Source organism: Accipiter gentilis, chromosome 15 (genome assembly GCF_929443795.1).
Source record: "Accipiter gentilis chromosome 15, bAccGen1.1, whole genome shotgun sequence".
In the NCBI taxonomy this organism is placed as follows: Eukaryota; Metazoa; Chordata; class Aves; order Accipitriformes; family Accipitridae; genus Astur; species Astur gentilis.
In genome coordinates, this window is record NC_064894.1 from 152,006 (window position 1) to 440,363 (window position 288,358).

Below are 288,358 nucleotides of genomic sequence, written 5' to 3' on the forward strand. Positions count from 1 at the left end.
ATTTGACTCTGACACCCAAGTGTTACGGAGTGAACAGGACCTCTTAATGTTTCTCCCTTGTCCCTGCTGCTTGCTTTCCTACTGCAAATCTCAGATTAATTGCACTCCTCTTAAAATCTGGGTGTGTAGTTCATACTGCTGCTGAGGAAGCCCTATTCTGGAAGATTTTGAGTTGCCTTTAGCTACTGACTCAAGCTAAATCAGTTGCAGAATTTTTCACACCATGTTCTTCTAATAAAGGGTGGAATGAGACAGAAAAGAGTTTTCATCCTCAAAAACATCTCAGTCCAAATTATGGAGGCTTTGGGGCAGGTGTTTTTGTTGGGTTTTTTTTGTTTTTTTGGGGGGGAGGGGGGCAGGGTTCAGTGCAGACCCTGAAGTTGCAAATTTCTTTCCCATGAAAAGATGTTTCAGCTTGAGAAAGTTCTTTGCTTGGCTCAACAAATGTTTAAAACCTGGGTAGATGGTCTTCTCCAGAGTCTGCTGTTAGATTTTGATCATGTGCTTTATTACTCGTAACATTTTATTCCATCATAACTGTAAAGTTTGTTGTACCTGATGGGCCATGACTTAATCGGTTGCATTAAAAAAAAAAAAAAAACAACAAAAAAACAAACCACCATGTGTGCATACACATTCTCTGTACTTGGAGCTCCAGTTGCTAAACACGTTGTATTGGCCTCCTCATCTGCTTACCAAAACAAGTAAACAAGTAGCAAATCCCAACCACAGCTGCTATGGCTTTATAAAACAGCTAAATATAGTTCTAGTCTCTGTATTCTTTTTATGTTAAAAGTAGTCTCCAGAATTATCGATGTCTTGAAATTTGTCCACATTTTCTCTGGTCTCTTTATGGTTCTCGTAACTCTGAAATTTTTCTTTGCAAAGTTTTCTGCCATCACAGGCTTGTGATACTTCTGTTTCCAGGAAGGCAGAGAAAATTGGATTCTTAAAACACTGCATGTACAGATATGTGACTTGTTACCAAGATCCCATGGTACTGCACCTTGTTCTTCAGCTGGAAAAGGTGTCTTGTGAATGGTTGTGTTTCAGAATTTAATGTTGCTGGCTGGGCAGTCTTGTTCAACTGGCTGAAATTTTTGAGGCTTGCCCTGCATATGCTGAGAGACTCGTCTGTGTTTACAAGCACAACTTGTCTGTTAAAAGGAGCTTGCCCAGCATCCTTTGTGCTTGTACTAGAAGTGATTTGTCCTGCCCTTTTTAAGAGAATTTGCTTTTGTGGTGATGTTTGAGTTCACCCTTCATTAGTATAAAGTAACCCTATGGTGCTTTTTTGTATTTATCTTTAAGGAGGAAAGATAAATACCTGGCTACCACCAGCTGTTCATTTTAATGCTCTTAATTTCTGTATGGTTCATGCATAAGTTTTACAAAACTGAAATCACAACAAGTCGAGATTGGTACAAGGCTCTTACTTCTTTAGTGCTTTGTGTGCCATATTCTTTAATATCACACAAAATCCCTCTTTTGGTCATATTCAGAGACAAGATGAAATGCCAAATAAGTCAGTGCAACTGTTATGAAAGTCACTGGAATGCTAAAACATTATGCCTGCCTGACTGCTTCTGTAGCTTAATATAAAAAAAAATTAAAAAAAAAAGGGGGGGGGGGGGGGGATTAGCTTACTATAAGCTACTTGCTTTGTATGTGTTTTTGGGTGGTGGGTTAATTTTCTTAGCTCTTCAAGGTACACAGAAATGACCACTACTGTTCCTATAGGGGTCATGGAATGCAAACATTTACTGAATCTTTACCAAATATGGTGAAGTTTGTAGAGGTATGATGTTATGCTGCCTTCTTTCTTAAAAGGAAAGTGTTCTATCATCTGCTTGTGCTGTCCTAGCAATGTTTACAATAACTGCTGTAAATTGGAAGGAGGCGAGGAGGATGGATGACGAATCGTTTGAAAATTAATTTAGAAAAATGGGCTGACGTTAGCACAAAGATACTTTCTGGCAATTCTTTCCAGCTAAGTAGCTTTATTAAAGTCTGCATCTGCATATTTCTTTGATGCTTCTAAACCTCTTCAAGTTTCTTGTAGAAATTCTTAATTCAGTTGCAATAATCTGGGTCAAATAATATGGTCTGAGATATTATAGAAGTGGATGTAAACATGTCAGAAAATTTATGGCAAGGACACGCAAAGTGGGCACTTGGACGGCAAAGCTCGGTGTGTGTGGAAATGTAATGTGAAGTTCCCTTTGTAAATCTGTCTAAGTTCATTTTCACTGACTGCAGTATCCTAATTTCTGGGAGTCCTTCCATTTGTTTTTTTGGCTCAGAGCTCCATCGACAATCAGCCAAGCATCTGCAGCTGTACAGAATTTACTGGCTCACTACTAGTCACTTTTCCTCTCTGTGAGAATGAACTGCTGCATGCCCCGAAATGCTCATATCAGCTTTCAAATTGTTCCTGTGATAGAGGACTTCATTCAGACTTTTGACAGGCTTGGGACCTCGAGGCTTGCCTACACAGTAAAATGACTGTGATGTGTATAGGCAAACGCAGGGCTAGCTTTAATTAGCATTGCTAACAATAGCAGTAAAGACACAGTAGCACAGGCTCAGCAGGTGCTAAGTTAGGGGGCAGCCTACTGTGATAGCAGGTACATATTTTGATTGAAAACATACCCTAAAAACTCACATTGGCCCATCTTTACTGCTATGGTTATGGTGCTAGGGAGCCTGAAAGCTGGCTTTGGTTGGCTGGCCCAAGCCACAGTTGCATCCTTTTGCTATGGATGGGAACTGTTGTGTTTCCATAACACCTGTGCATAAAGAAGGTTCTTCAGATGAAGTTCCTGTAGGCGGAGGGAGAAAAATAATCTGGCATGGCATTTCTTGGGTGTGGACTTTCTCTTTGATCCTATTCCATGACAGCTCATGTATAAGCATTAGGGTATGTGACAAGGTTTCTATCAGGGTTTGGAATATGGCAAAGCTGGAAATAAAGTGCCATTTGGCAATGTGACAATTTGTAGTGCTTTTGGTGTAGATCATCTCCCTGGTTCTGGGATTTCTACAGATACATCTGACATCTGAGACCTGGGACGGTTCCTCTCTCTGCTACCTCAAGGGACCTTGGGCGTGTGAATGAGACTCTTCTGTGCGTTGCTGTGTTTTGCAAGTGGCACCAATTTTTTACGATGCTGTAGTTTAAAGAGACAGCCAGCGGCTTCACTGCTGAGGTGGGAATGCAGAGACCATGAGATACACGCCCTCTTCTCATGTTCTTCTTGCTGGTGCCTGTAGCCGGAGCAGGGCTGTGCAGTCCATCACATGAGGACAGCTGTGGAGATGAGGAGAGGGGGACACAGGCACGGCAGCGCCGTCAGTCCTGACCTGGCCGTCACTGTTCTTCACCACAGACTGCAAGGAGGAGGATGAGATCTGCACTTTCAGATGTGGGGGCCCTTCCTCCTCCCAGTGTCTTGTAGCCCTGAAGGACCCAATTCCTGCCTTTTGCATCTGCAGACTTCCAGTTCAGCTTCAAGTCATTTCACTTCCTCCAGAGACAGACTCCTATCTTTCCAGCCCAGCCATCTATTATTTTGGAAAAGTGGTGATAACTGCCCCTTTATGTACCTCAGCAAAAAACAGAGGGAGGGCACAGTGGGCAGTCTACCCCTCTAGAGAGCGGGAAAAGCGGTTTTCACGGTCCCTCCAAATTTCTAAATGGGAAAATATCCTGGGTTGCACAGGCAGTGATGTCGAGGCTTGTCCAGAAGACCATTTTTGCTTTTAAACCTGCCTTTTGGTTCCATGGTTTGTGCTAGTCTCACTTCTAAGGTGAAATGCTATTTTGCTGTTAAAGCGGGTAAGTCATACGTGATATGTTTGGACACAACTAAAGCTGTCCTGTGCCTGTGTTTTATTGCAGCTTCTACCTGCATGGAATTAAACCCCTGTGCCAGGAAAAAAAACACATTCATAGCTGTTCAGCTATTTTGATTTCTGCTTTTTAAACCCAATCTAATTGGTACTTAATAAATTGGCATGGGAAGAGTAGAAGGATCCTAGGGAAAAAAAATGGTTGCAAACTGTGTGTCATGACTACAAATGTTTTCTGTTTGGGGTGGGAAGCAGTTTTTAATTATCTTCTACAAAGACTACAGAGATGGGTGGAACAATTGTTGAAATGAAGTTATTTCCATGAGCTCACAGGCAATGAGCCTTACTTATCCAACTACCTAAACCAAAGAAAACTTAAGCAATTAATTTAACGAGAGCGCTTGGGACATGTTATCGTTCTGAATGGATGAGCCTGAGAAAACAGCTATTTTGAATTGCAGCGGGATAAGCATACAAAACGGTATCCCTGTGCAACAAAATCCCTCTTAGCTGAGTGCCAAAAATTGGTCTGTGAGAGCTGTGGGGTATGTGCCCAAACCTGGGCTTTCGGGATAAGCAAATTCCTTTTTAAATACTCACCACAGTGGTAAGTAAAGCCTATGCGTGACTTGAATTGCTGAAACCAATGGTCCCAGCAGGAACCTGAAGTACAAGAGCTTCTGTGCAAGTTGTTTACCAAGTTGGTATGGTGGGCGCTTGCAAGAGAGAAGGTAGCGTTTTGTACAGTCAAGTTAAATATGATCTCGGAACAAATCATTAGTGATGTAGATCCACTACCTTGGCTACCATGAAATAGATGTATTTTTTCTTTGTGGCATAGAAGGGGAACATTAAACACTTTTCTTACTGGAAAGCCTTTTCATATCACCTTGGACAACACTGGCTGTTGGAATGGCTTCTCTTCTGCAGGTCCTCAGAGGGCTCTTACAGTTGGCACCAGAAAGGCGTGCTATCCGTGGCAGCATCTCAAGTATCTTGTTTTCTGGAATGCTGTTCAGGTTCTGCTTACAGTAAAGGCTGTCTCTGGTTTACTTTTCTCCAACTTTTCTCTCCCCTCAAATGGGCTTCTGGATTTTTAAGGCATTTCTTGTTTCCCCACTCCCATTTCTTGCATTTTCAGATGTTTCAGCTTTGTAGCTCACTTTTGGAATAGCTTTCGCGAGGGTCAGCGGGGGTTTTCTCGTTGCCTTTAACCAAAGAGCAAACCCATGCACCAGCCCTCCAGAACAGTTGCGGAAAGCACATCCTCGTACGGACAGCTACCCTCTCGGCCGAAGTTAACACCGATCCTGAAAACCTCACGCCTCCTCCCTTCGCTTCTCGCTCACGCTGCTTCCGGCCGGTCCGGGTTTCGCTGCTTCGGTCGCGACGGGGCGTGGGGACAGAAGCGGGGGCAGCCGGGGGCTCCCTGGGCCCCGGAAAGCCCTCGGGGAGGAGGGGAGCCCTGCGCGGGGCTGCGCGGTGGCCGGGCGCCGCTGCCAGGCTCCCGCGTGGGACAGGACGGAGAGGGTGACGCGGGGGTGTCGGTAACAGGAGGGAACGCTTGGCGCCCCGCGGCTTCGGTCCCCGCGGGCGACCCACCCGCACCGCCGGCTCGCTGAGGGGCTCGGCCTGCCGCGATCGGCGCTTCCGCTGCCAGGGAAGCGCTGCGCGTCCCGCCGGCGGGGCTGCCCCGCGCAGCCGCCCCACACCCGCCGGGGGCAGGGGGGTGGCCCGCCCCGGCGAGGCTTGGCTTGGCGAGGCGAGGCGAGGCGAGGCTTGGCGAGGCGGCCCGCCGCCCTGCGAGAGGCGGCGCCCGCGGGGCCGCGGCCCGGCGCGGAGGCGGGGTGGCCGCGGGGGCAGGCGGCGGGGCGGGCTCCTTCTTTGGCCATGAGCGAGGTGCCGGCATTCGGCCGCCGCCGCCGCCTGCGGGACGCAGGGAGGGAGCGGCCGCAGCGAGGATCCGCCGCCGGCAGCGGGCGGGTGCTATGGCCCAGGCCAAGATCAGCGCCAAGGCCAGCGAGGGGGCGCAACAGCAGCAGCAGCAGCAGCAGCAGCAGTCCGGCGGGCAGCTCCGAGGCCGCTTCTACCGCTCCACCTCCATGGCGGACCGCTCCAGCCGCCTGCTCGAGAACCTGGACCAGCTGGAGCTCAGGTGGGGCCCCGGAGGGCGGTGGCTCCGCGCACCGCTGCGGCCGGGGAGAGCCGGGCCGGGGCCGGGGCCGGGCGGCTGGAGGGGAGGGGGCCGCGGCCGGGCGCTGCGGGGCCCGGGGAGCCGCCTGCCCCCCCCCCCCCCCCCAGCCCGTGGCTCCTGGCAGCGGCCCGGCGGCGGGCGCGGGGCCTTACCCCGGGCGGAGGGGAGGGAGGGGAAGGGAAGGGCGCGGGGGCGAGGCTTCCTGAGGTGAGCGAGGGAAAAAGGATCCCCCTTCACCGGGGGCGGGGAGCGAGCTTGAAAATGGCAGCTGCTGCTCTAAGGTGAAGCAGTCTGGCCTGGAAGTACACGAAGATAGGAGGACGCGTGCGAAGGTATGAAAACAGGCGGTTTTGGGAGAAAGTGCGAAAGGCTTTTCCGGGTTTGTGACCCTTTGCGGTGCGGGGAGTCCTCGGCACTCGTGGGCTAGCGGGGCGGCAGTGACACGACGGGTCGCAGGCCCCGCGGTGGGTCATGTCCGTCGTCCCACTCCGTAGCCCGACAGCCCCCATCCAGCATCTCTCGGGCAGGTGTTTTATGAGAGGATGTAGGGAAGCCGAGGATAAAACGTGGTGTCATTCGGGCTCTCGGAGCAGGCCTTTAAGCCGCAGGGCTGCACGCCGGCGTGTGAGGCTTCGCGTCCCCCAAACCTCCCTTTGTGCTTACTGGTTCAGCTGTGTATGTTCTTGTTGCCCGTGTTTACGTCCACCTTCTCTCTGAAGTGTAGTAAATCACGTAAGTGTAATGTGAATAGCATTGCATTCTGCAGCTTAGGTGTATTTTTCCAAAGTAATTGCAAATATGATGTATATTTCATCATTGCGCCAAGACGTGTCCTGTCTCCTCCTGCTACTTGACTTTCCCCGAATAATCCCATTTGATTTTTTTTTCCTAGTTCGGCTGCATGAGAGACAATTCCTTGCCTTTAATCATCTTCCTCGTCCTCTCAGCTCTGCCTAATTACACAGTGTTCTTTCTGAGGTGGATGGGTGCGCAGGGTGCCATGGGTGTACCACTGATTCACCTCCTGCCTGGACTGTTTCAACAGGCCCTTTCCTTCATTACAGCTGCATATTGATCAGCGGCTTTCACAGAACCACCCAGCAGGTTTCTAGGACTTTCCTGTAATTAAAAGAGCTGTGTGGGATACGGGAGTTGCGTTTTCCCCTTTCTGCCTGCATTACTTTGCATTATTCAGGAGTGGACTTTATGTACTACTATATTAGCCTTTCACTTAGCTTGATTAAATCTCCTTGAAGTCCTTTGCAGACTTCTCTGAATTTGACTAAACAAAATCACTGTCTGCAAACAAGTCTCGCTGCTCACCTCCAGGTCTAGCATGTGAATATATGAGCATCAGAGTATGCAAAAAGGTGTTCTAAATTTGCTGAGCAACTCTGAAACAAAGCAGACAGTTTGGTTAACCAGAAATTAAGCCCCAAATTAAACTTCCCAGTTTGCTGTGGGTCTTTCAAACAGGCATAGTTCTAAATGCGGAACAGTTATGAAAAAAGAGTCAGACTACTTCAATTAAAGTCACTCAAGCCTTATTTTTTTTCCATGCACAACTAAACAGCATGCCTCATTTCAAAGTTATTTGAGTGACAGGAGAGGAAGAGCTTCCACACTTCTTCCTTCTGCAGCCGGTTTAGTTTAGCTATAGACCCTCGAGATGTTGCTTGTAAATATAATAAGTGAAAATTTGTCAAAGTGAACTACACCCTTTAATTAAACTCCTCGACAATCCTCCATTCTCAAGTTGCTTAAGGTTGCCTGAACCCCATGGCAACTCTCATCCCGTCAGAAATGCTCTGGTTTGAACAGCTTTCCCTCTTCTCACTTCCCTTCCATCGCAAAAGCTGCTTTTCTGACAATAACGGGGTATTTTTGTACTTCCCTGCTAGGTGTTTGTGGAGGGGCTTTCTTCTGTAGGGAAAGTGAACGGGAAAGGGGGAGTAATTTGGCTGCCAGGGAGCGAGCCCCCGGCAGGGTGGCAAGGGGGGGCGGGTGGCACGTTTATCCCTTGTAAGGGCTTGGGCCTTTGTGTTCCCCTGGCTGCTGGTGACTGCCAAGACATCTCAGGAGCAGCTGGAAGCGGGACCAGAGTCTCTGTTTATGAGTCACTGTGTTCTGGTGGTTGTGTTAAGTGAACATGCAGTCCTAGGTATAATGGTACATGAGATATGTCAGACTCTTGGGTGTTGTGGGATTTTTGTAATCTTAATTTTTTTGTACTTTTTTTTCCTGTTCTCCTTCGGAACAACCATATTACCCCACCATTCATTTCTGTGTTCATTGGACTGCTCACCTGAGAATGGAAACTCAGTTTAAGCAGCTGAGGATGCTGGGGTGACCCCCCCTGCTCTGACTCTGTCCAGTGTGCTCAGCTCTCTTCCAGGAAAAAAGCTGCACTGTCTTCAGACGTTTCGGATTTCCTTTGAAAACTTCTCTGCACTTCCAGCGCGCAAGCTTTAATAGGGAGCTATTTAAGTCAGTCAGTAGTTTAAAGGACAGAGTTTTTGCAGCTGTCGTAAGAAAGTGGGTATCCAGTTTCTCATCTGGAAACAAAAGCACAGGCTGGTCCACCTGTTCCTCAGGGGAATGCTCTGCTCATGTAGATGGTATGTAGGAAAGAAAGGCACTGCGTGGCTAATCGCTCTCGGACTGGGGAAAATCAGAAGTAAGGAATGTTTTTTTAAGTCTTAGGTAATGGATGGAATATTTAGTTGCTGTTCAAAGTGACAAATACGCTCCAAGTACAAAGACGATTGGATGTTTTCATCTGGTAGAAAAAGACTGTACTGCTGTATCGGGATAATTGACAGCTGGGCATAAATATGAATATCTTCTGCTCTCTTTTATTTGCCTTCTGTTCTTTGGTTGGTTGGTTTTTTGAGACTTGGACTGTGTTTCCACCCCTTTTCCACAGCAGTCGCCTCTGCTAGAGGTTTATATCTTCCAATCTTTTTTTTTTTTTTTTTTTTTGTCCCCCACCCCAACAAAGTAAAGATTTACACAAACCTATGAAGTTAAAGCACATTTTGGGTAAGAAGTTACGAGACCTGACTGCGAGGTGTGGACCTGATGGCTCTAGCAGCGAGTAAGGAGGGGCAGGGATGCAGTCCCTGCCAGGGCCGGGGTCTCTCCAGGGCTGTGGCCGGGGGGCCGGGAGCAGCCGGCGGCACCCGCCCCAGTGTGGGGGCAGGCAGCTGGGGGCCTCGGTACAAGCTGGGGTGGCCAAATAGGGCTAGGTGGTGGGAGGTGTCTCACCTGGATGAAGCCCCCCCCAGCATCTTCTCTGGAGCACTTACCTGTTTTCCTGAGGCCGGTGTGAGTGGTTTCCTTGGGTTTTGTTCTTTTCCCCCTAGAGACCTGTTCTGAAATGATCCTATACCGTTGTTTTGACTGCCGTGAAGTCCAGGTCCCTAGCAGCAACAGCTGGCTGTTGCCTCCACTCCCGTGTCTGGCCTTTCTTGGGCCATTTCCCCCATCTTCTGTTCGAGGGTCTCACTCCCACCACCTGTCTGTCTGGCTGCTCAGATGCTGCCTTTGCTGCCAATGTGCTGTGTTACCACACTGTGCCTCCACCCTGCCTTCAAGAGGTCTCCGAAACGCGAGGAGTTTGGTTTTTAGGCTTATTTAGTCCCGTCACACTGCTAATAATTGGTCAAGATGGAAGTTTTCAGAAGGGATAGTAGAGGGGTGGGGGAGCCCTGGAAGTGCTGCTTTCCTGTCCCTTTGCCTGGGTGGCAGGAGCTGCTGTGCCTCTTTCCCTTGCTGTTACGTGGTGCCAGGGTAGGCGATCATTTTGACTGCTGTTTATGGAAGCAAATACACTAAAATTAAAATCCCAGTGGATTTTAGTTGTGTGGCACTCTCTATTGCAGTCAAAAAAGTGGTTAAAATAATTCCCAAGAAGCAATTATTGCAAATAAAGTAGTTCTCAAGATTTGGTTATATGACCTTCTGTAAAATAATGTCAATTGAGGCTCTTAATTGGTAAATTATGGGGGGGGCTTGTGCAGTATACAATCATTAATTCTCATCATTTGGCTTTTAGGTCCTACCTTGCATGCCAGTAGCTGGCTTTTGGAAGCAGTGATGTTTTAGGCACTCTCTTTAGAATCACACCAATTCAGGATGCATCTCTGCAATGCAGTTTTTCCATATTCTTCATAGGACCCAGCAAAGCCTGTGGAAATCATGGATTGATCCATCTGCTGAAGGCAGACCTTTAGTTTTTAAGTCAATACAATGATATAACAAATCCAATTTAAAAACACTATTAAAATTGAAATTCTCTACTTCCAAATTTTAATTTTAAGCTTTCCAGTGACCATAATGCATTTTTTAAATTGTGGAAATACTAGTTTTTTAAAAAGGCATGGTGAGGCATTTATGAAAATATTGCTAGACTTCCTAAATTATAAAGTGCAGACATCTGAAGTATGAAATGACTCCACCTGCCTCATTGCTCTTACTAACCCGTCCAAAATAATAATTAAAAGTATTTGCTCTCGGCAAGAATTTGCATTGCATTAACTTTTCCCACTCCTCCTCAGAATGAACATTAAAGGCAAGGCTCAAAGCTTGTGTTTTCACTGACTAGATTAGGCTAAATATTTTGTAAAACAGAACCATTTTGTGAGCAGGCTGCATGTGAAGTGACTATTTATATCCTCAAATGCTCCCGTTCTGCCTTCTTTCACCCTCCTTTCTCTTCCTGCCATTTTTTTGAAGTTACCTGCCCTCAGCCCGCCTTTGAGGAGGGAGCAGGAGCTCCCTGCCTATGTCAAGAGATAAGCCCTCGTCTACAGAAGCAGCAGTGAGCCACCACTGTCTCAAGGCTGCGTCCAGTAATGTTGAAGAGCACAGATCATCCAAGAGACTTAACAGTGTTTTGGTTTGTTTCCCCTTTTCTGCCCAGGTTTAAGAAACATTTCAGGATAGATGGATTCCCATGCTGCTTACAGCAGCTAGACCTCCTGAGCTGCACGTTGAAAGCATCTGAAACCGTCAGCCAGGTTCATGTGTTAAACTGCTTTTCTGTGGGGTCTGGCAATGCAGAGTTGACGCTTTTTGACGCAACTTTTGCAGCCGGTTCCAACTTCGCAAGTCCTCTGTGAGCCCCTATCCTCAATCCTCCAGGGCAAAGCCAAGGGATTGAGATGTTTCCCTCTTGTCCCTGGTCTCCAAAGCAGGCAGTTCCCAGATGTGCTTTTCTGTATTACTTGGCTGAATGCAAAAGCCCCCTCCTTAAAACCATGGCGGGGAATAGAATGTGAATTAAGGAACTGGACTCATATTTCTAGGATGGCATTTTCACATTGCCCATAGTCAGATGGGTCTGTACCTTATGCCATGAGGAGGAGGGCAGACAATGACTATGGGCACACAACCAAGCAGCTTACTGAGACTGAAAAGTTATCGGGCAGAGCAGTTTCCGATGGGCTTTCCCCTCACCCTCGCCGCATCACATGTGAGTTTCAGCATAGTCAACAGGACTGGAGTAGGCATCCTGTGTCGGGAGGAACTGAGTTCCATGCTTCCCTGCAAGTCCAGAAACAGGAGCTGCTCCCACAGGAGATTCTGCCCTGTGTGAATCACGGTGAGCATTGCTCCGTGGAAAACACCAGTGACTGGGGGCAGGTGGTCCAGCATCTTCTCCCAGCGACCAAGTCATGCCACTTGGCAGGGGATGCCCTTGTCATGTTCATAAGTGTGAGCTTTGTCCCTCTCGTCCATTTTTCTCCCTTGTGAAAGGGCTCGTTCAGCTACAAGGCGGCATTTGAGTTTTCTGGAGCGTTTGTTGCTTTGTAGGTGGGTCGCAGTGGTTCTGTGCTGCTGGCCTCGGGGGCCAGGCCCCCTCGCTGCCTCCACCCCTGCAGCTGCAACCTTCAGCCCCAAGTTCCCTGATCTGTTTCTCTTCTAGTTAAGGAGCTGATAATTGCTAGTTAGCTACAGGACTTCCACTACAGAGCTGTAGTATCGTCAGGCTCTGGATATTCAGACTAACCGCGGAGTAGGATAGAACAGCACTGTCAGTGCAAGTCTGATAAAATTACTGTTGTTTGCGCGTTTTTTCTTCCCCCGTGTGTTTGTTTTTTAAAATTACATTGAGTCTTGAAAAGCAAAGTTAAGATACAGGAGAAGGTCATGAAATCAGACTCTGGCTCATGGATAATTAAGAACTGACCATACTTCTTAAGCTTAAGTTAAAAAAACAGTTCTTGGCAGCTATATAGGTGAACAGCTATTTTATTATTTAAACATTTTGTTTGGTTTAACCATGTTCAGGGTAGAGGCTTTCCGTGACGCAGCATCTGCTATGGAACAGGAGAAAGAAATCCTGCTAGAAATGATCCACAATATACAGAACAGCCAGGATATGAGGCACATCAGTGAAGGTGAGAAGCTGCTTTCCCATACCTCCCCCCCCCTCCCCCCCCCCCCCCAACCTCACACAAAGTCAAAACAGCCCGCGCCTTAGGCAGCAGCTCTGTTTGATTGCTTGCTGCTGGTAAAGGTATGGGCATTGGAGGCAGCTAAGGTTATTGAAGGACCATGTTACCCTGGGATCCCCTTTTTCTTGATCGTGTAAATTCACATTACTGTTCAGCTGGATGGTCTACCATGAATGTCACTGCTGGGTACATGAAAGCCCATACTCAGTTCACTGATTTATTTTCAAAATCAGAGTTAATGTAGCTCAGCTGAGGGAGAGAAATTCATGATAATGATGATGAATAAATATAGTTGAAAAAACAGCATTTTAATGGCTTTGACTACTGGACAGGCACGAATGCTACGAAGTGTACAGCCTGCAAGAACCTGATGATTAAGGTTGTTGCTGTGGTTGTGTGACATATGGTTTTAAATATATTCCCTAAATCTGTATGTTTTATATTAGGTGCTTTACATTGCTGGTTTATTGGCTCTTCAAGAGTCTACATGTCAAGTATGTTGTGTCCATATTTTAGGAAAGAAGTTCTCAGAAAACAGAAAACCATTTTTTTTCATGGCCCCTAATTGCGTCTGGTAGTCAGAAATCAGTTTTTATGGCCTTCTGGGGTACTGTCTAAATCCCTTCCTCACAGTGCCACAGAAGATCCTTAATATGCCAGTTCTGTTAATGAATAATGTTTCCTGATAATACTGTATGCTTTGCTTTAAGGTGACACAGCAAGCATTGTGTCAGCAGCAGAAGAGCATTGCTTAGTTTGAGCAGAGCTTAATGCCTCATTTCAAATCGGAAGCCACTAGCTTCTGTGAAATAAGTAGGACTTAGGCAAATGCAAAAAATGAATTTCTAGCACCTGGAAATCTTGTTGATTGTCTGCTGCTTAAAAAAACCAACCTTGTTTATTGCAAAGCTGTAGCAGTTTGATTGTCTCTATGATGTGATTTGCACAGGAAAGTATTTGCCTGTAATCTAGAATACTTTCTTGTTTTCGATTTAGGTGAGAGAGAAGAACTTAATTTGACTGCTAATCGTCTGATGGGCCGCACCCTCACTGTGGAGGTTTCTGTAGAAACCATCCGAAATGCCCAGCAGCAGGAATCCCTGCTGCATGCCACGAAGATGATTGATGAAATCGTCAATAAACTTCTAGATGATTTGGAAGATGCAAAAATCCGCTTAATGTCACTTTACGGTGCGTGCACATCTGACGTGCCAGCAGGACCCATCGATCAGAAATTTCAGTCTGTTGTAATTGGATGTGCCATTGAAGATCAGAAGAAAATCAAAAGGCGGCTAGAGACTCTGCTCAGAAACTTAGAAAATTCTGAGAAGTCGATCACATTGTTGGAGCATCAGAAGACATCTGTTCGACAATCTTGCAACAGCAAACAGGATTAAACTATGCTCCTGGCTACTTCTGGCGCATCGTAGGATGAGCAAATCTCCATAAAAAGCACACAGAAGCTAAGAAAAAAATTCTCTGTACCAGCACACACGTATATACGCATGCACACGCACCAAAGTACCTTTGATTGCGAGGTGTGAGCATTTAATGGGTTTTGGTAGCATTGGCATTTTCTTTTGGCAATAAAGGATGCTATCAGTTCTCCTGTAGAGTCGATACCGCTCTATTGCAAATTGTAATTGTGCTTCTGCTGAACTGTCAGAAACCATCAAAATCTAGCCTTTCCTCCATTCTCCTGTTGTTTTTTTTTTTTAAACTAAAGTTGTTTTGTCATATTATGAGATATCAGCTTTTCTCTGCTGTATACATAGTGTATGAACCAGACTTTTGGGGACAAAAGACGAATCATGGCAATAAATCAAAGACATTAATAAACTGTATATGGTATTTTCATAAACAACACACTGTCCTACTCATTACCATTTATAATTTCAATGATTTGGCACTAATTGTAAGTAGATCACAATACTTTCCAGAGCCAGCGAGCTACCTCCAGTTTGTAACTGAGGACATGAAAAGCAACACATCTGCCCAAAGGTCACAACTAAGCAGCTATGAGGTTGCTGTCACTGCATTTTATTCACAGAAATGGCACTTCAGGTGCTTTCAGAACAAAGTTTCAGCTTTGAGACTGTTAAAAGTTCCTGAGAATTGGGTGAGCTTAATGCAGTAATTCCACTTCAAAAATAACTGGTTTATTTTTTTATGTTTTAGATCCTTGTGAACTTTAACAAGCACAGTAAATCTTCTGGCTATTTAACAGCATTAAACCCCTTGACAATAACATACAGCATAAGCTGTTCTCAGAAATCATGCTGTGAAATAGTTAAGTTGAACATGGCTTATTAATGCTTAGAATATTCCTTCAATCGCTGATTTTTTAAAGGCCATTATAAGGTTATTCAGGCCAAAAGTGTTAAGGTTTTTAGTTTTCTTTTTTAAATCTTCTTTATTATACCAATAGCTAAAAGTATTTCTATTTTTTTATAGCACTTATACTAGTACAAGCATTTTTGTTCTCGAGGACAAAATGAAGTGATCACAACCTGCATATCTACAGATGAGTTGTTAATAGTGTAGATTAGACACTTTGACCTGAATTACTGGTTTATTTTTCAAATCCTTTCTTCTGTTTGCTTTCCACTTCCTAAATTCTGTGTTATCTGACCCACAGAGGTCTGCAATACAGCCATCACTATCCTCTCCTATGCTTTAACATTGCATACTGACATGCCACATCCATTAAAGACCCCATAGATTCGAACAACCTAATTTTAAAAGCAGGGCTACCGTCCTTGGAAGTTTCTTTCACACAGCCATACCTGTAACACACAGCAAAAATTACCTTTGGGTTTTTTACTGTAGTTCCATACTGGCTATCTTAAAGTAACTCAAAATGGCTAAACATAGCTGTCATCATGCACATGATGGAGATGAACAAAAGAAGAGATTAAAGTTTTTAACTTTTTTTAAGTAAGTGCTCTGTTGTCAATAATCAAAAGACAGTAGGCAAGGCTCAGCAGGTGTAAGACAGCTGGGACAAAGAAGGTGTAAGAAAAACCAGTGACCTTCTGGTCCCATTATCTCCTGAGCGATAAAATAGGCTGTGCCTCAGTCTTGGAAATGGGACATTTGTTGAGTATGAAACATTTTCTCAGAGATTCAAGAAAGTACCCAGGCGTCTGTGGTGGGTGTCTTAGGGGCTTGCAGCAGAAGCCACACTGAATGGCCACCCAGCTTCCTGAAGCTGAATGTGCTACGGCTGTGCAGCACATAAAAACCCCCACCTAGATAGTGTCAAAGCTTCAGTTTTCTCAAGGTCTTCACTTAATTGCAGTTAAACAGTTCCCACCTAAAAATACATGACCATAAAAACAGGAGTTTTCTCACATTTCAGTATTTTTTTCTTACCTAACCATTGCCAATTAATCCTTATTGGGGTCTTAAGCAAGCAAATCATTTTCTGTGTGCAAAACTGCACGCAAGAAGAAGCAGGAGTGTGTTACTTCCCAGATTCCTGAGATACCTGGGTAAAGAGGCAGACCCAGATGCCGAGTTGTGTTTTACTAAAAAAGAAAAAAAACGAAAGCCAAAACAAACAAAAACCCCAACCAAACAAAACCCACCAGTGACTAGTTACTTTTTCAGAAAATCCATCAGGCATCTTTGATATATTAGTAATATTTCAATGCCACTTCCAGTGTCTACAACCATTCAATTAAACCTTGTCACTGTATGAGCCAGACCAATCATGAAAAATAAAATAACCAGAAAGCAGAACAGGATCCATACTTTTGTATTTGAACTATGTGGTGAAGAAATCAGAGGCAAGAGCTCAGAAACAGCATCTCTATTAGAATGGCGTGCCCACACTTGTTCCTTTGAGGTACCTAATGTAGTGCCTCGGATCCCAACTGTTGACAGTACATGGAGTAGAATCAGGCACACGAGTTTCTCCAGCAGATTGAGGTTGCACAGCTACAGGGTTATAGCAATTTTTTGAAATTTAATACACTGACAATTCAATATAACCACAAAAAAGTAGTGAACTTTATCAGATAAAACAGTAATCAAATAAACGTTTATGTTGCACGATACAACTAACATCGCTTACAAGAGAGCAGCAGAATTAACTTGTAGGGATTCTACAGGAACAGCATACATAGAATATTCAGGTTTAAACATTTATTTTTCCACTTGAGGATTTATGGTAACTTGACTTTTTTTTTTCTAAAAATATATTACATTTACTTGAGATCATGATGGTGATAAAAAGTTATGTACATTACCTGTTTTAACCACTCAGATTCACATGAACTTGCAAATAAGAGTAAGTCAGTCATTTATTAGTCACAATGCATCTTCATCCTCGCAATGACAGCAGTATTTCTCCAGGTCCAGAATTTTTACTTTTTTTTGACCAACTTCCGTTGGTTCTGCTGAACCACATTTATCTCGGTTAGAGGAGAAAGAATTCTGAGTCCACAAATTATTTATCAGTATTACCCTACTACTAGAAACCTGAGAGTGATTCTAGTTCAGTACTAGGGCTCACCTGGCTTTGAGATGACTCATATAGAGCACTTCTTCGACATGGAACTGTTTGAAAGTTTCTCTTCTTCTATTATAGCACCTTTCATCTTAAATCTAAGCATTGCTGCATTTTTTTCTTCTACAATTTTGATTACCTGTTTGGATGCAATATTTAGCAGAGAGAAGTATTTTCTTCTGCCAATACTATGTGAGCATTTAAAAGAAGACATGCACGACTGTTGCTTCCTACAAAAAGATGGTAAGGTAGTTTTGATGAAATCAAGCCTGTTGGACCACGCTTGCTCTCTGGTTTATGTACAATTAGTGTTCAGGTACTGCAACTTCAGCTGAAGTTCTATGATTACACTTATTTTAGAAAAGCATTAGGAGCTTAGGCACTGTCACTGGAATCCAAGAAGCATGCTTGTTAGTTTGACTGAATTCCCACAAGAGGGTTCTGCAGTGCAAATCATTAATTTTGTCATTAACTGGTAGCTATCAACTTGAATAGATAAATTAACAGGTTCAAAGTGCATGTTCGCTGAGTATTATGCACGTACCCCTGCATAACCTCCAGGCAGTACAATGTGTTCAGCTGCTCAATTCCCTTTAGTATAATGTACATCTACAGAAGTGATGCAAAGGAGAACTATGTCAGGTATGCTGTAGCCCAATAATGGGGGAGGGGGGGACAACACACAAATTTTAGAGGCATAAAAAAGTTGGAACAGGAAATCAGACTGACAGTATGGTAATTCTGGTATTTTGACTAAAAAAGGTAAGCGTTGCCTTAAGAAACACTGAAAATAAGAAAGCTCCAAAATTGTCTTAAGTGGAATATTTAATTTTTTTTTTAAAATTAACCATGCACACACAAGCACAAAAATCTTAGTGTGATCCATCTTACAACTTTGAGATTTGTTATTTCCAGTTGGAAATACCTCCCTGGCACCACCTTGCATCAAATGATGCCCCGCTTACTGGGAGAACACCCATTCACTGAATGGATACAACATGGGAGTGACAGACGCGTTAGTGTCATACTGGTTAGTGAAGGCTTTATTTCACTAAGGCATTAACAACTACCAGAAGTTTTCTGCTAGTGGTAGCATTATCAGCCAAAAGCAAAGAATTTTGGCAAGATTCAGATAATACTGCCAATCAGCTATTGAAGAGATACCAACAGATAAAACAGGAGTGCAATTAGCTTAGTCTCACAGAACAAAACTTCATGTCTTGTGGCAGAACATCTGTTGCTCCTAATCCAGGATGCCAGTCTGCCGCAGGTGTAACAGCCAGCCACATCCGCCTCTGCCATGCAGTCACAGAGATGCACAGAGAAGGGCATTTTTATTGCCAGCTCTGCACCTGTGGGTTTTGGTAACTAAAATATATGGTATTTTAATGAGAATGCTTTGAGTGGAGAATGGGAAAATGTTTGTCATAAAAATTATTCACAAGGGACAATGCGAGTGAGTGCTAAACGTTTAGGCATGTCTCTTCATCCAAAAGGTGAAAGTTACTCCCACTGAAGAGTGAGGTGAAGACCTAAGGACTCCTGCAATATGCAAGTCATCTGGTTTACATCTACACACTGACCCCCGTAGAATAAAAAATAAATTTTCAAGCACCGTACATGGAGAGCATGCTCCAGGAGAATGCTAATTTTGACAGTCTCCATCTCAAGTCATATTGGAGAACAAGCACTACAAAGCGACAACAAAAAAACTTTAGATTTAAGATGGGAATGAAATGAAAACTCACTGTTACCAACGCTACAAATATATATTTCTACATTAAAGTACGTGTACTAAATTTCAACATACCATAAATTTAGCAAGTCTGTCAAGTTTCCACCTAGGAAAATTTCTACTGAGTTTTCAGTCCTTAGAACAGTAGTTTATAATGACAGACCTTGAATAGAAATGGCTTATGTAATAGTACAATGTCTACAGTGTAACATGTAATAGTACAAATGCTCATTATATGTAATAAACTTATTTTTCAGTACTCTGTACAAACAAGGCAAAAAAGATGTTTCAGACACTTTGTGGTTTTGTTTCTTTTTTCAAGAAAAATGAATAAAAACCATGAAACTGGCAGACAGACAACAAAATGTAAAAGGTTCCATATTAAAAACAGTTGTCAAAATTCTTCATGTGTACACTCTATCCTACATCCTGAAATTGTAAGGTGACCCCATCACGTGCAATTGGCAGTCTTGTCCTAAGTACCTTACTTCTTAAATTGCTGAGAGAGATAGGACTTGACTCCATTTATACATACATACAGTGATTAAATAAATGCATTTGTTAAAAAATAAAGGCCTTTATCAGAGAGAAAATACAGGAAACATTATGGTGAAGAACACACAGTTTTGCTGCATTAGCAAAGGGGATCGAGTGCCTTGAAGGCCGCCTTCTTGCCAGCAACAGGAGATGGTTTAACAGCTTGTCAAAGAAACAATGGTACTTGGTAGAAACTCTAATATAGTAAACATAAAATACAGAGTTCAGAGATATTTAGTGTTTATGCAAACTTGCCACCCACTTCTCTCCCTGCAGACAGTGGGAAAAAGTACATTTCAGTTTTCACACTCATTGACTTAGAAACAAAGTCAGTCAAGCTTCCTACATGAATTCACACAGTGAAAAGTCCTTCCTCCAAAAATATACAGGATCACTCGACTCATTTTCATTCTCATACACCATTTAAAAAACTATTAAAACTCTGAATTTTTTAAAGCAGCATATTTTGCATTTGTCACTGGCATGTTTGTTGTAGAAATCTTAGAAAGTTAAAATTATATCATACCATACAAAAACATGTAAACAAAATGGATACTTTTTAAAAGGCATGCATGCTCTTGAAGAGGATTAGAAAGTATTTGTTTTTGGTAAATAAAAGATATCTTGCTTAGCATTTTTAAAAGCACCTTAGTGATTTAGGAGCCTAAGTCCTAATAACTTTACATTAGATTTGGGCTCCTAAACATCAAAATCAATTCTGTAAAATTACTTAAGCACTTCAAAAATTTTTTGCCATGTCTCTGATCTTGCAGAATTAGATTTTCTGTAACCAGCAGCTAACTCTGAATCTGAGACAACATTCAAGAAAGGGTCGTTCGTGTAATTCAGTCATCAGCTGCATTTTTGTGGATCCTCCATAACTTAGTTTATGGTATCTATGAAAAGATTTTCCAAAGAAGATAAATATTTTGTGACACCACTTTGCAAGTTCCTTTTTCATAGACAACACAGGATGCAACAATTAAATTTGAACAGGAATGTGATTATATGTTCCTTCTGAATAGCTGTTAGTGTCAAAGACTGTGTTATTTGTTCAACCTGTTAAGACTGAGAAAAACAAACTTACAAAAACATCCATAGCACAGCATTAGGTAAAATGAAGGAGCAGTTCTGGCACCATACATTTTTAAATCTAAGCTTTTAGGCCCAAAGTATAGCAAGTTAAACGTACACAGTGGCAGCTGGGAAAGCCTCATCTGAAATGCAACATTTTTAAAGTAAATTTTTTTTTGGAAGATGCTATTTTATGATCATTAGCTGATCTCCAAGTAATGCATACACTAGAATTGAGCCTAAATATTCATAGCAAATGTTTACATATATACCTTAGCACTCATATATATAATACAAGTATACTGCACCAACAGAACTGCCAGAATCCATATTAATATAGTTAGGCATAAAATATAGTGCCTTCTTTTTGCTCTTCATTTATCTTCTTAGTGTCCTGACTAACCAATTCTAACATCTTCTTTGAAATTCAGTTGCAAGGTTGCTACTTTACCTTGGGCCATAGTGTTATGGTCTGTACCTACAGTTGTAAGTATTATCCTTATGTTAAATGTGCTTTGCAGTTCAGCAATACCTAATTCATAGCTCTGTAAATAATTCCTTGAAAAAGGAGAAGCTTGCCTAATTTTTACAAAGTGCACAGGGCAGCCACAGTTCTGTGTTTTGCCAGCAGGTGCCTCACTCTACACACCAAAAAACACTGCATCAGCAAGTTGATGTAAATCCACGCTCTATCAAGGATCCCATAGGCACAAGATTTGCTAAAGCACTGGTAAAAATACCTCTACAGCTGGCTTTAATCTGTACTCAATTGCACAACTTCATCCAGTTCACTGGGTTGGGGTTTTTTTTCCTCCTCCAAAAGTGGTCTAAGGTATGCTGCAGTTGCTAAAAGGACTTCTGTTTTTCTTGGTCCTCTGTTTGTTTGGTCTAAGGTTGATGACATCTCCACCATTAAGAGTGCTAGAATTTTGGTTGGAGTGACTTCCACCAGCTGTATTAAAAACACCTACAGAATTTAAAGACAAGAAAAGTATTTGTATTTCTTTACTTCCTGCAGCATATAACACTTAAGATGCAACACTTACTAAGGCATAGTAGTGCACCTCAAATGCATATTTTAGTTTTTAAAGGCTCTATCTATTTCTGGGTCAATTTTGCAGCTACATTTGAAGTACAGCCAGTTGGAATTACTAGCCAGGCAGTATTTAAAGCTGGTATACATCTGTATAATTGAAGGGCAGCATATGCACTCACCTGCATATGTGTATGCTACTAATTGCATGGTAACAAAGTTATGGTTACTTGAGTAATATAATAAAAGAAAAACATGACAATCTTAAAGTTAGAAACTTTGCTGAGATAAAGGAAAAAGCCTGAATAAAAAGGGAGTGCTTTAAGGAAAATAAATTAACTGACTCAGAAGTGCTTTAAAGAAGGACTACACAAGTTCAGTGTTCCCTTACAAAAGGCAGTTTACAAAGACCTGATTATATGCCAGATTCTTTCATGGTGAGTCTCTTGTAAATCTGCACCAAGATGAGTAACACTAATACTAATTACATTAAAAAAACCCAACAAACATAGATTCTCAAGTCCCTACATAATGTTTGTTTAAATGAATTTAATAAAAAGGCACTGGCCAAACATTAGCTAGAAACTTTAGTAAATCAGTTTGAGAGTCCAATAACTTCAGAGAATCACAAAGTTATTTTACAGAAGGAAAGGAGACAATATCCTAAGATAGGAAGGTAATAATTAGACCCTGATTCACCTTGTACTAACTCCACAAGGAAACAGATGAGACCATAAGCTTTGACAGCACAAAATACTGTTTCTATTTTTTTTTATTACAGTATACATACCAATCTTGTTACTGCTTGTGTGTACCAGTTCTGGATCTTCAGCTGTTTGTTGCTTGAGCCTTTGAAGATATTTATCAGCCAAATACTTAAAAACTGGAATGTTAAAAAGAAAAAAGGTACATCAGAGTATGCTTAAAAATAATCTTCATATCAATAATAATACCTTTGTATTGAAATACTGCATGGTGACAAAAGTGCATTTGACACCACAGGTTTAGCATGATCTGGTAAGTGATTGTCTATCGGCAGGCCTGTGTACCTGAGCAGAATCCAGATTAGTCCAGTGTCTACCCAGGTCTTACAGTCCGCAGTACTGAAGACTTTCACAGCAGACAGAAACATCTTAGCACTCCTGTAATAAAGCTGGCACATACATATTGCCAAATGTTCCAATCCATGCAACTTGGAACTTTTTAAAGTTATGTAGGAATTTAATATATGTATTTTTTGCAAGAAGCCATAGAATAGCAGTCATGTAAAGTAAGTCTATTAATAAAACTTGGCAGCAACATTTTTCTAATTAATTAATGCTACCCTCATTTTACTGGTGTATAAAAAGACCACCTAGGATTCTGAAAAAATATTAAACTACAAGAGAATTTTGAGAACCTAGATGTGTTCTGATTATTTACACTTGTAATTAATAACTCCTAAAATGTTTCTGTATCATGTTCACACATTCTCTCTTGCAGATTTTTTTCCAAGGTGAATGATGTTAACAGAGAAGAAACAATTAGTTTACTATTAAGTTTGCTGATGAAACAACAAACAAAAAGTTATCAGAGACTATAATTCATGACTATTCAAACCCACCCCACAAAAGATAGTGACTGATTTTTATAACAGGACTCTTATGAAATTAAATATATACATTAAAAAGTGGTACTTGGGAACTAGTAAAATATCACCAGTAGACAAAAGGCTGCAAGAGACCCAATCTTTTAATGTACTTTATTTAAATATAACTAAACTATGAAATAATTGTTTATACAAATTATTTATTAACTATTAAGAATTACAAAATAATATGTTCCACAATTTGTATTTTGTAATAATTGAACTTCTACATACAATTTTTTCAAAAGCTCAGTGCTTACTGACAGTCATTAGGACTAAGCAGCCTTAACACACTGGCACTTCTAAATACTGAAGCTATGCACTGTTTGTGGAAGAGAAAGGAAAGGTGTGCACAAAGAAATGGGCCTAAAACATTGATATCAAGTAATTCTAGCTATGTTTAAAGTGTCCTGCTAAGAAATATAAAAAAGATTGCCCACAACATGCAACAACATGGGAAGTAAGAGATCAGCTCCAAACTAGAGAGATGTACAGTACTACACAGCAGAGGGCAGGACAGACACCTACTCTGCTGCATCTCGTACCTTCTGTTACGTTTAGGTCTTCCTTCACCGATGCTCGGTAGAACCTTAATTTTAGCTTTTTTGCCAGTGCTTCTGCCTCTTCACTGCACAACAGAAGACGACTTTGTAAATACTGATTTGTATTAGTTGTCAGCATTTATTCTTACAGACAAAATGCTTTGTGGTAAGTTACACATGGCTAGGTGGGTTAAGAAACTCAGTCAAAAAGTACCTGATCCTTAATTTCTTTACAATACCTCCACTATGAAGAGAAGGCATTTAAATGCAGTTTCTTTATGACCAAAAGTAATTGCTTTTCAGTACTTATTGACTTCATTAACTAAAATTTCCCAAGGGTTCGAAGAACAGGTGTCAGTGAAATCAAAAAAGAGGAGGCTGTAATTAACAGCACTGGAATCGGAACAATTACCACTGCAAAGTCAAAACAACAATAAAAAAAAAATCCTTAAGTATATTTTAATGAAGCAGTAGACTATGCAAATCAGATGAGTGCAGAGATGAAATCAAGAATTACTTTTTTCTGTGATGTGAACGAGAATTTGGGCTAAATTTTAAGGAAAAGCTGATGAAACGTATGAAAATCTCACCAAGGCAAATCACATCATCAGAAAGATGAAGTTACTGAGGGAGATGGAGTATTCTGAGAGCAAAACCTAAGTGGCATACCATGAAGAAAGGAGGAATTCAAATGCAACTTTACTTTTCCTTTGAAAAATCCTCCACATTCTTTGCAGAGGGAGTAGAAGCTGATTTATGCCATCAGTGACAGCAAACAGAGAACAAAGAAAGCCAGTGCAGGAAACAACAAAAAGAAACAATAATTTAAATCTCTCAGGAAGATGGTAGAAATAAAGAAGTGGAGAATGATCAACTTCATCATGCAGTATTTTCTACATGATATGCTGTGGTAAACAAAAGTTAGCATTTGTTAAGCTGATTTTATGGCAAGAATGAAATTGGCCATATATACAAAGGCAGAATGAACCGACAGTAAAATCTGTAAAGAAAAGTATAGTGAAGAAAGATCAGCACCATGCAGTTTGAGAATATTAACAGATATGTATTTCTAGAGAGTTACAATGTTTTGATAAAAATGAGCAATAGAAAAAAATTAAAGAAAAGCAAAGCAAAGAACATTAAAGACACTTTTTCAAACAACCTGTTTATACTTCTTCATCATTTCAGCAAGCATTCACTAGCCAAACTGAACAATGTAACTTCAGTGGTGCACAGCACAGTTTAACGATAACTGTAAATTTTAACAAGAGAGAAAATTTAGAGTTTTAGAATTTCTGATTTAAAAAAAGAGAGAGAGAGAGAGAGAGAGAGAACCTTATCATGGCACGACCAAACTCTTCATGCTATTCCTCTATCTTTTTGGCTGACACTTCAGAAGAAGGTGTGAAGCGAACAGAAAGCTCCTAGCTTGGCAAGCACATCTGCCCAAGTAACAACACTCATGCAGCAATAGCTGTCGCCTGTGCTTCTAGGGCATGTTTTGATGCAGGGCATAGGTTTGACAACCTAGGTATCTTAAGTCTTCACCAGAAACTCCCATCGATTTTTTTTTTTTTTTTAAACGTGTGTATGCAGGGGACATATATTGTTCTTCAAAAACAGTAAGATAAAACTCCTACTTCTTTATACAAGAGTCATCAAGAAGATCAATCTTATTCTGCACCAGAACTGTGGGAATGTCTCCAACTTCAGTCACGACTTTCTCCTTCCAGGTAGGGATTGCTTTGAAGGACTCTCTGTCAGTTGTAGAAAACACAAGAACACAAGCCTGGGCTCCTAAAAATACACAAATCAATTACAAATACAAATAAACACAAATCAACCAGCAAACATATAAAAAAAAAAAAAAAAAGAAGATTCATATATAGTTCAAACATGAGGGATTTTCAAGTTTCTCCCACAAAAGTGCACTTTTACCACCAGCTTGTGTCAAACCCATGGTCATAAATTCCCCAAATGAAAACAGATTGCCATTTGATCATTATACCCATTCCTCATGACGGCTATGGGTCTGTTACCTTTCAAACTATTTCCAGCATGGTGCATGTATGCAGGAGAAAGGAATAGGAGCGCGTGGAAAGGCTAGAGAAAGGGAAAGGGAGGTTTGCTTATTGCTCATTGTTTTCCAGATAGCTTAACAGAGGCCAGAAGGCAAATATTTTTCCATACACAGTATCTGTAAAGCACACTTCACATTATTCTTTGTGCTACAGTAATCTGGATTTTGAAAAGCAGAAAACTTAAGAGAGTTTTCAGACAAAGTTGTGATTATTTTAAGTAAATTGTTTAGTAGCTTTTTGAAGAAAATAAGTGTATTTCTAATTAATACTCATTCTATCACAGCACTATGATAAATTACACAAAAAGTCTTGTACCATTTTTGTTATGGTTTTGTAACAGCCTTAGCAAACAATAGTTAAAACCCATGGATACCGAGAAGGTACTTCCACACTCAAAAAATTAGTGAGTGGTCTTTTGACTGTCCAATAGCCCTTTGTTATCCTCAATAAACTACTTTTCTTTGCACATAAACACATGGAGAAACAGTTTATTATTTATATGACTTTAATACACTTGGTATTTAGTAAGAGTCTAAAAGGAATAGATAGCTAATGTCTTTGAGACTCCAGTGTTATCCTGCGGCAAATATCCCAATCTAATTACATATAGCATGAAAATTATTTCATCAGTATGAATTTTCTTTTATTTCTGAGTTTCACCAAGTATCTCCCATTCCGATATTCTGTTTGTCTTTGTACTTCTTTGACACAAAGCACTCGAGTTCTTTTATTTATCTTTTCAAAGCCACGTTCAGTCTATGTTTATAAAGTTTTCCTATGCTCTTTAACATTCTTTCGCATGCCATTAAGACCCTTCTGGTATGGTTTTATACAGAATAGTAAGAACTGCCCTCAGAATTTTAAATCAAGCTCTACCAATAAAACAGTAGCAATGTAGTCTTCCATAATTTTCCCTGTTACTTGCGTTCTAAAATTTTGTTTGTTTTCCCTAATGCCCAAACCATATTCTAACAGATGCGATTCTTCTGATGCAATTCCACTGAGAATCCTGTGAGATATACAGGTGTAAAATTAATTATTCTTTTCAGAGCAGGTTACTTTACATTTGTCAATGCTAAATTTAACCTACTGTCTCGCAGTCTAGCTTAATAAAGCCTCTCAAATTCTTTTCTCTACTGAAGATGAGAATATTCATTACAAGACTCTCACCATCTGTAAACATCACCTTATTCAGTTTTAAGACTAAGAAATTCATTGTGAAGTCTCCACACTACGGCACTTTCACTTCATCTTTCTCTTCCACCCATTCATTCTGAATGCTAAAAAACAGAGATAACTTGGTAATAGTTAAGTTTAGAGGGAAAAGTCCTAGCATGTGGCAGTTAAAAAGGGGGTGATTTACAACATCAGACCTCCTTACTCAATTTAGATATAATAAATGTAGAATGCAGTGGACAGGGACAGTAAAAGTAACTCAGCGTGGCCACGTTGCTTTTTAAAGAGAATTGTGTGATAGGCTCTAATTAGGAATCAGACTGAAATATTTTTGGGGACCTTCAAGATTCTGACATTTAAAGGTCCTTACCAGGATATTAACAAACAACAGTAAGTGAAAGTGTCTTTCCTCATCAAAAAATATACCTGTGTATCAACAATGACAAATTCTATACATATATTCTATCTGTAATTGTGTATTTCCAAATGTCTACTGAAGATTTTGATCACTGGACTGTAAGAAATGTCAGAATTTACTAACTAATCCAATAACCCTGCAAAACGCTTATTTAAGAAGAGAACAACAAAAGCAGTATTCTTCTCATGCTCAAATCAAAACAGTATCAAATGTGATCTTTCTGAAAGTATGCTTCAGTATAGTGCAAAGTTAGTATAGCCAGAGTTCACCAGAAAATGCTGCAGGGCAGAGATCTTACTAGGTAAGTTCTTTTAATCTTCTAAGAATATTGCTAAATACTCAATATTTTTATTGAGAACATAAACAAGTTTAAGAAATTATCATGTCCATGTAGGGGCTCTAAGGAGAAAAAGAAAAAAAAAGAAAAAAGACAAAACCCAGGATTTAGACATTGAAACACCTTTCTGTATGCAGTGACAACTGACAGTATTCAAGAGAGTCAATAACATTACTATCTCACTCATCCACTGCAAATGGAGTCTGTCATACAACACATTGTGTACAACAACAGACACCAGCAGCAACACCACAGGATAGTGTCCGACAGGAGTATAACAGCTAAAACCAGGATGTTCTTGATGAGTATTTTAAATCAAAGTTCTTTTGTAAGAAGCTGTTTCATAAAGCTACTTTAAAGTACTGAAGGACATTGGATTTTTTGTGTGCAATTACTGCTTTGATAACCTCTATATCTTTATTTTAAAAAGGTTCCAACTGGCTGCATAATCACTAGTATGATATTCATACCTAGACTAATTCAGAAAAAAAAAAAGAGTAGTACTAGCATCTCTACTTGATTCAAGTAGAGTATGAACTTGTCAGCTGTGTAGGTCTCCAAGATCCTCAGCAGACTATCCCATCCTCATAGACGCCGTAACCGTATTTTCTCCTTTTGTAACGGTACAAAGCCTATGTAACAGAAAAATGTGTAAGGAAATTCCCTGCCATGAGTAGACTCGTACAGGGCTTTATACTTGGCAGCTATTCGTTTCAGTCTTCTGTCCTTTCCCTCAGCTTTTTCAGGCTATGACAGAAAACACACATGCACTATAAAATTGATGGTGTTTCCTTCAACCTTAAACTGAGATAAAATGCAAGGTCAAATGATATCATCATCCAGAAGTTCTTGTTTACTGTTGATGTTCTAAGTGCTGCAGATCCTGGATGTCTTTAACAGGCTTAGCAGGGTTTAAGGTCTCACTAACAATACCCAAAAGAGGGCTGCCTTGCTCCAGATTGGACCAGAACAGTCTTGCAGCCCTCCCTAACTACTATCATAGTTACTACAGCCAAAAGTGGTTGACAAGTGCAAGCTACAGCAATACTATGAAGGCTTGAGAAATACGAAGTCTAACTATTGTGCAACAAAATGAGAATCCTGAGAATTTGACTAATCAGCAACTGAATAACAGACTAATGAACAAGATGACCGTTTTCCATCAAAAACCTAACAAGGGTCGGCTCAAGATACCAGTGGTAGTGAATGGAAGAGGATGCATACACAAAAAAGTGGTCAAATAACTGCTTTGAGAAACATCTGTAACATGGACAGTACACATGGTGCTGCTAATGACAGCCACTTGTTTATGTGCTTAGCATATAAATGACGTACCTAGCCAATTAGAAAGTGTGCGACTTCCATCGGACAGAAACCGGTAAGATGCATGATACAATATATAAAAAGAAATGTTAAATACATACAGAGCTTCCTTCAACTCTTTGAATTTAGGCTGCTGGACTCCTTGCGTTGTATGATCATGGGCATGCAGCTACACTGGCTGCACATATTCACCTGTACATAGAAAACCACATGACATATCCACTGTCAGCTACAATTTCGTTTTTCTGCAAGGCTGAATGAATTTGGTGCCTGGACAAGAAGGGCTCAGAAACAGGCCCTGAAGCATTCATTGTGTGACCACGGATCAGCAGCAGATCCCTGAAGAACTGACAACGCACAAGGTTCCAGGAGAGTATGTAAGCCCTAGTGTAATGACAGTGGGACAGCGACCTGTGGGAGAGGCAGACATTGAAGTAACAGCCAGCATCTATCTTACCTAACTTAGAGGCGCCCTCCCCTTATCAGCAATAATTGGCAATGAAATCCTTACATTTCCAAAGTAAGCTTGACCTTTTGCGTCTATAATATTGTGCTTGCAAGACCTGGTGCTAAACCAAAACTGCATTCCAGGCTTTTATAATTTCCCTTGTCCTTCATGAGCCAAAGTCTGGTGCAGAACAGTCACTGTATCCAATAGCTTGAACTGTTAATATATCCATCATGCTGCCTACAATATGTATCCACAGGATGACTATGTCCTGTTTCACAGCAGCCTCTTCAGTATAAAGATCTTGAAGATAGAGATCTAACTGCACTATGCTGGGCACAAGTCATGAGCAAGATTCCAAGATACTCAATATACGTGGTAAGTGAGGCCAGTAAGTGTACTTTAAAGTTCTTCTGAAGACTCCATATTTTAGCATATCAGTCCCATTAATTAGAAGAGAAAGACTTTGGCTTGGAACAACTGAGGAGAGCAAAGCACATGAGAACTGAAGGCCAGGAGAGTAAAAAGGAAGCTCCAAGAGAATCAAGTACTACCTTCTAAAATTCATATGCTCAAGTTGTCAGCTGTAAAATAACAGAATGATCTACTTCCACATGAGGATAAAAAGAAATAGGAAAAGAAAGACCCTTCCCCAAAGAAATGGTAATCATCAATTACAAGTGACAACCAGAAATACTACAGAAAACCCCAACCCTATTAGTTGCCAAAACAATCATGAAATATAGAAAGGTCAGAGGACTACACAAGCCTGAAACAGCACAACATAACCCATTTTTTTTTATCTCTAGATGAGGTTATTTTTCTAAGATTTTATACAGTGATATATTTTTCCCAGCCATCAGGTAATTAGTTTGACAAGAACTGAATGATGGAATCTTTCCCAAGTCATTCATATCTCTCATGTTAAAAAACAAAAAGGAAAGATTTTTACAACCATTGTTAAATTAGATGCAAAGAAAGTCTAAGTATGCAACTTGTAACTGGGTAAACAGATAACCTACCAGCATATGACTGAATAATATATTTTCTAGTTTATTAAGTAAATAGGCTTTCCTTATTACTCTGTTGTGTTAATGTGTTCAAGGCAGTCTGTACCAGCAGGAGAACTGTGCCTAGTAAACTATCTGGATGACTGGTGGGTTTTTTTTCTCTTGGATTCATTTCTAAGTGCCTCAGCCATAGTTATTGGAACACTTACAAATATGGGTCTTACAGAAGTAAGAAAACACCTTTAGAGGGAAAAATATAATTTTGTGTTTGATTGTCTGAATGGCTACACTCTGTGCGGTTTCTGTGCAGGTATTTGTCTCATTTTGTTCTACGTTTTTAAAAGGGCATGACTGAGCATCCTGCACAAAGTGACACTTAACTAAGGCAAGGATCTTACACGAAGGAGAAAAATATTTAAGAACTGAAAAAGGTGAACTAAAAATACCTTGCACACACATGAAATAACTAAAATTCTTAATACAGAGATAGGAAAATATCTTAAGAGATGTGCAGACCAAAAAAAACCCCCAAACCCACAAAAACCCCAACTGCCAAATAACAAATATGGTATTTTCACCTCTATAGTAGGCCTTAGTTATTGCATCAAATTCTTCTTGACCCGCAGTGTCCCATAACATTAGCCTGACATCTTCATCATTAACTCTGAAATAAACGACATGGTTTTGTAATCAATACAATGAACAAGAGCAATTCAGAACAACTGACATGGAAATATTCCTATGTCTAAAATATAAGAGTAATTCAGTTCAAATTTAACGTCATTTAAATATACTGTAACTTAATATTGATGACAGGTCACCTCTGTAACTTGTCATGGCAGTAGTCCCTCAATTATATTACATGCTCTTTCCTGACAATCCATATTACATTTTCTTCCTCCTTTCCTCCTCTTCCTCTACATTTCCCTCTATAAGTAAAAAATAACATAGACTTCAAAACAAAATTTAGGTGCCTGAATAATGGTCCTTTTGTCTTTTTAATCAGCTTACAAAATTTAGAGAATTTTATTACTTCTCATTATCAAACATAATTGGGTATTATCTGCTTATATTACGTAAAGAGACTGGATCTATAGCATATTTAATTATTTTTGCCACAGGCATTTTAATCTATATTGGCTAATAAATTTGTGTAATCATTTTAGCATAAGCACTTCCACTTCCTCCACAAGAAAGAAAAAAAAAAATCAACAGGTGGTAAAATACAAAGGAAACTTATCAAAAAGCTTAGTACAACAGGGGTTCCAAATTTTATTTTGCTTTTATAATTCTAAATCTTGTACAGAAAATAGAGGAATATAATTTCAGCCCTTTGTGCATGAGAGAAAACAACTCCCTTTACTGTGCTTTGGAGACAGCAGGCCTTGTTTCAAGCCTTTGTAAATCTTAGGATTACAAGAGAACAAAGAAATAGAAGGAAAGGTAAAAATCAATAGTATGGCATCTGTTTAATACCTACTGGATTTGTCTTTCCAGGAAATCTACACCAATAGTTTTCTTGTAGTCTTTTGTAAAAATCCCCTTGCAATATCGCTGAATCATACTGGACTTTCCAACAGCTCCATTTCCTACTACCACCACTTTGATGGCCACCTCCATATCTTCTTCCAACATCTCTGCAGCCCAAGTGACTCTCTAGCTTATTCTGGAAACTACTGATTCTGTAAACAAAGTAAATAGCTATGTTCATAAAAATGCTGTGAATAGAAAGCAAGAGAAAATATGATCACAAAGGATTCACAAAGATTGTATCATTTGTTTTCAGCTCTGCCACAGACTGCTGAAGTGACCTCAGGCAAGTTATTTAGCAAGTCTGTACTTTGATCTGCCACTTACTAATTGGAAATCAATATAGCTGTTCACAGAAAATATCCTTCCACTGTACGAATGTATCATCATATGTTGATTACCTTCCTGATGCTCCACTGCTAGCACATACAAGATGCTCAACTGATCAACCTAGCATGTAGCATGAGTCTGAAGTACAGCAACTTCTAACTTCGGCCACTGTTCTGTTATACCCAGTTCAGATATCGTCGCCTGACACCAACACTGATGCTTTGAAGACATAAACCTGTATCGCTCTATGATTATATCCTTACTTGAGTTCTTATGATCTTGCCTAAATTTGTGTAAGTTGATAAAAATCATAATCAAATAAATTTGTGCGCTCCTATTAATTTAATTTCTGGCATGTGAATCAAAACACTAAAGGTATAAATATTATTGGGTAATTCTGAAGATAAGGCATTTTCCAAAAGTCAGGGGTTTTTTGAAGAAGAGATTGAATAATCCAACTGTCTTAACATGCTTTTAAAAAATGTTTAAACTTTTAGATAATTTATTTCATCAATACTCAATACACACGCTATTTACATTTAAGAAGTCTATATCATAAGTACATCAGGTGTGACCACAATCTCGCATCACATGGCCACTGCAACGGAGGCACCTGATTTCCCTCCGATTTAATTTTGCCCCTGCACACCGTACATTCACCAGAGGCAAAGCCAAGCTGCTGAAGTACACGGACAAAGTTCACACCTCAAGCGGTTACAACAGACACGGAGATTTTTATATAAACTAAAGTCCCGATGTGCAATAATGGAAAATAACTTATTGGGCTGTTTTTATTTACTGTTAATTACTGTTTATTTACTGTGAAGATTATTTCACCCCCGTGCCGATGGGTTTTGGTTTGGTTTTTTTGGAACAGAAACGGAGGTGTCCACAGAAGCTAAGTTTCCTCCGCGTTTTGCCGCGCCGGGGCAGCATCCCGGCAACACTGGGCGTCGGCAGGGCGGCAAGTTTCCCCCCGAGAGGCGAGCAACCCTCCCCCCGAGGGAGGAGAAAGCACGCCTCTTGGAAGGGCTTGGCCCGTCCCCACGCACACGCAGCCCGCGCTGGCAGAGCGGGGCTGCCCCTCAGCACGCCCCGGCACGTCTCGTTGCTAGATCGCCTTCTGCGTTACACGTTCGCACACGGGCGTTTTGGCCGGGTATTCGGCAAGCATCGCTGAAACCGCCCCTAGGTCGGCCCCCCGGAGCGCCGATGGCCGTTTTAAGCGAGGACCCACGCTCGGCGGAGCCAGCCGTTTGGTGGGCTCCGCGCAAGGGGCTGCTGCCCGCCGCCCCATCCCGGCCCGGCTCTGCGCGGCGGCCGCAGCCGCGGCCACGCTGAGGGCGGAGGCTCGGCCGGCCGCCCCAGCCCCCCTCCCGCGGCCGCCCCGCCGCCTCCCCGGCCCCGCACCTCGCCAGCCCGCCCGGCCCGGCAGCACCCTCCCGCCTCGGGCCGCCTACCAGCTGCCGCCGGGGCCCCGACTCCCGCCCGCGGCCCCTCTCACCAACCCCTTGCAGGAGCGAGCGGGCGGGCGGGCGGGCGGCGCTGCCTCAGAGGACACGGCGGCGGCTCCACCTCAGCGACGGCGAGGGAGGGGGAGCAGGAGGGAAGGCGAGAGGAAACCGCTCGCGGGGGCCGACCCAACCCGGACGCACATCCCAGCTCCCCCGCCCGGAAACGCCGTCAGGACCGGGGGCGCCGCTCGGGGAGGTGCCCGCCCGCCCGCTCGCTCGCTGCTGTTGCCTCCGCCCCCGCGGCAGCAGCGGGCTACCCCGGCCCTCAGGGCGGCCGGGGCGCTCCTCAGGGACTGGACGAACTCGGGGCTGGGGGCCGGCCGGGAGCCCCTCCCGTGAGGATCGGCCTCGGGGCTGTTGGCCGCCCGAGAGGCGATGGGCGGGATCTGCCTGCCTGGTTGTGAGAGGTTTTCGTCTGGGTTCCTGAGGAAAGATACTGGCAAGGCTGATCTTCCCGGCCCACAGGTGCGCTCATCCCTGCTCTGCTCTCTATCCCGCCCCCTTTCTTCCTCACCTCATCTTCCACGGAAAACGAAACCGTGTGTGACCATCCATGGGGCTTTCCTCAGGCTGTCACTGAAGCCAGCCACCGTTCCTGTGGGGAGCACCCATTTTTTTTAACCAGGGTTTAACGGGGCCAGGCCTTGGCCCATCACCGTGGCACATGGTTGGCCAGCTCCCACACTTCACATGAAACAGAGTACGATAGGTTTGATCGTAATTGTAGACATGATAGTCTTAAGATCTGAAGATGTTCTGTTCTTGTGTTTTTTTTAAAGTTAGACTGATAAAAGATGCCCCCTGCCTTAAAATCCCTTTCTCTTAATATTGCGAAGCACATCCTGTTGGCTGGGGTGGCTGCTCTCAGTGGCCCCCTGGCACTGCTGCTACTCGAGTGTGGTCGAGTAACGCTTGGGTGTTGCCAAGTCCGGGTTGCTGAAAACGTGCCTTGCACAACTGAGGTCTCTTTATCCCTGTCCTGTGTTTACCATGGCTACGTCTTCACTCTAGAGTCAATTGGTGCTGCCTGTGCCTACATAAATACCTTTTGGATTTAGTGCGTTTTGCGGCTATGCCACAAAAGGAATAGTTAAATTTAAGCATTGTTTTTATTCTGAAATTTATGCATTCGTTTTGTTAATGCTGACCCCAGCTGCTAGTCTCAGATTCCATCTGATGCCAGGGCTTGTGTGTGCCAAAAGGGCTTGAATTGGAGAGCTCTCCCATTAACTCTTAACAGAAATTTGTTACCTGCCTAATACCAAAGTAATTATGTCAGAGATGCAAATGCTCCTTCTTGTACATCCCAGGTTTCATCATGGGAGATGAGAGATGCATGGCTCGGATTCATCTCGCCTACTACCTATATTGTAAACATTTGTATGGTATGGTCCACCTTCAGATGGCTGCCAATTAGCCCAGGTGAACTGCTCCCTCAGTTCCCTCCATTGGAAAGGGAGCCTGTGGCCACAGCTGTGTAAGATTAGAGGAGATGTAGCCTATCTTAAGTGCCCTAATTTAGGCAGTAAGTTAGTGACTGCTGTAAATAATCTTAGTTTTTGATTTTCTGTTCTTTAAATGCCATATATTGGGTAATGCTTTTATGAAGTGTAAGGCTAGAATGATCTGTCTGTCATATTGGTGATGCGCAGATACTTCTTTGTGAAACCCCAACAACTCGGTGAGGCTAAACCGTTCCAGCATGTCTTATGGGTATATTGAGAGCAATTCAGGAAATCTGTTATTATCATGTCACACAAGGAAAGAGAAGAATGGAAGAACTTGTACATTCACAGATTTCAAGGCTTTAGCATATATGTTATTTGATGACTCGTGATGAGATCAGCCAGCAGTGTGACTTGTTTGCAACTAAAAAATTGTATCTCTTTTCAGTTTGTCTGAATTAAAATTCCAGTCACTGGATGTTAGTACATCTTTTCACGGAGATTGACTTGCACCCACTCTTGGATATCTTTTCCATTTGCAGGTACCAGGATGCACTAATGAAATCAGCTATGAAACTTCTCTTCAACAAACTGGATGTCCCAAGCCCTGTAAGACACCTATCATAACGCTTACTTTTCAGCATCTAGTTCACTTTCTGTGACACTCCTTTGAATGCTTTCCAGTATTTTGATGTTGTAAGCACATACACCAAATTAGGAAGTAAATTACACCAAATTAGTGTTACAGTACTAGATGTACAGAGGTGAGGCAACTTCCTACCTTCTACTTTGTATTCCCCTTTACAGACCCCCAAAAGGTCACACTAATCCCTTTTGCCATACCATTTCACCAAGGAATCCTATTCAGACAGTTTTCTGTACGTTCTCCTGTGATTACTGCTTTCCAAGGCATTTTTTTAACATGAGCATATAGGCATATTCTTTTTTTCCCAGATGTATTATGGTGCAGTTAGCTATAATGAAATTATTTTGTTTGACTGCAAGGCAAATCAGATCGATCTATAACAGGAAAGTAATGCCATCCTTTAATAAAGTCATCTGTTAATAGCAAGCTTTACATGAATATTATTGTCTGATTAATCAATGATTATGTTAAATAATCTTCCACTGAGAGTCCTTGGGAGTCCCATTAAAGTCACTCTACTTCCTGTCTCCATAATCACAACTATGCTTTGATATGTCTTAGTGAGCCAATTTAATGCATCTGTTGCATGCCCTGTTTTTTTCCACAAAATGTATGCATTTCAGCCAGTGCAATCCTGGGGAAAAAAAACCAGAGAGAGACAGCAACTTCTTGATATAATTCGTTTTCTGTGAAAATATGCTGCATGCTGGACTTCTAGTCGCTATGTTTTTGTTAATGTGATGGAAATATTTCCATTCACATATGTTCCATATATATACGGGAGAGATGGTCACCTGGGACATGGAGAAGGCAGAGGTGCTTAATGACTTTTTTGCTTCAGTCTTCACCAGCAAGTGCTCCAGCCACACTGCGCAAGTCACAGAAGGCAAAGGCAGGGACTGGGAGAATGAAGAACTGCCCACCGTAGGAGAGGATCAGGTTCGAGACCATCTAAGCAACCTGAGGGTGCACAAGTCCATGCGACCTGATGAGGTGCACCCACAGGTCCTGAGGGAACTGGCAGATGAAGTGGCTAAGCCACTATCCATCATATTTGAGAAATCGTGGCAGTCCAGTGAAGTTCCCACTGATTGGAAAAGGGAAAACATAACCCCCACTCTTAAAAAGGGAAAATAGTAAGATCCAAGGAACTATAGGACAGTTAGTGTCACCTCTGTGCCCAGCAAGATCATGGAGAGGATCCTCCTGGAAGCTATGCCAAGGCACATGGAAAATGAGGTGATTGGTGACAGCCAGCATGGCTTCACTAAGGGGCAAATTGTGTCTGAAAAATTTGGTGGCCTTCTACGATGGGGTTACAGCGTTGGTGGATAAGGGAAGAGCCACGGGCGTCATCTACCTGGGCTTGTGCAAAGCATTTGGCACTGTCCCGCACAACATCCTTCTCTCTAAATTGGAGAGACATGGATTTGACAGATGGACCACTCAGTGGATAAGAAATTGGCTGGATGGTCACACTCAAAGGGTTGCGGTCAATGGCTCGATGTCCAAGTGGAGAGCAGTGACAAGCAGCATTCCTCAGGGGTCGGTATTGGGACCAGTGCTGTTTAACAACTTTGTCAGTGACATGAACAGTGGAATCAAGTGCACCCTCAGCAAGTTTGCCGATGACACCAAGCTGTGTGGTGTGGTTGACACGCTGGAGGGAAGGGTTGCCATCCAGAGGGCCCTTGATAGACTTGAAAGGTGGGCCCGTGCGAACCTCATGAAGTTTAACAAGGCCAAGCGCAAGGTCCTGCACATGGATCGGGGCAATCCCAAGCACAAATACAGGCTGGGCAGAGAGTAGCCCTGCGGAGAAGGACTTGGGAGTGTTGGTTGACAAGAAGCTCAACAGGACCCAGTGATGTGCGTCTGCAGCCCAGAAAGCCAGCCGTATCCTGGGCTGCATTAAAGGAAGCGTGACCAGCAGGTCGAGGGAGGTGATTCTCCCCTTCTACTCTGCTCTCCTGAGACCCCACCTGCAGTACTGCGTTCAGCTCTGGGGCCCCCAACATAAGAAGGATGCGGACCCGTTGGAGCGAGTCCAGAGGAGGGCCACGAAGATGATCAGAGGGCTGGAGCACCTCTCCTGTGTAGACAGGCTGAGAGAGTTGGGGTTGTTCAGCCTGGAGAAGAGAAGGCTCTGGAGGAGACCTTATAGCAGCCTGCCTGTACCTAAAAGGAGCCTACAGGAAAGCTGGAGAGGGACATTTTACAAGGGTGTGTAGTGATAGGACAAGGGGTAATGGCTTTAAACTGCAAGAGGGTAGATTTAGATGAGATGTAAGGAAAAAGTTCTTTACCGTGAGGGTGGTGAGGCACTGGAACAGGTTGCCCAGAGAGGTTGTGGCTGCCCCCTCCCTGGCAGTGTTCAAGGCCAGGTTGGATGGGGCTTTGAGCAACCTGGTCTAGTGGAAGGTGTCCCTGTCCATGGCAGGGCGCTTGGAACTACATGGTCTTTAAGGTCCCTTCCAACTCAAACCATTCTATGATTCTATGAGTCTATGTTTATATGTTACTATCTTAAATCCTTTTAAAGTTGGATTTTAATGTAGTTGCGCATATACAATATCTAGGAGCTGACCTGCACACTAATAAGTCTTTAAGATCATACAGCTGAAGTAGAACATACAGGGTCAGAGACACAAGTGAATGGTGATGCGCTGCTTTGAGTGGATGACTAACATCACCAGTTCCCACAAGCTCCTAAACTTACAGGGGTGACAGTGGACCTTGCCATAGTGAGGCATGCAATGACCTGCAGTGATTCCCGGTCTCGGGCTTTCTCTCTGTACTCCACTGCTTTGCAAAGAGAGCTGGTTAACACTTGCCAAGAGAGCCACTTCTCCACAATTCAGCAGCTCATACTCATGGACACAAACCATCCGGACATTTTGAAAGGTTTGAGTTTGAAGCCAAGGTTTGCCTCTCAAATCTGTTGCCAGTGATACTCTTCATTATTATTTTTTTTTCTCTCTCTCTCCCATTACTAAGAGCCTTGCAAATTTGCAGTTCTGACCTACCATTTTCTTATGACCTACTGTTGCTATTGTTATGAGTTAATTTTGTAGATTTTATGTATTGTCCTCTCTATGATACCAGAACTAAGTTTCCAAACAATACCTGTAAGGAATCATGTGAGTAGCCTAAAATAAAAATGATCCCAAGCTTTTCATTAGATTCCAGGCTTACACATCACATCCGCTATAGTGTCATCCCAAAGCAGTTTTATGTTTTCTGTCTTTAGACAGAACCTCTGCTGAAAGTTGGAGAAAAAATATACAACCCAATCACAGGAATATCTAGGTATGAAAAAAAGCATTCACTTGAATGCCACAATGTAAAAGTGTCAGTAGCTATGCAGTATTTTTTTACATGAAGCCTATCTGTGAAATACAAAGTCCCATTTTTTAATCAATATTTGCTTGCATTTTTGGCACTAAAAATTTATTCTACAAATAATCCAGTTTTTCTTGGCATCTAAATGAAAAAACAGGCAAAAATAAGTTCTTAGAAGCCATGTAATTTTTCATTACCATTTATTTTTAGTTTTCATACTTTCTGTTTATATATCATATTAAATTTTAATTTTAATATATTTCACAAACATATAAAAATACAGGTTTTGAGTGTATTCTTTTTGTATTTTTTGAAAGTGGTGATCGTATGATACAGTCTGACATTGTCATTTTGTAATCCCAGGGTTGGGGCTATGTCAACAAGGTCAGAGAAAGTAAGATGTGTTGCACTGAAGTATTTTTATGGCTATTTTTGTAATTCTGAGCATACTAATGTTTTAAGACTGCAGTTATTAATGCATTGTTATGTAAATCTTAAGTATGCCCAAACCAAATGTTATTTCTATGCAGAAGTTAACGAGCCTTGAGATGTCAACAGTTCTGAAGATGTTTCTCATGCTGAAGGCAATAGTTTCTATGCCTAGGTGTAAATAAAGTAAATAAAACAAGATAAGTTGCTGGCAGCAGTGCTTTCAGCTAATTTCAACCAATATATTCAGTGATGCTGTTGAATTATCAGGTACAAACAGTGCGTCATACAATAACAAAGCACAATTTCTAAATACAGTTATTTCTATTAACTCCGTAGAGACCAATTAAAAAAATCAAAACAATTGATCTGTGTGCTGTGGGGTTTTTGAGTAATAAAAATGTAAAGAGAAGAGAAATGGAAATATTTGAGGACAACATCAGGATTGAAACACTAAATATTAGATAATTCAGTTATATGTATTGAAGAATTATGCGTAGTTTTAGTATTTGCTATAGCTTACTTCATCTGGAAATGCATTTACCCAAAGAAAATGCTGAAAATGTTTAAAGTTGTGTATATTCAGAGTTACTGATAAATCAGTGCTAGCTGAGTTGCTTGTAGTAATGGACTTGCTTCTCCTTTCCTGCTCTTGCTGCTTTAAATATGTATCCAGTGAATGAAATGTAATGGCTGCTTGAGAAAGAGGGATCTGCCACCAAACAAGAAGGAAATGAAGATATTAACATTAATTGGGTAATTGATTGAAAGTATTTCCTGGTAGCACAGAAAATGCTTATTTAACAGTTGACAGACAACAAAGGTACAAAGACATAGATAGCAAAGAAGGGGGGAACTGACCCAAAATTAGCAATAAAGAGCTTGAAATTAAATATTTGCTAGGGCATTAGCACCATATCCCCCCTGGAAAAGCAGGTTCTGAATACTGCCTATCAATCTTCCACATGATGGATCTCCAAATCAGAATTTCAGTGACCAGGGGGCAAAATGAGGAGTGCTAAAAGTAGAAATTATTTGGGGATAAGAAAACAAACCAAACACTCTTCTCATTAAAATTTGCTGCTGAAGGTAGCTGATGATCAGAAGGCTTAGGCATTCAGATTTTTTTTTATTAGTAATTCATTCCTTTATTTAAATTTGGCAGGATATACAGACCCTTCTGAAGTATTTTGGAGAACACAATGCTTACTATAGTCAAGCAGACTATTGGCTTATTTTTACTATATTTTCAGGGCATGTTGTTGATTAGAGCATTACATCTGAATTTCCAGAATTTGGAATGATAGAAATAAATTTCAAGTTCACAGTGTTACATTTAGGCACCCGAGTTCATCTAAAACCATATAACAGAGGCTATATAAGTTTTGGGTATACTGAGGACTTACAGCTCGCCTGGAAGTCAGTGCAGCTGAAGAATCTGAGTAACCTAGAAAACTGTTACCTGTATAGTACATACCTGCATACATATATATATGTACCTTACAGTACATGTGCCTATGTTGACTGAAACATCTTGTGAAAATACATTTTTTTACTTCTGTGTATTTTGTGAGTAAACATTTTGACAGCATTTCTGGGAAGAATTAAGCAGATAGAATAGAAAGGAGATATCAGGAAGGTGACAATAATCCTGTGAAATTAAAAAGATTCCAATTAACTGGTTTCTTAAAACTGTGAAATTACTAATAGAAAAAAAATTGAAATATTGGCAGCAATCATTACTGTGGGGAAATTAGCTTGCTATTCAACAGGATAAAGTCAAAAAGTCTAAGAAGGTCAGAGGAAAGCTGACACTTCCATTGCTTTAGTCTTGAGAACTTGTTAGGGAAATACATACAATTAATTAAAACAAAGCTACCCAGAGACCTAAATTGTGAAGAGTTTTTCTTGTTATCCACTGTCATTTTTAAGTTCTGTTCAGACTTTCTGCAGAGCTGTATTTTAATCCTCATGTGAAATTAGAGGAAAATGTTCCTATGAAGTGCAAAACCTTTGTAATGATAAACTAATGCCGTTCAGGAACTGGAATTGCCAGAATGCAATAAGTTATAGTTAAGTGAGGTTGTTCTCAGAGGCAATTACAGGTTTTACAAAGATAGTAATTTGCCTCTTTTCTTCGTAGATACATTGTCATTCATCAACATTTAGCTTCCCCCACATTTTTCAAGTTCTCTTGAGTCACTGAGGGCTTTACAGGAAATAGATTTGAGAAATGCCTTGTGTGACTTTATCTATTTTGTGGCCCAATCTTGGCCGTCAGTAAGATGTACTTACCAGTGTAATAGCATTTGAAATTTGCAGCATCGGGAATTAGAGAAAAAAACATACACACGTGGATCGCTGTAGCTAGGCATGTAACGTTTTTGCCTGGTTGCCAGACTTTTATTATTTAAGAAATTTTTCAGGGACTGGAATCATTCATAATTGTCACATTAGTAGAAGTGGAAGAAATCAGCTTTGTGTACAATGAGTCATATGTGTGCAAACTATTTTTTAAGTAAGTTAATGTCTTATGTGAGACTGGTGTAACTTTATTTTAAACCTGCTCTGTTAGATAGAAGGTGTCAATTCACTGTATTGAGTAGTCAGCATCTTTGTGTCCTTATTTTTGGAAGCATTGATTCTCCACATTACAAATTTTGCATGCTGACGGGTGTCTTTGCAGACGCTTGTTGCTAGAAAGCCGTTTAAATATGGACTGCCACATTATGTGCTGTTATTCCAGTTCAGTTTGTAAAGTTTAGCCCGTTGCAGGCAAAAATACCACAAAACAAACTAAATGTTGTGAGATTATCATAAACCAATTTTGTTTCAGGACATACATTTCTGAAAATCAAGACACTGATAATCACTGTCTGAATAAAGCTTTGAAATACTGCACTACTACAAAACAACACAAGTATTTGGGGAAAATGTTGCTATGATCTACCACAGTCAGGAAGAGACTTTACTTACCATATGTTACAAATTTGCCGATGTGATATCTCATCTGGTTTCTACTGTGAAATGCCATCTGTCTTGTACTCAAAATCTACAGAAAAGTAATTGTTGAACTCTGTAACAAAGAGGTTGTGGATAAATATTTTGAGATTAGTGCAGATCTGTAGGTATTTTATATTATTAACTTTATATATTTATGTAGACATACAGTTATCTTTTAGCAGAACATATAACAAAATGAAAGTATACAATTATTAACATGTTATCCTTTTGATATTTGCAGTTAGAGGAGACCTGCGAGACAATCGTGATGCTGTGACCAGCCACTGGTAGATCGTATGGCAGACAGTATCTAATCAGGTATTCCATCTGCAGTTATGTCTTAAACTTCATAGCACTGTGAGATGAAGGTGTCCTAATATACAAGTTTATAGTTGAAAATATTTTACATATCAAATAGGATACTTTTGACAAAGATGAAAATGCTCTACTTAGATTCTTAGAAAAATATGGGTTTGATTTACCCCTTGTTAAGCCAGAGAAATTGTCTGCCGTCGTTTAATGGTTTTGGTAATGTGGGATTTTAGAAGGGTGTTTCCTGAAGTATGTCAGGACTGAGTTTAGATAGATTTTTAGATACTTTTGTAAGTATATTTACAAAATTTAACAGAATCTGTTTAAAAAAAAAAGAACTCCACTTATTGTCCTTTTCTTTACATAAACACAAAGAAAACTGTTAAATATATACGAAGATGCCAAAAAGGACACTCCACAAGAGTGAAGCAGGATTTTTGCATTAGAGCAATCAGAAAACTCTCAGGCAGAATTGTCAAGAAAACTGGTGCAAGGATAATAGGTCAATTTGCTATGAAATCTATGTAATTTTACTTAAATTCACACTGAATGAAACTGAATAAACCTGCTGCAAATGAAACAAAACCTTGTATTTGATTAAGTGTACAGACAAATAAGTACCAAATGTTTTGACTTTACTCAGTAAAAAGCAATGTTAAAATAAACTCAGTATTTTTATATAAGGCTACTTCCTCCTTCCTTCTGGCTTCACTTGTGGCTGACAGTATAAAAGTCCTTGCTAGGGTCTGCCTCAGCGCTCTCTAACGAAGCTCTAATTTTCTCTGAAGCTCCCTTGAACTCTTATGGTTTGAACAGCGGAGCCTGAAACTGAAGTGTGTTAATTCCTGTGGGGACAACAACTTTAAGTCACAATTAAACAGTTCTTCACCCAAACTCTATGGCCTGACCAAAGCACATGCCATGCAGTGTTACTTCTGAGCCTCTAACACAGGGTGTGGATGAAGTGGCCTTTCTGGATTATGTTCCCATTTTGGAGGCACTGGAGCCGGGACTCGGAAGCCAGGGCAGGAACTTGTGTAGTTGATACTCTACCTGGAAAACTGAGGCACAGGTTTGTTTGGGGAGCAGAGCAGAGGGAGGAGACCTAGAAAGCATATCCTGGCTACATGTAATTTTATAGAAAGCTTTGCCTGATAGTTGGGGTATGTATTCACTAAGCCTCCAATTAATTAAGACTAACTTATTTGGGACTAAAAGTGCCGATTGTAACAACGGACAAAATGCAAAAATATGCAAAGTTGTTAATTGTAGTATAAAAACAACATAACTTGTTTTCTGAGATTTTTTTTTTTAGTGCTTTAATTATGAATGATTAAAATTTGCTTGCTTATTCCCTGTGGAGTGAGATATTAATAGAAAATTCATAAAAAATTAATAAATATACAGTCACGAGAGTAGTTACAAGTCTTTCTATGACTACATAGTTATTTGTATTGTTCTCAACATATTGTATATTATACCTTAAAATGCTGTAGGCTTGTTTTAAATAGCTGCTGAAAAGAACAACAAATACAAGTTATTTGATAAAAAAGTTGATTCCTACATCCTGGTAGCTGACCTGTCTTTTGTACCTTCTCTGTAATGCTGGGTTTTGTACATTTGCCATCAAGTAACTGTAGATTTCTCAGGATTTTTTTGTGTTTATGATTATACAACACGATGAGCTTGGAGGGAAATTTATGTATATTGAAGTTGGTGTATATGTTTCATCAAAAATGAATTTTCATAAGGAAATAATTTGCTGTGGGAATGCATTAATTGAGGTAAAATGCCATTTGGTGAAACCTTCTTTCTCTGCCCAAGTAACTTCAGTCATGTTTTTACCAATATGCTGGAAGGACACACTGGAGGGATAAAAGATTTGAGTTCAATCAGGCAGAAGAGGAATGTGAACTAGATTTCAGTTTTCCGAATTATAACTCTGAGCACTGGGCAAGTAAGCATAAAGAACTGCCAAGATGCTGCCTCAAGCTTTGTGTGAGGTTGGAAGCTCACCAGATGATGACTCCTAGGGCAAATGGTGCATGCTGTTCTTGTCTCACTGTCCTTGGGGGCAGACAGCTCATATAATATGATGGCAAGAGTGGTCTGTGATGTGAAAGCTTAACTCTTCAGGCTTTTCACCCTTGTACTAGATGGGTTTTTAGCAGACTTCCTGTTTCTTTCTCACCTGATTGGCATATGCCTTCTGATTGTATCACCATATTCTGTATAAGGGGCCATGCCCGTCACTGCCCCTTGGCTTCTAATTTGCTCTTGCTATGCCTGCTGCCAGTGAAGCTGGCAAAGTTTCAGCTATGCAGGGCTAGTTGAGCACCATCAACATCCTATAGGCTAGGGCAGACGGGTAAAGTTTGGCATCACAGACCTCATCTTCACCCAAAACACTTGAGTGTAGCTGGTGCTGTTTCTGATGGGACAGTACATGTCCTTCACTGGATAGCAGCCAGGGCCAGTGTCCCCTGTGGCCAGGTGACAACTGCATCCCAGCCCAGTGTTTCTATTATCCAAGAGAGTTTCTGGGTGAGGGAGCCAGCACCCATTTGTAGGACTATATTGTCTTCCATTTTGGGGATTACTAGTGCTGAGCTTAGGAAAAGAAGGGCTGTATCCAGAATGCTGTACCTACTGCCCTGCTGCGACAGCACACGTCTGTCAGACCTGCTGTCAGATTGCCATGAAAACAGGGCAGAGGCCATTGTTTTCTATAGAGCCTAGCCAGGCCAAACATCTGCATTTTAGCTGGTGGCTAGTTTGGTGGCAGTGAATCCACTGCTGCTTTATAGCCTTTGAAATAATTTTACAGCCCTCCAAGGACAAACATCATCTCAGAAATGAAATAGAATATATGGGTAGATAGGTAATTAGAAGACAAGGTCTATGCTATGAAATAGGCATGTCACTATGGAGATATCTTTTTTTTTTGTCTGCTCCCTTCCTCTCCCCTTCTTGGTAGTGGTTATTCAAAAAGGGGTATAAAAAAACCTCATAAACATGTTAAGAGAGTTAGACATAAGTTCAAACCCTGTCCAGCTGCAATATGATTGGAACCCAGAGTTTCCCAGGTCCTGGGTGAGTGCTCAAAAAATTTGACCTTTATGTGAAAGACCTTCTTCTCCAAAGGCAGCTGATTTTTTGAATCCTGAGTAAATGAAGATGCTTTAAAATGGGAATTAGTTTTGGTGTCTAAAGCCATTTGTGATGGGTTGACCCTGGCTGAGCACCAGGTGCCCACCAAAGCCGTTCTATCACTCCCCCATCCTCAGCTGGACAGGGGAGAGAAAATATAACAAAAGGCTTGCGGGTCGAGGTAAGGACAGGAGAGATCATTCACTATTGCCATCATGGGCAAAACAGACTCAATTTGGGAAAAATTAACTCAATTTATTACAAATCACCGGAGTAAGGTAATGAGAAATAAAACGAAATCTCAGAACACCTTCCCACCACCCCTCCCTTCTTCCCGGGCACAACTACACTCCCGGATTTCACCACCAAGCCCCCGCAGCGGCACAGGGGGACAGGGATGGGGTTTATGGTCATCACATGTTGTTTTCTGCCACTTCACCTCCTCAGGGCGAGGGCTGATCACACTCTTCCCCTGCTCCAGCGTGGGGTCCCACCCACGGGAGACAGTCCTCCACGAACTCCTCCAACGTGGGCCATTCCCACGGGCTGCAGTTCTTCACGAACTGCTCCAGCATGGGTCCATTCCACGGTGTGCAGTCCTTCAGGAGCACACTGCTCCAACGTGGGTCCCCCACGGGCTCACAAGTCCTGCCAGAAAACCTGTTCCGTGGGCTCCTCTCTCCACAGATCCGCAGGTCCTGCCAGGAACCTGCTCCAGCGCGGGGTTCCCACGGGGTCACAGCCTCCTTCGGGAACCCACCTGCTCCGGCGTGGGGTCCTCCACGGGCTACAGGTGGATATCTGCTCCATTGTGGACCTCCCTGGTCTGCAGGGGGACAGCCTGCCTCACCAGGGTCTTCACCACGGGCTGCAGGGGAATCTTCGCTCCGGCGCCTGGAGCATCTCCTCCCCATCCTTCTTCACTGACCTTGGTGTCCGTAGGCTTGTTTCTCTTACATGTTCTCACTCCTCACTCCGGCGGCTGTTTCTCTCCCCGTCCCAACTTTTTTTCCTTCTTAAAAATGTTATCACAGAGGTGTTACCGTTATCACAGAAGCGTTACCACTATCACTGATTGGCTCGGCCTTGGCCAGCAGCGGGTCCGTCTTAGAGCCGGCTGGTATGGGCTCGCTCTCTCTCGAACACAGGGGAAGTTTCCAGCAGCTTCTTACAGAAGCCACCCCTGTAACGCCCCCCACTACCAAAACCTTGCCAGACAAAACCAATACACCATTAAAATAGACGCACAGAGAAGAAAATGTTTTAGGTACACCTCTTTCTTTGGCATTTGTGATAGCCTGGTTCAGTCACCTCACTGTTGTAGCTGCTGCAAATCCTGACCAGGGAGCATCACTCTGCCTAACTCTGGATCATTTCATATGTAAGATTAGGCAAACACTGAAGTTTCTTTTGTGACCTCTATCACAGACGTGGGTGGAGAAAGAAGACGAAAGATACAGGTCCAAGAGAAACCCTGCAGCAGGGCCCCGCATGCCCCCCAGCCTCTGCAACCTCTGCCCCCCAGGCAGGGGCCAGCTGCCTGGGCTGGAGGCCAGCTCTGGTGCAGGCCATCCATGTAAGCTGGGATCAGGCTGCTGGGGACATAGAGAGCTGCGAGATGCTTCTTTTGCACGTCTCTTCTTTGCCTGGGAGCTACATTTGAGCTCGGACCCTCGACCGTGGTTCTTGCCTGAGCCATGTTGGAGCTGTGCCTGTGCCTGGTCCTGATCCTGACCTGCTGGCTTGACCTCGGACCTCTCTCATCACTGGGGCCTTGCCTGGGCTGTGACTGACCCTGGTTACCCTTGGCGGACCTGCCCTGCTCTCCTTGCTCAGGCACAGTGGGACTGTCCCCTTGCTGGTAAGGATGCCACCTTGCTGTCACACCAGCTCCTGGCTGGCCTTCCCTGGGGAGCAGCCTGCTCTTTGCTTCTCACAGATGATTTACAGAAGAGATTTTTTTCATCTCAGACTTTTATCCTTTTTTACCTGTATTATTTGTTGGGTTTTTTGCTGGGCTGTTTTTAATACATCTAGATTTTATATTGGACTAGGACTGGGAATATCTATTTAGCTGATTTAAGGAAAATAATAAAAATAATTCATAAAGTAGAATTATATAGAAGATTTGTGGTCTATGAGTAAAGGAGGTCTTTCAGTGCTTTTGGAACTATCTGTCCAAGAAATCAGAAGTCACAGTGGCGGGGGCGGGGAAGCCTGAAAGCCATGAAGCCATAAGCCACTCCTGAACGTTGGCTCAAAGACTCACCTTTCCTGTTTGCTCCTTCACATTCATACATTGCTAATTTATATTGTATGGCCGGTTACAGCTGAGGCGGGGTAAGAGGTCTTACCTCAGTATTCATTTCAGATGTTCACATGCATTGCCAGATTACTACGAATCTCAGGAAAGCTCACAAGTTATTTTTCCAAAATGCCTGTTGGAGTCAGCTATGTAACTTAACCTGTCAATATATACATTGATAAAATTGATGTCAACTAAAATATCACTGAAAAGAGGAGGAAATTTTACTGCATAGCTTTTCACTGCGAGGCGTGGTAACCTGGTAGAGCACTGCAGCTTGCCTTACACAAGTAGGTTGTCCATAGCTCCTGTCAACAGAGGGATTGAATTCCTCTGCCAACGGCTCTGTTGAAATGAATACGGCTCATGGTTAACTTCCCACTGGCACGGTGCATTGTACGTCTGCTAAACAAGCAGACCACAGCTTCAGAGGGAGCTGTAAGTAACTAAGATATGGAAATCCACCATTGACTGACATGTCAAAATAATTTGGGATGAAAAAAGTAATCCCTCCTCTGATATCAGTTGGATTAGGAATTGTATTTAGCCAAGCATAACTATATGGTTATTTTGCTAGATTAGAGATGAGATTTCTTTATTTTGAAAATGTGAGGGTTTGTACATGAGCGTATCACCAGATCCAAATTCCAGGTCTACCTCTTAGCAGTACGGTTCATTCGGGGATGCGTGGCACTTCCTAACTTTTCCTAAGCCACAGGAACACAGCACCCAGATGATATTGCTTATCTCCACTATTAACAAATTCACCTTTGTAAATTCCGCTGTCAGAAAATGGAAAGAACCTGTTCTTCAAGCCCAAGTTGTATTTTGAGACCCCACTATTATGCTAAACCCCTTTCTTCTGACATGGCTTCCATTACATGAGATGTCTGTCCCATATGGGCCCAGTGATAAAATACAAGTCTTGTATTATTTTCCCACTCCGTTCCATACGCTCTTGCTCACAGGGTGTACTGAGGGTTTTGGCTTTATTACTGGATTACTTTTCAAGCTTTCCTCCCGCTAGAAAGGCTAATGAAACTCAGTAAGTGCCAATGTGGGTCTGGAAAGTCTGAACAGTTGGGATAACTCATCTACTTTCAGGTTTGTCTTTTAGAGCTTTGCTGCAGTACAGCCTTCAGTAATAAAAGCAAAGATATATTAAGCTCCATAAATAAAATCTTCTCAAAAATCAGAAAAATGTTCTTCAGGAAAAGACTTTTAAATGGGTAACTCTAACAATGTTATACTGAATATCTCCACTCCCCCCCGGAGGAAGAATAAAAGTAAAATGTACTAGCCAAATGGCAAGGATCAAGAGCCCAATATATCTCTTTCTCATTATATGAGGTTTTTAAAAGGTGACTGGGAGACTAGGGAGTGCATTTCTATTGTAAAGTGGCAGGAGAAAATTAAAAAATGGCTCTATTAAATGTTCTCACTAGCTTAATTAAGAGATATATAACAAAGCACTTCATCTGGCTGGCTTTTATAGCCAATGGCAATAGTAAGTCCTTTAAAGAGAGAATAAAAGAGAAAAAGGGCAATACTGTATCTACATGTTGTGTGGGGAGAAGCTGTGGCATAAAGAGGATTGATTATCTTGAAATTTCATACGTAGAAAATAGAAAAGATTATTTTTGGTGGCAACTTTAGACTTAGAACTTTGCGATTTTGTCTTGCAATCACAATAATTTTTGTGCTGCTTATTTTCATGCCTATTTACTGATACTTGATTACCTTCAGGTAAATATCAATCTTCCTTGGTAACCTCCTTGTGCTTCCAGAGTGCATATTCTTGCTTGTCACAGACACCACCCACTAAACATACTCAGTAACTGTCTTTTCACAATGATTATACGTAAAGTGGAATATTTGACAACTGAAACAAAATATTTACATCACTTTAAAGACCAGTAAATGCATTAGAAATAGTTTAAGGAAGTTAGGGCAGGTTGTGTCATGCCTGTAAATAAAAAAATCAATGAGCTGCATTTATAAGATAGATTAAAATGAAGGCATTATCCTGCAGGAGGTGGAATTAGGGAAGTGGTGTAGGTAAGCTTAACTTGGATGGGAAGGTTCAAATCAGTTAGGAAAGTTTGGTTTTCAGTACCACAAGGCAGAAGGGAAAATATGGAATCTGAAAATCTCTTTTTTAACATTGACTCTTGATCCTGACAGAAGGTTTAAAACAGAGTTTATGTATTTAGGTAAAGCAGATTCAGACTGTCAAATGTAATTATCAATCGGAAAAAAGGCCAAATTAAAAAAAAAAGAAAATACAAAAAGATTACAGAAATGCAGAAAGGTATTACAAACATGCTAAGAAAGTTATTTCATTGGCAAACCTCTTTTTGTTACGTTTTGTAGTGTCAGTGAATGAAGATTTTGTTATATTCTCCCTAATTTTTAAGTAAAATGAAGACTGGCAAAAATGAAGCATTTGTGAGACAGAGGGTCTTTGCTTTACTTAAACGTTATGAGGATTATAACAAAATTTTCAGTCATTTACTTTAGGATTTTCTTCTCTGGCATACTCTAGAGAAATAAAAGACTGTAATTTTGACAATCTGACAGGCTATGTCTTAGCTCCTGTTATGCAGAAGCTTAAATTCTGTCAGAAAAAAAACCCAAACAACCTTTATTCAGTGGGCTGATAAGCACCATTAACTCCTAGGGAGGTCAATGGAAGCTGAGCAGGGACATTGCCTCCAAGGAGCTGTCTGCTATTTGTCTTCTTCAGCCCTTGGCCCAGATTCATCCCCTCCTGCCCATAAACATGGACACCTAAACAGGGGACTCTTTGTAAAGGTCTCAGAAAAAGACAGGCATATCCAGAAAGAGCAATTACAGTAACATTCAAAATTGTTCTGTGGGTCTGCTTACTCCCCCCCACTGATTACAGAACAGCTGAGGTCGGAAGGGACCTCTGGAGATCATCTGGCCCAACCCCCCTGCTCAAGCAGGGCCACCCAGAGCTGGTTGCCAGGACTGTCCAGGCAGGTTTTGAATATCTCCAAGGATGGAGACTCCACAACCTCTCTGGGCAACCTGTGCCAGTGCTCGGTCACCCTCACAGTGAAAAAGTGTTTCCTGATGTTCAGATGGAATGTCCTGTGTTTCAGCGAGTGCCCATTTCCTCCGGTCCTGTCTCAGGGCACACCTGAAAAGAGCCTGGCTCCATCCTCTTTGCACCCTCCCTTCGGGTATTTGTATGCATTGCTAAGATCCCCCGGATCCTTCTCTTCTCCAGGCTGAATGGCCCCAGCTCTCTCAGCTTTTCCTCATAGGAGAGATGCTCCAGTCCCTTCATCATCTTTGTGGCCCTATGCTGGTCTCTCTCCAGTATGTCCATCTCTCTCTTGTATTGGGGAGCCCAGAACTGGACGCAGAACTCCAGGTGTGGCCCCACCAGTGCTGAGTAGAGGGGAAGGATCACCCTCCTCTACCTACTGGCAGCACTCCTCCTAACACAGCCCAGGATAACATTAGCCGCCTTTCTGGCATGAGCACTCTGCTGGCTCCTGTTCAACTTGGTGTTCACCAGGACACCCAAGTCCTTTTCTGCAAAGCTGCTTTCCAGCTGGGTGGCCCTAGCACATACTGGTGCCTGGGGTTGTTCCTCCCCAGGTGCAGGACTTTGCACTTTCCCTTGGTGAGCTCCATGAGGTTCCTGTCAGCCCATTTCTTATTTATAAGAAATGTATAAGAACGGAGAAATATGAAATAAATTTCTTATAAATAAGAAATTATTTAGATAATGAAAGATCATAGAGGAAGGACATTTTTGTTCTATTTCCCTTTCCCTAGGGCAAAGTACCTATGCCCAAGTCATTCCTGATAGACATTTGTCTTGTTTAGTTTTAACAAGCTCCAGTAATGAAAACTTGAGAAGTCCCCCCAGGCACTTGTTTACTATGAGAAGGTTTTTCCTGATGTCTGCCCTGAAATTTTCCTTGCTGAGATCATTGCTTTTCCTCTGTGATCATTTTTGAAAATCATCACGTTCCCACTCTTCCCTATCAGTCTTTCTAATTAAGCTAAACGACCCCTCTTTATTTTATCTTTGTGATTTTAGATCTTTGATTATACTTGTTGTTGGACTCTCCAGTTTTTTGGTACCCTTCTTGAAATATGATGACCAGCTGTAAAACCATATTCATGGCCTGCCTTGTGGACTTGTGGTCTGGGCTTTTGGTGATGGCTCCTGCTGAAATTCCACCCTCCACCCCCCAAAAAAACCCACAAAAGCGGAACTACCTTGAGCTGAACAGCTGTGTTACCGAAATCCGGAATAAAACTCCTTAACATCAATGAGAAGTTAAGAAGCAGGCACTCCTTTATTGCAGCGCTGGGCACACAGGGGATCACTCCACCTAGTGTGTGCACCTGTCTGATTTAATCATGCAGGTTAAATATACACCTGTCATACATATTCACTAGATTTCTGGGAAATATCATACATAATCATCAATTGTCCGGAAGATCATTAGCATATGTAAATGTCCTTTTACGCAGGCGTAGTGAAGTCTCTGGTGGTCTTCATAAGCCCTCTGGTGGTCTTCCATAGTCTTCCTCACTTTGTCCGATAGTTGACCTCTGTTATACGATTCTGCGCAGTATGATTTTGCCATCATGTATTAGATTTACATAAAAGTGCATTCAATGTTAATTCTTAAATTTAACGTTTCTAGTGATTGGCCCCCAGTTACATCACCTTATCAATATTCTTATACTATAACATTCATTGGTTAATCTTACCTATTCCACTAACTGGTCTTTTGATCAAAGTAGGATTTCTAAACCACAAAGCTAAGGTCCATAACGATCTCTCTCTTTGTTCATTAAAACAAAACACTACAATCTAACAAATCTGTCTAAATTTCTATGGTTAACCGATCTAAGACAATACTTATTCTTTTTATGACTGTATACAGCACATTTTGTATGTTCTTAAGTTTCGATGACTACATTGCGAGCTTCAAACCCCTATATTCTACAATCTTTACCTTTTGATCAAACCCAGCTTATATAAAATTTTAACTTATCAGAATATTTGTAACAGCTGTGCAAAAGACTCATTATGCTCACCAAATTCAGTGAAGTTTCATCCAGCTTTCATCATAACAACACAAAAGACAGAGACTTGGGGGTTGGTTTGGTTTGGAGTGGAAAATCTCAAGCTTGCTTCCTATATCTCTAAAATAATATGTATCAGCTAACTGTGATTCCAATCTGTGTCTATGTAATGTCACTTCTTTGCAGTCCATCTGCAGAGAACTTCATATCTATGCTGCATAAAAGCAACGGTGGGCATCCAGTTTTCAATTTACCATTTTGACTACGTCAGCAGTCAGCAGAAAGAGGGAGGACTCCCGGAAGGTGATTCATCTTGGGACAAAGTAAGTATCAATACACTGGAGATCTTTTGCTATGTGAGACCTCTCTCTCTTTCCAGTAACCACGGAGGCAGCCAACTCAATTAGCTTAAATTAGACACTTAATCTTTAGATGGCTAAATTAGGTGAGTAAAAGTAATTAGCAACAATATTCTGTTTCAGAAATTCTCATTACTACTGCAGAAAAACTATTACTGCAAAAGATAACCTCATGACATATTATCCTGCTGACTGCTTTGTCTGGTGTAACTGAACAAAAATGCTTGTAAAAACAAAATAGACACAGTTGTGGGCTATCTGCTCAATAAACTGTACACACACGATGCAACTAATGACCTGTGGTGAATCTGCTAAAAATGCCAAGGGTTGAATCACTGCAGTATGAGCAAATTGGGTGGTAGGAATTGGCTGGTTTTGCAGAGACTAAAAAATAATGGAAAACAACATGTTTAAAAAGATTTGCTTCAATCATGCATCTGCTGCACAGACTCAGAAATGTGCAATTTCTCTCAGTTTACACAATCGCCACCAGTGTTTTATACAACACATAATGCATGGATTTGATTCAATAAATTACTGAGGTTAAGAGTCCAGTAGATTTCAGAAATAAGTGCACATCAGTTGTTATGGACCCTATTTTCAGTTGGTTTGTTTGGGCATGTGTACCCATACCCTGTGACCTTCTACAAGGAGGATATGCACAATTTACAAGTACTAAGCAAGTGCTGATTGGGTCAAGGTTGGGGGGGCGGATAGGCTGGATTTAATGAGTTCTTAGGTTAAGGATTAATACACCCACTGCTCCAGATACAACACCCAGGGTCTTTGCTGCCCAGCCAGGCATCAGTCATGATGGGGAGGGCGGGCTTGTCCCACAGCTCTCTGCAATGGGTGCACAGGTCTGCTGAGCCTGCCACCTATTACCAGCTCCACCGACACTCATGATGCTGGTGACCTGACCTGGTAGCTCCTGACTAGTCCCTGGGCCAACAAGCTTCCCTCTCTTTTTTAATTTAGGATTACACACATTTCCATGCCGGTGTTTTCTGTCTTGAATCCCTGAGCTGCTAACAATCCTGTCACACCAGTACCTGTAATTTTTATTTTTCTTGTCTCTGTACAGACTCACAGCTCATTTTTGGCACTCTGAGCAGAGGTTGTGCAGCTGTGGTGTCAGAGCTGGTCCATGGATCCTTGGTGCACAGACTGCTAAAGTCCTGGTGACAGGGGAAGCTTGCAGCAGGGTACAGAAAGAAAGAGATGGGGTTTGCTGAACAGGTGATATATTATTAAGGTGATGGGAGAGAGTGAATTTGGAAAGGGCGTAAGATGCCATTCTTCGGGGCATGCACCAGCTAAACAGCAAAGTTAGGAAGAAACTGTCCTTATATATCAGTTCTTCCACGACTGCTTACCTCATGGATTCTGTGGAAATTTCTTTTGCAGCATCCGGTACTGATCACTGTCAGAAACAGATCGCATTAAGTAGATGCTTGGGCTGCTCCTGTATTTGCAGCTCCTGCACTTTGTGTAGATGCATATATATGTGTAAAAAGACCTACAACCAATCTATGTTCTGCATTGCCCTGATGTTAGTGAGTAGACAGGTGTAGAAAGTGATTATAAAAGATGTATTAATGGCTACTGATGTTTTTCACCAAATAGTTCAACATTTCATTTATCAACATTACAGATGGAAAACAACTCCCTTTTACTTCATTTGTAGAAGGATTTCTATCTGTTCACATTTTCATCTCACATTTTTATGTAACTGATGTCCTTGGTGATGGTTGCTATGAAAGAATATTGGCACTTCAATCCAATGCCCCACTTATGGGGCTAGTGGACAGTGGTCCTCTTGCTTTAGATATGTATTTTCTACTTTAGTAGCTTTAGATTTCTTTCAGTACTAAGGCTCTTTGCCTAGTGACTGGTTATCAGTCACCTTAGCATTGGTAGGAGTTAAATTTTTATCTTCCTTATTTATTATGTTGACTTTCCCGTTAAAGCTTGTCTCTGTTGCATTTGAAAAATACACGAAACAGATTTCTCTCCTAAAACATCACATAGCTCAAACTTTTTTTGAAAGAAAAATGTCAGAAGGACATGTTTTTGTCACTTAGAAAAAGGACTCAATCATTAAATGTTTTCCTTCATGTGTGAATTTGTAATAGTTAAAGCTAATGCTACCTTCAAGGTAGAATAACTATGGTGATGCAAAACTGATGCCTATGAGAAGCCTACTGACTGGATCGAATCAACCCTGGCTCTCATCCAGGGAACCCTTGTTTCTCCGTAAGAGGGTTTCAGAAGTACCATTTGATCGTCTTTATTTGTATGTGACTCTTCACTTTCCTCTTTGCCTCCCTACAAACAGGAGATACTATTTATTATTTTCAGATCAATATAACAGTAATGAGGGAAATACCTTCATGCAAATCAGGGTAGACTCTTGCTGTGAACCCTGGAAAATTCCAGGCTAGAACAAGCCTCACACGACATTGCTGATTGTGATTAGGAAGGTGTGGTTTAGATCTATCTATCATACAGGTGATGCTAAAGACTAAAAATCCTGTGGACTTTTCTATTTCCTTGAGCACTGCCTTTAGATCAGCAGCCTCTGCACTACTCTGTGGTAGCTGGGACATCTGGATATCCTGGATGAAACTGCTAAATAGATGTGGGTAAGCATATCGAGGAAATTAAGACCATAAGCTGTTTGGAAGCTAGGACAAATGGGTATGATCTGGTAACTAGAACTGAAGATTGTTTGAAGGTGGTGTTTTGGGGCAAGGACTATCAGTAGGCATGGAGGTTCAGGTTGCTAAGGCTCCTAATGTGAACTGAAAGTCCAAGGGGGAGTAGGGTTCAGTTGCAGACGGAGTCTGAGACTTCAAGCTTACATTGCTGCTCCATCTTTTCTTCTTACAGCTTCATGGCAGGGATCCAGCATGGGAAGCAAGAAGATAGAAAGTGTTTGTCTATTCATAGCAGGTCCACATACCTGGCAAACCAGTAAGTGTATGTAGGAGCTTAATGTTTGAAGGAAATACTCAAGATAGTGCTGTCCGCCTCTCTGTGCTGTGCCCCTCACTCAGTTGCATTGGAACAACAGTTCATGTGCTTATAATGTAAATCGGATTATGAACTGAACTAGTGTTCAAAAAGCACCAAGTTTTTTTCTTAAGTCAAATCAGTTCCCAGGTCTGCCTCACAGCATGGCACATCATCACACAGGGATAAAAGAAAATGCCTGTGCTAGCCTCACTGCTGCATTTATCATAATGTGAAACGATGGTGTGAGAAGCCATGTGAGATATGGAATATTCTATAGAACTGAATTCTGGTAGTCAAAATTCTTAAAGACCTTACAATAAAATACCTTCTTCTGTAAGATGTACAAGAGAACTGAGAAAGCAAGACTGTGACAAAAAATCTTGTTTTTTCCTCATCAGAAACAATGTGCTATAGATTTGCAAGATGGGCACCAGATCACCTACCAGCATTGTCCCCATTCCATGTGACATTTTGTGGTGAAGACAGGGACTTACTATCTGAGTAGCAAATCCTGTCCACACAACTGATGTCTGCTGACTGCCTTTGCAGACTGTTGCTAATGCAATTGCAGAAGAAGAATTCTCTATTTGCGCTGGCAGCTGGTAACGATGGTGAATGATTGTCCTAATAAAAGTAGACTCCAAATAATATAGATAGAAACCAAACGATATAGATAGAGAAGCATCTAAAAGATGGTAAACAATCAACATGTCTGAAAATTGGCAGCTAAGTAGATGGAAGAAACCTAGATAAATGAGTGTGTTCACCAGAGGCAAGACAGCAGAAATCATCTGTCACTTTTGATAGCCACTACTTAGCTAATCAGTGTCCAGGCCATGCTCAGCACATATAACTATCATCTTCTTCTGGCAGCGAGGAAGAAAAGAAGGACCTAGGGAAAAAGAATGGGGAAGAGGGTGAGGTTGCTGTGTGTGGAATGGAGCAGAGGGTTGTCGGCATGCTAGGGGAAAGAAAAGATGGTGATCCCTAAAAAGCCAAATCGTATGTGTCCTCCTAATCATAGAATAAGTGCTGTACTTCTAATGCCCTAGAGAGTTCAGGAATTACGCCAGGTCCCAGATGCTTCAGGGAGATCTTCTTTATTCAATGACCTGTTCCCACCACCTGTGTAGGTCGCTCTCCATTCCCAGCTGGAACAAAGCTACTCAGAAATCCAGCCCTCGACACCACAGAAGGCACTGCTAGCTTTATAGCTACACAGGGCTGGAATTAATTGTTTTGAAACATCTGTGTGGAGTAATGGGGATGGAAAGGAATGGATAACATGACTTGGTATCTTTTCCCTTCTGTTTTTAGTTTATTTAAATTCTCAAGTGGATCTAAAATTTCAGAAATAGTGTTATTAATGGCTGTAACAAATACAGGATACACTGTCTTGTCAGCTTTGCTCACCTGAACTTTTGGTCTACTTATCTACAATTATAATTGCAATGAATAAGCCAAAACCAGACAAGAAACTGGGCAACCATGTCACATTTTAAAGAGCTAAAACTGTTTTAGATATCATATCACCGGAAAAACTTCGTTCTTAATATGTGTTTCCTCAAAATGTTCTTCCAGCTGACTGCCAAATGCTTTTTCTGTATTAAATGACACTCCCAATACTTGATCAATTTTTTCATACATTTCAATCCTGACCTTTTTGTGGCTCATGTAGTACTGCTGTTATCATCCTAGCCTCTATGTCTGTAGTCCAAAATTGTCATAGCTTGTTTATGTTTCTTTTGTTTTGAATGTTTGTTTTCATGAATCTTATATACAAAAAAAGAAAATTCCTTAATTACATTTCTAAACTTTCAGGAATTATTAAAATGCAACGAAATGGAAAAATGTAAATTATTCACAATTAATTTATTCTTGGTTTTTCTTTCAGTCTTGACAACAAAGTTAGGTAACATATATCCACCATAACACTTTGAGATTCTTGCTGCAATCTGCAATAAATGTTTCACTTAGAAGTAACTGTTTATATTATTATGGCAAAAGAGAGAAAGATGATGGATTTGTAAGACCGTAGTTTTATAAAATTTGCTTCAAATTCAGTATTTAATTTGACAGTATTCTCTAAAGACATTTGAATGCCATTTTCCTTAAAATAATGTATTGTTCAAAGGTTAGAACTTCAATTTTTGGGATGTTTATGAAGCAAGCTGCATTAAATGCATGCAATAAGAAATAGCAATGCTTTGCCTCCCAGGGTCAGGATGCAGGTGTTTTTACAAAATTAGTCACAAAAGTTATTGCATATGAAACTATTATTGGTGCATTTTGAGATGTTGATGCCATGACATCTTTCAGACATGCTGGTTTGTGTGTGTATAACGAATTGCTTCTCCAAGAGCGTGGCTCCTACACTCCACTGCAATACTAACAACAACAAGAAGGAAGAAGGATAATTTGCTGCCTTTATACAAATGTTCCCAGCTAAAAATGTATCCAGCATACATAAAGCCTATTCTTTTTTTTTAAAAGCCTCTTCCAGATAGTTGAAGACATCTGAGTAACTCAGCTCTAGTCAGCCTTGTGCAGCAAGCACAGCTGGACACCAGACACTGGCTCATTCTCCAATTACCACTACCCAGCTTTTTTCCCAACAGGCTCTCTTCTGCCAATAAAGCTTCCAGCTTCCCATAACGTACTGTCAGGCTGAGGTCATGTCAATGTAGACATAAAAACTAAATCTATGTCCACGCCCATAAGGAGGAAAATAAGGCAATAAATTTGGAACAAACTAGCATCAATAAAAGCAAAAAGACAACTGGGAAACATACGAACAACTTTAGAACTTCTTTGTATAGATCACAGTGGAAATATTCTGCATCTGTGTTTACCAGGCCACCCTCTGTAAGTCTTTTGCATTTCTGTTGCAAGCAGGAATGGAAAGCAATTTATACTTAAGAAGGGCTGCCCTTAGTTAAAAGCAACAAGACAGCAAAATTTGACTTTGTAAGATGTTACAGCCAAACTATAGGGAAAAAATCCCTATGTTTTGGTAAATATAAGAAAATAAACAGTGGTCTCTACCAGCCCCAGTCTTGCTGTCATATGTGAATAAATAATGATGGATCTGAAGGATCGTTTCCAACATCTTGCTACAAATTTCAGATATGTAATATGTTCCACGTTCTTGTGACCATAGCATGTGGGCTTTACTAAGTCTTGGCACAACCAGATCTCCCTTTTACTTCAAGTTTATTCCAGAAAATTTGGATTTGAGTTTAACTGAAAGATCCTAAGATCCATGCTTTTCTAAACCAGGTATCTTAGAGCAATTTTAGTTGTACGGATCCACACAGTGGATTAAATGCTATGGACTGTCATATGTAGGCAGTTTAAATATATTTCCTTCTGGATCTAAAATCTATTAAAAAAACAAAGCAGAAAAAGTAAATAATAGAGTATATTCTATTTTTTCTAATTGCGTAACCAGTCTCTTTCTGTAGGCCACCATCAAGCACCTTACAGTCAACCCATCATCAGTAGACCACAATTTAAAATAGACAGTTGTCACTGATGGACAATGATCTGTCAATCACAAAACCAATATAGAAATCATACTGTTGAATTTCCAGAGCTATCTCATTTTTTAAGGAGTTTTTACAGATATCCAAAGATTCTAGCCAACTGACTTCTTAGTCTTTCACAGCATGGGAAAGATAATATCCCAGAGGAAAAAATGTGGCTGACAAACCAGCTAGTAGAGAGTCCCAACAGCAAAAACAAATTGATATAAGAATTTGGTTGGTTTTGCAAAAGCTCAGCCAGGCATTTTTTTCAGTATTTTTGAAGTTCAAAAATGTCAGGGAGAATGAGTTTCTGACATTTTCTTTGGCTGCTACTGAAAGCTCATCTATATTCAGGCTATTGCACTTGAACTTTGAAGAGTCTGTCATAGCAACCTTAAAAAAAAAGTTAGTGAGTCCAGCTTTAGCTTAGTGAGGGAGACAGGAACCTGATAAGTGAGTGCAGATATTTTTATACCAGGCTCTGAGGAAAATGCTCAGTAATAATCATAGAAGCAAAACACTATGAAGAAGGATAAATGAAATGAGAAGTTATGCTAGTCTTTTGCCTCCGGAGGTAACAATTTGTAAGAGCAAATGCATTTGTAATTATTTGTTATTATGTCATTACCTCCCGCTGCTTCTTTTTATACATCACATCACTGAATTTTCAGAAAAGCCCTTTGTCCGATGTGTTCCTTTGAATTTCAGTACTGTCAGGAGATGGCACCGGGAAGGTGCAGCTGTGCCGCTGTTGCCTACCTGGCCTATGCCTCCATTTGGAGGGGCTGGGGGGGGCACAGCTTTGCTCCTCTTCTCGGGACGGTCTGAACTCCTTGGATGGCAAGGTTGGGGTGGAGCTGGCATGAAGAACAGGGTTGAGATCACTTCATCTGCAACTGCTGAACAGGGAGTGCCTGGAAGTGCGGAATAAGCAGGTTGGTAGGACTGATGCTGGTGAAAATAAGCACGGGAAGACATTGGGCTGGCTACAGGGCTGCGAGTGAGGGAGAGAAGGGAACTGTGGTGGCATTGTCCAGAGCACCAGGCTGGCTGGGGATGGGGTTACTGCTATTGCTCCGACTGCTGAATTACTGCTACCTACAAGGGAGGGATGTCCACGTATTTGGAACTGGGGAATCTGTGCAGGCAGTAACACAAGTGCTGCCTCTACAGGAGACAGAGCAGGGGAAGGAAATACCGGCGGGATGGGGAAAATAAGCATCATGAGTTCCTTGGCCCCAGAAACTGCCCGAGTGGACTGAGATGTTGTAAGTGAACTGGGATGGCAGAGGAGGAGACAGAGGAGGTAGGGATGGCAGCCTAAGCAGCGTACTTCTGAGAACACCTGCAACTGTCCCTCCCTTTTGGAGACTGCCTGCTGGGTACTCCTCTCCTACAGCTCTGGCTTTCTCAGTGCCCTGCATAGAATTTTCGGGTTGCCGTGGGCATACAAAGCAAAACCGAGATGTTCCCAGGCCTGCAAATAAACTAACGCTTTTGGCTCTGTTCCCTGAGGGTATCACCGTCTCCCTCCTGCGAGGCAGAGAGGTTGGTTGGCGTTGGATGAGGAGGTGTAGCACGGAGGCTGTGCTGCCTGCTCACCACTTGCCACCAAAGGGCTACTGGCAGCTCTGTCACTGCTATAAAACTGCATTCTGTTGTAGGAAGTTCTCTGTTCATCTCTGTGCAGGAGGTCCCTGAGAGATGATACAGCGGACTTTTAAACCCTAAGCGTGACTTACTGTCACAGAAGAGCACATTGCCAATTATCTGATTTTCTTATTGTCCTTCTCATTCCTTTAAATCTCCAACTAATTGGACTTTTTAATCAAAACCAGATGTAGTTTGTCTTTTATTACTCTTCTGGTATATTTAGTTTTTTCTGCTAACAAATATATTATTGTTATGTAGTACCTATTTGTACACCATATAGGGCTTTGTCCTATGTAGGTTTTTGTATCAGCCTCATCTTTCTACTGTGTGGACAACTTCTAGGATTATGTGCAATATTATGAATTTGTCCGATACAGTTGGTTCTTTCATACTCTTACCAGAGGGAGAACTGTATGTGAAGTTTAGTGCTTTGTTGCTGCGTGTTACTGTTTTATTTTAAAAAGCATTTCTATTTATTTAACAATTTGTATTTATGATAGAGAAAGGATGGCAAAGAAATTCTTGCCTTGAAGTGAAAACATGGAAAACTGCCTCCCCAAGCCACTGTCATCTTTTACTGTCTTAGAAAGATGCTTTTTTTCCCGAGGAAAATAATTATTGACCTTAATCTTAGGTGATCCTTTGGCCATGGAAATTTGCTTGTCCTCAAGAGTAAGAGAAAGACTTTGTGTTCAATAGCAAGCCAGTACAGGGAAAAAGAAAAGACAGAAACTTTTCATAATCACTAAAGAACCAACAAATTTGTTGGAATACAGCAAACAGTTCAAACTAAAGCACACAAACTAAACCACTCTAAGAGCTCTTTGTGCTATGTGACCCCCCAGCTGTGGACATTGTAGAAAAAAATGTCCTGTGTTGACTTGAGACTTCCAGTCTTTAGAATTGTTGAAAAGATCTCTGAAGTAGTAGGTGATTGTAAACTACAGCAGCTCTAACACATGAATTTTCTGTTACTCTAAACCAAGACTTGGCTGGCTCTCTGAAATGGAAAATTCAGTACTTCCGCTGCACAGCTGACCATTGTGCTGCAGCTAAACTGTGCTCATTTTGTTTTATTTCCCTGCCCTTTAGAATCTGCCCATAGGTGCCCATTACTTGGCAGCTTTCCTGGCAAGGTGAAGGCGGACGAGTGTGCGCACTCTGTGCTATGCAGTCAAGAGAGGGAGGAATCGGGAGAGTATACAGGCTGCCAGAGAATAGCAAAGGCCAACAGTGATTTTTAGCTGTGATGACTGCCATTGTAACCGTTGTACCTGCTTGACTGATCTTCGCTTTGTTCTACTTTCAAAGTCTACTTTTGTAGACTTCTAGACTAAAGTGTAGTCTAGAAGATCTTGAAAGAACTTTCTCCCACTAGCATGAAGTATCAAGTTATTGCAGAGATCATCATATTCATCATAAATTGGTAAGGCACTCAACACCTCCACATGGACACTACACTAAATATATAATTACAGATCTGCCATAAGTTGTACCCATATTTAACTGTATATGGTTCATTGAGAAGGCAAAACTGCAGGCACCAAAGTGTATAATACCATGGAGATACCCATGTAAGTAATGGGTCCATAAAAAGTAAATATGTATAACGAGAACACAGTCACTTTTGAAAGCATTTGGCACACTATATGCTAGGAAAAAATAAAATGCTGTTGCTTTTTTTTTGCAGTGCAACAATGCCACCTAAAATATGACAGTAAGGTATACCAGATGGATTCATTTAGACTCATTGTGATCCACCCTTGCTGTTTAACTGTTACCAGATTGGTTACAAAAATCTTAGGTCTTCAATAGATCTAAAAATATAAAACCTTGTGGTTTTGAAAGCAATATTTTATTAATAGATGTGCAACTGATAAACTTGGTTTCCTAATTGGAAGTATGAACATAGTAATCTCTTGTACTTAGTGCGGCTATATTGTAGGCAATTTTAACAGTTGTTTAAAAGTTATTAGGATGAGTCTCAGCTTCTGAAATTTGTTATGCAAAGGTACCATGCAGTTTTCAAAACAATAATGGGTGTACCAGATTTCTACATATTCACGTAGGTGATCTGAAGAAAGATTGCCAAGATACTGCTGCCAATAGTTAGTCTAGCTCTGTAGTCTGAAAATAAATCAGCAGTTTTATCAGCAAGCCCTGAATTTTAAGGAATGTTGAAGTAGAAACTGATGTCCACAGTGTTGGAGGATGGGGTTGGGGTTTTACAATTTGAGGCTACATTCTGCTTGCAGTGAAACCAATGCAGTGTTAGACAAGACTTAACGGGGAGAGGAGCCTTTATTTGAACTTCTCACCGTTACTTTTTGATAAACTGTTCAGTGTTGCTTATTTAGCTCAACTTCCACAAAGGCTCAGCCAAAGGAAATACTAGCACAAAAGTAACATAAAGACAAAATACTAAGAACTAAGACAAAGTAATATATTCAGTTTCTAGTAGGAAAGTGGCTCAAGAATTAGCTAGTATGTTAATCAGCTTCATCTCATATGTCTTGCTCAGGCAACTTCCAATTAATTTGGAATTTTGCTTGCATAAGGAATTTAGGAGTTGCCTCTAACTCCTTATGCTGGTATCGATTCATAATGGAGAACAGGACCTAGTGTTACATGCAAGGGAGACTCTTTTCCCCTAACTTGCAAAAATCTTAAGTTTCCCCTCCTGTGCATTACTTACATTTGAAAAAGACCACAACCCCCAAACCCAGAAAACAAACAAACAAAAAAACCCAGCCCAAACAAACTTGAGGTAAACAAATGGAAAATAAATCAGCTACCCAGGCACCTAAATTTAGGCAGGCTGGATGTCCTTTCAGAGGCCAGCAGGATACCTACCTCCTTACAAGTATTTAATGGGAAAATATTCCTTTTAAAAGAAGAGCTTAAAAGGTAGTTGCAGGTTTAGTGGCTCAGTTAGGCAGTCCAGATCCCAGCCTGGTGTTTATTTTGGGGGTTTTCACTTGTAATGGTGAAAGCGCTCTGGGTAAGTAACACAGATTTATTAGCAACTGGAAGGCAGCTGGCCACTTTAGGTTGGAATTTTGCAGACTGTTTTACACAGCAACTGGGTATTTGAAAACTCTGTGTGTGTCAGTAGTGAACAGGACATTTTTTCATGATCAAGTCATAGGCTTAATACAGGAAATCTGCCTGGCCAAGTCTGTATTATTCAATAGCCCTAAATAAACACCAGAAAGGCTGAAGAAAATCCTTAAACTGCAGTGACTTTCTTTTAATAGAGATGGAATAATATTTTGGCATTTTCAGACAATAGGGGATTCTCCTTGTAAAAAATATTTTAAATCTTCTTTGCATTATTCTGAATCGTGGGAAATAATTTTTTTATACAATTAAAAGACAGATAAAAAATCCTAGATACATAGCTATGTCTAGTTTTTATGTTGGATAGCAATACTTTTGGGGTAAAGAAATTTTTTCAGTTACCTACATATTACTTGATAAGAAAGGATCCTATTCTTTAGTGCTATACGGGTAGAAATTTGATTTATCTCAAGAGAGAGTATTAGAAATGCAGCAAATCTTACATGTTATATGTAACAAGTACTTTTTTTTTTCTTGTAAATTAGTTTAGTGGTAATCATTTCCAAGAAAAGAAAACCTCTCTATCTATACAGATAGAAAGGCTGAAAAACTTCTTTGCGTGTTTCAGAAGCTCACAATTTAAATATGGTAAAGATAGACATACAAGGAAAAAGAAGGAGGACATCCTTGTGCAGCAGAATACATTAAGTCTACAAATTAATTCTCCTTTCTTGGTGCTGGTGCTCGACAGCTCAAATCTTCCCCTGTTTGTTTGGAGATGATGGCGCAGCGGCTGAGCTCAAGCTGTATTTACTGTGATCGGCCAGGTCGTTTGTGTTAACTGGCTGGTTGCTGCTGCTCCACACACACAAGAGGCCGAGTTCTGCTTTTCTTTCCTGTGGTAGAAATTTGAGTCTCTCTCTCTTTCCTTTACCCAGATTCTAATCTCTCAAATTTGCAAGTACTTATCTTTGATGCTTCAACCCCCCTCTCTAACATTGATCGAATGCTCAAAAGTTATCAGAGAGATTAACAAGAGGAAAAAAAAAACAACCCAGTTGACACCCCACCCCACCCCCCCCCCCTTTGCCCCCAAGCCCCAGCACGGCAGGCAAAATTATTTAAAACGCATGGAACATCTTGTAATGGACTACAAGAGTGGCATCCTTTCAGAGAATCCTAGCACAGGCGTAGGGCAAATTCTTCCTTGATATGTAGCTTGAAAAATGATGCTAAGGGATTGAAAATACGATACATAACAGGACAAGGATGCAGTGAGCATATTCACTACAGCAGCCTACACATACCGAAGAAGATGCATGCAGTGAGAGGCAGAGGTAGATGACAGACCTACCTACCTGCCAGGATAAATTTAAGAAGATTGTGAGGCTGTATCTAGCTTTCTTCTCCCTGTGTACTAGAGTCTTGGACAGAGGACTTGAGGAATAAATCCAGGATCTGAAAGCCCTGTATGAGTGGAGCCAGAGAGACTGAGAGTGGTCACAAGGAATGTGGCCATTGTCACTCCCCACTTAAATAAATTAACACTGAGAGACCGAGACCATAGTCCGACTAAAATAGCCCCCTGAACCTCTCTTCACTGCATGATTCATGCTTTACTCACTTCAGAGCCTGCAGGAATTTAAAGACCAGCTCAGAAGATTTACCCTGCTATTTATAGTACGTACAGAGGTGTCCGTGCATCATGGTCAGAAAAAAACCCTCAGTATAACCTGGATGGCAAATATTTAAAGAAGTAATAAAAAGCATGGAGCAAAGAACTGCAAAATAGACATATAAAGAGAAGTTGGGCAGGCAATGACACAAATATACTCCAAGAAAACTGTAAATCTGTCAAGACTTCTGAAAAAGCTAGATCAGTACAGGAATTGAGTTAAGTGATGGAAAAAATCTATAAATAAATACCTCGAATAAACAGCAGTTTAAAAAAAATTCAAGAAGAGTATTTTAAGAGGTGAAAACATCAAGAAAGCAAGTTATGAAGGCAATATATCTAAAGACTGAGTTACACGAGAATTTGATCAGGCTGATGATACACACAGTAAGTAAGATTGTGGGTAAATTAACAATAAGAGCTGAAAGGGAGCTGGAAGCAGAGAAGGGACATTTTGTGCTAATCCCTGCCATCCCTAGAGATCCAAACATCCCAGACATGGTGGATGAACAGGGCAGCTTGAAAGAGAGACTAGATATTGACATCACCATGTTTACCCTCCTACTAGCAGTGGTAATCATGCAAGTAGAGAAGAACTGGGCTCCAACGGATTAGCATCAGGCACTCTGCTAGTTAGTATAACAAAAGTGGGAGTAGAAACTGTGCAAAGATACACATTTAATGCAAATAAGGAATTTGGGTTTTGTTAATTAGGTAGCAGAACAGGTTGGGGTAGGATGGATTAGACTGTGTTTGGATGGGATGATGGGGACGGTTTGACAGCTGACCATATGGATGTTGCTGTAAAACATTGTGAGGTGGGTTGTTGCAACATCAGTGATTCTGTTAAAAAAATACTTAAAAAATCGGTCCCTGCTGGTAATGTTACCTATAGAATTGATGAAAACATACATGGGAAAAAGTAACAAAAAATGCTATTGAAACTGTCTATAGGTTTCAATAAATATGTGAGTAAGAAAGATTGCGTTACGAGATTGTTTGAATTGTGGTTTTGGGAGTTTTCCAGTAAGATTATATCTTTTCATTTATTTGTCTGTTTTCTTTTCCCAAGAAAAGGATTTTCGTGTGCAAGGGCTGACAAACCCCTTGTGAGGTTTTGCACTGTAAGATTTATTTGAGTCTAGTAATATAGATGTTAATTTTGCTTCTTAATTTCTGCTGAAGTAATCATATTACTTTTTGCAATAAGGTTAGTGTTAATGGTTAAAAAAAAGAAACAGCTTAGGTCTTCACCTAATTTCAGACAATTCGGGGTTCATTACTCAGCATTAGAGGAAAAGAGACTAGTAGAGAAACAACAACAACAACAACAAAAAGGCAGATGTAGACATAACTGCTGACCTGTAAAAAATCAGCAGGGCATGGTTCAATAGAAGAAGTGGTAATGGTCAGCAAAATGCAAACCGCAGTTTCTAAAAGTGTGGTACCGTTTATGTGTCAAACCCTAAACATTAATTGAAATGAAATGAAAATGAAAAACATTGCTGTTTTTTTCTGCGGACTGCTCCTCGGCATTGTCACACTTCTCCCCCTCCGGACCAGGCCCGGTACAGAACTCCAAGCAAAAGCGCGAGCTCTTGTCTTACTCCTTGACCTGCCCTGGATGGTTGCACTGCCAGGCTCAGTCAGATCTCTTGGATTTTAACACACTGGCCAGACAAAACCAGAAGCTCTGCCTTCTTGCAACTACTAGGTAGACTTTGGCAGATTTACTCCTACTCCTGAGTAACTCGCGTAGCAGCCAGGTGGAGGAGGGGAAGAAACTGTGGAGGTATGAGCACTGGCTATTCAAAGAAAGTTGCTTTGGGTTGAAGTTGTGTCCTGGTTTCAGCTGGGGTGGAGTTAATCTTCTTCCTAGCAGCTGGTACAGTGCTGTGTTTTGGGTTCAGTATGAGAAGAATGTGGATTACACTCTGATGTTTTCAGTTGTTGCTAAGTAGCGTTTAGACTAAGTCAAGGATTTTTCAGCTTCTCATCCCCAGCCAGCAAGAAGGCTGGAGGGGCACAAGAAGCTGGCACAGGACAGAGCCAGGGCACCTGACCTGAACTGAGCAAAGGGGTATTGCATACCATGTGACGTCATGCCCAGTATATAAACCGGGGGGAGTTGGCCAGGAGAGGTGATCGAGCAGCTGCATGGTGCTTAGTTGCTGGCTGGGGTTAAACCGTGGCAAATTGCTTTATATATATATATAAAAATATAAAGTTGCTTTGGGTTAAATATAAAAAAAAATAAAATAATAAAAAGATACTGACAGCATGTTTTTTTCCTGGAAAACTACAGAGCAGCCCTGGAGAGTGAAACTTGATTTTCTATCCTGTTAAACTGTTCAAATGGCCCCTTGGCAGAGGTTTGGCCCTGACCAATGAGCACGCTTCACAGTTTGAGAACTGGCATGAGGATAGGAATATTCTCCATAGGCAACGTGGATGAGGCCACCTTGTTTTGAAGGGTAACTGGAGTGGGCTGTTCCACATCAGCTGAACTCAGCACCGTGTTTCATTTGGTAGTACAGAGGCAAACTGCAGTTTTAGGCTGCCTTCCAGTGGCAGTGCTCGTTAAAAGCTGCAATCAGATTACTTGGCAATGTCTTGGGTATCGAACATGAGACTAGCATGTGTCCTGGTCCACGATCGCTTCATTGTTCTTAAGAACGTGCCAGCCTAAGCTGATTTTTCCTCACTTTGTGGGCGTAAACTGTGCGTCCATTCTGATTTTCCACCCCTTTGCACTCTGAATTTGCTGCCGGATCATTATCCAACTTTTCTGGTTAGGGAAAATCGGCAAACGGGTGGCATTTTGAGGCAGGGACGCAAAACGGAACGTAACCTCGGCTGCAGGAAAACGGTCAACCAGCGGCACAAATGGCAGATCCTGCAGTTCTCTCGGAAAAATGACAAAATCCTACAACTGCAGAACGGTGCGGATGGCATTAAAAGGAAGCTCCTCAGGGTTTGAATACTGCGCTGAACGTTTCACTTTCAAACCAGCCTAACGGCGTCGTGACAGTTGGCGGCGTGGCAGCCCTCGGCGTTGGGTACCGCGGTCGCGCAGGAGCCGGACGATACCGCCGTCGCTAACGCGAGCAGGGGACACCCGCGGAGGACTGAGGGAAACCAGCAGTTGCGCCAATACTGACGGCAGGCCTCGGGCGCCCTCAGAGGACAGAGGCCTCGCAGACAGCGCATCCCGCGCTGTCAGAAAACGCAGGCCGAAGGACCCGTTTCGCCAGCTTAGGCACGGAGGGGACGATGCGCCAGGCACCACTGAGCACCCGCCGGGGCCGGCGGCGGTGCCGCGGGGCCGGGGCCGCCCGCAGGCAGCACCAGCCGCCACGCCGGTGGCGGGCTCCTTTCCACGGGACACCGCCCGCTTCGCCGTCCGCCAGCCAATCGCCGCGCGGGGGGCGTGGCGCGGGTAGGCGGGGCTGGGCGTGAGGCGCGGCGGCGCGGCCGGCTGTGCGCGGGAAGCTGGGGCGGTGGGCCGGCGCGCGGCCTCAGGTGGGGCCTTCTGCCTGACGGCGACGGGCGGGGGCCGTCGCCGTGGGAACGGGGAGGGTGGGGGGTCGGCTGGGCGCGACGGGCGGGAGCCGGAGGCAGCGGCAGTCCGGGGCGGCTCGGTGGCGGGCGGGCCCTGTCCGAGCCGAGGGCCGGCGGCGGCTGCCGCCTCCCCCCTCCCTTCTCCGCCTCCCTCCCTCTCTCCTTTCTCCCTCCCTCCCGGCCGTGCCGCCCCCGTGGTTGAGCGCCCGTGTGGCCCCCACGCCCGCCGGCCGGGCAGATGGATTTCTCCAGCGGCCGAGCGAGGCTGAAGCAGGCGCGGCTAGCCGGAGACCGGCGGGAGCTGTACCCTCACAGCCTGCAGTTCTACCTGGACCCCCCCACGGAAAACGTCTCTCTGGTGGAGTTCGAGAGCTTCGCCGTCGACCGCCTGAAGCGTGAGTAGCAGCGCCCCCGGCCGTGCCCCCCCCCCCCCCCCCCCCCCCCCCCGGAGGTTTCGGTCCTTCCCGTCAGGGCTGTACGCGTTTTTGGCGGGCTCCGGCGCTCTCTTGGCTGGTTGTTCAGGCGAACCGGCTGCCTCTCTGCGGCAGTGACCCCCCGTGAAGGAGAACGTGTTGCTGCAGGCCTTTCGGAGAGCCGTGACTGATTCCACGACGAGTGCTTGGTGCATGGCAGTCGGGACTGTATAGTTTCGGCTTACGCTGGTGGCTTTTAGGAGCACGTTTCACTTCTAGGTGTCGCGACGTACTTGATGTCTCTCAGTACAGCGGTTCGGATCGTTGTCGCTGGGAGCAGGGGTTCCCCTGAACTTCTGAAAACCGAGGCTTCTATCATTGCCGTGGAAACCGATGTTCTGAGACTGATCCGTCAGAGTTAGCTGTCTCCCTTTCCGTGGTGGCTGTATGGACCCCGGAGTTGGGCGAGCTGTTTGGGACTTGTGGGCTACACCTCATCCTCCCTATTTCTTACCCCTTTGCTCCCCATACCACTGAAAGCGATTCCTGTGGCCTTACCCCAGTTCGTGCGTTTCCCAAGACACAATACAGTTAGATTTCTATTCAATATTTTGTCTCTAACGTGGACTTTTTTTTTTTTTTTCCCCCAGTGCTCAAAGTAGTTGAAAACCTTGGTGTGAGCTATGTAAGAAGTAGTGATTCATACAAAACTAAGCTGGGGGCTGAGCTCCGGAAGCTTAAGTTTCCTTACAAAGTGAGTAAAAATCAAAAAAGGGAACTCTCTTGCATTTAATTTTTTTTACACCATTCAAGAATTATGAATAGAAGTAGACGTGATGAAATACTATTCCTAAAACTTAAATTCTGTCGTTTTGTCAGAGATGTGGTCTTTGAGAGTATGTATTTCTGTCTTTAGGACAACCCCCTTCTTTAATAGTCTTGCATTTATTGTCTTAAAGAAGAGTATTAATACACTGTTGAACAGCAATGATAAATGTGGATTTTTAATCTGGAAGAGATTATTTCTCTGAAATAATAATAATATGTTCTGTAGGCTTTGGCTGAGGATGATTATGAGGCAAGAAGAAAAGACCATATCTCTCATTTCATACTACGCCTTGCTTACTGTCAGTCGTAAGTACTTTTTGGATTATGCTGTATTCTTTATTATTAATTTAAAATGCATACAGGTACTACGTTGCTTTATTATAGACATTACAGATACTGTAGGGTTGCATGGCTACTAAATAGAAAGGTAGGCTCAAACAGAGGGCTTTTTTGCTAGGAACCTGATTTCAACTGTGATGAAAAGGGATACTCGGGATCAAAATGAATATCCAGATTTTGTAATAATTAAAAAAACCCAACAGTATAAACCTTTGGGTTTTACCTACAGAATTTTGATTTGAGTCTTATCCTTTTGACACCTTTTTTGAGATTAAAGTACACCAGTGTTAAGTGTTTGTCAAGCATTCGCAGTGATTGATAATTTAAATTAAGTGCTGCATATGCTTAAACTGTTGGTTACTGACCAAAGCCCTGACTATGTAAATAGGCTTTATATTATTGTCTAAAGAGAGCGCCTTGTTTCTTGCAAACTAAAAATACCATCTGACTTTGAGGTTTCCTATACTGACTCTGCTTTTCTTCCAAATTCATTGCTGTGGGTGGTTGCACTGCAATTTTTTTGTTGTGTGAAGTCTCAAGCACAAAGTTGATCCTGTCAAGTGCATTCCTGTTGCTTCAGCTGTACTTTTTGGATGAAATTGTAGAGGTTGTCAGTGCTTTATGTCTGCTAGCAGCTTTGTTATGCTTATGCATCGGTGTGAAATCCTGACTCCTTGCCACTGCAGTCCTTTTTTAGAATTAAAATTGGCAAATATAAAGTGTGTACTGTTTTGAATTGTTAATTCAATTGCACTTGAAGTTGCAATGTAGTTTGTTTAAATTAGGTGAATGTGGTAGAAAATATATTATGATACCATGATAGCTGACATGGCTGAAGTGCTGCTATGGATGGATACAGATTCATAAGCAAAAACAGACCAGGAAGGTGAGTAGGAGGGATTGTGCTCTAAGCCAGGATATGGAGCTGGAATTGATAGGGCTTTTCCTTGGAATGGGTCATGAGAGAGTTGAGAGTTTTGGGGCAAGTGTTGGAGAAGAGAGCAAGGAGGCTAACAACAGGGTGAGTGCCTGCTACAGACCACATATATAGGTACCTACAGAATAGGTAGTAGCAGAAGCCTCAAAAAGCCTCCAGATGGAGGAAACCTCACCATGACAGGCCCTGGGTGACTTTAAACACCCTGAAATCTTCAGGATTATTCACATCCCATCGTGTTGCCCTTTCAAAAGACACCTGGGCTGTGCTGAAGACAGTTCATTGATGTACGTGATCGATGAGCCAGCTAGATCTGTGATGCATGTGCAGTGAAGAACATGTTGTGGATGTGAAGATCAATAGCAGTCTTTGCTGCAGTGACTCTGATAGCATAATTTAAAATCCTGAAATAAGCGAGGAAGTTGAATAACAGAATTACAGCTGAAGTGCCTTCTATGCTTCTCTATTCTACATGTATTATTAGCGATTATGAATAACAAATGTAAAATTGGTTTCTTTCTAGTGCTGATGTTTGTTGTGTATATTTTTATAAACTCCCTCAGCCGCACTGGTCCTGCTGATTTTTACAAGAAAATATCTTGCTTTACCTGTATTGTAAGTTTCTACCAAAAACTCCTAAAAGGTAGTATCCTTACGTACCCTAGGACTAAAAAGCACCTGAAAACTTAATGTTTCTGTTGTGGTTTAATGCCAGCCAGCAGCTAAACACCATGCAGCCGCTCACTCACTTCCCCACCCAGTGGGGTGGGGGAGAGAATCGAAAGGAAGAAGGTAGAACTCATGGGTTGAGATAAGAACAGTTTAATAGAACAGAAAGAAAGAAAATAGTAACGGTAATGATAACAATGATAAAATGACAATAATAATAAAAGGATTGGAATATACAAAACAAGTGATGCAAAATGCAATTGCTTACCAATTGCTGACTGATGCTCAGTTAGTTCCCAAGCAGCGATCCCCCCCCAGGCTAACTCCCCCGAGTTTATATACTGGGCATGATGTCACATGGTATGGAGTATCCCTTTGGCCAGCTGCCCTGGCTCTGTCCTGTGCCAACTTCTTGTGCCCCTCCAGCCTTCTTGCTGGCTGGGGATGAGAAGCTGAAAAATCCTTGACTTAGTCTAAACGCTACTTAGCAACAACTGAAAACATCAGTGTGTTATCCAAATTCTTCTCATACAGAATCCAAAACATAGCACTATACCAGCTGCTAGAAAGAAAATTAACTCTACCCCAGCCAAAACCAGGACATTTGCTTATTATGCACCTTAGGGGCATTTTGAATAGTCAGTTTGGTTTCCATTATCCTCTTTTGTAAAACTTTAAGCATTTAGTTATTATTTAGATGGGACCATTGCTTTTCTGTAGGAGATGAGATGCTCTGACGGTGTTGGTAGTGACATTTCTGAAGAAACTTCTGCTATTCTGGAAGGTAGAATTGTCTGGTGGCATGAATCTGATCTGGAATTAGAGGCATCTATTTTTGGTTAGTCTGTGCCTTCAGGAAAAATGAGTTTGGGTCAGATTCACAGAAGGCAATACAAACCATGTACCAAAAGCCTGAAAGTTAGGTATTTGGTTCAGGAGTGGGGTTCACTAAGCTTTGTCCACTGTGCTGAGAAGGGAGGAAGGCATATGTGAATGACAGTGGTTAGCATGCTGAGTGAAAGGCTGCCTCAGTCAGAAATAACCAAGCAGTGACTTGGCTAAGAGATCTTTCCCCTGCTGCCCTGCATCTCTATAATGGCTCTGGAGTTTCCTGGAATTAATGATAGATGCAGATAATTGGGCTGCTTTCTTTTACTCTGCAAGCTGTCTTTTTGAAAGAAGATCCTTGTCTTTTGTATGAGCTTATTTGACTGCAGTGCTTGCCTAGGAAATAAATGTGAGACATGGTTCAAACCCTGTGTTTCAGAGCAGCATCTTAAGAATTAGGCTATAGGCAGGGCAGAGGAGGGCAGCTTGTCGAAGGTGAACCACTGTACGGAAATGAGTACACGCTATTTTGGGCCACAGAATCAGCAGGAAAGAGCCTGGCTTTGTAGTCTAGAGGGAAAGACCCCTTGTTAGGGGAGTGGGGCCTCGGATAGAGCTCCAGTGCACTCTTAAAACTACTTGCAAATGTATATTTGTGTTCCCGTTTATATACAGATAGTTTGATGCAGTGTTTTAATAAAGCAGCTTGATAGTCAGTTTCCACTTAAGCTAGCTTTTTTTGTTTCTTTGAAAAGGTGGACTTCGCACTTACTGGTAAAATGGAAGACAGCATCTTAAGCACTGTGAGGTGACCATGTACCCGGCATTCTTCATTCAGTCTTGAAAAGCAGCTATTTCCAGGATGAGATATTTCTATGCTCTAAAACTGGCATGTGCCCCAAAAGATAAAATTGGGAGGCAAATAGAATATACCGTTCCCTTAAGTTTTTCTCAGATCAGAAAAACAGGCTTGGCACAAATCATTAGGTTAATTGATGAAAGCTATTAAGGTAGGAATGTTTGAAAAAGTGTACTTGAATAGATGTAACGGCAAACTAGGTTGAATTCAGTTCCTTGTGCCAGGCAGTTGTGTTTACAGGCTTGTTTTCCTGTGATACTGCCTTTTTAAGTTTTCAGTTGGCCAACAGTGCCACCCAGGGGTATGGGTTTACATCAACTTTTTTTTCTAGTCTGCTCAGTCCTCACTTATAAATTGGATTTTTTTGCTTTCATTTCTACATGGTCTGAAGTGGCCAGCTCCGCCATTCTTGTCAGTTAAATTTGTAATGTAGTTATCATCTCTTGACTGTCCTTCTTCTGCCTTCTGAAATCCAAGACTTTAAAACTTATTCCCATATAATGTTGCTAAGATATGGTAAGTACAGTCTTGAGTGAACAGTCTCACCCATACCCTTCTTTCACACACCTCTTGTATGTCACTTGTATCTGTCAAGACCAGGAAATAGAAAAATCTTGTTTCATTCACTTTCATGGCAAACACAGCTCTAAAGAGAATTTTACTTGCATGTTGGCCATGACCATGCATTTCTGCTTCTGTCTGTTGCATCTCTCTTCACTTTATCAGATTAGCTATGAAGACTCTTGAAAGTCACAGGAGCATAATCTTCACTTTACTTAAGATGGAAGAAATAAATCTTGCTGCCACTCTGACAGCAGAACTCTCTTCTGTTCAGGAAACTTCAAACATACTTCAGTGCCTTTTTTTTTTTAATGTGTCACATAACAAAGACATAAGTTCGTAATCAAACTTAGCAAGGCCTTTTCTCTACTTCCTGCCATTTTTTTCTCCTATAGAATAAATAAGACTTGTGTGCTGAAATTGCTGCCTCTTTAATTGACTAGCATTTACTTTTGTGTGCTTTCTGTACCCATGTTGCCCTTGCTGTCTACCTTTTGAAACTTAAACTCTGAGGAATCTTCTGGTGTTGGTCGCCTAGTAAAATAGAGCTCTGGCCCATGCCCAGGCTTTTCACAAATTAACATGAAGTTGTTGGTAACTGAACTCTCATATTTAATTCTGGAATGTGAGCTACTGGTCTTAGGTTCCATATTTAGGAGCGTTTTCATGTCTTTCTAAAGTACTTCTGTGTTGATTGTTGATGCTTCATAACAAATGTGCTGGTCTTTTCTACGGCTCCTTGGGGGGTGAAAAGGATCCCCCCCCCGACCCCTACCCACCCCCGAGTGCTGTTACCTGATATGAAAGAGCCTGTTCTTTCATACTATTTTCCTAGTCAGGAATCTACTGAACTGATTTAAACTGTTGAGTATTCTGCACACAAAAAAGTTAAGTGGCAAAAAATGAGATGTTTCTAATGTCCACGCTTCAACTACCTGCAACTGTCTCATCTTCAGCAGCAGCTTGCTTAGTTATCTGATGACAGTGACATTGCTTTTCAGTTAAGCTTGTGGTTTTGCTAATAAGTACTATTACTAATATGTGTCTGGAACGAGAGTGTACAATTTTTTTAAATGTTAACAATGAGTATAAGACATGATTTGGGTTTAGAAATGATGTAAAATTTTCTGAAGACATAAGGAAAAAAATGAGCATAAATAATGCCCTAATGATGATGTTCCTAAGAAAGTCAGTTTTAATGTATATGCTGGACATATACAGCAATGTAAGCCAGCTCATCAGCTAGTTTGTCAACTGTAGGAAGAATCCAAGTAGGTGTGTGTATTGTAGAGATAACAGTAATATTTTCTTGTTTGGGTAACTTATGTGGGCAGGTGGGATTATAGCCTTTGATCTGCTCTCCCGAAGGAAAGGAAGAACAAGAGACTGGCTGGCCTCCAAAGTAACTATATATGCTTGATTTTTTTTTTTTTTTTTTTTTGCTTAGGAAAACAAATGCAGTGTAAAGCTGATGAATTAGGAAAACAGTAAAATTGAAACATCCTAGAATTTTGTTACTGTCCAAGATGATCACAGAAGAACTCCAGAAGATCAGTCATAAAGGCATTAACTTCCATTTTAAGTTGCACAGATTATCAGTACATCCCGAGCACTGAAACTCTCCACAGGGTTATACTTTACAAAGCACCTTAACAGAGCCTTTCTGTCTGGAATTATAATTTGAATAAGAATTACTTTTCTCCAAGCTATATTTCAAGCAGAAGTTTTGTCCACAAAAACACAAACAGCTCTGTTGTAATTCACTGGTTCCCTATGGGAAAAGGTGCTTAAATACTCTAAGGAGAACATGTAAGACTGCGGTATTTCTGTGCTCTGTGAATTGGCATGGCACGAGCCCACAGCATAGCTCACAGTTTAAAAGAATGCCCTGTAATAGTGAGATACGGTATCATCTGCATTCTGTGCTTGCACGTACAGGGTGGGTTTTGTTACTGGTATTCTGGTAGCTATTTCCTATGGCTTTGAGTAATATGCTGATGCCTGGGAACCTGAGTGCTGGGATATAAAAGAGTCATATGAGTGCTTAGAGACTGGCTTCAGTGTTGTTCTTCTTTTATGCTGTCTACTGACTCCTGTCCCTGTGTTCTCATTTATTTTCCTACTTGCTCACCTGCAATTGCTAAACCCCTCTTGCTCTTTTGTCAAGTGTTAGATGTTCTATTTGTGTTCCTCACCCAAGTTCATTGTCACATATTTTCCTTTTGCCTGCTTCCAGGCTATTTGTTGCCTAGGGTAGAGCACTGTTACAGTGTCTGAGATGTGTGCTTGTTCCTTCAGCTGCAGATACCCCAAAAGTGAGAATTAAAAGAAGTAGGCTTCGTAGTGTATTTGCCTCATCAGGTTAACTGTGACATTAACTGTACAATGAAGAAATATTGTGCCATGTTGAAGAAAAAAAGCTGTCCTTTAAACACCAAAGGAGAATGTTATCTGCAGTTGGTTATTCTTATCTAAAACAAGTAAGAAATGGTGCCTACCATTTAAAGGAGACCAACAGCTTTGATACCTACAGAGCAATTTTTAGTGTTGAGGTTGACGATCTCTGTTCTTCCAAAACATCTGCCATCATGCTTCTTTGTGTACTGTCTCTTCACAAGTCTTTTCTGATTGAGTGCTCCTTCCTGAAGGTTTTCTGCCTTTTCTTACAAGCTCCTTGGTTTGTGGGTCCCATGCCAAAGTCAGTGTTATATTTAATGCTGTGTTCACTAGGTTTGACATCTAGTTTATAATGAAAGAGAGAATGCATAATCAGAAAATGTGTTATGCTTTTTCTTTTGATTATTTCTTTGCAGTGAGGATCTCAGGCGTTGGTTTCTTCAACAAGAAATGGATCTCTTGCGATACCGCTTCAATGAACTAACTGAGACTTTAAGACAGAAATTCCTGGAACACATTAACTTACTGTTTGAAGCTGTAAGTATGTTACTTTCTGTATTTGTGTTACATTGCATGTGCCTGTTGTTTTTTAAAATTCTCATTAAGATAGTTCTAGTGCTTCTGTTTAAAAAATAAAAAGTGCAGTTTTGGCTTTAAAAAAACAACCACACAGAACTTCTGAACTTCGACAGTAGTGTGCATGCCACAGAAACGAGGATTAAGTGATGTAATTATGTGCTGCAACAAGAGAAGCTCAGTCTGTTTCAGTCAACCAACACTTCACTGAAAAAATGTGTAATTACAAAGGTAAGTTAACAATGTTTACAAAAGCTGATAGGAGGTATTTTTGAATCAAGTTTCTGGATGGGTCAGATGTAGTCTGTGTTCTTCAGGTACAGCATTCATATGTCTCATCTGTCCGTCAGGGCAAATAACACTCAAGTCAGAATTACCTTGCTTTCTTTTACATGTAAGTGATGAATTGTGTGATAATTCACCTTAAAGGTTTAAACGATTAGAAAGCAATGGCTGTGTTTGATTCTAACCTGAAGTGTGTGTGTGATCCATTCTCATCAGATTACTGACTTCAGTTGAAAAATAGTTTTGGTCAACATATGTCTTCATTCATAAACTTTGCTCTAGAATCTTTGCAATCTACTAACTACTTCTAAGATGTTGGTTTCTTGCTATAATAACCAAAGCAAACCACAGTGACCTGGGGACTTTGTACATCGTGCGGTATCTTGAATACTGACATCTGGAAAACTATGTGAAAATGAAAAAGACATGCATTCAGGGAATACTTAAGATAGCTGTTGAGGACATAATTAAAATTTAATAATCAATGTATGAAAATCCTGATTGCTCAAGAACGTAGCTTATGGTGTAATTGTCACTGTGGGTTAAAAATAATAGGCTTCTACTTTGCAAGTATCTTTTCAACACATGGGTGTATGTTTGTGCATGCTAAAAATAATTTTGATTCTGCTTGTGCATATTATGTGAGTTACTGGAGCTGTAGATTGTAACCAAGACTATATTTAGCTTTAAAAAACCCAACCAAACAAAAATGCTGGTATTAGATACAGCATTCAAAAATTGCCTACTGTGTAGAAGGATTTATATATAATTTAAAAAAAAAGTGGAGTTAAATAACAGTTTTATTCTTACATAGACTTTATACACGCACATACATGAAAACTATACTCTTTTCATTTAATAGACCATTTGATTTTGGCCTATAAAGTACATGCTATAGAGAATGCAGAATATATAAGTTGTGTCCAAAATTCTGTAAATGCTCTTATTCCACAGTTGTTGCTTTCTCATTAGACCTTAGATTCAAAGCCTTTGTCCCTTTTGACTTAAACTCATTCTAGTTCTTTACCAACTTACGAAAACCCCTGAAAATACTAATTCTGTCTAGACAAACAACTGTTGGTTTTCAGATACTTTAGGGATATTACAAAGGGATTCCTGCTGTTATATACTGCTTCATTTGTCTGAGCGGAGTAAAGGAAAATGTCTATTGCAGTTTCTGCATTAATGTTTTAGATAAAATTTTGCATTGCAGCTATGAATTGTTTTGTTAGAAAGTTCCAGCTTTGCCTGTAGTTCTCAGAGTAAACTTAAATTAATAAAAATTGTCTTACAATCATAACTCTACTGAGAAAAACTTTCTCTTAAAATACTGCTTAATTAGAAGAACTTAAATATTCTAAAATATGTGCCTGACCTGCATTATATGTTGCTGGATTGAAAGATCTGGCACCAGTGCATGTTGATGATGAAAGATGGCTTGTGCAATGTTGAGAATGAATTTGTCTAGCTAAACAGTATGAAAAATGGCTTGTGCAATGTTGAGAATAAATTTGTCTAGCTAAACAGTAACACATGGGCTTTCCTGGGTCTTCAGGAGACTATTAGAAATGTCATTCCCTGGTTCAACAGACCTTTCAGTGAGCGCTGTGTTTGTGGAGCTGTATTTCCTTTGCTTATTCCCCAGTCTCATATTGTGCTGTCGCAGTTTCAGCATTCAGGCTTGTGAGAATAAATTAATGTTTGCAGGTTGCTGGAAATAGCTAGGAGTATGACCAACAGCTAGTTTGGTTCTGTGCTATTGAATGTGCCTTCAATATGTCAAAATGATTAAGAAGGTATTACTTTCTTATGCCTGTTGAGGCAAAAAAGCATCATTTCATTGAAAATCTACTTCCCTGCTTCTATTCCCTGCCCCCCCTCCAATTCCAGCGGGAATAGTGGGAATTTAAGCAAAACTAATCCCTCCTTGCACTATCATGTATAAAATATTCAAATATTACTAAGGAATTCCATACGTATCTGAAACGGGTCTAAACTCTATGGTGTTATGTAGGGGCCACTAAAAAGTAAGGCTGCTGTAAAAGCAGTTTTCTTTTTCTCAATGTTGTATTTGTAAAAGGCTTTAAAAAGGAAATGAAGACTAACTATGCTCTTCATACTTCTCTGTTAGAAGTTACAATGTTTTCGTGCCTTACTGTGCATAAATCAAGATGGAAATCAAACTTTGTGCTCCACCTGTTAGAAAACAAGGATGGTCTTCAGGAAAAGGAATTCAGTTCTGGTATTACAGTTCAGTTTTTATATTGGTAAATGTATAGAAATTCTACTATGAAATTTTAATTGCTTAAGTTATCCTAAGAAAGTTAGTTAAATTTCTTTAAAGAGAAGACAGGTGCCTTGCATTTTCTAGATAATGGTTCTGCATTTCAGAATTGTAATCTGAGATAGGCCAGAGCTGCTGAAGTTCAGACCTCAGTGTAGTCTGGTGTAGCTATCTCTCCAGTTAACAGTTCTAAGAACCACTGTAAGAAGCGATTCTCAGTATTTAAGAACTGGTCAAATTTTTTGTGGGGAGGAGGAGTAAGTGGATTGTCTTGTATAGTTTTGTCACAGTTGTCTTCATTTACACTACCAACAAAGTGAACCTAGCATTAAGAATTCAGTAACTGTCACTTCCCTCCTTTTCATGTTTGCTTACATGCATGAGAAAGTGAGACATGTATTCATATAATTTTTTGCAGGGGTTTTGCAAACTAATTTCTGAGATTTTGTGAATTATGGATTGAGAACTATTGCTTTATAGAATCAAGAAGTTTTAATCCCACTCAGGGATAATAGTTAAGTGGCTGTTAAGATCTTCTTTGGAGACTTTAGCGCCATTGATCTTGCTAAATAACTTTTTGGGGAAGTATGAAGTTGTTAACAACTAGAAGAAAAAAATATTAGACTTTTTGAATTTTTTTATATGAGAGCTGCGGAGAGTTTGAAGTGATAGTAGTTCTGATCTCATTAAAGAGAATTTTAGTCAAAGAGCATGAGCTTTCTGGAACGAAAATTTAATGAAAATGAATGTTTTAATTTTTATAATAGGATTTCTTATGTCCTGTGACTGACATTTATATTGCTGATGGACCAAAATACATGGGAAAGGGTTTATTGAAATAAGTAAATACTTGCTCTGGGGAGTTTCACCTGATTATAAAGATGCCCTTTACTTGCAAAAGGAAGGCTATAAACTGTTCGAAGTACTCAGATTAAAGATTATGACTTCGGTGTAATGAAATTGTGCTTGAACATGGATAGAATTATGATAATTTAAAATTTTTATGATGTTTGTGAAAATAAGCTTCTTTACATTTAATATAAATTATGGAAATTTGAACCTTGGGTCTTCCTTGAAATGTTTTTACAAAGCTGTCACTGGATTAAGTTAGTCCATCTTTAGTATTTCTGTGAGAAGCCTCTGGAACCTGGACTTTCTGAAAAAAATGGAAGTTTGCTTTGAGTTTATATTTGAGAAACTTTTTTGAACTACTAACAGGTAGATTGCATTTATATTTCTTGTAGGAAATAGCTTTGGCCAGCCTGTTTTCTGGCAAGTGTGGAAGATGCCTGGACTGGTGCTTCTCAGCCTACTGGAACATTGGTTTGGTGCTCAAAGTTTTACAGTACTCTGCAGTATTAGTGTTTATATTATCCTACCAATTTATGCCAGCATAGGCAAGAGGTAGAGTGTGTGGTATTGAATAAAATGTCAAGAAAGGAAGAGATAGAAGGAAAGCAAGAATAAAAGTGGGGGAGCAGGAGCGATGAACCTCATTCTCTCTTTTATCTTTTTTTTTTTAAATGTGGTGAGCTGTTAATTGTAACTGTATGATAGTGTGAGATGACAGCCTCATGAATGTACGGGATTCTCTTGTTGCAACTTCTGTACATTTTTTATTATTTACACTTTTATTTTAAACTCTGATGTAGCTGTTTGTAGACTGTTATTGAGATTGGGACCCTGCTGGAGCCTTTGACAACTGATATTCTTCCAGTTAGTTATAAGTGGTAGGGGGGAAAAAAGTTACATAAATGGCAGTGGTCTTTTCCTTTTGTTTAAGCATGGATATTTTAGGTAGGATGAGAAGAGGTTGTCAGGTCACTGGTGGCAAGGGCTGAGGTTATGCCCAAGAATAGAGATGGATGAGGATTATTTGAAATTTTACTATTGTTACTTCTCAGTTTGAAAAACTCAATGGTCTCAAATTCTGAGAGGATGTATTCAACATCTCTGCCAGTAACTTGCCTCAGCTTTTGCTTTTTGGTCAGAGTTTGGGAGTGAAATTATTTTCTTTTTTTCCTTTTGGTTAAATCATTGTGTAGTGTAATGAGTATTAGGCTCTTTATCAGAACACCAAACCTCAACTTTTTTTTTGGGGGTGGGTGGGTTGTGGGGAGTTTTAATGAAGTGCTGCTTTGCCTGCAAATAGTGCAAAAATAATAGAGACTGGTGTACTTTGTAGTATCTGGGACTAGTTGTGTTAACTAGTTCATTTCCATCATTTATTTTCTATACAGCTTTAAAGCTGTTGGTATTGCATTAGAAAATAAAGTATCTAAGATTTGTGCTGTTCAGACGTTTTAAACTTTTTTAGATATCTTTAAAACAGATTCAGTTTTGAAGATGATTTCTAACTTAACAGTCATTTGTACATCTTTCATGATGAATAGCTTCAGCCTCAAAATTATTGTTACAAGAACTTAATTCAGAATTTAGCCTGTGTTTTCTCTGAAATAAGCTGTGGTTGAACCATGCTGTCTGTCGTGGTTTAACCCCAGCCAGCAACTCAGCACCCCGCAGCCGCTCACTCAGTGGGATGGGGGAGGAAATCGGGGAAAAAAAAAAGTAAAACTCGTGGGTTGAGATAAGAACGGTTTAATAGAACAGAAAAGAAGAAACTAATAATGATAATGATAACACTAATAAAATGACAACAGTAGTAATAAAAGGATTGGAATGTACAAATGATCCGCAGGGCAATTGCTCACCACCCGCCGACCGACACCCAGCTAGTCCCCCAGCGGCGATTCCCCGCCCCCACTTCCCAGTTCCTAAACTGGATGGAACGTCCCATGGTATGGAATACACCGTTGGCCAGTTTGGGTCAGGTGCCCTGGTTGTGTCCTGTGCCAACTTCTTGTGCCCTGGCTGGGCATGAGAAGCTGAAAAATCCTTGACTATAGTCTAAACACTACTGAGCAACAACTGAAAACATCAGTGTGTTATCAACATTCTTCTCATCCTGAACTCAAAACACAGCACTGTGCCAGCTACTAGGAAGACAGTTAACTCAATCCCAGCTGAAACCAGGACACTGTCAAAGGTGATGTTTACAATATAGCCTCTTTTCCAGGAAATGGAAAGACACTGAAGAAATTTAACTTTTGAACTTTACCTTTGACAGTAGTTAGAACTTTTGGGGACAAACAGAAATGATTTTATATACACATACCACACGCTCACTCACTCACCCTATGATACATTATTTGGTAGAAGTCCCTTCCATGTGTTTTCCTGGGAGTGGTTAGGCTTGACTTGGGAGGGGTTAGGCTTGGTCTGGGAGCAGGATTTGTTACGTGACACTTTTACAATAATAACTTCTAGGAAATAATACTTTGATAAAGTAGTATTATAGGTATTTACTAGCTCATTTAAAATGTAGTTTTCTTAGAGCAGTGTCATCTAATGGATAGCCAGTTGTGGGGTATTTCTCTTGATGTTACCTGTTCCATGGGAAGATGGCTGTTTGAATAGCGTTTGCTTCATGTTAGTCAAAATCCTGCTGTCTTGCAAAAAGCATCTAGTTGTTCAGCTTAGACCAGTGGACATAAAGGAACTTTTGCTAAACTTTCTGTTTAGTAATTCTGCGGATCTCTTGTTCAGTAAAGCTTAATTTTATCCGTATTTGACACTATAATTTCTGGACCCCAGTCTCTAAGCTTCTCTGTCTTGACTTTTTATGTAATACTTCATAGATGGCTTGCTATCAGGTGTGCACTAAATTTTGGGGAACTGCTTAAGGGAGAAGAGTCTGAAATACTGGTTAATAGTCTTGCCTCAAAACTAAACTTTTTGTTTTTTTTTAAAAAAACCCATCACACATGGATCCAGAAGATTCCGCTGTATAATTGTTTGGTTTTGTTTTTTTTTTTTCAGTAAACAAGAAATAATAAGCTGTTCCCTGTTTCTAAAGCTTGCTTATTTTTAATCTATACGTTAAGAGTATTTCCCCCTGATACATTGAATGATTTTCTATCACAGTAACAGGAGAAACATGGAATGGTTCTGGAGGTGTTTCAGAATGTTTTCAGTCTATTCTATACTTCATGTAGTCAAAAAAAAAAAAAAAAAAAAAAAAGAAAAAGATTTTTAGGGGACAGTGCTGTCATCATCCAGATAAATACTGAAGCTTTTTATATATGGCATGTAATTTTCAGCTCTCAAGGCACATTAAATAGTCTATGCGCAAAGTCAGTCACATAGGGAGCACAGGAAATCCTTAAGGAGCACTCAAGAGTTAAGTAAATGCTGACATTTAAGGTGACAGCGCCCATCAAAGAGAATATGCAAACACAGGTGTGCGGTTGAGATTTACATTAATTTAGGAGATTAAAGCATTAAAATCTTACTATAACTGAGTAATTACAGTAATGATGCCTGACAGTTTCTGGCAGTAAAAACCACTAATACAGATTTTTAAGATATTTAAAGGGAAATATAGTGAATATTTTAAATATTATAGTCATTGAAGAAAATATTTTAATCTCAGAGTAAATTCTTCAATATATGAAGGAATTATATAAAGTAAATGGTTTTACAGGTAAGTGACACTTGCACTTTAACTAGAAAGTAATTTTTCTTTCTTGCCACAAGCTGTGGGCATCTGATGTTTTGCTTTGTTTGTGTTAGGAGTACCTGATTTTATTTCTGTCAGACTGTGATACAAGACCTGTTTGGGGTCAGTTGACGTTATGCTTGAGCCCCATTTTGTCATGTAACTTTATCAGTGAGATTGGTTGTCTGTGTGGTTTTCCACATGCCCTGCTATGTATGCACCGCCCCCCCACCCCGTTTGTCCCTCTGTTCCTACCCCAACCTTTTCACTTGTCCTTTTCCTGTTTTTCTTTTAGCTGGTTATGCATGCCCATATCAGAAGTCCTTGAGAAATGACGATACTGACACTTTTTTTGTTATAATAGTGCTTTTAGACCTTCATAGTGTGAGATAAATCCTAGTTTATTGATTTGATATTCTGATAGCCTTTTTGAGATAATCAGAATATTTATGGCAACTGCCAGAAGTTGTTATTGAAAAGCTTTCAATGCATCTGTAAGTTTGAGGAAAACTGCAAGATATCTGGGTTATTGGTGTTCCTAGAAATTCCTGAATTAAGGTGTTGAGCTTCCTATTGTTCATGTATTTGGTCTTACAGGACCTAACACTGGGGAAGTAATTAATTGTAATGATGATAACCTGAAGCCATAAAAATTGAGTAAATTTATTCTTTCCTTCACTATGTATACTGTTTATCTTTTTCTTGCCTTTCAAGGCTGTGTCTATGTATATCATACTGCACAGTAACTCCTAGATCTTAGGCTGGATTTCTGTATGTTTTTGAAATATAAATAGGCACCTCTAATATATTCTGCTTCTTTCAGCAGTTGTTTTAAGATATTTTGGGAAAGTGAGACGAGGGTATTCTCTTTAGATTTTTATTTACACTTTTTTTTTCTTCTAATACATGCCAACTGGTGCTTTATAGCATTCAAAGGAGAAATTGGGTCAAAAGTTACCTAGTCATACTGGTATCTTCGCTTTGCTCAATAGTTAAGAAGTGGAGTCCCCTTGGATTGGTAACTAACATGCCAGTTACTGTAAATTAGTATTTGGAGTAAAGTTTCCCTAAAAGGAAACTCTCCTAGCAGAAGTCTAAATTATTTTTCTTTTCATTCCTTGTGAATTTAACTTACGTGTTAATTTCTGTAATTATTAACACTTCCTTCTTTCCATGAATTTGACTTTTTCCTCAGCTGTTGCTCAATCCTTATGCTCCCTAAAGTGACAATGAACAGAACTTTCCTCTTCATTGCCTTTTCATAGAACTTTTCATATAGGAACTATCAGTTATCTAATTAATTTTTAGACAACTGCCACATATTCTGGGACCTTTAACTTTTAATTCCTGGAATAGGCCTGCCATACTTATTTCGCTATTCTCTCCTGTTTCTCAAATCAGTCTAGTCCTCCTGTCAGAAAGTAACTTATCCCTCTGTAACTTATCCATCTCAGCATCTTGGACTCCTACTTCCTGTGTACAAATCTCAGCAGAAGCAATGCCTAATTTTGCTCTTAAATTCTGGGAGATTCTTCCATGCCATAGTCTGCTTCAGTGAAACTGATAATGTACTTGAGCTGTTCATAATCTTTCTTTTGACAGGATTTAAATTCACTATCTGTTTGCAAGTAATGAGCTCTCCTGCCAATATTGTATTCAATACTTCATCACTAAATTAACTGCCTGTAGCATTTTTAATGCTTGCTTTTTCTTTGTCCTAACTTCAACTTCAGGTCTTTCTGGTGTTTCTCAGATACAGCTTTTTCTTCCTCTACTGAAACTACTTTCTAGTCTATTCAGTCATGCTTCTCTTCTCTCACTGTGTATGGCTGTGGATATTTTGGTTACTTTCTTTTAACTTACCCTTTGTGTGTTCTGTTTCTGTGGTGAGGACAATAGGATTCAGTTCTTCAAATTTTCTTCTTTTTCATGGATGTGTGGTATCACTGTTACTATGGTCTCCACCCTTACCTGATAGTTAAAAATACTTTTTTGCTATTAGCTCTTTGTTTTCAATTAGTCATATCTTTCCCACTTTCTCTTTTGGTGGATGTTCTCCTAGCTTATGTTTAGTTGAGCAAAGCTGTACTTTTCCTTAGAACACCATAATGTTCTCGGCACTGTCAGAAGTGTCTCCTTTGAAGCCCTCATTCTGAATTTCACCCATTTTCTGCTTTGCCTTGCATGATTTTAGCTGTCTAAGACCTACCACTTGTTCTTAGACATCAAATGAAATATCTACCCTTTCAGCATCTGCACCTGAAGTTCTCTGTAGGTTGGTGATACATCTTGTATTGATTTGGAAGATCCAGTGAACTTCTGGTTACTTTCCACTTGGTTTTTGCGCAAACTTGCCATGAAACTTGTTCATCTTAACCAGTCAGACTTTGTCTCTCTCTGGGGGCTGTTGAAGGGTCTGTCTTCTGTTCACGTGGACCAAAAAGTTTGGTGGTTGCTTTCAAAATGCTATATATTTCTTCTCTTTTTGCCTTTGACTCTTTCAGTAGCACTTTGAAGATGACAGTTGTTTCGTTTGCCTTGTGCATAAAAACTCCACAGCTTTGCTTGCAAAGTCCCCAGCACCTCTGTATTCATTACCTCATCCTTGAGGACTGTTGCACAGTCATGAAGGCAGTGAGACTGGCTTAACACAATTAGTTTTTGACAGATCCATGTGGGCTGTTACGTGTCTCCTGTGTTTCTTCCTAAGTGCTATCAGATACTTTGATTTGTTGCTGTACCTTTCCAGGAATTTAACTTGATATACTGGAATGTGGAGTGGAACAGAATGTAAAGTTTTATCTTAAATTTATTTTCCAGTGATGATCAGTCAGCATCTTGACTGTTCCGATTTCCTGTGACCGTTCCTTCATCTTATCTTCAGACTGTTCGTTCCTTGAAACAGATGTATTTCTTCTTTGTTGCTTCCACAAGAAATGAAAATTAATAGTTATTATCATGTCTTTATCAGTGGTATAAGGATGATGTATAATTGAATTTAGATTCCCTGCAATGCTTCTGTTGTGTGTTATCTTTCTGCAGTGTGCAGAAGAAGTAAACTTCAAAGTGTAGTATATTTCTTCTTGAATACATCTTTCTGTGTTGCTGTTTCTTCTCCACAGAGCATAAAAAATCCTGTTTAAATTATCTTAGAACTTCTTCACCTCTGAAAAGCCTCTTGAAATTTAAAAAAAATGTTGTGACTTTTTTATAACTTCTAGGTTAGATGCCTTATTTTTGGGTAACTGCCAGTTGTTGCAAAATTAGCCATCTTAATTTTTTTAATGCTGTTATAAAGCACATTGTTTTAATAAAATGCTTTGGATCATAGTAATGGGGAAGGAACAGCAGATGGGAATAGTCAGGTGGGGGAGCTAATGCTCTGTAGTGCATCTGCCAGCGTTTGAGAGGAAAGCACTGCAAAATAAAAGGAAAGAGCAAAATGCATTAGTGTTAGAGTTAATTTTTTTTTCCAAAGTAGCTCTTTGATGTTGCTATTGAAGTGCTTTTTTAGCGGCTTTAAGCAGTAGAAATTAAAATTCTCTAATTTCCATTTTTATGATCAGAGCACTCCTATGAGAGACTTACTGATATAACTATTATGCTTTCTTCAAAAGCATGTATCTCGGTAGTGGGGCAGTTGTATAAATATTTGTAGTTTAGCTTCTTGAAAAAATGTTTTATGACTGCCTTTATTGGGTACGGAAGATCCTAAAGTCAGATTTGGATTAATGAGAATGGGACTGGTTTGTTTCCTTAGTAAGGACAGATATAGGCAAAAGAAAATACTCAATATCATGTCTAGCCACTAAAAGGCTGTGACTATAATTATCCATTTTGGTACCAGGTATATAAACCAAAATGTTCTTCTGATTGGGTTTATGGCTTTGTGTTTCAGAGGCATCAAATAATATTTCTTCCTTTCCCAAACAGGATGGGGAAAAATGCTTACATGTGGAAACTGTCTAGAGCCTAATTTTACTGTGTGGAAACTTACACCATGCTGTCATGTTTTAACCCCAGCCAGCAACTAAGCACCATGCAGCTGCTCGCTCACTTTCCCTCCACCCAGTGGGATGGGGGAGAGAATCGGGGGGGGAAAAAACAAGTAAAACTCATGGGTTGAGATAAGAACAGTTTAATAGAACAGAAGGGAAGAAAATAATAATGGTAATAATAACAATAATAAAATAACAACAACAATAATAAAAGAATTGGAATATAAAAAAGAAGTGATGCACAATGCAATTGCTCACCATTTGCTGACTGATGCTCAGTTAGTTCCCAAGCAGTGATCCCCGCAGGCCAACTCCCCCGAGTTTATATACTGGGCATGATGTCACATGGTATGGAGTATCCCTTTGGCCAGCTGCCCTGGCTCTGTCCTGTGCCATCTTCTTGTGCCCCTCCAGCCTTCTTGCTGGCTGGGCAGGAGAAGCTGAAAAATCCTTGACTTAGTCTAAACACTGCTTAGCAACAACTGAAAAGATCAGAGTGTTATCCACATTCTTCTCATACAGAATCCAAAACGTAGCACTGTACCAGCTACTAGGAAGAAAGTTAATTCCATCCCAGCTGTAATTCCATCCCAGCTGAAACCAGGACACAAGCTGAAGTGGTAGCTATATCCAAGTAGGCTGCAGTTTGCACTTGTGAAGGAAATGGTTCTGAATTTCATCGTAATTTCCTGCTACTTGAATCTTGTGTTTGTCCCTTTGCTTGAAAACCAATGATGCTTGTCTTAGAGGTGACAGCAAATGTCAGAAGTGATGCATGTCTAATTGGGGAATAGTGCCTTATTGCCAAAGTAAGCTAAAAATATGTATTCTGTTACTTAACTCCATGCTTAAAGTCATAATAGAAAACAAAATTGTATGTGGAAAGGCTTAGGAGTAGTTGTTTGTGTTTTTTTTTTTTAAATGCTAGAGTTTAAGTAATTCAGCAAAACATGTATACCATTAGCGCTATAAAAATGTAACAGGTTACTCTTATCCTAAAGTACTTAATTTCAAAGGAAGTAATACATTTCTCAGTTTAATGATTCAAGTTTCAAAAGACAGATTTAAGTGAAACCAAGTGGTGGCTTTGTCAGAGAGTTGGCTGTTCCTTTGTTAAAATTGTTATTTGTGCCAGATAAAAAAAAACACCTCCATTAATATCTGGGTTTATAGCTACCTCTTGTAGTTGACTGTAGTTACGTATTAGGGGAATAAAATCCTAGGGAGACCTCTTTCCTCAAAAGTATTAGTAGTGTAGGAATCTGGTTCAACCAGTAGGTAGTACTCTTTAGGCCATTGTACTGCAGTCCGAGGATTTGGTTGGCCGACTGGCAGGTCTGTTTGTAAAGTAATGTCTTTTGCAAAGCAGTCTTACTAACTGGCTGCAACCCAAAATAACTGGGTTGATTGCAAAGCAACTGAGCATTCTAGTGAGCTAACATTGTGAGGGATGGGTAGATGGGGTGAGGTTTAATTAAAACATTTAGGCTTAAAATTAATTGTATTATTCTCTTACAGACTTCTTTAATAAAGCTTGATTCGCTAGAGAATATAAACACATTTCATAAATCTAAGAGGGAGAAGCATTGCCTGTAAGGAGGGGAGAACAGAACAGGCACTTGTCATTTTTTTGTGCACTGGCAGGATGGATGAGGGTTGTTCTTTATTTATCCTTCTCTAATGGATCCTTGAACTATAAGCATGACTTTCTATTAGTCATGGAGAAAACTAACATTTTGCTGCAGTAATTCTAGTTGCATGTGTTTATTAGTTGCAGGAGGCCTGCATGGATGATCAAGGAGCTCCTGGACAAACACAAACACAAAAAGGAAGCCTGCAGAGGGTGGAAGCAAGGACAGGTAGCTTGGGATGAATACAGAGAAATTGTCCGAGCAGCCAGGGAACAGATTAGGAAAGCTAAAGCCCTGACAATTAAATCTGGTCAGGGACATCAAGGGCAACAAGAAAAGCTTCTATAGGTACATTGGTGATAAAAGGAAGACTAGGGAAAATGTGCATCCTCTTCAGAAGGAAATGGGAGACCTGGTTACCTGGGACATGGAGAAGGCAGAGGTACTGAACGACTTTTTTGCTTCAGTCTTCACCGGCAAGTGCTCCAGTCACACCACCCATGTCACAGAAGGCAAAGGCAGGGACTGGGAGAATGAAGAACTGCCCACCGTAGGAAAGGATCAGGTTCAAGACTACCTAAGCAACCTGAGGGTGCACAAGTCCATGCGACCTGATAAGGTACACCCACAGGTCCTGAGGGAACTGGCAGATGAAGTGGCTAAGCCACTATTCATCATATTTGAGAAATTGGGGCAGTCCAGGGAAGTTCCCACTGATTGGAAAAGGGAAAACATAACCCCCACTTTTAAAAAGGGAAAATAGTAAGATCCAAGGAACTATAGGACAGTTAGTGTCACCTCTGTGCCCAGCAAGATCGTGGAGCGGATCCTCCTGGAAGCTGTGCTGAGGCACATGGAAAATAAGGAGGTGATTGGTGACAGCCAGCATGGCTTCACTAAGGGGCAAATTGTGTCTGAAAAATTTGGTGGCCTTCTACGATGGGGTTACAGCGTTGGTGGATAAGGGAAGAGCCACGGGCGTCATCTACCTGGGCTTGTGCAAAGCATTTGGCACTGTCCCGCACAACATCCTTCTCTCTAAATTGGAGAGACATGGATTTGACAGATGGACCACTCAGTGGATAAGAAATTGGCTGGATGGTCACACTCAAAGGGTTGCGGTCAATGGCTCGATGTCCAAGTGGAGAGCAGTGACAAGCAGCATTCCTCAGGGGTCGGTATTGGGACCAGTGCTGTTTAACAACTTTGTCAGTGACATGAACAGTGGAATCGAGCGCACCCTCAGCAAGTTTGCCGATGACACCAAGCTGTGTGGTGTGGTTGACACGCTGGAGGGAAGGGTTGCCATCCAGAGGGCCTTTGATAGACTTGAAAGGTGGGCCCGTGCGAACCTCATGAAGTTTAACAAGGCCAAGCGCAAGGTCCTGCACATGGATCAGGGCAATCCCAAGCACAAATACAGGCTGGGCAGAGAGTAGCCCTGCGGAGAAGGACTTGGGAGTGTTGGTTGACAAGAAGCTCAACAGGACCCAGTGATGTGCGTCTGCAGCCCAGAAAGCCAGCCGTATCCTGGGCTGCATTAAAGGAAGCGTGACCAGCAGGTCGAGGGAGGTGATTCTCCCCTTCTACTCCGCTCTCCTGAGACCCCACCTGCAGTACTGCGTTCAGCTCTGGGGCCCCCAACATAAGAAGGATGCGGACCTGTTGGAGCGAGTCCAGAGGAGGGCCACGAAGATGATCAGAGGGCTGGAGCACCTCTCCTGTGTAGACAGGCTGAGAGAGTTGGGGTTGTTCAGCCTGGAGAAGAGAAGGCTCTGGAGGAGACCTTATAGCAGCCTGCCTGTACCTAAAAGGAGCCTACAGGAAAGCTGGAGAGGGACATTTTACAAGGGTGTGTAGTGATAGGACAAGGGGTAATGGCTTTAAACTGCAAGAAGGTAGATTTAGATGAGATGTAAGGAAAAAGTTCTTTACCGTGAGGGTGGTGAGGCACTGGAACAGGTTGCCCAGAGGGGTTGTGGCTGCCCCATCCCTGGCAATGTTCAAGGCCAGGTTGGATGGGGCTTTGAGCAACCTGGTCTAGTGGAAGGTGTCCCTGTCCATGGCAGGGGGCTTGGAACTACATGGTCTTTAAGGTCCCTTCCAACTCAAACCATTCTATGATTCTGTGATTTGCACATATGGTGTGATGATGTTCTATAAAATGTTGGAATGAAGTAATAAATGTGCTTGAAGAAATACAGCCACTTGGTATGACCCTTTTCACCTTCATAAACATAATGAACAACAGTTTGTAAATGATGCAAAATGCTAATTAAAAGTTTTAATTTGGTAATCATCTCGCTTTGATTAGAAACAGATGCTGATTATCTGCAGACATCTAAATGGACTCTTAGAAGATAGCTTTTACTGCTTAAAATTGACTTGTGAAACTAAAGTCAAACTTAAACTGTACAGTTACTTATGGCCCCTTTAGTGCACTAGAGCACTACGATTCTTACTAAATAGCTTTGTGTGGCTCATCATTTGAGTTAAATAGGACCTTTAGAGTCCACTGTAAGGTTGGATCCTGTACTGGGTACTGTACATTCTATTTCTGGTTTGAAGTACATTCTGTTCCTACTTTGAAAAAGTTATGTGCTTTGAAATAAAAATTGCAAAAAAGGCTGTAATAAAAATGAGATGATGAATGAAAATTTTCTTCCTCCTAATCTAGCTGAAAACATCCAGATAACATTTGGAATACAGTCTGAATCCTGAGGTAGATGTTCTGCTGCAACCCTGGATTTCTAAAGTAATATGAAATTGCAGCTATACCAGAAACGCAGTGGAGAATAGGTATCTTCTACACCAGGTTCTTCAGCTTATGATAGAGGTGGGAAGGGTACCCACACTCCTTCTGTGATAATGTGCTCTAGTACTCAGTAGTTGAAGAGGTCACACTTGACTGCCATTAATCTAATGGTTTGGAAATGATGAAAGAATAGCAAGTCCTAACCTGATCCTTGTAGATCTTCAGTTTTTGGCAATTGGTAATTTTGGATTCCTGGGAGAAACTTAGTGTAGACAAGGATAATGGTGTCATCAAGTGTCCTCTCTTTTTCTATAAATATTTTAGATATTCTTTTGGGGCATAAAGGAAGAGAAAATTGGGAAATAATGGTGTATTTTTAAAAATTATATCCATATGTTATTCAAGAAGAAAATAAATTCTTTGGATAATCAAGGTGTTAAATTCTTTTGTAGTGGTTGAGGTTAAGAATGTTTCCAAAATGAGTTTATTCTTCACATAGCAGCGAATGCAGTAAGTTTGGAAATATTTATATTGTTCCTTAGTACAGCAGCATAAAAGCTGATAGGATAGTTTGTGCAGGAGGTAATTACACTGCAAGTAGAATTTACTAGCTGCTGCTTTGGATGTAAGCTTCATAAAATGGTCTGCAAACATTGAAATACTCTTCCCTGCTAATCGTGTGATTGAATCTAGAGAAACATTTGTGAACAAGTTTCTGTAAGGTTGAGTCTGGCGTTGGTGTCCTGATTTGTAAATGGAAGGAATCGTGTTGCTGCATTTCTCACCAGGACCTTCTGTTAGCTATTCAGTCACGTGCAACTCTAATATGTATGTGTGATGATTTGAGAGTAATCTGTGGTAATTGTTTTGTTCAGCTTTCCTTTTCATGGATGTAGGGAAATGTTTGTCAGGAACATAGCCAACTGGCCCTGTGTCACCGAGTTTCTCTGTGATTATGATAACCATGTAATAGCTGCATGGTTGAGGAAGATCCATGAAATGTCCTTTCTGTGCCTACTCATGACTTTAAAAAAAGCCCAAACAACATTTCAGTGGATGGATAAGAATACATAATAATTCCAAGTGCAGCCCTTTATATTTTTAGGGATGCCAGCAACCTGAACTTGAGCTAAAATAGTAACTTGTAGTACTATGGAAAATACAATTTTCTTCTTAATTCTTTTTTGCCTGGCCAAAATGGAATTGATATATTTTTAAGAAACATCATCAGATTTGTGAAAAACAGATTTATGAGCCTCTGGAATGTTTTATTTAAGGCTCTTCATGCTTTTAATTGGTAGAACTGCTGGGAATGATGTCCTTTCCTTCATCAAGCTAGTATTCGTTAACTGGCTGAATACACTTTATATTCTTAAATTTAATGGTATCTAGGTTAATATTTTTGTATTCTAGTTCTAGCTTTCTACTGTGGTGTGTGGCAATGGAGAAGATTGACTAGGCAATTATTGTTTTGTCTGCTTCATACTTAAAATTGTAATACAGCGCTGTATTGAGACTGACACCATCTCTTGTTGAGAAGGGTGTTGTGCCATCTGAGTACGAGCTGCTGAGTGACTAAAAGCAAGTTTTAAAAAGTTCACTTTCTAAGGACAGCAGTGATGTGTGCATGTGAATAACTGAAGTGGAGTCTTGGAAAAGGAAAGGACTTGTGCACTGAGTTGTTCCTTACTGGGAGATTTATAAATGGCAAAATTAAGTATTTGTGCATGTATAGTAGTATGATATGTGCATGCATCTTCATCTCTTCATTAAAGCAGAGTAGGGATATCAGATTTATTTTGAAGTTTTTGGACTGCCTCACTACCAGTGTTTGTTTAACCAAGCCTTACATATTAAATTATTAATATTTTAATCTAAATTTATGTGTCTTTGTGTTTCCAGGGCAATTCTGTGATTAAAAATCAATGAATAAACTGCATGTAGAAAGCAAGAAAACTAGAAATAACGCAACTTGTCCCAAATCCTTGATTCCTTCCTTTTCTCTCGAGGCTTCCTTTTTTATGTCTTGATTTTTCTAAGTCTCAGAAACTTACGATGAAGTGTTGAGTTGTTTCAAGCTGTGATACGTGACCCACAGTCACTGAAAAGGGAAGATCTTGCTCCTGGTGTTATTGTTCTTTGCTTGTGCAAAGCAAAGACTAACTTGGTAATAAGTAGTTTCAGTTTACTAAACTGGCAACAAACTAATGAGGCAAAACTAGTGAATTGTTTTCTGTGGAGTGAGTTGAATCAGTTCAGTGTGGAGGGTCAGATGAGCACCAGATGACACCCTCAGAAGAATTCTGTTTGTTTGGTGTTTTTTTTTTTTTTTTTTTTTTTTTTAATACTTTGAACATCACAGTATTTTATCTGGTGAACATCATAGAGCGCTGTCAAAAGTTAAGCAGTCTGTTTATCTTTCCAATCTTGATTAGAATCCTAAAAGCTGTATTTAACTGTGTCTAATTTTTTAATGATTACCGGAATGTGTTCTTGCGGGTGCCATTTAAGAGATGAAATTATTAAATGTACAAACTGTAGTGTTCTTATTAAAATTAAAAAAAAAAAAGGCAAAAAAAAAAGCAAAAAAACCCCACAGCTTTTCCAGCTTCCATGAACTGAGACAACTTGGGATACATGTTTCATCATGTTCTGTATACAGAGGTACACGCATGACCTAACTGAAAGCTTGAGACTGAGTTTAGACTTTAAGGAGCTTATTTTCATTGCATTGCATCTTCTGTCAATTTTACGTGAAAGTGGTGAAATCCCTAATGCCAATGCAAGATTATTGTTAATGTTCCAGTCTTTAGGGAAGCAAATTTTATTTTTAAATGCATTCTGGAGTCATCTCCCAGCTTTAGTTAGGGGCTAGGGTTATCCTTGTTTCCTCTTCCTCTCTCTCTATTATCTGAAAACATGAAGACAATGCGAATTCGGTGAAGAGGCAAGGAGCAAAGTGTTTATAGGGCTGCTGAAGGTTTGCCTAACCTATAAGATGCTTGAGGTTGTAAGAAGTAAATTATTTAACAGCTTTATAAGTACTTATAAAGTACTTATTTATATGATGAATATTGTTTAAAAAAGTACAATTTCTGATGAAACTGTATTTTCAGTAATACTGTCCACAGTCTTATCCAAATCTTTAGTCATGGACCATTAACCTATTTTTCTGGAGGTTTCACCAGGATCACTTTTACCCCAACAGTGTTAAATTTTTTGCTAGTGAGATACATGAAAATCTAAAATCACTGTGAGTTTATACTTGTACAAGCTTGATATGGTCAAATTATTAATAAAGAAGGATCTAGACAGCTTGTGAAGTTTGGAGTCAGTATAATTATTTTATGTGTATATTAAAAGATAAAATCTCCTTGAAATTAAATGTAATACTGAATAAAATGGTTTTGCTGATGAAAATGAGCTAATTGTTTTTTTAAAAACAAATAAACAAGGAATCCTTGCCTTTCCCTATTCTCATTCTCCCCTCAATAGCAAGCCTGTCTTTAAAACAGTGACTGGACTGCTTTAATAGCTTTCAGTAAAAAAACCCTATCCTTGGCTTGGTTTGGTGTTTTTTTTAGGGAGATATCCTAAAACAAATAATGCAATTGTAACCACAATAGCTGTGCAATATGTTGTACTGTTTTTATTTGAAGACAGTTTCACCGAGGGTTTGGAATGACATGGTGGACTGGGGTCTCTTAAGCAATTTCAACTGAGAATGCATAAAACTGTTATATTTGAAAAATGGAAGTCACTATTCTGGAGTTAAAATTAGAACTTTGGCCTACGCTAGGTGAAAGGCAAGCTTGCAGGCTGATGTGGTGACTTAGATATATACTTACTTAAACTAGAAATGTATCATCTGGAAGGAGTACTAGGGTTTTGGTAGCACTGTGAAATTTGTATATAGTTCCAGGGTGTCACGTTTGGAAAGCAGGAATCTTTCAAAGACTAACAAGAACAAGATTGTTAGAGAGAGTACTTTATAGAAAGTGGTTTCTCATATCATTTGTACAAACACATTTAATTGTTTTGATACAGCTACTTTGTTAAAGAAAAAATGGTTTCCTTACAGGCTGTTTTCACCTGTGCATTAGATTTTCACATGCAGAAATATAATGCTACTGTGTATTTCCTCTGTCTTCAAAGTTACATTCTTCTGCCTTGCTGGCAGCTTTATTATTAGTTTTTAAAGCTGATTTTCCTGAGAGAGTACTACAGGTTACATCAAGATGCGGACGGGGTAACCTTAAACCTTCTAGACATCACTGCCTTGGCCATTTCATATGCATCTGTCAAATCACTTTCATAGAAGGGATTTGCTGAGCTGTTCCTCCAAGTTTGAAATTAAAGGGTCCTTCCTATGACTTCCAATAAAAGTGTTTGTTTTGGTTCATTTTCTCAGTTTTTCAACTGAGAGGAAGGAAAAAAGTTTTGTTTAAATGCCCATTTAACTGCGTAGAAGTGTTAGTCAGCAAATTAGATATTCTGCCCCATTCGGAGAAGAAACTGAACTGCTTGTGCACATACGTGCCTTTCCATGGAGAGGAAGGAAGTCTTTTATGTCTTGCGTTTGTGGAGTCTGGGTATCTACTGCATGGGATAGCCTTGGCTTGGTTCCTGACTGGTCTCTAAAAGCTATCTTGACTGCAGCCCTGTATCACCTCTCCGTGGGCATTGGAGCACACATCCAGGTTATGTGGAGCAGTGTCACACAATGTGTTATACTGTGGTGACATCGGTGTCCATATATGTTTTGGGAGGGTATTCTGTGTTCCTTAACATTTAATCCCTTTCAGTCAGGGACTACTTCCGTTATACTTTATCAAGAACATACTGTGCAAATATTTAAGACTGTTGTTGCATGTATTTAAGTTACTAGGTATCATTGCTGGATTACCAGCATGTATGATCTGTTTTATCAGAGTGGATTATTTATGATTTAAATTTTTTTTATTTATTACTTGTTTTCAGGTTTTAAAGCCTGAGCTTAATCATGATTTGAAACAGAACAATTTGATTTCAAGTTCTGTTGTTAATTGTTTTCTGTTGAATAAAAACCCCAAATGATTTATTGACTAGTAAAATCATTACAATACGCTAATTTTAAGTTTGGCTTTCTGCTGCGTTTGGTGTGTTATTAAATAGTCAAAAAGTATAATGTATGTATTTATGTATATGCAGTATTTAAGTTTTTACATTAGGAAATGTAACATTGTCCATGATTTTTCAAGCTAGAAATTTTGGCTTAAATACTTCAAGTTGTTAAATTTGAGCACTACTGCTTAACTTACCTGCTCCAAGAACTGGAAAAGCACTAACATTTAGAGACCAAGAAGTATACCATTTTTCTTGCTCCTCAAAAAAAAGGAGAGAGAGATAATCCATGTATGTAAGATGATATGTCATTTTTTTGAAGTTTGGATTTAAAAATCAGCTGCAAGTGATGTTTTTGTTAAACATCTGACAAAGTTGTTTAAGTCCTTAGTAATTGCCATTAAGTCATCATGCTTTGTTTTAATGCATACAGTAAATCTAGGTATGAGCAGGGATTGTCACAAGTTTCATTTTGAAGAGGTTGACTTTTAAAAATTGTGTTTTATTGTTCTTGTGTTAATGTTTAAAATTACTATATTCTAAAATCTGCATTACTGCTTCAGAAGGAAGGTTATTTAACACTGTTGACCACTAGTGTTTTGCTGGTTTCTGCTTAATTAATTATTAGTGATCACTTGCTGAGTATGTAATTCTATCTCCCTTGTCAACTAAAGTGATGATATATTTACAGATTAAGTAATCTTTTAGCTCATGTTAATGAAAAAAAAGCCTTATTCTAAAGTATGTCAGCAGTTTTAAAATAAGCTCTTAATTTTAGATTAGCGAAGACCTGAAAAATGAATTGGCAAATGAGCTGTGTACATCAACCCCTGGAATGACTAAAGTAAAAGAACAAATGTTCTATAAGGTAAGTAGAAATTGCTAAATTCCACAGATTTGCATTCATTCTCTTTCAGTTAAACTTGGAGTTACTGATTTTAAGTTTGCGTAATACTATTGATCACTGCTAATCAAAGTATCTACATTAACTGAGACTAGTGAGAGTTCTTCATGTCCGTATAAGGGTAGAGGGAGGGTCTGGGAGAATGAAGGAAGCTTTAAATGGCTATTAATGTCTTCTGTCCTCTTCTGTCATCCCTTGTCTTTTGCCACAAAAACGATCTTAAGTTTTAATGTTTACCAGACAAATGGCTTAACTTGCCTGGCTGACAGACCATTCAGGGTGGAGACACTCTCGAACATCTGTTGCTGAAACTAGGTTTGGTCTGATTGTGTTAGTCTGAAATTCTTTTTGCAAGAGAGCGAGGGGAGAGGCAAGAAGTACCTAATGCAGCTCACTGATTCTTCTTTGGAGTGAAGTTGGTTGGGTTCCAAGAGCTTTTATAAATAGCTTACATGAATCAAATACTTCAAGATGTCTGAAACAGAAAGGCAACAGAAGTCCATTGTCAAATAACAAATCAGTAAGTGATGCAAAGCTACATAATTGGGCTAATAATCATAGATACAAACTTTAAAGTAGCTTGTTTTGCCTAGTTGCATGACTTCCTGTAAGTAAACAATATTTTCCCACCAAAATAATGATCAGCTATTCCAATGCCAACATTTAATTTCAAAATCTTTGAGAGAATGACTTAATGCTTTACTGGTCCATCTTGAGTCTTAGGGTTGTAAACATTGTTATTGCATTATTTTGCTATTCTGCAATGTGGGTTTTTCTTCTTTCTCAGGTTGGACTTGTAGATGCTGTGGATCTGTTTAGAGCCAGAAGAGTGTTTATTAAAGACGGTTTTGCATATGTGCCACATAAGGAGATTGATGCAATTGTTTTGAATAACTATAGAACAAAGTTATCCAAAGCACTGGCGGTAAGTCTGATAAAGTCTGATTTTTACAACTTTTCTTGCATTGTTTAGTGGCACGCTTGGACAGTAGCCTTTTGGATTTTTAAATTTATCTGCTTCCGTCTGGAGAATACCAGAAACCCTATCAAAAGTGCTGGCAGCACTAAAAAAAAAAGTTCATTATGGGCTGAGAGTTCATTAATTTTAAATGGAATTTAGCATGTGATGTGCATTTAAAGAAATTTCTGCTAGAGAATTTTAAAATTGTTTCTCACATGAAGAGTAGCATGACTTTTCATTCAAAATGTTAGCCCCATACACAGAACTGTTTTTTCTCTTTGTATCAATCTTTTCTCCCACAACATTTTGCAACCTTTTCTTGTTGAAACAAGTAAAATAGTGATTTGTGTTTTTTTTTTTTTCATTTTTCTTTTGTTAGTGAGAACTGAAATAAGGGTAAGTCAGAATGTGTCAGGCAAAAATAAACTCTTCATTGTATGAATGTTTGAGGTATCAAATCTAGTCAGGACACATATGATAAATGCTGTATGTGAATGTTCTTCTGTTAGCAATTCCGTGGTCAGTTGCTAGTTTTACAATATTAGACTCTTCACAGGATTTAAAAGTTGGTGCTCCTGTATCATGCATAGAATTTTAGCCCTAGAAAATATGTCATCGAATAACATGAAGGCAATTTGGATTTCTTTTTAAAAATGTTTTCAAAGCCTTATATTGCTATGTCACATTAATATTAAGGTTGTCCATGAGTGTTTAGTAAACAAACAGTGTGAAGTAAAAATGCATTCCTTTAAGAAGCTGCCAGTATGCTAATTTTCCAGTTTGTTAATTTTGTATATAACTGGAGTCTGTGGAATTATTTAATATGCGGTGAAAATCATGATACTCTAATGTGAACATTTCCATTAGAACTCTTTAATACAACTGCAACTAGAGACATCCTTATTTCAGTTGATGCATAATGTTCTTGCTGAAAGCTGATAACACTTGTGTGGGATTTAAAACAATGAATGTATTCTATAGAAATGTGGCTAAGTACGTGGGTTATCTGCATCCATTTAAAATACCTTTGAGAAGCTTCATGGACTTCTGGAATTTGCCTGTTGTGTGAGTAGCTGAGAAGTCTGAAAAACAGCAGGAACTGTAATGAGTAGGCTACCTGACTTTTTATTTCGAGGAAAATCTGCCATTTTTTCTTATGAACACACACTATCTTTATTTATAATTCATTTAACCCAGATTACTTTGTTCAAGCCAATAGCTGCTTTATAGTAAAGAAGTACTTCTTGATGTTATCCTCTGTTATCATGGTTTAGAAATTTTAACACTCTCATGAGCTTGGACAACTATCTTCTATAGAACTGCTATGTTTTAACTTATTGCAGTATTTCAGGTTTGCATTAGTTTTTAGTATTAATACATACTTTTTTTTAATTAAAGTTCATATTTTCAGAGTAAGGAATAAAAGAAGATTAGTGATTTCTGTCCTGTTCCAAAGGTCCTGATTGAAGTTGTGGGGTTTTGATTACTAATTTAGTTTGAGAAACAACATTTAATAAGCTGTTTCAGCTAATTTTAGCCAGCATAGTGCACTGCTGAGAGGTGTTAGGAATATTATTAAATTGAGTCTTTTGGAAATGAAGGCCAAAAATCCAGCATGTTTCACAGAGGTCAATCTAACGTTATTCTGTTATACCAGAGGCATAACTGGAGTACAACACTCGGTAGCTGGATAATTAGTATAGTTTTCACTGGAAAAAATCTATAATCATCAATTACATTTCAGTGAAACTATAAGAATACACTTTTAAAGAAAGGATTGTACATAAGGAAACTTTTTAAAATCTAAAGATGGTAACGGTAGCTGTTCCACAGCACACAAATTAGGAGGATAACCTTTAATTATTTTCCTCAGACTTATCTAGAGTGAAGAGGCATGTTTCAATAGAAGTTGACACAGTAGCACACTTCCAGTATTGTTTGTGAAAAGTAGTTGTTGAAATATTACGAAATATTATGTTGAAATATTATGAAAGTTCTGCAAGTACAGCTGGTTTAGTAGTGCTTGGTAATGCTTTTGTAGCACATGCATGTTCGTATGTGTCTGCTGCAAAGGAGAAATCAAGAGAAAAGTGCTGAATTTCAGGCACTGTATGATAGTATAGAGGTCTTCATGACTTTGCGCAGTTGTGCATCATGGGCAGAGTTAATTAAGAAGTAATAGAGCCTTAAACAGCATCACTGATTTGTTATTTACGTTGTCTCTTAATGAATGTATTTGATAATATTGCCACTTTTGTAAGCATTATTTATGTGTGTTTTAGTGTTTTTGCAGCATCTGGCTATGCTTTGTTCTCAGCACTTTCTAATGGGCAATCCTTGTTTTATTAGAATTTGAGAATTAAAGATCTTAATGTGTGTGATAATCCAAAGTAGCTAGAATAGCTTGAATGCTATTTCTGAAGAAGGGGGTTGTATCTTCACAGGTTCATAAAATTAGGCTAAATACTTGTATCTTCTATGGGGTAGTTTGACTTTGGCCAATACTTCTGGCTTTGACAGTCTGTTACAAGCTTCTAAGGGACAAAATACTCTGAATATAGATAGTGGAAAGATGGTCTTTCAGGTACGTAGTTTTGAGGAATCTTTCTTGTGGCTCTCATTAGTGGCTCAATTCTTCAATGTTAAAGCAGCATAGTTTTCTGTTGTGGTTTGTTTGTGTGCTGTTACTGATTATGTGTACTGTAATGCATGTTTTGCCTCTCTGAGGTTGTTTGGTGCTACTCCAAGCAGTCGCATGCCCAGGTTTTCGGAAGGAGTTGTCCCTACACAGGAATGGTTTAATGATGAAGGCCTGCCCTGTCTTTTCCAAGGTGCTCTGAAGCTGTTATGCTCTATGGTAGAGTGTGCTTGTGCTAGAGCTACTCTTCCTACGTCTCCAAAGCATTGAATAATTTGGGTGATCGCCTAGCCTTGTTACTTTGCTCACTGTATTGCAGTCTTGTGCTGACTCTGTCCTGCATGTTACAGGGTGATTCTAGCTGGGGTTGTAAAGGAGGAATAAATGAGAGTGAATTCATGTGTTGATACTGAGCTTTGAGAGAACAGTAAATAATTCATAGCACTGACTTTTAAAAAAAAGTTTTATGTTGACACTGGCACAAATTCAGTTTAGTCAGAGTTATGCTTTAATCACTTACTAGTCAAACACACGAAGCAGTCGTACGTTTTGTTTCATCTTTTAAAAAGGAGTTTGACATCTTGACTATGTGGCTATTCCTTGAGGCTCTATAATAGGGGGTGTTAATACTATTCAAGCCTTCTCGACAATTGCAAACGCAACTGAAGAAGTTCATTCTATGTGCAAAATCAATGCTGCAAGAACTTTCTTTCTGTTTTCTCTGACCCATTCGATAGGAAATAATTTCCTTTGTGCCATTCATGATGATTAAACTGTAGAAAGCCTAAACATTTTCCGTAGTTTGTGGAAGTTTTGATGTTAGCTCTACAATTGTTTTGTAACTTAAAGCACACTTTTATTACTTAAAAGGGCATTATGTTTTATTTATGAGGGTTTCACTGTGTTTATGGTCATACACAAACATTTCTAACTAATGCTATGCTGCATTTTGGTAATTTCGGTTATAGCCACATAGTGAACTTAGGTTGTGAAATTATTGGCTGTATTGAATCTCCTTTTTCAGGATAGTTGTTTTAATTTTTGATTTCTTGAAATCAGATGATTCGGCTTAGTGTCGCAGTTCAGACCTGCAGACCCGCATCAGAGCTGCATTATACTCGGTGCTGCACAAAGCAGGATTGCTCCAGAGAAATCTGAAATGGAAGGAAAGGGGGAAAGGACAGAAGAGGCTGTCGAGAAGCATGGGCTAGGACTTGCCTTTATCAGCAGTGTCCTCGCATAATTGAGAAAATGACTTTACTGTTACGTTAGCAGTTGTCTGACTTGTTTGAACAGGAGTTTGCAGTGGACAGCAGTATGCCTCCATGATTCCCGCCCTGTGTGGTTAACTGCAGTGGGTGCAGGGGTGAACAACGTCTCCCACCTGCTGTAAGTGTTGCAGCGGTCCCTGTGAGCTTCCTCGTAACGTCTGATCCCCAGCAATGGTGTGATTTCTGAAGATGCGTTTAGGTTTTTTGGAGCGCTTTTCTCAAAGTACCATTAGTGTCCGATACAAATACTCTTCCCGTGTGATTGATCAGCAAATCCTTTATATAGATATTTTGGTTTTAGGTTGAGCACGTAAAATGCTTTTTTTATTATTAAAACAATGCAAGTAGTCTTGACTAAACCTGCGTGGCAGGTGCAGGTGCCCAGGTGCTGGCGGTGAGGGGCTGCAGAGATGGCCTCTGTGAGGAGGGTCCAGGGCAGCCCCACGCCAGACACAGCCAGTTCCAGCCGGCTCCAACCCACCCACCGCCGGGCACGGCTGAGCCCCGCAGGCAGCGGGGTGGGGGGGGGTTGCCTCGGGGAAAATGTCTGTAAGAAAGGGCAAAACAGCTGACAGAGAGAGGAGGAGGGAACCAAAAGGAGTGAAAAGCAGCAGAGGGAACACGGAGGTGAGAGGAGCAGCTCCATGACGCTGGAGCATGTCTTCATGGCAGCCGTGAGGACCCCACACTGGAGCAGGTGGAGAGTTCCGGAAGGAACCGCAGCCAGTGGAGAGCCCATGCTGAAGCAAGGTTGTTTTTTTTCCTGCAGGACTGCAGCCCATGGGAGAGAGCCTATGCCAGGGCAGGGGGAATATGTGAGCGGGCAGAAGTTGCGGAGAGGAGCTCTTATGCACCGGCCATAGTTACCCCTGCCCTCCGCTCCCTGTCCTGCTTGGGGTGAGAGGTGGAGGAGCCTGGAGTGAAGGAGTAAAGTTCAGCTTGGAAGAAAGAGAGGAGGAAAGGCGTTTTAATGTTTGCCTCTGTTTCTCACTACCTGAGTCTGTTTTAGTTGACAGTACATTAGTTTTCCCCAAGTCAAGTTTGTTTTGCCTGCAGTGGTAATGGGTAAGCAATCTCCCTGCCTTTATCACGACCCATGAGCTTTCTCATCCTATTTCCCCCCTGTCCCTTTGAGGGCGGGGGGGTGAGTGAGCAGCTGGGTGGGAGTTTGGCCCTTAGGCTGTGGTGGGTTAACCTTGGCTGCTCTTCTAATTTTTGGTCTTTAGGCTTGTAGATCTGCTGAGGTTGGATACTGGAGGAAAGGAGGTTCAGCACTCTGCTTCCAGCTCACACAATCATCTTATCTTCTGTGTTTCCTGGGCTCCTTCTCTGAAATGGCTCTTGGATAAATTCCAGAGGCAGGGGATAATAGCTACTGAAAAACCTGACTCTGACTGGGATGCCTCCACTAGTGTGAGGTGTTTGCATCAACTAGATTGAATTGTTACATCATTCCTATCTTAACAAATGTTACAGGTCAGAAAATGTTTTGTCCTAAAGTTTTAGTGCTTGTTGAACATTACATTTTTTAAAACTATAAGCAAATGCTTGAGAATGTGTAAATATTCCTGTGTAGCATAAGTGCTTTTGCTGGGGGTTTGAAGAGTTTATTTTACAAAGAGTTGTAATTATCGATGATAGCATAACTGAACTTTCCATTCATATTATAATGGCGGTTTTTCAGTCTCTTTGTCATACTTGTATTTAAATCCAGCACCTTTTTCCGCCATCTTGAGCCTAGCAATTGAAGTAATAACTTGGCTGGTCTTTGTATTATAACTGTATTGCAAAAAGTTGCTTTTGTGACAATGCTTTGTCAAAACATCATGTAGGATCTAACCATCTGCAAATTAAAATAATAACTGAAAATAACACGAACTGGTACCATAAGAAATCAAAATTCCAATATTAATATGTACAATCTTGATAGCACATGTTTTAATTTAATGCCTACGCTTTTTTACTTTGCAGAATGATCTTGTGTAATCTGATAACAAGTCTACAAATCAAATTGTTGGGTTTTGCTGTTTTCTAATTTTTATGTATTTTTTTGTTTATTCCTTTCCCCATTTGGGATGTAATGTTCAATATTGTTAGAAATATGGATCAAGTAAGTTGCTTCTAGCTTTACTAATATTTGTAATGATTTGTCTTTTAAATATTAGTCAAATATGCTATTTTGATTGATTTATGCTATATGTTCAAAGAACCTGCTAATTTGGGAAAAGTATCAGTATATATGGCACCACCTGCAAAACATTTTCTTCCTAAAACACCTACGTTTTCAAGCAGTGAAGCAGAAGGCTTTATGTAGTGGCATTAATGTTGAGAAAGTGTGATTGATGATGGTCTTGTCACTTGAAATTCATTTCAGGTGTTGTGTTCCCGGTGTTAACTTAAAGTAATTCACTGTAACATAAATGAATGATTTTTATAATATGCACATACAAGGTTAGTAAGGTAATGATTTTGGCAGTGCAGGGTAAAACGTGGTTACAGTGACTTTGTCCTCTGAATCTCTCAGATGAAAGTTTGCTGTGAGAGTTTTGCAGAGAAGCAGCTGGTCTTCATTTTTGAGTAGTATTATATTGTAAGGTCATTGTCTAAGGCACAGGTATACTGAATAAAATGGTGGTATTTTGAATGGGAGAAGCAAAATCAAGGAAAGTGACTTTCACTATGTGTGTGTGTCAGGAAGGGCTCAAGCCTGTATGTGGAATGTTTAGCTGCAAGACAGGAAAACTCATTGGACTTTTCTTTGTGGACCTTCTTTTTGCCATGGCCCCTTAATGGTCCCATTGTTGGCTATTTTCTGAAATCCATCCTTCACTATTTTATCTCCTCTACTAATTGAAGTACATGTGTTTCTTTTAGAGACTACATAGATTGCTAGCATAAAGTAATTACAAATAATATCAGGAGGCTAAATGAAATTTGACTGTATTCAGTATTTTGTATTTCTACTTCTTCTATCTGCTTCTTGCATCTACTACAAAGTGTAAGATTTTGTTAAGTACTAAATTTGCAATGTAAACAAATGCTGCGTTCTCTGCATGGTCCTGTTTGGTTTGATTTATAGAAATACTTCCATCTTCAAATCAACGTAGGTGTTTCATGATAGTTAAACTAACAAAGCAAGATGTGCAGGATTTGAAGCATGTGGAAGGCTTGCTTAACTTCCGAAATGTTCCCAAATTTCAGAAAAACTATTGGAATAGGATATATTAGCAGGAAGTACAATTTTATTTCTATGTTGTGTGATAGATGCAATAACCTGGAAATGCATCAGTTAATATAGTACCCGTTTACTGTCACGTGACAACAATTTATTAACACACTGGTAACAGTAATTTGAGAATTATACTGACACTATAGTCAATAAGAAAGAGCTGCAATGGCATATGTGGTTGGTAAGTAAACAGAAGTCTGTATTTCAGGATGACACTTTGTTAGAAATTTGAGTTTTCTCCTCATTATTTTCTTATGGCCTTCTATGACCCGTGGACAGTTGCTATATGATAGCTGTAGTAGTATCTGTCTGGAGCTTGTTTACACTGGAGTTAATGACAAATTGTCAACTGTGTTTTGTCTTTTTTCATGGAGAAAACTAGTTAAGTTCCTGGAAGTTAAGTGATCTAGCTGATGTTTACTGTGGACCAGCAATGGAGCAGGACTCGAGTGACACAGGGAGCCATCCAACCTGCTGGTGAAGACGTACCTAGTGTGTTTCTCAGCCTTCCAGTGTTTCACTGTGGAATGAGACTGATTTGTGTGTGCAATTGTTTCCTGGGGAAACTTGATTTGTATAACTTGGTAATGCTGGCTGAATCCCTTCTGTGATAGTGGGACTTGGATTTCTCCTGTCTATGCATTAATAGAGGTTCATTATCGAGATCCTAGTTTCAACCACTTACTAGTTTTAGGTGTGGTTGAAGAGACATAATTTACCTACCACTGCTACGTACAGTAAATCATAAAATTCCCTTGAAATGAATATATTGAATCTTGCCTACAACATTGCAGGATTCTGTAAAGGAGCATAAATCTTAGATATGCTTTGTCTAAACAAATTTTTTTCAAGTGATGTAGTTGCTTTTAGAACAGAACGGTTATTCTTTGGGCTTAATAAGTGGATTCTTAAATTCATGATTGTTGAAAAGCAACATTGCTGCCTCACTGACACATTTGAACAAACATGGTCAGATCCTGACAGTTACATTTTTATAACACTTCTAAAGAGCATGCCACTTTTATCCTAACTTTCAAATTGTTTATGACTTAAACTTTGCTATTTATGCTAAATTTGCAATTCCTGTAGAATATAAATAATACACTTATTCTTGCTTGCCTCTTTGTCTAATTGTTCTGGTAACTCATTTAATCACTTCTGTTAGACAAATTAAAATTTCTTCTATTTGAAAGCTCTGTGGAGTACATGCCCTTGCTGTGACGGAAGAGGACTTAACTGCAAGGTTCAAGCAAACGACTTATTTGAACTTCGCTTACAGACTTAACATGCCACTATTGTAGGTTTTACAGATACAATGGAGGAATGCACTATTGCTATTTTTTAAGGCAAGAGTAGTACATTATTACAACCACAAGCGATTCACAGACAACCACAAATGCATTTACAAACTTAAAGCATAAACAATATTCACTTACCCCTCCAGGTAAGGGCTCTCAATCCCAGGAAAGTTACCTTGACCGGCATCCCAATCAAGGGAGGGGGTTTCCTTCGCAAGCCAACTGCATAGTTAGAGAAGTGACTCCCCCCATTTCCAACCTGAATCTTAGAGTTTTTATCCCCTGACTTGTGGAATGGTGTGTATGACTGTGTCTGAGTGGATTATGATATATGCCTAAATGGATTATGTATATCTGAGTGGAGTTTCCCCTTATCTTTTCCTTTGTTGGTCTGTGATTGTTTGACTACACAAGGTTGTAATTTGAAACTGAAGCTGAAACCCTCCAGAGACAGGGCGTCAAGGCAACCCAAGGCTGGGTCAGTTTTGTAACCCCCCATGAGTTGGCTGTGTGCACTAGACATGGTGAAATTTGTTTGTGAATTATGAGCCGGACAATCCACACACTTGCGCAGTTCTTAAAATTGGACTTCTTCTTTCTCCAACTCATCCTTTCTGCTAATCTCGAGCATTGTATGTTGAAAGAAATGTGGGGGTTTTGGTGGTCTGCCCTCTGCCCCCCCAATTTCTTCATTACACTTTAGAGTGCCTGCCTTGCATTTGCTTTTCAAAGTGATTCTTTTCTTGCTTAGCTCCCTTGCTAAAAGCTCATTTGGAAGTAAAAGGGAGAGGAACTTTTTGAAAACTTTGCAATGTCATCCTAAAAAATTCTGTGTGATGGAAAAATCACAAACAATGCGAGAATAGGTGTACCATGTGTATTCACCATGGTGATTTTTCATTATCTCCATTGTCTGTAACCCATACTTCTAATGATCCTTGGTTAGATGTTAAATTCTGGCTAGCATATTGCATGCTTTTATAAACCTACTCTACAGTTATCCAAAAAGCTGCACCTTGTTTATAAATAACATATATTTTATAGCTGTTGTGGTTTAACCCCAGCCAGCAACTAAACACCATGCAGCTGCTCACTCATTCCCCCCTACCCAGTGGGATGGGGAAAGAATTGGGGAAAAAACAAGTCAAACTTGTGGGTTGAGATAAGAACAGTCTAATAGTACAGAAAGGAAGAAACTAATAATGATAATAAAATGACAATAATAATAAAAGGATTGGAATATACAAAGCAAGTGATGCACAATGCAATTGCTCACCACTTGCCGACCGATGCTCAGTTAGTTCCCAAGCAGTGATCCCCCCACCCCCACTCCCCCCAGTTTCTATACTGGGCATGACATCACATGGTATGCAATACCCCTTTGGCCAGTTTGGGTCAGCTGCCCTGGCTGTGTCCCCTCCCAACTTCTTGTGCTGCTCCAGCCTTCTCGCTGGCTGGGCATGGGGAGGTGAAAAATCTTTGACTTGGTCTAAATGCTACTTGGCAACAACTGAAAACATCAGTGTGTTATCCACATTCTTCTCATACTGAACCCAAACCACACCATACCAGCTACTAGAAAGAAAATTAACTCTATGCCAGCTGAAACCAGGACAATAGCATGCCAAATACAGATCCTCTTAGGACTTGCAGTTGTGAGTAGTCTCAATGACATCAGTAGGTCTTATAGCTGTTGAAAGCAACTGAGTGTCCAGTTAAGCATTCAAGAACGAACTGGAGTCATGCAAGTTACCAAATTTACTTTGCAAATTATTTTGAGACGTAAATTAAGCTGTATTATCTTAAGTTATGGGTACCGTTTGGATTAACAGCAAAAAAGGCTGCAACAAATATGGAATGTAGAAGGATAGGAAGAGGATATGTTTTAAAAATGTTTAATGCAAGTTTATGGAGCAGCCAAAAAGAAATAGATTGAGTCACTAAAAATATGATTACTACCTTTCCAATTATATAGGTGGGTGTTTGTTTGGGTTTTTTTTTGCATACATTTCTCTGTGAAATATGGAGAGTGGCTGTTCTCCTGAGTAAAGTTTTACAATATCCTAAGCCAGTGAATGTACATTTCATATGTGATGTTAACAAGTTTTTGCTATTCTTACTGATGATAAAGATCAGCTGACTGGGGGGGAGGGACTAAATCTTAAATTCTTTTTTCAGTCAGAAGGAAAAATGAGAAATTACTATGTCAGTAGCTCAAAATCAGACATGAAATAAATTGAACAACTGATAATTGTATCAGATGACACTTGGTTAATTATTGTATAGAATTTTTCTAGAGGTCCGAGCACTTCTTTAAACAGCAAACGTGAGAATAAAGTATACACAAGTCTTATCTCAGAAATGCCTGTGCAAAGACGTGTTTAAAAGAAATTCTGCTATAAGACTAATATAAAAAAAACCCACTAATTTTACTGATTACACAACTCAAGTACTTTGAACTCTTCTAAGAAAAACTGAGTATTTGTTTTTAAACTGCTTTAAATATAGATGAAGTGAGTATTTTTAGAAATGCTAGTTACTGTCACTATTGCTGCAGCTGATTCCTGGGTGGTCTCCATTGCATGACTTTCCATTTTATTGCAATTTCCCAATGGGAAGTTCATCTGTGAATGTACTTCTGCAGTTAATTCCTAATCTGCGTATTTAGGCTAGAGAAGAAGTGGACATTTTTGATAGTTCTTGTGAATGAAGATTATTTGTCTAGAATATTTTTTGCTGGTAATAGGAAAGCAGAGTATGTTTCAGAGGCAGTATAGTTGAGCAGAATTTTTACAATAAAAAACCACACCCCATTGTCTTATGGGCAGTCTGTACAGGCTGTCACTGGAGTGCTGTCTTCCTGAAATATTAGAAACATGATTTAGGCTGAGAGCTAGGGTAGTTAAACTTGGCTCTAGGAGTGTTGGTCCTGTTGGAGTATCCGGCCTGGCCCACTCCCTTCCCAGCTGTGACTTCATTTTGCAGTCCTGGGTTGTGAAGAAGCAGGTCCTTATTTGAATGATTGCTTGTCTCCAGGAGAGCATCAGGTGCCTCTGTGCTCTGCTGCCAGGCTCCTACCGGATCATCACTTTCTTTCCTTCTAGGGGCCAGCAGCTTACCTCCCTGAGGAGGGTACTGCTTTATCCCTGAATACTTCGACTGCAGGGATCCATTTTTAACGTTGGTTAATCAGTCCCTTATGCTCAGTGGATTTTTTAGCTGTTTCCTTGCTAAGTTTCTTTTGGGTACCTGACATGGATTTTGAAAGTTTTTTCAGTTGGCTGGTCTTTTTTGTTTTTGTTTTACCCCCTACTGGATTATCTCCAGTTATTTTATAGTTCACCTCTGTTATTTTTTTCCAAATTTCCAAATTAGTGACCTACACGGAAATACTGATCCAGTGATGCAAGCTACCACTCGCTAGGGAGCATACTTTCTAGTTAATTTTCCATTCCTTATTGAGGAGTCTAGCCTTGCATTTCGATGAGAGGTGTACTATATTGTATCTGCTGTCCTGGTTTCAGCTGGAATAGAGTTAATTTTCTTCCTAGTAGCTGGTACGGTGCTATGTTTTGAGTTCATTATGAGAAGAATGTTGATAACACTGATGTTTTCAGTTGTTGCCAAGTAATGTTTAGACTATACTCAAGGATTTTTCAGCTTCTCATGCCCAGCCAGCGAGAAGGCAGGAGGGGCACAAGAAGTTGGCACAGGACAGAGCCAGGGCACCTGACCCAAACTGGCCAACGGGGTATTCCATACCATGGGACGGCACATCTAGTGTATAAACTGGGAGCAGTGGGGGCAGGGGATTGCGGCTCGGGGATTAACTGGGCGTCGATCGGTGGGTGGTGAGCAGTTGCACCGGGCATCATTTGTATATTCCAATCCTTTTATCGTTACTGCTGTCACTGTATTAGTGTTATCATTATCATTATTAGTTTCTTCTTTTTATATTCTATTAAATGGTTCTTATCTCAACCCATGAGTTTTACTTCTTTTCCTGATTTTCTCCCCCATCCCACTGGGTGGGGGGGAGTGAGTGAGCGGCTGCCTGGTGCTTAGTTGCTGGCTGGGGTTAAACCACGACACTGCATATCCAGTTATCTCATGTGATCTGTTCAGCCTGAAGAAGGGTATGAATCAAAAGTTGAGTGTGCAAACATTACTGAGTTAGCTTTCCTTAAGAGAGGCCTTGTGCTGCTGTGTTCCACCCATCACAGGTCTACCTTAATCTGTCAGTGTTTCAATTTCAAGCCTGCCTGGACTTACAAGCACTGGAGTCCTGATGGATGACAGTAACTTCAGGTGGAGCACTTTGACATTGCTATGAACTGAAATTTCTTTGTCTGAAGTGGCTTTCTTTTCTCTTGAGGTATATAAGGAGGAGGTGGTCTAATAGTGATAATCTCTACATTAGTAGGCCTGTCTGTACAGCCTTACCTGGGCTGGTTTTTGTTATTCCTTGGATCTTCTATTACTGTGAAATAGAAAACCAGGAGAGGTTTTCCACAGATTCTACGTGAGTTATGTACAGTTGGTAGTGTGTCAAGTGTAAGTATATACATAAATGTTTTGTATCATCTCATCTGTCTGATGATGCCTCATCATAAAAGTACTGTAATATAGATGTTGTGTAGTAAAAATGGATTTATTCAGCATCCAGGGTCACAGGAAAGTCCCCAGCTATAAGTGAAATTTTGTAAAAGCTTGTATGTGCTCTGTAGATTTTGAAAGGACATTGAATTAGCTGTTCAGTGTCTGAGTTGTAGAAAGGCAGAAAATAAGATGAAGTATCAAGGAAAAACAGGCCAATGAAGATACACAGTTTCAATTTACATGTAGCTTGTGAAAGATCTTTTTAACTATAAATATTTTTCTGTATTTATGGAAACAAATTCCTTTTTATGTAAATACTAGTATTTTTCTGTTTGTAAGGATTGATGTTTAAATAATCTGTAGTCTTGAACAAATATCAGAAAGCAAAGGTTTTTTATTATCATCTGTCATGAGTTAAGCAAAATGACATGGTTTATTAATGACTACAGCCTTTGTTTATATATGTACATATGAAAGAAATGGATTAAATTTGGATGTAGTGCTTAGAGCTTCCTAAGTAATAGAAAACCCCATGAGTTTTCCCTGTTGTTTTCCTGGTTATGCTGCCAAAATGAGGAGAAGGTTGTTGTGTTACCGGCTTTGTTAATACCAAAGGATTTGTGTTTCTTTTTACTCCATCCTTTTGATGTACAGACAATAAAAATAAATTAAAAAATGTGGAAATCCCAACACCCCCTCACCCTCCCTTTAAAACTGAACTGTGAATCAGAAGAATCCTCTTTGGAGTATATGAACATGTTGAATTACTTGTTAAAAAGTGGGAAGAATCCCACGAGTTGTCAAAGTGAATTAACAAAACTATTAATTGGTTATTGTTCCAAATGACAGGCTTTTAAAGTACTTTTTGGAAGAGTTGAGTCTCCCAGGCACTGTTATAGAATGCTAACTGCGTAATACCCTTTGGTGACAGCAAGCAAATACCTTTTTCTCGATGAAAGCTGATGATACCTCATATTGCATGAACAAATAAGTAAAAGAAATGTAACAGAGGATATAGGCTAAAGAAGAAGAGCTATGAATTAATTTAGAATGTATTTAAATTTAAAATCAGTCTCTTATCTGTCACATAAAGTAACATTTTTGCCTTGTTAGATATATTAGTAAGTGGAATTTCAAAGGCAAATTTCACTATTTCTTTTGAAACATGCTTCTAGGCTTTACTGAATTTGTTTCTCTAGATTGTTTTTACTGAACAAATGAAAATCTTGAGGTTAATCTGCCTTTAAATTTGATATGTTCTCTGATGTTCCTGTATAAGAAACAAAGGGCATTGGAGAGGAGACATCTTTCTGCTGGTAGTTACTTTCTCTTTCGACCCTTACAGTACTTCGTCACTCATAGTCCAACTAGCCAATTTTAGAGTAACCATTTTTAAACAGTAAGTCCAGTTGGACTTTTGATCTGAAGCCATTTTGGGAGGAATAAAGAGGGGAGTGTTGTGGATCATCTGATGATGTGCATTTGCCTAAATTTAGGCTGGGGAGTAACCCCTGATTTTCATTATCAGTACCCTTCCTAGTGGAAAACTATTAGGCACTTCTATCCATCTATGTATTTTTCTTATGGTGTAAGATAATGCTGGTAGAGCCTGCAATGAGAGCAGAGAGCTGATTGAAGTAATAATTAGAGAGGCAATAATAAAAAATTCTTCCAACCTGCATGCTTTTGAAACCAGCACTGTGTTAGATCTGTGACTTTGGGGAATTTATTATGGTTCAGAGATAATGGTAATTCTTGTGAAGTCCACAGCCTAGTACCTGGCTGTGTAAACGGTCTGATTGTTTCATGAGCAGATTAGGGGAGACCTCAACTGAGTTGATGCAAAGAAGAATACATCAGACAATGCATGAACGTAAACCTGTGCTCTGCTGCTGAGGGATTGAAAGGTAGCTGCAGAGTGGTGGAGAATGAAAGCTCTTGGCCTGCCCTGCACGGGGTACTCTGCCACCATTGCTAGCGAATCTGTGCAGAAGCTAGATGAGGGTTTTTCTCAGCACTTCTTTCAGGTGGAAGCTTTTCCTTTTCCTTAGGCATGAATACTATTACTAGTAGTAGAAGGATATGAGATATTTGCAAAAAAGAAACCCATTTTCTTTTCTTACCTTTTTCATAACATCCTTTGTGTGATGATATCCAGAAGCCACAGAGAAACCTCCCAGAAACAGAAAAGAAGAGGCTTTTGCTTGTGTGTGTGCGTGTTGTGTGTGGTGGTGTGGGTTGTTTTTGTGTGGTGGTTTTTTAAGATCTAGTTCACCATAGGAATTTACTACTTTGTATAGCAGATGGTAATATGCTGTCATCTAACAAGTGATTGCGCCAAGCTCAGGATTAGTTCTTCAACTTTCTTCTTTACGTTTTCTTGTGAGTGTTGGGTAGGACTAATGAAATCTAAGTCATAGTCACCAAGAATTTCCCTGACCACTGATGCTTGTTTCTTCAGCCGCTTAAACGGCATATAGAGACAAAACCAACCATAGTGGGATTGTGTATCAGTTTAATGAGATGCGATTTGACTTACATTTACATGATCCCCTTGCTTAAACTTTTACTTTATAAGCGTTATAGTTTGGATTTAGTGTAGTTCACATCTAAGCAAATAGTAAGCTCAATGTGAGCCAGGGACTGCCCTGGCAGCAGAGAAAGTCAACAGTATCTTGGGCTGTATCAAAGGAAGTACAGCAGGGAGAGGGAAGGGATCCCCCCCTTTACTTGACACTCATTAGACCACATCTAGAATACTGTGTACAGTTTTGGGGCTCCTGATACAAGAAAGATTTAGATCAACAGGGGCAAGTTTAGTATATTTCTACCCTCGATAAGTTTTCTGCCTGTCTTTGCTGACAAAATTGAGCTGACTGCCAGATCTGCAGGTATTTTCCAGCAGAGCTGTTCCCCAGGGAGTTGGGCACCATCCTGTACCAATGTGGGGATCTGTTTTGTCATGGGTACAGGATTTTTCAGTTGTGCGTGGTGAATTCATGAGGTTCTTGTTCAGCCCATTCCTCCACCCTGTTTAGATCCCCTTGAACGGCCACACTGCTCTTGGGTGCATTGACTGCATTCCCTGAACTGATGTTTATGAACCTGCTGAAGGTGCATTTTGTCTCCTTTACATAATTGGTAAACATATTAAACAACATAGCTCTCAGGATAGGCACTTGAGGAACTCCACTGGTAACTGGCGTCCAGGTAGTGTACAAAACATTAACTGTTACCCTTTGAGCCTGATGACTGTTTTTCATCAGGGGCTATTGGTTTGGTTTGATCTCAGCAAGAAAGGCAGTCGGACGCAGTAAAGTGTTGCTTAAAATACTATTTATTGGAGGTAATATGATAAAGAGAGGATAGTACCAATAATCTTATTCCCTTCAGGTTCTGGGAACTCAGTGTTGTGTGGTATCAAATGAGCCACCAACCAGGGCACATCTCACTGTGCAGACCCTGTCTGTGAAAGTTTAACCCATTTTGGTCCTTTGAGCTCTTACAGGATTTTATTACAACACTTCTGTTCATTGTTTCTACATGTTACACATGAGAATTTGTTGCCACACTTTTAAATAAAGACAAGGACTTGCAGGTGGTGCAGTTGCTGGTGGGAGTTGCCCACAGGCTGCTTCATTACAATTAGCTAACTAAGTTTGTCCTGCAGCCAAGGGATATGTGTGGCACAACACCAGAAGACCAAGTTACACACGCAGTATAGCACCGCCCAGGCCTGCGCCTACTCAGGTTTACTGTTTAGGGGAATCCCTAACTCCTTGATGTACAATGATCTGCCAGTTGGGATCACTACAGTGATCGAAACAGCTTTTCACCCGTCTAGTAAGTGACTGGACTATAAAGTTGCAGCTTAGATACAGGGATACTGTAGAATACTGTATCAAAAGTCTTGTTAAAGCCCCGGCAGATGGCATCCGCTGTTCTTTAGTCACACATCTACTCATTTAGTCTCAGAAGGTAGCCAGCTTGGTTAAAAATAAAATAATAATAATAAAAAATCATTTAGTCTTGTTAAATCTGTGCTGGCTATTCCTTGTGATCTTCTCCATTGTGTGCCCAGAAGTACATTCCAAGAAGACCTGCTCCGTGACTTTCCCAGGGTCTGAAATGTGGCTGATGGGCCTGTTTCCCAGTCATCCTTAGTACTCTATCAGAAGACGGGTGCAAGGCTTGCCTTCTAGTCACCAGGAGCCTCTCCTGATTGCAGTGGTCTTTCAGCAATGATGGAGAGCAGGCTCATAACATCAGCTCGCTCAGCACCCTTAGGTACATCCCATCAGGTTCCACGGACTTGCATGAAAGGAGATTTCTTGGTAGATCCTTTAGTCCTTTTTGACTGCTCGGTAGTTCTTTACTTCCTTGAATAATCTCTGTAAGACATAAATGCCTGGAAAACTTTGTCAGTAAAGATGGGCAGAAAACGTAGAGGGTAGAATTGCTCTCTAACTTGCATTTGTATTAAATGATTGTCTCTAATTTGTAGCTGTACTCTTTGAAGCTAAAATACTTAAGGTCTAGTTTATTTCTATTTACTTGTGGAAATTTGACAAGGAAACATGTAACAATTCTTTTTTATTTACTGTGTCCAGTCACTTAGCAAATATAAGCAAACTATGCAATTTTAGCATTACTTGGAAGTGGTGCAGCAGTTATACTTCATCACTGCATGATTGGACTCAAAAGTTTTCTGTATTTGCAGAATTCAAAATGCAAAGTGTGGAAATTGCAAAATACATTTAGGTAATACTGTCAATTTTTAAGTTAGCTTTTAAAATTTTGCTAGTTTTTTTTATGTCTGATGTCTTTATTCAGCTCTTTAAGTGAGCCCAGTGAAAGCATAGTTTTCTGTGTTGGGCTTGAATTCAAGGAAACTTTCACTTTCAGAAAAGAAAAACCCAGACAAAATACTAAAAATTAAATGCTGAGTCTGAGACTTCCGTCCAGGTTGCTGCAGCTCCACATTTTTTCTCACGCAGTCTAATTGGACATTTTGCCTGCTGAGCGTGGAGTTTGGAGCAACTTTATTGGTTTCATGTTTTATAAGCTGATTCTCTTTGTAAGCTATGCTGGCAGTTTTAGTTCTGGTCAGCACAGAGTTAATGCGGTGAGGTTTGGGAGAAGATTCTGGCTTGCTATTGCATATAGTCTTGCTTAAAATCAAATTGTCAATTCATTTTTCTTATGGTTGTTGCTTGACCAGTGATGCTTACAATGTACACGTCCAGATGCTTGATTGGCCCGAGAGGTTATAGATGCATCTTGTGGCCTTAGCCATCAGAGGGCACTGCAAGAGTGCTGAACGAGGTAACGGTGGCAAATCATGCCTGAAATGCAGCCTATCTGTGTGGCAATGATATTCCTTTAAGGGGGAGATGAAGACATGGGGTTAAGTTCTTAATTCTAAAGAAAAATGTGTTGTATTGGGTCTAATGCAGAATGTATGTAAATGAGGTTGATTTTATTCTCCTGGTATACATCAAATGCAAATAAGCATTTCACTAAACGTCATTAATTTTTAGTTCTGTGATTAATTTCCCTGTATCTGTCAGTATGGACTGATAAGCAAAAGTTAAGAAATGATCAACATTTAAAAATTCTGATGATGTCTTAACAGTAGCCTCATGAATCTGCTTGCATATGTCATTCGCAGTTGCTAGGCTTTTATGTATTTGTGATGTGCAGCTCATTCTGGTTTTTAATCTGGTGTAGTAGATATCACCTGGTGCAGTCCAAGTTTTCAGTATCTGGGATAATATTATGTTTTGTCCATGATGTTATGACTATATAGGTTAATCTTTGAGTCATTAGACTTATTCCATAAGGCTTAGTATCAACTAAACCAAGTATCTGACCATAAATGAGCAATTATGTTTTTCTGTTCATTATTGTCGAGACTTCTTAGCATTAATTTTTATGGGTAATTCCTGTTCTTGTTTTCTCTCCTTAGTGTCTTAGTTAATTTTGTTCCTAATGTCATTGTATTCTTATTAAATGGGCACTTCATGTTCCTTTTTTAAAATAATCTATGTTAAAAGCTTTGTATCTTCTTTAGAAGATCAGTGATTCTCTCTCTCAGAATATTTTTTTACCAACTAATGCTGATCTTGGAAAATAATGCTATTTGGACTTGTCCATAAAATGGAAAACTGTGTTATTAGTCAACTGGCTACTTATCTGTTTCAAAAAGTCTGCTTCTGTTTTCATGTCTTTTCAGCTTTCTAAGATTATTACTTGGGCAGTTTCCTTCAGCATCCTTTCAGGTTACCTCATCATCAGTGCGCATCTGGCTGTAAGACTCATCCTGTGCTTAGAGCTTTGTTCTTGGCCTTGACGTGGTTATGTTCGTCACACCTAACCTTAATATGACTAGTATTCTAGACATTCTTTTGAACGGTTTAAGGTCTGTGTGTGTTTGACTTTTTCTTGCAAATGTACCTTATTGGATCTCTGCAGATAACATTTTACCAGTTGTATATTTAGAGGCATGTCCTGCATTTGATATTGTATGAAGAGCACAGACTGTTGCTGATGCTCTGGAGTCACGGTGGTACTGTTTCCAGTCCCAAATTTTTATTCTTGTCAGCACAGCTATGAAATTGCTTGTTAGGTTTCTTATAGAAAAGACATATTTCAGGTTTTAGCTAATATCACAAGGTTATATCTAAAACTTCAAGGAGAGGATGTAACATCCATACCCCCAGTTCTGAGCTGTTCAGGTTTTTTTCACTGACCTGACCTCCACAGACCCCTATCTTTAACCTGTAATGGGGGAAGAAGGAAAGGATCTTACATGTAGAGTTTGCCAAAGGTCTTCAATTTCAGCTGTATTCTACTGGGTCATACTGGCAACTGGGAAGTTTTATCAGAGCTTGGGATAGCCTCAAGCTCTGTGTTTTCATTGAAGGGAGAAAGAAATTTACAGATCTTGCTCCTTATCTAGATCTCTCAAGACTAGATATTTGCTGGAGATGCTTTACTTTCTCACACTGATTCTGGTTTTGGTATTTTGATGAAGCAGGAATCCTTATTACCAAGTACAAATCCCTCCATGTCTTTCAGAACCAGCAACTGGGAGGTGTTCATGCATCCTTCTCATCCCTGTCAACTGCATGTTTCCTTACAGATAAGTCTGGAGAAGGGTCTTGTACAGTCTTACCTTCGAATGTAGAACAGATTGAACTTGTCAAGAAGCTCAGCAGTCATGGGTCAGTTCAAGTCATGAATGTGGCCATGCCAGTGGAAGTTGACTTCAATCAAGCCTTGTCACTTGAACACGTTACAATCAATACCTTAAATAAGTCTATTAATTTCAAGTGTCCTTAATGCCCTGAATGACCCTCAACTTCATTTCTGTGGGTTTTTTTAGAGTTCAGTATTAAAGCTGATCTGTTCATGTATTTCAGTATTCAGTATGGATGTACATACTTGTATGCAGCCGTATGTTTCAGTGTTCAAAATGATCGTGTGATTATATGGTCACTATTCCTTGCTCTGATACCTGGACACATACGCAAGAATATGACATAACTATGTAGTCCTCAAGCAACGTTAGAAGTTTTACTTGAATTCACTTAGTTTTCATTTATTTGGCTTTTCTATTAACCTTCCCTTGTTCAATTGCTTCACGTAGCTTCCATGTCTTCTTAGCAGCAGGCATAGGAGAAAACCCAAGGTGCCAGATTACTTGTTGCAGTGGTCTTCCTCATCCTCAGTTTCCCGCGTCATTGCTGCAGTCAGAGTTTGATGTCCTACATCTTTAACTAAGACATGTGCTGTTCTAAATACTCTATCACCTTCTCTAGATCTATTGGTGAAACCAGATCTTTTTTCTTTCTTTGGGCCAATAGTAAGATTTGGAATCGGCTTACCCAAGGAAGTTTACAAATGAAGTGTTAATATTACAATCTTATTTCCCACAGACTTGTGTTCTATTTGAATTTTGTATGTTGTCAGATCTTATGTTGTGTTGTACGTTCTCTGCCTGGCGACAAATACCAATTCTTCAGCAAGCTTGAAAAAGCAAAACACAACTCTATTACAGAGGTCTACAATGTAAATAAGTAAATAAATGAACCACACTGCTTACTTTTGGAAGAGCCACAGCCTTAAAAAAAAGTTAGGTGGTAACTGTGCAGCTTACTGCAGAGATAACAGAATTAGTTACCTGTGGCTCTGTTACCTTCAGCTCCATATCTGTGTTATGTCACGCTGTGACTGATAACTCTGAGAAGTGGATGCAAGTAGTAACAGATGCAGTTCCATACTAACATAATGATTTTATCCTTAGGATTTATGGTGGTATCTCTAGTGAAGGCTGTGCGTGTCTAGCACATGTGAAGGCGAGTACGTTCTGAACGCGATTCTACATATTGTGGCTCTACTGCATGTGAACTTGAGTATAGTGCAAACAGTTCAGATTTGCTTCTGATTCAGCTCAGGTCTACCTGATTTAAATGGCAATGTAAATTCAGGTTGTCTCTCACATGAGGAATGGGCTGAAACCCTGTTACTGTCGATGTTATAGCTGGTAAACCAATGAAGAAGTAGAGGCTTGAGTTACAAAATACATCAGTTTGGAATGTGTTTATCTGCTTCTGTAGTTGTCTGCTCTTGTGGCAAGAATAAAATAGCCTTGAAAAATATTTGACACATTTTCTGACATAATTTGTCTGTAAGCAGCACTTCTTATATGGCTGTTCTGCTGTTTTCCTCCTGTAGCAAAGTTTCCTCCTGCAGTTTGCAACAGTCTTTCTCAAAGTAATAAAATAAGTAGTACTTCCTCAGTAGTAGAGATCTGACTCTGTAAATTCTAACTGTAAGATGTTAGTGATACCTTAGTGATAAAAGTTGTCTTTCCTGTGTTTTTCAGTTAGCTGCTTGCATTTATAAGCCTTGCTTGTGAAGTTTGAATCAGAATAGCAGTGTGCTGTATATATTTGCGTACTGCATTGAATTGAAAATATATTTAATCAATTCTGTTAAGATCCAGTTATGCAGCATTAGATTAGAAGGCCTCACAGGGGGCATCTGTTTAGAAACAGGCATCTGTTTCTAAAAAACAGGTATCTGAGGAGACTTTGAGCACTTGAAAGGGTTTTTTCATGCTTCTTGCTGACCATAGACCTGTGAAACTGCAAGTCTTTATTGAAGAAGGGCAGTATCAGGTGTGCTTACTTAATTGTTTGTTATTAGAAAGATAAATTTTATTTATCTGCAAGATGAAGTGAAAGGTCTTCGGCATACAAAGTCATTCCAAACCAATCCTAGAACTGAATTCTATGAGTTAAAGAGAAGGTATTCTAAACTTTGCAAGCTAGTCCTAATAAAATTTTTTTTTTTTGCTTACAAAAAAAGCTAATCACTATTTTCTGATGTACCTTACAGTGCATTTGCATGCTTGTAATCACTAACTAAAAGAGTACTATAAATTATATATATTTTAAATGTGTATGTTCAGGCATTTTTTTTATTATTTAAAACTTGAATCAGAAGAACATGTTAATTTAGGAAAATGAAACAGACCTGTCAGTGTAGTCACTTAATTTACTATTAATTTAATTACAGTTGAGGATATGCATCACTGCTGTGGTCAGATGGTCATTGTGGAGGAGTCACATTCATTTAGTGTTTGAATAGTGAAGTTCTGAATGTGTCATTCCTAAAACAAGATTTGTCTCACTATTGAACAAGGTGAATGGTGAGAACAGTTTAAATTTCTGTTTGCTTATTATACCTTTTCAAGGTAGCTATCAGTCCTGAGTACTTTTCCCAAAAAGGTGAGGACTTACCCAGTCTACTTTTTATCAGCTAAGTCATTAAAAATTCTCTGGAACACATAAGGAAGATAAAAAACATAAACAGAATATCTCAAACAACTTAAAGTTCATGTTTTTTTGATAGAGATTCCAGTTTCTTTTGAGCATAGTAGGCTGTCATGTAAAGCTCTTTTTTTGGGTGGGTGGGTTTTTTTTTGTTTTGTTTTTTTTGTTTTGTTTGTTTGTTTGTTTGTTTTTTGGCAGGGGAGTGTTTTTTGTTTCTTAAGTGTACTTGGTTAACCATTAGGACTATGTAAAAAGCAGTTGCATTTTTATTGAAAACAGATGAGGGAATTATCAGGTTCTCGTTTCTGAGTATTTGGTAATACGCAAAAATTAAACGTGCTATTTTAAACACCTTTGCTGCATTTTAATTAAAAAAAACCCCTGAGATGTCTTATCTGATCACTTACTAAGTTTTTGAAATATAATATTTGAGTTAAACAATGTTTTATGAAGAGTATCTTGGGTTCTTTTAATTTTGTTGTCTCTAGACTTGACTGATTAGCTTGTATAACTTGTCTTTTATCACCTGTCTGTTTCTACCCAGAAGCCCCGATGAAATTCTATGACTTCCCTTGCATGTTCTGTTGTTTTTGCTCTCTCTGTTGTTCGGTGCAAGGTTGGCATGTCTTACTATCCAGTTGTATTACCACAGTGACATTGTTCTTGAAAGATCTTGATCCAGGAGGAGGTTAGTTCACTCTCATGAAAAGTGCTTTAGAGATTGCCAGCTCAAGAGCAAGGCAGATGCTCCTACAACATTACTTGTGCTAAAAGTAAAGGGGGACTGGTTTCTAACCCTGGAGTTGTGGGAACTGAACTTCCACATTCACAACTTAAATTTGGGAAGATGATCTGGTCTGTGTTTCTGCTAGTGGTTCAAAAAAGGAGGTGCAAATATATCACCTGCAGGAAGCATATTTTCATATTCCTTGTTCCACTGTGATCTCCTAAACATGGTTGGTGAAGGCTGTTACCCTTGTCTTTATCCAAGTTTCAAACTGTCTCAGACAAACTAAATTACTAGTAACATGTTCATTCAGGTATACAGTCAATGTGTACATTACCTTTTTCATCTGGAGTACTTTACGGATGTGACATTTGGTGAAGAACAAGTGAAATGGCAGTGGATGGCATGGATAGAGCTGGAGTGCCTCTTTCTGAAAAGAAAAGGTATTGGGCCTTACATGGCAGAAAACTACCTCTTGCTAGATGATACAAAAGAGCTGCCCAACTTTAATGCTACTGGTAGGAAGGTTTCTGTGCTTTGTGTTTATATATTGATTATTTCATGGAAGACTATTGCAAAAGGTAAATTAACTGGTAAAATAGTAAAAAAAAATTCAAATAAAAACCCTGCATGACAGCATACCATTAATATGCCTTTTTGAGCACATAGTTAAAAACATTGCAATTTCTTGAATGCATCACTGCACACTGATTTTGATTTACTTTCTTCATTTCCCTCCCATCCATCCTTGGCACCACTTGGCAGGGTTGGGTAAAGACATTGGGAATACAGGAGTGAAGTTGAGCCTGGGAAGAACAGCGGGGTTGTGGGAAGGTGGTGTTTTGGTTTTTGTCTTTGTTTCTCACCATCCAGGTCTATTTTAACTGTCAATACATTAAATTATTTTTCCCCAAGTTGAGACTGTTTTGCCCGTAACAATAATTGGTAATCGACCTATGAGCTTTTCTATCTATTTTCTCCCACTCTGCTGTGGAGGAGTATGTGAATGTCTGGGTGGAAGTTTGGCCCTTAGCCAAGGTCTACTCACCAAACTGCTTCACAGCTTCTACTTTATGATCCGCTCACACATTCTGTGAAGAATAGTCACATCAAACAAGTTGTCTTATCCTGTTGTCAAGCTGTGACTGGTGCCATGGACTCTGAACAGGGCACTCCAGCTGTTCAAGGGTGCAGGTTGTGGCTGGTGTCCTGGCTTCCTTGTACAGTGCTTCTGCCGTGGGCTCAGCCTTTTGCAGTCTTGGATGTTCATGGATGTGTCACCTCCTCCTACACAGGGCTATTATTTTTCACTTATTGTTTTCTAATTCAGACACTTGGCATAAGCTGTCAGTGGCCTCCTTGGTGATGTTATGTCTTTGACCTCCTCCCCATCTAAAGCCTGCTTGCTGTTGTTACCTGAGGTGCTATCATTGTTTGACTTTCTGGCCCAAATATGTTGTAACAATGTAAAGTTGTTACGAGTTCATCCGTGCTTCTTTGTTTTTGTCCTGTGCATACCTAAACCATTAGAGCAAGGCAAATGTAGTCTTTTGGCAAGCTTACCCCCATAACAATCATCTATGCTTTCCTTGTTTTCCCAGTGTATATTGGAATCATCTAAAGAGTTAGAGCTGGACAAATGTAGTCAATGTCTTATTTTCTGAGTGAAACTTCTAAGCAGGCTTGGACAATGTACAGTTGTTTTAATTTGTCACTTATTAAAGGCATTAGGTGCAGAAAGTTTGCAAAAAAAAAAAAAGCAGTTACCGTTTTGTTGCATGTGCCCTTCTATTTTGACTTATTGAGTTGACCTTAAAAAGCAGAGATAATCTTTTAGACAAATAATTTCCCATTAAACCTTGCTTTCTAAAATATTGTTGTATATGGGCTGTGGGGGGACTGTGATTGCTCTGGCATTTTATCGGCGCTGTTTTCTGTTTTCTCCTAATCTCTCCTATTGTCTTCTGTATATATTTGAAAATAATTTTATTTTCCCAACCTCAGTAACCTTATTGTCCTTGTCCCAGATAATTCTTCTCCTGCTTGAATATTCTGTAGAGGCTTAGTCTTGGTGAGGTCGCATGTTAGTGTGAAAAGAAGCTAGTTTTCTTATGCAAAATGGGGAGTGGTGTTTCACATGTTTTTCAGTAACCATTAAAAAAAAATGTAAAAAGCAAAATTAAAGTTTAGGAACAGTGCAGATTTGGAGTCTGGGTTTTTATGGTCATAGGGATTATGGAATATGTTGAGTGCTATAGGATGTATGCTTAGTAGGACTTGTCATCAGTGTGTTTCAGGGAATAATAAAGTATTTAACGGGTATTTAAAAAAAAAAAAAGTGTCACTCAACACATCTGGTCACAGTTTAGTAAGATCATCACTGGAGCCTTGTTGGTGTCCAAGCGTTATACCAAACCAATCTGCAAAAGAATTAGTAAATTGACTCTCATTGACAAGTGATTATTTATTATTATTTGCTATTGCTGTGTTGATAACCTACCCAGAACAAGACTGATCCATATTTAGGTCTAGTCACTTCTAACTTTTAATTGTACATAGACCTTATTTTTTCTTACTATATTGAACAATGGCTTGCTGAACTATGTAGAAAGTCACTTGAACTGGTAATTAAAGCCTCTGGTCTTCTGCCAAAAGCAATTACATTCTCTGTTCCTCTGTCCCAAGGGTGGTGACCTGCTGTAATTCAGGAGGAACCAAACTTCTGCTGTCTGTTGCCATCATACACTTGGGCAGTACTCTTTGTGTATTTTCATGGGTCCCAACTGGTGATAAGCTGTGAAGAATGCTAGAATAATACAAAGATTACAAAGGGTATTTACTCACAGGTTTTGCCTAGCAATATGTGGGTCTTGCTTTAGAAAGTGGATACTGGATCTGTTGAAAGACTAATGCTTGGGGAGTACATTCTTCATAATTTTTTTTTTTTTGTAATGCCCCTTTTATTTGACCATATTACTGTAAAGTAGCTTCCCTCCTGAAATGCAGCGGTGATACCTGGTTTGACACTTCTTTAGGTTGGGTATTCTTCTTTTACACATTCAGCTGGCTTCAAACAGCCACTTACATCTTTCAATCCTGTACACTTTTGGTTGCTGGACTCCATAGTCTCTTTCAACCCTTGTGCTGCAGTCATTACGTGGATTTATTTGTTCAGTGCCTAATTATTTCACTAGTCATCTCACAGTAAGTCAGATGCATTAGCTAATAGGAGCAGCTCTCAGACTTTCTTCCAGATGACCAGTAGTCAGAAAAAAATACAGGCTTATGAGAGTCATGGTCCTGATAGTGCCCTCTCATATTTTGCTAGTGTCCTGTTCTTGAAGTTTGTCCTTGAAAAGTAGTAGACACACCTCAGTTACTAGGTAATTGTTCTCTATCTGTCTGCTAATCTTTTCAGTTACATTGTTATCTGAGCAGGCTAGTTTCCTGTGATTATTTTGTTGTTTGGATACTTCAGAATTTAGCAAACTGAAAACTCTGAAAATTCTCTTGTAATTGACATATAACATGTTTTCCTTGTAGAGTGTCTGCTGTTCTGTACAGTTTATGTTCTTTTTTTGTAGTGTTTTGCTTTCTGAGACATAATAGTGTCTCTCAACTAATATTTTCCTGTGAAACTTGTTAAGACTTAGTGTCTTTCAGATTCTTTTCTCTATCGAATGTGGTGAGATTGGCCAAGATGGGCAAAAGTTATTAATTCTAACATTTAAAGAGGAGCGTGGATAGCAGGATCACTCTAACCTCATTTTCTCTGGGAAAAATGTGCAAAATAGTTGTCATGGTATTTACTTACCTTTTGATTTTCTAGACCTATGTTGGTTGAAAATGAATCTGTCTTTGTAAATGAAGCTGTATTAGTTACTGTCCAGAGGGGGCATGGAGACTGAAAGATGCAGTGTCTTGATATTAGATGTAATGCTTTTCATGGTATTCATCTTTAGGAAAGGGTTGAATTGCCTTTATACTCTAGTTAGGAGTGGATTTGCTAGCTTGTGTATAAGATTCTGTTAAGGGAGGTGATTCTGTATATTTCTCTGTGCAATTGCCCTTTTTCTTGAAGAGTCATTGGCTTTCGGGTAGAGGGTGTTTTCTGTTAAATATATATTTGAATCTAGTAGGAGGCTTATTAAGAAGAGCATGTCTAGGATGAGGATATCATGTTGGATAACTAAAATAGTTGACATTCATCTCTGTCCTTTACTAAAGCTCTACCTAGACAAGATTGAGTATTAGCAATCTGTCCTTGTGGCAAGGAGTTCTAATGGGACTGCGTTGGGAGGAGTGTTGCTGGCATGTCAAGGGAGGTTGATCCTTCCCCTCTACTCAGCACTGGTGAGGCCATACCTGGAGTACCATGTCCAGTACTGGGCTACCTGGTAAAAGAGAGAGATGGGCATACAGGAGACAGTGGAGCAAAGGAACACTAAAATGATGAAGGGACTGGAGCATCTCTCCTGTGGGGAAAGGCTGAGCTGGGACTGTTAAGCCTGGAGAAGGCATGGCTCAGAGGGATCTTACCAATGTATATAAATACCTGAGGGTGACCGAGCACTGGCACAGGTTGCCCAGAGAAGTTGTGGGGTCTCCTACCTTGGAGATATTCAAAACCTGCCTGGGCATGGTCCTAGGCAACCGGCTTTAGGTAGCCCTGCTTGAGCAGGGGGATTGGACCAGATGACTTCTGGAGGAGGTTCCTTCCATCACCTCTGGAGATGTCCCTTCCAACCTCAGCAGTTCTGTGATTCTGTGATTAGGTAGAAAAGTAGTAGAAAGAGGTAGCAGAGCCGGTTCTGAGGGACTGAGGGACTAAACTTGGCATCACTATTGTAGCTCATAACTTAATGGTGATTTTTACTTTCTCAGCTTCTGTGTCATGGCTCTAGTGATTCAGGCAGTCTTTAGCACATGTGTATGGAATACAGTATTTGCCACTCTACAGCATCGTTGTTTGTGAACAAGATCATTCTTCTACACCATCTATATTCAGGAAAGACATCTTGGTGGGATAGCCATTTTTTTCATGAGTATGCCCCACATTCTACATTTCATTGTTGGGTGCAGGGCTAATTTAAACAAGCTAGAAGTTACTGTCCACAACTTGTGCTTTTCCAGGGTTCATGTCTTACTGTATAAGTGCTTTAATAACCAAAATATTGCCACACTGTGTGGTGAAGCAGTCTGAATTTGTGTCCTAATGCTTCATGAGCTGTAACTGAGGTTTTTTGCTGGACTGAGCTGTGATGTGGTTCCCTTGAGTTCTCTCCTTTACCTCATCTGTAAGTGGTCGCCTTTCTTACTGGTTCTATAAAATACAGTGCTATTGCTCTTGTTATTGGTTAACATTAAGGGGCAAAACACATCCAATTGTTCGACATGGGAAGTAGTCTTACATTCCACGTATCCATACGCAAGCATACCTGGTTAATGGCTCTTTGGCATGAAAAGCTAGGACAAAAGACAGGACAAGTAATAAATTAAACACTCAGATACAAAGACTCTGAAGAATGGGAGATAATTAAGAAGATACCAAAGACCAAAGATATCAGACTATTGGTTGATGGACCGTTGAAGGAGCAGTTCAAAGCCCTGAAGGAAACAAGATTATCATCTGTCTCACGGAAAAGAGCAAACTTATTATGTGATGTTTGAGGGGGCTTGTGGGATTGTGTATAAGTTATTATGGATCATCTAGCGGGAGAGCCAAAGGCAGGAAAAGGGAGCATAAGAAATCTACTGATAATTAGGCTTGTGCCCAGTGCCTTATCACTGCAGTAATAACTTGATAAGAAAATCTATCTTACTAAACACTATTCCTGATTATTTTCATGGTTGAGGGTTCTCTGTTCTCTGTGTGTGTGGTGCTAGTGAACTTCAATCCAGAGTATCTGGTGGGTGCCTTCAGAGGTCTGAGAGCCAGAGCCCGTAGGTTTGGGTGCAGGATACTCGAGAGAGCAGAGGGTTTGGGAGTTGGCGGCTGGAGGGGATGACGTCCAAGTCAGCTTCCAGAGGGCGAGTCAGGGCTTTGAGAGGCAGCCTCTGAGGAGACCACAGTTTGTGGCCAGCTACAAGAGGCTCATGTGCATGAGATCAGCCAACACGTATGAACAGATCAGACCATTTTTATAGTTTGTTTACGCATGTGCTGTTTGTGTGTGGTGCCTGTTCTTGTGTTTGTAGTACTCTTCTGGCGGCCAGCAGTGTCTGTACAGACTGTGTGTGTATGAGAATAATGTGTGTATGTGGTCAGCCTCGCCACTGGCTGGGGCGAGGGTCAAGGTGTGGCAGCAGCCTGGCTGCGGTGGGCTGGGAAGGAGGATGTCTCTGGGCCTTGAAGCCCACCAGCTTCAGCTTCACTTTAGCAGCTTGGTGTGGGCACTTCTGCTTTTACCTAAAAGCACCAAGCCACAGGCCTTGATAGGAGCTCAAATGGAGGTCCAACTGCCATAGTTAAGTTCTAAGGCACCAATATTATGTTTTATAATTAAGCAGTTTTTTGAAGGCTTGGTTTTCTGCTTCATGAACTTGAGTCCTGGGGTAAGTGTTCTTATGTCAGAGTGTATTTTATTCAGAAGTAAAATATTTGTAATAATTGTAAATGTAAATAATCAACATTTTAAGAAAGGGAATAAAAAAAATTTGCATGTTGTTGGACTTGCTAGTAGTTTTCCTTAATGCAAATGTCCTTTTCTGGTTTGGAAAGAAAATATTTAAACTTTTGCTCATATTTGAGAAATGTCATTGCTGTTGCTGACAATTGAGAGTTGAGATTAAGTAAAATATTTGAAAATGATGACAAGTAGGCTCAGATTAATGTGGGTTTTAGCAGCATGAAATTTGAGCACCTGTCATGTTTTTAGCTCTATTCACTAAAGATAAGAATGTAATCACTGGTACTTGAACATATGGGAAGCTGGGGCTTAAAACTCTTGCAAAGGTTGGCAAGATTTGATTTTGCTTCTTAAAAAGAAAAAAAACCCCAATATTGTAAAATATGCATAACTGAGCAAAAGTATTCCAGATACGTTTTTACTCTTAGAAGATGGATATTTTCTAAGTCTTAACAACAAAACAATTACTTCCAAGCAGTACCACATGTTGAGAGACTAAAACACTGAAATTCAAATGCCACCTTCGGAGTTTTGAAAGTAAGAGGTTGGCATCACACAGACTGTTGTAATAAAATCTTTTCTGTGTTTGTTGTTACTAAAGATCAAGTATGGAATTCTTAAGGATTACTTAAATGTATTTGAAGTTGTATAGTAGGTTTCTCAAGAAAAAGAAGTGAATATATGAATATTTGAGAAGCTCATTAATCAGAGGAAATACTTTGCAACGTGATCCTTTTTCCTTAGATGTTAACGTTTTTACCCTACTGTTTAAAGACTGAATAGGAACATAGCCCTGGGCAGTGTCAACTGTAGTAACTAATCCTGGTCCCTACCAGCAATTGTTTTTAAGATTTTTGTGAATTATTTTTCTCTGAAAGCAGTCTAAGAGTAAAACGAACCCTTTGTAAAAAAATCACTTCATTTTGTCCTTATAACTCCTGAAAAAGGATTTAATAATCTTGTTAGAATTTGTGTCTAATTGCTAATCACTAGTAATTTTGAAAATTTCTCTACATTGCAGATGAAAATGTGGACTTTTGAGGATGCTTAGAGAATGGAAGTTCTTGTATGGAAAACAGGAATGCTAGTAGTTGTTCAGAAATATTTGGTACTGGAGGTCTGTATTATGTATTGTGTATTTGGTTTTAAACAACCATGATTCTTTTTGACCATCTTTGATACTTGGGCAGTTGAGATTGGAAGATTGGTGGAACTTGTCTGATGTGTGGTTTTTTACAGAATCACAGAACGGCTGAGGTCGGAAGGGACCTCTGGAGATCATCTGGCCCAACCCCCCTGCTCAAGCAGGGCCACCCAGAGCTGGTTGCCAGGACTGTCCAGGCAGGTTTTGAATATCTCCAAGGATGGAGACTCCACAACCTCTCTGGGCAACCTGTGCCAGTGCTCGGTCACCCTCACAGTGAAAAAGTGTTTCCTGATGTTCAGATGGAATGTCCTGTGTTTCAGCGAGTGCCCATTTCCTCCGGTCCTGTCTCAGGGCACACCTGAAAAGAGCCTGGCTCCATCCTCTTTGCACCCTCCCTTCGGGTATTTGTATGCATTGCTAAGATCCCCCGGATCCTTCTCTTCTCCAGGCTGAATGGCCCCAGCTCTCTCAGCTTTTCCTCATAGGAGAGATGCTCCAGTCCCTTCATCATCTTTGTGGCCCTATGCTGGTCTCTCTCCAGTATGTCCATCTCTCTCTTGTATTGGGGAGCCCAGAACTGGACTGAGTAATTGATTCCCAGTAGTAAAATCCTGTTAAGAAAATTAAATATCTCCTCTAAAGTTCTGTAATAAAACTGATTTATAATAACTCATTTTTATACAGTGGCAGATATATGTATTTCCTGTAATGCCTTGTGAATGGCATAGGGCTTTAGTAATAAGGTTTGTCAAGATTAATAACTACATAACAGCTTTTTAACTCAAAATTTTTTATGATGGTTTACATTGTAGAACAATAGATGAAGCCTTGTAGTAGTAATGATGACTATGGAAAATGAGATTTTAATCGAGTGGATTGCATGGGTATATAGACACTTGTTTCTTCTCTTTTTGACTGCATATTGCCCTTCAGCATTGGAGAAGTTTTGCTAGTGTGGTTATGGTTGTTCTTAAAGCAGTTTTGGGACATAGCATTAGTGCTAGACTGATGAAGTTTGTGATTGGAAAAACCTACCATGGATGGTTTCTGACAGTGACTCTAAGGGTGCTTAGTGAAGCAATGATGAATCTTTCATGCTTTCTAGCTGATTGCTCCCTGTGTGGTATTGGCTAGTAACTTCTACCAAATTATGTAGAGATGTTGTTTTCTTAATTTCCTTCTCATGAATGTAGAGAAGAGGGGGGAAAAAACTTCAAAATCATAACATCAAAACCGTGGGGAAATCACTGCTGTCTGAGTGACCCTCTCCCCTTCCAATAACACTCTGTTGGTGCAAGTTAATTAAAGCAGCAATGTATAGTTGAACTGAAGAACAGATTCCAGGTTACCTTGGAGGACTGGAATCAATATTTAGTCTGTGAACCTGGGAGAAAGACAGCAAAAGGTAGAAGCTTCTGTTCATAAATAATGCCAGAAAAAGAAACAAAAGATCTGCATGCAAAGAACAGTAAGCAGTATTGAAGAGATGAAATATTTGCATGTATCAGAAGTTTGTAGTGAAATAAAGTAAATTATTTCATTTTCCAGGCTTGCTGTGAAGACAAGTGTTCCAGTACACTATGTACTTAGTTTTAATATTACTAAGTATCTGGAATTAGATACAAAAAAGACTGAGGACTAAATTAAAAGTTGAGTAAGCTATTGGTAAAGGGCAAATTAGTGGTGTAACAGTTGATAAAATCACTGAAGGACCTCCACAATTATGGCAAGCAGTATTATTTAACAGAAGAATTGGATTTTGCTGACAAGGTAGCTTTCTAAGTGGCTACTTCAATCTACATATAATTAAAGCCTGAAAGACACTATGGACTGTTGTAAGAAAGCTGGAATTAATAATCTGGTTTTGGGGAAAAATATCTAATGAGCATCTTGGTAACTGTCAACTTTAGCTTTATGTTAGAATACAAAAAAGTACAAGAGATGAGTTCATTTACATACTTTCACCCTAATACGCAAGTGAAATGAGTATCTGCACAAGCAATAATGATGCAAAATCCAGCAACAGTTCACTGACCAATTAAACAGCGTTTAATTATTGAAAAATTTTGCTTTAAAGACTAAATATTAATCTTCAGCACAGGTGTTATTTATACCTCAGTGTGAATATGAAAGCTAGACATTTCCAAATGGAAAAGAGAAATCAATTACTTTCAGAAGCAAATGCCTAAGGAAAACATTAATTATTATTCTGAATGCATTTGACAAATGCTGAGCTGAAATTAGTGGAGTTCGGTTTCTTCAAGGTTCTTAAAGTATTAGGTAAATATCTAGGACATGCTAGCAAGGAAGTTCTTCACAACTGTTAATTTGTTTCTTCTGCTATGGAAGATTTGTTCTTTGGCAGCTTGAATAAACTGAATAAATATAAAAAGACATTAATTATATATATTTCTCTCTCTATATATATAAAATAAAATTTATAGTTTAGAATCTGTATTTTATGATATAATTTATATATAGCTTTTAAATTGTTAGATATAGCATTTAAGCAACTTTGATAACAACTGTTGTGCCCTCCCCTTTAAAGTCCAAAAAAAAGAAAATTACAGTGCTAAGAATATAACTTGAATTCTTTTTTTAAAAATTAGTTAGCCATTGCTTTTGATTTGCTTTCCTTAAAACATAAAAGGCCACTTTGCATTCTCTGTGATATTCTTTGGGCTAGTTTGTGTTATTGTGAAGGGGTGTGTGTGTGTGAGAGGAGAGTGTCCTGGGTAGCTTTTAATTGAAAAAAACCCCAACCAAAATCAAAGAACAAACCCACAAAAACAACTTCAGCCTTATTTTGACACCTATATCAACCACTAGAGATTCATGAGGGAATTTTTTCCTGTCCTTTGAAAATGTCAGTTGTTACATTTATACGAAGAGCCCAGTAATGCCAGTCTGTATTATTTATTTATTTCCTTTCTTCCATACATTTGGTGGTGCCATATGAAAATAATCTAAATGCTTTATGTATGAAATTATATTGGCCCATTGCAAAAAAACATTTAGTAATGTCAAAACCATTTTTACTTAAATAGTTTTGTTAGTTTTGAAAAATGTTATCTCCTGTCACGCAGATTGTGTGTGAACAATTCATGTGGAATAAATAAAATATTAATTGTTTGCTTTAATTTTTATTGAGCATCTTTCAATGTAAGTGTTGCTGAAATAACTTTTAATAGCTGAAGAAGCCTTGGCAAAATTTACGTATTAATTTTGTACAACACTGGAGATTTGTAACATGCTGTGAAAGGTTAAATCCCAACTTTTTTCAAAAGAAAATTGATCAACGCTAAAATGTCAACTGTCTAGGTACAGCAGCATACTGTCATGCAAACACTGTTCTCTTATTTCAGGTTCCCCAGCTGCATAGCATTTGCATTGTGACATTTTCTTACAACATTAGCAAGATAGCGGATGTTTCAAAATCAATCAGCTTTTGTTTGTATGAGACAGCCTGCAACTTAGTTGGATGTTGAAGGTGTTTCTCTAAAATGTGATTAAATTGAATTCTTGGGTTCTGGCAATATCTGCATCTCATGACTTCTTAGCAGTGGCTGCAAAATCATACAGTTTTGAAGATCATGTAAGATTATAATTCTGAAATATCTTTAAAAAAAGGCAAAAGCAAGCAATATTAGACTTCCTCAGAAGTACCAAAATTTTCTAGACATTATATTTTAAATTTAATTTAAGGCGAGTATTTTGATGCGTGGTGCATAAAAACGCAGGATAGAAAAATGGGCTGCCTTGCTGGGGAGTTCATATCCTTTAAAACTACTTTTCAGGGAATTGCTAGCTAAAATTCAGGTTTTGTTGAAAACGAAGTTGTTTTAAAGTTTTAGAATTCCTGTTCATCAACAATGCTTCTAATCAAAGAGAAATGTATTAAGAAGCCTTTTGTGACTATTACTTCCCCCATTTGGGCTGTATTCTGGAATAAAAGGTACATCGAAACTAGTGTTCATCTCTTCAGACAATCAGATTGCAGTTAGAAAAAGACTTTACCTGGGTGATTTATGTTTGAAATAAGATGTCAGTATGTAGTAGAGTCTCCCTTTTTAAATAAAAGCATGGTCTTGATTATACGCGTTGAGAAACACTTGTAGTTGGACTCAGTATAGGGGGAACTGAGACTTTAAAGGCCTGTTATTTACTGTAATCATGCTGGGTATGTGCATGGTTCGTGTTGTTCCTAAATACTAAAAATATGTAAAGAATACTTTGATATGCGTAGTGTATCTGTAATAATATAATTAATGTTATGACACAGCCCTTAAGTAAGTAGAACTAAGATGTTTCTACAGCATTATGTTTAACCTGTTCTGTACCTTAAAACGGGAGTGAGGGGAGGAAAGCCTCCCAAATGCCTTTGTTTTCAAATCAATCTCCTGGAGATTGATCAGGCAGAGACTCCAGGAGGATAACTAATCAAGACTAGGCATAAGGAGAAAAAGCCTGAATTAAGATAAAAAAGTTTCACTGAAAACATCTTGCTGTCCTCTCTCATTTTTCAGATATCCCCAGTGAGAGGGGGAAAGCTGGGATCTGTATTTCTAACTCTCAGATATGTCGTGGCTACTGTGCTGTCAATAAAAAAATGTGTATGTCTGGTTTTGGTTACATAAAAGCTGATACTCTGTAACAGTGGTTACATCTAGAAAACAACTTAAAAGGCTGCTGACCAAACACATCTTTGAATAAAGCTTACCTAGTATTAAGGAGTTAGTTGGAACAAGTGTACTGCTTAGTAATGTTAAATAGGTATCTCTAAATGTAGTCTCTGCCAAAAAATTCAAGAGAAAGATTTGAATAGGTAGTGTTGGATTACCAGACTAAAACATAGTTTTCTTTCATTCCACAAAAGATAATTTCTAATTCCCTACAGTTACTTTGGCTGTGTTACTACTGCGGGTACTACTACAATGTTACGTTTTACTCATGTCTTTGCTTCCATTTATCTTTTACCTTATCTCCCTCTTGCACTTTGCTACTGTGCAGGCTCATACTCAGCTGGGTGATGCAATTAATAGGAACAAATACTCCATAGTTAGAGGTGTAAGAAGGAAGACTTTCTGTTTCTAATAGATGTATAGCATAATGATTTTTAATGATTTTCTAAGAATTGAATGGTTTGAGGAGCAATGCAGTTAATCACCTCTGTTTTCTGCCAGAGTTTGTTTGTTGGATAAATAGATTTTAAATTCCTGAAGATAGACTTGTTATTTAGTCTTTGATGGAGATGAACTGTTCATATTGGGACCTTTAAAAGCAGGTTTTAAGAATTTCAGGAAAAGCTGTGGTTTGCATGTATACCACAAGTGAAAGGGGTTTCATCTTCCTCTGTCTTACTGGTCAGCAGGTCAGATCCTGCTTTAGCTCATATCTAAGCTAAGTTTGTTTCTGACTGATCACAGGAGCATTATAGCAAAAAGTCACTGTTTCATTAAAACTTCCAGCAGGATGCAAAGTTAGCACCTTTCACTGTTAAAATTAGGGTAATATTAATGTTACCTTACAGAAATAAGGTGGCATCATGTCACCTTGAGAAGGCTCCTGTGAAGTCTACATGCATAGAACCATGTCTCTCTTATTTTTGTCTAGTTTATGTATTCATTTTCTACTCACTTGTTGACACTGATTAAGCTATGGTATAATTGCTATTGTCTACAGAAGCAAAGTTGTCAATTTTATGTTAGCATCAAGGTTTCCACTTTATTTATTTTGTTTCACAGATCTATGGGAAAATACAGTAGAGATGTAAGTTACTGGTATGTTTAAGCCTGCTGGATAATAGTTGTTTTTGGTGTGGTGTTTTGTTTTTTTTTTTTTAAAAAATGTCCATTACAGGTTGTTTAGAAATAGCCCACAAGTTTAATATCTTTTTCTCTTCTCTGCTCCAACCTCAGTTGAAAAATCTGTCTTGTATAACTTTGGCAGTAAGTTTGTAATACTGCAATTCATACTAATCAAAAGCAGTTCTAGCAAACAATCTAAACTTTCATGCCTTTGTTTTCCTTTTAGACCACACACAAGGCCAATCGGTAAGCTTTGGGCTGATAACTGATGCTTTTCTGAACCATCACATAAATATTGTGTCCTTTTCAGAGCAGACAGGGAAGAATTATCTAACTAAATGTTTCAGGGCAACAGTGAGTAGGAAACGTTTTTAAGATGAGCTAACAAACAGCAAAGGTCACAATTAAGACATTTTAACAAGAAAGGCACATTTTGTGAAGTGGCATATTACAAATCCAAATGAATTAGCAAAAATGTAAGTTAAGACTTATTCCTTAGGCAGCAATAAAAGGCTAAAATAGATTCTCTCTTTAAACTTTTAAGATCCTAATTGTAATAATTTAATGTCTGAGCTAAGTTATTATTTGTTTTTTTTTTTTTTTTTTTTTTTTTTTTTTTTTTTTTATCGATACAGCATTATTCAGGAAGGATTTTAGTGATGTGTTCACTCTGAATATGTCAAATTGTTGGCATTACACAGACAATGTTTCTTTCCTCTCTTCCTAAAAATATTTGTTAAATTGCACTAAAGCAATAAAGAACGATCTAAAGCTTTCACTTGGAAGGCTGAAATTGAAATTCTGATGTCCAAACTAATTTTGATTTTCTTTATACTCTGTCTTCTCTGATCGTAACAACTGGGAAACAGAAATGCAGGATGCAGTTGCCTGTAGTGCTAAAGGCATTGAAGTGCATCATAGGAACAAACAGTTTTTTGTGGGAGAACGAACTAAAGAGTACAGAATACAGTAAAAGAATACACCAATCCATGGTTTGTTTCTTTGCTTTCTAAATAGAGATTTCCTGTCTATACTTAAAGTTTTAGCTATCTAATCCTTTATTTTTCTGTTCATCAATTCATATAATGGAAAGATGCAAGAGCTTTCACAGTGTAAATTTAATCCTCATAAAAATGTTGTCTGTAACCTGTGTGGTGTAAGATTCAATGCGTGTAGGGGTTTGTTTCCCCTCCAATAGTTTCATTTATAATTTCTGTTTCTTATTACTTTCTAAAATTTGCTTGCTAGTTATCTAATTGAAATCTAACAAAAGCCTAGCAACTTTAGTTATTCTATGCTGCATCAAAATTACTGTTAAAGAAATTTGCTGTAGGTGTTTTTCAGTATTGCATTCATGACATTTAGCTGAAGAGTTAGAGTATGGAATATAGGAGTGTTGTTTCTAAATCCGTAAAATCAGCATACAATACACTTGTCACAGAGGTTTTTACTTCACTTATTCTGCTGGTTTTGTTACTGCTGCTACAAAGTTGGAAAGATTTGGAATTGAGCAATGAAATTTTATAAGGTAAACACTTTCCATACTCTTCTGCTTTTCTTTTTTCATCTGTGTGCTTTGTTGTCACAGTGTCCTGTTACTTCTTGCTACTGTTAATAGTGTAATTGCTTCAAGTCTACTTAATTTATTAATTTTAAATTTCTGTGGGTGGAGAACAGGTCTTATGAACCTTTGTTGACTGATTTTCACCAAGGCTTAGAAATTATTTATACTAATGGTATAAAACATTTGCGGATAGTATTAAAGACTGTATAATTATCTTGTCAGTGTTGTCCCCTGTAGTGTTTAAAACTAGTTTTGGTACCAATTTGTTTAATTGGAGCAACTAAAAGTAAAATGGATAAGCAACTAACCTGGATGTGATCTCTCCAACTTAAAAGATGAAGCCCAGTAATGGAGTGGTGAAGTGTTAAAATGGTTGTACAGGAAAATTGTAGGGAGGTGTGCAATTGTAGGGAAGAATTAGCTGATGTGTAATACTACATATTGTAAGCACAGTCTTCCTGCATTTTTCTTTGACCTTTTTGGGAGGTATCAAAAATGTGCTCTAAATCAGTACATTAAATTTGATAATTAAAAATAGTATAATTTGTTAGTACCATTTCAAATGCATATGGTGACTATACTTCTTACTTTTGGAGGTGGCTTCTTCAGGTCAGGTCCCTAGATTACTGGGGAAACAGTTAGGAGTGGGGGTTGAAGTTCATTTTTTTTCTGTCCACATGGGATCAACTTTCTGGTTTTTAAAGGGATATAAAATACTTCATTTATAGTGGATTTTGACCCTTTTTATCTTAGTTTCTAGTTAAACACATGTAGTCTCTTTTTTATTTTTTTTTTTTTCCCCAAAGTTTGGAATATAATTTTTCTTTTTTTTTTTTTTTTTTTAAATTTGCCTCTGTTAATAGGGAAGATTTGCTGTTGAGTGTCAAAGGTAAAAGGAAGTGGTAAAGAACAACCTTCAGTAGATTTTGTACAAATGAGTAGCAGCAATTTTTGGACTCCTATAAGATAAACAACTAAGCTTTCAAAATACTGTGAAATCCATGTTTAATCAGCTTCTTATTGGTGTGAAATGAATTTATGTATGTATGTGGTGGATTGACCCAGGCTGGCTCCCTTCCCTGAGGGATGCGAGAGAGATTCAGGAAGGGCAAAAATTAGAAAACTCATGGGCTGAGGTAAAGACACTTTATTAAGTGAAAGGGGAAAAAAGGGAAAAAACCACAAGTGATGTTCACCACCAGCAGACCAATGCCCAGCCGGGCCCTGAGCAATGGCTACTTTGGAAAAACTGCCCCTCAGTTTTATTGCTGAGCATGATGTTATATGGTTGTAGGTGATGGTAGACTTCTGCAGATGGCAAAGGTAACTGTCTTTTTTTCTGTTTGTTGGTTTTGGGTGTTTTTGTTAAAGCCTTGTCTTTAGTTTTTATGGCTGCTTTGATCAGTCCCTACTTTAACCTTATTTCATCTTTGCATTTGGATTAGAGCCATTCCCTCACACCCTTTGTCACTGGTGTAACTGTCATAGCAGAAATAAACAGAGAAAAACATTCTAGGAAAATCTTTTCACCTATGCCACAGAAGGCTCCCAAACCTACGTCTGGTCTTAATCCAGACCTTGTTACAGTCCACACAGTGGGCACGTATGGAGGTGATGTTTGTTCTGGAACTGCCAATGGAGATACAGGTTAAATAATTTAGGTAGTCCTTGTAGAGAAGTGCCTGTATTTCCAAGAACTGCAGAGTGCCTGCTGGGAACCGTGGGCTCACCTTTAAATGTACTATGTATTTCGGAGGTGCGTTTAGCACTCAATAGAGCTAAAAAGTCTCTGCAAGCCTCCTTCAAGTAGATTTGGTTATAAAGCTTGGAATTATGAAGGAGGAATTTCTTGGGGGAAAAAGCAAGGTAACTTTCCAAGGACGGAGCATTCTCTGAGATACCCTGTCCCTAGACATATTCACAGTGCAGTCACCCTCCCTTTTAAATAGAGTCCCGCGTGATGTAATCCTGCCTATCTGGGTTTTAAAAGAACTGAGGAGGCAAAAGCACGCTAAGCCTGCTTGTACAATGTTTGTTAAAATATGAAAGAAGTAGCACGAATGCCTGCGCAGGTAGTTCTGGGATATTAAAACAACCCCGATGGGCTTGACAAATTGTGTGGAGGCAAATCGCAGGCTGCAGATGTGCATCTGGACAGCAAGCCTTCAGACACTCCTTGTTGTTCTAGGAGTACTTAGCAGTTGATAAGGAAATTCTCTTGGTAATAATTTACATTTTAGATTCTCTAATGCACCCTTCTAAAGGAACTTTCCCCCCTCCCCCCAAATTGTGGAAAGAGCCTGGAGTAATTCAGTAGCCTGCCTCGGCTAAAAGTAACCTTTGCCACAAAACTCTTCTTTCTGTGCTTTGCTCCTGAGCCTTCCATGTAATTTTTCTCAATGACATCCAACTTAATGTGATTTTCTTTTTAAAAAAATGTGTTCATCAAATGATCTGTCAGCATATTAAAATTTTCTTGTGCAATACAGCTAGTTAGGACATCTCATTTAGAAAGTACTCTTTGTGAAAATAAAAATTTTCTTTTTTGTGCAGAGAAACACTTAGAGAGCAAATAGCTCTCACATGGTAACCTCAAAATCAAGAAATTCACTCACTCCTAAAAAAATTGAGACAAGTTAATTGAGCCATGATAATCTTGTTCTTAATTGCCATGTATAAAAAAGTAATTTCCTTCCTGATAGCATGTGGAGCTGCTACTTAACTTCAGGCTTTGCGTCAAGTTAACTTTTTGTTGGGTGGAAGAAAACCAGACCAATTCTTAGACATCAGCCTATGAGTTGTCATCCTTTTACCTTCATTATTACTTGAAGTACCAATGCCAGATTTTAAATAATTCTAATGTTCATGTAGTTTTCCAATCATCATGTGCTTTCTGCATTCTCAAAATGTTACTTTCTTCATGCTATATGAAAATGTCCTGTTTGTTTGCCTCAATCTCAGCATAGTGAACACTAGAGATGTGATAGTTGCCTAGAGCTCAATGGAAAAGAAGAACTCAGGTTCTTGCTCTTCTTCTACAAGATTGCTTAACAATACTACTGAATTTTGTCAAAACTTTAGAAAGCTTGGTTTTGGAAATTCTGCTTACTTCAAATATATGAAGATTCTGGTTTGATTTTTCCCTTCAATGCTTGTGCGTGCCCCCCCCCCCCCCTTTTTTTTTTTTTTTTTTTTTTTTTTACTGTTGGCAGTCTGAATTGCAGCAAAGACAGCTGGTGACTCTGGTACTAAAGCTAGTATGGAGTTGGACTGACGATGTCATCTCAGATTTCAGTTTATTCATTCCTTCTCCTCATATTCTTAAGTATTCTTCCTCCTTTCTCAATTTTAAATGTGTGATGTTGATAACATGGTTCTTAATTTGCCTTAATGGTCTACATCACTCACCCCAGCTTTCACCATCTCAGTTCAACTCTGAGGTGTCCACATATTCTATCTGCAGCTCACTCTGCCCCCTCCTCTGATCATCCAGGCCTTAGGACTGGAAATAGCTTGTCTGTGGTGTTTTATGCTCTCTGTAAATTAAACTGCTTCAGCATGACTAGAGTTGGGATCTATGCTCCTTGCTTGACAACATTTTGATGTCTTCCATGTATCTAAAATATTGAATAGCATGTTTTTCCTCCTTCCCCCCCCCCCCCCCCCCCCCCCCCCGGTAAGGTGATCTTTGCATTGAGTACCATATAGAGATGAAGGCAAGGCTGTGCTTGCAGGAATTTTTCTAAATTTCATTTCAGAGTGACTGGAAAAAGTCTTCAGAATCTCAGTTTGGATTCTGTAATTGGGATTATCTTTTTCTTTTAGAAGACTGTTGAAAAGGACATAAAATTCTTAGCTGTTTGAAAACACTAGCATTTATGACCACCTTTGTAAAAGCTAATTTTATTTACAGTGTGGCTCAGTTAGAAAAAACACAGTTGTGAGGAAAGGCTTTATACATTAAAATTAAAATTTTACCCTTTACTTTTATAATCCAGGTAAGTTAAAGGAAAATGTGCTTTTTCATTTAAAATTGTTCAAAAGTTTTGATGGTCTCTCCTCAACTGTGTTGAGGTCTCCTCAACTGTGTTTAAGGAAAACTATCCTTAGTTTCAGATAGAAAAGGACAGTGTCATGAGAATCCCACATCTTCCTGAAAATAAACATTTGAACTACCCTAACAAAGTGTTCTAAGAGTTGAAAGGTATATGATCTTATGTTCACAAGAGCATATTCTGTAGAGAACTTTATCTTGTCCTTCCAGCCAACGTAACGGAGGAAAACGGGGATTAATTTTGCTCGTAAAATTTGCAGATTCCATAATTGTTGGTGAAACACAAGACACTAAGAAAAAAAAAAGAAAAACATCGGCCATGTGGATTCTCCTGTGACTTCAAGGGTTTATGTTTTTTTTCCCTTTTAATGGTGGTTCCCAAAAAAGCCAGCGTAGTCCACTTCTTCCATATTCTTTCATTGCAACACCAAGAAAAAACTTGGTTAAACACCAAGATCACTAGTTCTTGGTTCTACCTCAATTCCTATAAGTCTCCCAAATTAGTTTTAAAACAGTATTTCTGTTCATTGGTAATATCTCCATAACAATGTAGTTTATTGTATATATAAACTTTGACAATAATATCAATACTTTTGCAGGGTTTGAATTTTACTGGTTTTTGCTTGTTATATCACTGTCCACTTTGACTTTCATAAACGTCATCTTGTCTTAAATGCACTGTTTATAACAAGGAAAAAAATTGTTTTTTTTCTGAATAAATGTAGCATTTGACGTACTATATAGAGAAAAAAATACTGTATGCTTGTCTCATAAAAATATACATATGTATGTAAGTGTGCACATAAATATTGTTTTCTTTAAGAGTTAAGTTATTAACAGAAAGAGAAGCAGATGGTATTTCAGGTAATTCAGGCTCTATTCTGATTTTAGCCAAGTGGAATAACTTGGAGAGCTTCCAAGTTCTTTTCAGAAGTAATCTCTGGTTTTCTGATAGTGTTTAAAACAAAATTAGAGGGTTACTTTGCAGAGGACACAAATATAGAACAATATGTGTATTGGCATTTAATACTCAGTGGTAACAAAATTAGTTTTTTTTATCAAAAGAAACTTCTGAATAAATATAGAGCTTACTGAATTTTTAGTATACTGTATGCATCTCAGTCTAGCTCCATAAAATGAGGGAATGCGGATAATGCTGTAATTGCCAACATACCAGCCTTTTTAAAAAGAAAGGTGAATGGATTGCTAAGACTGCCTGACTTACCTTTACTGCAGCAGTCGGATGGGATGAGTACACTTGAGTTACTCGAGACTGAGAAGAGCTGCTGCTGCAGGCCAGGACTGGCTTAGCGGTTGAAATGGCCCATTCCTCCTTCCCTGCTGTCCTTGTGTTCAGTCGCTTCAACTTTCACTTGACAGACTAGCTGTTTTGAACCTCCTCTTATTTAGCTGATGGTTGGTATTGCTAGCTCCAGGCACGAGTTTAAAATCTGGCCCAGGTCTGACTTCTGCCTAGCAGCAAAGGTTATGAGATGGATGTGATGAATGGGTCATCTTTCAGGAAAATATTAAACTCCTCCATATCCACACGGTCCACCTATGAGCCGATGGATCCTATGGTTACAAATAAACCCCATGTACCCAAACACTGAGTGCAGCTTTTTCCAGGGTATATTTATGGGTTATAAATAGAAGTTGCAGCCCACTAGTCAGTCCTACTTCAGTGCTTGCCTTTACTTGTGTGTTGGAGCCAGCAAGGTGAAGCTACACTGTTGGTGCTAAAAGGTTTGGGTTTTTGTTTTGGTTTTTTTTTTAAATAAGATTTTTAAAGAGTGTATATAACTGTATACCTGCTATTTTAATTTACCTGTAAAATGCTTAGGAACTTAATGGTAATCTATACAAGGTGAAATATGTTGACATTTTAAATTTGTACGAAGGTAGTTTTCAAAATACAGCCTAACTTGGCAGCAATAGAATCATGAAATGCATGTTATATTAAATACCTTATATTAGATGTATGTCAGCATTATCAGAACTGCTATGCTTGTAACTTTTATAGGTGAAGGTAGACACCTATATACTGATATTAAGCAAATTTAATAAATGTTTTTCCAATTATTTTAGTTAATACACCAATTCACTAGTATTCTGCAATAGTGTGATGTGTACTTTTGATTTATAGACTACTAGGTTTATTTTTTCAGAAAAAGCTTGATGTTTTAACTAGTCATATGAAAGTAACAAGGAAGAAGTACGGATTTAGTGTAGAACAGTAAAATCACAAAATACAGGTTGTGCCCATTTAAAACAGTGTACACAGGGGCATATATGAAAGTCATATAGTGCTAAATGTTATGCAAATTTTTCTATACAAATGTAAATTGTATATAATGTGACTTAATGGACTATATTTACATTATGTGATTGCGATAAGGCTGTCTAGGTAGAATATGACTTTAGTTCAAATATGTTTGGAAAAAAGTATAGCACTTTCAATGATGTCTTGCTATTTAATTCAAATAACATTGTAATTTTAGAAAAAATTATTTTTCAATGTTTAACTTCATTAACTTGTAAATATTTCTGCTAACTTCAGGTTCTGGAGAGTTGTGCTTAGTTATTTCTAATGGGAGAAAGTATGTCCTATCCAATGCTGTGTAAAGTAGCAACGCAGGGTGATTTCTTACATCATTCCTGCTTTGTGCTATCAGTTGTTTTGAAGCTAATATTTTATTAATTGAACCTTTGTTTTCTTTTAGCTGACAGCACGATCGCTGCCTTCCATACAGTCTGATGAGAGACTACAACCTCTGCTTAATCATCTCAGGTAGCATAAACTGAAAGCATGAGTGTATTCTTTCACACAGATAAAATAATTGTATTATTAGAATGTTTTAGCTACAATCTTTTTTCAGGTGCCTCATCTATGCAATTGGCTTTGGCTGGAAAAAAAACTCTGAAAGTATACCTTCAACTTAACAAAAGCTTTATGAATGACACGAAACGTAATTTATAGAGGTTGTATTTCTTCTAAGTAACAAGAAAGTATTTGTAGCTTTTACAAAAGCTATCTTTTCTTTATAGTAAAGGCGAAGTTGTTAAGTTTCTTTATGACCAAAACAGATTCCAAATTACACTGCTCAGAGTATGGACCTTCCTTGTTGCAAATACTTTGTGCTCTATGATATTTTGGGGAGATTTCTCCATCGCTGTTATTGATGAATGAAGTCCTATTTTCTTCTTTTAATGGACCTAAAGAGAGAGCTGAAAATGTGAACCATTAAGACTGTTCTACGACACAGTTAAAATAGCCTGCCTCTCTCCTAGTAGTATACAGTATATAGAAGCTTTCTGCTTTCTTTGAATGTGTTTGGGGATGAAGACTAAGAAAAAATACTTTTCTGATGTTCTTCAGGTTAAGCATAGATCTGGTCTCTTTCTTACACACGATTGCTTTTTACCACTTTGTATTGTTTGAGAGAGTTTTCTTACTATGGTAGCATGCAGGAGGACAAAGACCATATAGTTAGAGGGAGATGCCTTGGCTTAGAATCATTGAATAATTTAGCTTGGAGTGAACCTCTGGAGATCATTTAATCTAGACCCTGCTCAATGCAGAACTGGTTAGATTGGGTTCCTCAGGTATTTATTTAGTTGAATTTTTAATATCTCTAAGGGTAGAAATTTACTTAAATATTGAGTGTCAGTAATGAAAGCTCTGTTTTTGAACACATACAGCTTTGCATTAAGATCACTGAAACGATGCTGGATGAGTTAGAAATGGAAGCGGTGAGATTCTGTCATGACAGCACTGCACCAGAATTACGATGCAGATATAGTTAGCATGCTTTTTATTTCCTGTGGTTCTCTACTGCTCGAGGTATCAGTACCCAAAACCTGACATTTTACTCTAATTTAAAAAAAACAAACTTGTAATTTTTATCACATAGGAACAGTTTCATGTTTTATTGCTTTTTAGTGTAAGTCAGAATAGGAAAAATAGCTTTCATTGTATCTCTGCTTACTTACATATGATTGAACTTTGTTGAAGAGCAATAAATGAAAAAAAAATATTGCAGTGTAATTGTTATGTAGCTGGTTAGAGGATACTTCTGAATGTCAATAACCTTCCATGTTTTTATTACTATACATCTCATTGGGATTTTAAAAAAATGCACCTCTGTGGGCATACTTTTCTCCATTTGAAGCTAAAAAGCAAAAGGTTAGCTTTTTATAAATCGTGCTTTCTAGGAGCAATTACTGAGAAATTTGAAATTTCTTTTGATATATGCTGTGCATCTATGTAAGTGGAACAGTCTTCAGTATCACAGCAAACACAATCCTCTCTATGCTTTTTTTTTTTAAATATGGGAAAAGGAAATGTTGCAAAAAAAGCTCGTTAAGCATCAGCTACTTTAACAGGGATACTGAATCCTACATTTATGTGAAAAGGTATTTTTTGCACATCCTTATGTTAACTTGGGTATGTATGTTTAACGACTGGTAACTTACTTCCATTTTGCTGTTGCGAAAATGGAGGGGCTGTTCCTAGTACATTTCGTCACCAATTGCCTCCGAGTTGCCTTTTTGGAAGTTCCTTTAAAATAGACAAATCAAACCTTACAACTTGAAAAACAGGCACAGGCAGTGAACAGACAGATGACCACATAGGTCTTCTCTGTTATTTATTTCTGTGACTCTGTGATTTGATTTTGCTTCATCTTGCTCCTAAGAAAGGAGAGTATTAGTTAGTTGTAGGTTTTCCTCCACTTTCATTGTGTGAATTCTTACAGCAGTATTTTATTTTTGGCATGTGTCAATCGAGCTTTATCAGGGGAGCAAAACTTAGATAGAAACATATGAAAAGAGCATGCAATTGAAGGTTACAGACCATTGTTTGGTTGTTAATGCCTCACACATTTTTTTGGCAGCTATTCATATCTGCTTGTGACTTTTAAATTAGTTAGTCCTCAGAAAAGGTCATTTCATTGTGGATTATGTCTGCATAGATATTTTAATCTGTGTCCTTTTTTTTTAAATGGACATAACATGTATTTTTTAATTGGACTGTTCTGGACTAAACAAATGTTTTATCTGCAACTTAGATCCTCATTTTGTCCTATTCTGTTTCATTGGTGCTTTCTAGTATTAATTGTACTAGACAAAAAAAAAAAAAAGAGAACATATTTAGTTAAAATGTTAAAGTATTTGATGCAACATGCTCACAGTAGGCTACAAGGAGATTTTAAATTGCTAAAACTTTAGCAATTTAATAGAAATGGAAACTTTATGTCTAAATGCATGAGAAGAACACTTCTGCAACTCCTGCTTGCAAAGGAGTTTATATGGGTTTTGTCATGAAATTACAGGGTCGTAACACTCTACTATTTAAAATCTTCAGCAGGAATAATTTCAAAGATAGACAAAAGCTGTCATATGTTATCCCATCAATCTACTATAGGACTGTGCCTGTACGTGAATTCTAAGGAGAAGCTGAGTTGACTTTGGTCTGGTGACGAGGAGGTTTAGGGATGATCAAATAGCAGCCTGAAAGTGTTTGAAGGGCAAACATCACAGTATTGGAATTCTTGATGGTACCAGAGGATGTAAGAAATGACAGTGGTCACATATAGCAGCTTGGGAGGTTCAGATTGGACATTAGGAAAAATGCCTCTGCTAGAATGATAGGTGCAGCAGATTGCCCAGAGATGTTGGTTCATGGAGATTTTTAGGAAGCAGCTAGAAAAAGCCATGTCTCACCTGACTAGTGTTGGCAGTAGTCCCAGTTGAAGTGGGGTGTGGGACTAAATGGTCTTCTACCGTCCTTTACAATGAACGTTTTGTATGATTCTATTAATTTTGTCTTCAAATGGTAGTTCACAAGGTTGATACAGCAATCAAGTGTTTTGCAAGACTGGATTTTTTTAATGGGTAACACAATACTCATGCAGACATGTTCACCCTCCTACGCTCATCTCACAAGCAAGAAAAGAAGAATGCGCACCTTAATGGACTGGTGTAATTTCCTATTCTCAACAACTATAGTGTCCTTCATATCTTTACTAAATCTCATGATATACTAACACATCTGTGAATGATACAGTATTTATTAGAACAGTCCTGCAGCTGTTTATTTGAAAGGCATAGGTCCCACTCTTGGAAACATTGCTATAGTGGAGGTTTCTTCTTGGTCAACAGTGCTGTGAATGTATGTATTGATCTTTAGTTGCAAGATATGCTTGCATTGCAGTAAACCACAAAAAGAAATTATGAAGAGCTACAGATATTTCAGGTGAGTAAGAAGCTTGATCGGGATCAGGATGTAACCTAGAAGGTACATGGAATAAAAGAAAGGATAAGTCCAAAGTAAGAGCTAAAACTGGAAGCAAAAAGAGCACAAGAAAGTGAGGGTGATCAGAAGCCTAGTTGGTTTGTGTTGTACTGTGTTTTCAAACCAGCAGCAGGAAGCTCTTTGGCAACATTTAATGACAAGAAAAAATGAGGACCATTGTCCATAGGACAAAGGATAGTCTTAATTATTTTTTTTCAAGGTGTATGGGTTTGCATGGCAAGGTTTTGGTAGCAGGGGGGCTACAGGGGTGGCTTGTGTGAGGAGCTGCTAGAAGCTTCCTCCATGTCCAACAGAGCCAATGCCAGCCCTCTCCAAGGCGGACCCACGGCTGCTCAAGGCCGAGCCCATCAGTGACGGTGGTTGTGCCTCTGGGAGAATGTATTTTAAGAAGGGAAAAAAAGTTGCTGTGTGACAGAAGCTGCAGCTAGAGAGAGGAGTGAGAAGATGTGAGAGCAACAGCCCTGCAGACCCCTAGGTCAGTGCAGAAGGAGGGGGAGGAGATGCTCCAGGCACCAGAGCAGAGATTCCCCTGCAGCCCGTGGGGAAGACCATGGTGAGGCAGGCTGTCCCCTGCAGCCCAGGGAGGTCCACAGTGGAGCAGATCTCCACCTGCAGCTGGGGGAGAGAGGACCCCACGCCGGAGCAGGGGGATGCCCAAAGGCGGCTGTGACCCCATGGGAAGCCCGTGCTGGAGCAGGGTCCTGGCAGGACCTGTGGCCCCGTAGAGAGAGGAGCCCACGCTGGAGCAGGTTTTCTGGCAGGACTTGTGACCCCGCGGGGGACCCACGCTGGAGCAGTCTGTGCCTGAAGGACTGCAGCCCGGGGAAGGGACCCACACTGGAGCAGTTTGTGAAGAACTGCAGCCCGTGGGAAGGGCTCGCGTTGGAGAAGTTTGTGGACTGTCTCCTCTGTGAGGGACCCCATGCTGGAGCAGGGGAAGAGTGAGAAGTCCTGCCCCTGAGGAGGAAGGAGCGGCAGAGACAAGGGGTGATGAACTGACCCCAACCCCATTCCCCATCCCCCTGCGCCATTGTGGGGGAGGAGGTGGAGAGAAAATCAGGAGCAAAGTTAAGTCTGAGAATAAGGGGGCGGGGTGTGTGTGTGTGTGTTAAGATTTGGTGTTATTTCTCATTACCCTACTCTGATTTGATTGGTAATAAATCAAGGTAGTTTTCCCCAAGTTGAGTCTGTTTTGCCTGTGATGCTAATAGGTGAGTGATCTCTCTCTGTCCTTATCTCGATCCATGAGCCTTTTGTTATATTTTCTCTCCCCTGTCCAGCTGAGGAGGGGAGTGATAGAGCAGCTTTGGTGGACACCTGGTGTCCAGCCAGGGTCAACCCACCACACAAGGTTGTAGAGGGAAATAATGGCAATCCATGGAGAAATCAAAGTGGTGTTTTCTTCTGGTGAAATCAAGGGACCTTGGGAATCTCTACTGTAGGAAATCAGAAGACCTGGCACCTAAAATGGCAAACCCAAGAGCACTAGTCCCTTCAGCTCCTTCGGACAGGGATCCAACTGCTTAGCTCTCTAAGGCCACATGACCAGTGCTGGCCTCTTTATGCCCACCTCTAATCTACCACATATATTGGGTATGCCCAGCTCTAATCTATCACATATATTGGATGGTGTCTTGGTTTAACCCCAGCCAGCAACTAAGCACCATGCAGCCGCTCACTCACTCCCCCCCCACCTGGTGGGATGGGGGAGAGAATCAGAAAGAAAAAGGTAAAACTCGTGGGTTGAGATAAGAACAGTTTAATAGAACAGGAAGGAAGAAACTAATAATGATGATAATAATAATAAAATGACAATAATAATAAAAGGATTGGAATACACAAAACAAGCAATGCACAATGCAATTGCTTACCACTCGCCAACTGATACTTAGTTCCCGAGCAGCGATCCCCCCCAGACCAACTCTCCCCAGTTTATGTACTGGGCATGACCTCACATGGTATGGAATATCCCTTTGGCCAGTTTGGGTCAGCTGCCCTGGTTGTGTGCCCGCCCAACTTCTTGTGCCCCTCCAGCCTTCTTGCTAGCTGGCCGGCCATGAGGAGCTGAAAAATCCTTGACTTAGTCTGAATGCTACTTGGCAACAATTGAAAACATCAGTGTGTTATCCACATTCTTCTCATACTGAACTAAAAAACATAGCGCTGTACCAGCTACTAGGGAGACAATTAATTCCATCCCAGCTGAAACCAGGACAGATGGATAAAGCACACTCTTATTTCAGAGCACAACATTTTGGGTTTGTAGGGTTTGTAGGGTTTGGCTCTTTGGTGAGTGGTGTCAGATATCGAGAAACTTTGACCTTGCAAAGGTCATATGCTACTTGGTAGTGTAAAAATGAGGAAACATTTATGAAAAACTTTTCTTGTTTGCTCACCATGCTGAGAATAGTTGAGCTTTTCAGAGTCCAAAAAGTATAATTTTTCTTCTTCCCCCTCTCTTCCCTCGCACCCCCTTCCATTGGTATTTCTGGCCTTGCAGTAATGTTTTCTACCAAGCCCTGATGTGATGGTCCACAAGATTCAGAGAGTATGTCCTCTTTTTAGCAGTAACTTCTGAAGTCTTACTTTGTTCACTTATTGTACAGGAAAACTTTTGTGTCTTCTCTTTGGGCCTCCTCTTCCCAGGCTAATCCTTTCTACGGATGCTAGGAAGAAGTGGTTTTCTTTAGCTTAGCAGTGTTTTTCAGTATTGGTGTGATTCTAATAAATACTGTAGGGCACAAGCAGATGATCTGAAGTGATTAGGGTAGAGCAGCTTAAGAAGTTACCAGCACTCATCCTGGAATGTGATAACTGACTGGTCATTTTCCTAATTGGTTGTTTTTTTAAAAAAAGTGAAGTTGCCTAAGCAACAGCTGTTTTCTGCTCTTCTATGCTTTGATGGTAATATTTTTGGGACTGTGTTTTTTGTTTTGTTTGTAGTTTGCCTAAGTGAAGTGATGCAGATCTGGTTCTGCAAGGAAATTGAGATACTTTAGTAGGATCAGTAGTAATAGACATACACAGCTCAAATATTTTTAATTATTTATCCATCGTTGAGTAATGAAAAAAACTATTAAGTACACTAAGCTTGCCTAGTGCTCCAGTGTGTGCCAGACCAAATGAATGCATGTATAATTAAACAAATTATTTGTACTATAGTAAAATCAACTCTTGGCTATATGCTTTTCACACTTTACAGTATTGAAATGTCACAAAATAATCTGTAGTACCTAGCATCATTATTTAGCTAAATTCCTTTTTTTCTGGAGTTAACCTCTATATGCTTTCAGAAGATTTAAGAAATTATCTTTGTTACTTGCAAAATCTGTCTTGCACAAAGAAATTTGGTCTTACCCAGACTTTGCAACCTGGTTTTTTGGACCAGTATGCTGTATCCAAAGTCCCTGTTAGCTTTATTGCTTGCTGTACTGTCACTTTTGAGTTCAGTTGGGTTCTGCTGTAAGCATTTCTCTTGGCCTGTTCTGCAGCCCTGCATATATCCTCATTCAAGAAGCCTACATATTTAAAAGTAAAAGCTGGGCATTAGACGCTTGTATTTGATTTGAAATGACTTTGGTGACAATGTCGACGTGACTGTCCCTGCTGTAGTGTAGGGTTACCTGAATCTAGCTCATGTATCAGAACTAGTTTCGTTGCAGTATGAATGAAAGATGAGGCAGCACATGCAAAGTCCTGTGCTATTTTGGCTAGACAGCTACTGTCAGGAGTTAATGTGTTTCTATGTCAGTACTGCAGTAAAAGCCTTCCCAGCTTTTTATTGGTACACGTAAGTAGTTTTTGAGTTTTTACTTTTCCCTCATGGTAGATGTTCATAGTGATATGTAAGTTTGTTTGTGTTTTTAAAATGCTACACAAGTAGCAAAGTACAAGAGGTTCTTGATCACTAGAAGAAAGCAAAAGTGAACCCTGCCTTCACAAAGAATGAGAAGAATCCGTAGAACTATAGGCTGGTCAGCCTCATCTCGGTTCCAAACATATGAAGGACAAGAAGGTGATCATGAGTGGTGTTGCGGTTTAAGCCCAGCCAGTAACAAAGCACCACAAAGCCGCTCTCTCACTCCTCCTCCACGGCCCTGGTGGGATGGGGAGGAGAAAATATAAAAATGCTTGTGGTTCGAGACAAGGACAGGGAGGGATCACTTACCACTTATGGTCATAGGCAAAAGACAGACTCAAGTTGGGCAATAAACAAAATCAATTTAATTTACTACAAATCAAATCAAAACAAGGATAATGAGAAGTAAACCCAAATCTTAAAACACCTTCCCCCACCCCTCCCTCCTTCCCGGCTCAACTCTACTCGCAGTTTTCTCTACCTCCTCCCCCACAGTGGCACAGGGGGACGAGGAATGGGAGTTGTGGTCAGTTTGTGACGTTGTCTCTGCCTCTCCTTCCTCCTCAGGGGGAGGGCTCCTCACTCTTCCCCTGCTCCAGCGTGGGGTCCTTCCCACAGCAGACAGTCCTCCACTAACTTCTCCAACTTGAGTCCTTTCTGCAGGCTGCAGTCCTTCAGTCACAAACCGCTCCAGTGCGGGCTTTCCCATGGAGTCACAGCCGTTTCAGGGGCACCCACCTCCTCTGGCGTGGGCTCCTCCCCAGGCTGCAGGTGGGCATCCGCTCCCCCGCTCCCCTCCACGGGCTGTGGGGGCATCCCCTCCTCCCCCGCTCCTCCTCCTTCCCTGACCTCGGGATCCGCAGAGGGGTTCCTCTCACGTCCCACTCCCCCGACTCCCTCACGGGGCGTTCCCCTTCGGAAATCTCTTCTCCCAGAGGCGCTACCGCCATCGCTGAGGGGCTCGGCCTGGGCCAGAGGCGGGTCCGGCCTGGAGCCGGGGGAGCTTCGAGCAGCTTCTCCCAGGAGCTGGCCCTGCGGACCCCTCCCCTGCTACCAAAAAAACCTGTGCCACACAAACCCAAACCAAGCAGTCAGCATGGATTCGTGAATGGGAAATTATGCTTGACCAACCTCATAGCTGATGATTTTATAACAGAAGGCTCAATTGATAGGGGGGAAAGCAGTAGGTGTTGTTTATCTTGACTTTAGCAAGGTTTTTGACACCGTCTCTTGCAACATCCTTATCGACAACTGATCAAATATGAGTTAGGTAAATGGACAGAAGGTGGACTGAAAACTGGCTGAAGTGCTGTGCTCAGAGGTTTGTGATCAGAGGCATTAAGACTAGCTGGAGACCACTCACTAGTGGAGTACCTCAGGGGTCAATACCAGCTCCTCTATAGAATTAGCTATTTCTTTAATGTCCTGGGTGATGGGACAGAGTGGGCACTTGGCAAGTCTAAGATGATAAAAAAGTGGGAGGAATGTTTTACACCAGATGGGTGTGCTGCTTTTCAGATGGACTTGGACAGGCTGGAGAGATGGGCCAACAGGAACTCTATGAAGTTCAATGACAGGGAATACCAAGCCCTGCATCTGGGGAGGAGTAACCCCAGGTACCAGTATAGGCTGAATGGCTGTGAAACAGGGTTGCAGAAGAGAACCTTGGGGCCCTGGTGGACAACAAGCTGACTATGAGCCACCAGTGTACCCCTGAAGCAAAGAAAGCTAACAGTCTCTTGGGCGGCATTAGGAAGGAAGAGCACTCCAGCAGGCAGAGGGAGGTGATCCTTCCCCTCTACTCAGCCACATCTGCAGGGCTGTGTCCAGTCCTGGGCTCCCCAGTACATAACAAGGAGAGGCTGAGAGAGCCAAGATTGTTCAGCCTGGAGGAGATAAATTTCAGGAGGGGGTGTGTGTGAATCTTATCAGCGCATATAAATACATGTCTGATAAGCGGGATACCACTCTTCTCAGTGGTATCCAATGATAGGCCAGGAGGCAATGGGCACAAACTGAAATACAGGAAATTCCACTTAAACATAAGAAAACAGTTTTTTACTGCCAGGGTGGTCAAACGCTGGAACAGGTTGCTCAGAAGGTTGTGGAGTCTTTGTCCTTGGAGATGCTCAAAAGCCAGCTGGATGAGATGCTTAGCAACCTGCTGGAGGTAACTCTGGTTTCAGCAGGGGCTTGGACTAGATGACCTTCAGAGGTCTCTCTCAGCCTCAGCAGTAGCGTGGTCCTGTGATCTGAATTCTGAATGACGCCTCACTACCCCTTTCAGGTAAAGGGAGGGAGGGTTTCTTTACCATGTTTACTCTAATGTTGGTTTTATAAATCTTAGTTACTTATGTAACTATCAAATACTGTTTTCTTGGTTTTGCCTGATATAAAATATTTGCAGCCCTTAATTGGTAAAACAATTTATTTCTAAATTTGTAAACTTAAAAAACCCCCATTTTTTTGAACAGTTTTAAATGATGATGTACTGTTTGCTTTTTTTTCAGCCATTCTTATGTTGGCCCAGATTACAGCGTGCAAAAGAACACTGGAAAAATTTCTCTAGAACAGATTGATGCTGTAAGTCCTCTGTGTTTGAGCTATATTGTATGTTGATACATAACATTTAAAATTCAAATACTCTTTGTACAGTTAACATATAGGGTCTTTATCTTTTTTTGATTCATACTTGCTTTGTAACTCTTGAGAACTACTTGAATGAAATATGATAAAGTTTAAAAGGAGCAGTATTAACTGAAAATACATCTAATCAGGATTTAGACTGGAGCTATATGAATTGCTTAATTTGCTGCTTAATTTTGTGTACTTTCACAAATACCTAACACAATTATAAGTACAGTTTAACAAAATTTTCTTATTTAATAATTTTGTAGCCCATGATGTTTAGTTTATGATTATTGCGTTGCAATCTTAGCCTTTTCAGTGCTGTTTTTTTGACTTTTAGTTATAGAAGGGTTTTTCAAAACAAGGAAGTAAATAAAATGGATGTAAAACCACCTCAATGGTGCAGAGACAATTAAAAACACCTTACAACTCCTTTATCTGAACTTCAGAAATCGTTTGTGTTTTCAGTGTCTGTCTTAACCATGACAGTGTTCCTTTAGTAGTGAATTCCATGGCATGACTCAGCTGTTAAAAATAAAAATGCAAAGCCCAAGTAAACTTGAACATTACATTTTTTTTATCTCTGAGATCTTGCTTTTTAAGAAATAGTATTCTTCAGGGGAAAAACCTGCAGATTGGTTGTAATGGATTTTACTCCTGCTTGTAGTTTTTCAAAGATGTTTTTAAAAAACCCAAATAATCTCCACCCCAACCTCAGAAAACTTAACAAAGGTCACCTTGCCATTCTAGAATAAGGAAGAAGCAAGAAACATTGTAATGGAACTATGGATATATTTTTTCTGATGGTAGTTAAACCTTTCTTGCTTTGTAACAGAAAATATTCTGATATTACCACCTGTATTACTCTGTCTTTTGGATTTTGTTCTTGAGATGGTTATTGGATGTGATAGCTTAAGGATACACTTGTGTTATCGTCAGTCCCAAGGTGCTCTGCATATGCATATCTTTTCTTACAGCCATTGACATTTTCAAGTGGAGCTAATTAATAATCACAATAAGCATATATCCTACAAATTAAAGTTTCAGTATGCCTCAAACACAAATTTTTCTCTTGACAGCTTTCAGGGAAATCATTCCCTCTTTGCATGCGCCAGTTGCACAAAGCCCTACGTGATAACCATCATCTCCGTCACGGAGGCCGTATGCAATACGGACTGTTCTTAAAAGGCATTGGCTTGACTCTGGAACAGGCACTGGAATTTTGGAAGAAAGAATTTATCAGAGGAAAAGTGGATGCAGACAAGGTAATTCAACAAATGAAAACCATCTAAATATGTGAATGTGAGGATGTAGTTAATTTGTACATTGAGCTACATATTTGGATAGATTCTTGTTAAAGTAGATAATCGGGCAAAAGGCACAGTTATGTCTTTTAAAGGTGGGAGTTTTTTTCCTCTTTACTTATGATTTTATTAATTTTATTGATCATTCTCCTAAAGCATGGGGAAAAAAGGCAAGCCACAAAGAGGCTTTTTATAGATGAGGACTAGAAAAATCTTACTTTACCGCTAAATCACTAGGAAACCAATGTTCTTTATGAAATACAGGTACTATGGGACTAAATTAAATCACCAGGCAGGTAACTGACTACAAACAGTACTATCTGAAAGGGCAAGGTTAGCCTTTTTTTGTTGGTTAATTAAAAAGAAAAAAATAAAAATAATTGGACAGCTATGTGTAAGGTGAGCTTGCCCTAGCAAATTTAGTCTAAGAATAAAAGAAGAAACTGGAGGTGAATGAAGACAGATGAGTGTGTTCAAGGAAATAGTGAGAAAATGCTGTTCGGTGCAATGGGCAGTGTTGTTGATATATTAGTCATTGGTCTAACCCTTGCTAATATTTTTGAGAGTATTGTGAGTGAGGAAAGTGTAACGTACATGTACCGTCTCTTTGCAAGCATGAAAAATGCATGCCAGTTTTTGGAGATTTGTGACCTGCTCCTTGCCTTGAACAGGCCTAGGTAGAATCAAGCAGGCTTCCTCTTTCATCTGTCTCTGCCTGGCCTGTGGCATGTGTTAGAGCAGATGTTTCAGACCTTATGTCGTTTTTGTTTGGACTGTGATACTTCGCATCTAATATTGTGAGATCTCAGCTTTCCAGAGTACTATGAAGTATTTTGGAGTGTTTGGTAGACAATCTTTTGTTAGCTTAGGTTCTCTGGGACATGTCTATTTATACAAGATACGGGGCAGAAAGTAATACTAACTACAATGAATTATGGTATGTATGTCTGTTTCAAGTCCTGGAAGATAAATCCACTGGTCTGCAGATTTTTTGGGAAAGAGAAAGGGATTTGAAGGTATAATTTGAAGGAGTACCTAAACCTCTGTAAATCTAGCTCCTTAAATGGGATATGATTTAAGAGGACATATGTATTTTGTTAAAAAAGAAATCCAACATGCATTCCCTTACAAAGATTTCAAGAAAGGATTTGAAGAGAGGTAATAACTTAAATTTTGCAGTTGAATGCCAATTAATTCCTAGTTGAATTAGGAAAATACAGACTTTTCACTTGCAATTCCCTGTGCTTAAAGGAAATTGAAATAATAAAAACAAGCTATCAGAAAAAATAACAGTGTAAATATATACATTTATGATTTCTGTTTTAAAAAATATCATGTGAACAGGTCTGATTCCACCTGCTTGTGCTTTGACCCTAGGTTTATGCACATGTATGAAGACATGGATGCACCTTGGATCCTGTTTTCAGTCACAGGGTTATGACTTTCTACTATAGCATCTCTCAGAATCATAGAATTGTTTAGGTTGGAAAAGACCTTTAAGATCATCGAGTCCAACTGTCAATCCAACACCACCATGCCCACTAAACCATGTCCTGAAACTCTTGATAGACTGTGATGGGTTGACCCTGGCTGGATGCCAGGTGCCCACCAAAGCCGTTCTATCACTCCCCCATCCTCAGCTGGACAGGGGAGAGAAAAATATAACAAAAGAGCTTGCGGGTTGAGATAAGGACAGGAGAGATCATTCACTAATTACTGTCACAGGCAAAACAGACTCAGCTTGGGGAAAATTAGCTCAATTTATTACAAATCAGCCAGAGTAAGGTAATGAGAAATAAAACCAAATCACAGAACACCTTCCCTCCACCCCTCCCTTCTTCCCGGGCACAACTTCACTCCCGGATTTCTCTACCACCCCTCCCCACCCCCCCGCCCCAGAGGCACAGGGGGACGGGGATGGGGTTTACTGTCATCACACGTTATTTTCTGCCCCTTCATCCTCCTCAGGGGGAGGGCTCATCACACTCTTCCCCTGCTCCAGCGTGGGGTCCCACCCACAGGAGACAGTCCTCCACGAACTTCAACGCGGGCCGTTCCCATGGGCTGCAGTTCTTCACGAACTGCTCCAGCATGGGTCCATTCCATGGTGTGCAGTCCTTCAGGAGCACACTGCTCCAACGTGGGTCCCCCACGGGCTCACAAGTCCTGCCAGAAAACCTGCTCTGTGGGCTCCTCTCTCCACAGATCTGCAGGTCCTGCCAGGAGCCTGCTCCAGCCCGGGGTTCCCACAGCCTCCTTCGGGAACCCACCTGCTCCGGCATGGGGTCCTCCATGGGCTGCAGGTGGATATCTGCTCCACCGTGGACCCCCATGGACTGCAGGGGGACAGCCTGCCTCACCGTGGTCTTTACCACGGGCTTCAGGGGAATCTCCGCTCCAGCGCCAGGAGCATCTCCTCCCTCTCCTTCTTCGCTGATCTTGGTGTCCGCAGGCTTTTTTCTCTTACATGTTCTCACTCCTCGCTCCAGCGGCTGTTTTTCCACATCCCAACTTTTTTTTTCCTTCTTAAAAATGTTATCACAGAGGCATTACCACTATCACTGATTGGCTCGGCCTTGGCTGGCGGCGGGTCCGTCTTAGAGCTGGCTGGTATGGGCTCGCTCTCTCTCGAACACAGGGGAAGCTTCCAGCAGCTTCTTACAGAAGCCACCCCTGTAACCCCCCCCGCTACCAAAACCTTGGCACACAAAACCAATACATAGGCCCTAGAAATAAATAAGTTTTATGATCCTGTGTTTAGCTTCAAACCTTAGAAAGCATATTGTGAATGAAGCAAGGGGTTGTAGTTACGGTATTTTTCAGAGGCAGGCTGCTATTTCCACATAATTTTCATTCTTCTCAAGTTATAAATAACCAACTTCAGACTTGGGTAAAAAAAAAAGCTGATTTTTCACACCTGTAATTAAAGTCAGTGGCCTGTGGTTTTTCACAGTAAAATGCCACATAATGTTTAATATCCTGAAAAAATGAAGATTAATACAATTCTTATTGGTAGTTTCTTCTTTTGACATTTTTATTTTCTGTCACTCATGCCATTGTTCCTTTCCTGAGAGTGGGGAAAATTATACTGTTTTGTCTTACCGGAGCATTGTGAAGATACATGTATGATACTTGCTAAAGACTAAGACTATTTGTTACTGACTGGTGTATTGCAAAGAGGGAGTGTTCAATTTGCTGCATATGGTTATGGCTTCAAAATTGTGTATTCACATTCATCTTTAATAGCTTCAATATTTACACCAATTCTCAATCCTAATAATTCTTGGCACACAACTTGTCTTCAGCAGGAAGGAAGTTACCTTGACACATCAGCGGTGCACTGGAGTGCCTACCACCAGGTTAAGCATAGGCACAAGGAAAACTTGCACTAAAAAGAACTCCTGTGCTCTGAATCACTGATATGGACATAGCCCAGGGCTCATTGATAAAAACACTGTAGAAAAGTTTTTAAGAAACAGTATTTCAGCTTTAGAGAGGAATCTGTAAAGTATATTGTAAATGAAGTGTGAAACCATGTATTCAGTGGGGGAAAAACCCACCAAAAAATGAGTAGGACCTACAAAGAAAGCACTGAAACCAGTGGACATGCTCTTTTGGGCAGTGGGGGGGAATGATCATGTACTGGCACGTTCACAACAGATGCAAATGCAAACCACAAAATAAAATGTTTTTTTCTTTAGGCACTGTAATTAAAATTACTCTGCTAAGTGCTAGGCTAGGAGTGCCTAAATGGTAAATTATTATTGTTCAGATGATAGGATCAACTGTCAAATGGTGGTAGATGTGTTACTTCTGACTGGTTATGCCAGTTGGCTTCATAACCTCAGTGTTATTTTAAGGCTGGTTTGTTTTTTCTATAAAATGTAATCTTACTGTAAACAGATATTAATTCCTATAGATTCTTTTGCATGCTGTTCTTGTTCCTTAAAAAATACCACCCACCCCCCCCCCAAAAAAAAAAAAAAAAAAAAAGATGGGAGTAACTCCAGTATGCTTTTAAAGTATTTGGAACAAGAAAGTAGTAAGATCAATCAAGGCAAATTAAATAATTACAGTACAATTGCAAAAATTCTCTAATGAGTTGAAAATAAAATCCTCATAGTGGAGATTGTTACTTGGCTGTTATTGTTTTCAATATGATTTCTATATGATTAGTCTGTGAATGTGAAATAGGAGACTTGAAAGATAATGTGGTATTTAGAACAAAGGAAAGAGTGAAAGCTGGATCAGTTTCCTCAGGGCATTATTCAGTTACTTTTTGAGCTAATAGCCTGGAATCAAGGTTTGGGTGCAGATAGATGACTTTAGGGCAACCCGTCACTTTTTGCTTTCCTTTGCTACATACATACTTGTGATATATATTCTTTTTCTTAGCAGTATTTGGTGCACGGTGGTATAAAATTCTTTCTTTAGTACTCTGATTATTTACCACTTTTAACAGAAAAGACAGTTGCTAGTTTTGCACTTCTGTGTTGAAAAATAATTCCTTTGATACTGCAATTTGATGCACTGATATTCTTGTTGCATATACTACTGAAGTGCATCTGAAAATTGTGCAAGAGTTTGTTTTTTTAAAAAAATATTTATTTATTTAATAAATCTCCAAAACTTAAGCATTACTATATTTACAAAATTACCCTGATGACAGAACAGCTTTTTCGTCCTTGTGACCTCTTACTCAGAACAAGACATGGCTCTTTAGCCCCTGTGTTCTAGAACTCTTTCCTGGGGGATGTGGTGGTATTCAGGCTAGTGAAGCCTCTTGTTCTTGACTTAATTTTCCCGATCATCTTACTGCATACGCCTTGTTTTCTGTAGCAGTTGGTCACAAGTGGCAATAACCAGGCTGTGTTCTAGTTGTCAGAGGTTCCTGTCTGAGGTGTGCCTCCTCATCCCTTCCTGCTAGTGAAGGTCCTCATGACAGACGTTTTCCTGGAAGAAGAAAGAGGAGCATTTATTCAGACTTAACCTTGCTCAGAGTCTGTGATTGGTAAAGAAGCAAACCCTTCACAATGAAGCTTTTGAGCTTCAGTTGATTATTAATATATTCTAGATGTTTCTTCCACATGTGATGGTCATGTGTGAAACTGAGGACAGACAACTTGCCAGCCATATACTGCATCAATATGCAAAGGAATAGGTCGCCTACTCTGTTAAGAAGTGGTGAAACTGTGGGAAGAAGATACATCCCAATGAGGTAGTTCAAGTGGCTTGATTTTCCTGGCTCTTCAATTTCTTTTCTAGATGATCTTAGGAGGTCCTTGAATCTGGACTCAGAAGGGGGGCTTTACCTTGATTGCAAAGAGCTGGTGCTGAATGTTTCTACCAGGGCCAACCAGAAATTCCATGAGGGGGAGCTTGACTGGAGACCTCCTGATGTCCTTTCCAGCTTGAATTATCCTGTGATTCTGCATACAGGCCTGAATGCAGGTAGAAGTACATTTTTCTGAGGGCCAGCCACTAGAGGGTGACACGATCATAAGGAATAAACAAATATAGATGTAAACTAGAAGTGCTTATGCTATAATGCTTTGTAGGTCTTTCCAATTATATTATACACCACCCCCCCGCCAACCCGCCCCATGTATTTAAATGAAAATAAAAATAGACACTTGATATCATCTTCAGGGCAGTGCTTTTAAACATGCACAACTATCCCCAATGCAATTCATAGGGCATGGATGATGTGGTGGTTCTTTAAAACAACCTCCACCTCCTTAAATCCCCAGGAGTATTTTCTTTATCAGTCAGTTGGTTACGTTTGGTTTTGGTATTTTACTTTCTTATTTCTTTGAGATTTGGGGGTTGATTTGCAGCTAGATTCTTTTTTTACTTGCCCCCTTTATATTGGGTAATGGTGCCTACTATTTTGGGAACATATTTTGATTCATAAATCAGAAAAGGATCTTTATTCTGTCACATTTTTAATTATAATTCTCTAATTGAATGTCATTTACTACTTTTATTCTTGAATTATTTAAACTTTACATATCTGCAGCCTAGAGTGACAACAAACCACAGTATTTGGCATCTAAAAGATAAAGATATAAATATAATTGAAATTCCTCTATGCAGATTAAAATCTGATATTTTTTTTTAATTGTACATCAGTAGTACTGTAATGCAAATAGATGGCTAAGCTTGAATTTTCCTGAGATGTGTAAAGGCTATTATAGAACTTTAAGAAAATGTTTGCTCTTTTCTAGGATATTAGAAAAATGTAATAAAAGTCCAGCATATATTACCTGTAAAATCTTATCCCCTTGAAATCTGTGGAAGTGGAAGAGTACGTCATGGTAACAAAGTATTAGTGTAGTTAAGCATATTGACCTTGCTTTCATTGGTTATCAGGGGAATAGATAGTCAAGTTCTTGATTAAATTGTATTTTTGTCTTAAACTCATCATAAAATGAAGTAGAATTTTTTTTTCTTCTACCAGTGACTGTAAAAATTAGCTTCAGTAGAACCACTTACTATCTGTATTTCTCTTTCATTATTTGGAAGTTATCATTTCATACTTTAGTTGTAGTGAGATATAACAGGTGAATTTTAAAGATTTTGAGTGAATGATTTTTATTCTGTATTGGCAGAAATGACATTCTTTGCATAACATTATTATATGTTGAATGGCTATGCTTACCTAGTATAGCTGAGCATAAAGGAAGTCAAAATACTGTTATGTTTCGAAATGTTTTGTGTATTCTACAAACAAAATTAGCTCTTGAAGTCACTTTAATAGCAGGCTAAAAGTGATGTAATTGTCAGAAGAAACATGAAAATGCATTTTCATTTACATGACTCATTTTGATTCCCAAACTTACTATTGAATTTACATTAAACCTTTTCTTTAAATGCAAGTTTGAATTAAAAAACCAGTAATATGCAATTGTTATGGGGATTTCAAGACAGTAGGTGGTCCAAGTGCATCCTAGGTATGTAGGCTTGAAGTAAAAGTTAATATTTAATTTTAATTTCAACCCCAAAGGCTAAAGAAAAGGACTTTTAGATTTCAGTATTCCTGAGTTCTTTTGTGTGGTTTTGGTTTGGGGGTTGGTTTTTTTGTTGTTGTTGTTTTATTTGGTTTTGGTATAGTCCTTTGTGGTATTCCTCTGAACAGCCAGGTCTATGAAATCAGAGTATTTGTGCAAAACTGTGAAGTGGCTTGACCAAGATGTCTGTTGTTAGGAGCTGAACAGTCTTTGCCACAGTGATACGCTGAACACCAAATTAACAATGTCAATAGTGTGAACTCCATAATAATGTTACTTTCTAGAAATCAGCTTTATGGCAGTGAATCAATGATCAGGAGATCTACTGCTTTCATATAGCTTCCTTAATGTTTTTTCTGCATATAGATTGAAGCCTGGAGGTTAACAGGCACATTGTTCAAATGGGACATAACTGTTGTTGAAGATGGTATTCATGTGGAGAGAGATGGCTGCTGAGATCTGTTAGCTAGTGTGGTCTTAACTGAAGAGGGTAGTCTGGAGTTTGTTTTATATTTTAATAAACAATACAGAAGAGGTGTTCTGAGTGAATTTGGTTTATAGTCAAAATTTATACAACTAGGCATGAGAATTAAAAGCATGACTTGAAGCCATAAATGTATGGATTGCTGTTGTCATTTCTGAGTCAAGCTGAATTAGTAGAATTTTCTTGTTGGTTGTAGTTGGAAAAACATTTTGTTTTCTTTCCTTTGGCTACAGTAATTTGCTAATAAAAAGCAATGAGGAGTTGGATTCAATAACTGAAAATCCTGAGCACTTAACATTGTGGAAAGCTATTGCGTTTCCCCATTTGGTTCCATATGAATGGTTAGAGCTGAGCCTGAAAACTAGGAATTTCTTGCAAAACCTCTGTGGTCTGGCCACAGACTTTAGTCCAAGGGATCATAATATCTTTCTTTAGCCGAATGGAAATAAGCTTCAATTGTCATTAAAATTGGATTTTTTTTGGCAATAAGTATATCACAGTAAGTATGTTAAGTCTATGCAAGATTCTTGCTATCATATATTATCATTTTTATCTAAAGTTGTGTTTTATAGATGGGAATTTGTCTTCTGTGTCCTTCGTGTCCTGTGCATGTTCATTTACGCTTGCTAGCATTCTGCTCCCTTCTCTCGTGGAGCACTTCAGAATTTTGAAACAGTCAAATGAGTGCTGTTGGCATATTACTGACATACTGGTCTGCATGGTTTGATTTCTTCAGTTTGTTTTGTATACCTATTGACCAAAGCAATAGGAAAGAGATCTGTAATGGATTCTGGAAGTGAGAGGACTGAGAAAGCACGCTCACAGGGGTTGCATTTGATTGTATTCCAAGAAGTATGATGAAACGTGAATACCTTCTTGCAGAGTCCTGTTCAATTCTGCTGAGTCCTAGGAAGGTGCTGGGATAAGATTCCTCCCTGACTCTATTAAATGTAGAGAATATTAGCAATGCCTGTAAACACATAACCCTGGCCCATGGCTAAAGGGAAGTCACTGTCAGTGTTGTCAATGTTACTTCTGTTTAGTGTTGTGGATGCAACCATTTTGGAAAGACTGCAGAAAATTAGCTCATCTAGTTAGAGCTAGAGATAGCTGTTTGCTTCCTGTTTAATTAAGCATCGTGAGATCAAATCAAAATAGTTTAAAGTTGTTTGCATCAGATGATGATTTTTATTAGGACTTATGGTTAAGTAGTAGTATGGAACTGCTGTTGTTAAAATAACATGTCATGTTGTATTTATGGCCATCACTGCATGATATGATTAATAACACAAGTTTTGCAAAGCAGTTGATACTATTTCTACTTTCCTGTAAATAGGAAATCCTGACTGCTGCAAAGAGATTTACCAGTAACATCTATCTACATTGTTCACAATACTCACACAAACGTGTGCAAGTTTGTAGGTATTGCTGCTCTGACTTCTTTATTAAACAAAGAGTATAGATATGTGTTCTGTGACTCTTTCTCTCATAGTCCCTTTTACTACTTTTTCCAGATTAGGCAAGTAAATTAAGCACATCGTAGCTCCAATTGACATGTAAGAAGTCAGATGGTAAGAAATCAGATGTGACTGTAAGATGAGATGTTCTTTGTGATACATAGTAGAAATGTCCTACCACTTACTTCAGCAAAAAAAGGTGAAAGTAATCAGTTTTTCACCATTTATACCCATATGCAATGTTGTCGTGGTTTAACCCCAGCCAGCAACTAAGTACCACGCAGCCGCTCGCTCACTCCCCCCCATCCAGTGGGATGGGGGAGAAAATTGGGAAAAATAAGTAAAACTCGTGGGTTGAGATAAGAACGGTTTAATAGAACAGAAAAGAAGAAACTCATAATGATAACACTAATAAAATGACAACAGCAATAATAAAAGGATTGGAATGTACAAATGATGCACAGGGCAATTGCTCACCACCTGCTGACCAACACCCTGCCAGTCCCCAAGCGGCGATTCCCCGCCCCCACTTCCCAGTTCCTAAACTAGATGGGACGTCCCATGGTATGGAATACACTGTTGGCCAGTTTGGGTCAGGTGCCCTGGCTGTGTCCTGTGCCAACTTCTTGTGCCCTGGCTGGGCATGAGAAGCTGAAAAATCCTTGACTATAGTCTAAACACTACTGAGCACCAACTGAAAACATCAGTGTTATCAACATTCTTCTCATCCTGAACTCAAAACACAGCACTGTGCCAGCTACTAGGAAGACAGTTAACTCAATCCCAGCTGAAACCAGGACAAATGTCTGTAATCATGACTGAAAAGGTACTGTTAACTTACACTTTTATATAACAAATACGTAAATAAATGAATATATATGTGTGCATATGTGTGTGTGTGTATAACCTGCACATGATTTAACTGTATTCAGAAGTTTAAAAAATTGGAGTAAGAATAGTAATACATGGTAAGTGGTGCATAATGTTGTGCTGTTGAATCCAACTAGCTAACTTGGGTGTTATTTAAATTTACAGGTAGAATATTCACCAGTAAAGGGGTCGCCCGCACTCCCCCAAATTAATGATGCTTTTTAGTGTCAATTAATGGAGTTATTGGGATTTCCAAAATTAGTTATGTTCACTTTTTTTTTTTACCCCTAGTGGTAGATGCTGCGTCAATTCCCTGTACCTTTTGGCGGGGGAATAATCTGGAACTGCAGTTGGTACTGTTTTCTTTCAGTGTGCATTAGGGTTTTGTTTTGCCTGCCACATCTGGAGTTCTGAGCACTAGAAGGAATAAAACCAAACCAAACCCATACTTTTTTACCCTTTTACTTGTAAGGTTGTATTTTACTTTAAACCAATATTGCCTGAGCTTTTAAACCTGAGGCTCTTACTGGTTTATCAGTAAAGTTAGGGATACTAAAGAGAAAGTGTCTTTGGGACATAATTGTAGATTTAAGAGAGTGATATAGTTTTAATTATGCCCTGTAGCTGATGTAGATGCATATTAAACTCAATCATGCTTCTGTGTATTTCCTTCTGAAACTTTTTCTCAGGCCTTAAGCTACTAATCAGCTTATCAGTGTATCTTACAGTTACCTAACCTTAATGAATATTGACAAGAATCTGTCTCACTAATTGTCATTTTATATTTTAACTTTTTTTGTAAGACAGTATCTTTCTTACAGAAACTTTGTTTTTAAGAAAAACCCTTAGAATTAAAAAAAAAAAAGTTAATTTTTGTGTAATACATTGAAATCTTAAAGCAATATTTTTTCAATGAAATGGAGCTGGTATAAAGACGTTGTTTTTCACCATATTTTTGTTTCATGGGTGCTATTCAAATAGACCACAACTGGTGATGATGTACTAGAAAACAGAAAATAATTTTAGACTATGATATACTTGGAGGTTATTGTGTGGGCAAATAAATATTCTAGGAATCACAGTAATAAGTGCTATGGTAAAAATGTGTGCTCTTTCACTCCAAACACAATCCCTTTTTCAGTTGCTACCACATTTCTCAATTATGTTCTTTTAAAACTGAAATTCTGCAGTCTTTGCTGTGAAGCCAAAGTTACAGTGGCATTTTCCTATGATTATTCAGTTTAAATTACTTCAATTTGTTCAGCCTTGTTTTTAACCTGTTAAAAATGTATCTGCCCTTAATTCAGATGATGAAAACTGAAAATCAAAAGTAAGTTATACAGGGAAATTCTGGACAGTCTTTCAGCCTGTGGCATGTCTTAGGGACAGAGAAGAGCTCTAGCTACATAATCTCTCTTCTGAGACATTAATTACAGTGCTGGCATAATTTTAGTGATTTTTTTTAACTGTACTAACTGCCATAAAAAGAAATAGGGTCAGTTTTCATACTTGTTACATATTAGGCACTGAAATCTGTATTTAGTTATCTAGTGCATGAACAGGTTAGTGATAAGTTTCTTGCACTGACAAGAATGAAAGCAGTAAGTATCTTTTCTGTACTCAAACTAATTTAGATCAGAATCTGGTATCTTATGACTTGTTTTGTTCCCAGAAGCACACATTTTTTTTTCCATACTGTAGAACGTCTTTAGAATTGTATGTATAAAAATGGATGTTAAAGCCAGACATTTAATTTTTTTGTAGTCTTGAACCGCTCGTCAGACTTGCACTTTATTATCGCTATAGAAAGGCTGTGTACTTGTCAGAAGAGGTTTCTGTCTTATTAGTCATCACAGCAGCAGTAAATAAGTAAGTTCATGATGTTTTAAGAAAAGTAATAGATGGGTTTGTCTATCTGGTTGCCAAATTTCTAAGTTCAGCGATTGTGAAGTATCTGAGCATCACTAAATACAGTCTTTAGCAGGCTCTGTTGAATACCTTCTTAACTATGCAGCTCTCTATAGCTATCTGCTGAAAAACACCTGCTGTATGTTGCCGCACACACCGCCAGTAATGTATTTAAGGTCAGCTATTTACTCCAAGTTCTGAAACAGGGGTTAACTGTGTTTGAGATGCAAATCTATTCATTTGTATGTTTTTATTACATTCCAGGACAAACTGAATGTCATAGCAGGTCTCTTCCAGTTGTGTTCCTGTGCTTTTTGAACAGAAGAGTTTTGATAGAATAGTTTATTAATCTTGATATCATTGTTTGAAAGAGTATTTTAAAATTATTTTATTAAAAGTTAAGATTTCCTGTAATCATATAAACTGACTTCCAAAACAAAACCCAGAATTCTGTATACTTTGCCTTCTCTTTTGATAATGTCCATGTAATTGTCGTAACATCATATAGCTGTCATACTCCATCTGTCTACACTCAGCCAGCAAATTGTGGCTATATTTCATATTCAGTCATCCAGAAAAGCAGTATGCTGTGTCAACTCTGCGCTCTGCTGATATACCACATAGGCACGATGTAAATAAAAATGTATTTTTACTTTCAGAATTAATTTAACATTCTGCCACATGTCTTTGAAATCTGTTGAATCTCATGAATAAAGACAGGACAGCTCTTTTATACATTATTTGTGCTATGCACAATTTATGTTTCAGAAATTTAATATATTGATCTAGGAAAGTTAAATTACTGTGATAGGGCTGAAGTATTTCAACATTATAGAGGTTACTGCTGCTAGAAAGAAGGTTAGGTTCTGATTTTATATTGAAACGTACAATGCTATTTAGCTGTGAAACTGAATTCAGCATAATGTGGTGTGCTCTGAGCTTTTCCTGTTCCCTATGTCCCTTCTTAAGTCCACTCGCACAAGGAGAAAAACAAATGTCCCTGCTGTACATGGGGGAGCAGAAGGGGTCTTTATGGCAAGTTTTGTTGTTTAAATTCCAATTTTTTTTCTTTTTCTAAATCATCTACTTAATGGAGTTGGGTTTGGGGCATGAGGACTGGGGCAATACCAGTGAAACTCTGAGGAATCTTTTTTAAAAAAAATAAATAAAAAAAATATTGTTTTTTTAGATTAATTACAATCATTGGGCTTTTTCTTGTGTTTTGTTACCAAGTTATTTCCCTGTTTTTAGAATCTTACAGCAGGCACTGAAAAGTAGGGTGCATGTTACTACTCCTGAGACAGTTCAGAGCAGTCTGGCAGTAGAGCTTCTTTGTTTTTCCGTTTGCATTCTCCCTGCATTCAAGACATCTTTTAATTAATGGTGAATTAATAAAAGTAAAAAAAAAAAAAAAAAAAATTTAAAGATGGGAAAATAGTTTTGTGTGGTTTAAAACAAGCTTTCTTCTGTTGCTGAATGCAGAAAGACTCTTGTCATACTTGCAGTCTAGAGTTCAAATATGTCTTAATTGCAGTGCACTGTCCATAAGGTAGAGTACAAAAGGGTCTCTATATGTAAGCAGTTCTCCTTATTATGGCAGCAAGGGCTAATATCTGTTTTTCTGCACTTCTCTTTCCTTTGAATATCATCTTAAAATGTGATTTTGTCTTTTATTGTGCTCTTAATAAAGAAAAAAATCTGTTTTTACAGCAGAGTTTTTACAGAGAGAATGCCAGTGTTCTTGAGCCAAACTGTGCTGTTTGGAGAGCTCCAATATGTAGTTTACTCTATTTAAACAGGCTGACAAACATAAAATCTCCACATACGGTTTTGTGTTTTAATGCCTTGTTTTTGTCGTTCTTTTATGACTGCATCAAAAAAGTTAAGCCTATATGTTTCAAGAGTAGACATAAGGAATACTTATCAGTCTGAGGAAACTTATTCATTACTCAGCCTCCTTATAGTTTTATTTTCAGACTTGATTTTTTCCAATGATCAATTTATCCAGATTTTTTTTTTTTAATATGCACTTATACTGGGGATTTGCTGGTATCTTCAGACATTACGTGAGTGGGCATTTAATATCCTTCTGTTCTGACACTGATCCTTGTCCAAGAGGTTTAACTATATCTCAGTAAAAGGCAAGTTTTTTGCCACAGTTGTATCACATGTTGATATCTTTGTCAGTTGGATTGGTTGAAGGCATATTCTCCAGCCCAAGTCACTGGATCTCTGAGTGATGCTGTATCTTCTGCAAATCTGAGGCTTAAGGTAAAATTGAATCTCTTGGACTTTACTGTATCTCATTACAGTCTAGATTAGGTCAGTCATGGATTTCTAGTGAATGAGGAGTACTTTGCCGCTGGACTGTTAAAACCTGATGGTAACAGCAATTTACCACTCAATCTCATATCAATGAAGAAGGCCCGCCTTTGTGTTTTTAACTCACCTTGCTTCTGGCATGCCTTTTGTCATTTAATGCTGAACTTGGCTTCATATGTCATTCTGATCAGTGTATAGATTGAGGAAAACAGTCTATAAAGGATTCCTAATAACATTGCTACACCACAAGGGTGCTTGCAAGAGGATGCGATGATAAATTAAGAAAGTAATTCAACAATATCTAATCAGTCAAGATGGGGAGTGCTTACTCAGGTGAACTCCCTATGCAGGTACGTGGTTTTAAACGGGAAGAACAGTTCTGTGGTTTAAGTAGTCCAAAAGGTGTGCAAAACCTTCCAGTCTCTGCTTCAAAGGTTTAGGGAGTGCTGCATAGTTCAACCAGCTTGGAAAATACAAATAATTCAGTGAGCACATGATGTCTTCCACTGTGTCAGGAGATGATTGCTCTTTGGAAATGATGCATAGACAGAGAACTTCAACTGTTGTGGTGACCTTGCTGAGATCTTCTGACTCTCTGGCAGAGGTACTGAGTAGAACTGGGATATTGGATAGTGAGCCAGACTTCCTTGGATTAATTCCAGTATCCTCTAGAGGTCTTTGAAATTGGGAACACCCTAGCATAGGTGAATTGCAGCCTGTGCCAGCAGCAGTGTTTTTCAAGAGCAGATCAATAAGCACTGTTCCTTTGGACTAATTTCTGGTGCTGTGGTTGAACACGTCTGTTGTTTTGATGCCAAGATTCTTGTTCAAAATGAGGCAGGTCCTGCTAATTTTGATTGGCTGGAATGGCTAAGATAATTTTTCCTCAGACCTTCTCTCATTTGTGTGAAACTCATGTGAGTTTCTCTTTTACTATCCCAGTGACCGGGGAGTCATCATACCCTGCTAAATTTCCAGTTTGTAGTATGGCTGCTTGGATAGCTTTGCTTTCTGGTATGCTTTTTCTCCTTCCTTATAAGAAAAATTATTATTACTAGAATGAAGGAGCCTGCTATGCTAGACTGTTGAGTTAAATGATAACAATTGGACATGGTAACACATTGGACTATTTTCAGTGAAGCAGAAGATATCCCAAATATCTAGGGTATGAGCTGGAGTCAGGATCTCCTCTAAATCTCTTCTGAAGTCCATTTGGCTGCCAGTTTGGCCGATTGCAGTCTGGTCTGCTGAATGCCTGTCTTTTTGTCCATAGCTTTAAGATGCTGTGGCAGACTAGTGAGAATAAACCCTCTGTTGGCATGCAGTCTAAACCTCATGTCCCAGTCCTGCATTTTATTGCTGCTTGGTCTTATAACCGGAGTCCAGCTGGATACATTTCAGGATTCTTCACAAAGTGAAAACATGTCTCCACGCTGACATCAGTCTTCTTTCCTATTTCTTCCCTATACGTTTAGGTTTTTATTGTACATGCTGATCTAGGTTCCAGTATACGCCACAGTGTAATAAATCATGAGCTACATGAGACTGTAAATGTGTTATATGTTCACCGTGCTCAAAATAAAACTATGGAACATCATATGAGAGCACTCTTGTTTAGAGTATTGATAGAGCGTGGATAAGCAGTAGGAATTTAGGTTTTGGACTTTGCAGAGGTCCCTGGCCAGTCTTCATCCATCTTCTCTGAAAATCTGTAATATGTGCTGCAGTAGTATACTTATAAGTATGGATTTCTCCCAATTCTGATACAGACTTACTGAATTTCTTTTCTCCTTGGTATACATATTCTTTGCACTGGGATCCTAAGCTGCTGTTATGATCAATAGAGATCTAGCCTATACAGTCAATAGTGTCTAGAGAATGATTTATTTAATGAGCCTCTAGGTGCCTATGTTAGGGTAAGTTGAATTGCTCCCCACGCTCCTCTGATTACATTGACCTCCATTGACAATAATGGGAGATGTCTGGATTTAGATGTGTGGAGCTGAATCTTATTCCTACAGATGCACACATTTAGTTACTATTCTACTTCTTTTTAACTTTCTTAGTAATTTTTTATTGTACCACATGCCAGATTTCTGTCTCCTTTGCAAGCTGTTAACACTCTTACATCTCTTTCAGTGATAATGCTTTCCGTGCATTCAGTGCTTTGCGGTTGAATGTTTTGGGGACTCTTATTCTTCGCTACTTCTCGTGAAATGAATAGCCTGGCTAATTTACTGCTTACCTTCTGCTGAAAGGTACACTTCCAAGTTACATCAGTTAACTTCCCTGAATATTGAAATGTGAGAAACACTGATTGAAAAACATCAGCAGAACAATCTGAAAGGCATTGGTGTGCTTGTAATCCATGGAGTACCAGAAGTGCAGTGTGGGTTTTTTTCCTAACTGAATGAGGTTTCTTGGTTTAGAAATTGATTATTGAATTTTTTTTTCCCATTTCATATTAAACTTTCTAAGTGAGTGTTTCATGGACTAAATATTTCGTAAAGGATTCAAGATTGTTCTCTGATGTTAGAAAGACTTTTCTTAAGACTTCCTTAAAACTGTAGAGAATGGTCTGCAGAAATCTGTTGAAAAAAGCCCATGTTTACAGTAATCAGGTTTATTGAGTGTTCATTTGTTATTTGAAGGAAAATATCAAAGTATTTTTATAGATACTTAAGAAAAGCATGGTATCTCTTATGGTACTGTCAAATATTGCCATTTTAATTGAGCTGTTTTAATTCTTGTTTAAAATAAGGTTTAATATTTTCTTCTATTTTAAAAAAAGCAACAGAAGTTCTCATCACCTGTTCAGTGTTAATTACCATCTAAAATATTTATTTTCTTGCTATAATTCCCAATTTCATTATAATTCTTGATTATAATTCATAAACATGACTATTTCTTTGTGTAGCTGTTTCATTTGAAGTGACAAGGAATTTACACCTCTATGTTCAGTAACATTCTGAAACTCCAGCATGAAACTTTCAGTATTTTCAATGAGATTATGTATTAATTTGTTAGTGGAATTCTGATATAGGTGAAATTGTCACCCACAAGCTGATTTGTGCCTTAAAACGGCTGTTCTTTCAGATTTTTCTTTTTTTTTGATAGTGTTACTGAAAATTTTGCAGTAAGTTAAGCAAATATTCAGGAAAAATAATGATTCTTGGGAATATCAAAACAGTGATATTCACAGATACATAGCATTTTCATCTTTTTCTAAGTTTGTAATTTTTGGAGATATTACCGATATTAGAGAAAATGACTAGTATAATTAGTAGAGTACTTTATGAAATGACTTAGGCATTATAATCCCATAAATTAGTGCAGTGTAATATGGAAAGGGTTTATTTCTTTCAGATATATCTCTTTTTCTCTAAGAAAAATGCTATGTATAGGTGATACTATGCCAAGAAAGTAGGACATTATGCTAAGGGAATCAGATCATGTTCTGCAGAAATAATCTTTAAACAAAGACTACTGTATAATTCTGTAGTCACAGAGACATTTCAGTTTACTAGAAGTAGAAATTAATCAAGTATTATAACAAACATAGCTTAGTATTTTTTTTCATACTCTTACTGGTGAACACTAAAACGAAGTCACAATTTTACATGCTCTTAATTGTTGTTTAAAGTAGTTTTTAAAGTAGCATTTACCTTTATGATGTCCACAAGCTGTTATACTCACGGAAACTTATAGTGGCTGTCTACAAAAGAGCATTCTTCCTTGTGCCAGTTTCTTGTTTAGAGGCTTCAGTTTGAAAGCAACTCCTTCATTGTTTGCTGCAAACAATCAAATCTGAATTGAAATGTCTCTTCTTTGACCATCTGTTTTGAAATACATCTTCTGTATCTGAATTTTTTCAATATAATGTACGTGAAACATTAACAGACAAAAAAAAGTATTGATAACATAGATACAGAAAGAAATACTGTAGTGTCTTGAAGTAGCTTATAAAATCTTTCATGGATTACCAAGTGTGTGCCTAAGGAAAATCATGTTATAGCAGATGGCTTTAAGATGTGTTGTGCTGATAATTTGATGCAGTGTCTTAAGGCAGAAGACAGCCTGCTATGGTTTATTTTATATTTTTCCTGGTTCAAAGTCTTGGTCCATGTAAATGTGTGGAGAAATAGTGTATGTAAATTGTATATTTAGCTATGTTATATTAAGGCAAGCTTAGACTACTGTAAATAAAGCCTACCTTATCATGTTTTTACATGAATGGTCTGGGGTAGCCCAAAAACTAGTTCATCAGCCACACAGTTTATATTCATGTGGGTAGTACACAAGGAGTTTGACCAAAACTTTGCTGATTTCCTTGTGGTAGATGGAGCCATCTCCAGGGCAAAGTAGTTCTTGCCTCATGTGGTTTGGAAAACCTGAAATTGGAGGGGAAGAGGTTTTTTGTACTTGATGTAAATCAGTCTGTAATGACTGCTACACAATATGTTAGAATTTTCCAGCTCAATTTTAGCTGATGTCTCTGATCTGTATCTTTAAGGTACAAATTGTGCTACAGGTGGAGAATTTAGGATAAATTGAAACTTTTTGTTGTTGGCAGATGGAGAAGCATTTATTTGTGCTCCTCAATGACAGCTGTGTTTGGGAAAAGATAACCTCCAGTTGAGATTATTTTAAGAGTGAGCTTAAAAAAAAAAGTTGCTTGGAAAAAGATATGCCAACTAAGCAGTGTCAACAGTAATGATTTGAGTGACTTCCTAGGAAATGGATGAAAAAGTGAACAAATTATTTCAGAAGGTACACAAGTTTGTGTGATAAATTTATGAATTTGAAGCTGTTATCCATACAAGCTCAACATTTTTAGACAGGAAATTATCCCATGACTGCTTAAAAAAAGGTGTTAAACCATTACTACTTTGAATTTTGCAGAGTTGGAACTAATCTGGTGGTCAGCCAAGAAGCTAGACAAAATTACTGCAGTCATTTTGCTTAGTTGTTAGACTTTAAATAAATAAATCTCTCAGTACCATAAGGAATAGATGTATAAAAAATTGCATGAGTATATGAAAGTAGTTAAACTGAAACATGAAAGTTTTGTGGATGTGTGAACCTGAGCACGCAGGGCTTGGAAGACCTGTCAGCAATTTATTTTCCATCCTAATACACACACTGAATATCAGAATTGATAACAAAATTTATGGAGGACCTAGTTCTATTTCCAGATCTGCATACTAATCTGCAAATACAACTGATAAGGAAAGTAACTCTCACTGATGATGTTACTTTTATTCTGCTGTAGCTGGAAGGCCTTGGGAATGTCATTTGTTATTGTTCTCTTTTGAAAGTGTATTCAGTTGTATCAAATTGTTGTGCAAAGCATTTGACACTGTTCCACACGACATACATGTCTCTAAATTGGAGAGACATGGATTTGATGGATGGACCACTTGGTGGATAAGGAATTGGCTGAATGGTCGGACTCAAAGAGTTGCGGTCAATGGCTCGATGTCCAAGTGGAGAGCAGTGACAAGTGGCGTTTGTCAGGGGTCGGTATTGGGACCAGTGCTGTTTAACAACTTTGTCAGTGACATGAACAGTGGAATCGAGTGCACCCTCAGCAAGTTTGCCGATGACACCAAGCTGTGTGGTGTGGTTGACACGCTGGAGGGAAGGGTTGCCATCCAGAGGGACCTTGACAGGCTTGAGAGATGGCTCCGTGTGAACCTCATGAAGTTCAAGTCCAAGTGCAAGGTCCTGCATATGGATCGGGGCAATCCCAAGCACAAATTCAGGCTGGGCAGAGAATGAATTGAAAGCAGCCCTGCGGAGAAGGACTTGGGAGTGTTGGTTGACAAGAAGCTCAACAGGACCCAGTGATGTGCTTCTGCAGCCCAGAAAGCCAGCCGTATCCTGGGCTGCATTAAAGGAAGCGTGACCAGCAGGTCGAGGGAGGTGATTCTCCCCTTCTACTCTGCTCTCCTGAGACCCCACCTGCAGTACTGCGTTCAGCTCTGGGGCCCCCAACATAAGAAGGATGCAGACCTGTTGGAGCGAGTCCAGAGGAGGGCCATGAAGATGATCAGAGGGCTGGAGCACCTCTCCTGTGTAGACAGACTGAGAGAGCTGGGGTTGTTCAGCCTGGAGAAGAGAAGGCTCTGGAGAAGACCTTATAGCAGCCTGCCTGTACCTAAAAGGAGCCTACAGGAAAGCTGGAGAGGGACATTTTACAAGGGTGTGTAGTGATAGGACAAGGGGTAATGGCTTTAAACTGCAAGAGGGTAGATTTAGAAGAGATGTAAGGAAAAAGTTCTTTACCGTGAGGGTGGTGAGGCACTGGAACAGGTTGCCCAGAGAGGTTATGGCTGCCCCCTCCCTGGCAGTGTTCAAGGCCAGGTTGGATGGGGCTTTGAGCAACCTGGCCTAGCAGGTGTCCTTGTCCATGGCAGGGGGTTGGAACTAAATGGTCTTTAAGGTCCATTCCAACCCAAACCATTCTGTGATTCTGTGATTCTATGAAATTGATAATTATGAGGTACATGACCCATTCTTCCTTCTTTGTTCTTCAAAGGAGAGTGTATACCTGCCAAATGGTCCTTTTGGTGTACATCCTCATTCCATATCCAAAGATCTTGTGTGCATTTTTATGACCAGAGTTTATTGAAAATAACATTTCTTTAAATTCCTGTCTGGAATGTAGTAATCTGGTATTAGGCTATATCAGTTGCAAATTTATGCTTATATATCTTTCTTTTTTTAACGCCTTTTTATTTATACCTTATACCTTAATTTATAACTTGTATGTCTTCTAGAGAAGGCTAGAAGTGTGTGTGTCTTAACTAACAGTTATAAGGCAAATTAATCTGCATTAGTCTGATACTCACGTGAATGTACCACATAAAAGCAAAATGTAAGTTCCTTGGTACAGTATGCTCATCTATGCCCAGGGAACTTTCCCTTAGCCTCCTTGATTCTGGCTTTGGACTAGTGGTTTAGTCCCTCTGATCAGTGCTAAGAGCTTAGTTTCTTACAGGGAGAAGAAGTCTAAGAAAGGCTTGGTGTCACCTGTTCTGGGATCATCATTAGTACATTCAGTACCATATACTGGACATCTTGGTTCATTACAACAAATACTGATGCATAAAAACTCGAAAACTTGTCATCAGCAGTGCTTTTCAGACCAGTTGTCAATGTGCATCCTATAGCCTTGCGTGGAGGAAAGAGAAGTCCTCAAAAAACTTGATATCTTCAGTGATGAAGTTAAAACTCACACTGCTGCTAATCCCAAGATTTGCACATGCCAACCAGCACCTAAGTGATGAATTTTGATAGAGATGTTGTTAAAGGGCTGTCTTTGCCTCAGCTTCTTGGCTTCAGTGTGAAAAAGTTCACGGCTTAAATGAGACATATTTCTTGATCCCTTTCTCCCTCATAGCCCATCCACCCAGCACATAAATTGCAAATGCCTTGCAGTTTTTGGAAAGCTTAGAGAGCTAAATAGAGGAGAAATAACTGAGATAGTTGAGATGTGGGCCATACAGTTAAAGAGTTGCAGAGAATCCCTGTTCCAAAGCCTTACCAGCAGTAGTAGGTGATCTAGTAGGTGTAGCTACTCAATAATATAATGATGTTGTTTTAACATTACTGTTTTATAACTCTGTAACATTGTAATTTTGGCAGTAAGTTTCCATTGATATTTAGCACAGACTAGGGCGGGATGTATGTGCATACTCAGTTTTTCTATAGTAATAGAATAAATTTTTGCCTTTGTATTCTTGAGTTTCTTTTGGCTCAATGGAAACTGTCAGGCAGAGAACAAGGTAAATGCACCCACTCATGCAGCATCTTTATTGTTGAGCAAGTTCATATCAGACTTCAATAGAGTCCTCAAAAGTTCTTATAGGGCCATCACCAAAAAAGTGTTTTTCCAAATCACTTAATTCAAGTTTTGACCTATAATGCCATAATGACTTTACAGTACATTGCAGTAGAATATACTGTAATAGTAGTTTTACAGGTTTTAAACTGTTTTTCTGACATAGTTTAAAACCAAGCAATTTATAAGCAGTTAGAATGTCCCTGCAAACACCTACATGCATGATGTGTGCTGCACATAATTTGTTTTATTTTGTTGAAGGAACTGTGAAAATCCTACCACTTTGATTTGGGGGGTTAGAATAAATAGGAGGGGACAGTTCCCTACCTCTCTGCCTTCTCATTTCTGCACATTTCAAACATGTCTAATTATACCTTGATGCTTTTGCTGGCAAAAGGGATTGCTCCTGAGGTGGATTTTTCTTTGTGCCCATCCTAGAGTAACGGTATTAAGAAAGAGCAAGTCTGATCATTGAGTTCATCCCCCAATGTACAGAGAGGGCTGTTCCACAGGATGTGTTTCCTGAAATGAAATGCTACAATTCATGGTTTATTCCCACTGAGGATGAACACACAGCCTGTCGGATATTGGCCCTGCTAGAATCCCGTTTCCTTGATCAGTGGTAAGAAACGCTGAATCACAAGGATGAGAGAGTTCTTAGCGAAGCATGTAACTGCGCGGGTGCTAACTTGCACCACGTAGCTATGTTATTTTCTGCCATCTGTCATTGCAAAAACTCTTGAGATCCAAACAGGATTACAAGAAAGCAGTGAGAAAATACCCAACCTGTCCCAAGGCCATGTTGTGTTAATATGTAGCTGTTGTTTCTATTTACTGCAAGAGCTGCTTCTCTGCATAAAATAATGAGTTAGGTAGTAAAAGTAATTTCTGTGGGCATTAAGGCAAGTGATGTGAAAAGTACAGCTCAAGATTTTAGTATACAGAACTGTTAAAGAGGGGTGTTATTTTTCTGGCAAACTAAGCAATACATCCTGAAGCATACAAGATTTACTTTTCCTGTACAAAAAACTAATTTAATCTAACGTAACTGCTTGCTCAGATATCCTTTGTTAAGCAAATGAAATATGCTTTCATTCATCTTTTGCAAAGAAGGAGGAAAGGTTCTGGAGTTTCTGGGTGGAAGAATAGGTGGCTGTAGGATCACAGACTCCATCTTCAGTTTAACAGGTTCACTCAGAGGCTTGTAATTAAAATATGCACATCTTTGTATTTGATGTTTGCTGTTTTTCCGGAGTAAATGCACATTTGCAGCTCCTGCAAGAGCAACAGCAGGACTCAGCTAAGGGGAGGGTACCTGTTCTCCTGGACCTTCCCAAGTATGTGCATGCACCTATAGCACATCCTCGTACCGTCTTACTCTTCTTTCTAAGGAAGAGTTGGTAAGCCCAGCTGTGTTGCTAGCAAAAATTGTCTTCATTTACTATTCAACCAACCCGTTCTTTTCGCTCCTGAGCAAAACGGTTGGCTTAGATAGGAATATTCTGACATGCTGGATCCTGCCTGTGGCTACGCTGGAAAACACAATGCTGTTTATTTTCTCTCTCTCTTTTCTTTTTTCTCTCCCTTTTAAAAAATCTTTTAAAATAGAATAAAATGACTTTGTCAAATGCACAGTAAGGATTAATTGGTCTACGTTTGTTCAGAGCTTTGGATGTCTTAAACCTTATTTGGAAAGAGTGCTGAATATTACTCTTCTTGATACTTTGACTTGATTATGACCAGCATCTTGATGGAGAAGTTTTTGTTTTTACCCTTTGAATCCAGTCCAATTTAGGATTTTATTCTCAAAGGTTGTGTAAATTTTTATCCACATTTATTATGTATTTGCATATTATGTTATAGATATTTTTCAAAAACATTGAAGTGTTTTATATGAAGAAAAATATACTTATTTTTCTATTTTATTTTAAAGATATTTTAGCAGATCAAGGTATTTCATAGGTATATGAATATTCTGAATTACTATCTGGAAGTCCACAGGCCAAACAGGGGACTACTTTTATCTGTAGAAATGAGAGTATTCTTGAAGTAGCAGTGTTACGGGTTGTATACTTGAATGATTTCTCTCAGTATATTACGTTGTCTTACATTAGTAAAATACCAGAGTAAAAAAATAATTTTCAAGTGGTTTTTGAGAAGAAAACATAAATTCTTATGGGAGTTGTTTATATTCAGACACAGAACTTTACATAAGTTTAATGCTAAAATTTTGAATTGAGCAAGAGCACAGTTGTTCTTTTATGTATTGTCATAGCTTTTTTGAAGAGAAGAGAGACTGAGGCTGTGTAACTGTAAATATGATACTTCATTATTTTATCCTGTTCGGTTTTTTTAGGAGTAGAAGTGTGGTATTTGAAAAATGTTCCTTGATGTCTTATAGTAGCTAATGCAACTTAACGGAATCCATATGTTAAATTAGCTGATTCTACTACAGATTTTATGTCACCTATTGCCACATATAAGATAACATGAACTTATGTCATTGAATGTTCTCCACAGGACTTATCTAAAATGATATATTGATAGTGCTGTACTCAGCTGCCAAGATAAATGTTTGTTTACATCTATATTACATTAGAAGATTTCATTTTATTGGAGGAGTTGGTAGTCTATCAGTAGACAAAAGAGATTTGCTAAAATCTTTATCTTTTGTACAAGCAAGCTATACTCCATTTTAAAGTCTAATGAATTGAACTTCAGTGCTGAAGCAAAGTATAGGTGAAGCATTATGCTTTGGGAGAACATGAATGTGAACCTGAGTAAAGAAATCTTTATTTTTTACCCTGATAAAGCAATCAATTTATGGCCATTTATGAAAGATTTTGAATTACTATGTTTTCTCCATTTACCAACATCATGGGGTTCAAAATTTTGATCTTTAAGTCATCTTATCTTTAAAGCAATTACTGCATGAGCTGAAAAGACCTTAAATCAATGCAGTTACACACTTCTCTCTTGATGTGTTTGTAAAACATGTATATGTGCATATATACAAGTCCAAGTAATATAAAAATCAAAGCTAGCAGCAAGCAACTCGATTTTTGTTTTTCTCAGTTTGAATATGTTTGAAAGATTTATTTTGGTATCCAATATTTCTGTTTGCGGAGCAGATAGAATGACTGGCACAGTATGTAAGAATTTATTCTTTTGTTTTTATTTAGTTTGACAAAGGTTATGCTTACAGCATTCGCCACAGCTATGGGAAAGAAGGAAAGAGAACTGATTATACCCCATACAGCTGCATGAAGATTATCATGTCCAACCCACCAAGTCAAGGGGATTATCATGGTGAGTTACCTTAAAAAAAAAAGAGGAAGTTTAAAAACAGTGGAAACCCTTGGCTAGAGAAGTTGCTCCCTCCTGTAGTCTCTTAAGTTATGTATTTAATTTCAAGGCCACAGTGGTCTTGCACTGTTCTCTTTAGATAGCACTTGATACCTTCTGTTTTTATATATGTTGCGTCATGCAGTGCAAAGAGACTTTAAATGTACAGATGCTTTAAAAAGTGACCAATTAGAGGTGTTTTGAGATACTAATTAAATCGTACAAAAATTCTGAAGCTTGCTAGGGTACTTGAAAACCTCCTGCCTCTGTGTGACTAAACATGGAAAACATGCACTGGCTTCACTGTTGTATTAGTACCAAGTCGTTCATTCAGTTGTCTCTCAAAACTAATTCTGGGACAAAAAAACCTTACTCTTATTTAAGGTAGTGGAACTTTCTAAAGTATTTATAAAGTAATACTTTTACAAAGGACTATGCTCTAAAGACCACTTGGCTCTCATTACTTGTCTTTTCCTGGTTCTTTTCACAGCTATTAAATGTACCAGCGCTATCATTGTTAGTAAGCAACTAACTAAAACTCTTTTCCTGCCAGTGAATGAGAATTTTGGCCTGTTTATGTTGGGGTATTTTATGTAACTCTTGAGCCTGTGGTGCCCTGATAACCACGCAGTGGAGTAACTATTAAAAAAAAAAAAAAAAAAAAAGTAAGCAATTGCATGCATGGGCAATTAACTTTCTTATTAATAAGTTGTTAGACAATTAGGAACAGCTTAGCTGGTCTCTCGAGTGCCTTACTGCACTAACTCCTGGGTAAACAGTCTTGTTTGTGAGCATGCTTGTTTTTTACTGTCAGGGTGCCCATTCCGCCACAGTGATCCTGAGCTATTGAAACAGAAGCTGCAGTCATACAAGATCCCTCCCAGTGGAATAACTCAAGTAAGGCATATTTTGTTTGGTGCTTTCATTAATAAGGCACTGCTTTTCAATTTTACTTTCTATTTTTGTAGGAGTGCTATATGCAATTTGTCAGTATGTATTGTGAAGTATCTCTTCTTATAAAAGGTTTAAACTGGAATCTTGGCTTTCTGGCTCCAGTGCTTCCACTGATGTGTTGGTTATTGTCATCACCTTTTATTGTTTAATATTATGACTTGGTTTATTACTATAGTGGATACAATGCAGAATTTTGTTTTACTTCATTTTACTGCACTGTGATAAAAAACCAATTTAAATGAATCTGGCAATATTTTGGAGAATTGTTATTCTTGCAGTGACTTGTGGAAGACTCTACTGTGTAGTCAGTAGACATAAGTAATTGTTTTCTGTAATAAACTTCTAAAAAACATACACTCTTAATCATCCATTGCGCTAACTTAAAAAAAGCACATGAAATGCCTAGCAAAATTAAGCAAAGATTTTTAGTAGCTTTTTAAAAGGTAACATTAAATTGAAACCCTGCCTTATATAGCAAGAACAATGCAGGAATTGGAACTTTTTGAGGTGTATATATTAGGACTGTGACTCCCATTGCTTGCTCTAGCAAGAGGTTAAGGCTATGAAAGTATGCCATCATTTTCAATAAGAGGAAGATGTATGGATTAGAGTTAAGCTGAGGAGGTTCAGCAAAAAGTGGTATATATTAACTGCCTGAAACTTGCTTTAGATCCGTAAGAAAAACTTGCTTTAAGTTGTTGTCTTTAGTTCACATGGAGTATCACCATTGCTTGTCAGGCTTCAATGGAGTGTTGAACTAGACAGAAAGGAGCATGAAAGTTCCACTTAGTCTCCCTTGGAAGGAATAATTAAGATACAAATTAAAAGAGAATAGTTTTAAAATGTTTATTGTTCACTCATAGTCATTCTTGAAATACCCAGACTTTTTCCTTTTTTCTTTTTTTTTTTTTTTCTTTTCTCCTGGTTCATATAAATAAGCATTTGACTGCCTTCCATATATCTGACAGGCACTAGAGATACTTTCCTTTGGCTTTTTTTCCTTTTTATATGCATCAAAAATTGATGCTGCACTGAGATTTTTATCCTGCTGATCATTGGAAAGATTGGTGAGGATTTACTGTTTTAGCTGCCTTACTATGTGTGGGTAGGATTTAGTAGAGGTTATTTCTTCAGTGAATTTGCACAGTAGGGCAGTATCTTTATATTTAACATAGTTCCTCACTTGATGTGAATTGGGTTTTAGTTTTTTTGTGTGTGTATGTTTGGGGTTTTTTCCCTTGTAAAGTAGGATTGGGATTTACCAGAAGTCCTAAATTTTCTTATCAAAAGTGACTAAGAAAAACTGTCTCCATCAACATTGTCTTTTCCTGGAAACAGATGCTGTCCTGTCCACAAATTTTGTTTAAGTGCAGTTGGGGTCCAGGGCTCTGCAGTGGCCACTCCTAGTGTTAAACCGAAACAAACCCAAAACAAAACACCCTCCACTCTAAAACTACTACTACTACTACTTAAATAAATAAATACAAAAGAAGTTGGCTGTGCTAGGTTTTCAGAAATTGATCTTTTACATCAGTCTTTGAGATACTCAGTAGGAGAAGAGGAAGAGGATTGGTTCACATCTGTCCCCAAGATCTCGTACAGATCTTATTGCTACCACTCCTCATTGCTATATTTAGGTGGTCCAATATCATTTGCATGACTAATAACAGTTCAGGATCCTTCAGTCCAGAGCGTGGCTTTTTAGAGTCTTCTCTGATGCTGGTGATAGTCGCTGAGTATTAGAAATGTTGTTTTTCCTTTAGCTCAGTGAATGGTTGTTAGGGGTGGATGATTTGGCAATCTTTCGAAGCCTCTGATGTAGTTGCTTTTCCCGTAACTGGGCCTCTAGGTTGACATTCACTCAAACCATACTTTTTGAGTCTGTTAGACCTCCTTTTAACTCCAGATCAAATGAGAGCTTCCTTACAACCTGACAGATTCCTATTTTTAATGAATGATTCAGAGCTTGACCTTTCAGTTATGTATTTTAATAAATGGTATGTCTTTCCTGGGGCTCAGGGCCTCTTACACTTGTTCCTTGCTTTGTTCCAAAATTCTTTTGCTGTCTTCAAATGTGACTTCATTTTGTGTCTTCTCTTGCTTTATATGCTCTAGACGAGCAAGTTGTCACAAAGTGAAAAGTTCCCTTCTGTGTTGCCAAAACCAGATCAATGTATGTACCTAGATGCTTTTTCAGTTCTCTCTGCCTGGTTTATGGTAGATAAATGTGTTGTTCCAGACTGAGGGGACCCTCACATGGCCACGTGCACAGGACAGCAAACTCAAAAGGAGCAGGCATTTTACATCAGTTTTCCAGGACCCTGAGCTGTCCGCAATGATTGGAAGTCTCTCACGCTTAATGAAAGATAGTGTACAAAGTAGTTGAATCATCAACAAATGTGTGCCATGGTGTCACAGGTGAGACAGTAAATGACAGTCTGTAGTGGATATGGATACTGGTTTGTTTTTTGAGTGGTTTTTTGTTTGTTTGTTTGTTTGTTTTAAGAATCAAGGCAATTAGAGCTATACCCCTGCTTGATTGTCTCACACGGTCCTACACTTGCTCCCCAACCTGGTAGTGTATTTACTGAGGTCTCAACTTTCCTTCCTAGCAAGGGAATTACTGCTGGTTTGGGAGGATGGGGCAGAAAGTCATGCCAATACCTGCTTTTCTGCTGCTTGCAGTTAACAGTCTCAGGCATTACAGGCTGTGGTCCCAGGGCATTCCCCAGCATTCATCTCCATGCATCTCTGATCTCCAGCATAATCCTCAGCTTCCCAGGATCTTCACCCTCATCTTTCTGGGCTCCCAAGACCCCATTTTTCTTCATCTAAATAGTCTATCTGCAAAAGCTGTGGTCAGGTTCCTAACTGGTAGTTCTGTGTCATGACTCTTTATTAATGGGAAGATCAGAACATGTCACCTTTGTTTAGTCCAGATGCTACCAAAATTTACAACTAGCCTATACCAGTTGCAGCTAGCTAGCAGGTTCATGCTTGACAGCTTGAAAATTCAGTTTTGGGTGTTTTATAAGCCTCTATATGAAATCTGAGCAAAGGTAACTTGAACCAACTCTTGTTTGCTCAACTATTTCCCAGCTTAGTTCTTGATGGGTGACACTGAGGGAGTTATGAGACTCCCTGCAGTGGTAACAGCTGTAAGGTCATGTGAACAGTAGACTTTTGCTTTCCAGGTTAGTAGTAATGCATGCTTCTCTGTGGCTAAGGAGTTGCTTTAAATAATTCAAATGAAAGCTCAAGACTGGCAGTCGCTGTTGAGTGCAAATTACAGCAATCTGGAAATCACATTGAAAGGTAACACACTGGACATTCTGTGGTGGGTTGACCCTGGCTGGAAGCCAGGTGCCCACCAAAGCCGCTCTATCACTCCGCTCCTCAGCTGGACAGGGGAGAGAAAATATAACAAAAGGCTTGTGGGTGAAGATAAGGACAGGGAGAGATCACTCACCAGTTACTGTCATAGGCAAAACAGACTCAACTTGGGGAAATTAATTTAAATTATTGCCAATCAATTCAGAGTAGGGTAATGAGAAATAACACCAAATCTTAAAGCAACTCCCCCCACCCCCCCTACCCCCGCTTCCTGGGCTCAGCTACACTCCTGATTTTCTCTCCCTCCTCCCCCCAGCAGTGCAGGGGGATGGGTGTTGGGGTCAGTTCATCGCATGTTGTCTCTGCCGCTCCTTCCTCCTCAGGGGCAGGACTTCTCACTCTTCCCCTGTTCTAGCGTGGGGTCCCTCACACAGGAGACAGTCCTCCACAAACTTCTCCAACGTGAGTCCTTCCCATGGGCTGCAGTTCTTCACAAACCGCTCCAGTGTGGGTCCCTTCCCCGGGCTGCAGTCCTTCAGGCACAGCCTGCTCCAGCGTGGGTCCCCCGCGGGGTCACAACTCCTGCCAGAAAACCTGCTCCAGCGTGGGCTCCTCTCTCTACGGGGCCACAGGTCCTGCCAGGAGCCTGCTCCAGCACGAGCTTCCCATGGGGTCACAGCCTCCTTTGGGCATCCCCCTGCTCCGGCGTGGGGTCTCCCATGGACCTCCCTGAGCTGCAGGGGGACAGCCTGCCTCACTGTGGTCTTCCTCACGGGCTGTAGGGGAATCTCTGCTCTGGCACCTGGAGCACCTCCTGCCCTCCTGCTGCACTGACCTGGGGGTCTGCAGGGCTCGGGCTCTCACATGTTCTCACTCCTCTCTCTGGCTGCGGTTGCTTTTGTGCAGCAACTTTTCCCCCCTTCTTAACTCTGTTCTCCCAGAGGCACTACCACCGTCACTGATGGGCTTGGCCTTGGCCAGCGGCGGGTCCGTCCTGGAGCCGGCTGGCATTGGCTGTGTCGGACATCGGGGAAGAAGCTTCCAGCAGCTTCTCACAGGAGCCACCCCTGTATCCCCCCTGCTCGCAAAACCTGGCCACGCAAACCCAATATACCTTCTGTTCCTGAATCAATTTATCCTTTCAGCTCTCCATGTATAGCAGGTATTATATCACTACTAAGTTCTCTATCAGCAAAACAAATGCTATAAGATCTGTGAAAGTAATGCACTGAGCAGTGAAACCGAACATATATATAAGTATAGACTTATATATTTAATGGATTGCAAGCAGTGGGGAATGCTGTCTTAGAAGTCACCTTTTATGAATGGGGACTCTAAAATTGAATTGTCCATCTTGGAATCTAAGAAGTGCTAGTATTTCTGTTCTTGGGATGGACAGGTTGTGGGACTGCTGTCAGCTTCCCTAATTGGGAAAGCTGTGCTTTTCCTCTGATGCTTCTCTTCAGCAAGAATGCTCCTGTTGTACAAAAAAATCCAAGACAATTTGATATCAGGCTACTGCACTGTGGAATCCTAGGATTCGATCACTATGCCAAGACCACCTAATTCTAGAATCTGGTCAAGTTTGCTGTCTAAATCCCAATCCTGTTTGAACTACCTCATGTTTGACTTTAAAAAAATAGAGTATTCCTGCTCAAGTCTTAGGGTGTCTTTGATTAACATCAGGAAACATTCTGCTGGCCATAACTTGTGGCCTGGGGTACTGCTTTTTTACTTGGTGCATGTCAAGTTTACTATCCTCCTAATAGGTGATTTTTACCTGTAATTTATAGTAATTTACTGGACTTGAGAAGATATGACTTTCTGAACTGACTTAGCCAATAACTGGCTACATAGAAATCCTTCATCTTCAGACATAAATTTTATTGGGTTTTTTTCCGAAGGTTTAGCTATGGCACTTCCTCTGTGAGAACCCAGTCTCCCAGCAGCATCTCAACTTAGCCATTCACTATTTTGTTGAACTAATGGCACTTGCTTCCTTTTTTGCCTTTCTAGGAATATGACCTTCAGGTGTCAGTAGTTGCAACAGAGCAGTGGAATCTTTTTTTTTTTTTTTTTTTTTTTTTTTTAAATTCACCAATTCTGTCCATTTCAAGATAATTTTAATTCTTAAAATGAACCGTAGTTTTTTGCTTATAGTGGTTTCTAAATTTTAGGAGATCAATCTTTGGTTTTTTTTAGTAATGTATTTGGGGCTACAGATTACTTACATGGTATAAGCATATAGCATGCTTCTTTTCAAGAATGTGCCAATATCTTTACCCAGGAGACCTCTTGGGTGGATGGTTTCTGCCCTAAAATTTTCCCCATGTTTATCAGACAATGTGCGAATCTGTTACGTAGCCATTGTCATGGAAACAAATGAGATTTTTAAAAGACATCTTCATGCTAGGTCTCAGGGAGCATATTTGTGCTCAAGGTTGTGAGATCTTCAGAGCTCACACCTACAGTTCTGTTCACGTGCTTGCCAAGTGTTTTGCTGTTGTTGAAAGTTCTGTACAGTCCTGTAGTTTTTGTTGAACTAGGGTACTCCAGGGCACTCTTCTGGGCAAGTGGTTATTTGTGAGAGGAGTACATCACGCTTCTTTCTTCACATGAGCGGTAATAAATACTCCTCTCCTAAGCTAAAAAGTTCACTTTAAAGGGTTGAAAAGTCAACAATTTCTGTTCCCTACTGAGATTAAATTCTCATTCTGAAACAGAGGTTGACTGTAAACTTGTCAGGCCTTCCAGAAGCATCAGTCAGGATGTTGATGCTGTCCTGGCCAGAGGGGCTGGAGAAACCATGGCAGCTCAGGCTGTGCACAAAGAGTTTTACATTGGTGGCTGTTCTGTACCCCAGATGAAACAGAGCTGGTGTCTTAACCTTAATTTGTGCAGGTGTGAGTACAGATATTCAAGTCTGAGTTTGACAGAGACCTAGCACATGCTTTTATCAGCAGTGCTTGGAGGCTTGTGTTTCTTGTTTGGGGGACTCTTTATTTTTCATAGCTGTCTGTTGAACCTTTATTATCTCCAGTTCATACGTAGTGATCTGGATCAGAACTGGTACTGTTTGAGGGTGTTGCCTTTCCATTTGTTCACAACATTTTTTAATATTCATCAAGGTCTTGCTGACAAACTAATCTTGAGGACATGGGGGTTTTTTTTCTGATGAGAGGCCTGGGGGCTGTCATAGGACAATGCTCTTTTCATGTTTTATGTATTTCTCTTCAATGATCTTTGTGCTGTCTATCAGCACAAAAACCATGGCTAATTCCTGAATATATTGTGTTCATCAAGGGGATACAGACTCCTGAGTGGTGGTGGTGGTTTAACTTTGATGAAGTTAGTTCACTGTGCTTTAGACCATCAGAAGGTTTGGATTTGTAGTACATTAGCAACCACGTAAGTAATTCTTTTTCCTAGTTCTCCCATAAGTTTCACAGGTTATCTCAGGAGGTCCTTGAATAATAAAATCCAGGCCACTGTCTTAGTTGATTTCAAGTTGATTGGCAGTTGCTTCAGGTGGATTTGGTTGTTTCAGGAAAAAAACTGCAAGCAGCAACCCATTGGTTTGGATGTGTTTCTCTTGCTGTGTTTGGTGTTTATGCCATCTGTTTTTATGGGATCTTTCCAAATCACCTGTGCTCCACCTTGATTTTAGTTCTGGTTCCATGCTTTCCCTGTCTGTCCATTCAGAACCTGAGGCCTTTGCCTGTTCCTGCAGTTTATTGTTGGCACTTTAGTCAAGTGCTTCAGTTGTCCTTAAGGCTCTCCATTTTTCAGTGTAGATGGTAGTTGATTCTCCATGGTAAACTACATTCTTCTCTGCTCAAGAGTTTGGGTGTTTTTCAGCAGCAAGAGTGTATACTTCAATCTGACACTGTCAGAATACATCTATTAATGTTATTTTCAATCTTTTCAGTGTTTTTATCTTGCTTATTTTGGGATATTTCTTAGATTTGAAAAATGTGGAGCCTTTCTTTAGCTTCTCAAGTACTGGCCTTCTCTGCTCAGAATTTTTAATTTATGAGACCTGTCCATTTTTATGTGACTGATGCATAGTTTTCCAAACATTTATTTTGGACTTAGCTATGTAGTCATGAATTGGTCCCTCACTGGGATTTTAATCGGTTGTTTTAGAGTACTCAACATGTTTTGCCTTCAAGCCTGTGAACAAGCACCTTTCTTGTTTATGAAGCTTGTTTCTCATGGCTATTATATGAGCCAGAATGTGGGCTAGAGTCCAGCCTGGATGGTTGTGGTTTTACCCAATATGGTTAGTTTTCCAGTGCTGTTCTCAGTCTTCTGTTTCTACGGCTGTCCTTCATGCTCTTGAGATATGGAGTACACTGTTTCCTTTTAGGTTCATAAGACCAGGAAGTTTCTGAGCTTTTTTCAACAGATAAAGCATTTGGCTGGTCTGTGGTGGAAACAAACCCCATCCTCACAGTGCTTTTCCTAAGGGCTCTCTGTGGACAGGCTAGGTGTGAAAAAGGAAAGCTGGACCTTGGGATGATGGTGCAGAGCAAACACTGCCAGACCTCACATGACTTCAGTAGTCAATCTGAGCATTGGACTGCTTTCATTGCAGTCATTTTGTAGTACAGTCAATAATGAAAAAGTGATCAAAACATTTGAATGTGTGAATCTGCTTGCTGTGCCGTATCTAGTCCAGATTTTCTGAGGCTGTATCTTGTCTGAGATTGCATCTGCTGAAGTCATCTTCTTGAGCTAATAGAGCAGATAACTCCAGGTCTTGCCTAGTTATGATATAGCCTGAAGCAGAAAGAATGAATCCGGATGTTTATTCCAAGAACTGAATTATTTAACTTGTATTTATTTCACACTTTCCTTAGGTTAGGCTATTTCTTTATTTGTGATAGTAGCTTTTTTTGTTTGTTTTAAAAATGCTTCTCGGAGAAGTAATGTGGTTAGCTGAGCATTTTATGTGTGACTGTATAGCATTTGAATTTATAGTATATTTCAGATCACTTTTCATTTCTGTCTTTGGTATACTGCTAATAAGGTAAAATCTTTTTGAAACCAGGTTTGACAATAGCTAATCAATTTGAAGAATCTGAAGATTAAAGCATATGTTAAGATAAATACATCTGTTGCGGTGCTGTACTAAAGGCACTGTAACGTGTTGCCTATACATCTCAAATAGAAAAATAGATATGATAGGCTTTGAATTAGAGTTACTTCAAAGTACCTATTATTTGTTTCTGAAAGCTTTCTCGGAGAAATTACCTTTTTCCCAATTCATTTCTATCACAATAGCGAAAGGTAGTAAAAATTTCTGGTTCTACAATCAAGAGAAATAGAGGGTCTAGACTCATCCTTTTTGCTTTTACTTTTGTAATTGGAGCAAAAGCATTTCTTTAGGGAAAAATGCTTGTATAAATGAACAGTAGATAACTTCAGAAGAAAGAAGAAAGAATGTTCTTTCTAGTAGAATTGTTCTCTTAATTTAAAAAGCTGCTTTTGCCATAATTGGATTAAATTAAAGGCTTTGACTGACTCATTGAACTTCTCACCACATTGAAAATTCACTTCCCACCACCATTGAAATCCCACCACAAATTAACTAGTTAAAACTCAGCTCATAAAACAGGGTACCCTTACACATTTGCTGTCAAGAATTTTTTAGAAGCATTAGACCTTGAATCCAGAAACTGTACATCACTCAGGTTTCTCAACTGGTGGCTAAGACCCCTTGTTCACTGCCCAAAATCTCTCAGATAGTTATTGCCTTTACTACATCAAAACCTGTAAATGCTTTAAAATTATTGAATCTTTCAAAGTGGACAGTGTAAAAGTCTCAAAAGTAAGATTATTCAAGGAAACTTCACAGTGAAAATAAATCTTTGTGGCACTCTGGTGTAGATTTGTGTGCTGAAAGTTTCCACGTATTTTCTATAGAAGGAGGACATTTATAGATAAGAGACAGCATTCAGCCTTTCCATTGTTTTGAGAATAATTGTTGTGTGTTAGGAGTATGTCTTCCTCATTTTATCTGAGATTATACTTTCTCTGACTTACCCTGTATTTTGACACTACACTTCTATGGTTTCTCAGTGAAATGTGTGCTTTTGTTTAATTGTCTTGTATTTAGTTAATTTTTCAAGAATGAACATGCTTACTGATTTCGCTAGGACTACTTTTGCACGTAAGCCGAAGGAATACAATTACAAATTTAACCAGCCAATGCTAAGCCTTCTTTTCTGATGTTAAAAACTCCCCCCTGACTTTTTCTAGTGTGTGTTTATTGATGCTGTGGTGTTACTATTACTGACATCATCGGTGAGTAGAATCCTGTAGAGTATTAACATGACGTGGCTTAACATCATAAGATGACTTAAGACATCCTAACATGACATGGCTTAAAACTAATTATTTTAAAAATTTGAGTTACAGTATTTCAGACTACTAAATTTTCCTAATCTTCAGTTTATTGCTGGTAAGTGGAAACAAGTATTAGAAATGAGAAGTTATATCTGGCTGTTGTCAGGCGAGATTATAATGTTAAAAAAGTCTGTATGTGATTAAATAAGCGTGGACTGTTCTAAAATCTGATTTAAGTGCTGGTAATAAAAAAAGTGTAAATGTTGACTAGTGACTGGTGAAGGGGCTGTGACAGTAAAACAAAAAAACAGCACAGGAAGAGAAAACTTGAGAGAATGCAAGACAGATGCAGAAAAAAAGAAGCACAGCTAACCTGTTTGATAATAACCCCCCCGCCCCCCCTAAGAATACAGAAGGCTTTTAGAGTATGTGCACAGATTTTATTACACATAGAACACAGTTGAAAGTACATAAGGTAGATGGTTGAACTAGAAAATATATTTCTTAAAGTTTGGATTTGATATTCTAACTACCGAAAGGATGTAATAAAAATGTATGGTCAGGTGCTATTGAGACTTTATTACTGGATCACAGTATGGTTGAGGTTGGAAGGTGCCTCTGCAGGTTATCTTGTCCAACCCCCCCTGCTCAAGAAGGGTCATCTAGAGCCAGGTTCCCAGGACTGTGTCCAGATGGGTTTTGACTGTCTCTGAGGATGGAGACTCCACAATGTCTCTGGGCAACATGTGGCAGTGCTCAGTCAAGTGTGCCTTTTAGAGCAAATAATATGAAAAGTGGAGTTAAAATGCATATTTTTTTCCCTGTTGTTAAAGAGATGAATGGCATTAATTTCAGTGTGTCCAATTTAGAAGTATTTAAATTCATTAGTCAAATCTTAGACTTCAGTTCCATGAGCAGTTAATTAGCCTAAATGGGCCCTGCTGGTGTGGAAGGCAGTTCTACTCTGTTCATCCCTGCCTGTTGCGTTTCCATTCCTTTCCTTGGTAAAATAGATTACTAAGTGGTAAAATAGATGAAAAAATTATCTAACTATAGGTTCATCTGGGGAAGGTGAGGAAGAATGAGGTTCATTTTCAGATGGCAGGAATGGGTGGACAGAATTAGGGGCTGTGTCTTCACACTTCAGTAGCTTCAATTTCTGGTGTATAAAACTACTCATGAAATTTTTATTTAGAAGAGAAAGAAGGAAAAAAGCACACAAAAAAAGTCAAAGGGATAAACACAAAAAAAGTTCAGGATGAGAAAACAGGAAAACGAATGAACTTATGAAATAAAAATGTATCAGCTCATTGTTCTCGAAACTGTTATGTTACAAACTTAAAACGTACAAGAGGCAAATAGTTCAATTTTATTTTGTTTTGTAACTTTCCTTTTTTTTAATTTTGAAGTATTTCAGATGCTTGCTTTCATACTTGATAACAGTCTGGGCTTGACTCAGCATTGCAACAGAGGAGTGTAGGTTATCTATCATATCTGAAACCAGGCATGACTGTCTTTTAAAATAGGTGGCTGTAAACTCATGCAGGATTTGTCAGTTAAATGAAAATGTGTCACTGAAACATAGCCAAAAAATTTCTAATAATAAAATGTACATTTTTATAGCATTATTTTAAAACTATGTGAAAACAGAGAAGTGGAATACTCAGGTGCATTAACCCTTCTTGCATTTGATGTTTACACCATTGACTTTCAGCAGATGACTGTGTAAGACTTTGAAAAATAGCCCACAACCAAGCAAACAAAACCAACTAGCATTAGAGCTGTTTCCTTTTGAAATGATTAGCTCAGTTTAAATTAACGTCTGTCTTTGCTTAATAAGCTGCCCAGGGGTTGCTGCAGCTATATGGGCACATATTGACATATTCTTTTCATTCAGACATTCGCTTAACTCTTTTATTAAGTATTTAATGAGTTCCTTACTGACACATGTGAAATAAAAACTTCAGGCTAGAAAACCTGTACAGTAAAAATGGAAGAAAAAATACAGGTATTTTTAAAAGGCATTAGTAAAATACCTTCTGGATCATGACTGCTTCTTTCTTTTACTTTTATAAAGTGGGCTAGGATACAATTAGGTTTTGTTGTTTGACAGTTGTGATGCAAATTGCAGGGGAGAAATTGATCTCTTATGGTGCCATAAGTATCATGATGTGCAGTCCTCAACACTGTGCGATCAAGAACTCTTCCCTACAGAAAACGAGTATAAAAGGAAAAGGAGCTCTGGCAAAGCTGTAACAATGACTTTCTAGCCTGTAAGAGAGTCCCTCAGGGAAAACAGCTTAAATCTGAGAAAATTGTGCTATATATTTGTACATTATAAACAGGAAACCTTCAACATCAGTTTAAAATATAAAGGAAATATCTGAAAGCAGCAAAAAGGACCGATGACTGTACTGACCAGGAGGCAAAAGGCACTGGGGAGTCCTGGGACACGACTTAGTGCTGAGATGGTCGCAAACCAGCCTGAAGGAGAAGAAAACTGGAATGTGTTCAGATACACTCCAGCAGTTGCACCCAATAATATCTTCAGTCACCTTTGAATTAAAGTTAGAAATGAGCCATACTTTACTGAATCTATAGTAGGAAGATTTTCTTTTTGAAAATATAAGTTAATTCTGCAGTTTTCAAATAAAACAAACTAACTTGGGGTAAGTGAAAATAACAATGGATAATTACAGAGCCCAAACTATCCTGCTATGCAAGATCTTAGCTTTGAATGCTGAGGATCTATAAAGCCGGTGCCTGCATACAGCTGCCAAACATCATCTTAACCTCATTAGTAGTCAGTAAAGCAACATCAGAAAAGCAAGTTGCAGATGGCAGTGAAAGAAAAGGCACATAAGGACTAACAAAAAGAGTCCTTGAGTATGTACCTTTACTTGCAAGATAGAGCAATGTAGTGTAAATGTCTTAATATATGTAGAGGCAAAAGATTGCTGCTGTGAATTAAGGTAGCTTTGAGTGGAGGTCTGTTTCTGGGTAACACTAGTGAAAAACAGCTGCAAGCTTGCTTTCATTATGTGCACAAATGTAGTGGGAAAGATAATATTTATTATGAATGATAATTCTGTTTTATTTAAATAGAGGATTGTTAGTTTCTCTGACACAGAGGACTCCTTTCTAGCTAGGCTCCATTCTATTGCCATTTTTAACATTTTTTTGTTTCTTCTCTTAGCAACTTGTTCCCTGTTAAAGCCAGTTAATCTACTAAACCTGTTCTTCTTTGGATATGTTTAATGTGCCCCTTATTCCTCATCCCTATCATATATACAGAAGGTGAACCTGGTCCCCCATGATGTGGCTGGTTTGAACCTACATATATGCTAAACATCAGGCTTATCATTTGGCTGCCTTCTGGCTGCCTCTCAGAATGAGTAGGAGCTGAATGATAGCTGTTTTTTTCTGAATGAGCCACAAAAGTTGGTCTGGCTTTTCTACCCAACCACAACTTTTAATCAACATGTAGGAATTGTATAGCTTTGTCATCTCTACTTGTCAAATTTGGCTGCAATTGGCCAACCAGCCATGGGTTAGTGATGTGGTGGAGAGGGTAAAGGAGCAGGAGTAAAATGATGACTACCAGTGCAATCATTTACGTTAATAAATGTAACAAACTGGGTGAAAGTCTGTGGTCTGTTCTGGTGGGCCATCTGTTCTATGGAGCACTCTGTCGGCAAAAGAAGTGGCATGAAGACCTAGTTACCAAACTTCACTGGAGAATGCTGGTAGAGGTTCCTCTAACAGCTGTTCTCCAAGATACATGTCTTCATAGTAGTACAGCAGAAAAATCTATGTGGTGACCTAATAGCAGCCTCTGAGAGGTCTGAGAAGGGGTCTCAAGGGAGTGGGACAGTAGTTCTTTTGTGAAACAGCAGTGTAGCTGGGCAGTAAAGATTGAGCTGCTGCAAGACAACGTGGTTGCTTTTTAAGAATTTAAAGTCCCTCAAGGCCAGCTCTGATAACATGACCATTATAGCTTTCATATGTCAGCAGTATCAATTCAATGAATTCCTCTTCTCCACCTTAAAAGTGGGTCAAGATTTTCCCAAGGATGGGTCAAGGGCTTAAATGGGCTTGGTTTCAGAATAGTTTGCTCAGAATAATCTCTCTTCCAAAACTGGAATTTATTTATAAGTGCCCCTTTATTCTGTCATCATATGTGCTGTGTCGGTCAGCAGTCCATCTTCTGATAATCTGTCACCTGAAGTTACCATTTTTCCACTGAACTGTCAGAGAAGAAGCTTGATCTCGCAGCCTGTGAATCATTGTGAATTAGTGAAGCAAAAGCTAGCTTTGATAATCCTTGTCTTTTCCGCTTTTCAGGATAGCTGGATGATGGCATCGTTGATACAAAAAGCAGCTATAACCGTGGTCTGTGATTGAAAAGTTAAACCGCAGAATGACTACTAGCCTTCTAAGTGATTAGCTTTTTCAAAAAGTTCTCTTGAATTACAAGAGAACCTTGATGCTTTTGAACTTTCAGGGTTTATACTCAGACTTTGTTCATAGTTAAGTTTTTGTTTGCTCACTTAAGGTTCTGAGATTTAAAATGTATTTACACCTGAATTTAGAGAACTCTTTATTTATATAATTTTTATTAGGTGTAATCTTGATTAAATGAAGAATAATTTTGAGAAAACCTGAAGTATTTATGAACTAGATTAAATTAGTTGACTTATTTCAGCTGGAAAATTCGGGTTAGAAAAGTCTGAATGCTACAGAACATGATGAATATTTCTTTCAACTAAGCAACAGAGATAGAGGTCTTCTGATCATTACTCCAAATCACGTGAAAAATGCTTTTTAAAAAAGTACGTACATACAATATGGTTAGCATTTACTTAAAAATACAGATAGCTCTTTTGCACAGCATAGATTTTATTGTAAGGTACAAGCAGGAAAACATAAGTCAATATGTAATTGAAGTGTTAAGAATAGATGAGTTTTCTTCAATCCTTAACTACTTAACATGACGCTTAATTTTTTTAGTCAAAGGAGGGAGGAGGCTAAAAAAAAAGAAAAAAAAAAAGTACACCGATACTGCCAGATTTCAGACTTCATTGCCTACTTGGCCTCGGCCTTGATCTTTTACAAAAGATTTAAAAGGAGGTGGCAAGAGGGATAGAAATATAATCAGTTGGGCTATTACAGAAGAAACAATGCGGCTAAGTACTTTCTTGGCGGTGTGTTGCTGTTTTTATCCATTCAGCAAATGTGATTTATTTATACATCTGTCAATAAATACAAGATGGCATCCAGTAATGAGTACAGCAGGGATTTAAGCCAGACTGTATTGCTGTGTTTGACACAAAGGTCAACCTTGGGAAAGGGGCTTGAAATTAACATTTCTTGAAAACTGTTTTTCCTTCCACTTGAGGCTATCTCTTAATTCCAGCAATTTTCTCTGTTTGATAAGCAGAGAGAGCATACATTTTGATTATATAAAGGAGGGAAGAGGTGATGAAACTTTAAAAAATTTCTACCGGCATTGCATTCTGGTGATAAGAATGGGACTTTATGCAGCACAGAAGAGATTACCTGAAGTAGAATTGGGAAGCAAATTGTATTTACAAAAGACAGCATGATTTTCCTAATAGGTGTTCAAAACAGGCTATTCACTCACATATTCTGCTGGCTTGACTAGAAATAACTTCATTTCAAAAAGGACAAATCTGATTGAAGGTAAAAGCATTCCCCTCTCACAGATACTTGTCTAAAGGATTTGCATTAAATTTTCTTGATGTGAGTACAGTATTAGTTTATTCTGCATCTGCATGAACTGGTAACATGGAAACTAAAAATACAAATCGTGTCCTTGATTGCTTCATGCTTCAACCACTTGAATTACTAGATTTATGTCTGCAATTATGGAAGAGATGTTGCAATATGATAGTTTGACAATAACTGTCACAATTATATTACCAAAATATACATTCAACTTACTCTTGAAGTTTAGAGTATTGAAATTAAGTTTTAAAGGATGAAGTGTATCTTCCTGTGGTTTTATCTTGTTTTTAATGTAGCCAGGGTATTTTTAAAGAACTATAGTATGTCTAAATGTTGTCAGTTATTAGTAGGGTACACAGATGTGAAAGAAGTCTTGTGCTGCAAAGTTCCATGAGGTATCACACAAGGCTGTCATGAAATACCTTGTCATGGTAAGTATAACCAAGATGTATGTGTGCTACTTCTGAACCCTTTATGTTTTTCTCCCTCTGTATAGATCCTGGAATTGGTGAAGGGCATGCATTACCAGCTGGCCTGTCAAAAGTACTTTGAGTTGGTGCATGATGTAAGTAGCTACTAATTTTTGTTACGCTGTAATCACTGTCTTTGTCTTGAGGAAGGCCTTGGAAATCATGCATAAAGTCCAGAGACTATTTGTCGTTCTCACATCCATCATTAGCTGTCTTGCCTTGTTAGTTTTCATTTCAATAATTTCAAATATTCTTTTGTAATTTTTCTTCATTTATATATTGATCTTATTAATATCCTGAACATTACAAGATGTAGTAAAAGGTTATGCTTTCTTCCTGAAAATGTCAATATTGTTGAATTTTATGTATTTCGAGCCATTTAACTTTTTCAATATCCTGTTTTTAATCAAATTTGTGGGTTTTAACCCGTTACGCAAGTTTGATATTTTGAGATATACCTTAAAAAAAATAAACAAAAAGGATCTAAAAAGTATAATTAAAACTCTAATCTCTCAGCACGTACATGGTTAATATTGTTAATGTTCACATGATGTTTTTTCACATTTTTAGTCATGTGTGATTAGTTTTTAAATCAAGATGAATGTTTGCAGAGCTTTCCCGTTTGCTTAATCATAGGCAAAATTACAGTAAGATCCTCCACAAAATTGTAAGATAGCCAATGGCCATAGTCCATCTTCTATGTGATTTCTTGATTCAAAGAACCAGCTTTCGCATTGGTTCAAGATTCCTTGTCATCAAGAAAAAACAAAGCACAGCCCTTCTTATACCTTTGTTCCCTCCACAACTCAAAAATGGAAACATCCCTTTCAAACAGCAGACTATGGGACAGCCATTGCTAAAGATATGGATGAGGATTAGATGATCCACTCAGAGACATTTACCATTGACTTTTTTTGTTCTTACTGGTTTTCACCTTTGATTTAAATGGAACTGTCTGTCTTCCCAAATTTCCAGCAATCTTGTATGTATAGCAAAGGTATACTCTGAACCAGTACCCGCAGCTATAATCTGAGAGGAACACTTTTTCTTACAGTCTTAGAAAATGATAAAATGGGTCTAATAATCTGGAAGGAAATTCAAAATTATGTACAGTTTGAAATTTAGATAACGCTTGTCCTGTGTAAGGCTGTCAGTAGAAACAATATTTTCCCAAGATGACTATAAGATCCCAAGGTCAACATCCACCAAAGGACAAATCAGCACAGCGCTGAAGATCTGTTGCATTTTAGAAGGCTGTCTTTCCATTCTTCTATGGCAAATTCCAGAAGAGCATTATTTTTTTCAGTCCTGTGGTAATATAAATATCTGTCTTTGCTGCTTGCGCTAAGAATCATCTTTCTGCTTTGCTGTTGGTAAGTCTCTTTAGCGAGAGAAAGCAGAAAGCACAGAAAGGCAGTTTATGTAGTTTGAATGGCACATGCTTATGAGGACAATTTTTTACAGGATTTAGCTGTTAAACTTGCTACCAGCCTCCTTGGAATGATTTTTCTGTCCTATAGCTATGTAATTTTTTTTTTCCATGGGGTGGACAAAAGATGTGTCTCTGAAGCTGGAGACACCTAATCAAACAATTGAACTCTTGCTTTCCTGTATATGCCTAGCAGAGCTCTTCAGTGAAGGAAATTTCTGAAGAATCAATCAGCATAAAATTGATTGTTATTGTTTCTTCAAATAGGTGAATAATCTTAAGTAAAACTTTCCTAGGAATAATGGACTGGTTCACATGGAGAATATCATCTTCAATTATGTAAAAATTTTATCAAGGAAGTGTTTGATATACTTTCAGCGGAGCTGTTAGTGTAATTCTTGACAGTTACAGTGCATATGTAAGTTAGATCTACTATGAATGATGTTGTACTAGAGACTTGCTTAAGATTATGATATTTTTCTAAGTTCATGGGGTCAGTTGCACACTATGTCTACTTAAGGACTCTCTTTCTATTTCGTCCCCATCATCACCTCTTAAGTTTCTATTGCATCTTATGCTGGCAGCAGCTTTGCTGTTGGCCTCAGTAGTCCAGTGCTTGGCAGCAAGACTATGCTGGACTAGAGTGAGAATGTTTAGAACTACTTTTTGGGGGGGAGGTGTCTTTGCACCTCAGTGCTGCTGCTTCAAATAGCATAGGTTACCTAAAAGCAGCTTCTCTGCACATTCAGTGTAAACTAGGCTTATTAACTTTAATGCTATACCTTTCCTGAACCTTTGTTTCACTATCTCACAACCACAAAACAAAGGCAAACATCATTTGTGTGGTCCAGTGCATTGTCTTCAGGCAGGAACTAATGTGTTAAGGAAATGCATGTGTACACAATCTGTTAAGTCTTTCAGTAAGTGTGGGAAAGGAAAGCAGTACTTACAATGCATGAGTGGTTTTGACATGTTTTTGTCCTTCTGGGATATTTTAATAAAAATCAAGAATAAGCTATGTTTATATGTGTAACTAGAGTAAGTATTCTATCAAACACTACCAAAATACTAAAGTACCTTTCTTTATGGTCAAATTTGGATTTTAAGCCATATGGAAAGCATCAAAACTGTTTGAAATTCTAATATTTGTACTTGAGCTCATAATAAGATATTTCATCTTAATTATCCCTTTTAGGTAAGTTTTTATTTTGTACTAAAGTGAGGACACAAGGTAACTTATGTCAAGTGGAAATGAGACACCCTGAAAATGTAAGCGGCATAACTGTAACCCGAAGTAAATAGTCACAGCAATGAGGAATTCCTTTCATGGTCACAATAGTGGCAAGATTTTGTTTTATTTTAGTTGATAGAATTGGATGGCAACTCAAAATAGAGAAACATATTTGCAGACCAAACAGTTCAGAAATCTTGGCTACATATATGCAGTCAAGTAAAAGAGATTGGTGATATCAGCTATGAACTACTGGTAGGTTAAATTAATGTTCTTGTGGCAGGTTGCCTGGAGAAATAATTAGTGCTTTGAAATCTGATTGTGTATAAATCCACTGTATAAATCTACTGTTTTAAGAGCCCGAGCATTATGAACAAGTAAGAAAGCCTAACTGGCTAATGCCTGTGTTACTAAGTTATATTCCAGAGGAACTAATGATGTTGATGCTGTTTGCATGAATATTGCTATATTAATTACTTGTTACAGTTACAGCTGTAATGGCTGATTATTAATATTTATCTGTAAACATTTTATTCTTGCATACTGATATTTTACAGTCCTTGTGTATTTTTAAAAAGTAAATGAAATCTGACACATAGCAAACTTTCTGGTACAGAAGAATCACTTTTGAATAGTTTATTTTAAAACATCTGCAAGAACCGTTTTTTCTTCATTCTTTGTGATCAAATTGTGAGAACACTGGACTTTTTTTCTTTTTTTTCCCTTCTTTTGTTAGGAAAAAAGTGATGTGGTTAATTGATATCATTTAGTGTAGCACCATGATTGCTCCACACATTTTTTCTGTAATATCAGCTATAGTATTATGAGCTGTCGTTTTAAAAGTTCTTGGTTAAAACCAAAAGATATTATAGATACAAAATGATAGCTTCAGTTTTTTCAAAACAAGATGTTCTGTAGCAGGAATACAAAACTAGATTTTGTGTGAAGGCCAGTATGTGCAAAATCTGTTGAATCCAAAAAAAAGTCTTGTGTTAGTATCACCTACTAGATGGAATAAACAGTTCTGGCCAAAGTGACAGGTCTTTTCGCTTGGATCAATACATGTTGTAAACTTAAATTTTTGACTGCCCAGAAGATACATTTTTCTTTTGGCATGGGGATTCCAGATGGATTTACAGGTGTAAATGGATAAAGCAGTTAGGGGTATCTAGTTCCTCTATTTCTGGCAGTAAGTTTCAGGTAACTTATAATTAAGTTAATGATGCAGCTTCTAAAACTGATGTGCTTTGATCTATATTACCTAAAAGCATTGTAAAACTTATATAAAGTAACATGAGCAGTCTAACATAAAAAAGCCAGGAAATTTGTTTTAGCTTCACGTCCATTTTTGTGGTCAAATTTCTTGTGTATTTCCAGCCAGAGCAGAATATTTTTATTCGGAGAACCTTGTTGAAAATTACACAGAACAGATTTGTTTATGTATCACTAGATCACAAATGAAGATGATGATGATTAACAAAACTTCCCCTTTCTCTCTTCAGGCTCTTAAAAAAAAGGTGATAAAATGGGCAGAATTCTTTTAATTACAATAGGGTAGATGGAGTCATATTAAATTTTAATTAACAACCTGTAAATAGCTTTTAGCCAGATACTGTCAATCACCTCTGAGTACATGGTTGTAGGCTCCGTTTGTACAATGAGCTGCTTTTACAGCTTACTCCAGTTTGTTGGCGAGAGAAGAATTTAGAACAAAATTAGGAGTTACAAAGTGAACCTTAAATTGGTCTGAAGAAAACTGAGACGTTAAGGTTAAAAATAATAGAACTAATTAAGAGCTGCTTCTAGGAAAGCCAGCTTTTCACTGTATCACTTCTTTTTTTTTTTTAAGCCTTTTTGGTGCAAAGAAGTAATTTAGTTCCCACATAATGGAAATTGGAGCATGGATGAAAGATGGCTGGATGAAATTCATCCAGATAAGATTGAAATGAAACTCAGTGGTGGCTTCAGGTTTCTTCTTTTTTACTTTGTGTCTTATTTTGAGTGCCAAATTAGTGTGGTAGGCCTGTCACTTATAGCTAAGATTTTTCACACAAGGTCACTTACTACAGTTGCTAATTTCTTTTTTGTGTCTGAATTAGATTTTGTTACACATTGCCATTTTCTGACAGAGCTAAGCTAGGTGGTAGGAATGCATTGAATCAGGGTTCCATTTAAAACACACATTGATTCTCTGCTTTATGATCTTTCACAAGTGGCTGAAATTTGACTTGATGGGTTTTGGCATATCAGATCAGCCACAGTATATGTCCTTATGAGATGCTGTGTGTGTGCAAAGTTGCTTGTTATGCTTGAATGGGTCCCACCCTTCTGGGAAAAAGAGAAGTAGAGGGAGCAAAAAATTACCAGTATATGGCTCTTAGTCTTCCTTGGTTTCTTGTATCCCAGGTTTGGGAAGTTTTCCAATGTTTTTTAAAAGCAGTATTTTTCTAAAAATGTTCTTAATATTCACATGAACTGATGGGCAGATAGAAGGTGCAGATTGCCTGAATATGAGGTGGAAGCACCTGTTAAAGTAAGCATTATCAACTTCTGACGCCCTGAAAAGAGATACAAGGGTTGAGATTTCTGGTTAATATGTCAGAATAGCTTATTTTTAAAGCTGAAAGCTTTGTTCATTTGAAATACTTGATGACCATTAATTTAATGTTCGTTTATCAAATAATTACGGAGCTGAAAGAATGCACCTCCTAAGTGGAGAGGAGCAGTAAAAATATGCCACACCTTATGCTAGTTTTCTGTTCTTTTCCACTGAAGACTAAATGTTCTTTGGTATTGGTGGTGCATCTAGTGTCAGGATGGTGATGTTGGCACTGATGGAGCAGAGATAAGCTTGATCTGTTGGGCTTCTGTCTTAGCCTGCTGCCATGTAAATATTGCATTTGTGGCTACTGGAGAAAACAGGCGAAGAGGTGAAGCTACCTGTTTCCATTCACAGTTTCACACTGATACTTAAGATCTAGATTTATATTGTACAGTTGTTACAACTTATAGTGGTATATCAATATATATTCTCTACTGCCATTTGCACTCTAGACTTGTCTCAGTCCTCCTTTTGGGTAGGGAAGTGCTGTTTTAAGGTGTAGGTTCAATTGTCCTACATCTGTAAAGGTAGGACAGATGGGGTGGTTTTTTTCTTTACTACAGCAAAGACAATGTGAAATACTGTTTTGAATGTGCCAAAGCAGTTGTTTTATTTCTAACATGAAGGAAGATATTTTGTGATGAAAGTAAATCTGTGTCATGCCTATATTTACTGGGACAGTATTTACAAATTGATGCATTTTTCTTCAACAAAATCAGAACTTACTAGATTGCTAATTAATTTGTTCTTGACTGTGAAAAAGATGACTTTTTGAAATAAATATAATAACTCACTGTTCCTTTCCTTTTATGTGCAGGTTGATGACATTGGGTTTTCCTTGAATCATCCTAATCAGTATTTTACAGAGAGTCAAAGACTATTAAGTGGTGGTAGAGAACTGAAGAAGGAACCAAGTAATTCAGGAAACTCTCAACAAAAAAATAATAGTCAGGAAAGCATGAATTCAAATTCTGCTCCCACCTCTTCAAATACAACAGCTGATGCAGAACTGGAGGGACTGGAGGCATACTTCACTGAAGACTAAGCAGCTGTGTTATTTGGGTTTTTTTGTTTTGGTTTGGGATTGTGGGTTTGTTTGTTGGGGGTTTTTTTCGCCTTTCTTTCTTTCATTCTTTCCCTTCTCTAGCTGAATTTGCCCCTATACTCAGGAATATGCACTTCACTACCTGGAAGATGCAGGCATTTAGTGCTTTGAATAGACTGAAGAAAAGAAAGATAGATACCGAAGCTGTAATTGCATCCAGTACTTACTCTTGCTGCTTTAGGATACTGTTTTATATGGCATGTTGAAGGGTGGGAAATGAGAGTTCCTTCCCAATTATTAGGTGATTTTTGTCTGACTTACCTTTATTTTTTTTTCTTCAAAATGTTTAAATATTTTTATCCCATTTTGTGGTCACTTTTATATGTTTCTTCTTAATAAATAAATTGCAAAGCAAAAGTTTGTGGTATTTTCTTCTTAGCTGTATTTGGATGGTAATTAAGTAGGAGTTCTTATGATCAAAATTACCCTCTGGAGGAGTCTGTCTCTTTTCTACGTGAGGAGCTGAGGGAAATCAGCTTCCTAATTTGTGTACCTTGACGCTAAATTTAGAGAGCTGGTTTTGGTGCTTGAAATAGAACATAAACAGAGTTTAGACACCTTTATATAAGAAGGCAATCCAAAAAACTGATGCTCCACCAACCGACTCATCTTGAAGAAGGTAAAAACTTGCTAGCATATGTTCATTTTCAATTTTAAAGTTTCCTCAACGTCTGAGCGTGGCTGGAGCCTCCTGTGTCCTGCTAAGCTAAACAGCTGTCTGAACTCAGGTTTGGGTCACCTATATTCCACCCGTTCCACCAAAGCCCAAGTCACCTAGCACAGGAATGGCATGCAATCAAGCAGTGGTCACTGGGCAGTGGGTGGAAGCTCTAAGTAGAGCTGGTATTTTATATCATGCTGTTAGAGTATTCTCCCGGGGATTTGGAAGGCCTGCATTTTATTTTATCTGGTGTTTAAGGAGTTTCAAGACGACATTTCCCCTTCTCTGGAGGGTGACCTAGCTACTGGTATAGACCAGTAACCACATAAACACAGTATTGTCATTGCTAGTAGTTTGTATTAACTCTGCAAGGCCTTAGCATGAAGCCTCACTGAGCTTGATTTATCCTGGCTTATCTTGCCCTACCTGAAGCTTTGTTTTAGCCATAACAGCAACGGTTGAGCGACAGCCTAGTTTTGTACAATTGTGTAGTGTACTGCCTATTTTTATGATTATTTTGATATATTTCTGTAGCTGATGGCTAGTAGTAAGTAGTTATTTTGTGTAGAATCATTTAATCTATGATCTTAGGTGCCAGAGGCCCCATGGACATAAGCGAATTGCTCATGGCCAAGTGCTGATCCTTAAAGAAATACAACATAAAGAGTTGTGCCAAACAAGTTTTTAGGGGTAAGAGAAGAAAGAATAAATATTCAACGTGAGTAAACCATGCTATATATAATTATTTGGCTGTAATGTGGAATTGTCAGACCAATGAAGAAAGAACAGTGAGTAGAACATTTTTGGAAGTGTGTAATAATACCTCAGGTGGACTCTAGAGAGAAGAAAGAACAATCCCCACCATCAGCATCCTGCTCCTCCTGATGAACACCGTGGGACCCTGACCATGTGCTGTTGATGCCAGGATCCCAAGGGGTGGTGGAAAGGTGTGTGCAACAGATACGAGGGAGCGTGTGAGTATGTAACGTTTGCTAGTTTGTATTATGTTAGAGGTTTTATTTTTCTCTACAATAACTGATGGATTTAGACTATTAATATGGTGACTGGACTAAAGGCTCTTTGATTACTGTTAAGATTTTGGGCTAACTCTAAATCTTTGGTTTTCCACATGTAGAGCATTCCTGTAAGGGCACGTAACTCGCACAGGGCTAGCGCAAGACCAGGCTTTAAAAACGAAGCATGTCGTCTGTGGTTAGAAGAGCATCTGCTGGGGTTTGCTGTTCCTCTTCTCTTCCCTGATTTATTCCTCAGTTTATTTTTAGCCACTGCTTTGTGTAAGCGACCAAACCCCATACAGCTCTGGATGTTATCTGTTGGAGGGAGCGGCAGAGCTGCAGCCTGAGCAGAGGCCCTGCGCCCGGGCCCTGCGGGGCGCTGGGGGTCCTGGGCCCAGGGGCCGGAGCTGCGAACCCACCCGTGGGCCTGCCTTCTCCTGTCGGGTGAGCTCCTGGCAGCACCCCGCCTGAGGTGTGGAAGTCCGCTGGTGGGGTTAGAGGGTTGGGAAGCTCGGCCTTGGGGTTTTGAAGTGTCCTGACAAGTGGCAAGGGTCTTCTGGCTCCCTGAGCTGGAGGTGCCTTAGTGGACATGGTGGACCCTCTTTAAGAGGAGCAGAACTCTTCCAGACCTGCAGTGAGGTTGGTGTTCCTAAGTGAGACGGCTGGGAGAAGGAGGAGGTGGTCGGGGCACTGAACGCAGGGGGTGTTTCACAGCCAAGGGAATTTCTGACTCAGTAGAAAAGTTTCTGTTATGCCCCAACCCTACCCGTGAGGACACCGTCGCTCGCTGTGTGGATAAAACTCAGAGCTCTGCGTTTCTGAGCTTCGCGCGTGCTTTGAAATCTGTTATGCTGGGAGTGAGCTGCTTGTTCTCGGATTCTACAATGGATTGCTACATCAGCAGAATAAAGTTATTTTTAGGAATTCAAGCATAAAATTTAAAAAAATAAGTCCCTGTTACAAGGAAGAGAATAGATCCACACAGATCCTCCGAACGAAAAATCTTAATCTGAAATGCAACAAATGTAACTGTATGTGACAAAGCCTTTGTCCTTCATTGGTTTACTTCATTATTGTGCGTTTACCTCTCTTGATTAATAGTACTACAAATTGCTTTAAACTATATTTTCTTCCCTCTTATTACCTGTCAGGAGGACTATAATAAAATATATAACAGAAAAATGTACAAATTATAGCATACAGTTACAAGTAGCTAGCAAAGGACTGAAATTAATGCTTTGGATGCTATTTGAAGAAAATGGCAATTTATTTTCATATTTCATCCTTTTTGACCATTTTGATTGGTCTTTGAAAGCACAATATTTTGAACTTGATAATGTGGAAAAATAAAAAATGAGAATCCTCCTTTTGAGCAGTTTGACACTGAGGAGCTTTAAACTCTTACTGCTTTGTAAATACAGTAAAAATCATTTGTTCCTTGATTATAGAGCTGTTTGAGATTAGAAAGGAAAAATCACTAAGAATATGTAAATCATTCAGTTGAAAATATTCCCTGCATTGTAGTAGTGCTATTAAAAATAGTATCTAGTCACAAGAGAAGGATTCTGAAAACCCAGTGGCCCTGATATGATTCTGCAGTAGTCAGAAATAACAACAAACCGAATAAGCAAATAAACCAATAACCAAACCAATACTCAAACAGCGCCCCCTCCCCCCAATCCCAAATGCTACTTTTTCACAAGTTGAAAAGAAAATGTATTTCTGCAAGAAAGCATTGCAGATGGATCTATTTGCAAGCATCAACTCTCCTAAGTGGATCTTTAAAGTAAATTTTGTTACATTTTGCTACTTGAAAAAAAGCAGGAAACACGCAAATATCTAAAGTTTGAAACTGTTCTGACAAGACGCTTCTGTATTCTGGATCAGTAAAGGAGATACTAAGGTAATACTCGGTTGCATTTCTGAGGGGATTCACTCTGCCAAAAGATAGCCCTGTGCAGCCATGGTGCTCATGTAGGAAGTATTCTTCTTTACGACATCTGATCTTATATTACCACGGTTAAATTTAGAGGTGGGTGTTTCAAAAGGGGTGCCGGTCCATGGCTTGTTGATCTTTTGAAGTGCTAGCATCAAAGACAAGAAAACAGTCTCTGACTTCACCGCCTTTCAAGATCTAATGAAGAGAACTTCATTATTGGGTGTTCTGCAGAAGGAAGGTGAGGAGCTCACAGGTTGGCTGTGACTTACGAAGTCCTCTGCTGAGGTGTGGAGCGCTGCCTCGGCAAGGGGAACAGCAAGGGCCGCTGGTACCGTCATGGCATGATAGGAGCAGGTCCATGCAGGAAAAGCGTTGATGCTGAGCATGTGGCGTTCCTTCTGGGCATGTTTTGGGAGTTTTCCTTTGACTAGTTTTAGTCTTATAGTATGGCTGGAGTGGGCATTAGGAGATAGAGGAACGTTGCAGTGTGCCTTTTGGGTGGATTTCTTCCAGAAGGAATCCAGTTTGCATGCTCCCAGACCAGTCAGCAGTGCAAGCCAAAGCAGAGTAAGTGGGGATGACTGAGAGATTCCCTTGAAGATGGTGAACATTTCAGTCAGTCTCAAGCCCACGTAATTGAAAGAGATATGGCAGCAAGAATACGTGTAGAGGATGAGATAGGGCAACGCGTTTGCAACGCGGGTACATCCTCTGTGGTGCTGTTCTTTTCACGTGGCTGTGAAATGTAAAATTTCTTGTGGTTTCTACTATCAAAATACTCAGGGAAGTTTAACATATCAAAGATTCTACTATTTGAAAAACCTATTTTCCCACAAATCTGGTAATATGCTAAATACAATAAAAGGATTCCAGAACCCCAGGGTTAGCACCCTGGGTTTTTTTTTCACTGTAACCAAGGAAGGAAAACACTTAAAACCTTGCACCTGTTGCAAAAAACTTTTAGTTTTACTTAGACATGTTGGCCTGTCAAGGACATTTATGTTACCTGGGTTGCTATCATCTTCTGGCTTCCTGGCCCAGATTTGTTGGAGGGATGTTAAACTTAAGAGTTCATTTACGCTTTTTGTTTCTTCCCTACATGTACCTAAACCATTAGGGCAGGGCAGATGTAATGCAGAGCTTTTGGGCAAGCTTATTGCAATATAATTACTGATGCTTTCCTTGTTTTCCCTTGTGCACATCTAATGAATTACAGCTAGACAGATGAAGTCAAGGTCTCAGTATCTGAGTGGTTCTTTTGGGTAGATTTCACATCATGATCCTTAAGATTTTATTTACTTTTTTTAAAGCATATGTAGAATATTCTAAAATGTCTGTCTATGTCAAGTCTCTTAAAAATCCACGAAAGAATCACTTTGTCCTTTTAGGTCATTGTATGGCGGGTTTTTTGTTTGTTTGTTTTTGTTTCCTTTTTTTACCACACTGTGGGTCTACTGAATAACTGGCATCTTAACCTCTGCTGTTCAGAGTCTCCTTATTTCACCATCCTGTGTATTCCTCCTTATCTGCTACAAAATAGATGTTACTGATGGTGGTTTTTAGAACTTGTATGAAGTCCACTACTTAGTTCACATTAGGAGAGTAACCCGTCCTTGCTGCCATCCTTGCCAGTCTCTGCCTTTCATGTTTAATTATCCCTTCCACTCTACAAAATGTTATCATCCTTCACTGGCCCATCTGAATCTGAAGCCTAGTTCATGTCAGTGGATCCCTGCTTTTAACAGACCATTTTGAGAATATTAGCCTTTCTTTCCACTTGGATCTGCACTCTTGAAGTACTCTTGGTAATGGTATTATCTCAACATCAAAACTTCTACCTTTGGTATCTAGTTGACAAAAAGAAAAATAAAGACTTTCACCCCTTAGCACACTTATTTGCTAAGATGTCTTTAAATCCCTCAAATGCTGAAGGATCTAAGGCATTTGAATTGGTCAAAGGTTATGACCGATGGGTGTAATTCAATCCCCCAAGGAACCTGAAGCATTTATGAGGGTAAACTGATTGGAAAACAGGTATAAAAATGGCTGGAATAATGTCAAGAGTGAATTGTAGCTGGGAAATATGTAGGAATAGATAACCTAAATACTAACTTGTTAACAGAGGAAGCACTAGAAGACTTTAGAAATGGGTTAGGGTAGGTGAAAAGTAGATCAATAGCAGAGACAGGAAGGTGATATCGATGTAGGTCTGTCGAGGGAGAGCAGGACTTGGTGATGAGGCTGCATAAAGCAGGAAGATACATGAACTCTCAATATCTCTTAAAAATGATAACTACAATGAAAGCATCACAAGATGTTGTGTGTCTAGCTGAAATGAAAGTTCTCAGCCAAATTGAAGTTGTTTTGTCATATAATCATAAACCTTGATTAAGATGGTTCATGAACATGGGATAATGAGAGGGACGTTAGTATAGCAGAAGCAGGTATGGCACAACCTTAGTATTTATTTTTTAGAAGAACTTTACGTTCTGATAAGGATCAGAGTTGTATCACGGGACGTGTTCCCCAAACAGAAAGTCTCTGACATTCTTTAAGGCAGCACTTATAAAGTGAACTTCAGTAAAAATCAAGTTAGATCAGACGAAATGTCTTTGCTCAAACTGAGCTGGTCAAATTGATGCATGAACTACTGGATGAAATGTAATGGTCTGTGTTGCACTGTTCAAAGCAGATGATCCGACCGGCCCTTTTGGCCATTAAAGTCTATGACACTTGGATTTATTTTTATGTTTAATAAGAATTTAATCTTCCAAGCTGCAGAGTGTCCTTGGTTCAGACAGCTGCTCTAGTGCTTTTGGGTAGAATATAGAGGCAATCTAAGCAGAGAGCCCTGAGAGTTAGAAATGTGTGATTCAGCCACTCAGTGTTCAGGTCTTTGGAGTGTCAGTGGTTTGGCCAACTACAGTTTTCAGAGAAATGGTTGGCTGTAGAAAAATACCGGGAAATGGGCTGAATGACATTAATTCTACCCTGATCTCTGGAGTTAGAGCATAATTAAATATATGTAAAGGTCTTAATGTGCTGTGGGTAAAAAATAGTTATAATTGCTGTTGCTATATGATTTTGAATGGAAAATGGAGAATCCATGTCAACTGTGACTTAGAAAGGAGGCTGGGAGTTTCTTACACTGTCTTTCTGTTAAATCAGGAGGCACTGTTGAAGGTAATGGTTTTATCTACAGTTGATCACATCTCTTTATTGTGATGTCCTAAGCGGTGATTGTAAAACTGCATTTTTCAGGATCTAGTATTAATAGAAATATAATTTTTGACAGCTGAGGAACTTTTCACTTGGATTTAGGTATTCACCTAAGGTCTCACTTCTCACAGTTTCATCACTATTACAGCATATCAAGAATAAGAGGTACAAATATCTGAATCAACATACAAATAGTAAAAGTAAATTCTATTATTTAAATATATGCTTCAGATCAGTTATAGGGTGTGTAATAAGAGTTATAATAGTTGATATACTCAGTATATTTCGAAATGAGCCTTGAAAAAAACCTCTCCCCTTTTTAATGTTCATTTAAAGAATATTATAATTCTGTTTTGTAAAAATTTCAAATGGATTATGTAGTGGAAAAATACATTTGAATGTCCTTTTTAATTTAATCACTGATTTTTCTGGACTTTCTCTCTATTGCCTCTATATTTTGGCTTAAACAGACTTTTATGAGATATGTTAGGCCTTACCTTGAAACCTCAGGATTTTGCAACTTTGGATTAAATAATGCCACTTCATTCATTTTCTCTTCATGCATCAGCTAGAAAAAAGTCCCTACACAATAAAAATTTTGAAGACCTTCATAGGCCATATGAAATGAACTCCTCCCGTTGCCCTTCTGAAGTTCCCACCAAATGAAATAAGTGCATATAGATTAAAAAAAAAAAAAAATCTAAGCAAATTTTCTTCTAAACACATTTGTCCAACTTTCTGTAGAAGTTCCCCTATTACACCCAGGAGGCCTCATGACAGTTTATTTGTGCCAGTTCTAGGCGCAATGTTTTTCTTTTGATCTCCAAATTGTTTTGCAGCATATGTAAATGGAACTTCACTTCCGAGGGAGAACCAAACCAACCTCACTATCCTTATGAGAAATGAAAACATAATATGCAGCCTGCTTAATTGCTTCCAAACTGAAGACCAAAGTGATCTGAAACACAGCCACTGATCTGGCATATCCAAATTGATTATGAAGCAGATCTGATGGGATATCAACTCTTTTTAACTGTGATGTGGGCTCCCAGCACATGTCAAATTTGGTGGCAGAGGAGAGAAGAGCCACTTGTTTCCTGTAGGTAGTTGAAAACTATTTTAAAGCAGTTCACCTGTGGGATACTTACTTAAGGTGCTTAAATACAGAACTGGGAGGGGAAAATCATATCTCTGTATACCATATAGCTGTATAACTGGTTCTGCTAAAGTGCTGTTGATAAATGGGGTTTGTGCCTGAAAAAACAATAGCTGTAATGGTAAGACACCTTTCATATTTTTGCAAGCAATGTTCTTGCCACATGATTATTTCATTATATGATAGGTTCAATATTTACTAAACTGTCTGTTGTGCAGAATTTAAAACACACTAAGCCCAGTTCTCCAGGAATGCTGCTCAAATCTCTGCAGTAATCCCTGCCACCAGCACTCTGGGTTCTCGGTTCAGACCCAGTTTCTCAAAAGGCTAGTTAGTAGTTGATCTTATAGAATCGTTTAGGTTGAAAAAGACCCTTAAGATCATTGGGTCCAGCCATTAACCTAACACTGCCAAGTCCACCACTAAACCATGTCCCTAAGTGCCACGTCTACACGTCTTTTAAATACCTCCGGGGGTGGTGACTCCACCACTTCCCTGGGCAGCCTGGTCCAATGCCTGACAGCCCTTTTGGTGAAGAAATTTTTCCTAATATCCAATCTAAACCTCCCCTGGTGCAACTGGAGGCCATTTCCTCTCATTCTGTCGCTAGTTACTTGGGAGAAGAGACTGACCCCCACCTCACTACAAGCTCCTTCCAGGTAGTTGTAGAGAGCGATCAGGTCTCCCCTCGGCCTCCTCTTCTCCAGGGTGAGCCACCCCAGTTCCCTCAGCCGCTCCTCATCAGACTTGTGCTCCAGGCCCCTCACCAGCTCGGTCGCCCTTCTCTGGACACGCTCCAGCACCTCCATGTCTTTCCTGCAGTGAGGGGCCCAAGACTGAACACGGCACTCGAGGTGTGGCCTTACCAGTGCCCAGTACAAGGGAACAATCACCTCCCTGCTCCTGCTGGCCACACTATTTCTGATACAACATTATTTTTGAACATATAACAAATTCTAGAAATGCTTTTTTCCTTATTAGAATTCAGTGCCATTTAAAAAAATTATATTTCCACTCTTCAGCTGTAGTGATCTAGTATTTCCAGGTAATGTTAAAAAAAAGAATTTTTTAAAAAGCTTTTAATCACATTTAAACTGTTTGGAAAAATGCTGCATTTCTTAATTACAGTCTCTTCCTAATTTCTTAAAGTCAGTTGGATCTTATTGCCAGTGATGAAATTTGTTCCCAATAAGTTACTTCTTTCCCTTCATGTTAGTAGACCTAAACCTGACCAAGTCGCTAGTCTTCCTCCCTGAGAATGGCTGCGAGAACCATTTCCTCTAACAAAAATTACCTAAGTGTTTCTCTAGCCTGCAAGAACAGTATCTTAAAATGGAAAAGAAAGTAGTAGTCCTATATATAGTGTTAGTTGTTCAGTTGTCACCTTGTTAATCATCAAAACTATAGAGACCGTTTAATTACTGAGACCTGATGGTGTCCATAAACCTGGAAGAAATGTCTAAATGAGTGCAACCGAAGCTTTAGTAAAGACCATTTTTAACAGACATTGTTAAACTGACATGATAAAGAAGCGAATAGACCCTTTCTGCTTTACTGAGCAAGATTTATACTGCAACTGGTGTCAGCTGATGTCTTAACAGAGCTGCGATTCATAGTATCAGACTAAAGTGTTTGTTCTTCATGACTTTATTCAGCTGAGGTTTGTGAACTCGGGTCTCCCAGGCAGGTGGACTGTGCAGTGTACCTTGACCAGTTGCTTAGAAAACTCAGAGATCTTACATGAAGTTGAATGCTCAGTGTATAAATGAGATAATATAATAATCAAGTTGATTTGGACTAACATTTTTAATTGTGTGAACTAAAATTAAGTGGTAGGAATATACTAGAAATATCTTATTTCCTCTCTCTACCAGTAAGTTGAAGGTTGTTGGCATTCCCTTCAATTCCAGATGTCTAAATATTTTAATTAAAACCAAACAAACATCACCACCACATGCTATTCCTGGGTGCTTTTGAAGAGTTTTAATTTTCAACTGTCGCTGAATGATTGTTTTGGGAATGAAAAGTTGGCTCTTCTCTGTACTCTAAATAAATAAATGCATTTGGCGTATCTTTTCAATGTGTCATGGTGTTAATGTCTTCATGGTTCACTGTGGTGAGAGTCTTGCATGCAAATCCTTGAATCATGCTTAACCTAAATCTACCCTCTGGAAGTGGTTTTTTGCTTGTGTGGATAATTTGCAGTGCTTCACTGGGCAGAATCTACAGCATGAATTAGCTGTATGGCTGAATTGTGCCTTTGGAGGGAAAATGATTAAAGCCATTGGTTACTCTGCATCTGTTGGTTCTGCCAGGTGGAAGACTGAAATCTAATAAACATATACTTCTTAAATAGTCTCCACAGGATGTTTGTAAGTGACTGGTAAGATCTTAACTTCCCAGGGGTGAAGAAAGGAGTGTGAGATTTCTGTTGGCAATCACTCCTGTTGTTGCTCATGATTCAGAGCAGCTGTTAGCACTGAAAGGAATCCGGCTTGGTCCCTGGGGTCACAAGGTGGCTTTGGAATAGGGAAGGGAGGGATAAAAGCATCAATATCTTTATTTTCGGCATGGATGAACTGGTTGTGGAGTAGTGAGCTGTGGGACATGGGCTGTAAACTGCATGTGTCCAAAAAAAGCCATCAGATCCCTAGAAAAACAGGAGGTCTTGTGGGTGACGTCTGAAGGACTTTTTTTACAACTCATGATTATTAGAAGACAAATACCTAAAAAAAAAAAAAAAAAAAAAAAAAAAAAAAAAAAAAAAAAAAAAAAAAAAAAGTCCTGTATAGATTTTCATTTCTATGAATGCACAGAATCACACTATCAAAAGAATTGTGATGTTAAAACAGGTTGCTTAGCATAAAAGAAAAAAATATATTAAGAACACCCTTGCCCATAAGCAAAATAGTACGAAGTGATCATTTCAAGGTGTAGTATTAATGATTACAGGCTGCTCTTACTATTCACAGCTACTAGTGGATGTGTGATTCAACCACAAGAGCTTTTTTCCTTTGGCAGGCAGCAGGGCTTTCCATTTGTGTGTGCTCTCTCTGAGCAGAGTTTCAGTGGAAAACACTCCCTAGATGGGTTTTTGATGTCAAGTTTGCTCTTCAAAACAGGTTTGGCTTAATGGAAACATTCAGATGAACTTTATGTTGTCGATGTCTCATTTCATGTGTTCTGTGTTTAGGGAATCGGGAAGAGGGAAAATACGCACCAGGAATGTGTGAAGACCCTTCTCTTCCTTCATCGGTCTGTAGGAAGCCAAAGGTTGCTTAAATGATAACTACTCACCAGAGCTGCAGCATTTTGGTCAATAGATGTTGTAAGAAAGATCATTTTTTCCCAAAGAAGAACACAATTTCCATTTCTTAATCTCCAGTGCAATATTGAGATGCCATGTGCTGTGGAATGCTATCCTGTGACGTTAGAGCATCGACAGACCGGACTCTGACAAAAACAAGGCGTCTCTCCCTGAAGGACAAAAACTGTCTGGATTCATTTAATCTGCTGCTGCAACAACACACTTTTCTCTGTGACAGGTGCATGCTGTAGGGAGCACACAGTGCAAAGTGCAAAGAGGTGCAGCACTTGGCATCTTACTCACGTTTGAATGCCAATCAGACAGCAGCTTCCATTGCTCTGCTTAAAAAATACAGGAATGTCCTGGTTTCAGCTGGGATAGAGTTAATTGTCTTCCTAGTAGCTGGTATGGTGCTTTGTTTTGAGTTCAGTATGAGAAGATTGTGGATAACACACTGATGTTTTTAGTTGTTGCTAAGTAGCGTTTAGTCTAAAGTCAAGGATTTTTCAGCTTCTCATGCCCAGCCAGCGAGAAGGCTGGAGGGGCACAAGAAGTTGGCACAGGACACAGCCAGGGCAGCTGACCCAAAATGGCCAACAGGGTATTCCATACCATGGGACATCCAATCTAGTATATAAATTGGGGGTAGTGGGGGCGCGGGGATCACTGCTCGCGGACTAACTGGGTGTTTGTTGGCGGGTGGTGAGCAATTGCCCTGCGCATCATTTGTACATTCCAATCCTTTTATTACCACTGTTGTCATTTTATTAGTGTTAGCATTATTAGTTTCTTCTTCTCTGTTCTATTAAACTGTTCTTATCTCAACCCATGAGTTTTACTTCTTTTCCTGATTTTCTCCCCCAACCCACTGGGGGGAGGGGAGGGGGGCGGAGTGAGCGAGTGGCTGCGTGGTGTTTAGTTGCTGGCTGGGGTTAAACCACGACAAGGAAAAAATATACTTCGAGGTGATAAGGAAATGGTTGAAGGGTGATAATAATATTATGATGTATATTAATTTTCAGAGGAGCTATCATGGCAGGGTCTCATTTTTCATGGTCTCATTACACAAGAATATGCAAGACAGAATACTTTTTGTCCTCAACAGCTTACAATTTAAATTACAAGATGTTGTGATGAATTAAAGTAACAAATATGAGGGGCAGATGATTAAAAAAATGGAAAGGACTGTGACCAGAAGATGTTTTTACATTGATGTGTTGTTGTATAAATTGAAGGTTTGAGGTGGGTTGCTAAAATAGACAAGTTAATTATGTCCATAGTCTCAGCTGGCCACTTGCCTATCCAATATGAGCTGGAAATTTACCATACCTATTGTGGCAGAAACAGGTGCTGAGGACAGATTTGAAATCAATGAATACAAAGCAGGAAAACACATGAAATCAAATTACATACTAAATAACCATGAGCTGAAGGCTGTGCCTCCCTCACTATCTGAGTTCTCTTGCTGTCCACAAACTTTTGAGGATCTTTGACAATGCAGAAGCTCTTGTTTGAATAGAAGCCCTCACTTTCTGGCTCTTCATTGTGCGTCATTGATGTGACATTGCAGCGATAACAAAAGGCACAGGAACGGGCCCCTTTCACATATATGTCCATGAGAAGGATGCTTTGGTGTCTGACAAGACCTCCATTCATGATGTTGCTCTTCTCAGAGTCCAGAAAGCTCTACCTGTTCCCTTGCCTGGAACTTCTGGAGAAAGAACAGCCCAGGTCTTTGTTTTATTGTTGTCCCAGTCTCCTTCATTCAGCTTTGTAATCTTTTTGTCATCTTATCAAGGACCTTTTTGTTAGCCTTTATGGTTTGTTTTCCAAATAAACACTTCTGTCGTGAGCATTTTGACACAGAGCAGCCTTGTTCCCATGTCCAACATTAATGGCACATGCAGATGGTTTATGGATAGCTCCAAAAGAAATGCTTCAGATTCAAGTTTCTCTTTGCAGACCTTTCAGCTGTACCTTGTTCAAGGAAAAAATCCACAGTAGTTTGCAGTTCTAATTTGATATGAGTAAAAATACATTGGCTTTGAGTGGCACTGGGCTAATGCACATCATGAGATGACATTTCTAATTTGTAATTTCAGCTATGTTAGCTCTTAGGTGTCAGTTCATAATTATTTATAAAGATTATTTTAATGTATTGGGTTTTGGTGCACTACTTGCATTTATGAGTGGTTACAAGGGCATCTAGAGCCTGGATTTCTTTGCTTGTTTCAAATAAAAACAAGTAAATATTACGCATACAAACTAGTCACGATACCTTCTGTTTTGAAGGACCTTCTGTTTGAACGAAGCTCTGTAACTCCGGTGAAAAATACTGGAGCTGCTTGGAATCTCTCAATCCTAGCTCTAAGTCTCACAGCATAGAATGAGTAACGAGCTTGATGTATACTTATTGCCTATTCGGTATATTTTTTATTCTGATGGACAAATCTTAAATTTTCATTGTTATTGCTGCTGCTACTTTGAACTCCCTGAGCATTTTGAGTTGAGTGCTTTCTACCTAGTGAAGCTAAGTGAGTGAGCCCTATAGCTTCCTACTCCATATCTCACCCCTGTCAGCTGTAACTGGCCAGATGCTTAGGAAAAGGAAGAGAGCAAGTGGGCAAGTGATCCTTCTCTGGGCAGTCCATGAATTTTTAAAACAGTTTTTGAAGTAATTTATATTTTTTACCCACACATGCTTGTGTAACAATATTTTCCACAATGTGATTATGTATTATGTGAACAAGTGCTTCCTTTTTGTTATTTTAAGCTCAGTGCCTGATCGTATTGTTATGTTGTATGATGAGAAAGAGCAGCTAACCTCTTTTCACCTTCTCAGTATAAGAGGTCCTAGCTCTCCTCCTTCAGTTATTGCTTTCCTAAACTGAAGAGTCCTGCACATAGATGTTCTCCTATGCCTCTGATATTTCTTTTTCCTGTGTCTTTTTTGTATGTGATTTACCTCTACCGCAGCCTTCAAGCTGTGTTTTCAGTCCTGGTGCTCCAGAGATGTGCTCAGTCACCGCTTCAGTGTGGCTAATGAATCTTGCTCCACAGCCAGAGGTACGAGTTCACACCTTGTGGCAAACCTGCCTGAAGGCTGCTGCTAGCTAACTCGGCTGTAATTGGGTACCTGGTGATTTCAGCTGGGGGTGACCAAAGGTGGCTGGACATGATGCGGAGAAAATGACTTTTTTGTGTTTTCATGGCTCCGGAAACTGAGATGCCTCAAACCCATCTGCCTGATAAGGGTCTGTGCTTGAGAGTGACCTGCGTGAGTTTTTATTAGGGTATATAGATCAGTGAGTTACCTGGCAGGCAGTGCAGTGGAAGCAAGTAACTCTGTAACTAAGAGTTCACAACAGCACATATTTTTTCTAATTTCATCCTTCATATCGTTCTAATATTTACCAATAAAGAAAACAAACGTGGCTTGTAACTAGAATATATATGTAGAAAGAGGTAGTAAATTAAACAGATATAATAGGAAGGATTTTTTGTAATACTGTTTTTCATAACAAATCTAAGGCACTTTAAACTTTGTCATACTCTGTGATGAATGTTGTGATTAATATAATAACTTCATTCATATGAAGTATAATCTAGGCCACTCCATGGAGCCCAGAGTGCTCTGTTTCAAACAATTCAAACATCTTCTGCCTCAAGCAAAAGCTTCAGCTGTAGTAAGAAATCTACCACACACACAAAAAAGGGGTCTATTAAAAAAGGTGCTTATAAAAAAAAGGGGGGTAGGGGTGGGTGGGAGGACATGGATTCGGTCTTCACTTCTAGCTCTCAGAGAAAGGATAAATATAGGGCATCTAGGATTCTGTATATTGTTACATCTTTTGTTTTCAGAAAATTGGGTGTAGGTGTGACAAACATGATTTGTCGTTCCTTTGGACTGCATACAGATACTTGATTGATTTCAGTGTTGCAAAAACCAAAGGCAGCCCCATGTTTTATCACCATACTCCTTTATGAAAGATCTTGAAGATGAGATGAAATGCCCCAAATATAAACTATTTTTATAATTACTGATGGAGCAAAGAATAGGTTTGTGTATAGTTTGTAAACACTTTCTGTTGTTCGGAGCATCAGAGATCTCATAGTCTCTAAACACAGGTATTTAAGGTTCATATATGTCTTTGTATTTGAACGCTGTGTTTTGTACTCTAGTTTTGTGATTTTTCAGCTGGAGCGAAACTCTGGCTTCAGCAAATTTCATGCACTAGCTTATGTGCTGCAGCAAATGATTTTGGATTGATGCCATAAAACTGGTCTAGTTCATATTTTAATAATTATTTTGTAATTATAACTATTAACAATTTGTAATATGCAAATTTTTACATAGCCAAAAAAAAGCAACACAAATATCTTTTGCTTGGCAGATTTGGTTGACTAAGGAATAAGAGAACTCCTGTTTCTGTTAACTTATCTGTTTAAATGCAACCTAATAATTTATGACAAACAATTTTTGGATACTTGGATATCCAGAATGGATACTTGAACAATTTATTTATCTTTGACATGATGGCTGAGCTATCTTCCCCACTCTAGATACATTCCCCTAAAGTGTTAGGGTTAAAGAGATATGTCTGGAGCTAAGCAAGAAGCATATTCTGACTCCTGTTCAGCTCTTCCTAGCCACAGAAGTTTTTATTTTCAGAGCTGTCATTTGAATATGTTCAAGATATTTCATGAGCACTGGAAACATGTTCAAAACAGTAATCCGGTCACTTAATTTCTTTCTGCCATTCCAGAATTGCTTTAAAAGAGAGCATTTTGGGAGTTGTGGGGGGGTGGTGTGTTTTTTTTTTTTTTGGGGGGGGGTGGTGGTGGTGGTGTTTGTTTCTTTGGTTGTTTGTTTTTGCTTTTTTTTTTTTTGTAATAGTACTTTCAGGAACAGAAGCTTGTTAGAGAAATGGAGTCGCATAAGGAAATTTATGATCCTTGAGCAGGGTCCCTGTTGTTTGGCTTTTACCTTGTGTTTCTGATTGGGAATGGGTCTTTGAAGTGTTGCTTTGTGTTTCTCCACAGGTAGGTCAGTAAGCAAACACTTTTGTTCCTGACAAAAGACTGGAGAAGAATAAAAATTCAGTTTCCTGTAGTTGCTTTTTGAGCTTTCAGTTCCAAGGACACAGCATCAAGGAGCCTAGAAAGATACCAAACAAGAAAGTCAAAAAGGTAAAATATTTTTTTTACTTCACTCCCTTAAATAATGCCTGAAGTGTACACTGGAGGGAAGGCATTTCCATCATCTAGAAGCCTCAGCCTTTGTGGGAGAGGGAGTGTTTCCTCTGCCTGCTGAACAGCATCCAGGCTGGGGAGCTACCTTGCCTTTCACTGGGGATGCTCTTGTATGCACAGTAAGTCACTTGCTTTTCCTTTTCAGAGTAGGCATATATTCTTATAATCTCTCCTGATTTGGGAGAAGTCAATTATCTATTTCCATAACATGTTTTATTTGCTCTCTACTGCTAATTAACATACAAAATATACTGTTCTCTGCCAGATGTTCTGTCTTTTGCCTCATCCCTTGAATTTTAGTTGTAGGGAGAGGTGCACATTTGGGAGCTACTCCATAGTAATTTCTTTTTCTTAAGTGATAGGGTAAGAAGCTGTACTAATGAGGATTGCTCAGGAGGTCACACCACCAGTGGCAGCTGACAGGTTGCACAGTGAGCCACAGATGGTGGCTGAATACAGTAAAAAATAAATGCTTTGTCACAACGGACTGTGGGCATACTTCTGTGTTCAGACATACAAATTTCTTATTAATGCACTATGAAATGCATATCTTAGGCATAAGTATAGGTAAAAGCAGTCACTTAATACGATTTTTTTAATCTGTTTTAGTCACTATTTAAAAAATGAAAATACTCTAGGACCTGGAAGGGGAAAACAGTTTTATCTACCTCCATTACAAAAGGATACAGAGTAGTTTGCAAAGAGAATAATGAAAACCTGCAGAGTCACATCTTCAGGCTGTGTAAGCGGGTAGAGTATTCAGCTTGCATGATGGAGTATGGTAAATGGGAGTGAGGTGGGTAATCCTGCCAAGAAAAGAAGGTTCATGTCCCATACGTAGGTGGAATAGGGTTTTGCCTTGGTGAACTGGGAGATGATGGCAAGACCATTAAGATATGAGGAGAAAAACATTGTCTTGCCTGCTTACTAGAAACTGCCAGAGTTTAATGCCAGATGTGAGCCTAAGGCCAAATATTTTCAGAATTTTAACCTGATTGCAAACCCCTCTATCCATTTACAGTGAATTTTTGGCAGTGCTGAGCCTGTATCTAGACTTCTCTGGTCATACCTCTAAAATAGTGTGCTCTCCCTGGGAAGCTGTGGGGGAGGGTGCAAATACACCATTTGCTGTCCAAAGCTCTGAAGTGGTGCAGCTGCAGTAACAGATTGTGCTGTTGACACTGGTTTTTCCTGCTCCATTAATCTCTTCATCTCTCTGTGATGCTTTGAGAAAATGCACAGCTCTCCTCTTTATGAGCTTGACCATGCAGGCAGGGCTGCACAACTGTCCACATCATGCTGGTGGAGGGCAGGGGACAGCTTCTGACATGAGCAGTCATGTTCCAGTTCCTCTCAAACATGAATTACTTGATATCTTCCACATAACAGGAGCAAGTGAAAAATGAAGGCCCCTGATTGCTGGAGCCCGGGGCGAGGCTGAAAATCTTGTGGCTTTGGTTGTGTATGGAAAGCTGCTGATTTCACAATGCTTTTGCATATACCTGTTTTTCATCTGACGTGACAAATTTTAGGAAGAGCTTGACGTTATTACAAGTAAAGGGGAGTTGCTTGCAGGGCTGTTCAAAGGGAGAAGAAAACACCTTGCTACAAGGTGAGGGAATGGGAAGTGACTAATGGAGCTGCGAGCTCCCATGTGCCAGCAGCAGGCAGGAGTCCTTGTGTGGGGACACACTGAAATGTTGACACAAGAGTGAGCGAAATGCATTCATTTTCATTTTCCCTTCTTAATAGACATACCAGGTTCATGCTGGCTTAGCTGGCACAACTCCATTGCTGCTGTTAGTGCTGACCCACTGAACGTCACCTTTCTTGCCACTCAAAGACCGTGCTACAGACCCTGGGAGAGTTTGCGTTCAATCTGAGGTGTGACCATGGATTTCCCCAGTGATGCATGGCAAATTGCCTACCTGTTTCATTGCAAAGTGGAGGGAACCATCCCTCCTTACCCCAGCTCTGGCCCATTTGCATCACTCTACACCATGTGTATTGTATCTCCTAGTTTGTGTAGCACGTTGAGAGGATTGTCGCAGCTGGATTCTTCAAGCTTGCCTGCAATGACAATGAGCAATGATGAAAGGTCCCTTTCCAGGCACTTGATGTGTAAAGGGGTATTTCACTTGGGCATTACAAGTGAACTTTGCATTACAATAGGAACAAATATTCCGGGTGGCCTCCTCTAGCATCCTGATGCTAAAAGTTCTGGAGCACTCCTAGTTGCTAATTCTGTAATGTTTTGGATTTCACATTGGTCTAGGGATGCTAGATTTCTATCTGCCATTTGATATTACCTTCAAACCTCCTGTGCTTCTGGCAGCTCACCTGGAACTGTTCCCAATCCCCTATCGTAACATGTCCTCTGCTTCGCTCCTAAGAGCCGCGTAGTATCTGTGTGTAAGGGCTGCAGCACGGTGTACATAAGCTAGGAAATGAAAACTCCCTTCTGACTGCATGGGTGGTGCAGGCTGCCCTTGCCTTGAGTTCACTCTTCTGCTCCGTTGTTTGCTTTAATAGTCAGTTCAGACACAGCCACGAAAAATCTGTCATGAACAGGTCCATCCCACTTCTTCAGAGTGTGAAACCCCCTATTTAAGTTCTTTTCAGTGTTGTGGGTATCTAATTATTTTGCATGTTCTGTTGATCTGTTCCCTCCCCGTGCAGCCGGCATGACTGTGTCTGAAGCTTAGGGAAGAGGATCCTAGCTGGATGCTTTTGCCCAGCTCAGCTGATCTGTTTACTTCTGTTTCCAACACAAAAACTCTGGAAGTTGGTTAAATACTTCACGAATTTCTTTCCTACCCTAGAGAGACGATGCAGGGACATGCAGGTCAAAGCAAGAGCCAAGCTTTGTGTGTGGATGCCAGCTTCTCATAAGGCATTTCTTTATACATGTGCAAGATTTAATTACTTAAACTAAGTTTAGTTTAACTATCTAAACTAACCTACCAGCTAGGTTTGAGGGGATTCACAAGGCAGAAAGGAAGACAGCTTTGGATGGACTAGAAAAAATTATGGTGGAGAAGGGCCCCAGGAGGAAAAGTGCAATAATCAAACTGGGACTTGACTGCATCCAAGGAGGAAAAGAAAAATAACAGATCTTCACAGGTTTGAATGACACAGGCTGTGAGAGAGGGAAGGGGGAACTGGACATGACCCTTGAGAGATGGGGCCAAAAATACAGTGTTGTGGATGTGATATTTCTAACAAAGAACTGGGGGAGAAGAAGAAAGAGGATGAATTAAGGTTTTGATTTTATTTTCACTAAGCTTGGGATGTCAGGGAGCCTTTCAGAGGGAGCTGCCAGTGAGGCAGCACAATCTGCAAGTGTGAAAGGAATTCAGTTTTTTAATGTCTGGAAAATTTGTGAGTCTTAATGAGATGGCAGCAAGGTTGTTATTTATGATGTCTCTGGTGCATAGTTCAAAAGAATCTGTAACACAACTATGAATTCACTGCACTTAGAGGGAAGGAGGGGCAAAAAAGCTTAAAAAAAAAAGAAAAAAAGAAAAAAAAAGAAAAGCCATATAGCTTCCTAAAATGATGCCCTGGGGCCTTTTGGCAGAGCTTGTAATTTGTGATCCTGCATTTTGCCTATTTTGTTAGGAAACGTTGAGACTGGTTGTCATCTTGCAGATTGCATGCTGTACCTAAGCTCAGCTTTGGTCAGCCTTGCTTTCCCCTGCCCAATAAGCACTCGGTACATTTTAGAGGTTTAATTGGGTGTGCAGTTCTCTTTGGTGGATCCTGAGCCCTGTAGATATGGCATCAATTTGTCCTCTTCTCCAGTCCTGCTCAGCATCTGTTCTGCTCAGTGGGACAACAGGAGGATTAAAATGGATTAAAGTTGGGTAAAGTGCCAAGGTGCCAATAATAAATACAGGAGAGAAAAAAACTTTCAGATATAACTCATGAAAAGGTAGGGTGGTGAGGAGGGAAACACAGCTGTATTTTTGGATGGAAATCCTGACAGGTCTATCAGTCAAGATGAAATCTCACATTACACAGTGTTTGTAGTCCAGAAATTCTCCTAATTGCTTTGCTGAAATCCTTACAAATTGATTTGCAGATTACATTGAAATCGTTTCTCTCTCTACCAAAATGTCATTTTTGCTAATAATGGACATTTTGAAACAGGAAATAACTAATGTACAATGCATTTGAAATTTTAAAGGTGAGTTCATGGAGGCAGAATGTAATCTTCCAAAGAGAAGTGAGGTCATTACCTGTACTCCTCTGATAAATGTCGTGGGGTGTTAGCAACTGTGGGAGGGGAGGTCTTTGCAGTGAACTCATCCTTGTAGATTCAAATTGATTTTGAAGTATTTGCACCAGTGTTTGTCATATTATGGGTTGAAATTCATTGCCCTACAGTCTTTGGGCAGGCTTTCCTCATCCCTGTCAGGGTTTACTAGCATCAGGCTAATTGCTTTCTTACTGCTGGAATAGGGACAATGACCTTTTGGGGTTTGTGGTTTTTTTTTACACAGCTCTCTGGAGCAAGACATGCTGCACGAGGTCTGGAGGGACCTGCTGCTCTCTGACCTCCACCAGGAGCTCTTCAAAGAAGTCCTATGGGAAGTAAAAACAGCCAGGCATGATTTTATAAGGTCCACACATCCAAATCTTTTTATACAGCATGTGTACTAAGCTATCAGCACTTATTGAAAATGTGCTGTTTTATAAAATGCATTTCAGGAGACCACCCCTTTTTTCACAATTTCCAGTAAATAATTAGAAAACTGCCTACACCACTTAACTAGGCCACGAAATGTTTCAACTTTAATGAAATAGAGGTGTAAAAGCCTCAGATATTGCTTACGTTAAAGAGATGGGCTGTTGAGCTTTTCAATAACAGCAGTATCAACAAGACTCAAAATATAAATAATTAGTTGAATTTGCAGACACTTGGCTGAATTGCAAATTTAACATAATTTCATTGATTCTCCCCATAGCTAATACACATTTATATTTATTTGAGCACAGAATGGGAGAGAGCAGAGCTGGGAGTGGGAAGCTCTTACCTTAAAGTAAATCAGATTGATTTTTACTTAACTTTCTCAAGTAATGTTTAGTTTCTCAAGGAATGAATAGTTTAACAGGAATTATACCCCAGTGATTATGATGAAAAAATAATTGCACTATTAAAAATAATCACCGTCTGGGATTTATATCTGAGCGTTTGCGTTACATGTTCTTATAAAATGGTCTGAACAATAGAAACCAGCATGTAATTATAAGTATTTAAGTGCTGTTATAATGCAACAATTGCTTAAATGTGAAATCAGACTTTACAATGTTTAAAAAGAATATATATTTATTCTCATAATAATTTATGATGATTCTTTTTGGTTGTAATCTCTCACTACACTGAGGCTTTTTTCAATTTTCCAGTTGAATTGTTGATTCTAAGCTTACAAAACCCAAGGATTGAAGTGCCTTGTGCAAACTATGAATGCCTGTGTTTATTACAGGTGATTGGAAAGGTTTTGATGTAGGCAAATTCTCATCTGTTGAAATGAAAAGCTTTGGGCAAGCATTTCAAGGTGATGTCTGTTACAAAGGCTCCTCAGGTTCTGGCTTGGTGTGTGCAGCAGGAAGGTTGAAGGAGCCCTTGAGGGCAGTGGTGCTTGCACTGGTTTTATGAGGCCACAGGTCAAGCCTCATGATTTGGGTTGCTACCACTCCTGTTAGTCTGTTTAGAACCCCATTTAGAGAATTTCAATTTCTAGCAATTTGTGGACACCAAAAAATTCCGCAGCCAACCATATGTGGACTATAGGAGCTTGCTTTTGTAATCCCCTTTCTTGCACAACTTAAAATCACTCCATGGACTCCTTAGCGGTCTAGAAGCTGCAAATTGGAAGCCAGTCATTTCATTTATACGTGTAGTGTGGAATATTGATCGCACAGTATCATGGCTAGGAAACTGCTGAGAAATCAGGCATCTCAAGGAAAGGTGATTTAACACTGGATATCTGCAGCAATTATCTTAGGAGCGTGATTTTCTCCTGTCCCTTCCCAAAGCCATGCACAGTTGTTCTAGCTCATCTTTACAACAGGCAAAACTCAGTGGTGAAATATGAACCATTTTGTTAAGCAGAGTTTTTCTTTTCTGGCAAGCCTCATTATAAATGCAAGATGGTGCACAGGATGCACCCGGTAACAGGAACGTAAGAACAGGCAATTGCTCATAAACAGATGTGTTTGTTTTCATGGCATTGCAGCTGGGTGATTAACATGGCTTGTTCTCTGGATGACACCAGGGTCACAATTCTAGCCTAAGGCACGTTATTACTTACTTACTGTTACTGTTTTTACTGAAAAGGATTGCAACTTGAGCCCAAAATGACAGATGAAATTGTTGTTTATATACAAAATTGGTCACATTAGTGTCTGGAAATTAGCATAACAGATATGAAACTCCTGCTTGAATTTCAAAAGACAGCTTTCTTTTGCAGCCCCCTATGGACCACATTTGAGGTCGTTAAGTCATTAGCAGGCAGCAGGGAAATTGTAATTTTGCTTTTCTTCAACCTAACCATGCCTCTGTGCAGCCCTTTTCCTATTCACATTGCCACTTCTACTCAAGTTGATTACTAACACGATCTCTGAATAAACCTACTGGTTATAGAAGAAGAGATGAGAATCTCAGTAAAGCCGTTAAATCTACGTTTATAAAATTATCTCCCTGGACTTAATTATTATTATCCTGCTGGATGCTCTGATTCTACACTTGTTTATCCCTTGACTTTGTTCTCTTGTTTGATAATACAACTTCTCATAATCCACACAAGCCTTGCAATATATTTCACTCACTTGCTGACATTTCACTTTGTTGTTGATATTCATCACTAGGTATCCCCAAAATGCCTGTCAATTAATCAGTCATCAGTCTGCAGAGTGTTATTAGAGCCAGGGACCAAGCACCCGGACTCCAAATGAGGCAGCATTTATCAATTTGTGTGACTATGAGAAAAGAGACATCGTACTATGTATGTCGTTGCCAGCAGCCTTTAGGGTAGTGAAAGTACAAGGCGAACTCTGGACCAAGTCCTGCTGGAGCTTTTAGAGTTATCTTTCAACTTCAGTGGGTTTTGGCTCTTTCTAGCCTTATCTGTTGTGATCTGATGATTATTCTGTCTCATGATTAAAAAAAGTCTGGAATCCAGTGTGGCCTTTAAATGCTGTTTTGAAAATTGTCATTCCCATGAATTTTAAGAACGTGAGCTGGCTGAAGTGACTGCAGAAATATTATAGGTTAACTTTTCTTCAGACTTTGGAAGAAATTAATAACTGAAAAGCCACTTTTTGGTAATCCTCTCCCCACTTTTCCATGCACAATTTCATGCTTTCCATCTGTTATACATATTGGAGGTTTTTTTTTTTCATGGGAGCAGCCTACTTCTGCAAGAATGAGCAGGCTTCTGAAAACCAACAGCAAGAATGACCACGAATGAAGTGTGAGGTGCGCAGCACAACACCTGGGGCAGGGTTTTCCTTCTGCTGTTTCTTGCCACCAGAATTAGCTGTGTCAAAGGAGAAGCCAAGAAAGCCTTTCTCTCTTCTGTAAGAAATAATGGTGTGTTCTGCTTAACAGGGAGCAGATTCCCAGACAGGGGGTTACTTTACATTCTCATTCTCCACTTGTCCATTTGCCATCAAAGCCTCAAGCTCCAGAGTACTTGAGCAGTGACTGGCTATAACTGAACAAGGGAAACCATGTGTAGTAAATATGTTTTTGTTAGTCATCTGAACATGGATGTTCTCTGTCCGTGTTCATGAGCAGTGTTGTAATTAGTGGTTATATATATATCTAATTTTTTTTACATATATATATAATAATAGATAATATATTTGCTTCTCCAAAATACATTCCCAACTGTGCTCCATCCAAGGACTCTTATGGCTCTGTGTAACATGTAGTCAATGAAAGAAATGCTGTGCTGTATCTGTCCAAATGTAAGGTAGAATTTAGGGGATACTGAGAGTTATATAGGCCCTCAGATTTATGAACCCAGGGGAGACTGTAAAGCTTTTGCTAGCACCAGTACCTTGTGGTGTCTAAAAAGGTGGAGTGACATATGTGTGAATACTCTGTAGGTATTTCCTCATTGCTCTTCAGCGGACAGAAGGCCCATGTATATGCTGCTATTATAACAAGTAGGAGAAATAGCTCAAGTTTCTCATTAATTACTGTTTCAGCAGAGCTCCCTGGGAGACCCAAGCTCTGCCTGGCCAGTTAGAATGACTGAGCCAACGTAATCCCAGAGCTGGCTCAGAGCTGCTCAGCATCAGAAGCTGAACTGAGCATTGTTATTTTGGAGAGGAACAGCCAGATCCTGACTCCAGAGAAGGTGCAAGTGGCATGGGAGGGGAGGTCAAGGCTTGTAAAAGCTTTATTCTTGTGCTGCTGTTTGGAGGACAGGAACGGGCAGGCTTTAGGACATCCCCCTTTGCACAGGCATGAGCACAGACAGGTGATGAAATGGTCAGTTCTGCCTGCACTCAGGGCTGGCTCTGCTTTCAATGAAAGATTATTTAAATATACACGTTTCTAACCTAAATGTGAGTTGCTACCATATTGCTCCTTGTCTGATAGTTCAGAGCAGAATTTTTATGTGGAGGTAAGTTAAAGAGATTGCTGAATATTTTTTTTTTTCTTTATGAAATGTGTTTCTCAGAGGGAATGGGCTTTGAAGGGCAGTTCCTGGTCTGAAAGAGGCAGTGGGGAGATTTAATTCCTATCTTTCTCATTTGGGATACATGTTCTGATTGGTATAGTAGTCATTCTGAAACCTTTGAAAAATTTTTGCAAGACAGGAATGTCATCCCATCCAAACTTCTTTGGCTATTCCATAATATCCCTTGAAGGTCTTTAAGTGATATAATCTTTCATGGGGCTTTCTTCAGTCCTTGTTTTTGACAACCCAGAACACTTACTCTCCATGGTATTTGATGAGTAATGGTATTTGATGAGTACTCAAGCACCGGTTGCTGTAGAGATGGAGGCTCAGTGCAGAAATCAGAGGCAAACAAATGCCAGTCATGAGTTTGTCAGAGTGAGGAAAACTAAATGTGTAATTAGCAGAGATGTAATTCAGATCCCTGCAAAATCTTCAGTGCTGAAGTGTCAAATTTATACATGCATAATAACTTTTTACCCATGTTGTACTTTATTGGTCTGGTTTTAGGCAGGCCAGAAGTGCAGAGTGAAGGGAGGTGGCAGCAGGCAGTGGAGTGACTGTCACCACTATCAGGAGCTGCTGAGGAGTGCATGTGCCCCAGAAGCAGCCAAAGGCTGTGGCCACAGCTGGAACCGGGACTTGAGAGTCAGGATATGTGCATACAGACACACATTATCTATACGTACATACACTCATGCATACAGCTTGCATTAGGGGTGATTTATCGTGGAAGCAGTGCTGTTGCAGCAGCTGTGCTGGCATTGCGTGTCTGCTGAGCCCTGCAGTAAAGATACAGATATAGATGCTGCTTTTGTTATGCTATTTCCTCAAACAGCCCAACTAAGCTGATAAAAGTGTATCTGTACCTACTCTAAGGCTTCCCCTGGCAGAGCTAAGCTGGCTTTGAGATACAATTTGTATTTATTTATTTATTTAACATTCATAACCAACATAGCTGTTCCAAATAAGGGTGGCCTTAACCTTGATAAAATGACCACCGTACCGCTAACCTTTGCACATTGCCATATTTTAGGCAGGGCTCACTCCATTTTTAATGGGATGTTCAATGTAATGTAGTACTGCAATCTGTCAGTCAATAAAAATGCTATTTCCTCCCCAGGCTATACGTATGCTCACCTGTTACAACAATATTGAAATTATGCCAGTTGCACTGTGCTTGTAAACAGTGCCAGATTGGGACTGCATGCTCCATTCTGTAGCATCATGTCTGTTGAGGGATGTGGGCATCACACAATTACCAGCTCCCTCTGTTTTCCCTGGATTTCTCCTTGGCATTTACTCCTGGGGAGGCAGATCCTGCAGGCAGCTTTATTTGTGGCTCAGGAAAAAGACACACTTCAATACGCTTGTGCTGTATTTATCATCATCTTGCCTGCCTTGAGAAGGAAGCTACTGACGTTGTGATGGATGGAGGACGACTCAGCCAATTTTGCTGTGGTTTCTGTAAGTGGGGTTCTCCATCTTTGGACAGAGACATGGTGTAATTTCTTGTGGCTGTGCCGCACAGTGGAGCTCTAATCTCTTGCTCTTTACTCTCTGCAAATAACCATTGCCTTTTAAAGGAGGTTTTGCCTGATGAAGTACCGAAGTTGCTGTACCATGCTGTTTGGCAATGGTTCAGATGAGAGCCCGCTCCTCACCCCTTCCACCCCTGGTTCTCTGGGGGTAAAAGTACTGCAGCATCAGGTCGGGGTCACATATAGCATAACCCCCCCCCCCCCAAATAATTCACTTGCAAATTAGATATAAACATCCAGAGAAGAGAGCACTAATGAACACACATTAATAGAGAGCTTCACCATTTAAACTGAGCTCTGGTAACAGCTCCCCCTTATTTATATTAATAGGATTTTGAATTGTTTCCAGTGTATTATCACTAAAGGGACATATTGTTAGACAAGTATATTAACGTGCTCCCTGAAGAGCGGAGTTCAACATTGTCTTCTTATTTGTTATCCCGCTTCGCTTCTCACCACGGATTCGTTCTGTCCCCATCTGCCTCGCGTGCCTTCTAAACAAAGCTCCAAATAAATGACTCCAGGTAGAGGTAGCTTTCCCCCAGCTTGCCCGTGGCGACGTTTCCTCGGTGCCTGCGGCGAGGAGGACTTTCTCAGCCCCTTGCTGCCTGCGGGCTCTGCGGGAGCAGCACTCGCCATGGGGCCAGGGGAGCTGGCGGTGGCTGGGGCTGGCCCTGGCCGGACCCTGCTCTGGGGCGACGGCACCCGGGGTCCAGGGGTGCAGCGCTGCCGGGCCATGGTGTGCGTCTCCCCGCTGGGAGGGCTGCGCAGAGGCTGATGGAGGGAGGGCGGTTACGGGCCTGACGGCTCGGACCGCGGTGATTTGGCTAATCCCCCGCTGAACGTGTGGCAGTAGGCAGTGACTTTTTCTCCTTTATCGGTCAGACGAATGAACACGAACGTGACTGTTCCCTACTGGCTATGTTGCATTCAGTGCTGGAAAAACCCCAGAGATTAAATAACTCCAGAAATCAATCTCACTAGCTACTTATTGGGTTCCCCCCCTGCTTCTAATATGCAGTGAGGATATAGAAGCCTAAAACTGCAGTAAAAAAAAGTCAGAAGATGAATTAACTCAGACATTGAGTTTCATTACTTTTTTTAGAAGGAGGAGGAAATTTCTGTATGCAATTTAGAGAGTTGTGTATTATAAAATGACGCTGAAGTAACTTTGACGGTAGAAAAATAACGGGCGTGCATTTTATTTGTTCTCTACTATTCTTGGTTAGGGAATGAGTCTTCTCTTTGTACCATGAGGCTCAGCTACAGGTTTTAACAAAATTAGTTTGGGATCAGCTCAGAAAGAGGGATCTCTGCTTGCAGTAAGGAAATACCTGCTAATCAAGAGTGAGCCATGGAGGAAATCCTGATCTTTCTCAGCTACAAGCTTTAGAAAACTTGCCTTTCAAGATGTTTGATAAAATAGGTAAATCTACAGCATTAGCTAAAAAAGATCATAGATTTTCAGTTAGAATAGCCTCCAAGACTGGTCTAACCTGCACCAGAACTGGGCACAGCTCCTTTCTTCCCCAAAGTGGGCTGCACATCCAGGCCTTTGGGTATCTTTGTGCTGCAGTGTGCCTGGCAGATCAGGTCTGATGGAGAAAATCAAAGCCAAGCTTTCTCCCATCACTTTTGAAAGGTTACTGCCCCCCCCCCCCCCCCCCCAACATGTTGCCAGATGTGACTGGCGGCTGTTAATTAGGAGTTATTTTTACTTCCTACACCCTCAAAAAAAAAAAAAAAATCAACAAAACCCCAGGCTTATCTAAAGAAAAGCAGATAAAATGTCAGTCTTACTGTGCAGAGAGTAATGTTGGAGATATGCACTGCTTGGTCGATTTGTCCCACTGTGTACAGTCAGGCTTGTGGCTACGTGCTGGCACTGGACTCATCCAGGCAGATATCCATTAGGTTCATCTGTTTCATGTTGACATAAACTCAAGTGCTCTCAACAGGGGCTTGTTGTGCTGAGACTGTCACCTTGAGTAATGGCTGCTCATGTGATAACTCAATGTAACTATTGGATAGCGAATGACTTACCGAGGCTTTTTGTCGAACCGCTGTACAGCACAAATTCAAGTTTTTATAAATGGGGATCAGTGCCTGTTACAATAAATCAGAGTATTTGTTGCTCCCTGTACTTCCAGCATATTTAATTTACACCCACAATCAGACAAAGCCATTGTGATTACAGACTTATTTTTGCTGTTCAAGGTAGCAGTGGTGAAATGTACCTCTAATGATCTTGCTTTCAGAACTCTCAAAAATTTCTCCCAGGTGTCCCGGGAGAAGCCAGCTGGCCAGCACACTGCAAGGCACGGGCTCAGCCCCACTGTCGTCTGTAACAATATACCTGTCAGTGTGGAAGGGCTGCCAAATTATTATTACAGCTAAGGAGTGAATCTTGCCTTGCATGGGTACGTCCCTTGTACTATGCAAAGCAATAGGTTGCACTGCTGATTTTGGAGCTTTCTCTCCAAGTGCTAGCCTTTGGGACCCAAAAAGCAATGAGGAGAGACTTGGAATGAAGAGAGATGAGAAACAGAGCAGGTTCGTGGTCACAGGGAGTGGGTTTGAGGAGTGACAAGACTGAGGACCCCGAGCAATTCTGTCTTTCTGGTCCTAATTTTTGAGGAAGGGCTATTGCTCTGGTACAGTCAGCAGTGTTCAATGAACATTCTGTTGCACAGCTTTTTCCTTTTGGGATGCAATATGGTATTTTTTTCTAGTTTTACTAATGTGGGCTGGATAAATTTCTTTACCAGCAGACAGGATATATGCGTTTGCTTTCTCCCTTCAGCTATGGCCTTTTTATGGCATTCCCTGATCTGGTCTGGAGGGAATTTGCACAGGGTGTTGTACAAGGCATTTGTATAGCACAGTCTTCTTGTGGTTGTGGCTGGCAAATCTGACTTGCATGGAGAATGATAAAATAGCTCTGGTGTCTCTGTTACACTGCTGATGGTGGCATCCCCCAAAATGAGTAAGAAACCTAGGTGCCGACTGCCTTGTTTTTTTTTCTGGAGTGGACCAGCATGTAGGCTGATTTGTAGCTTTAGGTACTACTTTTGCCACAGACTGTGCTAACAGTGAATGACGGTGTTTCCCATGTTTCTAGGCCAGTGGAATACTTGAGTTGGGCTTGGAGCAGCCTCTCACTCATAACGCTGTGTTTGGGGAGTATTTGCTCTGTAGCAATTTTGGCGAAAGAGGCCTGGACAGCCTGATGTGCAGGGCTGCCATAGACTGATGAGATCACGTTTTTGTCCCACGTGTTCACTCTGACTCCATAGAAATGATCCTGCACACTGGCAACAGAGTGGATTAGGCAGAAGAGGGGACAAATGTTTGGTCTTTGAAATTGTTCTATATTTAACTCTAATGGCTTCTGAAGAGCATTTGCTCCCTCCAGGCTTCTTCCCTTGCTTCACTTCTCTCGTAATGAAGAGAAAAGACTGATTTTTTTTTTTTCTTTTCTTTTTCTGATTTACAATGGGAAATAACTTGGTTATAGTTTAGTGTTAGTTATCTCGTATCATAGTGATTAGCAGAGGACCACTTACCTCAGCACCTGAACTCCCACTGCACAGTTCACAGACCTTGGATCTGGCAATTTCAGCAGCTTTAGATGACACACATTTTCTTCACACCCATACCGTCTTTTGGCAGGAAGCTTCACCCATTTTGCTCCGGGGCGGATAGCAGGACTAGGATGGTTGGTGCTTCACAGGTGTAAAGTTTTGGTTCTCTTCAGCTCCACCTTGGAGGATTCATGAGGAGAAGTGGTTTTGGTACCCAGTGCAAAGTATGAAATCTGCCTGTAAAGTTCATTGATATTTCTGAGACTTACTGATGACCACCTGATTCCCAGCCATTTGTTTAACAGAGGTAGCGTGGGATGAATGACAGCACAAAAGACTGTAAACCAGCTTCCATATTTTAATCTGGCTTTTCTACAAGGGGAGGGAGATCATTTCCTGGCATTCCTCCACAGCTCTGCACAGCCTAAAATTAAATTGCTAGAACACAGCCCTAAGAGATTTTAATTTACATTTCAATAGTCTAAAGTAGCAGTTGGTAAATCTCCTTGTTGGAGTAAGCTTCAGGTTCTGGTTAATCACTGAAGTGTTTGATACTGGGGAGAAATAGGTGTTTAACTTTGAGGGTTGAGGTATAATTTCCTTTGCTGTGGAAGGGTATGAGCACAGGAACTCTGCCCCTCTGTCAGAAGGGTTTGAAATGTTATCAACCCACAGCTTTTCATTACTTCCACCTCTGACACCAGAGGAGCAGACTTGTGTAAACCAGTGCTGCTCAGCCTGTGCGCAGAGGAGCACTGCAGTCCCTCCTCCCCTCCTTACCCCACCTTCTGTGATTTATTAACTCACTGGGGCCAAAAAACGGGGGCCAAAAAAGGTCAAGAGTAGTAGTTTCATGCATAGAGAGAGGAGGCAGGTGCCTAGGAAATCAGGGATGTGACCGTGATGTTGTTGCCCAGCTCTGTGCGTGGCAGAGCCCTGGAGAGCTGCTGCTGCAGCGGCTGCCGGGCTGTGCGTGAGAAGGGCAGCCCTGGCCAGTCCTTCCTCTCCCTGTGACCTCCTCATCCTCCATCCCTCTGCTGAGAGCAGAGGACGCTCTCCAAGGCTGCTGCTGTGCTGGCCCTCCATCTCATCACCTGTCCCTTTCCATCCTCCTGCCCTGTCCCTGGTTAGTCCTCTATCCTATAGCACTGGCTCACCCACTTCGCTGAGAGGCAGCAAGGCAGCTCCATGCTTTTGGTGACTTGGACAACCTTAAACAGTGTGTTTTATGCTGAGGTTGGTGCAAGAGAAGATGTTGCAGCTGGTGGAAAATACTGAGACAGCACGGGCGGCGCAAGGCATCCTGTCCCGTCTGCTGCCTGGGCAGCTGCGAGAGGCGATGCTGCAGTGAGGAAACGGGTCTGTCAGAGTAAAAACCCAAATTACTGTAATGGGGAGGGAAATCTGTTTTGGTTACTGATGCTTAAAAGAAGCCAGACTGCTGATTTCTGTAGATCCTTTTTTTCTTTTTGCCATCTTCCCTTTAGCAAGGGAAGCTTTCCTTTGCTACCCAGGCGTCCCCGGTGCAAGGAGGATGCTGTGGGGAGTTATGCTCTGACCTGGCAGTGGCTTTTCCAGCCTGTGTATGTAGTGTCCGTGCCAAGAGAGGAAGAGACGGGTGCGTGGCCCTGACAGTGCCTGATGAGGGCACCCTAGGCTGTAGGGCAATGCTGTCGTGTATGAAGCCACTGCACCTTTATGTTTAAAAGTCTCCTCCTTGGATTGTGGCACATCTGGGACTTGCTCGTGTAGACAGTAGGTGCCATGGATGCCTGTCCCACTGCAATGCCAACATCTAGAGTGGCACTCAAAAAAAAACCACTTGAAAAAGAAGAGGGAGGGCATCCCGGTACAAAATCCTTTTAATAAGGTTAGTCTGAAGAATCCCACTGCACAGCCCTTCTGCAGAGTTACTCTCTTTCTACCTTTGTTGCATTATTTTTTCCTTTGGTAAGAACACCATATTGCAGTTGTGGAAGAAAAACCCTTCCAATGAAACAATGCTGAGCAACTCTCATCTGGCATCAAAATGACTCTTGATACAAGCAGTTGAAATGTTAAAAGTTGTATTTCCATAAACTGAAAGTGCATGTTAGATGGGGGACTATTCATCTGAGCATAAGCACAGAGTTTCCTCAAGCAGAAACAAAAAGGTAAGCTCCAAGCATCCATCTGATTAGAAGTTAACAGGATCTGATTTTACCACTGAGCATGCTGTGAGGTGGACTTTCAGGGTGTTCCTCAATTCGTCCCCGCTTTACCTCCCTTCATACTTTCTCTGCTGTGCTCTGTTGTCCTTCCTTAAGATGCGTTTTGTGTCTTTTCTGGAAAATAAAAGCCCCAGTCTCATTTCCCAGACTCCCATGGGCACCACCTGCTCTGTGAATCCCGCAAGGTGTTTCTATGTGCGTTGGAAAGATCAGCTGGGCTGACAGATACAAGTGCAGTACATTTTCCTTAAACCTAAACCCCAAAGCCCCCAGATCTAAGAACCTGCTCCCTCAGTAGGGCTATTATTCCTTGAGGGCACCTCCCAGATTACCCTGGGAGCAGCTACAGATGTTGACAGATGCCGTAAGTGCTATATGACATTACAAGAAATGGAGCCAGGTACTATGTGTGAGTTACATAAAGAAGTGCCTTGGATGCTTAAAAATAAATAAATTATAGCAAATGGATGTATGAGGCAGTCGGTGACCTCTGATAGTGTGGTTCTGACTCCCTTAATGCTTGACAAATGGTTTAAGCTCAGTGGCTGGCTTTGGAGGAATGGAGCATGCACTGAACCCAAGCGTAAGTATTTTTTCCAGAATAACACAGAAGTTAATATGCTACAATAAAAGCAGCTGCTTTATTTAATGACCCGTTTCATCATGTAATTCCTGTCTTTAGCTATGAAATGCCAGCAGTTTTCAAGAAGGCTGGGAGTGTCCCAGCAATGATGTGCCTGTTTTCTTATTTATGAGGGAAAGGAAGAAGCAAACGAGAGTTGTAGAAGATTTTCACCAATGCTGGAGGTGTCCTCTTCCCACTGGGCCTGGCATGGTGGCTCTTGGGTCATCTCTATCTCATGCCGGGCAGAAACCTCTTCTTTGCCCCTACTGCCCCTACCTCCCTGCTCCCTAGTACTCAAAACCATCATGTTTCTACAGGTAAAATGCCAAAAATGTTTTATAAGAGTTCTGGTGTTGGACTGCCTGCTCTGCAGGGTGGTGCTGGAGTTTCTCTCCTGCAGTGCAGATGGAGGGGTCACTCAGGGATGCTGCTCTAACATTTGCCACTCCTCTTTTCTTCACCCTCTGCCACTGAGAATAAAAATTGAGGAGCTCTGCTCTTACTGTCCAGCAACTAACCTGGTAAATAATAAATGATGATCATAAAGTATGCTTCTTTATGGCATACACTGGAGCAGATGTGGGCAGTTCCCTACTATCACGTGTGCTCCTTATTTCTCCAGCAAAAGGATACTAAAAGAAAGAGATACAATAAAATATATATTATTCAGCAAGCATTACTAACTGGAAAATAATGCAATGCAGTGGTATCTTTTGTATTTAAAAATGAGAACAGTTCTGCTTGTTCTTATTCAAAGTCATCAAATGAATTAAGCTTTTAGTGTTGCAGAGCAAACATGCTTCCAGGAATGTTTCTAATTTGCACATAAAGTTATTTTTTCAGTCTTGGGGTGATCAGCACTTCATACACTTCTCTAGTCTGTTCTTTGTAGCTGATTCCTTCAGACACTGCTATATGGTCCTGCCTGGTATGGATGGGCTCAGTTCAAAATGGTCATAGCAGGATTCCCAGCAGGTCCAGGAAAAAAATGTGAAATGTGCAAAGCTGCATAAAAAGCATAAAATCTGCAAAGTTAGTTTTCAAATTGTAGCATGCCTAAGCAGTCATTACAGCTCTAGTTGGGGAAAAAAAAAGAAAAAAAAAGTTTTAAACAGACAGTTGGAAGTAAAGCTCATGGCCTGTGAGGTAGCTCATCTGGGAGGGTTCAGTCCAGACCATTTCTGCAGTCCATTTCCTAGTGCAGTTCCACGAGCATCCGTGCTGTGCAGGTGGAGGGGCAGGAGCAATGGAGAGAAGGGATGGCCTTCACCTCCCAGTGTCACCAGTGGTGCGGTGCCGAATGACCCGGGCATCAGAGGCTCTCCAGCTGATGGGGACTGCTGGGGACCCGTTGAGCGGTGGGGAGTGATCTGCAGCTGATCCTTAGAGTCATTTTAAGTGGTCAAGCCCATACCTTTCCCAGGTGAGTGTGCTCATAAAGCTATTAATATGTGAGATAAGATGAAGGTTGGCTAAAAACATATGGTAACCTCTAACCTAGTTAAACATACAACTTTCTTATCTGATATGCTTTTCACAGTTTAACATTTACTCTGGTAGTTGTTATGATGTCCTCTCTTACACTCTGAGGAATTGAACTTCTTTTTTTCTCCATAAACACATTTGTATCAAACAGGCAAATATTTTTTTCCTGTATGCTGTCTTCCATGTAATGTCCTCTTTTTTCTTTGTCTTCCAGCATGCTGCAGTCCCCATGAAGGTCTCTTGTGGCCATTGCATTGGCTCAAAGTTCAGAGCTGTTTGCTTTCCACCAGAGACTCCCCTTGGCCCTCTGTTCATGTGCTCACTCGTCTACATTAAGCAGATAAGAGCGCTTTTCTTTTGAGCCACTGTTTATCTGTTTCCCAGTTTACCAGAGCCTGGTAATAAAACAGTATTAGGTCACTCTTCATTTGTAAGTAGCAACATGCCCTTTTCTGCAGTGACTGGAGGTGGAATAGCCTCAGGATAAAGGAAAACAAAAATACAAAACATCCTTATTGTGGTGACATGACCTTGAAAGGGATCCCGTTTATCACAAACTCTCTCTGCCCCTTGTGTATGGGTAGAGCTGCTAGAGACAGTAGAAGGGGTGTGTTTATTTTCTGAGTTTTTCTCTTAGTGCCCAAGGTGAGTAATTGGAATTTCATTCTCTCATTGCTTACCTGTAATGTCCAGAATTCATGTCTTAAAGGGCACTTTATCTCTGGAGAGCTAATATATAAAAGTGTTCTCATGGAACAATTTCATTTCCTGTGTGTGTACAGATTTGGATTATTCTTTGCTCATTGCAGATGAATTTCTTAAACTTTTTCTGCTTATTTTCTTTTTGTTCTTGGCCCTGCAGATGCACCTGGAAAGGACTGAAATGGATTTTCTTCTGACTTTCCCAACGCACGAGAACAATTAAATAAGTTCTGGTTTGTGGTGCCAAGCCAAGCCCGCACTTACATCTGTGGGAGGACACTAAAGGCACAGAGAAAGGGCGTAGCCTGTGAAAACTTCCATGATGGAGGTTTTGTATGATGCATGAGTAACGCAGAAGGAGCTCTGGGTTAGCTGGAGTCAGAAATACCCATCTCCTTATTTGTGAAATGAACAACTCTCACATAAATCGTGAAGGCATGACAAACCCTTTGGTACTGTTTGTGCAGAACTGGTTTGCAAAGTTGACTTGTTTTTGAAACAAGGTTTTGTTAGAGACATACCGCTGAGACCCACCTTGAAGATGAATAAAACTTTCAGGCATGTGGAGGACACTACTTCACGCATGACCATTTCTCCTGCAGCACGCAATAATGTTTCATTGTAGAAGTTAGGGTCAGTTTAAAATGTTTCTAAACTATGTTGTGAATAGCATCTATCTGTAAGAGGAAACACAGGGGGCAGCATGTTTCCTCTTGAGTCCAGCTCTCATGGTCACAGGTCCATAGTTTCTGGGTAAGAGGTGTGAAGGCAAAGACAGTGAGTGTTTCTATGTATCCACCATATACCCTTTTCTTTCACTGTTAAGGTTTAATATCATCCATGTGAATGTAATGCCAGTGGGAAAAGAAGAGCCTCCATTGCCCTAGTTTCACTCCTACAGTGAACGAAACAGTAAAGTAGCACTATCGCCATAAAGCTGACCTTTGGTTTTCACACTAAAAGGTTTGGTGGTGTGCAGGGATCGCTACAGAAAAGGAATTATTCGGCAAGGTTAGTGAGAAAGGAAATTAAGTCTGTGTAAGCCTCCAGAGTTTTGGTTTATTTTGGGTTTTTGAACAGCAGAGACTTACTAGGAAGGATTCTTAGTGTCTAATTCCCTCAGCAAGCAATGGGTTTGTGCAACAGCATCAGAGATCAGGTATGCAGAATACCAACAAATGTGAGTTTTGTTAGCCAGGAGAGTTTATGTTCAGGCTTATTTAAGGGTCCCTTAAAAAAACCATACAAAACATGTTGTTTAAGCTCTTGTACAAAATCACATCCAGTCGCAGGTATCAGAACTGAAAAATTGTAAACCTTTCCAGGCTTACCTGCAAGCTCGCAAAGCATCCACATTTACTTATGAAACTTACTTATGAAAAAAGTTGATATTAGAAAACTGAAATGCTTGCAGCAGACTCCTGTGCCTGGGCGAAACGTGGGCTTCCCAGGGCCCCAGATAATTTTAGCAATAAACATCCTCCACCCAGCGAGGCCGGGCTCATTAATTCAGCTGGGCACAGGGGAGGCTCCAGCGCAATTCTGCTCAACTGCCAGCTGCAGCCCGGCAAAGCTGATCCTGCCCAGTCCCCCTCTGATCCACCCCGGGCAGGCTGCAGAGCAGGGACGGCAGCTTACGGAGAAGCTGCAGGCTGATCTTCTAGGAAAATGAACCTTTAATAACAGAAAGTGTAGTGGAAACAAGGGAGGAGGGAAGGCGGGAGCGGCCTCTGTGCACCCCCTTTCCATCAGGGTGGGATCTGGGGCTGCCCTGCCTGCGCCGGCGGGACGGCGGGCATCTGCTCTTCCTCCTGCCAGGGCCATGGGGTGGGTTCGGCTGTGTACGCAGTAGCGCTGTTTCGGGCAGGATGTGCTGAAGGGCTCATAACTGCTTCTCAAGAAGAGAAGAACAGTGCACGGATTAATTTTCCTTGTCCTGCCCATTCCAGGTTAAACTTGGCAAACCTGTGTGCAAAGCATGATAGCCTCATGGACATTTCAAACACAAGTTTTGTGAAGTAAACGTAAAGCCTTCTTTGAAAATTATAATCGTAGTCCACTTTATTTCAGCATAACGCCTGCTTTAATAATGACTGTCCTCTCATCAATTTTCAACTATGGAGAACTGAAGTAGAGAAATATATATTTATCTGTATTAACTACACATGGGCTGTAAGTTGTGACTACAACTTCATTAGAAAAAGATTTTATTTTTTAAGTTCAAACTACATGGACTTTACCGTGTTGAAAAGAGGTGGTAGACACTGTTCTGGTTATTCTTGTCCATATGGATATTGTACTACTGCACTATCTGGTAGCACTGCTATAGGTAAGGTTTTCTTGACATTTCCTTTCTCATTTGTATTCAGGTACATTGTACGTAGTTAATGATGGCTGACACTTCACTGCTTCAAAAACAAAATGAGAAGCTAAAATCTCAAATTTTCTGTATCTGTTTCCAGTGATTGAAATGGCAAGGACAAAAATCACCCTCATGCTGTGCACAGTGGTTGCATCAAATAACAGAACTTTTGCTGCTTAGTTTATTGGATCTTCTGAAAACTTTTGTTAGCTATAGCGGCACAATAATGATGGATATGATAGGTGAAACCCTGCCAAATCATTAAATGTATATTTTCTTCTCAGACAAAACTGCAGTGCTAAAGGACAATTCTGAATTTGGGTCTCTGCTCTATGTCTTATTGCAAAGAACATATAGGCGTTCTGTCAAGCACTAGAGTGTCTAGGGGTGTGAGCTAAGGAACAAAGGAAAAAAAGTAATGTAATTTTTAGTTAAAACGTTGTACGTACTCTCTGAAGCGGCTGATCATGATATAATGTCACTCACTAAATGCTAAAAGACAGAGCTAGGTGCCAAGGCTGTCCTGTACCTGCACTATATTTAGGGGGACAACTTGTGCTCAATAAAGGCTACCGGTGGGTGCATGTGTTCATATATTCATGATGACTTGCATAAAGGTGTTATTGGGTATGGGGTTCTTTAAGTAAGAAATCTTCTGTCACTGCTTTTCCTAATAGCATGCTCCAGCAGAGAGCCTTGCCTGCCCAGAGCAAAACCCATCCCCAGGAGCTAACCACAATTTCAAACAACAGAGGAGTTTCAGTACATTATGGAGTCCTGCATAATGGCTGGCTGCTTCTCAAGTTAAAGATTTATAATATATTTAATACGGATGAAAACTGGAACCATGAGTTGTAAACTACTAATGGAAGAGCAGTAGACTTGTGCAATCAGGTAAGGTCACTTGCTATGCATCGTCGGGAAAGAATAGATTCGATATCATTCAGATCAATGCGCTTCAGTACATGCTCTTAAAACATCCCAACTTCCAGGCAGCCTGTAAACTCTAACTATTTCCTGAAGCAATTAACAAAGTATAATGCAAAAGCAAAGCAGAGATGAAAACAAAAATGAAATATCAACTGTAAACCATGGAGTAAAACCTCATGTCAGCTCGCTTAGTCATAGCTAAGTGCTGTTAATCATCTACTCTTCGTAACACTGTCAGGTGAACGTCTGAGATTTTAAGTGATTTATATGCCTGTTGTTCACTTTGCAATGCAAATGACTGGAAGGGCATGTGGTCTGTTGCCAAATGTCAGCTGGGAAGAGGTAACCTGCAGCTTTTTGTGCTCTGGGAGTACCTCGAGCTCCTCTTGAGTCATTCCCACAGGATGTATAACCTTTTTCTAATTTGATCATAAACATCTGGTTGTGTAAGCACCACCGTACTATCAGAATATCTCATCTTCCCAAATCCTGTAGCATAACTCTTTGTACTGTAAATATTTACAGTAACGCATGACCAAGCCCTGGGATCATGCATCTGGTGGTATTGCTGCTGGCACTTACAGACCGGGCTGAACATAAACATTTTGTACAGCTAAATTCAAATGTGTCTGTTTTGGAAGGAATAGACCTGAAAGAGAAATAAAAAGTAGACCATGTTTTTTTGTGTGGACAGACAGGATAATAGAGAATGGTCTTGAAAAGGAAAAGACGGTTTCAGTCCTTTCATTTTTCTTGTACAACCACTAATTAAACCTGTTGGGCCAAATGATTCCCTCTCTGACTCTTCCAAGAGCAGCAAGTACCCTAAAGATCATCTCTCTTTCAGAAGTATCTATAGCAAAGCTCAGAGCAATGCCTGGGTTGAAATGTATATGTTTTATACATGTTTATAAACTGCTGATCATTAGATGTAAGTTCAGAATCCATGCTAGTGAAAGGAGTTTGGCCTTCATCCTGCCAAGGGGTAGGAAATCCCTGAAGATGATGGGCTCAAACCTCACATTGCAATCCTCTGGCACCACAGAAATGGATTTAAAAAATTTTTTTTTTTTTTCAAGAAGCTAAAAACCTGTGTGACATTAAAAGAAAAAAAAGGTGACACATTTAAGCTGCCGTTATTCTTTAGGTGTTTCCCTTGAAGTTATTACATCCTGAACTTGTGTAAAACCCCAGTCCTCTCTCAATATGTTTAATGTTGATTCAGCTATTTCTGAGTACCTAAGGACAAAATTTCTGAATCTCAATAATGCTAAGAAATACCTACTTGCTTCTCACCAGCTTTTTCCAGCACTGTGTTCTCTTCCAGCTTTGAATAATCTAGTGCTCCCTTAGGTAAGGGATAGCAGTTTATGAAACTTTTTGCAGCGGGGACATCTGTTTGTGGCTTAGTTGTCTGGTTCAGTTTGGCACTTCACAATATGTTGTCTTTATGAGAAGAATAATCCATATTGGCAGTTACTTTAATGGGGGAATGCTGAGCTGCTGTTAGATAGACCTGTGTATTTTCTGTTCTCTCAGGGTAGTGTTGTCTTGCTGTCACTATTTACTTTTTGGGTTGCATTAAGTTATCTGTTAACGTCACTAAACTCTTTGTTCGGCTGGGATGGGTAGTTGACCAGTTGGCTTTATCTGAAAATAGATGTAATGCTATGAAATCCGAAATCCATTGCTGTCTGGACCTGTGATGGTCCCCAGAAGATGAGATATGCTCTAAATACCACTGTTTTACAGTTCAAGTAGAAAAGATGTTATAATTTAATTTTGGAAACTTGCATACTCCCACCCTATTGTGCAGCCTGCAAATCTCCATGCTTTATGAGGATTCCTGACAAATTTCAGCTTACCTTTCTGGATTTTCAGGTTTTTTTAAGCAACCAACATGTACACACTTGTAAGTCTTTTGTAGTGAGCGTGTCAATGACTTGAGAAGTGTACCTGGATGGCTGGAGAGTTCCCTATATCTTGTCAGATCTTTTTCGCCTTTCCTGGAGCTTTGTCAAACCTTTTTTTTTGTTAATCTGTAATAGTTTTTCTATGTTCTTTAATGTTTTATAAGCCTATTTAATCAGTCCATTATACAGCAGTATGAAAGTCACTTGAATGATATGTTCTCCAATAGTCATAACTTGGCTCCGCACCAACAGGATAAAGAGCTCCATAGATCTTTCTACATCACCACCTATTTATTCTTTTTTCAGACTTGACTTATAGGATAGATTTTATTTATTTCTCTATATCTGAGCAGCGATGCCATGTACCTATACTTGGTTAACAAGTCTGTATGACTGCAGAGCTCTTCAGCTGTGCTTTGATTATGTTTATCTTCAAGTTTTTCACTTCACATTATCTTATCATACACATTAAAGGTGCATCTAGAGACCGTAGAGGTAAATCTGAGGCTTTGCGCTGACTTGAGTGATCCTTGTTTCTGTCCCCATGGGAATACCCAAACTTTTATATGACAAAGATAAGTTAGAAATACCTTTGTCTGTTATCTGTTAACTAAATTCATAATTAGCATTTATTATTTAAAGTAAAAGCGTGGCATCCTGACATCTAGTGAATACTATGTTCTAGCAACAGAACCTTTTATTAAGCTGCCTTTTGCCATTGAGAAAAGCTGTCTTAAACTTTCAAATTGGTTCTACTTCTCCACACAACTTCCTGAACTATAGTAACATATTTTATGAAAGTCTGTTTTCTTCACCATTGGCTGCTGGGATTCAGTGCAGTAACATTAACCCATCATTACACATTTTAAAACCTGACAAATTCATGTACCATTTGAAAGGAGACTTTCTCCAATTCATATATATAGATGGAGTTCATATTTGTTCTGCAAGTCATTTCTCACTTCTGAAATTCATTCCCTGCTATGTGGAAAAGTTGTGTTAGGTTTCTGCACGTGGTTTCAGATTTACGGCGGCAGTGGTATTGCTAATCACAGGAGGCAAGTCTGAGATGGAAAAAGGAGTTAGAAATAGTTGGCAGTTCCCTGAGAAGCAATATTAAATGTTCAGGTATGAATTATTTCAATGAGGAGGAAGAATAGGAAGTGCTATAAGAAAAAGGTTAACTAAAAGCAAATTCTAAGTCTAAAAAGGGCAGATGTGGAGATTCGGTCAAGTTACTAAGGATGAATTGTAAAGAATGAAATAGGAGTGAGAGAAAAAATTCAGAAAAACCAAGGCATACAAATATAAGCAAACCAAGAACATGCAGTATAAAATTCATCATTATGAATGATAACAGCAGGAAGAAAAACCTTCCACTTAGTGAAGAGAGAAAGTTGTGGACAGATGAAACCTAAAATACTGAAATATTTAAAGCTTTCTTAGCTTCATTCATCAGATTATCACTTGGCCAACTGCTATTTAGACTGGCAATAAATGCATGAAAGCTCAGGTTCTACCAGTGGAAAGGCAGATGGGAGAACACTTAAAGTAGTTTAGCAAATTATCTAGATCATGACATCTGTGTAGAATATTGGAAGAACTGGCTGAATAAATCATGAGTAATTATTAATCTTTGGGAATTTGTAGAGGGTAAGTGAAATTCTGAAGGAATGAAAACTTGGTACCTATCTTTATCTTCTTAGGGAGAGAAGGTTTTTATTCTTTATTCTGAGTAAGAGAAAACCAATCCCTCCAAATATTAATTTTTATTCTTTCTGAATAGGACAAAAAGAAATGTACTTTCAATGCAGCAAGACAAGCGTGCATGAGAGAGTAAAACATAAAAAAATCCCCTAAAGCTTTCTAATGTTAAAGGGGTGCTTATTTGTGGAAACAGGTTGCTTAGAGAGGTTTTTGAGAGATCCATCGTATGCATTGTTAAGATTAGGTTAGATAGGTATCTGCCAGGAATAGTGTAGGTACGTTCAATCCTGCTTAAAGGTAAGAAATGGATTATATTGTCTCTCAAGGTTCCTTTCAAGTTAACTACCTATTTTTTATAATGTCATTATTAAAAATCTGTATTTTGAGTGTCCCTGTGTCTTCTGTTACTCATCTATACATATATATATATAAATTCTTATAACTGAACTCGATTGTATTTTCACATCTGATATTACCTATTTGAAAACCAGACCTTTTTAAAATGACCACTTGTTGTTCCTCCCCAACCCAAACTGTGCAAAAACATACCAACACATGGTGGGAAATACTCCTCTGAATGACTAAAAATAAGCAACTTCTTAAAAAAACCCCAAAACAGGGAAAACTAGCCAAAACATACGGGGGAAAAAACCCCCATAGAAGTGTGTTACTAGGCAGAAGGGCTTTATAAAACAGGTAGAAACAAGAATACTTGGTAGTGGAAGCAGGCCAGCAATTAAAAGCATGTTTCCAATAAATATGTGGCTAGCTCTTTTACCTCGTATAGTGTCTCTGCCCAAGTCTGCGGACTGAGCATGGACAGTAGGAATGCACAGTGTGTCAGGAAGGACAAGACAGTAACACCCTGACCTGCTCTGCTCAACAACTTTCCAAGGGCTGCATTTCTTACAACAAGAGAAAGTCAGCAAATATAACAGGTTGCACAGCTCTCTCTTCTCTTTCCCCTTCCTTAAGCCCTCGATACCTCCTAAGTGCGCGTCAAAACACCCGCTCTGCCAAGGAAACCATCTTCAGTGTACGTTCAATTAGACAAATGGTATAATGTCTACAATTATAGGTGCACACACACACACACACACACACACACAAAAGAGATTATGCAAATTCTGAAGACCTGAGGCAGAGTTCTTAATCAAATCTGCGTGTTGTCAGAGGCGGGGACATGCCTCTGCTACCTGCAGGGAGAAAGCGGCAGCAGGCAGCATCCTGGCACCGGGTGACTGGAGCTCCCAGGACCTCCTCCGCTCCCCAACCAGGCACAGAGCGCGCGCTGGCCGTAAAGGCAGGGTGTCTCTTTCTCCTTTGCTGATTACAGCAAAATGGTACAAGATCGGTAGCTTTCATCTTTTTTCAATGTGTTAATGCTTCAGTGCTTTCCAGGAGAGCCATGGATTCCTGCGTAGTCTATTTAGTAGTCTGTTTGTAACAGAATGCTGGTTCTAGTTACTTTTTGTGGACCTAGAAATAAGAATTTCCTGGAAGTTTGTAGGCCACAGGAGGAAAATCACTGCATTAACCGTGCAGTGTAAATGACAGCTGCACAGGGCTGTACAATTTCTGCAATTAATAATGGTCCTTGTGCTGTGGGAGACCCAAATCAGAAATGTTTGTTCCATTCTGCTAACTACAAAATGACCAAATCTTCATTTAAAAGCTGGTGTCTTTTCTGAAGGGTTTCTAATCTATGTTTTAAGACAGCAGAAGGACTTGATAAGCAGGGGCTGGGCGGTCTAACACAGATGGCGCTGAGCAATTAACCTGACAGTGGCGGTCACAGACTGTCTTCTGCCCTCTCAGCTTCGGCTTAAGTGTGGGCTGTGGCTGCTTTTAACAACGGATTTTCTTATCCCTCAGGCCTTCAGCTTTCTTCAGAGGCAACTTCAGAGCCTTTAATTTCCTTTCTGGACCTTTCCATTTCTTCCTAAATATTCTTCATACCTGCCTGTGGCCTTTTTACTATTTTCCTCTGATATTCATATCCTTCTTAGTTTTGGTTTGCCAAAGTAAAATACCTTACATTTCAAACAGCACTTATAGGAAATAATCACTATTAACCTTTCATTGTGCCCCCTCTCTTTTTTGTTTGTAACATGCTTGTTTTCTATTCCTCCCTGTTATCTTTTTAAGTTTACGATTCTTATGGCAGAGGTTGGGGTTTTTTGCAGCACCTACTAAAATAGGATTTAAATCTGTTGGCACCTAGATGCCTGTTATAGTCCTTTGTCAAATGATATTAAAAACAGAATCACTAGAAACGTTTTGGTTTTGAATACACAAAAATCAAACCATCTGGAAACTTACTGCAAAAGAATATGGGGTTTTCTTGGGGGTGAAATAAAAGAAATATTCCAATTTTGCTTGATGTTAGATAGAAATTTAGAGAGTTTTCCCCATTATTATAAACCATTATGTTATGTTTGACTACGCAAAAAGTTGATCAATGATTTTAGCTTCATTTACAATAGAAAAGTCCTAAGAATGGCCAAAGTCCATTCCAGTTTGAACTGCATTGATAAAAGTAGGACTGGCTTGAAACTTTTCTAAATATTGAATTTAATTCACCTTGAGTGAGTGTTACACAAGCAATACTTAAAGGATTCATGCTATGCAGTTCAGGCAATATATTTTGGCACATATGTAAAATCACAGATATGTAAGGCCTTCTTTTTCTCCTTTGGTTTAACTTCTATCTCAGCAACATCTAACTAAAACCAAATTTTTTGTCTTAGAAACATACTTACACATCTGGAAACACTGGTGCAGTTGCACCGTTATTATCCAAAAGATCAAACCTTTCAGGACAGAAAAAAATCACTAGGGGCCTTTGTACAAGTTTTGGTAGTGTCATGCTGTCTTTTATTTAGAGGCTGGGGCAACCTTTCTCCTTCCTTCCCTCCCTCCTTTCCTTCCTTCCTTCCTTCTGGTAAAATTAGTTTATTATTCACATATTTTTCACTGTGAGCTTATTAAATATAATACGGGGATGATCAAAGCAGCTGAAGTTTAGATACTGCATTTCCTTGCCAACAATTTATAGCAAAACAGATGTGCATGCAAATCATACCTATCTTAATTCCAGAGATCACTATCTCAGTCAATTACTTTAAAATAACTTATATCTTGGAAACATAAAATGTGATAAAGAAGCTTTAATCTTGGATAAGGAAGGTGTCAGTAACTACCCAACCAAGGGCAAGACTGAAACATATGGCCACATTTTCCAGGCTTTCATTGACCTCATGGGAGCTCTCAGTAACAAATCAATGACAAGGTCTTCTATGTATAAGAGTAAGAATTGTGTGTATGTCTGTCAGAGGTAATGACACGTCTTCTATTACAGAGACTGGAGCATCAAAGTCCGTGATACTTCGTACAATTGATTTTTCCCCTTTCCTTTGCTCACTCATGCCAATTTTATTGCAGAGCTGTCTCTATAGAAGCCCCCTGTATTCTTGTATTTGCACTTCTGCCTTCCTCAAAAGTTAGCGCCACCTCCATTACTCTCAAGAGACAGTCGCCCCTAAAAAGACCTGTCAGAAAAGGCGCTCAGCAGTTCTGAGAAATAACTATCAAGACTTTGATTTCACAGAGTGCAATAATTTGTAGTCTTAGCCTTTCATTTGGCAAGTCCTGTTGCCTGAGCCCTTCTGTCCATAGTTGTCAAGCACATATATTTAACCCATTATTCCTCACATGACAGATGGTGTGATTAAAACCACGCTGAGCACTAGCTACTTTCAGAGATCCCATAAATACTTGCAGTCTTCCTGTATCTTTTTTAGCCTCTTCTTGAGGGACAGGGAAGTTCTGCAACTAGCACCATTGACTGGGAAGGGGTACTAGATTATTCCCAGCAAAACGAACCTTTTCACATACTGGGCAGGAGAAATTCAGTAACAGCAGGACAATTTTGCTGTAGGAACAACTATGTTTGTGTAAGAGCAAGCCTCCTTGCATGGACCTATACAGCGAGTACTCAGGCTGCTGGTGCAATGTAGCTGCATCATGAGCCCAACAGAGTTCCATTATCTTTTTTTAATCTTTTTGAGTCCCTAGTTTCTATGTCCTTTTAATTTGGTACCATCTCTTCCCTGTCCTCTCCCTTTCTTTGTTATCATAATTATAGCTGGTTCAACAGCGACAAAATCTTAACATCTTTACTTTCTGCTGGACATTGAAAGTATTGATTTAACACATTCCCTGTGTATGTTTCTTTTCTTGTCCACGGTTTATTGGAAGGAAGGTTGGTAGTTAAGACATGCAATTTTTTTGTTCTCTGTATGTGAGATCCTGATAGGACACATAAACAACGGCTGCTCCACTTCTGCTGAAAACAAAACAAAAAATGTTACCAAGTCATATTCCAGTTATATCTCTACCACAGAGTACAATAGCCTTCCTCAAGCATTTCTGTTTGTTGGCAAGATGCTGTCAGTAGGAAGCATTTCCCCCCCCCCTCATTTCCTCATATCTTCTAATTTCCTGGGTTTTATTTGAAAGTACTTCAATGGTACATTCTCCCCAAACCTGGAATATTGTCGTTACACTGCTGATTTAAACCCCACTAGGTTCTGATGAAAAAGAGATACATTTAGAAGCCCAGTCCGGTGTCCACAGTGGGTCTTTCCACTGATATGTCATCAGCCACTGGTTCAACAATGGACAAAGAGGCTTGCAGGAAAAGGGTTTTGAGTAGGAAAAATCCTGTATATATATCTAATAGAAAACACTTCTGAAGAGTAAAAATACAGTGCCTGGTGATTTACACATGGCATATCTCCCTTGAAGAGAGAATGAACAGAATTATTCCTCTATAGCATTAAGCAAACCAGTTGAAAGAACAGTTTCAGTTTGCTATGGTATACATACATCCTTTTAGTGTACCTGTAACTCTGCTGTTTATCTTTGATTTTTTTTTCTCATCCTATTGTTCTCAGGTGAATTTATGCATGTACTCATGCATTGTCATAATGGCTTTGTCTTGCCCACTCTGTTTTGTTCTCACATCTTGTATGTTTGAAATGAGTTAAATATAAAAAGAGAGAGAAAACCTCTGAGGTAGATTTCCCTTCACATTATCTCAGAAGAGAGTAGTTCATTGCTATGCTAATGGGGAGCACGTGGCACAGGGTAATTGTTACAAAATATTCCTTGCAGACATCTATCATCTTTTATTGTCGAACACTAAATATTCTGCTCACAGTAAGGATGTAATTCACTCTGGGCAATAAGACACCAAGCTGCATGTTACTCTAATTGTAACAAACCTCTGCAGTGTTTAGCCATGGTGGTGCATGAATAGAGTCCACTCTCCATAAACCACCGTGCTGCAGTGTGGGTACTGGCAATTGCATGTACTCAGCTGAGGAAGGTCAACTGCGAAATGAATTTATAAGAGAGATTGACAGGTCACAAAAACTCTGATTTGATCCTAACAGGACTGATTTACTTGAGAGTGTGCGTATGGCATATGTTTATAGAGTGTATAATGTGTGTAGTAAGGGTACAGATACAATACTGCTCTACAGAACTGGAAAATTTCCATATTCCAGCCAGAAAGATCAGTCTTGTACTATCCATGAGGTCAGACTAGATGATCATAGTCATTCCTCATGGCCTTAAAATTTATGAGTAAAAGCAGTGTGGTCCACAAAACCTACTAAAAACTTAGCTAGACAGACCTGGTTTTCCTTGCAAACATTTAGATGAAGCAGTAATGGTTGCTATTGAAAAAACCCAAACCAAACCAAAACAAAAAACCCCTCTTGAATCTCCTTTGTAAAATGAAGGGATAATAATCATTCTGAACTATCCAAGGGTGATTTGTGGCTTATTTATTGCTTTCACTGCACATTCAAGGTTCTCCTATAAAAGGCACTGCTATACGCAAGTGCTGAGTATTGCTACTATTAATAAAGGACCATAATGGTTCTAAATTTAGAGTTATAGTTCAATATAGAGTTTAAGCTCTTTGCCTGGGTTACAGCCACGAGGGTCTGCAAGTAAGCAGTCCCTGTCAATTACCGACAATGACATATGTAAGATAGTGCCTGCTTGTGTCTCATTATTTTGATTTGAAGACACCGTAGCAGGAACATTCAGAATGCTAAAACCCCAAGAGAAGATGAACATGCTGATAACACGAGCATAAAGCTGTCAAAGGCAGAAAACCTTGAGTATGTCTCCAAGCAGGGCTTTTGCCAAACCACAAGCTAAACGTGGCCTTTGAACACTGTAACATATATTGTACTCTACATCTTAAACATACACGTGCTAGCAATGCCCCCCCCCCCCCAATGCTAAAAATAATGCTTTCTGTTGTGTTTTTGTATGCTATATGTTTAGAATAGCCATTGTTTGAAAAACATAAAGGTTAGCTTCCTCATGTCAGCATTTAAGGCTGTCATCTAGAAATGTAGGGGCAGCATCAGGAATTCTTGTGAGTTTGTAAGGGGCTGTTAAGTATTTATTAGGCCGCACGCGATCATTGCTTGTTTGGTCTTAACTCCAAGGCACGCAGCCACTGGTACTGGTTTGGAGCATGAAATTCCCCCAGGGCGTGAAGAGGTGAAAAGGCCCTTGAGAAACACAGGCAGCGGGCAGGCAGTGGCGGCCCGGAGATCAGGATGGAAGACGAGCAGCAGGAAGGGGACAGAGGCCCCAAGGCTGCCAGCGTCGCGTCAGCGGTGGTGGCCCCACCGCTCTCCCTGGTGAGAAGAAGGTTGCGTCCAGGGCAAGTCTGCTTGGTGGGTGTAATTCTGTACAGCAGTTCCTGCCCTGCAGGGGCCAGAGTCAGAGGACCCCCCACTCAGCACACGCTGAGGGACTTCCCAGTTGTGTTTTCTGCAGATGTACTCTAGAGGAGCTCATAGGGATTCGGAAGGCTAATTGGAGAAATCTTGAAAATGTGGTTAGTGCTGATGGGTTGTCACCAGCATTCCTCTGCCAAGTACTTCCAAGTCAATCTACTTAAGGGGGAATTAAAATGACCCTTCCATGTATTTATAAGGAATATTTTGTTTGACGGGGGCTAACGTACACCAGATGTAAAATATACTGCAAGTACAGCTTCTCCTGGGAAAACAGTCAATGAGGCAATGTTTAGTGGTTAAATTCTTTTTGTGTTCCATCAAGCCCTTGCATAAGAAGAGACACCTACCCTTCTGTCCTCTAATTTATTAGAGGAAAAGAGAAGAAAAAAGTATTTGAATAGCACAGATACCCTTCCTTAGTAAAGGTTAGACATGCTGTTAACTCACTCATGTCCTCAACAATAAGTACATGTATTTGACAACCAGTATTTTTTTCCCCATAAAAGAAACATTTGTGCTTTTATTTTTTGGAATTCACGCTTTGACTTATTAAATAAAATGTAAGTAGGCACTGGTGTAGCACACACGCACAGCAAGAGCAAAACGCTGTCACAAAAGTGATCTACCACACAGGAGCCTGCTGTTACCATTTCTTTACTCTGCAGGCTCATGCTGCTGAAAAAAAAATGTGAGTCAAGCCTAACTTTGCAATCAGAAAATAAGATGGTTGAATTATTTAACATACGAGAGACTGAAGTGATAGGAATGCAAAAGGCCAGCAAGTAAGATCAATTACAGTGTTGAGGATTGTCAAGAGTTTCTAGTCGCCAGAGACATTTGTAAATCCTGTATCCACAGAAGTGATATACTGTTTATCTAGTTTAGGCTGCCAAATGAAATATATATTTATATATCTTCAATTCCAGGCTAAGCTTCATGTCAAAAATATCATCAGGAAATATGAACAAACACACGGTGATAGTACCCATTAGCTTTGTGGTTACATTAAGTTTTCTTCTTAAGGCAGTTCGTTTTCCCTATTAAGGTATTCCCACCTGTGTACCTCATTTTCAGGCATGTGTAACTGGCTCTGCTGAGGCATGTGGCTGAACTCATCATCCGTCTGAAGACAGTGGATAAAAGACTTTTTCAAGCCAGGTAACTCTCATTTTCTGGATGCTTCCTGTACTCCATGATTTCTTTGCGCTCATACATCACAACATCAGCCTTTGCAAGGGCTCCTGCCTGCAGGGTGGCAGAGGGCAGGGTGGTTCAGGAGGGAATTTCATGGTGCTAATGGAATGAAATACACATTTGTATTGGATTTGTGTGGCCAGGTTTTGATAGCGGGGGTGGGGCTACAGGGCTGGCTTCTGTGAGAAGCTGCTGGAAGCTTCTTCCCCCATGTCCGACAGAGCCAATGCCAGCCGGCTCCAGGACAGACCCGCCGCTGGCCAAGGCCGAGCCCATCAGTGACGGTGGTAGTGCCTCTGGGAGAACAGAGTTAAGAAGGGAAAAAAAGTTTCTGGGGGACAGAAACGGCAGCCAGAGAGAGGAGTGAGAAGCTGTGAGAGCCCCAGCCCTGCAGCCCCCCAGGTCGGTGCAGCAGGAGGGCAGGAGGTGCTCCAGGCGCCGGAGCAGAGATTCCCCTGCAGCCCGTGGTGATGAAGACCACGGTGAGGCAGGCTGTCCCCCTGCAGCCCAGGGAGGTCCACGGGGGAGCAGATCTCCACCTGCAGCCTGGGGAGAGAGGACCCCACGCCGGAGCAGGGGGATGCCCGAAGGAGGCTGGGACCCTGTGGGAAGCCCGCACTGGAGCAGGGTCCTGGCAGGACCTGCGGCCCCATGGAGAGAGGAGCCCAGGCTGGAGCAGGTTTTCTGGCAGGACTTGTGACCCCGCGGGGGACCCACGCTGGAGCAGGCTGTGCCTGAAGGACTGCAGCCCGGGGAAGGGACCCACGCTGGAGCAGTTTGTGGAGGACTGTCTCCCATGGGAGCGACCCCACGCCAGAGCAGGAGAGGAGTGAGGAGTCCTCCCCCTGAGGAGGAAGGAGCAGCAGAGACAAGGGGTGATGAACTGACCCCAAGCCCCATTCCCTGTCCCCCTGTGCCACTTTGGGGGAGGAAGTAGAGAAAACTGGGAGTGGAGTTGAGCCTGGGAAGGAGGGAGGGGTGGGGGGAAGGTGTTTTAAGATTTGGTTTTGTTTCTCATTATCCTACTCTGATTTGACTGGTAATAAATTAAATTAATTTCCGCAAGTTGAGTCTGTTTTACCTGTGACAGTAACTTATCTTGATCCACAAGCCCTTTGTTATATTTTTCTCCTCCCTGTCCAGCTGAGGAGGGGAGTGATGGAGAGCTTTGGTGGGCACCTGATGTCCAGCCAGGGTCAACGCACCACAGTATTACATTAAAATAAATGTCTGTAAAGGGGGGAAATTATTTTTTTGGTGTGGGACCAGGCCACCTTGGAAAAAGACAGTCCTGCCAAGAGGTGGACTTCCTTATTCCTTAAGGAAACTAAGCATGTGATTTTCTGCAGATCTTGACCCCTCTCTGCCTGTCTCCCTATTTCTTCAGGCTACAATTTGATCAGCTCTTGAGCCTGCTTTTTCTCTGTTAGGGTGAAGACGGTAAACACCTTTGAAATTGCTATAAACCTCCACTGCCCATGCAGACCAAATAAGCTTTGGCTGTTTGATGACCCTCCGGAGGTCAGCTGCAGCAGTCCGCAGGCAATCATGAGTGCCTTTGCATGGAAAAACAAAGAAGTAGCCTTCGTCTTCCACTCTCATACCTTTGTTATGCACATGCATGGCCTACATCCTAAGGGTCATTGAGTTGCAAAATCACCTAAAAATAGGAAATGCCAAAAAGGAAGCCAAGAGAACTGTAAATTAGGGGAAAGACAAATTCTTAGGTGAGGCAATACTACTGCCCTGGAGGGAGAGAGAGTCTTTTCTGGCCTCTGCCACAAAACTCCTGGCTGTGCTTATCCACTGACTTTTCTCACATGGTCATTGTCTGGAAAGGTGTCAGTTTTTAGTACCTGACTGAATACATCTAAGTCCAATGCTCAAAATTGCTGAGCACTCAACAACTGCCACTAAAGGTATTAAAAGCTGTGCTTAAGGTATACAGATGGACTCCGGAAAAAAATCTAAGGCTGTGAATATGGGATTTTTCCAACTAGGTGTTGGTGTTTGCACCTTGGCTTCTTTTGAAGGTGAGAAGCAGGCACTTGTACGGCATGATTTATCTTATCATAAAGCAGGTGTTTCAACTGGGTCTCAAGAATTACTTTTTAAAACTGCCTATATCCTCTTCATTGCTTTATAGAGAAGGTAGGTGGCCAGCTCAGGAACGGATGTCTACAATGAGGGCATTGAAACCTAGGTAAGTCCCAGCCCCTTGGTGTTTGTTGGTAAAAAATACTGCAGCATGCAAGGCCTGGAGGATCAGAATGAACAATGAAAACAAAATGTGTTCGTTTAATTGAGAACTGTTTGTTTTATTCACTAAATGATGTGGGAGAGCCTATAAAGAACATGATGTCATATGACCCTGTAGTTTTTAACTGTATCATAGTGAATTTGCACAAATTCTACCATTTGTTAACTTTTAAATCCTTGACTTTGCAACCTTACTGATTCTTCAGAAGAAATGCATATGTGTTCTTGGGTTTTTAGAAGTCAGACTGAAAACCCAGAAATTTTCTCATGAGAAATTGTCTATTGACAGAACTGGAGCCTTCTATCACACAGATCTTTGTCACTTCAGCAGCAGAATAACTGATAGCAGTATCAGATTGTCATCGCTTGTGTTTACCAGCAGTAAAGGAGAATGAAAAGTGCCCTTTCCAAGGTACTTTATAGCCCATGGCTGATATCAGGGGAGTGGTGAGGTTTGGGAAGTTGGGGTTATGCTCTGTATTTTGAAGAGGGTGTTCCTTTGGTGGTTAGAGATCCTTCTTGACTATATCTATCACGGTCTCTTCTTCAGTCCTCTGAGGTCAGTCGTCTTTCTAAGCTAAACACAGTCTTACCAGCTTTGCCTGGATCTTTAGCCATTACTCATCCTAACCTAGTCCTTCCATTGTTTCCTCCTTGGCCCCTGTTTTTGCACCAGATGGTAGTCTTCTCCTTGCTGCCTGGGTGCCAGAGCCAGGAGTGTTTGAGACAGCCGAAGGCCATGTCCTGACTCTTTGTTCTTGTGAAAAAAATTCAATAAGGTTTTATAAGAAAAGCAAGACACTCTGCTATCATTGCATACACCTTGCATCTTGTAATGCTACCATGGAAGCAGTCTTTTCCCCTTTCCATTGAGCTGCCTCTGTCTGTGTGTTCTCTTTAAGGATGGAGCATCCAGCATAGCAGGCAAAATCTGTGAGAAAACATAATATATTTGGGGGCTCATGTCTTAAATTTGTTTAAATGTCAAGCTGTTCAAATCAGCTAAGAAATAGAGTCTGTCCGCCCTGCCACTGGCTTTCCTGAGCACCCTAATCTGCTGCAGCACTGTGGGAGGAAGGCCAATGCAGCGAAGGGAAATGCTCACAGTCCTCTTTCAAAATAAGGCACAGGAAACCTCAGATTGTACTAGACCACTCCAAAGGAGTAATTCCTGAAAGCTTTGCTTTAAATGTTTCTTGTGCTGTGCTGCAAAAAGCAGCTGCCAAACCATTGGCAGGCTTGGTGTTGAACAGTGAACTTAAGCTGGGAAGGGGCAGATCATTTACTAGTGACACCACATAATTTGTTGTTACTGAAGTCCATATTTATCCTATTAATAAGGAGTTTGGTATTAACATTTTGTGTAAATGAGGATAATTTATTAAGTGGGAAAAAAAGAAACCAGGGAAAACAGATTGCTTCAGAGAGCAAAGAAATATATCACTGCAAACATACATAATGAATGCAATTTATAAAGCACTTTTAATTAAAAGTTTCTAACCTAAATTATTTCATTTGGTTGCAAAATGTGAGCATGTTTTGGTAAGCCAAACTTCTCAGTTGATCTTTAAGGTCCTTTTAAGAGAAAATAACTATTATGTTTATATCTGTCTGTTTGTCATTAAGAAATTGTTTATTTTTAATTTACCAAAGTGGTGTAAGCACAGCGTTTGGGGGCTGTGCTTTTGCTCATCACTGTTTCCCCTGAATTAATTCCAGCTACCTAGGCCTTTTAACAGTGATAACTGTTCTTCTTTATAGGACTGATGAATAATACCAATACTTGCATCCTGCTTTTTATAACAGACTTGAATAACCATCCCCTAGCTTGGCAACATGAATGCTTACTGTCCTGCTCTTCAAATATATGCTATGCATTATCATATGTTTAAATACACACATAGAAAAGATGTATCTGCCATGATGAGGTGTCTGGTATATTCAGATTTTTGTTTGCTTTGAGCATATTAGTGAAAAAGGTTGTCTCATGTCTGTCTCACAAAACCTCTGATTTTGCATAAAAGCTTGTTGCACAGACCAAAGCAAAACTGCATTCCCAGCTTTTGAAAGCATTGAGTGATTGGAGAGGAAGTTGGGTACGAATGGTAAGGACAAGTGGTTTCTACCTTATGGTCTTCACTGCTACCAACAACACATATCCACCTGAGATGGAGCCATGGACAGCTCTGGGAACGATCCATCCCCTCCTCCTTAATTTTAAGGTTCACTATCAACAACTCAGGAAAGTCTAGAGCTTGAAATAGGGGTTGGATGTCCTCTCAGGAAATCTACTTGATGTTGCTTTGAGATATTAAGCTTTAACGGAAGGTTAAAAAATATTGTACTTAAGGAGAAGTTGACCTACTTATCTGGCTTTTTTTCATGTATGTGTGCTGTGTAGCCTCCCTCTGTGGTTCCTCCTGACCAGCAAAACAGACTTGTTCAGTTGATTTTTGGGTAAAGGTGGTGTATCTTGTATTTAGTATGCTTGGGAAGTGGTAGGTGAGACACAGAACTTGTGACATCTCACTTTTACTAATATTCCCTCCTCATGATTCCAAGCAGATTTAGATATTGATTTATTCCCCGATCAGCTTAAATTTTGAAGCAGGATCTGTGAGATTTAGCTTTGAGCCAGGGAAAAACATTTCTGTCCCAGGTTTAATGGAACATAACCTGCTTGCCTGTCATAGCACCGCAGTGAGAATTGCCCTGGCGACTCTTCGTCAAAGGCTGAAGAGCAGAGGGACTGAGTCTGTCCTTGGAGTGTCATTCTGTTCTCCCACAGAAGCCAAATTCACTCGTGACACTTCTTTTAGTGAATGAGCAGAAATTATCCTTAAATAACCTTTAAAAATTACTAATAAATTAAGTCATTAAAAAAATAAAGGCCTTGCATCTGTGTCAGGGAAAAAAAGGTGCTAGCCCTTGCTAATACCTGCAATTAGCTCTTCTATTGATGTATATTAGAAGTTGTATTTGGCCACAAGAAAGTGAAGGGAGGGGAGCTATATAAACCAGAAAAAGAAGAGGGCTCTTGAAAACCTTTTCACTGAACTTTGGGAGTGGGAAAATTAATTTTCTAACCTTCAAATTAGAAGCACTCTGTGCAGATCCTGAGAGGTCACTGTTCAGCTTTCGTGAAATGCTGAAGTTTGCAGCTTCTTTGTGAGGCATTAAATTCAGGATTTCTCCCAATTTTGGTTTTTTTTTTTTTTTCTTATTTTTAACTAAACCTAAAAAAAAAAAAGGAAAAAAAGAAAAAAAGAAAAAAAAGAAAAGGTTTATTTTCCCTCTGTTTTAGGACCTTAATCTTTCCCACAGACATAAACAGGTTTCAGTTTGCCAGCTGGCCCTCCTGGTTACCAGCAGTTCTGCTTACTTGAGTAATATCACAGCTTGAAAAACTGGTGTAAGTGTAATATAATTTCATTTGCTATTGCAAGAGTTCCTTTTCTTTTTTCTCCCTGTAAGTTTTAAGAGTCAGGGAGCATTTTATGCTCAGTGATTTCCCTCCTACATCATAAATTTGCACTGTCAAGTGTGCAAAGAAAGAGATAGGAAGCTGTCTTGATCCTTTTCGTAGTGCTGATCATCAACGCGCTGCCCTTTGCGAGGCCATCATGTTCAAGTACAGGATCCAACACATTCTGAAGGAACTGCCAGCGCTTATCTTTGAATTGCTTTTTCTCTGCTCCAGACAAATGTTGACATCACTTTTCTGGCTTTTGTAAGAAGACCACAGTCTTGGCTACACTGATGTGGGAAGCAAGGAAAGCGTGGATGTACTCAGACTTTCTTACTGCAAAGACTGCTTATACACATTTCAAAACCTCTCTCAGGCCATTGCACTAAAGTTTCAGAGTGTTTTGATCTTCAGATGACAACACATAATGTGGGGAGAGCTTTTGGGCTTGTTTCACCCAAGTCCTTATGTGTCAAGGATGTGCGTCTTGGTGTGTTTCTCTCTCACCCCGCTCCCTACCACGGTGCCCTGCATTCATTCAAGGCATTAGCTGCCGTTTAGACGATCACTCCCAAACAGCAGAGACATATCCTGGTACCAAAAGACGATTATGGGAATTGGAAATATTATCGTTAGTGCATGGACAGCATGATTTTGCCGTTGTTCCCACGTGGAGATCAGATTTTTTTTCTCTCCTGCAGTTCGTCATTTCACAAATCTCTGGAGGTAGGCAGCTGCCAGGAGGTGGTGCTGATGTACTCCTCTTGCTCAGGAGCTCTGCAACGCCTCTGAGCACACTGGAGCGAGAGTTTGATTTTGGCAGGCACGCACAAGCTAACAGCATTCGGTTACATTTTTATGTCAGTTAAATTTCATGTCACTGAAGCTACTTGCAAATATTGTGCTGCTGTATTGACTCTGCTCCGAGGGAGACCTGGACTTCGGTCCATCTTTTGCTTCTAAAACACACTGCACAGCCTTCGAGGTAGCAGGTTGCTCATCTGCAGGGTGGCAGTCTTGATACCTAGAAACTCCCTAAGAGAAGCATTAGAGATTAAGCAACCGGTGTTCAGATCAGGCAATAAAGAGAAAAACTGCAAGTGCGAGTCGCTCGTTTTGTAAATGCAAATGGTTTGGGAGAGGGGTTCAGAGTGATGTGTGTCAGCGTGAATTGCATCGCATGGGAAAGGTGGTGACGTTTCCTTTGTACCTTTCTGCATTGGCATGTTCCCGTGGGACCTGGAAGCTCTGTGGAGCCCATTTCATCTGGTGAAGCAGACAGTGTTTCAAGTCAATGTAAGTAGGACCAGCAAGATCTTTTACTCACCTTCAGTGGTCCAAACACTTCCCTGTTACAGACTTGCCCTGGAAGAGTTAAAAGCCCATTTTCTCTGCGACGGTCTGACAGCTCCTTGGCCCTTGCCAGGCTGCTGCTCCAGGCCCAGCTGCTCTGTTGCAGCCCCTTAGTTTGCTGCTGTGGCTTCAGACAACGTCTTCCTCACCTTGGACTTCTGGGTGATGACCAGGCTTTTTTCTTGTTCATGTTCTGCACACTCAGCATGGCCCAGAGCACCAGGCTCCCACCCCCACGGCTCCCAGGAATGGCTGCTTGCCCTGCAACTCTGGACATCTTTCCTGCTGCTCGGCTGCTGCTCTCCTCTTTTCTGCTCTTTTCTTTCTTTGGTAACTAATATTCATGTAAAAAAACCCCCAGCTACTTGTAGAGCTTATTTTACAGAAAGCTGGCCAACAACCTACAGTCACGCTGGCAGGTACAAGCTGAGGAGAACTGATACGGAAGAGCCAGTGATTGCCTGGCATATCAGCTCTTCAAGTTCTCCTTAGATGATCTGCAAGTAGACCCAGCTTGCATTTCTTAGTGCACAGTTAAATCGTTGTTTCTCCCTGTGGCTTTCCTTCTGTCTGTTGTTTAATGTCTGACATACAACAATCCTTCATCTAAGTATGTTTTCTTGTGCTTCTTTTCCTATAGGCAGAACTCATCTTCTGGCTGAAGGTCTGCTTCACAGTCATGCTCTGAGGCTTGTTGTCTGTCTTCAAAATGGCATAATCTGTAACAAATGTACCATGTAAGTAAGTTAAAAATACATTGATCTTTATTCCTACTCTGTCTGTGAATGCTTGATAGGCAAAGAAATATTCAGGAAGCATCATAAAACTCTTGTGAGCACAAAACCTAAACCCCTACTGTTAAGCCACTAGTATAAAAGACTTGACCCTATAAGGACAGATAAATCTGCGTATCACATAAATTCCCTCTCTGGACACTAATGCTGAGATTCACTGCTTCCAAGTACTTCAGAATTTCACATATGCATTTTTTTCTTTCACATAAAGGTCTGTCTCAGCATGACATCATGGCATTTACTCCCTCATTCTGTTGCAAGTCTATACTAAAGCTAACTGTAAATTCAGACTTGTAGCTAAGTTTAACTTGCAGAAGAATACATACTCTTCAAGGAGGTTTATGGCATTTTCTGAGGTTCAGTTCTCTTTCAAATGGCCTCATTTAAAATACTAGACTATAAGGCAGTCTTGAGTAGTGAAGCTCATAACCTTTCATGTTTCTGCATGGACAGAAAGAAGCTGATGCTGTGATTGGTTTCCTACACAAGTCTCTCAAGAGATAAATGCAGCAAGGGAAATAGCAAAGACCTTGCTGTATGATAGTCCGTTTCAGTGAAGTCTGCTCCACAAGAAGAATTAAAGAACTGTGATCAGGATCAAGTAAAATGTGAGCATATAATTGCTAGATGGGAGAGGGGCAAAATCACTATGAGTGGTATTCTGCTGAAGTCAAGAAGAATTCACAATATCCTCTGGGCTTCTGTTGCAATCACCAAACTAATGCCTTTGTGTTTTTGTTTTTGGTTTGTTGGTTTTTTTTAAACCCTATTAATTAGCTTAAGCTGGTGGTTACCACCCCTGACCCTCCTCCAGCCCCCTTTCTCCAGTATCATTAAAGCTTTTTTTCATAAAGGCAGTTTTTGATGAGATTTGGTTGAATAAGTGCAAATAGCTTCATTCTTTTTGGGTCTGACTCACTGTTGAACTCAAATATCTCCGAATAGTTATGTCAGGAAATATTTCCATTAAAACAGACTTACTTCCTCTTGTCACAGATCATCACCAGTCCAGGTTTTCCAAGTCATCTTCTCAGGTTGTCTCTGACCCTACCACGTAAGGTTGCTACAAGTTACTCACTTGTATCTTAGCATCACCCTAAAAAGAGGTGTTTCCGAGCATCTTTCTCATTAAGAAACAGCAAACCTTTCTATCCTTGCCTTCTTGCTGGATTATGTTTGTGACAGTCCTATCTGAAAAATACAAGTCTCAAATTGCTTAGGGTCAAGCTTTATCATGGAGTATGACAGAAGCACGAAACAGGATCTCTCTGGAACTAGTGATTTATGCCATGGTTTACTTTCTGCTGAGAGACCAGAATAAATTAGCCTGATTTACCAATTATTTTTTATATTAGGAAAAGCTTTCTCTCTAGGGTAAATGCAGCATGCACAGTTATAGAACATCTTGGGTTAAGTTCATGAAGGCAAATTGGATACATGGGGGTCTGGAGACAGGGGACCGTGTTTTGGTACAAGGAGGGATTGGGTAGATGAGAAGTTTTCAGCCTCATGTCTGTTTCTGGCTTGCCCAAAAGCTCATTCATGAGGGTGCTAGGGTGACTTATTCTGGTGCAGCAGTGGTCTGCTCTGGGCCAAAGTCTTCCTCAGCTCAACCTTCCTGCACGGGTCCCTACGGCTGCTGTAGGGGCAGAAGGAACATGCTGGGTAGGTGCAGCTCATCCCATGCCCTGATGAACTGGGCTTTCTGCACCCGTAGCCGCGGTCCCCGGGCACCAGGGGAGGTGCGGCGGGATGCCAAACTCCCGTGTCCTCGGAGGAGGAAGTTAAATGTCTCACTACGGGCTGTTCTGTGTGACCCCTTGAGCACCTTCTGGTTCTGCATTTCAATGATTCCATTACACAATAAGCCAGGAAAAAATAAAACTCCATAAATACATCACCTATGACCTTGGAAATGGTAGTTTTGCAGAACTGCTTTCCTGTGTTTTTCATTCAAGCCGTATTGTGCTGTTCATTACAGTATGTCAGTGTGACAGTAGCGTTATTCTCTTATTTACAGTTCTTCTTTTCTCTTCAGCAGTGAAAATGAAAAGGAAATCAATGCCATTAAAGAGAATAATGACAAACTCACCCCCTGCAAGGTCTGTGCTCATACATTTATTTTTTTCTGAATTCTCATCTCTAAATGTGCTTGTACAGATGTGATGGAAGAATGGAGGAAAACTCCAGGAAAGCACCCCTGCAAAAGAGAGAAATACTGTGGTAGGCCACTGCATTTGCAAAAGGTTGAGAACAATCCAGTGTCCTGCATTCCCCTCCGCTCCCCTGGCTTTTAAAAAAATCTGCTGTATGATTAGAAATGTCAGGGAAGAAGCTCAAGAAAGATCAAATTAAATGACACAGGAGACAAGGGGAGCTAGTACAATTCTGTACCAATCAAACAACCCTCAAACTTCAGTAACATCATTGTGTCTTTCAGTCAATCTGTGCATCACACTGTAAAGTCTCAGATCAAAGAGCTGTTAAAAATCCACTGAGGAAGTTCTCCATCAGGCAAGACCCTGTGGTCTCTTGCAATTATTAAGTCAGAGCAGCACCTAACACTGAACTGTGCCAGCAGGGCAGTATTTCATTGCCCTTTCTGCACCATTCTGAACTACAACCCTTTTAGGATTTTCCAGATTGTGAGCAGAGTGTACAGGGAAGGGCACAATGTTTGGAAACCACTTGGGCTTTCAGAAGTGAGAAGGCTGCAGTGTGACTCTATATTCTCTGCAAGAGCCTCATTCCTCTGTGCTGCGTTGCTCAGTGAGCTATATTGACTACGCTGCTCTTCCTGAGCGTGAATTTTACTGAGGAAAGAAAGAGCAGGGAGAGAGGGCAGCATGTACATCCAGCACAATGCCTTTCTTCTAGCTAGTGGGGCAGCCATGCAGCATTTAGAGTTGCTGACTATAAAGGATGAAACAAATCCTATTTGCATACTACTCTCAGGAAGGGTTTTTCATTAGAAAAGTTCACCCTCTTTGTACTGTAGCAGTCACTACCTCTGAAACAACCCTGCTGGGCTGATGTGAAGCAATTTAGACGGGCTCAAAAATGGTTCAGTAAGATAAAAATTTTCAGTGGATAATTACTAGGCCAATATTTCATAGGTCTGCCTGCTTGCTAATTAACATCTCTTGACTATATCTGCCTGCAGCCAGAGTAGAGCCCATTAAGGAGTGAGCTACCAAATTACGTAGTAAATACTGCAAGGTAACTTTGTCCAAAGACAGGCTGCCTACGTGTGATATGGCTTGGGGGTGCTATATTTTGGGTGGATGAAAGGAAAGCTAAGCTAAGCTGAAATGGAGTAAGGTGCAGCAGGTGGCTGTGAGTATGATCTGGGAGCTGATCGCCTGTCATGGAGGAGAACAACATCAGGGCAGACAGTGATGGGTGCGGGCTGTAATCTGAGGTTAAATGTGGAGAAGAGCACCTAGAGCAAATGATGGTACTGGCACAGAAGCAGAAAGCGGTAGGTTTTGGCACAGTTCATAACCATTACAGTAACGAAGCTCCACAGCAGGGTCCTGGCCAGCTGCATGCGCTTGTTGAGTCAGGACATCTGTGGTCCCCAAAGGAAAGAAGAGCATATTAAGGGCTGTTGCATGCAAAGTGTGTGTGTTCGTGTGAGACAGAGAGAGAGAAAAAGGGCTTAGTCTGTCTTGCTGTGAAGGAAAATTGCTGTTGGCCTCCCTGTTGAAAGCACAGAGTCTGCAACTGTCAGTGCAATAATTTCATTAGAGCACATTCAGGTACCTGGTGGTGATGCTCCCGACGTACAGAGGTTGCACACCTTGCAAGGGAATTTGTTGAGACTTTCCTAGTAAGCACTGCATCCTGTATCCTCAGCACATTTCATACATCATGGCTGGTTTCCCCTGGGACAAAATATTTCTGTTTCAGCTGCATTACCCAAGACATACACCTGCTCCTTTATGTAATCAGCACCATCTCTACAGAAGAGTAAATAGCTACACATTTACCTGACACGGCAGATGTTAAACATGCTTGTAAAATGGCAAGTAACGATTGAGAATTAGCTTTGAAATTCCTCCATAAATGTTATAAAGAAATAAAATAGGTGAAAGACACAGCTTTGTGCAGTTTTCTCCATTCATTTGCATTTGTTCTGCTCATGAGTAGCAGAGTCCTAGATAATCTGTGCACATGTACAAGTGCATACGTTTTTACATACTTTTAACCATTTGTCCTAAACTCCTGTAGAACCACTCTATATTGGGCATGCAGGTACACATGCATTAGAGAAATACATTCGTAAGTATAAGGATAATCTGCATGTGTATATGTGTGGTATGTAAGGTTGTCAAAGGAGGAGGAGAGAAAGTGGATTCACTGCCACTTTACTGCTGCTTTTGAAACATTTCATTGGTACCTTCAAAAGGCTGCCACTTCTTCGATTTGATGGAAGATTTTGCTGAGGAGCAAGATGGGAGTCACCAGCAACTTGGTGGTGTCTTGTCTCTATGAGAGGGAATGTCTCCTGGCTTGCAGTATCTGAGCTCAGCAGTCACTGGCAGCTGGAGGAAAAAGTATATCCTTGCTTTCTTCATAGCCTTGCAAAATTCTGTCTTGCATGCAAGTGTGAGATCATACCATAGTCTTATTTTTTTTCTTCCACTGCCTCAAATGTTCTTCATGTGGGCAGAGAGAGATGTGCTTAAGAACCTTAGCTGTAATTTCCCTGGAAACAAGCTGTTATGTTCTCTTCTCACATAATAACACATTCATATTACAGAGAATGTATATCTATATACATATACACACACACACACAGAGTGTGTGATTTTATATGTACAGTATATATACGTATGAGATCTTTTAGATATATGCACATGGACTCAGATCTGTGTGCATACCTGCATTATTTTGTAAAGACTGGACAGGTGTAATTTGAAAATCAAAACCTGTAAATGTTTTGTATTTAAATAATATACAAAATATTTCTGTTCTATAGTATATAATGTTGATATGGACGATTCCATAGGGCTTTAGAGATATGCGTGTTGGGATACCTCATGTAAACACGCTTACCTTATATAAGGCATGATTGCATTTTTGTATGTGTGTATAACATAATTCTGTAATGCAGGAGTATGTATAAATTTATATATATACTGTTAGACTAACCCCACCAGACATCAGGCTAAGTTGTTCTCAGCAGCTGGATGCTAGTCTGAAAGCAAAGGCACTGCATGTGCTGTTTATGCAACACAGCTACTATAGGAGAGAGACCTGATGTTTAAAATCTGGAAAAAGATGCTTCAGCAGCTGCGCTATCAGCCAGTGAGCGTGCCATTCCCTTGCTGCTCCCTTCAGCCACAGAAGACCGTAATTCAATAGCATGTGAATCCTTTGCTGCCCGAAGCAGCCAGCCAGCAGGCCCAGAGGTCCTTTCAAATCAGGGCTTTTACAGTTCTTCCTAAGCCACAGGAGATGCTGGTGCTCTTCTGCTTCGCAAAGACAAGCAAAACTGCAGCAACACAAGATTGTGGGAGGAACAGCTCAGGAAGAAGCTCAGCGTAGCAGAGAAATGGGGACAAAACCCCTGCCTGTTACATTACTATATAGTAACACGAGTAATACGACAGTCATGGAGGCTCTCACCCTTTCTTTACCACAGGGAGGTTACTGGCCATCCTCACGCATGACCCTACCTCAGCCCTGCCGTGAAGGCAGAGGGTTAATACCAATTCCTGCCATCTCTGCCCTCAGACGTGTGTTTATCTGTGTCTTGTCCGGGGGTAGCGCTGGTTGCCCAGCTCCCCTTCGGAGCTGAGGAGGCATGGGAAACCCCTCGGTACAAGAAGTCCTTGAGGAGAACCTCACCTTCGTATGGGGCAGGAAGGAGCAGCCCCGCCGAGGCAGCATCGTGGAAACTCCTTTCCGCCTCCAGGCTGCTTTTTGGAAAGAAGCACCCTCTGTTAAGGGTGACGCTGCTGTGGCTGCCCCTACCTGTGTGTTGCAGCCCCTTTCAGACTGGAGACTTGCAGGGACATGTTTCCTACCCTCGCCTGCTGTTCTTCAAGGGAAATTAATAAAACTTTTCTCATCATCACCAGGGACCTTCAAGCGAGGTGCCTCTCCAAGTGCTGTGACCATGTGTTCAGATAGGCATGTTCAAAATTAATATCCCCCCCCCCCCCCCCCCCCCATTTCCTACAGGTTAAATTCCCATTACTAATGAAATGAGCTTTCCTTCCAGCTAGACTGAACCTTCAGTTTGCGCTCTGTTTACTTAAAGAAGAGGTTAAAATGGTTATCTAATAGAAAATACTGTATTTTCCTTTGTCTTGTATGGCAAGTCGTTATTTAGGGCCCAATCCAGCAAAGCAGCTCTTGCTACCCTGTTGGGAAGTTAGAAGTAGCATTACGGTGCTTGTGTGTTGAAATTTGTGTGTACTCCTAAATGATCTGCCTGGATAGGTACCTCACTGGTGTCACTGGAAAGTGGATGAAAAACACTGCTTTTGTTTGGCTGCATTACATTTTGTACGTATGTAAAAGATTGCAGGATGCAGAGCAGTGTGGAATCAGAGTCATTCTGCTTTTCTTTTCAAAATCTTTACTGTGTTTGAACTGTAACCTATGATGCTCTAGCACTTGCATAAAATCTGCAGAGTACGGTCTTGTGAGTCGTATTTGTGTTTCAGCATGATTTAAAATCTCTCCTCTACTAACTGGTTGAATAACTGGTACCATCCATTAGCTGAACTTAAGTATGGGATGATCAATAAAACATGAAACTCTGTAAGTACGTACCTCGTGTTCAGAGCATGTAAGGACATAGCAGAAGAAGTGCCTCTGATGAAAGACTGTGTTCTTATGTTAAGAGTTTTCCACTTCCTTCCTTTCCCGATTCCTTCATTCTCCTCCTAAGAGCTAGTGACTGCTGGGTACGGGGCTCTTAAGCCTTTATGGTTGTTTCTTTTTTGGTTTTGGTTGTAATTTCTTGCAATGCACTGAGACAATCACACTCTGGTCTCCCCACCCACAGCATCATTATGAAAGAGAGAGGCAGCTGAGCTAGACTGAGTGCAGAGTGATCCATCCACCATCCACTGGCACAGCACAAAGCAGCCCAGAGGGTTGTCTCCTGCAGTGCTCAGGGGCTCACCCACACTGCTGATAGAAAAATAACAATAAATCAGGCCCAAAGACAAACGTTTTCTAAGTCCTCTCATGCTCTCCCCCATGCTCATCCTAATGCTGGCAGAACAAACTACTCTGTCCTGGTTTTCTAGGGAGGTTTTGTTGGGTATGACAGAGCTGTAACTGCTTCTTTTAAATAATAGGTTTAGATGTGCAATAAGCTTTGTATTGCTGCATTGTGTTTCAAAGGGAGGGTCCCCTCGACACATCATGCAGCTGATGCCACATGGAGTAAGTGGGTTGCACTGATCACACAACAGGCTTGAGTAGGAAGCCCCAGTCACCCAGGAATCTTGGAAGTGGTCATGGACTGGCCAGAAGGCAAAGATTTTGGAATACCACCAGGGGAGGAGGTGACATGTCCTGAAGAGACCCCATGTTGGGTGCCAAAAGGACTGTCATGGTTTAACCCCAGCCGGCAACTAAGCACCACACAGCTGCTCACTCACTCCCTGTACAGTGGGATGGGGGAGGGAATCAGAGGGGTAAAAGTAAGAAAAATCGTGGGTTGAGATAAAGACAGTTTAACAGGTGAAGCAAAACAAGGAATTCATTCCCCACTTCCCACGGGCAGGCAGGTGTTCAGCCATCTCCAGGAAAGAAGGGCTCCATCATGCCTAACGGTGACTTGGGAAGACAAATGCCATCTCTCCAAATGTCAGCCCCCTACCTCCTTCTTCCCCCAGCTTTATATGCTGAGCATGATGACATATGGTGTGGAATATCCCTTTAGCCAGTTTGGGTCAGCTGTATTGGCTGTGTGCTCTCCCAACTCCTTGTGCCCCCTAGCCTCCTCGCTGGTGGGGTGGGAGGAGAAGCAGAACAGCCCTTGGCTCTGGGCAAGCACTGCTTAGCGATAACTAACACATCCCTGTGTTGTCAACACCATTTTCAGCACAAATCCAAAACACAGCGCCATACTATCTGCTACGGAGAAAATTAACTCTATTCCAGCCCAAAACAGCACATGCTGCAATCCTTTACTTTGCAGGGAGATTTTAAAGATGCACCTCAACTCATTCGATGATCACAGACTTAAGAATAAGAAAAGGATTTCCGAATGTTGATGCTTTGCTCTGTTAGATATTGCCTGAACAGATATTGTCTGTTTCCTCTTCTCTGTGATAGGACTTCTTTGTTACTTTAGCCTTTGGATTGTGTACTGTTTTGAGTTTGGACTTGCAGGACTCTTCAACCGCAAAATCAAAATACCTAGTGGCTCTTTTGCCTGGTTAAAGAGCCACCATGAACATAATTCTAATTCTTCAGTTAAAAATGTGAAATGAAACTATTAATGAGACTGCATTTTCACTAGTATGCAGGTATATTTTATAAGCTAGTCCAAAAATACTTCTGAAGATCTCTGGTTGGATACTGACTGTAGACCATTTCTCAGACTCACGAAGGGGCCAGTGTACACCAACATCTTGCTCTAGTAGTTTGTGGTTTCTTTGAACAGACTACAAACAGCCTTTTGTTGTACTGGGATAGAGCTCTGCCGTGCCACTCACTGGGACCTATCCTGCCCCTCAACTCTTCCCCTGACCTCACCCTTGCAGCCTGAGAACTTGGCAGCTACCCTGCAGCAGGAGGGAAACGCCAGATCCAGGAGGGCTCCTGCTCCTCCCCACTCTCCATTAGCTGTGGGTATTGCCTGCTGTGTTGCAACAGTGGTGAGAGGTGCCCAGGGATAAAATTGCCGACTACTATGGACTGTAGAGCTAAAAATAAGGCAGACACAATTTTCTTAAGCTCTCACCAGAGTACGCAAGTTCTACCACCAGATGATGGCTGCGTGATATTTCCAGCCCCTCTGAGCTGGAGAAGGAGTTTTCAAAGGCTTGTCTGAGTGTTGCTAACTCTGCTCCAGATGAGGAAGAGTACCGTCAGTTTTTAGGTAAGTTGTCGGTTTATACTGAAAGGCCCAGAAAGCTATTGCAATGTCACTTCTTCAAAAATCACACCCAGCCACACTTCCAGCTTCAACTGGAATGCACATCCTTCCTCTATTTTCCAGGGGAAAGGAAAGAAAATCTATCTTTTTTTCTTTTTTTTTTTTTTTGTCTTAAACAGACTGACTGTGAGATAAACCTAAAAAATGAGGGTGGCTTGGAACAGCATTAATTCACCGTTTTCATTTTGTGTTTGGGATATTGCACAGGCCCATCAGTAAACAATTGCTCTCTGATTTCAATTTCTGTTTTATTCAACTACAGGTTTTATGAAAGTCACACAGAGCTACATGTACAACAAGATGCCTCCACGACAGAATATATGAAGCATCAGAAAGATTAATGTAATGGTAAAGTACAATACAGTGCCAAAAATAACAGTTCTTTGAATGTACGTTTAACAGATGAGTTGCTCATTCTACAGTAGTTGACTGTATAAAGCTATTTATGCATAAATCACTTAGTTCAGCCTGACTTCTGCATTGATGGGACATAATTGATCTTTAAAAGTTTTATGAAAGAATCACAGTCTGTGAAATTAAAGGAGGTTCTGTTGCTTAACTTTGCATTTCTAACAACTGCCAGGAATATCACAACAGTAGAAAAATACCTGTTTTCTCCTGAGGAAGAACATTTTATAGGTAGTATTAAATCTGTAATTATATTAATTTATTACTGCAAAATATTTAGTACCATGATATTTTTCACTTTGTATCAGGAATTTCTGGAATAAAAGCCAACAACACTGTGATAAATTGATTTACTTTCAGGAGGAATGATGGTAATATTTCATCAGCATCATCCCTGAGTTGCAAGGCTCTTCTTTCAGAACAGCATTAGACAACTTAGTCATTGGAGAGATCTGGGTCTTGTGCCTATGGGCTACCTGCCTTGCAGGCTTCATATGGTGTTATTTAGGAAATTGGGTCTGGTCAGGTTGGGATAAATGGGAAAACACTTTGCATGTTCCCATCATTTGGGAGCAAATGGACAAGGGAAGAGGAATGGGTAGAATCACACTGCTCTTCCACTGGCCACTGTGGGTGTGATAATTTAGCACAAATACACTGCAGCAGTGAATCCCTTTCCTGTGGGAGCTAGGAAGGAACAATGGTCTCCTGAATCACAGCATCTATCCCACAGCATTCATGCTGGTACAACAGCACCTTGCTATGGACTGTCCTTGTGACGAAACGAAGGCGTTAGTTGGTGCTGTACTAGAGATGTGATTAATGTGCTGACAGTAGCTTGCTACTACCTGCAGTTTTAATGAATGTACCAGTCTCCTCACCTCCTTTTGCATCTTAGTTTTGAAATAATTACTCAACAACTTAATCTTCTTTGTTTTCTAGTGTTTTTGTAAGAGGGACTGTACTCAGTAGTCCCTGCACACCCACCCTTTTATTCCTCCAGCTGTTTATTTTTTAATGTGTCAAATACTTTTTCTGCACATTTTTCCAAGATAGTTAATGCTTTGAAACTAGAAAAACAGGCAGAGAGCTGTGACCCAGCCTGGCAATGGCTTTAGCCATGTATTATGTACTTTAATGTGTATCAGAGCTGAACAGAAGTGGAGAGGGAGATGGAAATTATTCCCAAGGCCCATGTACTTTCATGGACATGAAAAATAAATTTCTTAACCTTTTAGAAGAGCCTCGTGTGCTGCAGTGGCTTGCCTCAGACCCCAGCTGCAGATGAAGGAGCCCTGACTGTGGTTTGTGTCTGCTGGGTTTGGAATGGCTGCGCACAAAGGCTTCCAGCGATTCAGTCTCATTCTCCTCTGTGATACTCCCAAACCCCTCCAGGCCCTCCTTGTGGCTGATGTCCTGGTGACCTCCTGGTTCATCTTTAGCCCTCCATGTAGGGGTGGGAAAGTCAGGGTGGAGGAGTCTAAGGAGGGTTTGCTGTGCAGCTGAAAGAGAGCAATCTGGGGTCAAATGTCCTGCAAATGGATCTCAAAGGCACTGCGTACTATTACTATAACTTATTGACACAGAATAGGAAAAAATACACTTAATTCATCAAATAAAACAGAATGAAAATAGCTATCTCCTTCCCTCTCACTCTCTCTCTTTTTCCTGCCACAATCTAACAATGGGTTCCCATGGCAGGCAAAATTACAGCAGAAGGACTATTTAACCTAGACAGGGGTTCGTGTACGCAAACGTCGCAGCGTGTGATGCAGGGCAATCTGTTGTACCGCAGATAGTTCTGTCTCTGGTGAAACCTTTATGCTGTCAAATTGTATTTCCCTGCTTTGCATGGTAATTGTCTTCTAAAGTTGTTAGGTGGCTGCAATGCCCAGTCTGATAGTCATGTGGTTTGGGACACTTGCTGCACCGTTCTCTGCTGCAAGAAAGTAATTTTAACTTGGTAGGATTCCTGCAAAGGCTTATTCTGTGCAATGATCTAGCCAGGCATATGAGGAGTATGCCCTCCACCTTGCTCTCCCAACGAATCAATGTTGGTTGAAAGAAGAATCAAAGGGTTTTCCGTAGATCTCCTGAGAAAGTCACAACAGACCTCCTCTCGAAATTCATACAACAGGTACAGAAGAGATGTCAGTAAAAGAGTTCAAAGAAACCCAAAGCATCACTGTATTGGGACTGGTGACTCAGCTACGGGGAAAAAAAGGTGATGATTCTGTAAATAGATGGGATGAATTATACTGAAGGCAGGAACATGGGCTGTAGAGGTATTAGCAGATTAATAGGTGTAATTATCATAATTCTATGGGAATCAGTTGAGTAATGACAGTATCTGTCAGATGAGTGCAGAAGATCATTCCTAAGCCATTGACAGGCATCCAAGTAGCCTGTAAAGAAGTGTCCAAAAAGGAGAAAAATGGGTTGGATCAAAGAGAAGTTTCAGTGCAATTACACTCCATTAAGTACACAGTTATGCTTAAAACATTTTTCTGAAAATCTCCCTTCCTCTCTTGTTTAAATCCTGTGGCTGTATAAACTGTGGACTAGCTGTTTGGAATAATTTACCACAAGACATTTCAGCTTTCCCTCCAACAACCAGCAGAAAAATAAGTGGCCTGTTAAAAATCCTTTTTATTTTTATAACATCAGGCCACTAAGGACAGGGGAACGGCCAAAACAGGTGGCAATGCTCGGGCTGCGCACCTTGCTGTTAGGTCTGTGATGCTTGCAGCTAGCTTCCTAATAAGAGCAGAGTGTAACACACTGATGTTGCTGTTTCGGAACGATTTCTCAACATGGACAGGTGGTGTTTAAGGAAGCTAATGAGAGGATTGACTTGGCAGAGAATGGCAGAGTCAGAAGACATATCACAGGTGTCCTGTCGCATAGGGATGGAGAATGGGACAGACATGTCCAATTACTGCCCAATATTGCAGCTGTAGGAATAACTTCTTACTAGCCACATGCTCCAAGCAATGATCATGTACACCCTTCATCTGCTCAAGTAGGTGCTTTAGCATGGAGAAGGCCGAGCTTTATCTTGTAAATGCATCTTCCTTCAACTGCTGGCATTGGCACATTTTGTTGTTTGCTGTGGTTGAGACTCAGTTAAAACATGACTTTGATAGACTGCCTCAATTGTTGCTTTTTTCTTTTCTTGATAATACGTATTGCACTTTGCAGTACTCTGTAAAAAATGAAGGCTGCTTGCTGATAGTAAGAACCAGTCAGAAGAGAAACATGACATACGCAGAAAATGGATATTGTTTATGGTTTTGATAATGTTGGCTCAAATGTCTGCATAAAAAGTTCCCTTTTAATTTTGTCAGAATGACAGCCACATCAAATGGCTTTTAAGTTCCACCTCAGGTAAAACATTCACCTCAAAGACTTTGCCAAAACTTTTATAAAGGGGTAGAAAAAGCAGAATTTATGATCCACCAGAGGAGGCTCAGTAAATCCCAAAGGACCTGGTGACTCTCTGAATGCAATGCCTTTTCAGCCTCTGTTTTCCAGGCTCTGTTTTCTACTTTCAAATTTGGTAATTTCCTCTACACAGTTCTGGTTTTGCTCCACTGAGCCTGCACCATGGGAGTGAACTGGCTTTGCTTTCTGTGCGGGCAGGCTAAACTTTTCTTGGAAAGTGTGGCTGGGAGGCACTGGCCAGCACTGCAACCTGCAGTCACAGCATCCCCACGAAGTGCATGTTGCTGTTCTCACTTTACAGATGGGGAAACAAAAGCAGTGGAGTTAAGTGATTTGCCTAAGGCCACATAATGAATCAGTGGATTGTGTCAGATTAGTTACAGCTCAGGACTTCCCTGCATCTAACCCTGCACTTGCTCCGGCAGACCACACCATTTCCAGTGCCACAGGAAGATGCGGGATCGGTTTTGCCCTACTAGTTTAGAGGACGTGCAGGTGGTCTTACTCAAGATGAAAAATTATCCTGCTGCAAATTGTTTTAAGAGTTTTTGCTCTCCTAATGAAAGGTGGCAGCTCTGGAGCAAATGGTGTCTGCTTGCATGGTTCTTGGAATCGTGAATTTTATGTCATTGCACAGAGGTTTTAATATCTTAATGACATTTTTCTGATAATATTATATGGGTTGGCAAAAATGTGCTAGGTTAAGCCAGGGAAATCTGGATTTCTTTCCATATTCTTTATTCAGACACAAAAAGAAGTATATGTGTCTTGACACACAACCCACAAGCTAGGGTAAAAGTAGGCCCTCCCATCATACAACATGGGATAGTTAATCATATCATGTAACTTTACTGAAGAGGACTGACACAGAGCAGGGCACATCCTGCAAATGCTTCCTCCAGGACACATGCTCACTTCTTGGTCTTTGATAGGCTGACAAAGAGGAGTAAATAGTACAGCCAGCAGCGAGTGTTTGGAGCACCTTGCTCCCGAGCTCTTCTGTCCCCACTGGGACAGCTGTGTGTTTGCTCTAGCAGCTGGGGAGGGTTGCAGAAAAGGATGTATCTGGGCACTTGAACATGGGAGCACTGCTGTGCTTAGACAAAAACAACAGAAAACGTGGGGTGTACATGTTTTGACGAGAAAACCAATAGGTAGAGTGTAAGCAGAGCTGCCTATGGCATGCACTGGTACACATATCTAAATAGAGCATGTTTCAGGATTAAGGGGGTAGCAGGGAGAAGCCATAGAGGCAGCAGAGAATATCTGAAAGGCAGAGACGTCTGGGAGGCAGAGGAAGGAAAGGACTTGCTCCTGCAAGGTGCTGAGCACCCTTAATGCCCACTGAGTTCAGGAGAAGAAGGAAAAATCCTGCAGTCATGTCTAGATGAAGTTTGAAGTGTCTAAAGTGCTCCTGAAATTTTGTTCTTTTAGTTACTGCCATTTCACTGCAAGTACCTAATACGAGCAGATCCACTGTACTTTTTTTCATCTGATCTTTGCAATGCTAAAGTGTTGTATCTGTCTGATCATGTGTTCTGAGAAGGTTCGTCCAGAAGCAAAAAAAAGGTGACTTTTGCTTATTGCCTCAGTGAATAATACAAGAGAGGATTTTCCATTCCTGAAACCCTGTTTCTAGCTGGCCTGCATAGTAATGTCAGCTCTATAATGTTTTGGTCCCTAAGAATGACATTATTAAAATGTTCAATGGCTTAAGTAGGATTCTCTCCATAGTCAGGATGCTCTGACAAAACACCTGTCTTTAAAAGTACTCATCTTTGGATCCATAAAAATATGTATTATTGTTTGTATACATGAAAGCCACAATGACTCAGACTGCGTGATAACTTTATATCCAGGATATAAAAGATGAAGTGTTCACCTCTGTCAATAAAGAGTGAAATCTGCTTCCCTTCAGGCTCTTCCTCACCTTCGCTTCTGTCAGTGGAATGTGAGCAGGGAGGGTGGGATCAAGCCCTACAATAGCCATGGGAGTGGCACTGCCACATGCAGAAATTTCATTTACATTGTTCTCAGCGGGAAACGCCTGTGTTCCTCCATGTCTGCAGATGAGTGGTCACTCTGAAATTGCCTTCCTACTTGTGGCTTTTTTCATAGCAGTGAGATAAATCAGAGCTCTGCATGAAAAGCAGCACTCCATCACACCTCTACAGACTTGTGACACTATCAGGGTGGTTTTTGTTTGTCAAGCAGACAGTGCATTGCATGGAGGCAAAGATACATCGTTTCTGGCAAATGTAATCTTGCTCTGCAGTCCTGTTTTATGCAGAAAAAAAAAGGCCTTCATTTCTATTACTGCACTGTTATGAAACATCTGAAAAAAAGCGTGAACCAACCAACCACATAAAAACTCCATGTGCACAGTGTTTAAAAAGTGAACATTGCAGATGTATTCCTTTTTCAGGGTGGCATGTGATTAGCTGCACAATAATGTAAATTAGTTATTCAAAAGGGTGTTGAAGGACTGTTTCTTCTAGTCTCCCTTGATGTGGATAGGCTTCTGATTTTGCATAGCTGGACTGCAACATATTGTTGGCTGCCACTGCTCTGACACAGTGCAAGTTGTTAATATCGCAGCCGTTTCCATGGAATAGGTCCTCTGTGATCTGGAGACATGAATTCTTCAGCAGAAGATCTGCAGCCTTTAGATATATGAGATTAGCTGACACAAATCCTTTTGAGTAAAATGTCTTTTACTGCATGAACCTGAAGTGCATCATACATAAGTGCAAGTGTGTGTGTATATATATCTATATATATAAAAAAAATGTATATGCAGCTATGAAATGCCATGTTTGGAAGTAATGTAATTATTATACTGTTATGTTAAAAGTAATGCAACTTCAGAACTTCATTTTAAAAAAGTAATGATGATATCAATATTACGTCAATTTCTGTTATATGTTAACGTCAAATATCTTTTCTGTTATATGTTACGATCTCTGTATTGCATAGGAGACATTTTTATGAAATTCTGCTAATTTTTTGTGGGCCAATTCAGTTTATACATGAAGCACTATTTGAGCACAATGCTGGTTTCAGATCGCAGTATTTATTCTTTGATAGGAATTTCTAGGGATCCCACTGTGTGGTTTTTATGCTTTTTTTTTTTAAAAATAAGATTTCTTCACAATTCCTTTTTTTGTGAAAGTCTGAAATCAGGATTTGGGCATAGGCCACCTTCTAGCCCCAAAGTGACTATGGCTTTCTAAAATATGATGCTATGAACCACTCCCATTACCAAGTCTCAATATGAAATTCATGTTGAGGGTTGAATGCAGGCAGCCCTCTGGCCATGCACATTGCTGCTGACATGTTTAGATTAAGCCCTATTTTGCCTGTTTTGCCATGGTAGCTCACTGCTAGGCTACTGTTTCAGGATGACAAAGCAGGGAGGTCGGAAAAGCAGCTGAACAAGTGAGTTGCTCTTAGAGCCCAGAGCTTTCATCCATGGGAGCATCACACATCTCTCTGTTGTTGTTGTTGTTATTATTGTTATTAGCAGCAGCCCCACAGAAGTCTGAGGTATACACCAACGCACTTAGTGCTGTACTTTCAGAGGAATTAATACTTTTTTTTGTCAGAGGCACTGTTCTGTTAATATGATTGTCCTCATGGTGGTGAACAAGCTGCAGTCGATCAGTCTTGAATACTGGACACACTGAAATAACAAAGTAAAGGTGAAAAGGAATAATTTTTGTAGGTGGAATGAAGAACAGATCTTAAAATCGCACAGACAAGCTAAAATGAAAGGAATAGAATAGAACAGAACAGAACAGAACAGAAAGGGTGAGTGAACATCACCCACATATTGTTTTAATAGCATATCCACCTGAAAAATCTTGCAGACAAGTACCTATAGTCTCAATTTTTGGTTATTTATTTGTTTATTTATTTATTTTTTAATAATACTATTTCTGTGCTGACACTGTATGCAGCCATGGTAGCTTGAAGTTATAAGAAGCCTGATGTCTAGCTACTCTGTGGCAGAGAATTCTTTTGGGGTTTTTTTTGGAGTTTTGGAGACATAACATGAGTTTGGTGCGTTGCTGAAGGGGAAGGTTATTGTCTGTGGCCTTTTCTTATAAGAAGCAGGGTCTGAGATGTATAATATGGGAGAGGTAATGCCCACTAAAGTAAACTTCAATTCTATAGTAGGGCTATTGTTAATATTTGGAAGTAAAAGTTAGGGGTTAAGAAGCAGGAGGCACTGAGTGGAAGGCATCCCATGGTTGTGTTTAGGCAGTATCAGGTGGCCTGATACTCAGAGACACTGGGTTTTGATTCAGGAAATGCAAGGGGTCTGAAGCAAGCAAGAAATATACAGAGTCATCTGTTGTCTGTTAACATTTATTTCTAGATTTTTTTTATGGTTAATGAGGAATACTATTTCCTATTCTGTTCACAATTTCTAGGTGTTAGGTCAAATGCTGTAAGCATGTAGGGAAACCTGTAAGTATAACTGTTTCCTATCAACAGTTTTTTATTTGCCAATGTGTGTGATCTTTTGTGGAAAGAATTTCTTGGGAGTGGTTTTATAGGAACATTTTTGTCTTATTCAGTACTAAAGTAATTATGATTATTGCTGGAAACTTCCTAACAATCAATTTATTTAAGAGTATTGCATTGCCCTTGATGGGATTTTTTACAGGTTCTGAGACATATAAATGAACCTTGAGAGCAACAAGTGAAAAAACTTGATCTGCATTCCTGCAATTTCCCACTACTTGTAGAGGGCTGTTTGCACTGGTGCAATAAGCATATCCAAGCCATAGGACAGAGTCCCAAATAATGCAGCCTTTGGGTACATGTTCAAGCCACCTTACATGCCCAACAGCCATGTCAGGCAGCCACTTCTGAAGAAATAACCGCTATTGAGCTCTCAGCCTTCTTCCAAATATGTAGTGCAACCTGGAGCCCTAGAAACTATCTTGTGTAGATGGTGTTACAGTAAGTTATTACAGAAATGTTAAGCCTGGGAATGCCTGGGTGTGGAAGCACTGAGGGAAATTTGGGAGAATGGCTGTGAGAATGGTGTGTGTTGATGGTTGGCAAGATCCTAGCACACATCTACCTGCAGCTTCCCTCCAAGACTGGGAGACAAAGGGCAACGAGCAAATCCTGATGGAGGTAGAGATGGGGATGGAGAAGCTGACAGTTCCTAATGGGTGCAAAGACGTATATCTAAAGCCAGCACACGGTCCCCAGCATAAGAGGAACCCAGAAGATGTGAAAAGGACTTGACAGCTGGTGTCCCTTGTTCCCCACGTCATTGCAAGGACTTCTAGGCACGGCACATGCATATACGTGGCCTCTTGCCTGGATGCTGGACAGATGACTTGGGCTCACACATTTTAATGTTGTGAGTATGTGGATATGAGCAGGTAAGTATCAACAACTGAAACTGGTTTTGTTTTAAAATAAAATCACCTCCCCCTCCTGTAAGGTCCCCCATTGTGATTTCCTATGTGGCTGCAGCAATATTGCGACATTATTTCCTACAGTGTTGCCTGCTGTTCTGTGGGATTAATGCATTCTGTAGATAAGAAGAAAATCAGGCTCTATATTTAAAACAATGCGCTTATCGTGCCTCTTCTTCTGCAAATTGTATATTACAGTAAATGTGCAGCGTAGTTTTTTTCTTTACTTTGGATTGTATTTATAGAGAACTCTGGAGGAAGTCATGAGTGTGGGTGGATTCTGTAGGAGATGAACCGAGTACATCTGGTTGTGGAAGATGATGGTAATATTCTTCAGTACAAAGACAAAAAGACAGTCACGAAAACCAAGCTGGAATAGGTTTTAATTTGGTCTACAAAGATCTCCACATTTCTCTGAAAAGTTTTTGGGGCTTTACTGGTTGAAAACATCTGACTTAAAATGAGGCTGGAGAAACCAGACTATGTGTCTAATTTTCTCCTGGTATTTGTAAAAGTAGTCTAAATGAGTTCAGGAGATCTGCACACTCATTTTGTGATGACAGGAGATTTTATTTTTCAGCAGTATGCCAAGAAGGGTTGAAACAGAATCAGTGTAAGAAAACCTGCAAAGCTTCCTATGTTAATTGTTCTAGATGGTCTTGATACATAACTTAAAAATTATGTATCTTGGGTTTCTGTTCTTTTTGGTTACTTCTGGCTTATACCTAGAATCATGGAAAGGACTGAACAATTAGCAAAAATATTAAAATGTTTCTTTTCAAATCTCATGGTAGATATGATCAAGCTGGAAGGGAAGATGCAGGTGATTTACTTTACCCAAGGCAATCTGATAATTTCTGCTTTTGTTTCTTTTCTAGTTACCTTGCTCGACCTGCAGCTACAGCACAAAAATACAGGAACATTCAATTTTGGCTACTTTGGTTTAATTCTTTATAGTGAAGAAAAGCTTTTATTTTAAATTATGAACAGGTGTATTGCTGCACTATTCTGGCCATTGGACAGATCGATGTTCAAGTGCAGCTAGGTGCATTCTCATGTAGTTAAAAGAGTCAGAAAATTCTGTCCCTGTGCTGACTTTTAAATCTGTCCTCTGAGGTTTATTTTCTGTTGCAGTGAATGTAATGCCTATGGTGGCTCAGTTATTCTTAATCCAGATGATTTTAAATCTAGCTTGATTAGGTTAATTTATGAGTGAAGGCAGCTGAAATGGATCCAGATGTCTTTGTCCTGAAACAGCCTATTAACCCTGTCACGGTTTGCTTTGGCACATCTGTCTGTGGGGACAGGCACCTGGGCCATGCTGTAAACTACTTCATGCTGGAGTTGCCAGAGGCTGCTTGATTACAGACTTATTAATGACAGTGCGTTTGTAAGCACAGCTTCCTGCAGTTCTACATCAAAGCAGTTTACAGACACTTAGGCTGTGTCTATACTAGTAAATTAAGTGTGTTCAAGACTGTTGTCTGGCACTGAGACAGACTGACTTGAAATGACCTCCTAATAATTCACTACCAAAATATTTTCTTCACTACCCATTGTGCCCAGTGAGCATCACGTTTGACCTGTGCTAATTCCTGATGAAAAAACAGAAATTGTCTGGGAGTGGAGGCCAGGTCTTTGCCAGTTCCAACAATTTCCCGCAGAGATAACTGAGTGCCTGGTTAAATTTTCTGGGACCATTCAGTTTACTAGCATAAATATAGTGTGAAGGGTTACACAGCTCTCCTTTGAGGTATCTGTTTTACAGAGGAGCCGTCAAACTGTGCACCCACCACCACAAACAAACAAACAAACAAGCCAAATCTGAGTATAGGACTCAAGTCCCAGCCATAGCACTGAGTTTAGTTTAAGTGTTTTGCTCGCTGTGGTCCTAGACTGCTTGTTTATACCATGTTCATGGTTTACAAAGAGTTTGCCTGCTCCAGCTGGAATTTGGTGGGGAACGTCTGAAGACATGTTTCTGTCATCCGCACAGACTTCCTTGCCATGCACAAATTGTTTCCTTCTATGTGATGTTGCAAGTCTTAGATCTAAAAAAAATCATATTCTTTTCACATAAAATATCTTTCTAGCACTGTAGCTACTTCCCTGAGTGTCTTATGATGTTGGGGATCAGACACAGCTACTATCACAGTTCTACTCATTTTTCATGCTTTTTCTGATATTTTTGTCAGGATTCTATAACATTTTCACCGTGTCAGCTTTGACATTAAAAAGGTAAAGGAATGAGGGAATTAATCCTTCTTTAAAGCCAAATGAAATTGTAAATTCCGTAACTAGTGAAATGACTGTTCTCATATTTATGATTTTATTTTTTTTTTACTTTTGAAGTGTTTGAGGTATGCACGCGTCACACTGCTCCATTGGATCATTTTTGTATTTGGGCCTAAGACCTCGCCAAATATGCGTTTTCCTCTCTGCGCGATGCTGGGTCCTGGCACGTCGTGACGTGGAAACCATCAACCGTGGATGGTTTCAGAAGCAGGTTTCCTGTGAGTGGGAGCTCCTGCCGGTCAGGAGTCACAGCCTGCTGCAGGGAGAGATGTTCTCGGGCCGTGACTCCTGGCTGTTGGTCGTTGTGTGCTGCTGTAGCCAGCGTGCAGATGGCAGGTAGGTGAGTGTGTGTGAAAGAGACACCCTTGGACCGTGTGGGCTGTCTCGAGTCCTGCCATTGTCCTCACCTCCAGCCTGGCTCCCTCAGCCTTGCTCCTCTTCCAGCTACAAAACTCACTTTATTTTGGCTGTGATTCCTAACCTGCTGAGAAATGCTTGCTCCTGCCTGTTCGACCTTTGCAGAGTACCTCTGCTTCCTGTAGACAAACCCTGATTTCTTGAGTTTTGGCCAGGCCTTCAATGGTTCCCTTGCCTTGACCTGCCACATGTTGTGGCTCCCAGGCTGCTGACGGTGTCTGGGCTCCCGGCCACAGCATCTGCTTTCAGGAGGGGGGACCACAGCCTGTCCCCTATAGCACACCAACCCATCCCCTATAGCACGCCAACCCGTCCTGTATAGGTTCCTCCTCTGTCGTGCTGCATAGATAGGACGGGTTTGCTATATCCATTACGTGTTGACTTTTGCCATCTAGGATGGTGTGGGAGAGGCAAGCTGGCAGATCAAGGGTGTTGGATGGCCTGCAAACCATGTGTGATGATAGACAGGTTTTGTGAATCTGTCCGGCTGTGTTAAAATTTCCCGGTAGGAAGAAATATGTTCTTCCACAGCTATAAGCAAATTATTTTTCTGACTCCGGAGTCAGGAATTGGCTTTCCAGTGACACACTGTTTCTATTACTAATTTGGCTGTGCTTGGCACCATGGTATATGAGCAGCATGGAAATTTTACTTCAAAAAATATCTGACACCAGGCCAAGACTGGATCTTATCTGGTCTGGACACAATACAAAGGTAACTATACTGGAGGGCTTGAGAGTTTAATCCATTGTTGACAACAGAGAGATTTCTCAGGATGCCTTACATTTAAACCAAAATCAGAAACCTAAATTCAAGCTATAAACTGCTTTTTGCTTAGTTTTTAAAATTGTAATCTATGTACTATTTGTTTGTTTTATTAGTATTTTTCAGAAAGTCTACAAATTCCATGCTTTTATGGGAAGTCTTGACATTTGGTAAGGTATTTGGTGAGCAGATCCTAGTGCTGGTGAATATTTTCCTGAATGTAGGATTCTTTTCATACAGTCCAGAGCTTTTTAGCGTTTTGTGTCAATTGGCAGATTTGGAGAGGGTATGATCCAGTCTGAAATTACTGGGATTTTCCCTTGAGGCTTTCCTTTTTTCTGGGGAAAACTGTAATGTAAAATACTAGAAGTGAGCACAGCAAGACTTCTTTCTCCAAGCTCGCCACATCTCTCCCAAGAACGTCTGACTGCTGTAAAAGTTACAAAATCAGGATACAGAATACCAGGGATTCAGCTACCCATACAACTTTTGGTCTTCTATACACAGAGATATCATCTTTAATTACATAAGCATTGATTAATGCTTAAGGGAGTAGTGTGCTGGTTTGGAAACTGGGTTTTATTCCTGCCTCTACCAGAGAGCTGCTGTGTGGCACTGGGTAAGTCAGTTAAATCGTTAGGCCATGAATGTGTTCCCAGCGTCTTACATCAAAGGACAAATCTGCTAAAGCGGATAATGCTTAACATCTCCAGCTACGCCTACAGGAACTGTGCACTGAGCTTGCACAAAATATGAGGGATCACCCTCCTGTTTGGCTAAACTTGGGAGTCAGCAAATAATGAATGCTTTTCACAATTTAAACTTGACTATCTGTGCCTCAGGTTCCCAAATATTCAGTGAAAAAAGAATAGCATATATCTCACAGCAACTGTATTGTGGAGACAAATTAATTCATGCTTCTAAAGTGCTCAAATGCAGTGCATTTTAAAGGAAAAACCCAGGAGGAAATAAATAATTTTGTGATCCGTGCAAAGCTTTTGTATATATGTTTAATAAAAAAAAGAAGAAGAAAAAATCTGAATCACAAGCTGAACAAGAAGGTTAAAAGAAAATACTGAATAACAACTCCTGTACCGAATGATGTTGTGATCCTATGAAGAAAATGCAAAGTGATAATGTAATTAAGGATTAGAAGAGAAGATCAAAGGGGAGCATGCTAAAGGTTCTTAGATGTGTGAAAGACTGATGTAAAACCCTGTTCTTCATGTTGGGATGACAGGACAGGAAAAAAATACAAAAATGCAGCAACAGAGGTCAGGATTGGTATGGAAAACTTCCAGGTGAGGAAAGTTTTCAAAGCACAAACATGAAGGACATACAAGAGGCCCATTCTCCATGTGCTTGGCTAGTTTCATCCCAGTTTGTTCCTTGTTTTTTCTCCCAACTTGTCATACTAAAATTTTGGTTTTGCTTTTTTTAAGCTGACCTTGTCACTATTCCTGTATACCTCCTTCTTGCATTTGAAATCCATAAAGCACTTGTGATTTCTTCTGTGGTGGAATTGTTTGCGTATTTACCCTTAATACGGTTTCTTCAAGGAACTCAGTCTCTTTAACAGGTTTCTACCTCAATTAGCCTTTCAGGAGGCTGTATCATGAAATTTCTTCAATACGTTGAAATCTCTCTTCCTAAATACTGCTGTTCTTATTTGCCTGTTCTCC

The 288,358-nt window shown here is 40.0% G+C and overlaps 3 protein-coding genes and 1 long non-coding RNA gene across 13 annotated transcripts; 3 read left to right on the forward strand and 1 right to left on the reverse strand.

The window, feature by feature from the left end:
* The first annotated feature begins 5,661 nt into the window (after positions 1-5,661).
* On the forward strand, positions 5,662-14,354 carry BAG2 (BAG cochaperone 2). The gene is made up of 3 exons (XM_049818300.1): positions 5,662-6,007; positions 12,341-12,450; positions 13,504-14,354. The coding sequence occupies exons 1-3, from the start codon at positions 5,841-5,843 to the stop codon at positions 13,902-13,904; spliced, it is 678 nt and encodes a 225-aa protein (XP_049674257.1). The 5' UTR covers positions 5,662-5,840; the 3' UTR covers positions 13,905-14,354.
* A 1,576-nt stretch (positions 14,355-15,930) lies between these two features.
* On the reverse strand, positions 15,931-33,821 carry RAB23 (RAB23, member RAS oncogene family). Of its 5 annotated transcripts, XR_007508255.1 has the most exons (8): positions 33,730-33,821; positions 31,842-32,043; positions 30,940-31,025; positions 25,209-25,365; positions 23,572-23,654; positions 22,190-22,282; positions 16,761-21,333; positions 15,931-16,037 (listed from the first exon to the last, which is right to left on the reverse strand). XR_007508255.1 is itself a non-coding variant. In XM_049818297.1 (7 exons), exons 2-7 carry the CDS (start codon positions 31,994-31,996, stop codon positions 21,194-21,196), a joined length of 714 nt encoding a protein of 237 aa, XP_049674254.1. In that variant the 5' UTR covers positions 31,997-32,043; positions 33,682-33,752; the 3' UTR covers positions 16,178-21,193. The 5 variants fall into 5 exon arrangements, 4 of the variants coding, with proteins under 4 accessions (XP_049674254.1, XP_049674255.1, XP_049674256.1 ...); XM_049818297.1 differs by lacking the exon at positions 15,931-16,037 and having other exon boundaries at positions 16,178-21,333; positions 33,682-33,752; XM_049818298.1 differs by lacking the exon at positions 15,931-16,037 and having other exon boundaries at positions 16,178-21,333; positions 31,842-32,079; positions 33,682-33,751.
* Positions 33,822-33,914: 93 nt separating this feature from the next.
* Positions 33,915-59,681, forward strand: LOC126046206 (uncharacterized). Of its 2 annotated transcripts, XR_007508259.1 has the most exons (6): positions 33,915-34,200; positions 35,723-35,789; positions 42,842-42,918; positions 53,636-53,772; positions 56,701-56,784; positions 58,648-59,681. It is a non-coding gene; the product is annotated as an uncharacterized LOC126046206 (long non-coding RNA). The 2 variants fall into 2 exon arrangements; XR_007508258.1 differs by having other exon boundaries at positions 33,920-34,200; positions 56,701-59,681.
* Positions 59,682-70,213: 10,532 nt separating this feature from the next.
* PRIM2 (DNA primase subunit 2) lies at positions 70,214-206,909 on the forward strand. 5 transcript variants are annotated; one of them, XM_049818289.1, is made up of 14 exons: positions 70,214-70,263; positions 70,541-70,697; positions 71,366-71,469; positions 71,770-71,849; positions 78,550-78,670; positions 100,102-100,191; positions 101,015-101,152; positions 146,717-146,784; positions 156,679-156,751; positions 157,876-158,061; positions 183,180-183,306; positions 184,157-184,239; positions 200,225-200,293; positions 206,278-206,909. In XM_049818289.1, exons 2-14 carry the CDS (start codon positions 70,541-70,543, stop codon positions 206,503-206,505), a joined length of 1,524 nt encoding a protein of 507 aa, XP_049674246.1. In that variant the 5' UTR covers positions 70,214-70,263; the 3' UTR covers positions 206,506-206,909. The 5 variants fall into 5 exon arrangements, with proteins under 5 accessions (XP_049674246.1, XP_049674245.1, XP_049674247.1 ...); XM_049818288.1 differs by lacking the exon at positions 70,214-70,263 and having other exon boundaries at positions 70,378-70,697; XM_049818290.1 differs by lacking the exons at positions 70,214-70,263; positions 146,717-146,784; positions 156,679-156,751; ... (3 more) ...; positions 200,225-200,293; positions 206,278-206,909 and adding an exon at positions 121,368-121,421 and having other exon boundaries at positions 70,378-70,697.
* Positions 206,910-288,358: the final 81,449 nt, after the last annotated feature.

Bases quoted from the DNA above. Each gene is read 5' to 3' on its own strand.
- BAG2 (XM_049818300.1), top strand. From the start codon at position 5,841: ATGGCCCAGGCCAAGATCAGCGCCAAGGCCAGCGAGGGGGCGCAACAG. The intron at 6,008-12,340 runs GTGGGGCCCCGG...AACCATGTTCAG, and splicing joins CTGGACCAGCTGGAGCTCAG to GGTAGAGGCTTTCCGTGACG. The intron at 12,451-13,503 runs GTGAGAAGCTGC...TTTTCGATTTAG, and splicing joins TATGAGGCACATCAGTGAAG to GTGAGAGAGAAGAACTTAAT.
- RAB23 (XM_049818297.1), bottom strand. From the start codon at position 31,996: ATGTTGGAAGAAGATATGGAGGTGGCCATCAAAGTGGTGGTAGTAGGA. The intron at 23,655-25,208 runs GTAGGAGTTTTA...TCTGTTGTGCAG, and splicing joins GATGACTCTTGTATAAAGAA to TGAAGAGGCAGAAGCACTGG. The intron at 21,334-22,189 runs GTATGTATACTG...TAAATTCTGTAG, and splicing joins CACAAGCAGTAACAAGATTG to GTGTTTTTAATACAGCTGGT.
- PRIM2 (XM_049818289.1), top strand. From the start codon at position 70,541: ATGGATTTCTCCAGCGGCCGAGCGAGGCTGAAGCAGGCGCGGCTAGCC. The intron at 71,850-78,549 runs GTAAGTACTTTT...ATTTCTTTGCAG, and splicing joins CGCCTTGCTTACTGTCAGTC to TGAGGATCTCAGGCGTTGGT. The intron at 101,153-146,716 runs GTAAGTCTGATA...GTTTTCTTTTAG, and splicing joins AGTTATCCAAAGCACTGGCG to CTGACAGCACGATCGCTGCC.